The sequence below is a fragment of the Lissotriton vulgaris genome, chromosome 4_1 (assembly GCF_964263255.1).
Source record: "Lissotriton vulgaris chromosome 4_1, aLisVul1.2, whole genome shotgun sequence".
Classification (NCBI taxonomy): Eukaryota; Metazoa; Chordata; class Amphibia; order Caudata; family Salamandridae; genus Lissotriton; species Lissotriton vulgaris.
This window is the reverse complement of record NC_141691.1, coordinates 395,762,370-396,050,727: the sequence shown is the minus strand read 5'-3', so window position 1 is coordinate 396,050,727 and position 288,358 is coordinate 395,762,370. Positions and strand designations below refer to the sequence as shown.

Sequence of the window (288,358 nt, the reverse complement as noted above, 5' to 3'; positions counted from 1 at the left end):
AAGCCAGACAAAGGTGTGCCAGCATAATAGAACTCTTCATCGCACCAGTATCCAAAAGAAAAGGTTCTACCACACCTGATGTACTCACTTCAACATAAGGTCCACTCTGGTCTACTGGAACTGACACTACTCCCTCACTTTGTCCTTGGCTGTCCTAGTGATCATTATAACCAGAACTCTCACGTTCGACATAGTAATCCTCAACATAATACTGGACGGACTGACCACTCGGAACATTCTGTCTGTCAAAATAATTCGCAGAATTCTGTAGGGAAGAGGAACGTTCATTCTGGGGGATCACACCACTTCCGCCAACCCCTAGGTGTCTGCTGAAAACTACCACGACCTCTCTGACTAGGTACACCATTCGCACGCTGTAACAAAGCCGGGCAACTATTCTTGTAATGACCTTCCTCTCTGCAATAAGCACACTGATTAGGGCCAGGAAAGAATCGCGGAGCATAGGGCTCAGGCTTCTGTAACAATCTCTGAAATTGTGGAGGTTGCTGAAACTGAGGCTGATTCTGACGAGGCGGATAAGCTTGCTGCAAAAGAACTTTCGTCTTTAACTCTTTAGTTTTCTTCTCTACTTTATCCTTCTCATCCTTATCCCTATTCTCGTAATATTGTGCAGTAGCCAATATCTGGGCCGACGAAGAAACAGCCCATGAACTCTCAGAGTCCTTTAACTTATTAGAAAGTTCGGGAAGCAAATTAAAGACAAATTTATCCACAAACAACCTTTGGCCACCTTCCGTACTCATATCCTGACCACTATGATCAATAAACGTCTCTTCAAACCTAGTGAAGAAATCAGATACACTCTCGTCTTTCTTCTGCTTACATGCTGCTAACTTATCCCAATTCACTCGTAAAGCAGGCATCATCGTTTTCATCAAATTAATAATTCTACCTGGTAATTCTGAAACTAGAGGTTCAGGTTTAGCACCTCCCTCCTGTCTACCATCTGCAGCAACAATATTCGCCCAGGTATCACCTAATTCAGCAGCATGATTCTCATGATGAATCTTCGCCCACAAGGGTTGGGGGACTACATTACCCATCAACATATCGATGTCAGCTAAATTCATAATACACGCTTCAACTGTCTGGGACAACTCCTTGTAATAACCAGCAGGATTCTTACGAGGATCAGGTAATGTCTGCTTAAGAGCCAAGACCTCTGCTCTCTTCCAAGGGACATGTACCCATACTCGCTGAAAATGAGCCGGAGCGGCAGCAATACCCTGATTTACATTAGCCTGAACTGCGTCTTTCCATACAGGAGGAACTTCTCTCATAGGGTAGTTTCACTTTCCTCCTAACAGAGGAATCGGGTTCATATAATGTCTGAGGCGAAAGTCTGGATCTGAAAGCAAGTATCGTCTCTACGGCATCTGTAACATCAGATTCCACTATCATCCCTTTAGCAAACTCTAACTGAACATCGAGCACATCCTGCAGAATCGGACCCAAGTCATTATCTTCCCATTCCTGACGCAGAAAAGTACACATTACATCAAAAACATACCTTTGCTTAGGCGGTTCCCACTGAAAGAAAACATCCATAACCGCTGGCAAATCATACCTCGGAGCATTTAAAATCCACCTACGAGCCAACAAATCCAACACTGTCCGTTCATCAGAACTAGGAAGCTGACTACGACTCTGCTTGCGTTCAGAAACAGGGGTCATATTCAGTGACCCAAACAATGGTAACAACAGATTAACAACAGTCTCGGTCATTCGTTTTCGAGCAGAAGGAGAAGAAGTAGACATAAGAACAGGGGAATAAGTATTCTGAGGCAAAGAAGGTGTAGGGACAAGAACAGTAGAAGTTAAAGATGCAGAAGCAGAAGGCAAAGGAGTTTGAGGCAAAGCTGGTAGCAAAGCTGGCGACCCTAGAACGGGTTGCGCAGGAGGAGGCAAAACCATCTGTGGAGCACCGGTTGGCTGAACAACAGCAGGAGGTTGAACAACAAAGGGTGGAACAACCGGGGGTAATGGAGGTGCAGTAGCACCCTGCACATAGGGAGGTGGCAATCTCAGTAAATGAGACATCAAAGGATCTTTTTCAGGGTCTTCATTCACTTTTGGAAGGGAAGGCGGCAAGGCCGGATAACATTTATCGATAGCCATGCAACGCTGTCTATCTAAGACTTCACTCCCATGTTCTTCTCCATCTTCCTTAAACTGCCTAGCAGGTTGTAATACTGACATATTTTTTTATCTTTCCTATCTCTTTTTGCTTGTTTAATTTCTCTCTGTTTGGCTTCCTTTCGCCAAAGGCGGAAAGAGTCAAACATTGCCGGCCGGGCTTTCTTCTTGAACAGCACAACTTCTAGGTTATCTAAAATATTTGATTAGAAACTACCATGTTGGGGCCATCGTAAGACACCATCTTTCCTAGTATAGCGTATCCATATTTCATTATACGTAATGGGACCCACTCCGTGTTTTGAATAGAGCTCTTAAGTTGGAGTTCCAACCGGAGGTATCGGACACGAATCCTCCAATTGGGAATCCCTGTTGCAACCACAACCAAACCATTTCCCAAATTTGGTAAGACCAGGCATCTTATGGCTCACTAATCTAGCTTCAAACTTCAAGGGGTTATCAACTATTGATACACTCGTAAATATACGAGCCCCTCGGCTTCAGCTATTGCAATATCTGAATCAAAACCAAGGACCAAAACAAAGATCTTGGGAGCGACCCACTTCTACTTATCCAAAGTATCCGTCACGCCACCAGAAGACCGTCTATCGTCTCGCTCTACAAAGGATCAATCGAGGGTCCAAGACAGGGCGACAGTCAGGGCAGCAGTTCTTCGTAGCCGTCGGGAAAGCGGGAAGCCTCGCAGCAAAAACCTTCGGACCACGACGACATACAGGGGTCGATGAAGTGGTTGGCCTTCCTCCAGAATTTTCTCACGTGGCTCCTCGCGATCCTTGGGCTTGGACCGGTACCGCAGAAGTTGCCCCACCGCTGGGCGCCACCTGAAGAACCGGGTTTTTAGAACCCAGCGGTGCCAGGGACACGCCCAAAGTCTTCGGGTTCTCCTGTCTTGGCAAACAGAGACACGGAATACTTCTAGGTGGCGTCAGAGATCAAATTTATTAGCTGCAGCTAGTAACAGTAATCCCAGCAATACAACACGGTGTACAACTCAAGAAACAGTTCAAAGACTTCAGTATTTATACACAATATTCACATTACAAATGGACACCCACTGCAGCAGATTCTGACCAATAGAAACACATTTCTATACATTATCACGTTCCAAAAAGGCTCACTTTACATTGTACCAACCCCACAAGTTAATTATTAGGATGTTCCAAATTCAATCTCCACAAGCCGGACAAACCCATAATTGAAAGTACAATGCATATAACGAAGGAACATAAAAAGGAAACAATGATAGATAACGAACAAGATAAGGCATTTGTAGAAAACCTAAAAGTCAACGATGTCCTGAACTTTGACTCGCAATCTCAGACAAGGATCAACTAAGGAAATTGGCCTCACAAATGGTCAGTTTCAGATAAAGAGGTCAGTTCCTTACAATGCACCTTAGAGTCAAGAAAAGGCTTAGTTAATAAGTACATGAACAACGAAGCCCATGCAGCTGCGTTCGTCTAGTTACCTCCATGGGCCTACGTGATGGCAACACCAAAATGGAGGCACGAATAAAATGAAACCCATATTCGAGACATACAGCCTGATTCATGTAGGCAATAGCGCTCGCAAAAGGGCCAGATTCTGAGAATCTGGCCCTTTGCGAGTGCGATTTTTGCATTTGGTATTCACAATCCCAAATGCAAAAATCGCTATTTAAGAAATCGCATATTTGCGAGGAATGGCATTTAAGGAATCTCTAATAGAGATTCCTCAAATGCTATTCATGACACATCAAGAAATTGCGATTTTGCACTTTTGGAGCCGCTATTTACCGAGAGGTCAGACCGGTCTGTAAATAGCAAAAACTCAGAAAAATGCTTTTAAAAGCATTTTTCTAAGTTGCATGTTGCACACACACATGTCCTTTGGACATGTGTGTGCGCAACACCTGTTCAAATGTGCATTTTAGGGGTGCTACAGGGCGTCCTTTGGACACCCCTGGCACCCTTAAAATCGCTATCTTATTTGCGAGTAGCAAATTGCTACTCGCAAATAAGGGATACTCCCCATTCATTCCTATGGGCCTCTTGGCCCATAGGAATGAATGGGGAGTTTTTGCGAGTAGCAATTTGCTACTCGCAAATAAAGAACATGTAGGAATCGCTATTTTATTAGCAATTCCTACATGAATGCCGTTTTGCGTGTCCTCAATAGCGCGTCGCTATGATTCGCTATTGGGGCCACGCAAAACGGCCTGTACATGAATCAGGCTGATAGTTCCTAGCAAGGGAGGGTGATATACTAGGTGCTATAATACCAGTTTTCACCATCATTGTAATATGATTTCTCCTTTTGTGTTTTATGGATTGTAACAATGCTGATCATATTATTTCTAATCATATGTCTGCTTATGTTAGCAAAAATAGTGCATCTTAGAATATGTCGTTAAAATAAATATTTTAACCTTTCCCGTGTCTCTGTTTTACTCATGTTGTGGACTGATATGAAAGTATAACGAAAGAGTGTTCTTGCTTCCCACCATTCCTGAGTATAACCTAAGTTGCATGTTCTGGGTTGTCTAATCATTGGTTCCTTTGCTATAGGACGAAGAGCTAATGTGACACTGATGATAGCTGGTTAGGGTTCCTAGGTACTGAGGTGAGTTTTTTGGTCCAACACAATTCTCTGAGGTCCTGGTTCTCTGTGCACAGTTCTGTGTAGAGCAGAATCCCTGCAGTCTCAACTTGAATGCCTTCATTCAGGTCCACTGTCTGCAGAAGTCCCTTCAGATTCTGGCGAGCTATTGTTACATCTGCTGCACTGTCCAAAATTGTCTGAGCCCATTCTCCGTTCTTGAGCTGTGTTCTCAGAATCCCCGGCATGCTTGATTTTTAGACCTGCTACTTTCTTCTTGGAGAATTGAGGTTTTGTTTTGTTTTTCGGAACTTGTTGATAGTCTTTGGACTACACGCATTCTTCATTTTGATCTGACCGTCCTCTTCTTCCAGATGTCTGTGACGATATCTGAAAGGTACGAGAGGAACGAGTATCAGTATCTTGACACCTGTCAGGTTTTTTCAAATTATCCCTATTCCTGAATGTATACCTCTTTTCAGAGGGCCCCTTTTGAGGAGACCTACCTCGGTTTTGAGAATCTTTCTCTTTTGAATGTTGTTTATTATTTTCCCACTTCTTTTTAGAAGAGTTAGGATTGTTTTTTGTAAAGGCCTTTTCAGGACTTTCGGACAGCTAAGGTTTTACTGGTTTCCCACCCAAACTGTCTCTGCCTAATTCTTCATAGGATTTTTAAGTTTTCTGGCTAGCTCTTGTGGTTGTTCTGTTACATCAAATTCCCTTAATTTTTGGCGAATTGCCACTGATGCTGCTTCTCCTTTAATATTAGATAATATTATTGTTGAGACCTGGTCGAAATTTTTCTGTAACTTCATACCTAATCAGAGCAGGCTCTGCCCCGTATTAGTTTTGAATCTGTTTCAGGACGTCAGGTATTACCGCCATAGATGTAACACCATGTGTTTTAGTGTAGATATCAGCAAAGACTGTGCCCCAAGTGGTGTAGTCTTTCAGATGTGGTGTTATCCCCATTGGTAAACATATTGTTAGAATTCTATGTTTCTCATAAGGGCTAGTATTAGAAAATACTGCTTCAATTTGAATAATTTTTTTAGCTATCCAGAATGGAATTTGTTCACGTTTTGCGGGCAATTTACCCATGACTGCGTGTAAAGTCTGTGGTGTGATTTTTAGTGTATTGCCCTGGTGAGAGGTTTGTTGTGGAATAATTATTGTGGGGTGGACTGTGACAGTCCGCATTACATATTGAATCAGTTGTCTATATATTTTTATTAACTCTTTTAGTTGAGCAAGTAATTCTACGTCTAACATGTCTTCAATGTAAGGATGAGGTGTATAACCAGCTAAAACAGGCCATGTTGTTCCTGGTCTACATAGTGGACCGAGCCTGGTAATGTGATTGTAATGTTTTAGGGTGCCTTTAAACCAGAGATGATGCTCCTGGTATGTGAGTGGAATTTCAATATCCTCAAAAGGATATTCCTCAGGTAGTTCATCTTCTTTGTAGAAGTGAAACACGTGTGTTACTGGATTTGATTCTGGGAATACTATCCATGAGTAGAATACCTATGTCTGATGAGATTCATGTGCCTCTATCACAAAAACTGCTCTACCACCTCTTGGTGTTAGGCCACATTCGATAAGTTTTAGGGTGATGGCTCTCCTTATATTTGGAGGAATGATTATAGCATTCTCATCGGTTTCATTAAAGCCTGTTTTGTCAAAAACTGCTGCGACTTGGTCGAGTACGTTTTCGGTGTTAACAGCGTTGTTGGTCATTGTTTAATGGAAGTTGCAGAGCAAGTTTCAAGGGAACAAAGATAAAGTGCACAATATTTTGGAACCCTGTATCCTTCAACATTGAACAAACCAAAAATCAAATACATAGGATTTTCGTCCTATTCAGCTATGGCGGATATTATCCCTACCCACTCCAGATGTCTTATGGAGTATTATGACTAGAGGCTCTCTGAGAAAATCGTGACTTAGTTACTTCAGTATCTAGCGTTAAATGAGTGCCTTACCAAACCATTGGGCACCATGTAGTGTAGTTCCTATATCCCTGATAGGCTCTGCGCATTGGAATAATCTACACTATAGATTTGACATAGGACTGAGGTCAGTATGTCTCTATCGAGAACATTAAACTTAATTACTTGTGTGTGGCAGCTAACTCAGAGGTCACTAGAAACTTCTCAAATGAACAAGAAGGGATTAGTTTCTGACACCACCTAAACATGACAACATTGTTTCCCTTAGAGTTGGAACAATCTCAGAATCGTGGAAACAATAGATAACCGTTTCACTCAGTCAATCGTGCATGCTTCGTTTCTCCAGAGTTGCACAATAAAATAGGGTTTATTGAACTGCTACAATCGTAAGACAGAATGCGAAGTATAATACATACAGCGTTAGCAGTAAGATTAAATAATACTGCAATAGCACGGTCTGTAGCTATGACATATATTCATAAAAATACATACATAAATAACAGGCTAAAATACTCATCTGGTGCTTCTAAAATAATCCTACCCCAGTGTACCTAACCTAAGTGTAGTACGAGGGAAGAAGTAGGTGCTGTTTAGCTATACTCTTGTTTAGCTATAGTTGCCTAGAGTCCCTCTAGGTTCTAGTCTGCTCCATACCTTAGAATGAGAGAGGTTGGAACATCTTTCCCGGGTCTCGATCTCTAACACCCCACAAGGGGAGTCAGAAACACTGGAGCTGGATTCTCAGCAAGGAGGATGGCAGTGTCTGGCCAGTGTGTTAGTTGGGGTCTTGACTTCCTTCAGAACTTGCCGTGGCGAGCCGCGTCATGCAAGTAGACAGTCGAACCGTGGTTTGCCATGGCAAGTGAAGGTATATTTATGCCTTGACGGTGTTTAGGAATGCCAGTATTGACGTAAAAGTTGGGCATAAAAATGTCATGAATGAACCCCTAAGGAATAGATGTTCATGCATAATAAATGAGTTCTTGGAAAAATCAATATCCAAGCAAGGGTAAGTCCTAAAGGCTTAAGAGTCTGGTTCCCAAGAACTCGTAAGATGTAGATGTAGGTGGCCATGCCTGTATTTGGTTAGCATGGAGAATGCCTAAATAAGGGCAATGTGAATTGGGTAATGTATATATGGAGTCTAAATCGACACCCTTTGCCAACCAGAACTTGAGTCTTGTTTTGATTCAGGTGGTAGCCAGAAATCTTCCCAAGAGGGTCAGCTTCATTTTCAATCTCCCTTAGTGTATTCATGGGATTCGAGGTAATAAACATTGAAATACCGAAAAATAAATTGCCTCCCAATAGAGCTATACTTACAAATAGCCCTGATACCAATTACCAATAATCAGTCAGTTGGCAGTGAAGAAGTTCCAAACATTTATTCTAAATGGACTCTGCGCAGAGAAGCCTCCTCGTCCACACCCAGTCAGTGTGACAAGAAGACTGCCAGTTCATATTCAAACAGGTCATTATATACTTACTTTCAGTTTAACACACATTATCAATGTAAAAGGAAAAACGACGGCTTTGGTCCATTCACTCCAGGAAGGAACCATATATGGCAAACATGATTAGTTCAAAGCTTAGCTATTCATTACTGGGCAGGTAGGGAAGGATGACTCCCTTTTCGTTCTCAGGCAGGGAGTACAGGCACGGCGTCTGCAAGAATGTGTTCATCCCACACGAAAGGCAGCTGTTACCTTGAGTTTCCCAAGTTAGAATCAATGGTCCATTCATAGCCCAGGCCGACCTTTCAGAGTCTCTCTTTACAAAGTGGCAGGTCATGTGTTTTCCTAGCAAGAGGTACAGGGAAATGAAACCAACATGGGGTTTCTTCAGAAAAGGCCCGTTCTTAATATATACATAATTCGAGTTTATTCCCAATGGAGGGGTTAACCTAAAATAGTATGGTAATGTATGGGATACATTAGGCCAATATTATAGGATATCGATTTTACAGTCCTTCAACATGAGATTGCCGGCATATGCCAATATCTTAGTACTCCCCTCATTGCTATGCACTCCTGAAATCCGGTTATTATATTTTGATCCTTCTAACTAGCAGATCGATATATAGTGGATATAAACTATATCCACCTTTAAATATTGTATATCCTCGTTAATCCTGCATTTTTTTCAGGGGATAAGTCAGGCCACATATGTTAACTGAGGCAATCCTCAATCTATCCAGCACCATTTATAGTATAGAGACAACCCGATCTGTTCCTCCTCCCTACTGAAACTAGCTCATCGAATTTAGCTGGCCCTCCCTCAAACTACCCCCCTATCCTCTATCCCTAAGTAAAAAAGGTCCATGGACCCTTGTGATGCCTCCTCTGCATAAAGCTGCTCCCCACCACCACCCAAGAAAAACAGCCCAGAAAAAACCCCAAGTGATTAAACAAAATAGAGAAAAAATAGCCCCCTTCATCATCCAGATTCATCACAATTAAACTTCAATCACCCCCAGATTACTTCTCTGGTCCCTTCAGGTTCCTAGTCTCCGAAAATTCCCGTAAAAAGTCTTGAGCCTGTATCTCAGAAGAAACTACTCTAGTGGTTCCCTTGTATAGGATTTTAAGTCAAGCAGGGCTAAGCTAATAGGTCTCGCACCTTACTTTTGAGAAGGCGAAATTAGCTAGTGTAGCCTTCACCTTCTCTCCACCATAGTGTGGCAGAAATCTGGCCTGACAAATAAGGTGTGGCCCTCAGCCAAGCGTCGCAAACCTGGTTGGGTCTGGCCTGGTCAAACACTGCTTGTTGCAGGAGAAATTACCTCAAAAACATAGTATGGCTCTGGGCTTTTCATTCACATCATTCTGCCCCTGCTTTTTCCTAAGCATAAGTGGAAAGCGGTGTACGCGCTGTACCTCAGTATCCCAATCCCACTGTGCAAGTTCAGAGAAACCACCCTTCAGCAAGCGCAACACAAATCCTCTAATATGCCCTCCTTCTGCATTTTTAGGGATACCAAGCAATCTTAAATTGTTGCGCCGTTGGCGGTTTTCAAAGTCTTCTAGTTTCCACATAATGTCCATCATCCGCGATTAATTTGCCGTGCGGAGCTCTCCATTCCAGCCTTTAATGCTACCACCCGCTCTTCAAGAGCCAAAGGGCCGTATTATCAAGAAAGGGCACTACAGTATCGCCGCTTTTATCGGCAGGAAACTGCAGCTAAAGCGGCGATAATGGGCTTGATAATATGCCCTTGTGAATTCCCATAGAAGCACCAGGTTCTGGTGTTAACCTGGGCTTCTATGGGAATTCACAAGGACATATTATCAAGCCCATTATTGCCGCTTTAGCGACAGTTTCCTGCCGATAAAAGCTGCGATAATGTAGAGCCCTTTCTTGATAATATGGGCCATAGTTCTCTCCGCAATCTCAGTACATGATTTATTTACTTTGCGGATAGCGCCTTGAAGCTTCTTTGTTGCAAGATGGGCCTGTTTATGCTCCTGGCTAGCTTCCCCCTGCATCTGTTTGAGGGTTGAATATATCAAACACATAGAGGGGGTGGATTCTGCCTCAGTCTTGGGGTTATTAGGCGGGTTATTAGGCTGATTCTTTAGCCCTTCGGTGAGGTCCACACCTTCGTGCCCACCATCTTCAGTTAGAAACTGAGGGGCAGATTTATGAGGCCCTTGCGCCACGTTTACGCCGCTGTTGCATCACGCAAGGCGGCGTAAACGTGGCGCATCCCTACGAACGATTTACAACGTGACGCATCTAGGCAGAGGCGTCACGTTGTAAAGCCCTGCGCCGCTTGTGGGCGTTCCGGCGCAGGGTGGGCGTTCCGGGGCAGGTGCGCCTCGCAAAAGTGGCTGAGTGAAATCTATGAGATTTCACTCAGTCACTTTCAGGCCAATGCTGCGTCAAATCCCTGCGCCTGCTTGAAGCAGGCGTAGGTCTTGATGCAGCATTGTTAAAATGGGGCACCCCCGAGCCTTGCTGGAGCTGCGTCGCGCTTGCGACGCAACTCCAGCAATGTGCCACATTTCCGGCACAGATGCGTCACGCATATGTGCCGTTTTTGCACCATGATGCTCCGCATTATAAATGCGGCGCACCATGGCTGGCGGAGCTCTGGCGCACTGTGGCGCATGTTAACTGGCGCATCCCTGGGGATGCGCCAGTTGACATAAATCTGCCCCTCTGTAGTTGAGTAGTCCCGTTTTAGTTGGCTAGAGTGGCCATGATCTGTTCCTGATTGCCCAGCCTCTCACATTTTTCCGCCTTTAATTCTCTTTCTTCTTTTTTGTTAGGGAGGATAGACACTTTTGAGTACTCTGATTTGTAAGAGAGCTATCTGATTCCATACGGGAGACATCCAATACTGATATCTCCCCTTCACTGATGATGGATAGCTCAGCATATGATGTTCTAGTGGGCACCTTGCACCAGTCTATCGACCCTTATTGATGGTGGTTGTAAAAGTCAACCTTATAGAACGTGTTGTACCTTGGGTCATCTCCTTGTTAGCTGCTCAGCCAGTATGAATGTGATGTCTGAATGGAATGTTGAATGCTGGATGACAGAGTGAGTAGAATGTTAGTGTGCCTGGTGTGTGTGGGGAATGACAGTTGAAGAGAGTGGGTTGAGCAGTAACCATCCTGCTCCTGGTGGGGTTTTCTCCTGTATATCCTATTACCATCTTACTTGAATAAAGGAGCTTCAAGAAACTACATGACTACCCATCTTTTATTCACAACAGAAAGCTATCCTAGTGGTAGCATGAACCAGCAGTCTTCAGGCTAAGACTTCAGTAGGTGAGTTAAGCAAGTTGTTTTACCAATTATAATCCCTTGAGTACCAAATGAAAGGACACCACACAAGGTATATATCAAATATATATGTATTTAATCTAAACACAACCCCTCTGCACTCTTTATGAGGTTGGAGGTAAAAATACAATACAAGTCACACAATTAATATACGATAAGTTGCACAGTATACGTTATGCCCTAGGGGCCTCCCAAACCATATATTAAGAAAGTGGTATAAGAACCACAAGAGAATTAGAAAGCACGCCTGGGGCCTGTGGAATCGCTAGGGCTACTCTAATCGACCAAAGGTTAGGAAGTAGGAGGCCCACGGGAGACGCGTGCAGTGTCTAAACACAGGCGCGGGTTACCATTGACTTTCTATGGAGATCGTAAAAGTTACAAATATACAATTTAAGGATACTGCCGGATGGACTAGGATGGAACCCTTTTAAACTAGGACACTTCAAGAGTCAAGACCCACGGGAGCCGGGTGCATAGGTGTCTTTTTGTGTCGGGTTTCGTCGTCGTTTTCTATGGAGAACTGCAAAGAAGTGCTGCAGGCGACTAGAGGAAAAGTGTCCCGGTGGATTGAAGATCTGAAGAACCTGAAAGCAGAAGGGACACAGTCTGGGTCACTAGCCAGTGACCAGGAAGGAACCAGGCGATGTCGTGTGATTTCAGGTGAGGTAGTCAAACTTGTCTCTTCAGCCACGACGTCCAGGAGGCATCGACGGTGACCAGGTGCTGGATTCGAGCTGTCCCACAATGGATCTAGTTGACTGCAGTGTCGTTATCCCAATTGGACCGAACAAGCCTTGGCAACCGCAACCCATGCAGGAAGTTGAGATTGGCTCTGTTGCAGACCAGCAAGGTCTGTGGCGCTTCTCCATTTCAGGGAATCTGGAGCAAGCCTAGAGCAACCGTAAAAAGAAAGGTCTTCAGGGGGCTCACTAGCCAATGGACTAGGAACCGGGAAGACACGTCAAGCTCAAATGCAAAAGCAGAGCCCACGGAACACTCACGGAGTGTGGGGGCCTGGGCTTCGGTGCAAATGGTGCTCGAGGCTCAAGCACCTCTAAGCACAACTTCGCGATACCTCGTTGAAGGAGTGCAGCTTGCAGGATGTCCAGGAGTTCCGGTCCCAGGTCTCTCGTGTCCGTCACGGGTCTCAGCTTTGCTGTGGATGTGGGTCGGGTCATAGAAGTCTGGAAGTCCAGTTCCTGTGTCGCAGATACTTCGGGATCCAGCGGGAGCCTCGAAAATGCAGACCGGCAAAGTTGCTGTTGGTGCCTGTTTGAACAGGGCGGTCACTCCTTGACCACAAGGGAAATATTCTCCGTCTTCAAGTCAAAATGGAACGTTGAAAGTCCAGGCTATGTCTTTCAAAGATTCGTCCAGGGTAATCTAAAGTCCTATGGACACAGCTCCTATACTTATACTAAGGATGGGGGCTGGACTACCTGGCTAGGTCCCTCCTATGGGTGGACCTGAGAAAGGGGTGGTTACACCCCTTTCCCTTTGTCCAGTTTTGTGCCAGAGCTGGGGCTATGTGCCCCCAGCAACTGGTTTGAACCGGGCTATGCATGGAGCACCTTGTGTGCCTCAGGCAGTGTCTGTAAAGCATGCACTGAATGCAACCCTCCCTGCCCCAATACACAAAACCCTATCTGGGGAGGTGCCTATTGTCCAGGCCTCCCCTGCCGGAGTTTTGCCCAGCAGCAGGAGGTCAGACTCGTGTCTGTGGCAGCAGCATCCATTTTGTGATGCTGAAGCTCTGTTTAACTTTAACCCGGTAAAGCAGTAACTACATGTCTTCTCCCTCTAGAAGGGTGAATGCTACCCCCACGGCCAGGACTGACGGGGGGTGGGTGTAGTATTCCAAAGTGTTTGACACCTTACACAACATGTTTTTATAAAGCCAAACCAAAGTTAGCATTAACCGCGAGGATTATAATGCACTTAAGAATATATGGTATGGCTAGATCATAGAACAGCTATAAGGAGATGGTTCCGAAAGGTTCAGAGGTGCTCAGCTCATGCTAGGGCACCCTCTCACATAAAACCAAGCACTCTGCCTCCAGGATTGTCGAGGCCTACCATAGGAGTGACTTATAGGTGTATATGTGTCTATATGTAAAGGTAGATATAGGGATACTATATCTAAGTAAGGGGTGATTACACCACTTTACCCAGGCTGTGTGAACAGACCTGTGGTGTCAGTTTGGAAGGCAAAGCAGGGGTAGCACAATACATGCTGCAGCCCCTGGTAGGCCTAAGGTGCACCTATGCCCTGGGTACCTATGGTACACTATACAGGGGCTCACAACCAGTAACCAATCTGGTATGTACCTAAAGTACAATGTATACATTTAGAGAGAGAACAGCTGGGCTGTGGGTCTGATTAGCAGGCCCACAGCCACACTAAAGTCAAAAAACCAGAGAATCACAGCAAAAAGTGGGGGTAACCATAGGAAGAAGACCCTACTCTCCTACAGGGAAAATCATTTCCCCCCATATTCTGGGGTACCCCAACCTTGCCCAGAATACGGATGGACTTGGTATATTTTATTAAGCTGCCATCCACAGCCTTCTCCATGCTACAGTGTTTGTCTGTTATTATGGCTTCAGGTCCCTCTGCAACACCCAGTACAGGATCACAGACCCCATAGCAGCCAAACTAGCACTCAAATAGCCCACTGGAGGGTCGATGTTCTCCTGTGCCAGCACTGTCGAAATCCCCCCATCCGTGGTTGGAGTTTCCTCTTTCTCCACTTTCTCCCCTTTCTCCTCCAGCTTCCCTCGACTTGCAAACATCCCAAGAATCCCCCGCTGTTGTCTGGCAGGGCCCGCCTCTTTCCCGAGATGCTGCTCCTTGCTTTTGGTTTTCCCTCCTTACTTCCTGCTGTTGAAGTAGCATCTTCTGCTTTCCTCGCGATCGGGGTTTTCGGCGAACGCCGCGGGACCCTGAGACTCTCTGCAGTGCCTTCTCCTATCGCGCCCCTCTCCGCGAAGGCTTCAGCTGCTTTGGAGGCATGATGAGAAGAAAAGACCAAAAGCACAAGTTACTTACCTTTGGTAACAATATATATGTAAGAAACATTAATAGTGATAGATTCCTTACCTTAGAATTTCCCCCCAAACGTCAGACTGGATCCGGAACGTTTTTCGGCAGCAGTACCCCTGCGCGTCGGTAGGTGTCGTCATGCGGCTCTGCGAGCATCGTCGCCAAGATGACGTTGCTGGCGCTACTTAGACACGCCCACGCGTGCTGACATCAGTTCTGTACACGACTTTCCGCACCAGGAACTCAGAGCCATGCAAGATACTGACCACTGGTGCCTTGGAACTAGGGTCCTGAAAGGGATTACCTTAACCCTAGAAATCAGTTCGCAGAACGGGGAGGATGGGTAGGGCGGTAAGGAATCTATCACTACTAATGTTTCTTACAGATATATTGTTACCAAAGGTAAGTAACTTGTGCATCTGAAAGAAACACATGCTGATAGATTCCTTACCTTAGAATAGATACCCCAGCAATACCAAACCCGGTGGAGGGTCTGCGAACCAAGATCACACCAGAAAGTCCTGGGGAACAGAACGGACAAAGAAGCCGTCTCTCCGGACTTGGCTGTCTAGGCAGTAATGCTTGGGAAACATGTGCAGCGAGGCCAATTTAGCTGCCTGACAGATGTAATTCAAGGGAACTCCCCGTCCCAAAGGAGTAGTGGTTGCCATCGCCCTGGTAGAATTGGCGTGCAGCCCCATCGGAAGCTCTTTTTCAGCCAAAGAATAACAAGCCTTTATGCATAGAACAACCCACCAAGAGATAGTCCGCTTGTGCACGGCCCGACCTTTCTTGGCGCCCACGTAGCCAACAATGAGCTGGTCATCCACCCAGAACTGCTGTGTGCAGTTTATGTAATTTGTACTTGTAAAGCGCACTAATACCCCAACTGGGGTGTCCTGGCGCTGTAACGCATACCTCTGTGGAACCCTTCCTGGCTTTTCCCTGTGAAATGTCCACTCCTGGGCACCCCCAAGGTGAAACAAGGCATCTCAGCGCTGTTGGGGCCGTTGTGGAGATTAAGCAAGCTATTGCCCAGAGTTGCAGAGTGGGACCCATGATTAGAATAGGCACCGAGGCGAGAATTATCAGGTCCGAGTAAATTGAGCCCAAGACCCGCCGAGGGGGAATTGAACCCTGGTACCGGGCCAGACCTCTGCATCAGGGTCTGCCACTCTAACCCTTGAGCCACACTTCTGAGGTTGAGATAGAATGAGAGCGCACGTTTTGGGTCTAGACGTTGGAGCCTCTCTTCCTCTTTAGAGGGTTGCGGAGACGGAAAGAAGGTGGGCAAAGTGATGGTCTGCCCAATGTGAAAGGCAGTGACAACCTTTGGCAGAAAAGAAGGACGAGTCCTTAGAACAACTTTGTCTGGATGGATAGAGAGAAAAGGAGGTTTAGAAGAAAGGGCCTGGAGCTCACTCATCCTTCTGGCAGAGGTGATGGCCACCAGGAATGCAGTTTTCAAAGTAAGAAAACAAAGAGGACAGTTGTGAAGTGGCTCAAAGGGAGCACACATCAAATATGTTAGAACCATGTTCAAGTCACACTGAGGCATTATGAAGGGAACAGGAGGGAAAAGATGAGTAATGCCTTTTAAGAATTTATTTATAACGGGGGACTTGAAAAGGGAAGGCTGATCTGGAAGACGTAAAAAGGTTGAAACGGCAGAGAGATTGCCCTTGATAGTACCCAGAACAGAGCCCCGCTAGGCCAAAGAAAGCAGAAATAGAAGGACCTCTGAAAGAGGGGCAGAAAGGGGATCCACAGCCTTTGCTGGGCACCATGCCACAAATGTATTCCACCTGCAGGCGTATATCGTCTTAGTGGAGGGACACCTGGCTGCCAAGATTACATCACAAACTTCGGGAGGCAGGTCAACAGACGTCAACCGCCGCAGCTCAATTCCACTCAAGGAGGTGGAGGCTGGACAGGTTTGGGTGGAGGACCGTTCCCTGCTGCTGCGACAGATGATCCTCCCAAAAAGGCAGTTGTATCAGGGGATCGATGGCCATGCTGAGTAGCTCAGGATATCATACTCTTCGAGCCCAGTCCAGAGCCACAAGGATGACTTGGGCCAGGTAACGCTTGATCTTCAGCACTCTGGGCTGAAGTGGTATAGGTGGGAAGGCATAAAGAAGATCAGAACTCCACTTGCGGCCAAAAGCGTCGCAGAGCGAGTGCCACCTTGGAAATTCCAACGCGTAAAAGTGAAGACATTGCGTGTCCTTTTTGGTGGCGAATAGATCTAACCAAGTCTCTCTCCACTGCTGAAAGAGTCCTTGCTCCAAGTCGGAGCGCAGACACCATTCGTGATCCATCATGCACAAGTGTTTTAGTTTGTCCGCCCTGGCGTTCAGAGAACCTGCCAAGTGTTGAACCACCAGGAAAATGCCCTGATGTTCCAGCCATGTCCAGAGGCGCAGAGCCGCCTGACATAGGGTCCACGACCCCACCCGCCCTGTTTGTTGCAGTACCACATGGTGGTGGTGTTGTCCGTGAACACCTTGATATCATTTCACTCTATGTCCCTCCTAGGCGCCACACGGCAGCACTAGCAGACTTAGGCTCATGTATCGTTAAGCTGCCACAGGGGGAATTGATCAATGGAGGTCATTGCAATGGGGCAATAGTTGCTGAAAGTGATAGATGGCCTGCTAGGGGGAGTGATCCCTCGAGGAAACTGTTAGCAGACTTCGTAGCTGCGCTTCGCCTCATGGACGTTTGGCGCGCATACAACCCAAACACTAATCAATGTACTTTTCACTGTGGGGCACATGGTAGTCCATCGTGCGTAGACTACATACTTGGACTTGTGCAGTACTCTCACTTATTTAGTAGTGTGGGTTTCCTTCCCAGGGGCCTTTCTGATCATTCCCCCGTCTGGGCAGTCTATAGTCGAGGGCTGAGACCGACGATCCTCGTTTTCCCGCTCGATCCCTGGTTTCAGAGGTTACTGCACATTCAAACTGACTTCTGACTTACAAAAGACATCGGAAAAGTAATTCTGGGAGAATGAGGGCACTGTGGAATCGATCCAGATACTCGGAGAAGCCTTTAAAACTGTGCTGTGGGAAGAGAGCATTGCCTCAATCACGGCCCACAAGAAGATAAGAAGGCAGGACTGGAGGAACTTGAGAGGGAGCTCCATGGCCTTGAATCTGACCTGACAGCTACAGATCCGCAGACAGTTTATCATAAACTAAGTGTACAAAAGAAAGAAGATAAAGACACGCTTGAGGAGGCAGTGAAACCTTGATATAAAGCAACCCTACATTGCCTATATGAAGTGGGAAATAAAGCAGGAAAGCTGCTAGCCTGGTTAGATAAGTGGAAAGCAGCATCTAGGTGGATACTTGAAATTACCATAAAAGAGCTTCCACTCAGAACAGGTAGGAGATAGTGAACGCCTTTGCGGCATACTATGCGGCGTACTATGCAGAATTATACACCCCGTCGCCAAGTGCAACGCCAGACTCAGCCAGCGAGTTATGGTCCACCCTTAATATGCCAACTGTATCGTTAGAAAACAGGGCCCTACTTGCATCGGACCTTACTGCAGACGAGGTGAAGAAAGCCATCAGATCCTTGAACTTCAGTAAAGCAATGGGCCCTAATGGCCCATTGAGTTATACAAATTGATAGCATCTAGGATTGCCAGGCATATGGAAAAATGTTTAATGAAAGCCTAGAGGTGGGAATTTTACCAGAAGAACAAAGGCTAGCCAACATCGTTGTGATCCATAAGGCCAGGAAACCGCTGGACCGCTGCTCATCTTACAGACCAATCTCCCTGTTAAATGCCACAGTTAAGATCTTAGCTAAGTTGCTGGCAAATAGATTAACCCCGGTCTTGAGCTCTTTGATACATCCTGACCAGTCAGGTTTCATGCTAGGTAGAGACATTAAATCTGAGACGCCTTCATTGAGTACTGGCGAGGGCAGATACTATTCAGGAGAGTGTCCTAGTGGTTTCATTGGACGCTGAGATGGTGTTCGATATGCTGGAGTGGCCCTTCTTGTTTACGATCGTGGAAAGACAAGGTTTTGGCCCCAAATTCCAATCCTGGATTCGCCTCCTCTACATGGAGCCTATGGCACAGATATTGTTGAATGGAGGTAGGTCGGGAACATTCACCCTACGAAGAGGCACGAGACAAGGCTGTCCCATTTCCCCACTGATCTTTGCTTTGGCCCTCGAGTCCCTGGTGGTCTGGCTCAGAGGCGACCCTCTGATTAGAGGGCTTAAATGGTCAGACTCCTGGGAGGATCGCATCTCCCCATATGTAGACAACATCCTTTTATATATAGCCAACCCTTACGCCTCACTACATAGCGTCCTTCATATTTTGACCCAATACCAAAAATACTCGAGCTATACTATTAACTAGAACAAATCAGTAATATTCGTCCTAAATGGGGATACTCCACGGATTCCGGGATACTTTGTGGCAAAGGTGGTGACAGAGGATTTTGGTTACCTGGGCCTATACATCACTATAGAACTGGCAATCTTTTTTGACCGCAACCTAGAACCCTCCCTGCGACGACTTCGAGACGATGTACAACATTGGAGAACCTTACCCCTTACATTGCTCGGGAAAGCCGCTCTCTACAAATGATGGCGCTGCCCAGATTTTTTTTTCTTTTATTTAGAAAGAACAAGAAAGGCAGCAACAAATTACATGAAGTGCACAGACTGTGCAAAGGTGGTACATCATTAAATCATCAATGAATTTTGTGCCACTTCCGGGGACGACCCCGAGCCAGGTTTACAGTTTTTTCCCTAAACATGCACCGATCCAAGTTTTCCATCCACAACCTCGAGGGTAGGGGGCCTCTGGGATCCCCATAATTGTGCGATATTACGTTTGGCGATCATAGCCCCTAGGGTTACCCATTGAGTTTGAGCAACGTTATGGTCAGTGGGCTCCCAGACATTTGTGCAAGCAGTGCCTGGCTTCTGGCAAGAGAGCCACCCCCGTGACTTTCTGAATAACCTCGTGAACCCTCCTCCAATAAACAGCGATTTCCCTGCATTCCCAGATAATGTGGAGAAACGTACCCAGCTGCCCGCAACACCGTTGGCAAAGACCCTCTTCAGAAAAGCCCAAGCGAACCAGACGGGGACCTGTGACATATACTCTATGTAATATTTTGAGTTGAACTAATCTGAGCCGTGCCGGAATCGCAACCTACCTGGGGGAGGAGATTGCAGATTGCCAGTCCTCATCTTCAAGCTCAAGGCCATCACGGGTCCATTGATCTTGCAATTTCAACAGTAGGTCCGCCCTGTGATTGATCAATTTTTTATACACCAGGGAGATGGTACTATCCGGTAAATGACCATCCAACACCCGGTCCTCTAGTGGGGTAGATTCAGATATCTCCTCCCCAACCGGGAAGACCGAAGTTAATGCATGACGAACCTGAGCATAACGGAAATATTCAGACCCACCCAATTCAAACTCAACCTGCAGGGCCGCAAACGACTTTGTCGCGTTCTAATCTAGGACCCCGATCAATACTGTGACCATATGCCCCTATACGGCTATAATCCATTTATTCCCCTATAATGGCATAAACCATCAAGAACAATATTCAGAAACTCGTCTCTGGCCTCACACGTTCAGAGCCACATTTCAGAATCACTTCCTCTGCAGCTTCCTCTGCAGCTCATTAGAGCAAATGACACAGCAGAAGCTACTATCTAAGATTCCTAGATTACACTCCGAGTTCTTCAACAAGATAAAAACTCAGCAACCTGGGAAAGCCCCGCTTGCTATGTTTTGATTAGTAATAGAACTCTAATGAGCACTGAGAGACGATCACTTCCTAGTGACATCTTTATTGACGTCTTATGTCCACAAACGTACGTCAAACAAGGCACCTTTCAGGTATAAATATTACCAATGTTGCCTTAAGCAAAGGCTGCTGATGTTACTGATGCGATCGCTGCCTCAACAACATCGATGATAGCGATGGTGTGGTGCACATAGGAGCAGAACAGCTGTCCCCTGCAGAGCTCAGCAGATGCAAGCTGCCCAAGGACGCTGCCCCTCCTCCTCCTTGACACGCTGAGAGAGACGCTGTCTTTTCTCCTGCCGAGAAAATCCAGTTCCGGCGTTTCCAGCCTACTCTTGCGAGTAACTGGGATATCGAGTCATGGAAGGAGATACAAGACCTCCAACATTCTATTCCAGAGGTATGGTATTGAGAGAATTCTTGAAGCAAACCTTGGCAAAACCAACTTAACTAAAACTGCTACTTACTTACTCCCTCCCAAGTATTAGGCGTAGGTCAGGTACACTGGGGTAGGCGTAGTTAGAAGCACCAGTTGAGTACGTTAGCCTAATGTATATATGAATGTATATATGTTTTATTCATTTTAAACCATTGTATGGCTAAGAAACCATATCAATGCTTTTACAGTATTATTTCGAAATCCTCATTTTACTGTACGCACTTTTTATAATAACTAGTCTTGCGATTGTGGCAATTAATTTCTCTTGCACGAGAAGAAAGACTGTTCAATAAATAATACCTTTTTATTGAAAACGCCTGTCTCTCTATTCTCTGCACTTTGGTGAAAGTAATCTGCACAAAACTGACTGAGTTTGTCAGGGAGTGCCCTCGTGGCGAAGAAATGATTATGCCTGCCTTCTCGAATCACATTCCGATTCACAAAAAATATACATATGAGTAAAATAACTGTCTATTGTTTCACACGACTCTAGAGATTGACTCTTATTCTAAGGAGCAAAGTTGTCATGTTTATGCGGTTGTTGGAAAACTGAATCCCTTCTTGTCTGTACCAGGGAAGCTGATACCTTCCTATTCAGAGAAGAAAGTTTCCAGTGACCTCTGAGCTAGTTGGTAACAAACCCAATTAAGTTTAGCATAGTCAGTGGAGACCTGGAAGATCCGCACTTCTACGTCCATACTATTGTTTATGTTATTCCAATGCGCAGGGCCTATTGAGAAAATAGGAACTACACTACATGGTGCCCAACGTTTGGTAAGGCGATAAAACTAACGCAAGACGTTAGAGTAACTCAGTCGTGCATTTTTCACACAGACCCCTTTCTCCCGTAAATACTCCAATAGACGTCTGGAGTGGGTGAAAGGTTAAAATCCGCCCGACCTTAGTAGGAAGAGATTCCTATGTAAAGCTCTGGTTTATTCAACATTGAAGGATACAGTGTTCCAAAATATTGTGCACCCAATCTTTGTCTCCTTGGAGACCTACTCTGCAAACCTTGCATTTATACAATGCCAGGAGAAAACGGAACCGCTGCACACGCAGTAGATGCGACTCAGCAGGGTCCCGATGAAACTACTGAACCGGGTGTGATAATCATCCCGGCACATTTAAGAAAATCTATAACGTCAAAACGTATAGAAAATGGACTGACCACACAAGGTGGCACAGTCGTCTTCGTGATAGAGGCACACGAATATCGGCAGACAGAGGTATTCTATTCATGGATACAATTTCCAGCGGCAAACGCTGCAACACACGAGTTCCACTATTACAAAATAGGGGACCCACGGGAAGAGTACGCTCCTTTCGAGGAGACTGAAATCCCATTAAAATACCAAGAGCACCTGCTCTGGTTTAAAGGCGCCCTAAAACACAATGATCATATTACCAGGCTCGGTCCACTAGGTAGACCAGGAGCAACGTGGCCGGTTCTAGCCAGCTACACACCACATCCGGACATTGATAAAATGTCTAGAGAAGAACTTTTAGCACAGCTAAAAACATTAATTAAAATACATAGGCAATTAGTCCAATATGTAATGCGAACTGCTACAGTCCAAACAGCTGTTAATATACCACAGCTGACCCCTCATCAGGGAAACACAAATAAAATTACACCACAGAACATACAGTCATGTCTTGGTAAAACCCCCATAAAACGGGAACAAATTCCTTTCTGGTTAGCGCAGAAAATCACTCAAATAGAGGCAGTATTTCCGAATACTACCGCTATTGAGAAACATAGGATCCTGACCATCTGCCTTCCTATGGGGGTCGCACCACTCATGGAGGACTGTGATACTTGGGGTACAGTCTTTGCTTCCATTTACACAAAAACACATGGTGTTCCGTCTATGGCGGTGATACCAGAAGTGCAAAAACAGATTCAGAATGAATACGGTCCAGAACGCGCTTTAACTCTTGGTATGAAATTACTGAAAGACTTCAAGCAGGTCTCGGCTATATTACTAGCCAATATAAAAGGAGAAGCAGCATCTGTGGCGATCCGCCAGAAGTTGAAGGAAACAGATGTAACAGATCAACCAATTGAGCTTGCCAGAATTATAGAAAAATTTTATGAAGAACTAGGTAGAGACAGCTTGGGTGGAAACCAGTAAAGCCCCAACTGCTCGAAAATCCTGAAAAATTATTTATTAAAAATAATTCTAATACTCCTAAAAAGAGTTGGGATGGAAATAAACAGTCCACTCCCAAAGAAAAAGTTTTCCAGTCCAGAGGAAGGTCTCCTCGGCGGAGGGAGAGAACTTCGACTCGAGAACACCAGTCTCCCCAGAGGGAGCCCTTTGAGAAAAGATATAACCTTAGAAATAGGGATAATTTGAAGAAGCCTGATAGATATCAAAGTATTGATACACGTCCCTCTTGATCTTTTTCGCAGAAATCGGAAAGAGGACGGTCAGACCCAGGAGAGCATACCAAGTCCAAAGACAAGGAACCTGCTCAAAGTAAAAAATCTCAATTTCCAAAAAAGAAGGTAGCCAGTATTAGAGTAATCGACCATGCAGAGAATACTGAAGACACAGTTGAAAAACGGGGAGTGGGCACAGACAATGCTAGACAGTGCAGCAGAAATCACTATAGATTGCAAGATCCTGATGAGTCATCTGGAGACAGTGGACACGAATGAATACATTCAGGTTGAAACTGCCGACACCAGAGTTAGCGAGCCCCATAAGATATACGAAATAACACTGCGTATAGAGGGTGATAAGACTAGGAAAATAAAGGGTCTATTTTGGGATAAACTCTCAAAAGGCTATGATATTCTGTTAGCTGAAAAAGATTGGCCCCCAGAGTTTGTCAGGGAGTGCCCTCGTGGCGAAGAAATGATTATGCCTGCCTTCTCGAATCACATTCCGATTCACAAAAAATATACATATGCAAGGAAATGGGCAGTAGCCCAGGCACCAGCATAATATAAAAATCATGTAGGATGGGATGAGGACTCTCCTCCTCACAAAATCCAGTTAAAAAGTCAACCAACTGCCCAAAGGAAGTATCCCATTAAGCAAGAAGCTAAAAAACAAGTCAGGGAGATTTTAGATCAACTTGAATACCAGGGGGTGATTGAAACATGCACCTCTCAAATGAACAATCCTTTGTTTCCTGTCTCCAAGCCAGACAATTCATATCGTCTAGTTTTGGATTACAGACACCTTAATACATGTTGCAAAACATTTGCAGTACAAAATTTGCATAGTGCTGCACTAATGAATAACATAGTTAGGAAAAAATATAAAACGACATTAGACATATCTAATGGTTTCTTTTGTCAAAACATTGCACCAGAAACCAGATACTTAACCGCTTTCTCAGTAATGGGGTCTCAGAAAAATTTCTGTAGGCTCCCACAGGGATTCAAGAACAGCCCAGGACTATTCTCAGCCAGAGTAACAGAGTTACTACAAATATATGATGATGAGGCATTATCTTACGTAGATGATATCTATCTCACAGACGACGACTTGGAGACTCACTTGAAAAGAGTGAACACCATTATACTTGGGTTCGCAGCAGAGGGTTACAAATTCAACTTTAAAAAGTCTCGAATTGCCCATCTGACAGTATTATTTTTAGGATACGAATTATCAAGTGAAGGAAAAAGCCTAGCGGACAACTTCTTAGAGAAGTGCGCTGTACTCCAAGCACCAAAAATGCTGAAGAACTTACAATCGATTCTAGGTTTTCTGAATTTTGGAAGAACATACATTCTAAATTACGCGGAGAGAGTTAAACCTGTCTATGAACTAATTAAACCTGATTTTAAACCAATCACTTGGACTCAAAAACACACAGAAATTTTGAGATCACTGCAAACAGACATGTTACGAAAAACAAAATGAGATACACGTGACAACACACGCAATCTTGTAATCCGAGTCATCCCAGGAAGATGCAGATTCACGTACCTGACCTCTAATGAGGGAGAAAAGGTACCAATAGCTTACAAATCACACTTGTACACACAAGCAGAAAAAACATTCAGTCTCACAGAAAATACTGTGAAAGCAGTAATAACGGCACTAGCCAATCAAAGAGAACTAGCACATGGCAAAAGGATTAATGTCCTCACAGCGGAATCCGCCTTCGAGGCGCTATTCAGCCCAGTAAACCTGCCTACAGTGTCACTGGATCCGAAATGGATACAGTGTGTAAATTCTCTTGGAGCGGAAAATGTGAAATACTATTTCGCACCGCAATTCGAAAAACTGAATGATTTGACTTATGAAGAAAAATATCCTCTGCCAATCGAACTTCTGCCTCTCCCACAGTACGCCTGTATAATCTATACAGATAGATTTGTACAGCATTTCAACGTAGAGAACAAATCCTACGATGCAGCCTGCGCGATTGTTAAAGGTCGCTGGCTGTGCGGTAAATTCAGACCGAAAATAACAAAAACTGAATCAGTAAGAAAGTGTTCGGCTCAGAGAGCTGAAATCAGATGTTTAAAGATGGCGCTTGAAAATGCAGAACGTGAATTCCCGACACTAATAGTGTGCGATTCGCATTTTTGCGTCAACTCTTACAATAATAAGTTGCAGAGCTGGATTTAAATGATTACAAAGATGACACAGGTGCCACAATCAAGCATAAAATGTTTTGGAAACCGGTAGTTCTTTTACAGAAAGAACTACAAAAGACTCACGTGATACACACTCGGAGTCATCAACGTTATGGCGTTCACTTTGCAGGGAATTCATTGGCTAATACAGCCACAGCGGAAGCAACTAAACCGGCTTCCGTAGCCACAAAAAAGCGTTCAGAAAAATACATAGACGGGGAAACCATGCTGGCAGTAAAAAGACCGTAAAAGGCGACTGTGCAGCACTGCCTGTGAACTATCCACTCAATTATGCATACGTAATTGATGCAAACTCCGTTCCTTTTGCTCGAATCCCTGGAGTGGGGGATAGAGTAATTCCAAACATGAACAGGAGAAGATTCCCATTACAGGAAGCACATATGGGGTTGGGTCTGAGACACCAAACAGATCAGGGACTCTCTGAGAGAATTGCAATCAGAGTACTGGTGGCCGGAAATGAGTGAAGGAATTCATGATTTTGCAAAAAACTGTGAAGACTGCAACAGAGATCGCAGTGGAGAACCGGCCAGTGTAATGTCAGGAACCCTAATAGAAAGCATAAGGCGATCTATCCGCGCAATCAAACAAGAGACACGCGTCCCATTGTACATCATTAAGGCTAAACACACTTAAAAAAATGTGGCCCCAGCGCTCGGCTGACGCCAGAACGGTTATAAAAGATCTGCGAGTCTTTATCGGCACATACGCAATTTCCATGTTCCATTCTGACCAGGGTCCTGCTTTCAGCTCTCGAGCTTATAAGGAGGCCATGGCCAGCATGGGCGTTGGCTTGCGGTACTCTTGTCCGTCACACCCCGAAGGGAACAGTGTGTGGTAGAAAGAAAAAAACGGGACATAAAGCAATCAATAACAGCGAAGGTATTAGGTTCGGGTGCTGGGTGGGTCAAACATTTAATAAGTGTCCAGTTAAGCCTAAACAGCTTGCCAAGAAATTCTCTAAAAGGTTTCAGCCCATTCGAACTATTGTTCGGAACTAGAATGCGAATTCAGGACTTAGATAGTCAGGTATCAGTGGTAGAAGATAAGAAAACAGACTTTGACATCAAAGATCGTTTGGCTGTTTTACAGGACTTGAACGAAACAAGAAAATCCTTAAGCAACATAAAGTTAAAGCAACAGCCAGCTACCACTGACGAGGCACCACCAGCCCCAGCAATTCCTGTCTGGATTCCAAAGATTGGGGATCTAGTCAGAGAAAAAATAGCGGTGAAGAAGGAATTTGGGCCTTCTTACAGAAAAGCAGTACCTGTCTTAGCAATCAAAGGAACAAGATCAGTAGTACTACCGCCCCTTGCTGGGAAAAGGGAGAACAGAGTTGCATCAATCGACCTGGTAAAACCACAAGCATGTGGCCTATAATCAACAGTAGGCCCAGTGGACTCCCGAGAAACGACAGAATACCCAAACTTGCAACAATCCAAGAGGTTCAAACTGAAAGACTAATCACATTCGATAAGCCTGCAGTGCACAGAGAGGGACTATGCAATAATGCCATGGAACTCGTGCCACTTGGAACACAGATTGAAACAGTTCGTCAAGAAACACCAGTCTACAAGGATGTGGCATCAGAATGTGCTACCGAAAGACACATTGAAAGAACAATTCCAACAATTGACAGAACTGCCTCTGGCTACTTCATCAACTTCGATAACTTTTCTGAGGATCAAAGCAACCCCGAAGTGATGCCAGAAACAAAAAAGACTTTTAAAGAAAAAGCAACAGAACTCTTCCAACAAATCAAAGAAGTATATCTGGATGCACCATTGATTGAGCATTGGATTATTTCAGGGGTATTCATACTCCTACTATGCCTAAGTTTAGTTTTAATTTTAGGAAGGTTTATTACAATACAATGGACACAGCAAGTCAGAACATCAACTTAGTCCTCAAACCACACAGATCATCCCACGTGAAGAAAAGAGAACTGTCAACAGTAAATGTCACAGCCATTCCAATACCCTGCGGGGTAGTATGGGACAAAACTGACTATGAAATATATGGTCCGATCGAAATCCTGAAGTATCCTCATCAATTCAAGGTTTCATTAAGTGACTTTGTAAAACCTAGTACATTCTCTGATGATTGGGATTTTGAAAGTATTAATAATATGATGTCTGATTTAGTAATGTCAGCTAGATTCACAGATCATGATTATTTACAAGGTTCGTCTAGTTATGAACAGATGTTCTGCTACACACACTATGGTGATCATTACTTGCATAAATCTGCACAGCCTAGAAATGTTTTTAAGTATAACCAATGGGAACATTGTGCTACTCCACCTAAAAGCAGTTCTAAAACATTCTATGAGAAATTCAAGTACTTCTCAGGGTTTAACACCAGTGATGCAGAAACGTTTTATTATAAACTGTTCGATAAAACAGGATTGAAAACAATGCTGACAAATACTAAATTGATATATTCAGAAGCATTTTATGAAAAAATGATGACATTTGGTTTTGATTATTGGAGAAATAACATTGAAACAAAAACCATCAGGGGTACAAAAGAGTGGCAGGTACAAGGCCTAGAAGCACTATTTCGAGCCTGCATGATCCCAGAGCAAATATTGTTCTTAAATGACACAATTCAACAAACAACCTGTCTTGGCCTAGCTAAGATTAAAGATCTTAATAAACAGTCTATTCCGAAGCCAATACCTGATAATGCAACAACAGATATTGAGATAGACGTATCAAGAAATAAAAGCAACATCACCCAGGTACGACCTTCTGTGAGCATTGCTGATCCAGACTTTGATGATAGCAATCATTCTCACACCTGCCAAGTTACAGCACTATCGAACTTGGTCGAACTGTCACCTGATTTTGTAGACCAATTCTTTGAGAGCCTGTCTGATATGATGTTCTCCCCCGAACAGAAACAATAACTTTAGAAAAGCATTCCGACACACAGCGTTCCCATGAACACTGAATTCGGCCTTCAGTTTTGATCAACAAAAACTGCTGAAAAGCGTTGGAACTCTATTCCCCCGTTCAACAAGAATTTTTTTTTTAATTGAACACTTTTTGAAAATATTTACCTTTTTCTGGCACAAAAATTCTTTGCTTAAGGTAGACCTATTCATAAAGAACAGAAGCTTCTATTTTTAGGTAAATCTAGAGACATAATAACTTTACACCAGCCTCTAGCACATGTTACAGCAAATGCATTTATATGTGATGAAATTATCTCGCATTTCTTTTCTGTATTAAGAGATATTTCATGTGTAATTTTTTCGCAAAATCGTTCATTTATTACATATGCTATAATTTTGAATGATTTCTATGCTTAAAGACGTACAGTACATTCCATGTATTTCGAATACGCCATTTCAAATGCAAATATGTATTTTGGGGTGAGTAATGTTACACATGCATCTTTTGCTATAGTTTTAGTAATTTGATGGACATAAATTTGTGGAGTGTGTGTGCGTTCTAATCTAGGACCCCGATCATACTGTGACCTTATGCCCCTATACGGCTATAATCCACTTATTCCCCTATAATGACATAAACGATCAAGAACAATATTCAAAAACTCATCTCTGGCCTCACACGTTCAGAGCCACATTTCAGAATCACTTCCTCTGCAGCTTCCTCTGCAGCTCATTAGAGCAAATGACCCAGCAGAAGCTACTATCTAAGATTCCTAGATTACACTCCGACTTCTTCAACAAGATAAAAACTCAGCAACCTGGGAAAGCCCCGCTTGCTATGTTTTGATTAGTATTAGAACTCTAATGAGCACTGAGAGACTATCACTTCCTAGTGACATCTTTATTGACGTCTTATGTCCAAAAACTTACGTCAAACAAGGCACCTTTCAGGTATAAATATTACCAACGTTGCCTTAAGCAAAGGCTGCTGATGTTACTGATGCTATCGCTGCCTCAACGACATAGACATCGATGATAGCGATGGTGTGGTGCACATAGGAGCAGAACAGCTGTCCCCTGCAGAGCTCAGCAGATGCAAGCTGCCCACGGACGCTGCCCCTCCTCGACGTGCTGAGAGAGACGCTGTCTTTTCTCCTGCCGAGAAAATCCAGCTCCGGCATTTCCAGCCTACTCTTGCGAGTAACTGGGATATCGAGTCCTGGAAGGAGATACAAGACCTCCAACATTCTATTCCAGAGGTATGGTATTGACTAAACCCTTAGAGAGAATTCTTGAAGCAAACCTTGGCAAAACCAACTTAACTAAAACTGCTACTTACTTACTCCCTCCCAAGTATTAGGCTTAGGTCAGGTACACTGGAACCAACTTAACTAAAACTGCTACTTACTTACTCCCTCCCAAGTATTAGGCTTAGGTCAGGTACACTGGGGTAGGCGTAGTTAGAAGCACCAGTTGAGTACGTTAGCCTAATGTATATATGAATGTATATATGTTTTCATTCATTTTAAACCATTGTATGGCTAAGAAACCATATCAATGCTTTTACAGTATTATTTCACAATCCTCATTTTACTGTACGCACTTTTTATAATAACTAGTCTTGCAATTGTGGCAATTCATTTCTCTTGCACGAGAAGAAAGACTGTTCAATAAATAATACCTTTTTATTGAAAACGCCCGTCTCTCTATTCTCTGCACTTTGGTGAAAGTAATCTGCACAAAACTGACTGAGTAAAATAACTGTCTATTGTTTCACACGACTCTAGAGATTGACTCTTATTCTAAGGAGCAAAGTTGTCATGTTTATGCGGTTGTTGGAAAACTGAATCCCTTCTTGTCTGTACCAGGGAAGCTGATCACTTCCTATTCAGAGAAGAAAGTTTCCAGTGACCTCTGAGCTAGTTGGTAACAAACCCAATTAAGTTTAGCATAGTAAGTGGAGACCTGGAAGATCCGCACTTCTACGTCCATACTACTGTTTGTTATTCTAATGCGCAGGGCCTATTGGGAAAATAGGAACTACTCTACAACTTTACCTGTCCCTTGACCCAGAGGTCTCCCACCTTGTTAATGCCTATAAGATCCCAATTGTCGAACCCCTTGGTGTTCCACAATTTGCCGAACCTATCAGACCCAAAAAGCGGGGTAGCCAAGGTCAAGCGATCTTTCCAACCTAACGCACTAGTGGCATCCTGCCAGACCTGAAAGGCTGCCCTCATCGGACCCGACAAAGACCTTACCACCGACTTAGAATATAGCGCCCTGTAATAGTTGCCCCCGGGAAGTAACCACCGATCCATGGCGAAACCAGGGTTTAACTCGGGGCCATACATACCATGGTTGATGGCCCCTAACTGCGATGCCCAATAGTACCTTTTGATGTCTGGAAGAGCAATACCCCCGTCGTACCGCGAGAGTGTCAATTTGGCAATGGCGATACGGGGCCTGCCGTCCCACAGCAGTTCCCTCTGTAGACCCTCAACTATCCGAAAGTAACTAGCAGGAACTATGTCAAGTGTATTCTGAAGGGCATACAAAAAACGAGGAAGAGACATCGTCTTAAAAAGGGCTGCTCGCCCAAGCAGGGAAAGCGGAAGCTTCCGCCAGCTCGCAAGAACTCGCTTCAACCAATTCATGGGAGGGAGAAGGTTTTGCTCATATCGGACCCGAGGGTCCAACGAAACAAATACCTAGATATTTAAACCCCTCCTGCGCTATCTGAATGGGACAGTTACGCGGCAAAACTGGAGTATCACCACAGAGGACTTAAAGATAGGATTTAGCCCAGTTGATAATCAGGCCCGAGTTTTTACAGAAGGAAGTCAAAACGTCACACAAAACTATCAAAGATTTCCTAGGGGAAGTCAAGTAAAGCAAGATGTCATCTGCATATAGGGAGATGCGATCTTCGTTTTCCGAAGCCCAGTAAATACCCCTCATGGAGGGCTCCCAACGGATCCAGGCAGCGAGGGGCTCCAAGGCCAGAGCGAACAAAAGGGGGGAGAGTGGGCAACCCTGACTGGTACCCTGACCGAGACAAAACGGAGCCGAAACACGACCATTAACCACAATCTGTGCGAGTGGGTCCGCGTAAAGAAGCCGAACCCTACCAATCAAATCTGGTCCAAACCTGAATTTAGCCAGCACCGCCCACAAATACGGCCATTCCACAGTATCCAACGCCATAGTGGCGTCCAAAGATGCCAAAATGGCCGGCTCACGCAGCGTCGAGGCCCTCACTAGAACTCCGTGCAGACGCCGAAGGTTCAAAGCTGTGTTTCTATGTAGGATAAAACTAGACTAATCCGGATGGATTACAGCACTAATGGTTTTGATCAGTCTATTAGCCAGTAGCTTGGCAAGATTTTTATGCTCGGCATTTAACAGAGAGATCGGTCTGTATGAGGCACACCTATTCCTCGGTTTCCCTTCCTTGTGTATTACAACTATCGTCTCCAATCTTTGGTTGCGGGGAGAAAACCACGGTCCCGGGACTCTAGGAACATGTCCCTTAAATATGGAGCAATCTGGTCAGGCCTGAGCTTGTACAATTCTATCGGCAGACCATTGGGACCCATCGCTTTACCGGAACGTAGGGAACGCATAGCTAACGCCACCTCATCAGCAATAATTGTAACATCCATAAGTTCCCTGTCTTCCACAGAGAGACACAGCAGGGCAATATCTTGTAATAATAGGCACGAGTCCTCCTCCGGTCTATCAGACACGGAAGAGTACGGAGTACAAAAGTGATCCGCAAAACACACCACTATCTCTTGTGGGTCTGTCACAACAGCTCCAGCTCCACTTACTGTCACAATCTCCGGTACCACCCGACTCGCTCTATCCTTTCTATCTAACCATGCTATCAACTTGCCTGCCTTGTCTCCGTCATAAAGACGCCCCTGTTGTTCCCGACTAAGAGCCCTCGCAGCCTCCGTCACCAACATCTTATATTCCAGCTGTTTCAATTGCAGAACATGCAATCCAGAACGGGTCACCTCCCGCTCTAGCGCTAGTTCCAAGTCAGCGATCTCAGTCTCCATCTTTACCACTTCTTCCTCTTTCTGCTTCTTGACTCCAGCAATCAATGATCGAGCTTGACCCCTAATAACAGCCTTAAACGCCTCCCACAAGGAGAACGCGGAGGAAACCAAACTTTCAATCTCCTGAAAATAGTGATCCAAAGCCTTTACAAGTTCACTGCGGGTCTTGGGATTGCGAAGATACCAAGGGTTGATCAGGGCTACCCGTCCCTCGGCACCCGATGTTAATTCCAACCGAAGCCACAGCGGGGAGTACCCTGGGCCATATGCCTGATCTCTTTAACACAAAACGCCTGTGCTGCCGGCACCAACACATAATCAATCTTAGAGACGCTACCATGGGCGCACGAGTGAAACGTATACTGCCGCTGATCAGAGTGAAGCAATCTCCAACAGTCTACTAGGCCCAGAGTGTCCATGAAGTCAGGCAGCCATCAAAGCGCCCTCAGTAGATCCCTAGGGGGGTGTCTATCAAGCAAACCGGAAACCACAGCGTTGAAATCCCCACCAATTATCAGAGACCCCCCCGGGGAGATCTAGCAGAACACATCCCAAATCACCAAAGGTATTGGCTTGTAGGCCAGGAGGGACATACACAGAGACCAGGGAAAGCGTGCGGCCCTCCCACCGTCCCGAAATAGCAGCATAGCGTCCCCTATCATCAAGGACCATGGAGTCTATTTCAAGTGAGAAAGCGTTCTTAACAAGAATTCCAACACCCCTAGATCCAGAGGAGAACCCGGCATGGGCAACTAGATGATATCCCTTCCTGTTCATGGCATGACATGTGTTCCCTACCAAGTGGGTCTCCTGCAATAGAACAATATCAGGGGAGTGACGTTTCAGGAGCTGCAGTACCACCCCACGCTTAATCTTATCCCCCAGCCCGTTAACATGCCAACTCATCAACCTCCACCCCCTGCCCCCCATCATGAAAGAGGATCCAGCCCCAAGCAGAGTCCGGCACATTAATAAGAAAGTCCAGCAATAGAGCGCCTTGCAAAAACAGTAACCAGAAAAACAAACACCCCCCCACCCCCACTAAAACAACCCATTACAACACCCCCCACCCTTCACCCCTGCATACGACTAAAGAGCCACCCCAACTCGCAGTGTGCCTGTCGCCCCCACATCTAAACTAAACTACAAGAAGTAAAGCGGAGGAGGAGAAAGACCCACCGATATTCCCGCAACCCCCAGTTCAACCCACAATCAGATACATATCAGTAATTGGATCCATCACAGTAGCAATCCCACAAATGTCCCCGGAAACCTGACAAACGGCACTCATTCCTGCATCCCAAGTCCTCCCTCTGCTCCACCAGGCTGACTCTAGGATTCCTGTTGGGCTGGCAGAGTGTCCAACCAGTCGGCTACCACCTCGGGCTTATCAAAGAAGTGAACCTGTTCGTTGTATTCGATCTTTAGCTTGACAGAGAAAAGCATGGCGTATTTGAGTCCCATATCTAGTCTTCTTTTTACTCCCAGAAAACTGAGCCTCTGTTTCTCGACCGCCTGTGTGAAGTCCAGGTAGAAGCTGATAGAAGAGTTCTCAAACTTCAAGGGTCCACCCGCCATCAAGGCCTGTAGGATAGCATCTCTGTCCCGAAAATTGAAGATCCGTGCTATCATAGGCCCCAGCCTGGCTCCCACCTTCGGTCTGCCACCCGGGATCCTATGAGCTCGTTCCACAGCAAAAAACTTGCTCAGTCCCTTGGGGGCTAGATGTTTGATAATAAGGTCCTCAACAAAAAGGTCAGCCGTATGTTCCTCTGCCTGTTCCGGAACACCAATTATGCAGACGTTGTTCCGCCGAGCCCTCCCTTCAAAATCCTCTAGACGACGGATAGCAAAGTCATTGGAGGATTTCAGGTTACGGACTTCGGTCTGCAGGTCGACGACATCAGCGGTTACACTCAACGTTTTATGTCCAAAGATTTGACCTTTTCGTTGGTTTTTGTAAGGTCCGTACGGATCAAATTAACGTTGATCGCCACTGTATCCAGCTTATGAGCAAGGGTCTCCATTTGCTTTCCGAGGGAAGACTTGATGCCATCAATGGCAGCCATCACATCCTGCAAAGTCGGTTCCGTCGCCGGAGTTGATGAACCCCCCGCTTCCTCCAACGATCGGTTAGGTCCACCGGGTGACCCCTTAACGGAGCGTAGTGATCCATCATGTTGGTTTGGGTATAGCCACCCCGTCTGGTGATTTTCAACCTCTGTTTGTCCCCCTCCGATTTGTTTGCCATTTCGTGATAATACAGGTATTATCAAAATCAAGAGGGGGGGGGGGGGGGGGACACAAGCAGGCCAACCAAAAAACGGTAGACCGCACCCAGCTTTAGGGGAAGTCGACCAAGATGCTAGAGCAGCATAGAGCCGAGAAAGCGAGAGTCCAAAATGGCCCTCAGGCGAAGGAACAAAAATAGACAAAAAGACAGTTTATGGTGCAGTCCAAGTCCAAAACTCTGAATATTGTTCGACACGCCCAAGTACCGCTCAGGACACAAGCTTTCAAAGCGATTGAGGCGTCCTAAGGCCCAGGCTCCAACCCAGATGACAAAAACGAAAGTGAAAGTGGAACCAGACCGGCCGCCTCAGGCCGTAGTTGTTCAACTGCGCCCTGGGCACCGTGCCAACTCGGGCGCCGAGGATCCAAGAGGCGAAGGCCGCAAACTTTCCAGCACCACAACTCCGGTCTCCGTGGTCCGATCGGGAAATAAATTTCAGTGTTCGCTTCTCCTGTGGTTCATCCACACGAAGACGTCAACAGCGAACAGGATCAGTGACAGGATATATTCGGGAGGTTACATGGGTCTCGGGAGCCCTATGCTCATGCGACCATCTTGGTTGCGCACAAAGCTCCTCCCTCGCTGCCTCGATTCTTATACATACTGCAAAATACTTCGTACCCAGTCCCCACCGACGTATTTCACAACTATAGAAACAAATGTAAGAACACTGATATGGGATGGGAAAGCTCAGAGGATAGCTTTACACAAATTAACAAGGAGCTGGTCTGATGTCGGCATTGCCCTTCCAGCCTTACAAAATTACTACTGGGCCCCACAACTAGGGTAGTCAACCACTGGGTGCATCGGCCGCCAGAGGACCCAGCTTACCAAAAGACAAATATAATGTCAACGGGAGGATATCAAAGGGCAATATATGGGGGGAAGGAGCAGCATGCCTACCTGCGCCCCAAACTCAATGACAGTTAAAATATGGAACACGACCGACAACACTGGGATGGCGTAATAGAATAACATGAGCCACTTCCTTGTGGGACTCAATACATCTAGGCCAACTACCGAGGTTTTGATAAGTGAGACCTTATAGGTCTCTCACATGTGGGCGACCTATGGACTAGTGACTGGATAAAACCTTTTGCTGGACTACAGCAGGAGTACAAGTTAGCACCCACATAAATATTTTGCTACCATCAAATATGTCATGCACTGAAGCAAGCTATCCCACAAACCGGGGACTTGCCTGAATCATCCCCATTAGAGGATAGACTATTTGATGATTACATGCCCAAGAAAGTGATCTCCCTAATATATTTGAAAATATTGAATAACTCTCCCGAGAAGTTAACAAAACTTGGAGAGAAATGGGAGGAGGACCTCGAATACATAGATGACGAGGAATGATTAGAGGCAACTGCGTCCCCAAAGGAAATTGCTATGAGCTCCCATTTCCGATTGGTCCAACTGAAAATCCTACACAGAACCTACAATGCCTGCACCACTCTTGTAAATATGGTGAAAAGAACCTCTCCACACTGTATATGGGGCAGTGGGGGCAGGTGCACCTTCTTCCATATCTTGCAGACTGTCCTATAATTCAGAGTTATTGGAGAGAGGTGAAATCCGGAGTAGATTAGATTTTGACAGAAAATATTGACCTCACCCCCCAATTAGGTTTGTTGAATATATGGGGAACAACAGATCTTACGAGAGGGGAAAGGCTTTGAGCTACATTCGGCCTTATGGTTGTGAAACGCAGTATAGCAAGAAATTGGGGTTTAGATGTTAGACCAACCTTGAGAGATTGGGAAGAGGATATGGATTGGTGTATGCAAGCGGAATGCTTGGTCTATGAAAGTCGGGGTTGCCCCTATAAGTGGTCTAAAATCTGGGGATGTTGGAATACCGAAAGAGGGATGTTGTGTCCGCCCATCAGGGTAGCTGCCCAGCTTGAAGAGGAGTGACTCCACGTGGAGATGGTGAATTACTTTTCTGCATTTCTTGTTTGAGAATGTGTGTAATAACTGTCAATCATGTATGTATTGCCACATTGTTCCCCTGTAAGAATTAAACTGCTGTTGTTCTGCTTATAATAAAAAAAGAGAAAATAAAATTCATACACCAGAGAGGTTCGAGTTGCTGATCCTCGTTCACCTCGTTCTGTTCAGCAATCGTCGGATTAACAATTTGTCGGAGGAGGGTAACAGGATCGTAGACAAGGTGAGTCTATGCAGGCAAGACGTGACCCGCAGCACCAGTTTGATGTAAAAGTCAAGGAGGACGAACCACCTAAATATCGTGCCCCATTTCAGAAGAAATAAGTTGCTGCTTTGACTGCAAAGTATGTCTCAGACGGTGAGAACCCTCCTCCTCTTAAGGAGTTGGGCGGATACCCTCCGGGGGTTACCATAGTGCGGCAGATACTCCACCAGCGTCTGGAGTCAAAAGCAACTGACATTTTTATTACCATGGAAACAGCCAATACTCATGTTGCTCCTCCTGATATGCTTTATGAAGTGAGCCTCCAAACTGAAGGTGATATTAAACACCCAGTTAAAAGACTTTTGGAAAAATCTAACATCTTCTTATGGTATGTTATTGGCGGAGGTTGATTGGCCTCCCCCTTTTGTCCCTGCTTCCTCCAGAGGGGAGGATGTTATTCTACCCAGTTTTTTGCAATATGTACCTGATCAGGATAAAATTGCTTATGCTTCGAGTGGGCATTATCCCTGGCTCCGGCATTACATCACAATCAGGAGGGTTGGGACATGGATTCCCTAGTTCATATGATTTATTTGCATTCTACACCACAGCCCCAACCGCAGCATCCAAATAAATGTGACACTAAAGCATCCGTCAGTGACATCTTGACTCAATTGGAATATCAGGGTGTGTTTCGTCGATGAATAATCCTCTTTTCCCGATATTGAAAATGGATAGTTCATATCGTATAGTTTTAGACTACAGACATTTGAACAGTCGTGTACGTACCTTTGCGGTTCAGAACACACACAGCTCTGCATTAGTAAACAACATTGTTAGAAAAAAATATAAAACTACTTTGGATATATCCAACAGCTTTGTCAGCTATTCTTTGGCTCCCGAAAGCCGTGGTTTGACCGCATTCAGTGCTCCAGGCAATCAGAGACGTTATGCGAGATTGTAAATGGGATGTAAGAATAGCCCAGGCATGTTTGCGGTACACATTGTTTCAATTTTACATGAGATTGACCCGGATGCCTTTTTGTACGTTAATGACATTTATTTGACGGATGATAAAATGAATCTGCATCTTATGCACATGGACTACATTGTTAAACATTTTGTGAAGTTAGGCTGCAAATTTAGTTTTGCAAAATCACATATTGCCTTTCTGGCAGTGCTTTTCCTTGGTTATGAACTCAATAGCGGAGGTAGGGGGTTGGCCCCCCCACATTTTGGAGAAATTAGCTCAATTGCAACCTCCAACTACCTTAAATAAAATTGCAATCATTGCTAAGCTTCTTGAATTTTGGCAGAACTTACATTCCCAGCGTATCAAACCGCTTTATGCGTTGATACAACCCTCTTTTTTGTCTTCCAGCTGGCTTCCAAAAGATACCACAGTACTTAAGTCTTTGCAGTCTGATCTGCTTGCGACTCAATTCTTGTTAACAAGAGATAATACAACTAATTTGGTCGGATTGTGCGTTAGGATTCACTTAAGTGACTTTCAATGAAGGGGACACCGTCCCCATTGCTTATAAATTGCATTTGTATACTCCAGCTGAGATGCATTTTTCTTCTACAGAAAAGATTTTAAACAGCAGTTCAGATGGCTATTCTGAAAGAACACTCTCTAGCTCAGGGCAAACGTATTGCCATGGTTTTGCCAGTAAATGCTTTAGAAGCAGTCACGAAGGCTAGTGTACAGAACTCTAGAGCTTTGCATCCCAGTTGGATACAATGGGCTAGTTCTTTGACGTCGGCTAATGTCAACTTATCTTTGAACCTTCCTTGCAAAAACAGGAGTTTTTACAATAGCAACATGTTCAACCTCCTCCTTTATCATTACTTCCTCTTGATCAGTACAAATGCATTTTTTACACTGATGGGTCTGCTCAGCCAGCCTTTGCTTCAAAACATGCTTATTCAGCAGCCTGTGCATTTGTGGCAGGTGCGATTGTAGATGGTGATTTCAAATCCTCCTTGGTGAACACACAATCATTTGGGGATTGCACTGCACAAATGAGCGAGCAACGTGCTTTGGTTTTGGCTCTTGAGTTTGCTAATCCTGAAGTCCCTAGACTTGTAGTGTGAGACTCATTGTACTGCGTACAATTGTTCAATGACAACTTATTCTTCTGGACACAAAATGATTTTCCTGATTTTAAAGGTAGCGCAATAAAGCATAAAACGCTTTGGGTTTGAGTGGCCGCTCTTAAGGAACGTTTGCCACTCACAAGTTATCCATACATTGGGCCATCAACGCTAGGGTTTTAGGTACTGGCTGACTCATCTTTATGGAGTCCAACATGTACTTAATAATCTCCCTCAAAGATCTCTGGGTGGGCAGACCCCATACAAGTCGCTCTTTGGCATTAAAATGTTTGTGTCAGACCTTGATGGTCTAGACGTTGTGGCGGCTGCCGCAACATTTGACGTAGATTACCATTGTGCTATGTTACAGGATCTACAAAAGGCTTGCGACTTCACAGATGCAGTGGTGCTGATTCCGGTTTCTGGCTTGCTACCTAAAGTTTGGCGATCTGGTCCGAGAGAAGATGGAGAACAAAAAAGAATTTGGTCCATCATACCGTGCAGCAGTCAGAGTCCTTGGTTTAAAAGGTAAATGTACTGTGAACCTGCCTCCACTACCTGGTCTTAAGGAGGAGAATCGATACATTTCAATCGAGCATGTCAAGCTACACCATATGGCCTATACTGAATAGTCTGCCTACAAGCATTCTGCGCCGGGATGTTTCACTTAATGCCATGGTTTCTGTTTTCCCGCAAGTCCCCAACAAATGGAGGGGGAGATGGAATCTTCAATTGATTTGTTGCCATTACAGGTGAGCTCAAAGACCCAACGGAGTAATTTTATGTACTTTACTGGTTACAATCTCTCAGACCGAGTGTCCGATTTTTATAAATTGAATATGCCTACCCACACCAAATTTATGCTGACCCCATACCAAATTGGTATATTCCTCGTCATTCATAACTGATTTGTCCATGAAAGGTTATAATTACTGGAGGGACACAGTTGATTTAAACTATTTGGGGTACCAAAGAATGGCAAGTGCAGGGCCCAGAATGATTGCATCGTGCATGTTTAATGCAGTCTCAGCTCATATTTTTAAATCAAATGGTACAGCAAACTACTTGCTTTGCTTTAGCCACCGCTACAAATTTGAATACTCCCTCCATTCCGCTCTTGGGACCTATGATACATGGCATACACATACCAACTACACGATTGAGGATTTGACGGTCATGTTTCAGAACGCTACACTAAATTCTTCCAAAATTGACCCTTTGGGTTGGTTGTTGTGGCCAACAAGCTCCAATGCATGTCAATTATGCTTGTTGAATACCACGAAAGGGTTTACACAATGAAGACCAGATTCTCATTTCCCTCATTCACATACATCTACCACATATTCTGTAGGTAAATGTCAACAATGGTTGGAACCTTCCACACGTTCATCTGTAAAACAACATCTTTCCCTTCTGTCAGGTGACCTTGATCTTTCTGATTTTCTTTTGGGTCCACAGTCCCAGCACACTAAACAATTTGTTTATGCAGCATATAATGAATTTCGGAAGCTATGGCAGACGGAAGCTGCGGTGCGCTTACACCAAATTGACCAAGATAGTTCTTGCAGTAGTCAATCACAGCATTAATACACTGTATTCTGGTATATATATATATATGTTGGACCCGTCTGCTTCTGAGAGTCCCCTCACCACTACGATTTCTTTTGTTCCCCTGTACCTCCCAAAATTTGTCGCTTTTCTTTGTCTGCCAGGACTTTTTATGTGCTGTTTCATGGGGCTAGATGTTCCTTGACGCCCAGTTGCTCACAAGGTTTTTGGCACCTATTTACAAGGCGCCTGGCGAAACCTGTGGCATTATAGACTGGGATTGGCAACCTATATGAATGACCCTAAAATGGTGGTCATCCTTTTTCCTCATGGGAGTGACTCCCCTTGGAGCCTCCATGAACTTTGGCCTTTGGAGGTTTTGGCGCCCTTTTGTTTGGCGCGCATTCCTGACAGGAATTCCTTTATTTCCCTCAGGTACACAAAAATGGCTGCTCTAGAACCACAGTATGGTGGCTGCTAGGGTCCTAAATACACCTCAAAAGTGCCTTGTCATTGGCATAGCCAGAGAAGGTTCTAGAACCTTCTGGCTCGTGCCAGCGCCTCAGGGCACTGGCTATATAAGGTCCAGTCCCTGGCGGCCATTTTAGATGAAGAAAGAGATTGAACCAGAGTTGACCTTAAGAAGAAGGAGATTCCAGACTTGACACCAGATTGACACCTGCCCTGTTGACCCCTGAGGTGGCTGGAAGCCCAGGCAGTAGAGTAGCAAAGGTCATTGGCGTTGATTCTGACTGGCGTTCCAGTCAACTACGTGAGCGGTGACCTTGCGCCTACAGCGCCTGCCCAGCGAGTGCCTCATTACCTCCAAGAGACTGTGGCCAATTTTGTGTGCCTCCCCGCCCCCCAGTGGTGAATTGCGACAGACTCCGTGTGCCGCGAGGCGAGAGCAAGTTCGCTGCGACCGTCTCCTGTGCCGCCTTCGCGACAGGCGCCTCCAAGCGAGGAGCTCGGACGTCTCCGAGCCCCACCAGCGTAGAGTGCTTCCTGCGCGGACTGAAGGTGAGGAGGTGCGCCGGGGCGGGTAAAGGCCGGCCTTCGTTGGGCGGGACTAGTGTCTCTGCCCCTCCCCAGTGAATCGAGAGCTGTAGATGTGGGCGGGAACCACCCCCGTATGAGGAAGTCGGAGGGAGGTCCGTGGAGCCCCTGAGAACCCTGTCGCTGGCGTGAGAAGTGCTGTTCCCTGACTGAATCGCTTCTCGATTGCAGCCAATGTGAGGTGGGCCCGTTTATTCAGGTGGGGAGCTGCGTTGTGAAGGAACTGTGAACCGGCATTTATTTGACTGAGTGCGAAGATTGTGTGACCTCTCCGGCAGCCCGTTCGTCAGTCTAAAGACTTTGAACTGGTGCCGCCTGAGTGCTAGAGGTGACAAAGCCCGTAGGTGCGCTTAGACCCCACCGGCAAGCAGCGATCTCATCCCGGTGGCAGCCGAGTGTAAATGAAGTATTCAATGTGTTTCCTTGCCTTTTAGATACACGCGCATACTCCCCTAGTGATCCTTAAAGAGTCCCAAAACTCATTCTGTGCCCAGAAAAGCCAGTATGCATTAACATTGAAATCAACACAAACTGTAAGAGTTATCTTTCCAAACTGAAACGTATTGCAAGTGTAATAATTCAGAAGTATTTAATTGGTGGCAGCGATACCAGAATGAACCTGTATTTGTTTAGTTGAAGGAACCAGTATTTATTTTGCTATGCAAAAGTGACATTTATTCTATTCATTGGTGATATTTATTCCTGCTATTTATCCTATTTATTGGTGATGATTATTCTGATATTATTTATGATATTTATTTCAAAACTGAAACCCAGAAATTTGTGACTAAAAGAAATGTGTATGTGCTTTCCCAATTGAACCCTATTCACAACAGAGAATTTCTATATAAAGGAATTGTATTTTTCTACAGCAGTGGTGTGGTGTCCTTTTTGGTGACTGTACAGGGAGTTATTATTGGGTCAGAGCCGGCTTAGCACTAAAGCCTTCACTTGCCTTGTCACTTGAGCCAAGCTACCCCCTTTCTGCTGGGCTTGGCCATCGCAGGTCCAACAATATATATATACACTTTGGACAATATTGTATCATTATTCATTGACATTGTTCAAAACAAAGTGTTTGTTTTGTACCATGGTCAAAATCAGCTGCATTCTGCTATGCAATTTGGTTGGACCTTGCAAACACTCAAAAGTGGGAAAGTACCATTAGATTACCTGAATGCTACTGCACTTTTCTTACCATTTAATTTGACAGATAAACAGAAATTGATGTAAATGAAAGACGCAACATATACAATGTTAAATATTGAAAAACTAGACCTGTTCTCATTTTCTGTGGCAGAAACTGATTCAGCTGTATGGTTAATACATGAGGTTATTTATTTGCCTATCTCTCTGTTCGGTGTTTCATGCTGGCCGTAAACGCCAGCATGAAACACTATGATAGATAGTAGATATGAACCACTCGGGAGTAGTTATATTCATGAATTATGGTCCTAGCCTTTCACGTTTCGTTGTCAATGAGCAGATAAGAAGGTTTTCCTTACAGGGGAGTATTGGGATTATACAGTAGGACACTCCCTAGTCTGTAAACAAGTGAAGCTTCACGGTGCCTGCAATGTTTCGGCCTTTAATCAGGCTTGTTTTTTTTAAAAGGGAACCTGGTCCTAGCTAATATTCCCGCACTGACTTTGCTTTCCAACGGCAGTTATCTTATCGTAAATAACCACAACTGCTGTGGCTCACAGGCAGGCATCCTGTATATAGTAACGGTTTCCCAACGTGTTACATGTTGCAGCAATGTGCTTTTTCCACCCCTGCACCGGCTTGTAGATAGTTCGCTGTGGCCTTCCATTCCAACTTTGAAAACAGATTTCAATAAGCTAAGCAGACTCAAAGCACAATTGTTTCAACAAGAGGTAGGTCTCACATCAGCTCGTGAGACCTTCAAATTGCAGAAGGCAAGAACTGCGAGTGAGATTCAGTCACTGCTAAACACGAATTTCCCACTCCATTTTCAAGAATTAATTCACCAAATATTTAATGTGTCTGATTCAGAGAGCCAGGCTCACTTTTTAAACTTATGGGATCCGGACTTTTCTCTCCCTTTCCGACTATTTTTGGAGTAATCCCAGCTTTTATCCGTTCTATTTTTTCCAGCGCCTTCGGAGGGTGTCTCCTTTTGCTACTTTGGACTTGCGGCATACTTGTACTTCTACTGCCACTCTGCAATGGCTGCTCGACCTGTGGTGCTGCCAAGCCGGGTCCAGTTGCAGGTGTTCCGTGATCGGAAGCTTTTTGGTTTGATGCCATTAGAAGCTCTTAACATAGACTATTGGCTGACCTTCTATTAAGGACACTTGTACCTGTGTAACCAGGGTCAGGTATATTGGCTGTCTTAACCCTCAATCATGTATATAGGTGATTGGGCGGTATATCTTGATTGTCCGCCTAGTTCTTTAATGTGACAGCATCATCTTTGGGTTTGTGGTATGCTAACCTCCACCGGAGGCAGACCAACTGGTTATACAGTAGTGATCAGTGATAAAAATAGTGCTCAGTGAGGTGGGTTAAAATTGCCTATGTCTCTGAACTTAAAAAACTTTATTCAGTTGGAAACGCAGAAGGGTAAAAACAGAGTGGTGCGTGTGGAGATGAAGTTATTGATCAAACTCACTTATGTGTCCATGTGGAAGGTCGACATGTTTCAGCCCTAATGTGCCCGTTTGGGTCGGGGTCTTTCTTCAGGACCAGTGATAGTGCAAGGTTAAAAGATTTGCAGACTTTAGGAGGTACGTATTTGACTTACCCCTCTTCTATTGTTGTTATCCATCAATTAATACATACAACTGGGAATCCCTAGTGCGGGCTTCCTCGGGGGGCCGGCGGGCAAAAAAACCTGCTGGAAGTGCCAGTTTCAGCGACTGGTGCTCGCTCTGGAAACAGTCCAGAGGCATTACCAAAGGAAAGTAACTTGTTCATCTGATAGAGAGGTCTAGCCGCAGATTCCTTACCTTAGAATAGATACCCAAGCAATACTTGGGTATCTATTCTAAGGAGGGGCTATGAATTGGTTATACTAGAAAGTACTGGAGGACCGAACAGGCTAAGTGCCCATCACGTCAGACCGGACTGTTGAGACAGTACTGTTTGGCAAACGTGTGCAGCGATGCCCATGTGCTGCCTGACAGGCCTCCAGAATTGGGACTTGGCGAGCTGGCACAGTGGTCCCAGCTTTGGCTCTGGTGAAGTTCTAAAGCCCTCAGGGGGGTCGCATCTTGGCCAGTGCATAGCAGAGATTGATGCAGAGTACAATTGATCGAGAGATGGTTCTCTTTTGCACTGTTTTGCCTTGATTTGCTCCAGAAAACCCAACAAAAAGTTGATCATCCTTCCGGATGTTTTCATTGTGCTCGATCAAGAACGATAATGCTCTTTTTGGATCTAGGAGGTGGAGTCTCTGCGCTTCCTGGGGAACAACGTGAGAGAGGGCCATGACTTGTGACATCATTCCTGCACCTTATCCAGTGCCTGGACGGGTGCAGAGAAGTCATAGAACACTTCGTCTTCTTGGACTTCTTTTTATGGGACTCAACCAATGAAGTCTAAGAGCGCAGCTATTACCGGCATGAACAACTCCAGGAGCACTCCCGGGACCTCCTTAAGGACCTGGACCTGGAGCAGTGCAGATTCGATTGTTGAGCAGCCACAAGCTTTATAGCCCACTATTGGAGTGCCTTCGGGGTATGGTCTTGCACACTGTACAGGCCTTGCATTCGTGATCGAGCTACAGGCACCAAAGGCAAACCAAGTGGGGTCCGTCACAGAAATTTTTCTGTGACAGGCACCACAAGTCTTAAAAGTGACTAGTTTCTTTGGAGACTTATCCAAACAAGTGGGAGAAAAAAGCACACTGGTCGAAGTGTCAACAAAAGTGTGAAAAAAATCCAGTAAAAGAATTACTGAGGAAGTTTAATCCGGATCCTTGCTGATGGCACTCAAAAGAGGGAACTGAGGCCACTGTGCTGGGGTGGCACCTATATAGGCACAGTACATGCAATTTCCAGAGTAGACAATGGCTACAATGCCAACACGGAGCCGATTGAGGCCACCAACGAGCCTACAAGGGGACAGCGCAGAAAAAAAAAATGGATCCAGTCTGACTCCTTGGGAATATTCTAAGGTAAGGAATCTTCAGCTAGAAGTCTCTAATGGATATTTAAACAAAAAAAACCAAAATTTATATTAGCCATTAGTATAAAAAAAAAGGAACGTGGAGTTAAAATAAAAGGTTGTGGTTGCTAAAAAGGATTTAAATTAGTGGTGAAATTAGGGGATGGGTCATATTTAGAAAAAGATGTAAAGTAAAATGTCAGGTCAAGAATTAGCGTTTGGGTATGCAAGTATCAACTTGCTGTAGTGCTGCTCTCCCAACCATGGATATCTCTTCCATTCCCCCATTCTACATATATCATCCCAAATACCAAAAGTGCCCTGCTACACCTGGATCAATTATCTGTGGTTAAAATTAACAAATCCAACTTAACCTCTCTTTGGAATAACCCTTACCTGAGGATAGACGGAAAGATGTCTTTCCGGGAAAAATCACCGAAAAACGGCATTAACCTAGTCAAAGACCTTTTTACAGGGAAACTCCCTTCACCTTTCTCAGAGCTTCAAACAGGATTTGATTTAGATTCCCTAGACTTTTATAAGTTCCTAAAGCTAAAGTCACAGCTCACGCTACGTTCCATAAAACCTACTGACTCATCGATCCTCACAAGAATGCTACAGTTGGACACACTGTTTCTAAAATCTACAAATCTTTATCTCCTAAACCTCGTATATCACACTTAAAGAGTGAAATAAAATGGGAATCCGGAACTAACACCAGAGAAATCCACTTTGACTGGGACAAGATACATATAACTCCCTTCTCTAATAAAATGTTGCCAGTATTATCCCAAAGCTTATGCTAATAACAGGATATACTGGACCCCAAAAAGTATCTTTTAACTTAAACTCAGCCAGAGTCCTACATTCTGGAACTGTAATACACATGTTGGCGACCTTTCCCATATGCTGTTCCAATGCCTCAACTTACAAACCTATTGAGACAAAATATATGAGTGTATACACAAAACATTTAATATCAACCCCCCCCCCCACTCCAAGGGAGGTTTCCTATATAAGTTTCCTATATCTTCCTGGCCTTTCTGGACCCAATGCTTCCAGATGTGAATGCCCGCTATTTGCTAGACCTTATGCTTAGACTGGCCTGCAAAACAGTGCTCAGTAAGAGGAAGAACTCCAAAGATGTCTCCTTCAGAAAGTGGCAGGAATGGTTGTTCTTCCTCAGAGGAGGTGATAACATCTCTCTACATTCCTCGCCCTGGATCACTCCACATAGGAAACTATGGAGATCCCTTGATGCCTTTTCCTTTACATTTGACCCACCCTGAAACCCATCACACTGCTCTCCATTGCACAAACACAGTATCAAATGTCTTCATACTCTAAGAGGAGTCCTCCCACCTTTCCTCCCATTGCTAATGATCGGATCTTATAAGATTGTTCTTTGATTGTACTAAAACAAATTGTTGTGATTTTACTATGTCTCTATGGTGCGTCTATAATGTACTATGGATCGAATGTAGAATGCGATATTCATAGCACTATACTGTATGCCTGTTATGTATCATAGATCGTATGTAGAATGTGATATTCATTGTCCACCTGTTCCTATCCAACATAACTGCATTTCCCTACTACAACACACTTGTATAACTTGCTACCCTATTTTTTTTGTTGTAATTCTCCTTGGTTTCTCATATGTCAATATTTTTGTTACTTAGGTTACTTTACTGTGATTTCATTTTGTATCATTCTTTTTTTGAAAATCAATAAAAACTTGGGCGGTAATAGTTAAAAGGTGACTGAAAAGTGGTCTTCATAAAGGAATCTGTTAAAGCAGTTTCTTTTTTTATAAACCATCTCGTGTTAATTGGGTTTGCTAGGGTCTCATACAACAGTGCCTCTGTCTTAGCTGTAACAGCATGGTATTACCTTGTTGGATGAAGGCCTTATTGTGTTTGGTACAGATCCCTGGGTCCGTGTCCAATTCACCTATTGGACCCCTTGCAAACATCTGCGAGATGGGTCCGTTGGGGAAGTTGTCTATCCTAGAAGGTCCTGTTTGACCTGTTGGTACGGACATCTAGTCGGTTAAGATGAATCTAAACTGACAACCTTATCCTGCCCAAACCTTCAAGGATAGAACAGTCAATAGAGAGTCTAATAAGACTGAGACCCGAGGAGGCAGACTGTCATTAGTAAAAGGGACTATTGATAGTGAACAGCAGAAACCCATTCCACCTCTTTTTCCTTCAGAATTGTAACAACCAGAGAAGTTGGTGACATACTCCTTGGTGCAGTGCACCTCCAGTGTTGGAGCAACCTAATGAACTATGGTATTTAGGTCTACAGTGTCAGTAACATTTTTGAAAAAGATAGCTCTAGTTTTTTTTAAAGCATTCTTGCATTTTGAAACAAACATTGGAGATGGACCGATTATATGACTGAACACTGGGCAGGGATGTCTGGTCCAGTGGTTCAATGTATCAACTTCAGAAATCTGTGATTGACCACATGCCTAAAGGTTTGAATAAAGTTGGGTAACATAAAATCCCTGTTATTCAGTGCTAAGAAGGCCCAAGGGGGTGAAAATGTGCTTTTCAAGCACACGATGTTATGCCTTTTATGATGCTTCTTGCAGTAAGGCTCTCCCCTCTTGCTGGTAGCTAGATCCTTCTCACTTGCTATATGTAAAGTGCAAGAGCTGGAATCAAGAGAAGAGCCGGATGATCAGAATGGGTTTGTGACACATACTGTATTCAGGAGGAGGTTATTTGATTTAAGTCGCCAAACTGAATTGAGACTCGGTCTCATGACAGTGGCTGATCGACCTCTTGGTGCGTTGGCCTTCAGTACATTACCCAGAAGTAGAGGCAAGCCCACGCCTTGATAAGGTAGCAGCTTGATGTCTTTTTGCTTAGACAAGGAGTTAAGTTAGACCTAACTGTGTCTCGAGAGCAGGAGGTTAACAGCTTGCAAAGCACTAAGCCAATGGGTGCTTAAAGTCCTGGATTGAGTCCTCTGACTTTCCTGGAGCTTACCTGCACCATCTTAGTTGGTTCAGTGACAATGACCTCCACCTAGAAGCTATCTGGGTTGGTGATGTGCCTAGCTACCTTGCTTATGCAAAGTCTACACTTGCATCCTGTCTCTTACTTTCAGTTTAAGAAGTTTTTTATTTTGTTTAAATAAAGTTCAATACAAAGGTAATGCAATAGTACATTAGAACCAAGATACACATTTGAGGCAAAGAAAAAATTATGGAATAAACTTACTTTCAAGGATGACATTGAAGGCTTTCTGAGGGCACTCTTACTTGACAAGCCTCCGAGAGAAACCTTTACTAAAGGCAGCACACTCTGTGCTGACTGATCTTCTGTTTCCCGTAGACGAGATGCAGAGTTTATGTAGATTTGCAGGAAAGGGTTGATGGAAACATGAGAATGATTTAAAGCCAAAGTTGCATCATAAGCTCCCTAAATACAAAGCTGTAGACAAATTCGATCCAGGAGATCAATAAAGGTCTACAAGAAAAGCAGGTTCCAATCTACACTGTTAAAAAAAAGAAAAGAAAAGTGCTAATGGCAAGCACTAGGATTGTGGATTGTTGTGTGTGATCCAAGCATGCATGGTACAGGGAGGCATTGCTATGCTTTAACAGATATATCAGTTTAACGGACACTAGTTGGCAGCTTATTCGCAGACTCTTTTCATTTTTTTTTGTTCCTCCAGAAATATTATTTTTTGTAACATGCTCTTCAGAGAGCACAGTTTTAAGTGGTAATGTACTCTGTGCCTACCTCAAATAATGTCTACATTTGGCGAAGTGAGGCTGATATTGAGGGTAACATTAAGGCTCCCATGAAATGTATTTTTAAAAGTAGGACCATCATTAAAGCTTTTTACACTGAAACAGGCAAGATCCTGGTGTTACTGTAAGTTGTGGGGGGTTAGATGTCAAGTTTGGGAGTCTGCAGGATGTTGGAAAGGTGGCCTCAAAACACAGGGGAAAATGGAATGATTAGTCAAAAGCCGGGGCTTAATGTCGTCGGAGTGAGACCATGCTGAAGGTACTCACAGTTTGAAGGGGAAAGAGACAATGCAATGAGGATCAAGTTAAGGCACTTATTTTTAACAGATTTCTTTATTTTGAGGCCTAATGCTCAAATTCAACTAAACCACCTTTCAGCACACACTCTCAACTGGCATTGCAAATCTTAGGCACAATGTAGTCTGAATATACACTGAAGCTAAATCCTTTGACACATTACTGCCCCCACACAGGTCTCAGGATTTGAAGAGAGGCTTTCTTTTCCTTCTTCCATGTTTAAAAAAAACAAAACTATTAAAAGTACAAAGTTGGTTTCAGCATAAGGATATGATCAAAATCCTCCAGCAAGGACAGTGCAAAACAATATTTTTATACTTAAAATACTGAATAGGCCATGAGCTCTCTTGCGTGCTAATAGAATCTATCTGAACTGGTGAATACGCCTGCAGGATAAACGAGTGAATGTGCAAACAAACAATATTTAATTAAGAAAATGGAACTAATGTGGGGCTTAGAATTTAAGTATTTTTTAATTTTAATAAGAACTCACATTGGAACATAAGAGATCACTGAAACAACCCATGGGAATTTATAAACTTTCCAATACAAGAGAACTCTATTAGATAAAACAAAAAACGCAACTATAAAATAAAAAATACTAAGCAAATATGTAACTAATAAAATTGCACTTCAAAAGAAAAGAAAGGCATTATATAAGTATGAAGTGCAATAGATGCTTTTATTGTTTGTTCATTACAAACAGTAACACATTTAGAAATAAAAACTGCACAACAGTGACAATCTTATTTTACAGCCTGTACATCATATACAGCCACATAAAACACAATTATTTTTTCTCTGCTTTATTTTTTTTTTATAAAAGTTTGCAATATAAAAAAATCCAAAGAAAATTAATCTTACAATGTGCAAAAAAACAAAGGATAAACATGATCTCATACACAAAATTACAACGTGGCATAACATTACAATGTTTAATGTGAAAAGATTTGTGCAAACAGAAAGCAACTAAAAAAATTATACATTATATGCATAACATTTATGAACATGTTTTCTTTAAATGACCCTAGACCAGAGAGTAATATTTAAGCACAGTTTTGAATTTATCATGCTAACACAAGGTTGTGTTCAAAAGGAATGCATATTTCAAATGTATATACTGTAAGCTGATAATCCACTGTCCAAATGTAGTGGCAGCATTATGTTCTGGTTACGTACTGTATAAATACTCACCTGACATGTTTATGTGTGTTTGCAGTCTGGTATATTTTATAGAGATAAATGAAAAGTGCAATCACAGTTCGCAGAAAAATTCATGTCAACACGGAAAATATGTATACTCAGGCGATCAAGGTTCTAATGACACTCTATGAATGACTTGCTGTCATTTGTTAAAACCTAGAGGATTTGAACCACTTTGCTTCTCCATAAGATAGTTTAGTATATAAAGTGCTGTCTCTAACATTATCAGCTAGATTCAGAAAACTGAAATACCTCATGCCTTCCCATATGTGCCAACCTGTACAACGTTCATTTGTAGTATATTATAAAAAAAAGGGAAGTATATACAACTCTAGTATTAGCACCTTAACACCTTGCTCTAATCTTATGGCGTAATGCTGTGATGTAAGCATTATGTATGGTAATAAAATCCCTTAGCAGCTTTGAAACCTTTTAAAAAAATTGTTATTTAATCAAATATTATAAAAAGCAAAAAGGGCTTCTAATGAAGTGTTCAGCTAGGACCAACAGCCTAGCATTACACAATTTCAATAAAATTTCCCGGCAATGTAATGACCTATCCTTAAAATCATCAAACCATTTTAATTCAGAAATTAGCATGATGTCAAACCTGAATTTTTGTGGAAAAAAATATTTTTTTCAACTACCCCAAAAAAGTGGAGGAATGCTGGTAGCTATAAATGTAGAACATCTTTTACAGGCAGTTCAAGTGTTTATAATGCTTTAACACTCAAAGAAAGTGCTGCAGCAATGGTTCTGCAAACACTGTACAATACTCATTATGGTCTGAAAAGCAATACTTAGGGCTACACTATCAACCCTAACCCCTTTCACACTCAATATAAAATGTAAATGATGCAATATCAAGCTTTGAAATCCGAAAGGGAAGATCATGAGAGTTTTTCCCAATTGACTATGATCACAGTTTCAAAACCATCTCCTTTCTCATTACATCATGGTGTCTTTGTGGTGCCTCAATACATGCTGATTCTTTTCAGATGGTCTGCGGAATCCTTTCTTGCAGTAGTCACATCTGTGTGGATATTCTTTTGTATGAATTGAAATTACATGGCGTTTGAAGCCTGATGCGTCTGTAGTGGTGTATTCACAATACTGACACTGGTAGACCTTCCTTCCACTGTGGGTTTTCATGTGTTTCTTGAGTTCTATATGAAGCCTAAATCCTCTCTTGCACGTTTTGCATTTATATGGCAGGTCCTTAGTGTGAACAGAGAGTATATGGCCACTCAGTACAAAAGGATCAGATGTCACAAAGTCACAGTGTCTACACACATGTATCTTTTTACCTCTATGAGATTCACTATGCTTTTTAAGCTCCGAAGGCCGATGGAATCCCTTATCACAAACGTCACATTTGTGAGGAAAATCCTTTGTGTGAACTGAAATAATGTGTCTTTTAAGGTCACTGGAATTACTGCTTTTATGTTCACAATGGGGACAGGGGTGGGTTTTATGACCTTGAAATGCCTCCAAGTGTTCTTCGAGTTCTCTTTCATCCATGAATGCTTGGGAACAATGCTCACATTTATATGGTAAATCTGGGCCATGCTTCGTTTTTACGTGAGTTTTTAAATTGGATTGATCTGCACATCGGAAGTCACAGTACTGACAGGGATATGGCTTTTCCCCTGTATGGGTCCTCATATGCTTCTTGAGCTCCGATGGATGGCGGAAACCCTTGCCACATTCAACACAAACATGAGGAAAGTTTTTACTGTGAACTGCAAGCAGATGCCTATTTAGTAAGCCCTGCTCTGCAGTCTCATAATCACAGTATTTGCATTTGTATATTTTTGGTTCCTTGTCTCTTAGAATAAGTTTGTTAGAACTGAGTGGACTTGCTTCTCTGTAGCTTCGTGTATACTCTGTAAACTCGTGTGTTTTATCAACTTTATTTATAAGTTTGTGGCTTTCCAGGTGATTGTGGAAGCTTACTTTCTTGTTAGTTGTAAAGTCACAGTCTGTACATTGGTACTTCTTCTTGAGCAGATGATCGGGGTGATTTTTCATGTGTCTTTTCAAGAAACCCCTGGATCTAAATTTTTTTCCACATAAGTGACAAGGGTACACGGTTAAGGGCTGACCATCAGGACCAATTATGACAGCTGTTAAAAAACACAAACACATTTTAAGGACCACATCGGAACATATTTGACCAATTGTAGATGGTAACTAAAAAGTATCACATATGCCTGACAGCAGTCACATATCGAAGATTATACCACAAACATTAAGTAAAACATTGATCAAGGGAGAAGTTATAGTACGTCTGGAACAAAACCGTGAAGGTGACAACTTGATATCATAAATGTAAAACATTGTTCTGATGCTCCGTATAGACAAGTCATTTTTAATTGGTTAATAGGGATACCCATTCAATGGCAGAGATTACTGAAATAGGCATATACCTCTACAAAAAAAACAGGTACTAGCGAACTCCTTCACATAAAGTTAAAAATGTTGAACTGACGCATAATTAGACTGTAAAATATTCACAGAAAGCAAAAGTGTGACAAAAATCACAGAATGTTGCTCCAAAGAAATAAAATACTTCTGTGAATGTGTGGAGTGGAAGATATATATTTTTTCCATTCATTACAATGAGTAACACATCTTTAAGACGGTACCAAATATAAATCTTTATTTATATATATTTTTCAAAAGGGAATAATTTTATATTTGTAACTTTTTTTTGTTGCTTTTATTTTGAACAGAAATTTAAGAAATAACGACTTAAGTACGACACTGAATTTTCAGAATACTGCTTTTTTTAGCATGAAGCTATCGTATAAAGGCTTCTCTTTCATTAGTAATAATGCTGCAAGTGGTAAGAGAACACCCACTTTAGATTTATTTACAGAACTGCAACAACGGCCTAATGTAGTGAAAGTGATAACATTGTAATTGTGAGAAAATATTGTGCATTACGCGTTAATACTAAAATACCTACATAAAATGTAGACATGGCAACTTAAATTGCGCAAATGAATAATGTCATCATAATAGTGCATGAAATTATTTTGCTATACTTATGACAGTCGGTCAACAGAGTTACTGACTGAAATGACAAACATATCGATGAGGCTTAAGTGGCAACACCTATGATTATCTACACTTCTGATGTCACTTGCTCATAACTGCCACATATTCAATAATGCTACATACAGTAAGACAATTCCTATATAGAATGGCCAATGCTCTAAGATTTTACATCAGATATTCCACTCTGCCAACTGCATCTTCTCACACTTCCGGCGAATACAAAAGAACTAGATGTTTACTTTTAATTGTGCCCTTACACTGGATGCATTTTCAGATTTTAAGCAGCAGTCTTAGAACAATTTTTCATATTGTAATTTCGGCAGGTGTGCTTGTCACCTCTTGCACATGAAATTCTCTCAAAATATTCTCCTGCTTTGCGCCAGTTCTTCTGCTTATATATTTCCATTCCCGTAATTTTGTACGTGAGATATTTGCGCCAGTTCTTCTGCTTATATATTTTCATTCCACGTAATTTTGTACGTGAGATATTTGTTATTAGTGCCCACTGCTAGAAATCAGGTCTCTAGTTGGCAGAGGTATGTCAAAATAGGGACCACAACCCTAGTCAGGGTAAGTCAGATCACAATCCATAAGTAACCTGTGCTCACTCCCTGGTAGATTGGCACAGAGCAGTCAGGCTTAACTTGGAAGACAATGTGTAAAGTAGTTGTGCAGTAACTCATACAATAACACAGTAAATGTACTTCAAAAAGACACAACAGCTTAGAAAAATTGAGAATATTTACCTGAGTAAAGTCCAAATCGAACAAAATCAATCAAGTGGAAGTTGAGTTATTGAATGTTGATGGCCACCAGGCCTAGGACCAAAAACTAATGTAACCACCCCCCTCCTTCCCCCCGCCCCCTTGCAAAACCAGTTGAGTTATTGGTCCCAGGGTCGGCAGCCATCTAGGGAAACCTACCAAACCCACACATGTCTGAAAACTAGAGACCCAGGGCAGTTCAGGGAGGTATGGCTTGCTTGGATCCCCCAACTTTTCCCTACCCAGAATCCCCTGCCAACCGAGCTTCTCCATCCCTCCATACTTACACTGTGCTATAGTGTTGTTTAGCTTTGCAAGGCTGACTTGATATTGTCTTGTGATATTGATTGTGCCAATGTCCACAGAAGTCACTGTCCAGTTACATTACTGATTCCAGTACTGGAGTATACTTCACACCCAGGCTGAGGGAAGCACAAAAACATGGTTGCAGACAGTAAGCAAGATCTGGAATGTGTTTTCTATAAAGGAGTTTTTGTTAGTTGCAACCTAAATGTGTATTAATATCAGTCACTCTGCCCTTAATTCACACATGTATACTGACATGAAGCTATTACAATTGAAACTAAATCATTCCAATGTGTTCAAGTGTGTTTTACTGGCTTAGGGTAACTAGGCATCAGTTAAGCCTTGATGCCATCTTGTTCAAAATGGATGCCATGTCATGTTTATTCGATGTTTACATTTCTCGCCTGACACTATGTGTAACATGATTGTTTATTTCTGCATGACACTGTTTTTTAAGAGCCCGCTCGAGGAAACCTTTTTATTACAATTCCGTAGGACCTTCCTGCATGCACACTATATTGCAATAATTCGATTTGTTTTCCTTTTGTCTATGTAACTGGTTTGTTCTAACACCTCCAGACAACATTAGGTCAGAAGAGGAAAATCAATATTCATGTAGTTGGTAGTACCAAGGTGATAGGTTTTTGTGATGTTCTGAAATGTGAAAATGTGATTTGTTGGAGGAATGTTCATACCATGCTGACTTTGCAGTTCCTGTAATTTCAATTTATGAATACTAATCAACAAATTGGCATGACGAAAATATGGATCTCTAGATTGGGGCCATGGAGGATTGGTGAGGGAGGATTCTGCGGTTAGCTAGAGTATCCATCAGAAAGATCATTACCAAAGGGAAGTAACTTGTTCTTTTGATGAATACTTCTAACTGCAAATTCCTCACCCTGTGAATAGTTACCAAAATTATACCTCCTAAGGTGGTGGGTCTGTAAACTGTCTCAGACCAAAAAGCCCTGCAGAAGCGAGTGGACAAAACACCCCTCTCGATAGACCCGACTGTTGAGGAAGTAGTGCTTTTTGAAGGTGTGTACGGAATCCCATATGGCTGCCTAACAGATGTTAGCGACAGGCACTGTGTTCAAGCTCAGTGGTAGCAGCTCTAGCCCCGGTAGTTTGAGCCCTCTAGAGGCAGCTTATAAGCAAAGTAGGAAGTGTGTAGCAGATCTTTATGCACAGAACAATCAATCAGGCAATGATTTGTTTTTGCACCTCCTTACCCATCTTTGCTCCAGAAATGCTTACAAAGAGTTGATCATCTTGGTACGAACACTATGGAAGCTTAATGCTCTTTTAGGATCTAAGGGATGGGGTCTATATTCCACTTTCGAGGGATGAGGCAGAGAAAAAAAATCGAAAGAATGATAACCTGACCGACGTGATAAAGAAGTGCCCACTTTCAGTAGAAAAGGAAGCCTGGGTCCTCAAAACCAACTTATCAGGAAAGAAGGTGGTGTAAGGTGGATTTACAAAGAGAACTTCGCTCACATTCCTAGCCTATGTTATGGCGACGAGAAAGAATGTCTTTAAGGTCAGAAGCCTTAAGGGACAACTGTGCAGTGGCTCAACAGAGGTGCATATCAAAAACGTGCACACTAAGTTCAATTCCCACTGAAGCAGCAAGCACTTTGGTGGTAAGATGTGTTGTAAACCTTTCAATACCTCATCACATCAGGTGATTTAAATAACAACCGCAAGAAGGACAAGAGCCAATAAGTAGACTTTAACAGATCCCTAGGCAAGTCCATGCTGGGCAAGGGACAAACCAAACCGCAAAGCTGCGAACACCTTTGCCTGTAAAGTGTTGAGTGTCGCACCAATTTGTGCCATTGGGTTGTGTGTACATATTTAGTGGAGGGAATCCTTGCTGCCGGGATGAAATCAACAACCATGGTGCAGGGTGAAAGAGGTTAACTGCTGCTGCTCAATCGCCAAGCATGGAGATGTAAATCTTCAAGCATGGATATGCAAAGTCTGCATCCCCAGGTTTAGGACCCTGCCCTGCTTCTGTGACAAAAAGATCCTCCTGAAGCGGCAGCCTGATCAGAGGACAGGAGCTCATGCCCAGAATCATTCCAAGATTCATACTCTCCATAGAGCCACCAGGATGACTTGAGCCTGGATGTTCCTGATCTTCTTCCGAATTCAGGGCAGGAGAGGCAGCATCGCAAAGGCATACTGGAGTCTGTGCTCCAATCTAGGTGGAATGGGTCTCCGGGAGAGAGCCTTCTTGGGAACCCCAATTTGTAAAAGTGTTGAGACTGAATGTTCTATGCGGTGGCGAATAGATTGTGCCAGGGTTCTCCCCATTACTGTAAGACACCCTGCACCACCTCTGGTTGTAGTTGCCACTCGTGATAAGCTCAGCGTTGCCGGCTGAGTTTGTCCACCCTGGTTTTTAAAGATCCCGCCAGGAAGTGTACGGTGAGGGAGATGCCCTGCTGATCCAGCCAGTACCACAGTAACTGGGACTCCTGGAACAGAGCGCCATACCCCCTCAGACCAGCTTGTTGCAATACCAGATGGAGGTGGTGGTGTTGTTCTTGCGGACCTGGACCAGCCTCCCCTTTATTGACAGTAGGAAGATGACATGAAGGCTTTTAACACCAAGCATATGACTCGCAATTTCAGCAAGTCTAACGGAGACCAGAAATGTCTGACCTCCACCTCTCATACATGACCTCAATCCAGTAGTGATGCATTTGTAACCACCATCAGGTTTGGGTGGTCACGGTCATCCACTGGCAGTGGAGCAGCCACCACTACAGATCTTTTGTAGTCTCTTCTGAAACCTGGATGTAATCCGACAGGTCCCCCTGGTGCTGGGTCCACTGGAACTTTAGATCCCACCACAGAGCCCACATTTAGAATGGTTGACAAGCAGGGTTCAGGTGGACAATAAACCAAGACGAATCAGAGCAATCCTCACTGAGACCAGATCGGAGGTTGAAACATCAAGATCATAGCCCAAATTTCCTGGGATCATTGGTCCAGATGAAAGGCTTGAAAGCGCACTGTATCCAGGGTGGTTCAGATGTAAGGGAGCCCCCACCAAGAGGTCGTGTGTGACTTTGGCAGGTGGATTGTGAACCCTCGTAATGTAAGGAGGTTCACCATCATCTGGAGGTGTTCAAAGGCTTACTGTGGTGAGTTTGAATTCAACGTCAAGTTTTCGAAGGCAGGGGAAGATTGGTACCCTTGACCACAAAGGATGGGCAGCAACCACCGTCATCACCTTTGTGAACACCTGATGGCCACTGGTGAGGAAGAAAGGGAGTACGGCAAACTAAAAATGATTGTGGCCCACCTTGAATCGCAGGAAAAGCCTGTAGGATGAAAATAGGGGTCCTGAAGGTCCAACTCCACCATCCAGTCTTCTTTAGACAGGGCAGATAGAACCTGGGCCAGCGTGAGCATCTTGAAATTCTCCTTTTGCAAGAAGACTTTTAGGGGTCCATGGTCCAGAAAAGGACGCAGTCCTACGCACTTCTTCAGTACAAGGAAATATCGGGTGTAGCACCAAGTTCCGCACTCACAGGCTGGGACGCTTTTTAGGGCTTCTTTGTCCAAAAGAGCATGCACTTCTGCATCATAATGGGCAAATGGTCCTCCCTAAGCTATTTTGATGAGGGTGGAAACTGTGTCAGGACAGAGAGGAAATCCAGGGCATAGTCCCGTTGGAATAACTGCAGGACCCATCTCTCAGATGTCATTACCTGTCACCCATGAAAAAAATGAATGATCATACCTCCCCCACAGGGTTGTCGTCGCTAAAGACAAACTAAAACAGCTTGGAGACTGATGCTGGAGAGCGAGGGACTGGAAGGTCTATTGTCCCTGTTGTCCTGGACATTATCTTCTGGATCCCCAACCCCGAATATAAATAGGGTAGTTGCTGCTGAGGCAAGACCTAGATGGAATAGGCCAAGACCTCACTGAATGGCAGTGGTGGTTCCCAGGAGGATTGTCAGGGTTGTAGCACCTCTGAGAGTAGTCTTGTTTTTATAAAAGGAAACAGGTCTAAGACATCGGCTGCACGCCTAATTAACATGGCAAATGAGATAGACTCTTTCATGGCAAGACCAGGGGGAGAGACCAGCAACATGTTAGGGGACATGTCCAGTCCGCAGGCCTCTTGCAGGTCTTTATAACATTTTTCATCATCATCATATTGTGGGGCAAACTAGTCCCTTCCATCACCATCATCCTAGGTAACCTGGCTGGCTCTGGTCAGAGTCTGACTCGAATAAGTGTGTGGGCACTGAGGGGTGGGGGATGGCTCCTAGACAAGGGCATTTTTCCATCAGAGGCAAAGTATATGGAGGCTGGCCAAGAAGGTACTGAGCTCCAGCATGCTTCGCCAAGGTCAAGAAGTATTCAGCTCAGACAGTACTATTGGTTTGAAATCCAATGGTGCCAGGGCAGAATCTGAAGGATGTTTAGGAGGTACAGACAGCATAGAGGGTGGACCCACCGGCAGTAGTCTGGCTGGAGGCCTCCACGGAGCCACATGGTCCAAAGGCGCAGAAGAGGGAACCAATAAGGTTCTATAGATGGGTGCATGCCCTCCTTAAACCCTTCAAGCTGTTATGTCGTTCCCGACAGACCAAGAAATTCAGGGTGCACAGGCTCAGTTGCAGAATCAGTTCCTCAGTCAAGAACCAGGAAAAAGACAACCAGGCACCTTTATGTCCTCACAACTTCTCAGATAGAAAGTGAAGACTCTCGGATGAGGCCTGCTTGGACGTATTATGTTTTTACTTTGATTCAGACTTCTCGTTTCACTTGCCACTGGACCGGCCCCAAGACGAGAACCAGGTCCATGTCCTTGACTTCCATTGGAAGTGGCCTTTACACAACGTAAACAGTGTTCAGTAATGTAGAGTTTGGGGTCACATGCCCAAATAGCCTTAAGGCACAGTAAAGCACAATGCTCTCATGATCAGGAGTCGTTGCCCAGCCCCAAACACCAGAGATATACATTGGGAGGATCTGTCACAGATAATTTTTGCCATAGTCCCTACAATGTTTAAACCCTATAGATTTTTAGGGACATGTTCCCTTTAATGCTGGTAAGCAATTTAGAAAGAGTGTATCTGATATCCAGATTCATGCATGATGGCACTGAAAGCAAGGAATTGACGTCATTGCGCTGGGATGGTGCCTATTTGCCACTCCACTTGTCACTTACAGGGTCGAGCAGGTTTGACATGGAGCCACATGATGCTGCCTACTGGATCGCAGGGGCTATGTGGAAAAATCTTCCGGATCCAGTATGGCACTTGAGATATTTTTAAGGTGAAGAATCTGCGGTTAGAAGTATCCATAAAAATACAGCCTGTAACAGTTAACTCGGAACTTATTAATAACACTTCCATCAGGGAAGGAAAGAATGTAGTGAGGAACCTGAGGGAAGATCTTGTATCCATCAGAAATATTATTACTGAAGGTAAGTAACGTTTTCTTTTGATGGATACTTCTTTCAGCATATTCCTTCCAGAAGGAATGAGTTGCAAAGCAATATCTGCTGGGAGATTTAATTGAGAATGCCTATTAGCCAAGGAAATCATGCAACAGAGCCCTGTTAAGTACCTGTCATTGCATGTCTTGGGGTTGAAGCAATGGTGCTTAACTAATAAGTGCAGGTATGACCAAGTTGCCATCCTGGGCTAAGGTAATTGCCACTAAGAAGATGGTTTTTAATTTGTGAACTCAAAATGAACAACTGTGCATTGGCTCCAATGTGGCTGCCATAAATAATCGTAATACTGGTGTCAAACTTCGAAAGAATACAGAGGAGAACAATGAATGAACGAATGAAAGTAATTTGTAAAGTGCAAACAACTGGGGGGGCGCTAGCGAGTCTGAAGCAAGATGGCTGCACAGTAGTGCAGCTCTGCTGGTCGGGGCCTCTATCCGGACATAATCCTGTACTTCTCCCAGCCATCTTGTGACTTGCTACAGTGATTTTGGACCCCCAGACCGTACTGAACAAGTAGATGCAAGTGCGGCGAGTATCCTGAATGTTTTAAGCCACGAAAGGCGTTCTTCGATCACCGGCGGCAACATGGCTGCGCCAGCGTAATACTGACGGCCGTAAAACCTGGCGAAGGGCCTACCTAACAGAATGTCGACTGGACTGTTTGTCAGCATTGCGCAGGACTTGGATTGGCGCAGTGGCCACGGAAAAGCTAAAAGGTGCAGTGGGCTAGAAAACGGGGCACGGTAGCAACTCGAGCGCAATACAGAATCACGGCACGGACGAGTGAAGTGCGGAAGCAGGGGCCCAGCATGGACCAGCAAGCAAGACGTGGTGACAGAGTCTGGATGATCGCTTCCCACAACAAGACATTTGGGTCACGGTCGGTGCAACTTCAGTATCGGCTGACTGTGCGCTCCTACAGCCCGGGAGGTGGGGGCGGTAAGTCCCAATACTTGTGCTAAATATTTACTGAAAATGTTAGAGTTCGGGTGCTGCAGGACTGTTCATGCTACTGACGGTGCCTGCCAGTAGAGATGTGCTTGCACGCTGACCGGTTTCACTGAGGATTTGAAACTCTACATTTTGATCGCGCCCGCCATTTTGGGGATTTGCATCGACATGTGCGCTGGACGTTTGCCTAAACAGATATCACTGTGGAGAAGACTAGGTGAAGAGCGAGCAATCAGCTAAAGCGCGATGTCAGAGCCCTGGGACCAGATCGTACACTGCAATTTATAACTGAGCAGGTTAGTTCCTTGAGGAATCGTCCCTGTTGTAGTGGACAATACGTGGGGAGTGCGAATTGCATCAGTGGCCAGGAAACCCTTTTTGCCCGTACTTCGCCTTGGATTTGTGTCGCAAGCGCAACGAAGGCCGTGTGGAGTGAACAGCTGCCGGCACGTTAGAGACAGCTGGATTGAACAACGTATGGTCTCGGACCAACAGCACTGTGGGGATCTGGAAAAAAAAAAAAACATTGCATTCTGCTAGCTTAGCTGTGGGGTGGTGGTTTACGTATTTCTCAACACGTGAAGACAGTGCGGCGAGTTACTTGCTCAGCATCTGGCTACAGCGGAGACACTGAGATCATGTTGGGGGGTCCTAGTCCTGCAATCCAGTGGGTGTAACACGGCGCTCAGTGGCGAGTGGTGGAAGGGAAGATGGGCAAGCCTGATAAACAGCTGCAGTACAAAATTTCGTTTGACTCCAAGCGCCTTAAAAAAAAAAAAATCGCAAACCCAGGCTACCTTGGAACTGAGACGGATCTGGAGGCTGGCGGTAGCAATAAACAAACGCACGATGCTGGTCATGCAGCAAAGCCTACACACAATTGATAGCAAAACTTATAACCTCAATCTTCGCATGGATACTATGACGGCAAAACTGGACAAGCATGGAGTGCGCATAACGGAAGCGGAACAACGAATCTTCAATACAGAAGACAAGGTAGAGAACATCACAGAGTCCTGTACCCAGTTGGAGAAGCTGCTAGCGGTGATACAGGCCAACGAGGATCTGGAGGCCAGGTCCTGGAGCAATAACCTACGTATTACGGGGGTACCTGAGTCCACCAACACGGGTAAGATGGAACTCTACGTAGAGGACATACTCAAAAATATGCTGGGTGCTGAGGGCCTGGGTAGCAGCTAGACATGCTAGTGAGCTGTCTGGGGATCTTGGCATGGAGGCAGAGGAGCCTATTCCAAGGGTGCATGTGCTTTTGGGAGGGGGGCACCCTCTAAACAAGGCAGCAGTGGCTTGTCCCCAGAGGAGCTGGAGGACAGGCGGGGAGCAAGGAGAGTTGCTTTGGAACTGGAGAAACTCAAGTTAGCCATGGAGGAGAGAAGAATGATGCTACACCATGAGATTAGGATAAAGGAGCTGGATCAGAGAAGTAGAACCGGCTCAGATGGTGGCAGCAATTGGTCAGGGCAGGAAGACATAATTGTGCACACCCCCAAGAATGTAGGCAAGGAATTCAAGGCATACAAAGGTTGTTCCAGGGAAATGAGGCATCTATTCACATGAATGGGGTCCCTCAATGGAATTGGGGGGCAGTGTTGTGGCCTCTCTTTCCAGAAGAAGAAAGGGAAACTCTGATAGCTTTCGGTAAGGGGCAGAATCTCACCTTGCGGATATGAAGGATGCTCTCCTCACCAATGTATGGTCTCACTCCTGACAAGTACAGGGATCGGTTTAGGTCCAGTAAGAAGACTGATGACAACACTTGGTTGGAGTGTATGGACTCTTTCTGCAGGTCATTGGATGGCTGGGTGAAGGGCAGTAATGTAACAGATTTTCAGGAGCTCTACAATTCGATTGCATGGGAGCACTTATCGAGTCTATGTTTTGCAGAGCTGCGCCAGCACTTGGTTGATAGTAAGACTGACTCCAGGAAGCTTGCTATGGAGGCAGACAACTGGGTGAGTACCAGGGTCCACAAGAAAGCGTTTGGGGGAGACTCTACCTAAGGTGGGCAGGGTGCCCAGCAGAAAAGTGGGCGGGTGGGACAAGGGTGAAGCACAGGAGTTCTCTAAAGGGCACCAAACTAACACAGGGTAAATGTTCCCATCCCGCAGGTGATAAGAAAGCAATGGTCTCTTCATGAAAGCCTGCAGAGACCGGCCCATGCAAGTGCTTTGCATGTGACCAGGTGGGTCACTTTAAGAGGGACTCCAGGTGTCCCAAGAGGGCACAGCCACCCACCGGTGGGCACACCAAGGTATTAGCTAGCGTAGCACTTGGGGAGGAGTGGTGCTCACAGGAGGGTGGGGATCCCGCAGAGATGACCCTTGTCTCACTAGGGGACAGTGAGATGGTCCCAGAAGACCAGTTGCCCCTAACACAAAGAAATACAGCACTTGGGTGACCATCAATGGAAAAAGGGTAGAGGCTCTCAGAGATACGGGAGCCAGTGTGACCTCAGTCCGGTGTCACCTGGTCTCTGAGGAGCAGGTAGTCCCCGGGACATTCCACCAAGTAGTTGCTGTACAAAACTTGGAGCGCCAGTGTATGGTGGTGCATATTCCCTTTGAATGGGGGGTGGTTCTCTGATCCCTCTCGGTCAATGGCGGCCAGAAAGGGTGACCCCTGGATCACTGGAGCCTGAAACAGTGGCCTAGGTCCAAGCCAGGAGAAAGGGCAGGTGGCGCGGGAAACCGGCCCCTGAAGTTCCCACGGCCCGGGAGGAGGCTGACCTTGACGGGGATGCCCTGGTACCTACAGGGGAGCAGGTAGCTGAACTGAACTTTGGCAGCAAGAAGGTGGTTCCACCAGGGAAGAATTCTGCAGAAAGCCGAAAGAGTGCCCTTCTCTAGAGGGTCTGCGGCAGCAGGCTGCAGACCATGCTGCTGGTGTTCAGTTTGGCTCACATTGGATCTACTGGGAGAACGGTCTACTGTATAGTGAGCCTAAGGTTGCTGAGCCCGAGTCAGCCCGTGTGCTGGTGGTACCCCAGTTCTACAGGACCGTCCTACTGGGACTGGCTCACGACAAGCCATTAGCAGAACATTTGGGGCAGGATAAGACCTTTGCCAGGCTTGTCAACCACTTCTTCTGGCCCCAAATGCGAAGGCAGTCAGATGGACATTACAGGTCTTGCCAAACTTGCCAGGCAAGTGGTAAGAGTGGGGAAAAAGGTCAACGCTCCTCTCCAACCTTTTTCCAGTATTTGGAACCTCTTTTGAAAGGGTAGGGATGGATATTGTGGGGCCACTGGTACATCCTGGTCTTGGTGGACCATGCCATCTGGTACCTGGAGGCAATCCCTCTCAGAACATCGACAGCGTCAGTGGTGGGTCGGGCATTAATGAGGATATTTTCCAGCGTAGATTTACCCAGAGAGGTGGTTTCTGACCGTGGAACAAATTTCATATCGACATATGACATCCCCGTGGAAGGAGTGTGGTGTAACCTACAGGTTCACCACTCCTTACCACCCACATGGTAATAGTTTGGTGGAGAGATTCACCAAACCTTGAAGGGCATGATTAAGGGTCTAACAGAACCCATGAGCATAATTGGAAAGTCCTCTTGCCAAGCCTTCTCTTTGCAGGGAGGTGCCTCAGAAATCTCTTGGGTTCAGTCCCTTTGAGCTCCTGTATGGTCACCCTGTGAGAGGACCTCTGAGTTTGGTGAAGAAACCCTGGGAGGAAGCTCCCAGGAAAACTCCCCAGGATGTGTTTAGTTACATGCTGGACTTCAGAAACCAAATTGCCTGCTTCAGGCAACTTGCTCGGGAGAAACTGGAAGCAAGCCGTTAAGAAATTAAAAAGTGGTATGACCAAAATTCCACTCTGGTCGAATTTCATCCTGGGCAAAAAGTGTGGGTCATGGCCCCAGTGGAACCATGTGCCTTGCAGGACAAGTCGACTGGACCTTTTGAGGTGGTGGAGCGCAAAAGTGATGTCACCTACCTGGTGAATTTGCGGACTCCAGGAACCCTTTGAGTGTTCTCCATGTAAACCGCCTCAAGCCCCACTTCGAGAGGTCCAAACTGAGCATGCTCTTGGGGACAGATGATGGGGTCGAAGAGGAAAGTGAACCTCTCCCTGACCTCCTGTCCACCAAGGAGCACGATGGGTCAGTGTAAGGTGTGATCATCTCCCATAAACTGACCCCAGAGCAGCAGAGTGACTGTCACCAGTTGTTGGGACAGTTTGCCCCACTGTTCTCTCTGACCCCAGGTGTTACTCACTGGTATACCCAGAACGTGGACATTGGTGACAGCCCTCCTGTAAAACACAAGATTTAGAGGTTGACTGACCGGGTCAGGGACCACATCAAACAAGGAGGTCACTAAACTGCTGCAACCGGTGCCACTCCAGAACTGTGGTTTTGTGTGGACTACTGTGGGCTCCATGCTGTCACCAGGACTGACGCACACCCCATCCCCAGGGTTTTTGAGCTCATTGATCGGTTAGGAGCTGCCAGGTTCCTCAGCACGTTTGATTTGATGTCTCGGTACTGGTCAGCATTCTCAACCCCAGAAGGACAGTACCAGTTCCGAGTGATGCCCTTTGGGTTGAAGAATGTCCCTGCCATCTTTCAGGGTTTGATCAACCAGGTGTAGGCTGGACTGGACGAATTCAGTGCCTTTTACCTGGATGAAAGTGAAGTGTTCAGTTCCAGCTGGGAAGAATACTTACATTACCTCCGGGAAGTGTTGAGGGCTCTGCAGAGGGCAGGCCTCACGATCAAGGCCAGTAAGTGCCAGATCAGGCAGGGTTCTGTGGTGTACTTGGGACACCAGGTAGGAAGTGGCCAGGTGGTGCCCCTACAGCAAAGATTGACACCATTCTGGCTTGGGAATCCCCAAGACCCAGACAGAGGTGAGAGCCTTTTTAAGTCTCACTGGCTACTATAGGAGATTTGCTAAGGGCTATGGCACCATTTTTGCCCCCTCAACAGAGCTGACTTCCAGGAAGCAGCTCAAGAAGATTATCTGGACTTAGTCCTGCCAGAAAGCTCTTGATACCCTGAAAGCCGCCATGTGCATGGCACCCATGCTCAAGGCACCAGACTTCTCCTATAAATTAGTCATGCAGACAGACGCTTCAGAGCATGGTGTGGGAGCGGTGCTCTCAAAACTGAACAAAGAGGGCTGCCTGTAGTCTTCCTTAGCAGGAGACTACTCCACAGGGAACAGAGGTGGAGTGCCACAGAAAGGGAAGCTTTTGCTATGGGCTGGGCACTGACGAAGCTAAGACCCTACGTGTTTGGGACTCACTTCCGAGTTCAGACAGACCACAGGCCCCTCAGATGGTTGATGCAAATGCACGTGACAACCCTAAACAGTTGAGGTGGTCCATCTCCCTGCAGGGAATGGACTTTACGGTGGAACACAGCCCTGGCACAGAACACGCCAACGCCGATGATCTGTACAGGTTCTTCCGCCTTAGTGAAGAGAACTCCCAGGAGGTTGGGTAGTTCGCTCTACTTTTAGCTGGAGGGGACATGTGTTAGACTTGGCATCTTTTGGCATGCTTCCCCTGTCATATTTGCTTTCGGACCTCCCGGTTCGGCTCTGTTTTCGCTGGTTTAGTGTCTCTGCGCACTGTTCAGCGTTAGGGATTGGTGTTTCCATGATTGTCTGATTTGATTTTCTAGTCAGTCCCTAGTACAGTGCACTGTGTGTGCCCAGGGCCTGTAAATCATATGCTTCTAGTGGGCTTGCAGCACTGGTTGTGCCACCCACACAATCAGCCAGTAAATGTAACTCTGGCCTGCCAATGCAGAGCCTGTGTGCAGTCTGGTACTGCCATGTCGACTTGGCAAGTGTACCCACTAGCCAGGCCCTAACCTTCTCTTTTCTTACATATCAGTCATCCTTAAGGTAGGACACGGTACCCCTGTGGGCAGGGTGCAGTGTATGTGAAAGGTAGGACATGCCCTAGTGTGTGTTGCATGTCCTGATATTTAATCCTGCCAATTTTGTTTTCACTATTGCAAACAAAATAGCCTGTTCCCATAGGACAGAATGGGGAGTTTGCTTATAACATTTTATAAACTTAGCAACCCCTGGGAACAAGGTAGGAGAATAAAGTTTAGTATGCCTGAACTCAGAATTTAAAGATGCATCTTTTAGTGAAGGTGATTTTTACATTCTGTGTTTGAAAATACCACTTTTACAAAGTAGGAATTTTCTTGCTCAGCCATCCAGTGTGCCTCTTCTGGGTTTGTGGATTGACTGTCCGGCTTTGCGGTGACCGGGGCAGGGAGGAGCAGTGGCTCCAGAGAGTCTAGACAGGTCAGGGATGAGCTGAATAGACCTGGGCTGCATTTAGAGTAGGGGGAGGCGATTTGCTTTTACCTGAATGGGCCTGGTCTGCCTCTGACAATGTGGTCTCCACCTCCTGCCAGGAAGCTGCACCAGAGAGGACAGAACTGGTTCTGGCTGGGCACAGACACTCTCTGACCCCAGAGAACAAAGGATTATGGGCTATACAAAGTGAGCCGAAACCCCTAAACTTTAGAACTCTTTGCTGTGTTGTCCTGCAGTGGCTGCTTCGGTCTTCGGCAGTGAAAGTACTGGAGTGAACTTTCTACAACTTCTTTACTGAGTTTCTCCAAGGGCTTGAGGTAGAGCTTGCCCCCTATTTAAGACGTCTCAGGAACAGCAAAGACTTCAAGCTCTTCTGCCATCAGCACTGGGGACTGTGTGTTTTGTGCTGTAACCGAAGAAAAGCAACCAGTCATCGTCTACGATGCCGCTGCTGACTCCGTGTCCTGAAGGCACCCCAGAGGGCACTGCGGCAACGCAATCCTGGTCTCACCGACTATGCCACCTGACGCTGCCACCGAGCCGCTGCTTGCACCAAGACCTGTGGGCACCACACTGCCCCGCTTCACATCGTTGCCTTGGTATCACACACAATGCCGCTCCACGCTGACATCAACACCGCTGCTTGCGCATTTGGTTGATGGGCACTGCTCGCAAGTTACACGACGCACCGTCCTCCTCCTGCACCACAGCCTTGGCCTACCAACGCCGGCTCCATCGACTCCAGTTAGTCAGCCGTCGACAGAGCTTCAGCAACGACGATGGCGCTGCTTGCACCGTGACCTTCCAGCACTGCGACGAGCACCTCATCACTTTGCACCGGAGCCCTGGTCTCACCGATGCCGCTGGACGACTGTCACTGAGCAGCTGCCTGTCCACGACCTGAGGGCACCGCACGCCGCACCGCAGCACCTGATGCCTGCCGACTTCAACCATGAGGAGTTCGATCTGCAACACGTGTGACTTCAAGCGCCCGACTACTCCTGCACAGATGCCTGCGGACACCGTGCTTTCGTAGCTCAACAAGCGATCACCGATGCCCTGCATTTCTAAAGGTACTGTTTTGCGGGTCTTCCCGACACCGTAGCAGGCCCGAAATGCCGCTTACAGCCAGAACGGTTTGGATTTTTTGTTCACAATGGGTGATAGCCCAGACGGAGCTATCGACTTCTAGGGACTTTAATCCAAGTTTATATTAATGACTGATGATTTCAAAAGTACTCTATTGTGGATTTTTATTGTTTTTGGTCTTGTGTTAAGTATATACAAATATTGGATATTTTTCTAAACTGGTATGGTGTCCTTTTGTAGTGCTTTCACTGTGTTACTGTTGGTTATGTGCAAATGCTTTACACACTGCCTCTAAGATAAGCCTGACTGCTCGTGCCAAGCTACTAAGGGGGTGTGCATGGGTTATTTTAGGAGTGTAACTCCCTTATCCTGACTAGAAGGAAGGGTCCCTACTTGGACAAAGATGCAAACCCTTGCCAACTAGAGACCCCCATTTCTAACAAAGCTTTAGAAGAGTTTTCTGCTTCCGTAATTTGTTTTGTAAAGAAATCTGCCTTTGACGTCTTAATATGTTTCTGAACAGTTTTTGTGTTGTTTTATTGTTTAACTTATCTTCACATCTATACTCGCATCTCCAAACTTTCTACAATTGTTTCCATCTCCATTGTATGAGCTGCAGAGACTTTGCAAATCAAGCTACTGAAGGGGATTTCCTTTTTCGTACCTTTTTTCATTGGAGCTAACATATTAAGACCTTGAACCAGTCCCAAATTGAAAGAATCAACTGCTTCCTCAATTCCCTCAGATGGATAAATGCTAATGTATGAGCAGATTTGTTCTAAATGTACTTACGATATACAATGCCAGTGGTGAATAACAGCGTCTACTTCGGGCTGAATATCTGGTATTCTCCATTGGAATGGTACTAAAATGGTCAGTCCTAATTAGCGGATGAGGTTTTTCCGCAACTAATGAAGGGATGTTAGTAAATATAAGATCAAGTTTGTGGCCACCAGTTTTTGTAATTAGGGTCATCAATATGAAAACTGCAGTCCCCAAGCACCATTACATTTCCATACTGCATAAAATAAGAAGGAAAATCTTACTGTGAAAGCCTCTTTTTGTGGCACATAGTGCTGAAGATTCCCATGCTGTGCATACTCTTGCCATCTAGTGTTGGGCCAGAATGTGTGCAAGTTCATTTTCTTTAAAAAAGTCTTTGGACTCCCAGGGTACAGGGAATCCTCATGTTGCTGGTAACATGAATGGCCATCAACTTCATTCTTAGATTGTTATCCCAAACAACAGGTGAGAATGCAATGTGAAGTGAAGCAATGTACAGATAGACGTCCATGCGTAAGAGGAGAAAACTAATAAAGTTGGGTGCATGTGAATCGACAGCACTACATGCCACAAACGGATGCTTAAAGGGTAAGTAACATTTTTCCTAAGAGGCATGTGAGGCTGTACATACACATGCTGAGCATAAACTGTAAAGCACTCCTCTCCAAAAAGCAGTGGCTAGCCTGTGGGTGTTGCAGTAGATTGAAAGAGTGTACGGAGTACAGCCTGGCCAACATCAGCTTGTTGGATGGCTAGTACATCCACACAGTAATGTTTAGTAAACTTTTGAGGTGTAGACCAAGTAGCTGCTTTGCATATAACAGCTTTTGCAATGAGCCCTATAGAGCCCATTGAAGATCCTTTTTTCCGAGTGGAGTGGGCTGTAGGAGGAAATGGCAAAGTTATTTTAGCTTTAGTATAGCATGTCCGGATGCATCTCACTATCCATCTAGCAATGCCTGATTTGGACAGAGCTCTCCCTTTACGGGGTTTAGAGAAAGTAACAAAGAGCTGTTGTGTGTTCCTAAATTATTTAGCTCTATCAATGTAGTACATGAGGACTTGTTTCACATCCAATGTATGGAGAGCCCGTTCCACAACTGAGTCAAGTTGTGCAAAGACGAGAGGAGTTTAATAGATTGATTAAGACAGAGCTGAGAGGCCATCTTCTGGAACAATTTGGAGTTAGTGCGGAGGACAACATTATCCCTATGTACTTGGAAGAAAGGTTCTTCTATGGTTAGTGCCTGAAGCACAGTGACACACTTAAGTGAATTGATGGCAACTAACAAAGCCACCTCCCAGGAGGGGAACTGAAGGGGGGTGGGGGAAGAGAGCCTCAAACCGAGGAACCATGAGTCTAGTCAGTACAATGTTGAGGTTTCAAGCCAGGGCCAGTGGGACCCGAGGCGGAATGACTATTTAGACATTCCATGAAAGTCCTAATGGCTGGAATCTCGAAGAGAGAGACCTGTTGTTTGTTCTGAAGATAGGTAGCCACAGCGGCCATGTGTAGCAGAATAGAGTTGAATACCAGTCTGCAAATCTGCAATGGAAGCAGATAGAAGACAATGGCCTGCACTGTGGCCGTTAAAGTGTTGATCTGTTTGAATGATAGTAGAACTCAAACCTCTCCATTTGGCCACATAGCAGGCACAGGTAGTAGATCTGCGTGCTTCCTTGAGAAAGCTCATGCCTTTAGGAGGAAGATTCTGGTACCCAAACTTTAGGACGTCAGGAGCCAAATAGCAAAGTCTGGGTAACTGATTTCTCTGTGGTTCTGCGTGAGAAGGTCCGGCCTGTTAGTTAGCCTCTTGTGAGGAACCAGTGAGAGTTCCAGCAGAGTTGTGAACCAGAGTTGGCGTGCCCATGTGGGAGCCACCAGGATAAGGCTGAAAGACACCTGCTGAAACATCAGAACCACAAATGGAAGTAGTCAGAGAGGCGGAAAAGTACAGCAAAATATTCCTGACCAACTCATCCATAGTGCATTGCCACTGGATTTTGGGTGAAAAAAAACTGGAGGCAAAGTTTAGGCATTTGGTGTTTTCTGCTGTGATGAAGAAGTCTATTTCTGGGAAGGCCCATTACCAGAACTGAAGGTAGGCTTGTGGGTGGAGTTCCCACTGGTGGACTTGTTGCCACATCCGGCTGAGGAGGTCAGCAAACTCGTTATCCATTCTTGGAAAGTACTCTGCTAGCAGATGGATTTTGTGGCAAAGAGCCCAGCGCAAATACTCTGGGCAAGGTGCGAGAGCTGGAGGGACCGGATGCTACCATGTGTCTGAAGGTAATACGTGGCTGGGTTAAATCCATTGTTTTATTGTTCACCATTCCACCCCAGTTTGGGCCCAGCCATATGCAAATCACTCTTGACCCTGCTCCCCATGGGAACAGTCCAGCCCGAACAGCAAAGCCAGTTCCTCCTTGGACCGGAAACAAGCATCCTGAGACCGGTCGTTGGGTATTACCTCCCATCAGCCAGGCTAGCTTGAGTCCAGTGGCGCAGTGAGCACAGAACCCACGTCTTGGCATACCCTTCCCTCTTAGGGCAACTATAGCAACACAAAAAGATGATGGACAGAATGCTGAACATTGTCAAAAACTCAACCCCAGTATCAGATCTGGGTTAAATGGGGTCCATCCCAGTTTGGACCCAGTCATATGCAAATCAGTCTTGATCCTGCTCCTCATGGGAACAGTTCGGCCTGAACTGCCAAGCCAGGTCCTCCCTGGACCAGAAACAGGCATCATGGGACTGGTTTGGAGGTACCACCCCTCATTAGCCAGGCTAGCTTGAATCCAGTAGCACAGTAAACAGGGGTCCCACGTGTGGGCATACCACTCCCACTTATGGCAACTATAGCAAAACTAAAAGACCATGGACGGAATGCTGAACAATGGCAAGCACTCACTCCCAGTCACAGATCTCGGTTAAATCCATTGTATTTTTGCTCACCATGCCACCTCAGTTTGGATCCAGCCATACACATATGAGTCTGGGTGGCCACCCTTTTCCCTGCAGCATCTACAAGTTTGCTCTCCTTGTCTAGTGGTGTAGCATCACCAGTAGCTTGGGAGTTGGCCCTCTTATGGGCGGTAGTAACAACCAGTGAGTAAGGTGGGGGCTGTCAACCAATGTAAATGGAGTCAGCAGAGGAGGCCTTGCATTTTTCGGCCTGGGTGTAATGACCATAGCACGGATGGGATCTTAAAAATTGTCAGGGGTATTAACGGAGCATGGCCTTGAGCGTGGGGCACTATTAGGTGGATCGGTAGATGGAGGCGAGGTTCTCAAAAAGATAATCCCCTTCTAGTGATTCAGTGTGGAGATCTACCTTATGAAAGGCAGAGTAACAACCAATAGGTTAATGGTAGGATGTGGGGTCATCCAGAGAGGTGATGTGGGCAGAGTACAAGTCGGGATCTGTGTCTGCCAGCGGGTCTGCATCAATGGAGTACTAACGGTCACCCTGCAGAGGAGTATGAAAGGTTCTCCCCCTTTGTCCACTGTGTCAGAATGAGGTGAGCCATGGGGTGTAAAGGAAAGGTGTTCCCTGGAGAAGTAGGCAGAAACTGTGAGAGATGTGGAGCAGACTGAGTTGATGGGTGTGAGCAAGGCAAAGGGCTATTGGCCTTGTCTGCTCCCTTGAGCTGCTTGGATGGTGCTGGAATGGGCTTCCTTGAAGGACAGCTGGCGTTTGGATGGTTGAGCAGCAGACCCCAGAGGGAGGGCAATGATCTGGCTTGTGTGGGGTGAATAAACAAATTACCTCTTGGAGTTTATGAGGGATCGGTTCGATGTCGCGAGAGCCGAAGTCAGACTTTCTAGTCAACGCAGAGGGTCTCGACTCCAAGGCCAGCTTAGATTTTGATGCCCATGGTATAGATCCAGATAGGTGGGTCAGCATTGAGGAGGGAGCGGCTGGTGCCAAAGCATCCGGTTTTGATGGTTTCTTCGACACAGATCTTGAGCTGGCTGTTACGTCTGAAAATGGTGGTCAGTGCTGACCATGGTCCGAAGGCAGTGGTGGCCAGCGGCTGGTCTCTGGTGCTCCAGACTGGCCGGATGTCCCTTGGAGAGGGGCCGCTTGACTTGCGAATGGTGTTGAGGGGGATAGGGTACCGTACACATGGTTTGCTGAGCTGGTGCAAGATCCACAACTTCGAGATCGGTGCCAGAGCTCTCGTCGGGGGGGAGAAAAAGTACTTCTTCTGCAGCCAACAGCTGTGGATAGTGCTCCCCTTTGAAGTAATCAGTGCTAAATGGGTCTGGGGTGGTATCTACCACCCAGTAGATAAAGGCCAATGGCAGACCATTGTTAAGAGCAGTGGAAGCACCACTGCCTTTGTGGAGTGGGCATACATGCCAACTGGAGGTCTTTCTCTGCAAAGGCGTAGCAGATCTTTAAGCATAGCATAAACCAATGTAAAAAATGTGCATCTGGTTACAGTATTACCCTTCTTTCAGCCTGCAAACTGAAGAAAAAAGCTGACCGGCCACTCTATTGTGAAGTGTGGGGTTAATGTAATCAGAAACTGCAAGCTGAACATCAGATCTATGCAGCCTCCTCTCTTCCTTGCTGGAATGTGGAGGTTGGAAGAAGAATGGAATAGTAATGGACTGGCCCATGTGGAAGACAGACTCCACTTTTGGCATGATTAAAAAGCAGGTGCACCTTTCTCTGGGTACACTATTGTGAAAGTAGATGAGGTCCTGTAGCCGAGGGCCAAAGTTACAGCCACTAAAAACGGTTTTCAGAATAAGTTGAACTCGCACTGTGCATGGACTCGAATGAGGAAATCATAAGGCCTATTAACACAAGATTAACATTCCATTGTGGTAAATAACCAAAGTGGGAGAGAAGAAATTAAGCAAACCTTTCAGAAAACATTCCACTAGTGTTGACTTGAACAAGGAGGGCTGGTAAGGGACACACCTGATGGAGAGTGCGGCCTAATAACCATTTACAAATACACTCTCCCAGACACTCCCAGGCAAAGCATAGAGCATCAGAAAGGAGAAACTTAAAGGGGTCTAAGCCAAATGCCTCTGCCCATTTAAAGCTATTTCAGCAGCCCTCATAAATGTATTTTGTGTCAGGTATTCAGATGGGTATAATAACATCGGCAAGTTCAGATGGTGGCCAGGATGACTGTAGTTGGCACCACTCAGTCTACACAGCTGCAACCCCAAAATCCGAAGATTGGGGTGGAGGACCTGATTATCCTGCTGCAAAAGCAAGCGTGCCTGTGCGTAAGCAGAATAGGAGCCAGCTACAACTGATCAAATCCTCCTCTCAAAGTCTGGGCCAACGAGGATCAGCTGTGTTCAACACTCTTGCACCTGTAGCAAGACCTTTGACTAAAACTGGATTGAGTAAAATGAGTAAAGCAAACCCTGCAACAAATTAAACCTGTAGACATCCCTCAGAGTAACCATCTAGAGGGAAGTGTATGACACAAATGCAAGCACACTTCCTGTTCTGGGCAGTAGGGAAAATATCCACACTGGAAAATATCATTTGTGTCACTACAGGATGACGTTTCTACTCTTGGTCTTCTACGGAGAGATAGCTCACAGCATACAACCTACACTGAGGGCGCCTTCATGGTGGCTGCTACCTGGAAGATATCCATACAGATTGTACAGATTTTAGGAATGAAAAATTGTTGTGGGGGTGTTAACAGAACAAAAGAACACACTTTGACAGCAAACATGCGTTACTGGTATAATTATAATTTTGTGGAAAAAACTGCACAATCATTGGTCAAGGTGTCTGTTATAGTACAGTCAAAATATGGACATGTAAAGGTGTCGTGAAGGTATAATAAAAAAATGCTTAGCTCTACTTTAAGCTTTTGTTTGAAATCATCAAAGAGTGGGTGTTGCCTATGATGTGCAAATGGGCTCCTCTTGTCTCATTCTGGTTAGAAATCCACTAAATAGTATGGGGTAAATTTGGGTGATTATCAACGGTACAGGGGCTCTGCCAACAAATTACAGCAGATGTTCTTCCAATTTAGATGAAAAAGGGATCAACAGATGAGGCCCAACAACTGAATTAAAACAGCTGAAAGAAAATCAAGCATTTTACCAGTTTGCCATTGCCTCGTTTCACCTCTTCTCCTCTTCTTTGTCTTCTGTTTAAATGTTCTGTTTGTGGTAATGTCACATATTTGTAGATACTGTGCTGTTGTAACATTTTTGTTGTCAATCCTTGAATCTACGTTGTTGCCTAGAAACATACCAGTTGTTACCATACTGTATGAACCATACACTTTAGAAAAGAACAAATGGCATGTGAACATTCAACTATAGAAAAAGTGACTTACCTTTGGTAATGCTCTTTCCAGTAGAGACTCGATCTAGCCACAGATTACTCACCTTTTGACTATTCCCCAGGCATCAGACTGGATCGGGAAACTTTTCAGCAGTACCTCGGAGCCCCAGTACGTTGTAGCTATGCAGCACTGCAGTAACTTCGTTCTGCTCTGGAAAATGAAGTAGCCTATATAGGCACCACTCAAGTGCACTGATGTCAGGCTGTCCACGCCCCCACCACCCCCAGACACAAAGCCCCAAAAGCAAATTGGTGTGACTAGTGTGCAGAATCCTAGACTTTAGACTATCTCTTAATAAGATCCCATCACAAAACAGGGACGATTGGATGGTTGGTGAGGAATCTGTTTCTAGATAGAGTTTCTACCAGAAAGCGCATTACTGACAGTAAATAAGTTGTTCTTCTGATGGAGACGTTTGGCAATAGATTACTATGTTTTTGAATAGATAAGAAAGCAGTTCCTAATTGGAGGTGGGCTTTAAAAGGCCTCAAACCAGAAAGTGCTATAGAACTGAGGGGGCCAAATGCCCTTCTCAGCGGGCCTGACTTTCCAGACAATAGTGCTTTGTAAAAGTATGGAGGGATGCCCACGTAGCCGCCAGGCAAATGTCTAGGACAGGGACTCCGTGTGCTAATGCAATGGTAGCAGGTTTGGCTGTGGTAGAATGAGCACACAGTCCTTCCAGGTGTGCTTTTTAGCCAGTGCATTACACATCCTAATGCAGAGCACAGTTCTGTATGAAATGGATCTCTACTATACAGTCTTGACTTTTTTTCACTCCAGCGAATGTCACAAAGAGCTGATTGTCCACACGATTTATGAAGAAGCTCGGCACTCTCTTGGGGTCAAAGCGATGCAGTCTCACCTCCTCCTAGAAGCGTGAAGCAGAGTATAGAATGCCAGCAGAGTGATCGTTTGACCGATGTGCAATGTCGTCAACTTTTCACAGAAAGAATGTCTGATTCCCCAGAACCAGTTTGTCTGGGAAGAAGGTGGTGTACAGTGGGTAGCAGAGAGGGCTTGTAGCTCACTCACAAACCCTTGCGCTGTTATGGAGAAGAGGAACACTGTTTTTGAGAAGGGGAGCTGTGAAGCGGCTCAAATGGAGTGCACAATCGAAAGGTGAGGTCTCACTGTGACATGATGACGGGAGAAGCAGCAAATAAATGTTGTAACCCTCTCTAAACTCTCGTACCATTTGACTTTAACAAAAGTCAGATTCAGCTACCGTCAAGAAAGACAAGAGTTGAAAGCTACTCTATAAATGTGCTAATGGCAAGACCATGCTGGGCTACAGTCAAAACAAACAACAAAACATCGATAACTTGGCCTAAAGACCATTCTGCTGAGCACCACAGCAAGTCCCACATTTGTCCCAACAACAGGCGTATAATGTTTTGGTTGAGGGAAGCCTGTGTTATGTTGCTCTCATTTAGATTGTAAGTTTACTTTAAGGCTCGTGGGTGCTCGAGCCTAGAATAGTAGTGTGTAGTGTGTTCCAGGGAGACAGGCAGTTATTGACTGGCTGCAGACCCTTTCGGTTGAGTTCCTGGCACTACCTGTTCTTTTACTTATATGCTTAAATAAAGATACTTGAGCAATCCAGTGGTCTTACAGGGTTACTGTGCATAATAGTTCAGAGTTATCGCCTTTTGTGATTTTGAGAGGCAGGTCTCCAAGATGTAAGTTTAGCCCGGGATGGATGTTTGGTGGTAAACTGGAAAAGTGGTCAATTGATGAAGTGAGGAAGAATTTGGAAAATGTGCATTTAAAGAGCAAAGAATATTATGACAGACATCATGGTACTAAAGATACCCAGGTTAAAATTGGAGACTGGGTTCGCATTAAGAAGCCTTTTAAAGTTCAAAAAGGTGAGAATAAGTTTGATGTAGCAAAACGGGTGGTGGAAGTTTTTCGAAACTACGTTAGATTGGATGATGGGAAGGTGTGGAATCTCAAGGATGTTGCTTTTGATATCAGCTTGGATCATGATAGAGTGGAGTCTAGTAATGATGTAGCTAGGGATTTTGATTGGGTGGAAGATTATTTTGAAAATAGCGATTTGCAATCTCGTTTCGCCTTGGAGGAAAAGCATGGTATATAATCTCAAGGTGGTTCTTGTAATGTGGATGTCTCGGGTGTGCCTTCTCAATTAAGGGAAGGGGAAGGGTCGGTGGATGAGTCAGTGGTGGATGGTGGCGTGAGTAAAACTTTTGTGGACGGTGCTTGTGGCGCTGACGATAATATACAGTCAAGCCTTGAGGAGGATACTGTTTGCTCCAAGAGGAAAAAGATGTTACCGTTGTGGTTAAATGAGTATGTCATGTGAGTTTTTATAGGATGGATGTCCTATGTGTTATTTTGTTTTGTTTTATTACTCTATTGTTTTTTTTTCAATTTATTGGTATTTTGTAAGGGGGGGATGTGTTATGTTGCTCTCATTTAGATTGTAAGTTTACTTTAAGGCTCGTGGGTGCTCGAGCCTAGAATAGTAGTGTGTAGTGTGTTCCAGGGAGACGGGCAGTTATTGACTGGCTGCAGACCCTTTTGGTTGTGTTCCTGGCACTACCTGTTCTTTTACTTATATGCTTAAATAAAGATACTTAAGCAATCCAGCTGTTTGCTTACTTAACAGCCTGGCTGCCGATAAAACATCAACCACCTCCGGAGTGAGGTCAAAGGTGTTCATCTCTCGTCACTCTATCTCCATGCATAAAGATGGAAGTTGGGATGGCTCAGATGCTGAATCCTGCCCTGTTGCTGCAACAACAGGTCCTCCTAAAGCGGAGGACCGATACTAGGCCCCAGGAGTTCTGGATACCATGCTGTCCTTGCCCAATCCACGCTCACTAGAATGACATGGACCTGGTCAATCCTGATCTTCGTGAGAACTCAGGGAAGGAGTAGTATCAGCAGAAAGTCATAGAAGTGTCCCAAGTTCCACCTGTGGTGGAACGCATTTCTGAGCAAGAGACGTCTCGGAAACTCCAACGTGCAGAGTGCAGACATTGCACGTTCTCAGTAGTCAATACATCGAGCCAACATTCTATCCGTTCATGGAAGAGACCCCAACTAACATCCAGGTATAAAGGTCACTTGTATGCCGCTAGGTGCCGAAGGCTGAGCTTGTTTTCCCAAGCACTGAATAATCCTGCCAGGTGGTCCACCACAGGAAAATTCCTTTGTGTTCTATCCAATTACAGCGGTGCAAGGCCTCCTGTTACTGTGTCTGAACCACCACCCCACGCTTTGTTTGTTGGACTACCAGTCGGCAGTGGTGTTGTTTGTGAGCACCTTCACCAGCCTCCCTTGTTGGATTTGAAGGACATCTTTTAATGCCAGGCAGTTGGCTCTCAGCTCCAGAAGGTTGATATGGAGCTGGGACTCCGCAGGAGAACAGAAGCCTCTGATGTCCACCTCTTCCAGATGGTCACCCCAACCTAGAAGCGATGTATCGGTCAACACTATCAGCTCTGGGTGGGAAAGGGAGAGGGGTCTACAACAGACCCAATCGCTGTCCAGTAACCACCTCTGAAACTCTCTTGCAGTCTCCTTCAAAATCTGAGTGAGGTCAAGGAGGATCCCTTGATGTTGAGACGTCAGAACCTGCTGAACTGCCCACATATGCCACCAGGCATGGTTGAACAGCAGGACGTAGGACGCTATCAGTCTCAGCAGCCTCAGAGTCGACCTCTAAGAAAGATCGGGATCATAGCCTGAATGTTCAAGACTTTTGGACTCTCTTTCCCAGGGGAACGACTCAACATTGAATCGTGTCCAGAATGGCTTTGATGAAAGGAAGCATCAGGGAAGGATTCAGGTGCGACTACTTAGGCACATTGATAGTGAACCCTAAAAATGACAGGAGGTTTGCCGTAGCCTTGAAGGTGCTGACGACTGCCTGGGGCAGCCCACAATCAACAAACAGTCACCGAGTGAGGGGAAGACTAGCACCCTGGACCTTCAAAGATGTACTGCCACTTTCACCATCCCTTTTATAAATACCTGAGGGGCACTGGTGAGACCAAGAAGGAGCACAGAAAACTGAAAATGCTCCTGTCCCACCACATAGAGCAGGTAACATCGGTGGGTCGACAGGTCAGGTATATGAAAATGGGCACCATGCAGGACCAATGTCACCCTCCTGTCTCCAGGGCTTAAGGCATACTACACCTGAGCCAGTGTGATAATGTTTTATTTTTTCAGTCCGATGAAGCATTGAGAGGGTGCAAGTCTAAAATAGGCCTGAGGCATCTGTCCATTATGGGCACCAGGAAGTTGTGGGATTAACAACCACTTTTTACTTCTGACACAGGCACCCTCTAGATAGGCCCTCTGGCCATAAGGTCTTGCACTTTCTGCTGTAAAATGGAAAGATGGTCCTTTCTCAGTCAACCAATCTATCAAGATTCTCTTTATTCGGCTGCAAGAAGTGCAAAATTAGCGATAAAATACAAGTTATTAAAACATGCAAGTAAAATACGTAAAATCATCAGGTTTGGGATATTAATGACTAACAATCAGGGTAAAAACAGGCTGGGATGAGTCAAGTACTGATACATCGATGCTCTGAAATTAATCTAAAATCACTGACCTCCTGGAGCGGACTGCGGCTTTAAGAAACAGAATCACTTGACCACATGGTTCGTCATCTGGTAATGCCAATACAAAATAATATGCTTGCCTACAAAGCTATAGATTCTTAAACTTCAAAAATTATATGAGGAATATTTTGGTATACATTTTATAGCATTCACAGAAGAAAAGGAAATGTTCCATACTTTGTAAATGCAAATGAGTACATGGGCATTCTCTAGAGTCAAGCTCTAGTTAGTGTTCAGCTGGAAAACAAAGTAAATATTTCACAAAACCAGCCCGTAAGCTGTACAATACAATACATTTCCCACATCTTATTAGTGTTCTGCAGGTAGTTGGTAGAGATAACCCCGGGATTAAGATACAAATAATGATTAACACTTGAATTTTGTCTTCCAGCCATTATCCTTTCTTCTTGGGCTCGTTCTAGCAGCAAGACTTGCACTTGCTTTGAAACAGAAGCTGCCTGTGGCATTCTATCTAAAACCCTATCAGCCAATGGCTTCCAGAGATTTTTTGACATACGCTAACCAGGGGTTCAAAAGACCCTTATCGCAAGCTGAACTTTCTAGAACTATCTCTCTAGTTGATTTTGCTTTTTCTGAGCTAGAGATAGAAAGCCACAAGAGGATTGGCCGGCTACAGATATAGTCGATCAAAAAGACTAAGCCTAGTTCATTGCGTCAAATGAATCTGGAGGTTGACACGGAGGTTGCCAGTACTCTCCAACTAAATAGATTTTCTCCCTTTGGAGGGGAGCCGAGCCACCCAGGCCCCATATGCCTGCCCCATAAGTTGCTATAGGGAAGCATTGTGCCAAATATATTTGCAAGAGGGATGTGAGAACCCTCTGGCCCTTGGATGACGGGAGACTCAGCAGTGAGCCAACAGCCCTGGAAAACTTGGTCCTACTTTGTGTAATATGCGCAAAACATGTCTCAGATGTGCTGAAAGTAACCCCCAGGTAAAATAAGGAGCGGGTTGCTTAATAGCACTTCTTTACCCACCATAACAGTTAAGGGTCGCATGCGCTTTGGACCATGAGTCATTATAAAAGACTTCGTAAATTAGTTGATAAATCCAGATTGGGCATAAACTGGACAAAGGAGAGCATTAGATGATGCAAGGCTTTGTGGGTGCAAGCAATTAACACTGCGTTATCCGCAAACAGTAATGTTGGTAGGGGGACATAATTCACTATAGGCATATCTGGGGTACACTTACTAAGCTCCTTACTAAGATCATTTATGTACAAAATAAAAATAAGTGGGGCTAAAACGCACCCCTGGGGACCCCAACTGATGCTAAATTCATCAGTGACTGGAAGAGGTGTGGTGCAGCGGCCACGGTGCCTGACTCCAGACTACGGGGTTCACGGTTCAATCATCGGCACCATTGGCAGATAAGCCCAGCACCATGTGACTCTGGGCAATAGCTCGCTTAATCTTCCCGAGGACCCCCAGCGCCGGGACACCACTTCGGAGGTAGCTATGCGCTTTACAAATACTGGTATTTCATTTCATTTCATTTCTCCTTGGTTCCCAAACCTGATTTGGGCCTTAGTGTCAATATGCAAGGAGACCAACAAGTGGAATAGGGATTGATCCATTTGCAGATTATTGCGAGATTTCCAAATCATAGCCCACTTAACACAATAAAAGGCCATTGTCAGATCCATAAAGGCTAGATATAGTGCGGACTGCTTGCCTACTGTATATTTCCCAATGATCGGGTTTAAGTTGAGGCATTGATCGATTGTCCCTATTACACTTCGGAATCCACATTGACATTTATTTAACACGTTATTTTCAGTGACCAAATCTACTACCCTATTATACAGGACTCTGTCTAAGATTTTGGCTGGAAAATCTAACAAGGAATCCTCAGTCAGTTATTGGGGAGATGGTGGAAGGTGCGGATGCTTGCATAGGAATTGGACGGCATAGCCGTTTTGAACAATTTGCAACACCCCGCAAGAATGATCTAATTCTGCGTCCCACCGGGTGGCCATGCTTCACTAAGGGCACGCTAAAGGGGTTTCGCAGGTGGGGGTTGCAAGGACTGGGCGGCCCATTGACCTTGGTTGTGGGAGTGGTCGGCACGACATTTGCAACCACGAACCTGCTGGGGCCATGCCAGGGTTGGATTGGTGGGTGGTATGAGGAACTGCTGTAAAATCAGGAAAAGGAGCAGTAGGGATGATACGGCTAGTGAGGTGGGGCAGATAAGCTCATAAGAGCGCCATGGCCCTCCTCTCCTTGAACCAAGTGGAGGCTCCTATGTCTTCAAATCCACAAGCCCCATTTAACAGCATGCCCGTGAGAGAAGACTGGACATAGGCAGAAAAAACTGTGGACTGCAGGCAGGCGTGGCAGCGAATGGCAACACTGATGCCGATGACTCACTTGATGAAATCAGTGGTGTCCAAGCCACAATGCACTGTGAACATGGCAGCATCTCAGCTGTCCTGAGTGGCCTGAGTAAGGCCCGGTCAAAGATCCTCGCGGACACCTGGGAGGACTTGAGCCACTGAGTCCTGAAGGGCATAGGAGCAGTACCCAGCAGGCAGCTGGTATTCACTGGCCTGAGAGCTAAGCTGGTGGATGAAAATACTTGTTTGCCAAAGGTTTTCATTCTCTACTGGGGGGTTGGGTTAGTATTGCTTACGGATGCATGCACCACCACGCTTTCGGGGGAGGGTGCTAAGAGAAAAAATGTGGGATTGCCTAGGGTGCGGCGATGGTATTGCGCAGTTGACAGTTCACTATTGAGTAGAGTGAGGTTAGACCCATGCCTACAATAAGGTGTCGGTTAGGGTCTCATTAAATGGCAGAAGGTGCTATGAAGAGGTTTGCCATGGTTGGAGAACTTCTGTCAATATGTTAGTCTTTACCTCCAAGGCGGGGAGGTAAAGTGAAGGACTTCAGACTCCATAAGCAGGTGGCACTGGAAGCGGCTTCCTGTTTGCTTGGTCCAGGGGGTGAGAAAAATCCTTTTTCAAGGAAGGTATTGAGATTACTAGCCTCCTGCAAGTTATCATACCACTGGTTTTCGTAGTAGGGCTCTGCAACAGAGTAATAATTATTAATCAAATGAATATAGAGTATGATGCTTTCCCTGTGGAGGAAGTAGAGCAAGTGGTGCCTCAACTGTCATTGGGCATGGAGTCAAGTGAGGTCAGACCGGCTCGGAGTCGGACAGTACTGCGGGCACCTCGTTGTCCAGCATCGATGAATTCTGTACAGGTGTCCAAGTCAAAGGGATGGCGTGGACCTTGGTACCAGAGGCAGAGTTCAGACTCAAGCCAGAGGCCTTTTGACAGGCTCAGAGGGTCCAACTGGTGCCAAGAGTGAACTTGCCAGTGGTACTCAAGGTGGAGGACCCCTGAGCTCCACAGAGCATGGCAGCGTTTGATTTGTTGTGGAGTGGCAGACAGCCCGGAAACTCGGGTTGTACTGGAACCAGTTGCAGGATAAGCCCTGAGGTCTGCAGACTCCGGGAGCGAGATCCATGGTGCTGCTCCATTGCAAATGAAAGGGCACAAGCTGGCTTAGTATCGCTTTTATTTCTTACATTTAAAAAAACTATTTTTTAGACTCTCCGGATGAATTGGATCACACGAAGACCAGCCTTGCAGGCGGCTTCAGCAACCCCCAGAGCAGGAACAGGACCAAACCTTGGACTTTGCCTGTGACTTAGAATGGCCTAGGTGAGAAGTCTTATGCTCAGCGATGTAAACTTTTGTCTATTCGTCCCAGATGGACTTCAGGTTCATTGACGTGCAGTCACTGGAGGGCTTCAAGTTGGGACTCGACCTCAGGCACCACAGGTACACTTGATGGTGGCTGTCACAGACATCTGGTTGCAACAATCCTCACAGGGTTGTGGTAGGAAGTGACATCCCTTGTATGCTGTACAAAATTTGAAGCCTGTTGCGGGAAAGTGTCTCAGAGATGAGAGCGCTCCAAATCAGCATCCTGTATTGCAGGCAGAAAGGAACCAATGTCAGAGCAGGAGTGGGTCCTACATAGGCTCTGCAAGTCCTTTCCGGAGAAGAACAGCATTAGTGCAGAGTGCAGAGCCGCATTGTGCCACTTACTGGCATGAATTACTGCTGAAGGGGGCGTGGCTTTAACTCCGCCGAGCATGGTCGCCTGAGCCCCGAGCTCCGGGCTGATCTCGGTATTTATCCTGACCGAGAACCTCCCCGGCGGCACCACTGACCCGGCGTGGTTCCTGACCGACGTGGAGCACCTCGGCATCGGCCGAACAAGAGAGGGGTCCCACGGCTGTCTGCAGGCGGCCACTGAAACGGAGCCCGGACTGCGGCGGTTGGCCATTTTGCAGAGGGCCCGCTGCGGCCCACTGATCCCCGACCTCGATTGCTGAGGGGTCGACTGGGGACCCGGCCTATGTGGAGGGCCAGGGATCGGAGCAGACCGGGACACGGCCCATTGGCGGGGATAGACGCGGGCGCCCGGCGCTGGGGACCGCGTACTGGTGGTACCGTCTGACCAGCGGTAACGACCGGAGATCCCGAGGAGAGGGGGCTGTGGCGTCATCACCTCCGGGCGGCAGAGTGGAGTGGTCCCGGAAGGGGGCCCATCATACGGCGGACCCGGCGGGGCAGCTACCCGGGAGCGCCGGTCTGCCTTGTTTGGTGCACCGGAACCACGGACCCCGACTGGGGAGCAGAGACCCCTCGGAGCTGTGAGAGGGGAGTGGCGCCTGGCCTGCTGGGGCCTCAATAGCCATGCTGGAAGACTAGAGGCCATTGGATTTGCGGTTTGCCCAGGATCGGACGGAGAGGGGCCCTGCCCTTGGCCCAGTGCAGAGACGGTTGGTGACGTCTTGGTGTCTTCGCCACAGGTCCCTGGACTTGGGAGGACTTCTGGCCCCCCGGCGTGGCCCTCCTGTGCACGGGTGAGGACCTGAGGGCGCGTTGGCGCTCCCCCTAGATCTGCCATCTGGGTATCCTGGTTCTCACAGAGGGGCCGGGGTGGTCTAGCGTCACTGGTGGGCCTCATTGACGGACGTGGGGCCTAGCGAGTGGGAGCCCCCATTGGAGCACCGGGTACCTGAGGCCGGACGGCGCCACCCGGAGCGATCTTGTGGACGCAGTTCCGGCTCTTTGCTCAGACCGACTTGAGGGGCGGCGGCCCCCATTGCCAACCGGAGCACACCCCGTGACAGACTCTTGGCGATTGGCATAAGTGCGAGAACCGGTGGTGCGACATGGGAAAACCACGGAAGGGAGCGGGCACGGCACCACCGGACCAGTCTGAAGATTCTCTTGAGGCCCATGACCAGCGGCTGACGGATGGCCAGGCTACAGGGCTACAACAGCAACAGATGGACCAGATCCTCAAGGCCATAGGGGACACAAGAGAGGCGCTACGACAGGACATCGCTCAGGTCTCCACAGGCCTTGGCCTCCTGAAGGCGGACCACGACAAGCTCGCTGATCGAGTCAAGGCAGCGGAGCTGGTGCTAGAGACGCTGGAACCGGCCCAGAGAACATCGGACGCCGCATTGGAGGATCTAACGCGCAGGGTGCGGCAACTGGAGAAGAGAGCGGCTGACGCAGAAGGGCGCAACAGGCGCAATAACATTCGCGTGGTAGGTCTACCCGAAAATGTCGAAGGGGGCAACATGGTCTCATATCTGGAGAACTGGCTGCGAGATGTGGTGGTCCCCGAGGGCCTGACGCACTTCTATACACTGGAAAGAGCTCATAGGGTTCCGGCTCGACCTCCGGCCCCGGGCCGCCCCCCCCCCGACCAGTGATAGCCCGGCTGCTACATTTCAGGGACCGGGACATTATCCTGCGGCACGGCAGGTCGGATGGCCCGTACAAGGTGGACAACGCATCCGTGTCTCTATTTCCCGATTATTCCCAGGAGGTCCAACGCTGCCGCTTCTCCTTCGTCGCTGTTAAGAGGGCTCTCCGCGACGAGGGGGTGCAGTACTCTTTGCTGTTCCCTGCGCGCTTGAAGGTGCTGGTAGATGGAGTGGCGACGTTCTGCGACACACCAGACGACGCTTGGCAGTGGTTGGAACGGTACAGAGCGGGCAAGGATGGCACGGGTACCTGGGCGGAGGATGCGGAGGACCGACCGAAACCGCGTAGGAGCAAGCGCAACCGGAGGCGAGAGCAGAACAGGCGGTCCCCATCGGCATCGCAGACTGAACTGGAGAGGCAGGCCGCCCTTCAGGCGGTGTCGATCATCTCTGGAGTGGTGACGGAGGCCCCGGTGGCGGACTCGGGCTCCCGGTTGGGCTCTGATGAAGCGGAGCGTGGCGGTTCGGATGGGGGCTCGGAGAAGGACCCTGAGGAGTTGCCTCAGGTCACTCCGCAGACTGCCGATGGACTGATGGACGAATGATCTCCAGGAGGCTGAGTGAAGGACAGTAAGGAGGTGGGCTCAGCCTGTGGGGGGAGACATTACCGGGGTTGATGGGGTCTTGCTGCCTGGGGCGCTAGGAGGGCCGCTGTCACCTGTCCTACTGGGGTGTTGCTGGAGTGCGAGGAGACCCTGGTACAATCAATGGGTCGGTGGTGCTGCTGGGGGGGAGGGGGGAGGTCTATTCTTAGTCGGGATCGGCTTCTCACGGTGTGGTGGGTCTCTGGCTATCCGGCCGGCTGGTGTGGAGTCACCTCCTCGATCTCACATAACTTGTGAGTCTCTGGTAGTTACCAGAGTTTCCCTCGTTAGTGGGGGTAAGGTTTGGATGGGTAACAATTGTTTGGCGCCTGTTCTGGGGGTGGGTGGGTTGGGGGTTGGTTGGGGCTGTTGCAGGTTGCAGGGGATTGTCAGTGTGCCGACAGGGCTGTCAGGGACTGGACTTCGCTATAGACCTATTGATGGCGGCTAGATTGGAACTGAAATGTGTTACCTGGAATGTGCGGGGGCTCAACTCCATGAGGAAGAGATACAAGGTGCATGCATACCTGGTGCGCAGGGGGGTTCAGGTAGCTTTTCTGCAGGAAACGCACTTAACACTGGCAGAGGGGCAAGCGCTGCAGCGGCGATGGAGGGGGCAACTCTTCTATACTACCTATTCTGCTCATGCTAGGGGGGTGTTGATTTGGGTGCGAGCAGGTGTCCCCTTTCAGCCCATGACGACGAGGGTGGATTCGGATGGGAGGTTTGTGGCAGTACTAGGGCGACTGGATGGCCGGGATGTTACGCTCTGCAGTGTTTATGTTCCAAACTTTGACCAGGCCGCGTTCTTCTCTACGCTGTCGAGGAGGTTGGCGACTATGCTGGTGGGCACGGTGTACATGGGGGGGGACTTTAACTCAGTGGTGGATGTGGAGATAGATCGTTCCCACCCTCCGCTGGCTCAATCGGTGGTGCGCATGGTGGCCAAGGCTCGGAGGAACTGGCAAGAGCAGTGGGGGCTTTTAGACGCCTGGCGGACGCATCACCCCGTCGATAGGGATTATTCGTTCTACTCCACGCCACATGATCTACACGTGCGCCTTGACACTTTTCTTTGTACGGCTGGGGCCCAGGAACTCACACGCAGCAGTGAATACCTGGCGAGGACCATCTCGGACCACAACCCTTGCTTACTTACGGTCCTCTGGTCCAGACAGCGGCAACCGATCCCCACGTGGCGGCTGAACCCGCTGGCACTGGAAGACCCAATATTTCACGCAGAGGTGCAAGAGTGCATTGAGCGTTACTTTCAAGAGAACACGGGTACCGCGACCACTAGAGCGATCGAGTGGGACGCCTTTAAGGTGGTGGTGCGGGGCGCGTGCCTCTCGTCCTCGGCGGGGGTACGTAGGTCACTGTTGGCTGATGTAGCGCGGGAGGAGACCTCACTGCGGCAGGTGGAGAAGGATAGCCACGTGGAGGGGGGCAATAAGGAGGAAGTGTTGGCTGCTAGGGAGCGAGTTGCCGTCCAAGTGGAGAGGCTCCGCTGCCATGATTATCGGGAGTACATGGTCCGAGCACACGCAGAGAGGGACCGGGTCGGTTCGCTGTTGGCGTGGCTGGCCAACCCTCAATCTAGGGGTACGCCAATACTATCGCTGACCACACCGGCCGGGGACTTGGTTTATTCGCAACAGGAAATCAATGCCCAGTTCCTAGCTTATTACTCGGAACTCTATCGGAGCAGATTGTCGGCGTTACCGGCTGGATTGGATGCCTTCCTCGATGAAGCGCAGTTACCACGGCTAAACTCGGAGCAGGGAACCGCGCTGGGTGCAGCTATCACCCTGGAGGAGATCAGAACGGCGGTTAAGCACATGGCCAGAAAGAAAACGCCAGGGGGTGACGGACTCCCGGTGGAGTTTTACGCCGCATATATTGACCTCCTAGCGCCTCAACTACATCAGGTGTATGGGGAGGCGTGGGATCGGGGCAGGTTACCAGTGTCGACGAGGGAGGCGATTATAGTGCCGTTATTGAAGAAAGGCGGGCTTCCTACGGCTAGAACGGCATATCGCCCGCTCTCGATGCTCACCGTGGACTATAAGGTGTTGAGCAGGATCCTGGCCACACGATTATCTGTCCATATGTGCTCTCTGGTACACCCGGACCAGTCAGGCTTCATCCCCACGCGGAACACCTCGACGTGTATACGGCGCCTGATACGGGTCATGGAAGTTGAGGGGGAGGGCCCCCAGGACGCGGCCGTGCTCTCGGTAGACATCGAAAAGGCATTCGATAGTGTGGAGTGGCCATATCTGTTCTGCGTGCTTCTTCGGTTCGGGTTAGGGGACGGTTTCGTCCGCTGGACGCGGCTGCTGTATGAGTCTGCCACTGCTAGGGTCCGCACGGGCCGCTCAATATCTGCGGCATGCCCGGTGGAACGAGGCACCCGACAGGGTTGCTCTTTGTCCCCGCTCCTCTTCGCTTTGGCGATTGAACCTTTGGCAGCACAGGCTCGACAGGGACGGCATTATGAGGGGGTGTCCCTGCGCGGGGTGTCGCATTATATCTCCTTGTATGCCGACGATCTCCTGATGTACTTGGCTGATGTGGAGGCTTCGGTGCGGGGTGCGCGGGCCTTGCTCCGTGAGTTCGGCGAATTGTCGGGGCTGCAGGTTAACTGGCTTAAGACCTGTCTATTCCCCTTGACTCCCCGTTGCATCCAGCCTGCGGAGCTCGGGGGTTTGCGCTGGGAATCGGAGTGCCTGCCATACCTCGGAGTCTACATTTATCATACCCACTCGCACCTATATGAAGGGAATGAGGGCAGAGCCCTGAGGGGTATTAGAGGCAGCATGGGATTTTGGCGCACTCTCCCATTGTCTGTGGCCGGTCGGATAGCGCTGCTGAAGATGGTGGCCCTACCACGCCTGCTTTATTTTTTTCGCACGCTGCCGGTGTGGATCCCGCTCTCTTTTTTTCGGATGCTGCGGTCGATGGTGATAGGGTTTATCTGGGGCTCTGGCAGGAGACGTGTAGCTTTGAACACCTTGCTCAGGTCCCGGGAGGAGGGCGGCCTGGCGGTACCGGATTTTGAGTGGTATTACCTGGCGGCGCAGCTACAGTGGCTCACGATGGCTGTGGCGCGGGAGTTTAGAGGCCCGGACGGCCCGCAGGGTCGGATTATACAACAACACGTCCTGTCCTTCATCGTGCTCCAGCAGGGGCTTCGGTTGGATCAGCTGACATTGGAGGAGCGCACCCTTCGCCACTGCTGGCTTCGTAGCCAAAAACGGGCGGGATGTCACACTCCTTATGCGCCGGAGATCCCCCTGGGCATGTGTACTGCCCTCCTGCATGGTGGGGACTGGTCGGCGCTGGCCACCTGGGAGGATCTCGGGGTCCACATGATAGGGGACTTGTATGGGGACAGTGCCCTGCTGTCGTTCCGCGACCTACAGGAGGCCTTCGATCTGCCGAGGGGTGATTTTTTGCTCCATGCGGCTCTAGTGACTGGGATTCAGAAACGCTGGAGGATGGGGCTGGTAGAACCTCCCACGTCGTTGGGCTGCCAGTACGTTGTGATGGCAGATGGCGCTCATAAGGCTATCACCTGCCTATACCGGAGATTGGCGCTGGATGGGCCGCCCCCCCTGGATAGGTTGCGGGAGCGCTGGGAGGGTGACATCGGTCGGCCGATACCAGAGACGACCTGGCCCCAGCTTGTACGTAGGGCCTGGAAGGGCACGCGCAATGTTAGGTTCCAACTGGTCCAATACTTCACTCTACATAGGGCGTATTGGACGCCGGCCAAGATCCAACGGGTCTTTGGAGGCGCGCACTCGGTATGTCCTCGCTGCAATACGGAGGGTGCTGATTTTGGGCATATGTTCTGGGCATGCGCAGGGCTTGGCACATACTGGGCTGATGTTATGTTTTGCTTGAATGAGGTCACGGAGCGACAGATCGATACGGACATGGGGGCCTGCCTCTTACTCTGGTTTCCACATACTCCAGCCACGAAAATTACCAGTAAGTTCTTCGACCTGGGGTTAATCCTGGCCAAAAGGGAGCTCACACTGCACTGGAAATCTAGGGGGGGACCCAGCTTCCTGAGGTGGCGGGAGTATTTCCAGCAATGGGCGACTAGTGAAGGGACACTTAGATTACAATTAGCCAGACGCGCCGCTAATGATAAAGCGCTAGATGCGGCCAGGGCATGGAGCGCGCTAGTGGTGGACCTACAGGCACTGTCAGAAGCTGATGGGGATGATGAGGTTGACGTGCCGGCGAGCCAGGAGGGGGTGACAGAGGGGGAGAGAGCGGGGACATTGGTTGAGGATGTGGCATGCTAGACCGCGTAACCTGCAGCAGGCGAGATTGACGGCATGGGCCGAACGAGATGGAGGATGGAAGGGGTAACGTGCGCGGATTGGGGCAGCGCCTGGACTCCCGCTTGGCCGGGGGGCCGAACTTGGAGAAGCTCAGGAGGAGTCGCCCGCTTTCTTATGGAGGTCTATAGTATGTCACGAGAGAGACAGTAGAGGGCACACTGACAAGGGGGGGTGGGGGTAGTGGGGGTGGTGGGAGAGATGGATAGGGCTTTCTTAGTTGGGGATGTTGAGACGCTGCATTATTGAGCATCAGCGCGATGGAGGGACGTATGAAGCGTGACTGTGAGGTGCTACACAGACTCAATAATGATCTGTTTGGTTAAAAAGAAATTCATTTGGGCAGTAGGGCCAGTTCTTTGTTGGGGTCAGGGGTGGGGGAGAAACGGAAAAGCAGATACTAGATCGTTCTGTCGAGCAGATGTCATTGTTTCCTTGTACGATTTCCTGGTCCGGTGTTTACTAGCTATTGCCGCCCGACCTCCGGGATGCGGATTACACGGCTGTGTAAAACTTGTTTTACAACTGGTGTAGGTCATTGCTACTTGATGAGACACTCGAAATAACTGTCTGTATGTTTACTATATATCTGCAATAAAAATACAGTTTAAAAAAAAAAAAAAAATGAATTACTGCTGAAAATCCAGATCGATGCCTAGGAAATATTCAATAGGTGAGGAATATGTGGCTAGAAGTCTCGATCAGAACTTATATTTAACAAAGCACATAAATGCATACAGACTATGTAAATAAATAAAAATGTAAAAGTTAGTTTGTTCAAAATCGCAAATCTCCGAAAGTACTTGACTGATTGCTTTGAAATTTTGACACAACCTTGGATTCGAAATATGCGTGTGTTTTTATATACACAACATTGCATTCCAATACGTGCGTGTCGAATACGTGCATGTTTTTAATCGAAAGCTTGAACAGACACATAAAAACGTCAATGTTTGTTTGTTCAAAATCTTAAATCTCCGAAAGTTGTTCAGAGATTGCTTTGAAATTTTGACACAATGTTTGATTCGATTAAGCGCATGTTTATATATACACACAACGTTGGATTCGAATACGCGCATGTCCAATATTTCTTAAAGTTTTGCTCAGGCATATATAGAACTTAAGCACATTTCGATGTTCAGACCGCAGAGTATTGCTCCAGCTTACATCATTATAGTAATCATGAAGTAACAATATCACATAGAAATCAGATACATTGCTCCATTGTGTCCTGTACTTTTTGATAGAAAAGAAGAAACAGAATAAAATGAGGATTTAACAGTTATATCCTACATTATCCTGTTTCCCATACTTGTACAGACTGAGACCTAGAAGTGCCGGCTATAGGCCAATGAAACATATTAAATGGGAAATGGGAGGATATCTATGATGAACATTCTCTTGTGATTCAGATTAGGCGGACCCAGATATGTGAGGGACAGTCTTGCAAAGTGGCAAGTGTTAAGGCGAATATTGGGTCGATCTTGATGGGGAGACAACTTGTGCTGGGCTAGAACCATCAGGGAGGTCAACATCTTGGCCTCTGAGCCAGGTAATGAAAGCTCCCATATGTTCTTTGGGCGGGAAGATGTGGGCATAAGGTCCCAGAATGGCGCAAGCTGCTCCTGACAGTAAGCAATATCTTTCACCCAAGCAGCATCCGGGGATCTCTAGGGGCACCCCAGTGGATAGCCAGCCTACGCTGTGCAGGTAGTAGCATCATGGCCACCAAACACTGTTTCTCAGGCGGGAGTTATCCCACATAACCCAGCAGTGCCACCATGGGGGTACATTCCAGCAACACTCCAGTAATAGCTTGTATAGTTTTGTAGACCCCTTTCCAATAGTCAGCTATGAGTGGGCAACTCGATGCTACATGCAGAAAGGCAGCTGCTTCACGTTTACATTTCCAGCAGCGCAAATCCGGGCTCAGACCCAGTTTGTGTAGTTGCATGGGAGTAAGATACATCCTAATATGAATTTGAAGTGAATGTGTCTAAGTTTATAGTTCGGGGAGAAGTATCTCAGCTGTGAGGAGCAAAATAACCATTGCTCGTCCTTGGGTAAGTCTTCCAGGTCAGCACTCCATTGTTCGAGCGCCCTGAGGGGATCCCAGGGGGTGCTTGTGTGAGATTATATAATCTGGTGATCAATCTACGAGGTGACGGTGTAGCTAATAAGTGCTCTAGTGGCTTCACTGTATCGGGGGGGGGGGGTTGCTGCGAAAGTCGAGTGCATTTTCTTGCAAACGGCTTGGAGATGGAAATATAAAAATAAATTCAGGATTGGTATATGGGTGTCTTCCTGTTGTTGTGGCTGCTCTAAAAAGGTATCCTGCGGGTATAGGTCTCAAAATGTGGAAATGCCCATAGTGCATGCCGGTTCTATGGAACCTCTGTCATTAAGAAAGGGAAAACGTGTGTGATGCGCAATTGAGGTGGAGGGTGCATAAAGCAATGGAGTTCCGACACGCTTCCTTACACCTTCCCAAGCCCAACACAGAGCTTCAACAGTGTTTATTTCATCTACTGATCTGCGATATGGTTTATAGACAGCAGCGTATAGAGGAGCGGTATCGGCTATATCTGTTTTGATGGCCACGTGTGGCTGGAAAAGAATGGGATATATTCAGAAATGGAGGAATTTGTCCTGCGCACAAAGTGTGTAGTGTTCAAAGTAGGGCGCTCCCATTCCATCCAGGGACAGTGGGCACGTTAACTGTTCCCAGCTCACGCAGGGTTGTTTACCAGCCCCCACTAAGGCAATTACAATAGAATGCAGGGAATTAAAAAAAGCTTTGGTTAAAGGTATAGGAATATTTACAAAAAGGTATAAAAATTTTGTGAAGTACTATCATCTTAGTGATCGCTATTCTACCAGCCAGTGACAAAGGCAGAGCAGCCCATAGTTTGTTCCAGCCAATCTAGTAATTTGCCAAACTTCGTTTGCCATATTTCCTGCAGGTCTCTGCTCAGCCACACCCCAAGGTATTTAACAGTACCATCAGCCCATTTAAGCAGGAATTCCAAGTTGGTCTCCAAGGGAACACCAGTCAAGGGTGAAATAGAGGGAGGTTGACCAGTTACTGTATGCCAGACATCCCCCCCCGTCACGAAGAACTTCCCTCAGCACGGGGTGAAGGTTTTCATTGGGTTTGCGAATGTATAATGTTATATCGACTGCATACATTGATATTATAAGACTCCTGTCTGTGAATCCCAAGCCCAGTGTGGTGCTGACGAATTCTGGCCGGAAAGGACTGCCACTGCGAATAGCAGTGGCGAGAGCAGAAAGTCGACCACCCAGAGGGTGCAGCTGGTGCAAAACGCAGCAGTGAGACTGCTTTTTCGACTGCCTAGGTTTTCCTGTGTTTCAGGGTGTCTAAAAGATTTGCACAGGTTAACGGGGTCGAATCGGGTGCTTTGTTATATGATTAGAATTAAAACAGGTTCGGCAAAAAAAATATCTGCAGGATTCGATGCAGCGTTATATTCCGCCCGAATTAGAGTCTGGTCATTGGCATATCTGGCACTGGCCTTATGGAATTCCTTACTAGCTTCCTTGTGTGAGGAGACCTCTGCTCGCCTTTCGCAAGGGTCTGAAAACTTGGTTGTTCTTAAATTAGTTTTCTTCATAACCTCTTTTTTCTGGCCTACCCTGCCTGGTGCCGGGAAACCATTTGAGGTAGCTGCACGCCATACACATTTTAAATAATACTACTAATAATAATACTACAATGAAATGTGTGACAAATTTATATAAGGGGAGCCGGGCCCCCAAAGTGGGTGCTGAAGTAGGGTTCTTGTGGATGGTCAAAATTTCATTTTCATTGGCTTACCATGGCCCAAGATGGTCGTAGCGGGAGCATCCATTACAGAAAAAATCCTGCCCTTCTATTGCTTGATGCCAAAGGGCACCAAAGCAGTATAAGAGCAGCAATAGTGTTTTCCAGTTTCTACTGAAAACCAAATACTCCGTAGGTGGTGTTTTATCAGTAACAATCGGTTTTAACTGGAACTAGAAACACGACTCCATTTAAATTCCTGTATGTGTTACTTCTTCTCAAACTATCAGTTTATAATTCAGAGAAATTTACTGTAATGAATGCCACTTCATTGACTTCTGAAATGACTGCATTCCTTTTCAGCGAGGTCATGACATCCTACTGAGGTATATCAGTTTCAGATAATGTGAGAACTACTGCTAAATCATTGGTAGATGACGAGGAGAGGGATGGCCCAATTATGAACATTCATTTAATAGACTTCATTCCGGGATAGTAGTTTTGGATCACATTATAGAATATCATGGAGAAAATAAATGTACAGAAATAATAAACTAAAAAATTAAACTTATATTTTAATTTGCTCTTAAATGCATATTACTTACAAATGAAAAGTATACAATGAGAATAGATTAATTAAAATAGTTACCATGCGTACTTACTTTAAATATTAACTGCTGATAATCTGAGATTTACCTGCACCACGTTTTGCAAAAAGTAACTAAGAAAACAATATGAGGTATAATAAATACTTAGTCTGAGCAACATCAAGAGAGGTTTGTGATGCAATGCAGACAGTAGAGCATGCTGGGGGAAAGGCCAAGCAGCCTTGTTTCTGAAGTGACACCCTTGGCTCTTCCTAGCTTTCTAGCCAAGAACAGTTTGTGTCATGGGCTGTTTTAAGGCACTTTGTAGAAGAAAACATTGCACAATAGATGTAATTTTTGTACGATGGCCAGTTTGATGTAAGCACCTACTTTATTTTACTGAAAATTAAAGGTGTTGTGCAATAAAAAAAGAAAGAAAACTCTCCGCCATCAAAGACCAGTAACCCCACTCTTAGCAAAGGTGAGCAAATTTCCTCGACTCCACAAAACAAAGTTTTGGCTGCAGAGCCTTTGCAGACAGATATTCTGCTCAGGAAAGTAGGGACATCTGACAGTACAGATTGCCTAACAGAGGAAGTATTTTAATTGCAGATGTTTAACTATTCATAGCCCGGAGCATCAGTGGGTCCACGCAGAACTGCAGCCAAGTGTTCGGTATTCCTTGCTGCAGTACGTCCCGCTCCATATGATGATAGACAGCTGGTCTGAAGAAGAACTACAATGCCAATTTGGCATGTTATTACTTTCTTTTTTATTTAGTAATTCCACTTTAATACACCTGTGTATGTGTTTAGTATAGTTTGATTAATTCTTAAAACTGTTGCTGTACCTTACTTTTCTTCAAGCATGATTAACAATTTAGTCTATTCATTATACTGACTAGGTAAACACAGGATTTGTACACTGTTCAATGGGGTTCCATTGTGATATATAAACACTAATTCTCATTTCTGCATCGGTCCCAAACACATCCCTGAAACTGAGCAAACATCTTGTACTCCAGTGGGGTGCACGAGACAAAACATCAAATAATTACTTCCCTTGGGAAATGTATCTGCTACAGCTGTGTCAGAAACTCATGATGCATAACTCTTTTCAGGCGACAGAACTGTAGTAGCTAACAGACCGTAGCACATACTGTTACTACAGAAAGAGTCCATAATATGTAGGAAGTAGGGTTACAATACCAAAATGAGCATTTCCAGAAATAGGGAGATATTAAAACAGACCAAGTTGCAAAAAAAATAACACCCTTACCGGATTCTTGCCAATCACCATATTTTCTGTTCAGGACTCTTTCATCTCCTAAGAATTAAAAAGAATGAAGAAACTAAGGAAACATCAAGATAATATTTTATGAAAATGCTGCGAACCATGGTCATAAAGAACACTGGAACAAGGCCTGCTTGCCTTGTGCTGAGATTTCCAATTGAGTCCATTGGACATTTTTACATTTGCTATGATTGCTTCCACTCTCTCCCATATCCTCTACCTTCAGCCGAGATAGCTTATGCTGCAAAACACTGGCTTTTATCAATGTATTCAACTGTTTACCACAGCTGGTCCATGTAACCACTGTAATTCCAGTCCAAGTCTGTGCTTGATGTGCCACTACTTGTACAAAGGCTCTCCAGAACTATCTGGATTAAGAATAAGAATGTTAAACCCTGCTGCCACTGGATTTCTTTATCAAAAAAAGGAATCTCAAAGCAATGACAGAGCGATTCTAGGTACCCTTCTAACCAAAAACAAAGCAAGGGAATCTTCCCAGGAGCCCTACCCTGCTGGTGTACGAATGACTCTCACTAGTTCTACGCAAGTGATGCTAGTACCACAGAAACAAAACTTGTGAATAGGAGCCGGTTTGCTGGTTTAAATCGGCCAATATTTTTTCTTCAGGCCTAATCAGGCAAATCACATTGTTTAAAGATCTGAAAATGGTTCGGACTTACCAGTTTAAATGACAGTCATATACAAAAGTATTAACCCTTTAAATCCCACTCAGCACCTTTTTTTTTTTACAAGCAACTATCTCAAAAGCTACTAACAGATTTACATCAAACAAAAAAAAGACAAAAGCAAGCTTTCCAAGTTCTAAATTCAAACTTTAATATCAAGGGTTTGGTGTAAATCTGTTCAGCCAATTGGGCTGTAAATTAGTGCAGCATTTCCTATTGGAACCCCCCAAATGTCATTAGTTTTGTTTCACAGCCCATTCAGGGCTATATGAGGTACTGTGCATTTGTTAATGCATTCTCCACGAACTATAGGATTGGGTGCTTCCCATTCAGGGCTAGATTGAAATTGTCAATTTGATAAACACGCACATATACATTGATGGCGTTTTCACCATGTACATCAGGATATTTGGTATTTAATGTATAGGTACTGAATACGTATTCCGTTGTTGACATTCTAAGATAGCGGAATTTCTGCGCTTGTTTTACAGTGTTTTGCACAGTTGGTCCCTTTACTGTTTTGATGAAATGGTATTGTGTAATATTTGTATATAAAGAAAATGGGGACGCCGGCATTTCGTGCAAACATCGACAAAGGCGGTTGCTGAAATGTGTCTGTGCGTCCCGAGTTCCTGTAAATAAAATTTGAAACTCGCCCCATGACTGATATATCTATCTATCTATCTATCTATCTATCTATCTGATAGATAGATAGATAGATAGATAGATAGATAGATAGATAGATAGATAGATAGATAGATAGATAGATAGATAGATAGATAGATAGATAGATAGATAGATAGATAGATAGATAGATATATAAGGAGCAGAGAACTCTGAGTAGTTTTCAAGTTTAGGTGGAAAGCAGCTCCTGTATAGAGCACGCTCAACACCAGCGACACTCAAATGTCTGCTTTTCTATCAAAATCTTTAAGCACAGGATTAGCACAGTGCCATCCACACCTAGATAGAAAAGGATAAAGTATTTTGCCTTTTCTACAGCAAAGTCTTTAAGCATAGGACTAGCACCTCTCTGAAGAGCTCTATTTAGAGCGAAACACGGTGTCAGGGGTTGCTTTTACTCATTTCAGGTTGGCTTGGTTGGTAGTTTACCAATTTAAAGCTGTAATAATGTGCCTGGAGTGGTAAATGGCTTTTGTCATTTTACAGCTCGGCAAGGACAGCACTGTGCTAGTCCTATGCTATACAGACACACAAACAAACATCACATATGGAAAATGTTACTTACCTTGTGAGCATCTGTTCCTAGCGCGTAGTGCTGTAGATTCACATACTTTGCATTTACTTGCCACCTGCTGTTGGGCTCATATTTCAAGATATTTTTCTTCAAAGAAGCTTTGCTTGACAGGATGCTGTGTGAGTCCTCCCTTAGTTCACAATGTGCATTAGCACAAACTCCACCCTTAGCGAATATGCTACTTACCAGTATGCATCTGTTCTTGGCATGTAGGGCTGCTGACATTCATATCTGTGCATAGATCGCCGCCTAGTGTTGGGTCAGGATGATTGCACATTGTTGTCCTGGAAGAGTCTTCGAAGCATCACGAGATAGGTGGCTCCTCCCCTGGACTACAGTGCGCATGGGCATCCTCTCCATCCTCAGATTGTTTTTCGCCATTGTGGCAGAGATGGAGTGTAATACAGTGAGTGATGTCCATGCTACATAGTAATTCTGAATGCTACAGCTGCTACAGGGCCGGGGAGGAGGGTGGGCGATATGAATGTCAGCAGCCCTACATGCCAAGAACAGATGCATACTGGTAAGTAGCATATTAGGTTTGAGGCATGTGGGCTGCTGAATTCATATCTGTGCATAGATTATATAGCAGTCCCTCCTGTTAGCGGCGGCTGCCCGTGCCAGCTGCAGCAGTCTGAAAGAGAGTTTTGAGAACAGCCTGTCCTACAGCTGCCTGCTGTTTAGAATGCACATCTACGCAGTAGTGCTTCGTAAATGTATGTGTGGTGGACCATGTGGCTGCCTTACATATCTCTTCCTAAAGGAATATTCTCCAGGAAAGCCATGGACGCTCCTAATTTACGTGTGGAGTGTGCTCTTGGTGGAATGGTTAGTGTGCTTTAGCCTTAGTCTTAGCATAGCAAATTTGTATACACTTAACGATCCACCTGGCTATCCCTGCTTTGGAAATGGGGTTGCCTTTGTGTTGTGGTGAAAATGCAACCAAAAGCTGTTTTGCTTTTCTGAAGTCTTTTGTTCTGTCTATATAGTACATAAGAGCCCTTTTGACATCTAATGTGTGTAGGGATCTCTCTACGACATTTTCTGGATTAGGAAAGAAAACTGGCAGTTCTATGGTCTGGTTCATATGGAACTGCGAAATCACCTTAGGCATGAATGTAGGGTTGGTGCGTCATACAACTCTATTTGCGTGGACCTGTATGAACGGCTCTTGAATGGTTAGGGCCTGGAGTTCACTAACTCTTCGTAGTGAGGTAATGAGGAAAGCCACTTTCCAGGTTAGAAACTGAAGCTCACAAGAGTGGAGAGGTTCAAAAGGTGGTCCCATCAGTCTGGTGAGGACCACATTGAGGTTCCAGACTGGTGAAGGCGGGTGTCTGGGAGGGATCACTCTTGAGTCCTTCTAGAAAAGCCTTAATGGCAGGCACTCAAATAGTGAGAGGTGCTGCCTGTTTTGAAGATAAGCTGCTATTGCGGATAAATGTATACGAATGGAACTGTATGCCAGATTACACCTGTATAAGTGCAGCAAACAACAGATAATGTTTTGAATAGATGCATCCAGTGGGTTAATGTCATTGTTGTTACAATATATGACAAACCTTTTCCATTTAGCCGCATAGCATGCTCTGGTTGTGGGCCGTCTTGCCTCCTTGATGATATTCATACATTCTGGCGGCAAGTTGAGGTAGCCAAATTCTAAGACTTCAGGAGCCAGATCGCCAGGTTGAGCTGTTGCGGATCTGGATGCTGAATGGCGCCATGGCTCTGCGTCAAAAGCCTGGGTGTAAGGTGTAGCCTTTGTTGCGGTACCACGGATAGTTCTAGAAACGTGGTTTACCATGGTTGGCGTGCCCACATTGGAGCAACCAGGATGAGTGTTATCGAGTGTTGCCTCAGTTTGCGTGCCACCAGCGGTATTAAAGGTGCTGGGGGAAAAGCGTACGCAAATTTGCCTGACCAGTTCATCCATATCGCATTGCCCTGCGACTGTGGATGTGGGAACCTGCTGGCGAAGCTTTGGCATTTTGCGTTTTCCCTTGTGGCGAACAGGTCTATCTGTGGATGACCCACTGCTGGAAGTACGGTTGGAGTACCGATGGATGTATCTCCCACTCGTGCATCTGGTGGCTGTGTCTGCTGAGCAGATCCGCCATCTGGTTGTCCTTGCCCGGGAGGTGTTCCGCCATGAGGAAGATGTTCCTTTGAATGGCCCACTTCCACATGCTCTGAGCCAGATGAGACAACTGTGGAGAGTGTGTTCCTCCCTGCTTCTGTATATAGTACATGGCAGTCATGTTGTCCGTCCGGATCAACACGACCTTGTTGCACAAGTGTACTTTGAAAGCTTTCATCGCCATGAAGATTGCCATCAGTTCCAGAAGGTTGATGTGCATCTTTTGCTGTGCTGTCCATAGTCCCTGCACTGTATAATGGAGTACATGAGCTCCCCATCCCCTGGAGAGACGCGTACGTCGTCAGTATAATCTGTGGCACAGGCTCTTGGAATGGTCGGCCCATGCAAAGGTTTTGTGGGTTCCACCAATGCAGAGAGTTGAATGCCCGACCGCTCACCAACACTAGGTCTTTTAACTGTCCTTGAGCCGGATTCCACTGACGTGCTAAGCACTCCTGAAGCGGACGCATGTGTAGTCTCGCGTGCGGGACTATGAAGATGCAGGAGGCCATCATGCCTATCAACTGCATGAACACTTTTGCTGGAAGCGAGTGTTGAGGTCTGAATTTTTGTATCAGCAATTGCATGTTGTTTATTCTCGCTGAATTTGGCTGAGCTTTGGCTGCCAGAGTGTTTATTGTCGCGCCCAGGTACTGTCGCACGTGGGTGGGTTGAAGATGTGACTTCGGATAATTCAGCGAGAATCCCAGACTGTGAAGAAGATGAATGGTGTGGGACATGTGGCTGGCACACTGCTGGGCCGTCTTTGCTTGAATAAGCCAGTCGTCCAGATAAGGGTAGACATGTATGTGCTGTCTCCTAGGTGTGCTGCTACTGTCGCCAAGCACTTTGTGAACACCCTGGGTGCCGTCGTTACTCCGAAAGGGAGGACTTTGAACTGATAATGTTGATTTTGAATAGTGAACCTGAGATACTGTCTGTGTGATGGGTGTATGGGTATCTTTTAGATCCAGTGTTGCGAGAAAGTCTCCCTGACTGATTAACGGCAGAACCTGTTGTAAGGTGAGCATATGAAAATGCTCTGAGGTCCAGTATAGGTCTGAGAGACCCGTCCTTTTTGGGTATTAAAAAGTACAGAGAGTACACCCCTGAGCCTTGGTCTTCTACAGGCACAAGCTCTATGGCCCCTTTTTGCAGCATACTGACAACAAGTTAACGGCATTCTTTGTCCAGGTAACCTGAAAATCATACATAGAGGCGGAGAAGCCGGAGAATTTGCAGAAAGAGGAGTGTCATCCTGCTGCAATAAGTGTAAGTGCTCTGCGGACATAGGACGGTGTCTTGGTGGGATGTTGGGAGGAGTGGATGTTAATTCCAGACAATACCCGTACTGAACAATGTCTCTCACCCACCTGTCTGTGGTGATGGATTTCCAGACTGGCAGGAACTGTTGTAGTCTCCCCCCGACAGGTGTTATATGGTCGGGGGGCAGTGACAGGGCGTTACTGTTTGTTATTAGCAGAGGATCTGGAACTGTTGTTTCCTCTGCCTCTGCCCTTGATGTGGTTTCCACGATATCCACCGCAGTTGTTCTTATTGTAGGTGGATTGTGTACTTCCTTTATTGTACTATGTCTGTTGTGTGGACTGGCCTCTTAAGGGCCCCTAGTATTGGAGCGACGAAAGGAGCCACCCCGAAACTGCTGTGACTGCAGAGCCCCCATAGACTTTGCAGTCTCTGTGTCTTTTTTAATTTTTTCAAGGGTGTTGTCAACCTCAGGTCCAAATAAGAAGTCCGGGTTAACTGGCTGATTGAGGATAGAAGTTTGTATTTCTGGTTTGAATCCCGAGATTCTCAACCAGGCGTGTCTCCTTAACATAACGCTAGTGTTGATGGCCCTGGCTGCAGTGTCAGCTGCGTCTAGCGCGCACTTGATGGAAGCATTGGTTATAAGCTTCCCCTCTTGGATTAGTAGTTCTACACCCTCCTTGTACTGATCTGGTAGGTGTTGCAACAGTGTCTCAAGGGTATCATAATGGGACCTGTCATATCTGGCTAAGAGTGCCTGAGTTTGGCAATGCACCAGATGTTAGCCGCCTGCGCAGCCACCCTTTTTCCTGAAGTTTCCAGAACTTTTGACTCGGTCAGGAGGAGGAGCATCACCTGTAGTCTGGGGGTTTGCTCTCTTACGTGCATTAGAAATAACTAATGAGTCCAATGGCAACTGTCCCCTTATATAAGTAGGGTCTGCAGGTGCCGGTCTATATTTCTTTTCAATCCTTGGGTTTAACACCCTGGCGGTGTCCTTAAAAATGTCACCAGCATGCTTAAGGACCCCGTTTAGCATGGGCAGGGTTTTGACTGTTCTTTCAGCAGTGGAAAAGGTGTCGACCAGAAAGTCTTCTTCCACAGGGTCAGCATGTAGATTGACGCCATGATTACTGGCCGCCTTTTCAATAAGGGCGTTAAAGGCAGTTGTGTCCTCAGTAGGAGATGTTTTCACACTGTACACATGAGTGTCAGGGACAGTCTGCGGATCCCTTGGGTCAGCCGGGTCTGCCCATGGTTAGTTTTGATCATCGGGATCAGTGTCCACATGATAAGGGTCATCTTCATGTTCGTCATCCCCTGCATCCACATCGGAGTATGTTGGGGAAAAATTTTGAGGTTCTTGTCCATAGGAATGGAGGGGTTCCACAAGAGCTGGTGACGTTGTCGAAACCCTCTTCTTCTTCAAGGGAATCTTATATGACTCCATGGGTGTTTCTGGTATTATTTTCCTTTTATATATGGACAGTCTACCACTTTCCGAGTCGATGAATTGCCTCGACTCCTGTTCTTCAGGCTCCTCTGTAGCCTCCATTTCCGTCGACAATGGCGCCGATACCTTGTTTTGGCTCGAACATCTTCGGACGCACTGAGGGTGGCAACCCGAATTTGATTGGTGTCGACGCGGTCTGAACGTGTCCGACCAGCTTTGGTGTCAGGGCCTTCTTTGGCCCGACCGCTGTAGCCTTATCCTTGATGCATTGGAGTGACTCCGACACTTCCTTGGCTACGAATAGACTGGGCCGCGTCGACTCGACAGGGTCCTTGGAGCCAGACTTAGTCTTGTCCGCAGACCTCGACCGAGGATTGATCCCGTCTTTCGGTTCGCGTCTTTTGTGTGTGTCGACTCCCTTTGGCGTCGGCCTTGGTGGTTCGACAGCCTTGACCTTGGTCTTCGGTGCCCCAACCGTCAGTTCGATGACCTTCTTGAGCTTTTCGGCATCGACGGCCATTTTCTTTTTCTTCGGCTCCGAGGGGTTTGAGGCCTTGGAGCCGACCAGAGTTAGTTGCACTTTCGGTTTCGGTTTTGGCATTGATGCTTTCGGTTTCGATTTCTTTGGCTCGACCGATGGCGGTTTTGAAACCGATGGCTCTTTAGTAATGTTCGAAGCCGGGCCTTTATGCGGGGCTGTAGAACGAGACTGTAGATCTTGGGTAAGGCCTAGTGGCGATCCCTCGACCTGAGCCTTATTGAGTGCGTCATCGTCGGCACCCGTATAGCCAGTTGGGCCTAGCTCCACGCCTGAGCTATCTTCTACGGCCCCAAGGGCCTCTGCGTCGTCTCCTACCTCTTCGACGACGTTTTAGTCTTCTTCTTGCACCTCTTCGTCTTCATACTCTGAGTCATGGCCCGAAGCCGGATCGGAGCGGTATTCCTGATCCTCCAGATCAACGACCTCTTAGTCTTCCGTCCCGAAGATGTTTTCGGGAACAGGCGCTGACTTCTTCGACTCCAATCGAGCCGCGCGTCGAATCCGAAGAGTTTTCTTCGACCTGAACCGGGCACAGGCCATACAGTTGGCTTTGTTGTGATCCGGGGACAGGCACTTGTTGCACACCGGGTGGACATCGATGTGCGGGTATTTTGCACTGCAAAGTGGACACCTCTTGAATGGGCTTCTTTCCATTGTAGATCGAAGATCGGGTCGAGTGTGGTAAGAAAACAGTCTGATTCCTCGATGTCCTCTCAAAACAAAGTTACCGGTACCGAACGAAACTATACAGACGCTGTCAAAAGCCTTTTGGCTTTGTAGAAAGTTTTCTTAACTTGAGCTAAGATAGTAACATCAGAACCCAATGGCGGAAAAAAACAATCTGAGGATGGAGAGCATGCGCACTGTAGTCCAGGGGAGGAGCCACCTATCTTGTGATACTTCGAAGACTCTTCCAGGACAACAATGTGCAATCATCCGGACCCAACACTAGGCAGCGATCTATGCACAGATATGAATTCAGCAGCCCACATGCTCGAACATTATTTTTTGCTTAAAGGGTGAAAGATGAAAGTGTAGTCGATAATAGTAGGTATGTGCTCTACAGATTGTCAGTTGATAATATATGTGTATTTATTGGAAAAAGCTTGCGCTATCACTGTTCGGGGAAGAGGGTGGGTGCGTGTGAACCTCCACCACTACAATATGGAAAGATGCTAGCAGGTAAAGTACATTTTTCGATTTACAGCATCTCTGGCTGTAGTCATACATTCTTTGCATCAACTAAAGTAGTTTCATCCTCGCCATGGTGGCACCATTTTTATGTATAGTGAGCTGTAGGTGCCTGCTTTGTAAATAGACTGACCTTTAAAAGGTTTAGCAAATCCTACAAAAAGTGGATTAGTCTTCCAAAAAGGCTTGGTTGTATCAATGTAATACATGCGCACACACTTCACACCCAAGTTGTTAAACACTCCTTCTGCTACAGAATCAGGTTCTGAAAGGAATACTGCAGCTTAATTATCTGAAAAGGAGATAGTACCTTAGGTAAAAACGGTGGAGTTTGTCCTAAGGACCACTCTATCTTTGTGTACTTGTATGAATGGTGCCACCATAGTAGGAGATTGCAGCTCACGGATGAGCACGAGTGAACCTATTGTCACAAGAATAGCCACTTTCAAACAAAAAAAATTGCAAAGAGTATGAGTCGAGTAGTTCTAAAGGGAGCCCCATAAGCTTTGTGGAACCACTTTAAGGTTCCAAACAGGCACAGGTGGTGTTCTTGGGAATTGGAGGGGTATAGCCTTTTGAATCCCTCCGCTAGCACTTTCACCACAGGAATCCGCATAAGAGATGAGTGTTCCTGTGTCCCCTCTTTTGCATGTATTTGGCTGTAAGAGCCATACACTCATCCTGGAGGTGTACATATTCATATTCTAAGACCTCAGGTGCCAGATGGCATGGTTGAGCTGTCTGGGTGCCTGATTGGATGCTGTTGTGGAGTGAGAATATCTGTATGGGATTTGGGATGATGGACATCTCTAGCACTGAGCACCATGGTTATCTGACCCAAGTTAAAGTCACCAGAATGAGGGTTGTGGAAACCTGCCTTATTTTCCTAACCACATAGAGAATGAGTGGGAGAGTTGCAAAACATGAGCAAATACCCCAGGCCAGTTAATCCACAGAGGATTTCCTAAGGACTGTGGGTGTGGGTATCAAAAGGAGGAGCTTTGACATTTTTCTTTTGATGGAGTTTCGAATAGGTTGAGAAGTGAGGTTCCCCACTGGTAAAAGTACCTGCGGAGGACTTGAGGATGGAGTTCCTACTCGTGAACTTGTTTATATGTCTTGCTTAAGAAGTCTGCAAAATGGTTGTCCACCCCTAGGAGGTGTTCTTTCAGAAGATGTACATCATGGCAGATTGCCTAATGCCAAATCTGTAGACCCTATGCAAAAAGGAAAGGGCAATGTGTAACCCCCTGCTTTTTAATATGGTTTATCTCAGTCTTGTTGTCTGTAGTACAAGTACTAAGTTGTTTCAGACTATGGAGTAGAAAGCGGTGAGTGCCATAAAATTGGGTATGCGCTCCAGGTAACTGATGTGTTTCCCCTAGTGAAAGGGGTGCTTGCCTTTATCAACACTAGATCTTCCCACTGACCCTCTGCCTTGTGGCCACTGACTGGCAAGACACTAACTGCTAGAGTTGGCACATGTGCAGTCTGGCATAAAGAACAATCGTAATGCATGATGCATTCTTACCTAAGAGCTTCATTACTGTTCTTAGAAATTCTGCTTGAGTGATGTGAAAAAGACAGTAGCTGCTGAAATATCAATCACCCTCTGCTGATTGAGGTGTGCTTTCCCCAGAACAACAATCAGAATGCATCCTTGGAAAAGTTGAATATGTTGAGATTGAAGATAGGCCATTCTAGCACTTACTTTGTGTACTGTTTTATGTGGAGCAGCTTTAAAGGTATCCAAGTGTGTGCTAGACACTCCTGTCCGGTGCTTCTCTTATTCAACCATTCATTGAGATACAGTAACATGTAACTGTCCACTTTACGTAGATGAGCAGCCACCACTGCCAATTTGTGAAAAGCTTTGGAGCTGTGGGGACTCTAAAGGTAGTACTGTGAATTGGCAAATATGTCCACTTACAACAAAACTCAGGTAGTTGTGATGAGCAGAGTGGATAGGGATGCTGAAATATGTGTCTTTGGGATCTAACACAGTAAAGAAGTTCCCTTGATAAAGTAATGGGAGGACATCCTGCAGAGTAGGCATATGAAAGTTTCCAGCAGGATGTAGTGATTGAGTGGCCTCAGGTGTAGTACAAGGTGGAGTGAGCCGCATTTCTTTGGAATAAGGAAGTCTAGTGAGTAACCGCTCTCTTCTTGTTGCTGTAGGGGCACTGGCTGTGTGGTGCCTGTTTGGAGGAGCGATGTGACCTCATCTAATAAAAAAGCATGATGGTTTTGACTGAGGTTGTAACATCGTGGTGGTATGTTGATTGGGTGGTATGGAATTCCAGGCAGCAGGTGTGAGGGACAACTGTTAACACCTACTGATCGGAGGTGATATCAATCCAGTAACAGTGAAAATGTATTATCCCCCCTCCAGTTAGGTGTTGGATGATGGGGGGGGGTTGGGGGAGGTGAATGGAAAGTCATTGTTTGGGAGTGGGGCTTCTTTGCTAAAGCCACCAATTCCCATGCCCTTACCATAGCTCGCTCTATAGCCTCACCATAACCAACCCCTGCCTGGGTGTAACTCCTAAATGGCCTGTTGCTGGCGCTGACAAATTGTGCCTAAGCTGGTGGTCTTGCCTTACTGTCAGCTCTGATCTTGTTTCTACAAAAGGAGCCCCTTGTATTCGTGGATTGCAGTCCAGCCATGCACCAGGCAATCTCAGAATCTATCTGGATCTTTCCTAACGTTTCGTCCACTTGGGGTCCAAAGAGATGTTCTCGATCTAAGGGGATGTTAAGAACAAGATGTATCACCTCTAGTTTAAAACTGGAGATGCAAAGCCATACATGCTGCCAGAGAACACTGGTACTAAAACTGGGTAACGGCCAAATGATTGCATTGGAAATTATTTTCCCCTCCGTGGCTATTTTTTCCCTCTTCTTTCTATAGGCCTCAGGAAGGTGCTGTATGAGGTCTTCAATTTCCTCCCAATGATACCTTTCGTATCTTGAGAGCAAACCTACTGAGTTTGCGATTCACCACAGAGTAGTTGCCCCTATTGCAACCCTTTTCCCTCCCTAGAATGGCTACTGGTGTCAGAGAAAAGGTGGATTAATTCTTCTGAAGACTCTGGTGGAGGTGGTGGAGAATATGAGTGTGGAGGTGATTGTCTGGGTGAAGAATGCAATGGTGGTGGCCTTGTGGCTGTGTCTTTTTGCCTTTCTGGCACCAGCGCTGAGGTTTCTCGAATGGTAGTTCCTCTTCAAAAGTGGTTCATCGTTCTTGGGGTTTGGAGGCAAAGTACTGGAGATATTTCCCCCGAGACAGCTTCACGGAAATCTTTCCAATATTAGTGTGCATAAAAAGTGGTTTTGCCTTGCATTCAGTTCCTCTGTCAGTCTTTCAAGGATGGGTGCCTCGGATACCCTCTGATTTAGGCGGCAAGGGAACTGGTACTGGACTTGGGGTGCTATTTCGGCATAGACTAGGGCCTTGAAGGCAGAGAAACAATACTCCTTTCCTCCGGAGCCTGCTGGACTAAGAGGCCTTATCCCAGTGTTGACAGGAGCCCGAAGTTGGCAGTGCACCACCTCGAAAGCAGTGCTCTGACTAACCACCAGTGTTTTTACAAGGATTGGATTTGGAGCAGTGCTCGCTGCCATGGAGGTATAGTCCCCATTGGTGTTGACTTTGTTTTCAGACCCACATGTATAGATGACGTTGGTGTTCCCCTAATCCAGTCTCCCTCAGATGTGTTTGAAGATATGGGCTGAGCTTCAGCTGATCTGACTGTACTCTGGAAGGTCTTGCCTCCTCTGTCTCGAGCTTGAGGGGTTCTTGTTTGCCTCAAGAATCCCGCACTTCTACAGATGACTGATGATGCATTCTTAGATGTGTCCAACTACATTTCCTCCAGTACCTTTGCATCTTCTTGCATCTAAAGGATATATAGAACTCGTAGGAGGTCTAATCGAGCGTGGGGGGAGAGGTAAAGGTTGCAAATACCATGCTGATCAGTTGAGAGATACCTGGCATAGATGGGTGAGCAAAAACAGAAATGTAAATGTGTTGGCATTTATATAGCGCACTGCTACCCGTAGGCGTCCTGGCGCTTCGACCGCTGCGAAACCCTTCCTGGCTTCCCTGAGAGATGGTCCCTTAATGGGTATCTCCAGGGTGTGACCAGGCATCCCCGGCGGTCTGGGGGGCCGTTAGTGAAGATGAGGCAAGCTAATGCCCAGAGTTGCCGAGTGTGACCGCTGATCAGAGTGGGCACCGAGGCGAGAGAATTATCGAGTCCGCTGACCCTGGTCCAGAACCTGCCGCGCCGGGAATCGAACCCTGGTCCCGGGCCGTCCTCTGCTCTCGGGTCTGCCGCCTCTAACCAGTGAGCCACACTACTTCAAAGGTGTTTGATCCATCACTCTGTACCTGCCCATATTCTCCGAGTGGTTGTACTGGAGAGGAAGGAGAACACAAACGAGACAGTGGCCATTGCGCAATCGTATTCCATCTCAATCATTCTCAATGAATCCCGGGATTGCAAAGATTGTTCTCGGATCATTGATGCCAAAGTTACCTAACAGCTGGGCTCCAGAAAGGGAACAAGTCTATCTTGGAACACAGCCGAGCACGATGACAGAAAAAAATCTAAGGGAAGAGTCCCACACCAACTTGTGACGAAGTCTTTTTGAAGAAAAACAACTTGTAATTTCCTAACCCAACACTGGATGGCAGAGGTACGCAAGGCATGCGTATCTACAGCTACACATGCTATGAACACATACACATAAAACAAAACCAAGTGCCTCTCTGATCATTTACTTTGTTGTTCATTTGTAAGAGGGCATAAAGTTATATGTTCAAATGCAAAAAAAAAAACTAAAAAGAATATTCCCAGTCCCTCATCAAGGCTTCCTTCAATTCACTAAGGAGCTTTTATGAATCTTCAAGGAGGTGTGTCAGCCACTTTCTCGTAAATGCACTAACCCCAAAGCTGTGAAAACCTTCTGTTTTTCTTCACCAACAAAATAGACTCCTTTAGGACTGGAACCACTGATTCCATGAGATTCACATATTTGTGGCCTCAATTCTCTGTAGACTTATCCCCAGTTCCTGATACAACCCCAACCTTTCCACCCAGAGATTGTACCCTACTGGAGTTTGCACCTCCATCTCAAACTGAAGTAAAAGACGTATTAGTGATCATAACCAACGCCAAAGTTATCAATCCAGGCGTCCCTGCACTTGTCCTGGTAATAACTAACCATGTAAAGAGCTCCCTAAAAAGTGGAGAAATTCTCCAGGCTCTCAAACATGCAATCATTACACTCATACTAAAGAAACCAACGGCTGATCCCAGAATTATGGTGAATTATAGACAAATCTTTGGCTTACCCTGAGGTGCTAAAGTCATAAAAACAGTTGTCTCCCACAAACTCTCCAAACATCTGAAGACTAATGGCCTCCTCAGAGACTTCCAATCCGATTTAAGGTCAAGAAGAAACAGTGAAACAACTCTACTAAACAAAAGAAGAACACTTCAAGGCCGGTGAACACAGTCATAATAGCGCCTTAATACTAGATCTCTCCGTTTCATTCGATACCACAGGCTGCTCATTCACAGACAGTCCTCCACAGCGGTCATTAATGCTACTGCACTTGCATGGTTCACTTCATTCCTACACAACCAAAACCATCAAATCAAAATTTGTCCCCTTCCTCCCTAAAATAGCTAATAACTCTTGCAGTGTACCCAAACATCCGTCTTGTCTCCCATCCTGTTTAACGTTTACATGGCGCTCATGCTGGCTTTCTATACAATTGGCAGCAAAGACATGCAAATGATGTTCAGCTCCCCTAAAAAGTGTACGATTGTCCTAGCAATCTTTCCATGCCCTCTCACTGCATTTCACCAATCTTGCCGTTTAGTCCCTTACACCCAATCTCTATCTTGCTTTCATGGCCAATGGAACTGGGCCTATCCCATATCCAGTGAACTAAGCTTGAGTTATGGGAGTGGTCTTTATATTTGACTATCTTTCCATCTTTCATTTTCATGATAAACGCAGTTTGCAAATCCAGCTTTTTAAACCTGCTACAGCTAAAGAAATTCTGCAATTCCTACCAAATTTGCCCTGATCTTCACAGTTGTCTTGCAATGCAAGGATTACTGCAATGGCTCTAAACAGGCATCTCCGATACTTCGCTTGCCAACCTGCAACAAGTAAAAATCACGTTGCTCACATGGTGATCGGTCAGAAACAAGACCACCGTGCCCCTGCTCTCAGATCTCTGCACTGGCTTCCGATGAAATAACTTAAAAACTCTCTGCATTGTTCATAAGACACTACATGACTGAAATCTGGAATACATCACTGGGCTTTCAGCTGCGTACCTTTCAACTAGAAACTTCAGGTCAACTAACAGATCTGCTGTCTCCCTATCGATTCAGATATAAAGGATTTCGAGGTTGCTCTCTTCAACACCGACACTCCTCCCTTTGAAACTCTTGCCCATCCAACAGGGACTTCATAATGACTACATCAAATTCAGGAAATCCTTGAAAACACACCTGTTATCTATGGGGCTGGGTAGACTCGGATGTCCTAGGAGAAGCGTCAGAATGATTTTAAAAAGTCTCAATCAGACGCCAAGAGCTGGTTCCTCCTCTCGAGCAGGCTTCGGACTATCTCACATTCAGAGCTTTATCTTCTGTGTTAATCCTCTAGTGGGACATTTAGCATATGGTTGTACTTACTGCTATACTTTGTCTCTACGGGCCTCCCACTGGCCCCCACTTTAGCGCTTAGAGGTCACAAAATTGAGTGATTTGGAGCACTTAAGAAAAACCCTCAATGAAGAAAATAAGAATATGAGAAAGAACTTAAAAATGCATTTGCTAAGTAGGTTTTGAATATGTTCTTACCATAAGTAGCAGCCCAAGCCACAGGGACAAATGTTTTGTTTCCGTTAGAATCTTCCAGCTGTGCATCTGGAAGTGATGTTGCGTCCTCTTCACCTACTATAACTTCCATGTATACCTCGTCTGCTATTTCCGCACAACCTGCGTTAGGGAAGTAGACATGAATACATGTCAAAACAAGGCATTTGCTGTTACTCTGTAAGCGTATAAGCCTAAATACCAACAAACCAATAAAGATTTGAAGCTATCAAACGGCCATGCAAATGCATTTCTCACTTCATTTACTCCTTAACTCAAATTAGTAATGCAACAATTGCCATCTGCACAAGGTACGTAATTTGGTTGATTTAATAAAAACTGACATATATTCAAACCGTATGACTGCAAAAAGCACTGCTATGATGAACTGTTCACAGACATACAGATTAAGCGCCAGGAAACCCACGGTGTCAGTGCGCTTTACAAATTCCACTTAACATAACATAACATAACATAACATAACATAACATAACATAACATAACAGTGCTTTGCTTATCCCTCATATGCTCAGATCCACATTCTTTTAACAACATGTTTGGGTGATTCCATTGGAACTGAAGACTTTGTCCAATCAACCTCATTCACTGAACCACCAGCTGTCCAGAATGGGTGGTTGAAGATTCTTGGTCCAAACGCCAAGTTGTGAATCGACTTACATTTGACCCTCTCAGTTTATTTCATCATCTTGTTTTTCGTAAACATCTAACAACAAACCGAAGTTTTACTACACCAGTTAACATCATATTCAGGAAAGGGCCAAGACACCATTAAGGTATTTTGTGCAAGGTACACCTTTAACATAATGTAGATTCAGGGTTATGGGTGACAATAACAATATTGGAGTTCCCAGGTGAGGGACTGAGCTTAACTACTAAGAATGTATTGAAGATGGAGTAGTTTCTGTCATGTAACTCCAGTTCTGTAGTAGGGGTATCTCTGTTATAGTCATAATCTAGTGAATAGTCCCGCCCATGTGCGTGGACCCCGGAGCAATCAAAAATAATCTCTTAAATTGTCAAAAAATGCAGAACAGCAAAAACACTTGAGAGAATTTAAAGACCGATAATGCAGCTTATATCCACAGGCTACACTGTCCAGTACTTCAACTAGAAATTCCACCAAAAATCCACACAAACAGCACAGCCTGCCCAGTTTCCTCCATAGAGAAACTTGCCTCTACCAGCAAAGCCTCTGGAATGATAGAGAGGAAGGTATGGACAGACAAGCCCCATAGGCTGCCATTATGTGGCTTAAACAGGATACTGTGCCTTTAAGAGAACTTTCCAGAACTTCTCCCAGTATCCCAGAATGCACAGCAGGTCCCTCTTACTTTCAGTTCTTTTTGAAGGCGTAACACGCCAGACCTGTAGCATTCCTTACATGAAGATCTTTCTCCACCGGGGAGGAGGGCGGCGCTTATGACTATAACAGAGATACCCCTACTACAGAACTGGAGTTACAGGACAGAAACTACTCCTTCTGTCGTAGGGGATCTCTGTGTATATGAATGGCAAGCCCATCCCCACACCAATGCGGCGGTGGAGAACGAGAATTAACACCACTATTGTGCGAACAGATTTTGCAGCGAAGCCTGCCCAACCTGAGCGTCTGTCCTGGCATCAGTGTCCAGGCAGTAATGCTTAGCAAAGGTATAAACCGACTTCCAAGTGGCCGCCTTGCAGATTTCTGCAATTAGAACATTACGGAGCAAAGCAGTCGTGGCAGCTTTGCCCCTGGTGGAATGAGCCTTAGGTTTACCCACTAAGGTCTTATTAGCTTTTTGGTAACACAGCTGTATGCAGGACACAATCCACCTAGAGATGGACTGCTTAGAGGTAGCAAGACCTGTCCTGACCGATCGATAATTGATAAACAAGTGGTCTGACCTACGAATATCTTTGGTCTTATCCAGATAAAATTTCAACACCCTCCTAACATCCAGGGAATGTAAAGACCTTTCTGCTGAAGATGAAGGATTCTGAAAAAATGTAGGCAAAGTTATGGTCTGGTTGACATGAAAATCAGAAATAACCCTGGGAAGAAATTTAGGGTGAGTACGCATAACAACCTTAGCAGCATGAAATACAGTATAAGGTTCTTGGCAACACAACGCCTGAATTTTACTCACCCTGCGGGCCGATGTAATGGCCACGAGGAACGCCGCCTTCCAGGACAGGTGCTGCAATGAAGGCTTATAAATAGGTTCAAAAGGCTCCTTCATCAATCTGGACAGCACCGCATTCAATTCCCATGAAGGCGAAGGAAGCCGGACAGGAGGGAATACTTTCTTCAAGCCTACCAGAAAATCTTTGATCACATGGATCTGGAAGAAGGAAGTCTGTTAAGGGCATTTCCTGTAGGCAGTCAATGCAGCGAGATGAACCTTAATGGAATGAACATTAAGGCGAGACTGCGCCAAATGTAGAAGGTAAGGAAGGATGACATCTTCCTTGCACGTCGTCGGGTCATAGTTCTTGGACTTCCACCAGATACAGAACCTCTTCCACTTGTAAGCATAGGAAGTCCGAGTGGAAGGTTGCTTAGCCTCCTTCAGTATGTCCATGCAATCTTCGGGCAGATTCAAATGGCCATATTGTACTATCTCAGGAGCCATGCTGCCAAACTCAAAGATGAGAGGTTGGGGTGCAACATCTGCCCCCCGAACTTCCCGAGAAGGTCCGGCCTGCGCGGCAGCTGTATGAGAGGAAGGAGAGACCGGTGAAGCAGGTCTGTGAACCACCACTGCCTGGGCCATTCCGGGGCAATAAGGATCATCCGTGCCCTGGACCGGGCCAGCTTGATGAGCACCGCCAGAATCAGGGGAATGGGTGGAAAAGCGTACAGAAAGCTGTTCGACCAGTTGATCCATAGCGCATTCCCCAGCGTCCCCTGCTGGTAGTACCTGGAGGCGAAGTCTCAGCATTTGCTGTTTTCGGCGGTGGCAAACAGATCTACGTCTGGAGTCCCCCACCTTGCGAAGACTTCTCCTAGTACTTCGTCATTTATGACCCATTCGTCGTTTTCCTGAATCAGTTTGCTCAGTGTGTCCACCTGAACATTCTGCACACCTGGCAGATGTGTAGCCGTTATCGTCAGTCCTCTGGCCAGAAGCCAGTGCCAGATCGCCTGCGCCTCTTGCGACAGAGTACGTAATCTCGAGCCCCCCTGCTTGTTGAGATAATACATCGTGGTCGTATTGTCCGTCGTACAAGCAGAGAGTTGGTCTGAAAGGACAGATGAAAGGCCTTCAGTGCCAAGGGAACAGCTCTGAGTTCCAGGAAATTGATGTGATACGTGGCCTCCATCGGGCACCACGTTCCTTGAATCTGTAAGTCTCCGGAGTGCGCCCCCCAACCGTGGAGAGAAGCATCGGTCACGATAGTCTGAGTGGAAATGTCCTTGTGGAAGGGAACCCCTCTGAGGAGATTCTCCGCTGAACACCACCACTTCAGAGACTGAAGAGCATGCCGAGACAGTCGTATCTTCTCGTCCCAAGATCCTTTCCTCTGATCCCACTGATCCACCAAGCACTCTTGCAACGGTCTCATGTGCAGTCGTGCGTGTGGCGTTAGGAAGATACAAGAGGCCATCGATCCCAGTAGAGAAGACACCGTCCTCACTGTTGTAGATGGAGTGGTCATAAGAGCCTGATCCTTCCGAAGGAGTGATATTCGTTGCTCCTCCGAAGGAGACATGCTTGCTGACAGCGTATTGATGGAGGCTCCCAAGTACTGTATGCATTGTTCCGGAGTCGGGACAGACTTGGACATGTTGATGTGCAACCCAGCTTGTTCAAGAGAACGCACGTCCTCTGGAAGTGTGCTTGAGCTTCCGAGAAGGAGGAGGCCTTGATCAACCAATCATCCAGGTACGGGTAGACGAACACCTTGTTCTTCCTCAGGTGTGCTGCTACCACCGCCATACACTTCGAGAATGTTCTCGGCGCAGACTTCAGTCCGAATGGCAGTACTGTGTATTGATCATGATTGGCGCCGACTTGGAATCGCAGGAATTTCCTGTGTTTGTGTGCAATGGGCACATGGAAATACGCATCTTGTAGGTCTATAGCACATAGCCAGTCTCCCTGTTGCAACTAGGATAAATCTGATGCAACGACAGCATGCAAAACTTCTCTCTGCGAATCCACTTGTTTGCCTGTCGCAAGTCCAGAATGGGCCTGAACTCGTTCTTGTCCTTCTTGTGAACCAGGAAGAACCGGGAGTACAGACCTCTTCCTCATTGAGACAGAGGTACATCTTCTATTGCCCTTTTCCTTAACAGGAGATCGGTCTCCGCCTGGCGCTCGCGCAGCTGACACTGCGCCTGACCGGAGGAATTGATATAGGCGGGCGAACCGAAGACTGTATCCATTGCAAACAATATTCAGCACCCACTTGTCCGGAGTAATTTTTCTCCACTCTGCCAGAAAAAATTTAACGCTTCCCCCCATCGGAGTGGGTAACAGATGCAGGGGAAGTAAGCGCTCAGGCCCTAGACCCGGCCGGGTCTTTGGTCGCTGTTGCCGACTGTTGGCTGCCTCTGCCTTTCTGGCACCTCTGGAACGGTCTTCGGAACTGCTGCTGTTGTTGCTGCTGCTGTCCCGAAGCCTGGCCACGCCCTCTGCCCTGTCCCCCGAACCGTCTCTGGAACAGGCAGTACGATTTTTTTTTATCCTTGGGCTTTTCCAGACCCACAGCCGTGAGTGTTTCGGCCTCCGCCTTCATGCGGGCCACTTCGTCATCCGCATGTTTTCCAAACAGGGTTTCGCCAGAGAAGGGTAAATTGGCAACCCTTTGTTGTGCGTCAGGTTTCAGCGACGTGAGGCGGAGCCAGGCGTGTCTTCGCTGGTTAATCCCATGGCAGAAACCATGCGCCGCCAGGAGGGAAGAATCGGCTGCAGCACTGATGACCTGATTCGCCACCAACATCCCCTCATTCAACACCTCCTGGAAATCTTCTCTCTTGTCATGAGGCAGGTGTTCTACAAACTGCTGGAGGGATTCCCAGAGGGCTCGGTCATACCTCCCCAACAAGGCCGTGGCATTCGCAGCCTTCATGGAAGTCGCTGACGTCCCACAAACCTTCCTCCCCGCCGAATCCAGGCATCTAGATTCCTTATCTGGTGGGACTGTGGATGACGGAGTGGTGGCATGCTGTTTTCGAGCCGCTGTCAATATCACAGAGTCTGGAGGAGGTTCCACCCTTAGAAAAGCCGGATCTGAGTCGGGAGCCCGGTATTTTTTCTGTAGTCTCGAGGGGGCCGCCTTAGTCACCGCCGGGGTGAGAAAAAGGTCCATGGCCGGATCCTCCAGGCCCGGTACCAGTGGTTTTAATGGCCGAGACAGATATTTCTGGTGCAGCGTCTCGAAGATCACCGATGTCTTGGGCGTGGGCACCGTCAACGAGATGCCCAATTTTGCTGCACCTCTTAACAGGACATCATGAAAGGACACCAGATCGTCAACCGGTGACACCCTTGTCTCCGGTGAGCCCGACAAAGTCGGAGAATAGTCCCTGGTCTCTGAAGGCCCCGTATGGGAACGAGACCTGCGCCTCCTGTGGCGTCGTCTCGACCGCGTGAATGACCTGTTGTGACTCCGCGATCGCTCCCTCCTCCTGGAACGAGATCGTGATCTCCCAGTTCGTGGACGCTCCGCACGTCTCCGTGGAGGCGTCTTTGTGGCCTATCCTGGGGTTTTGGTTTAGGCGTCCCCTTAGGCGGTGTAGGGAGTTGAGGCAGCGACACCGACCTTGGCGGAGGAACAGGAGGTATCTCCGGTCGAGGGGCGGGCCCATGAGGCGGAGGTGGTGGTGGTGGTGGTCCTGAAGGCGAATGTGGTGGAATAGGAGGGTTGCTGGGAGGATCCTCCTTAGGTATGGGAGGTGGGGGCATCTTCGGCCGAGGTGGTGTATAAACCACCGAGTACACCGAGCCCGGTGACTTCTTCGGGGGAGGGGACTGTGATCCACACCTTCCAATCGGCGTACGGCGTTCTCCCCAGATCCAGCGTGACTTCATGCGCCAGAACTCCTTCTGCGCCGCTTAGGGGAGTTGGAAAGTCCCCGAGAAGCTGATCTCTTTCTTCTCGACGCCGAGCGTCGCTTCTTCGGCGTCCAATGCAGTCTCCGTGACTCCCGCGTCGACCACCGCCTCCGCGACGCTGAGAGCTTCTTCCTTGACGCCGAACGCCGCCTCTGCAACGTCGAACGTTCAGTCCTCGACGACGAGCGTCGACTCCTTCTCGACGCCGACCGCTTACTCGAGGTCCTCGACGTCGAGGATCCCCTCGACACCGACCGTCTTCTCGACGGCGACCGGCGGTGTCGCCTCGATGGCGAGCGCTGACGCCTGTCGCTCCTTCTTCGACGTCGATGGCTCGACGCTGACGTCGAAACAGTCGACGGTGATCTCGACGGCGGCCTACCCAGGCCCTTCGACGTCGATCCTTCACGCCGTCTCGACCCGGAGCCCCGGGGAGATGGGGAACACACCGTCGTCATCCCCCTCGACGTCGTCGTCGATGCAATCGACGGAGACCGGGACCTTTTGCTGGGCTTCCTGCCTCTGGGGAGCCCCCCAGAGGCCTCAGCAGAGGCAGAGGGAGCCTTCCCAGCCTGCCCAGACCCATAAGCAGCCTGCAGTCCTCTCTCCTCTAGGCCTTGAAGCCTAATCTTCAGCCTTTCCCTCAGGGTCCTTGCTGAAAAGTTCTGGCAGATGTCACATTCTTCAGGGACATGTGCAGCAGGGAGACAGAGTATGCAGACGTCGTGTGAATCAGACTTGGACTTCTTCCTTCCACATGCTGGGCACTTGTCGAAGAGAGCAGGCATTTTAGAGCCCTAAAAAGCCTGAACAAATACACAGGTGTGAAGGGAAACACCAAGTACACAAACTGAAAACACTTTTAAAACGAAAAGTGCACAAAATTCCAATAAACCCTTCAAAAAGGGAGAGCTCAATGCACCAGGGTTCTGATAGCAGGAGCCGGAAAAAAGAACTTAAAGTAAGAGGGACCTGCTGTGCATTCTGGGATACTGGGAGAGCTTCTGGAAAGTTCTCTTAAAGGCACAGTATCCTGTTTAAGCCACATAATGGCAGCCTATGGGGCTTGTCTGTCCATACCTTCCTCTCTATCATTCCAGAGGCTTTGCTGGTAGAGGCAAGTTTCTCTATTGAGGAAACTGGGCAGGCTGTGCTGTTTGTGTGGATTTTTGGTGGAATTTCTAGTTGAAGTACTGGACAGTGTAGCCTGTGGATATAGCCCGCATTATCTGTCTTTAAATTCTCTCTCAAGTGTCTTTGCAGTTCTGCATTTTCTGACAACTTAAGAGATTATTTTTGATTGCTCAGGGGTCCACGCACATGGGCGGGACTATTCACTAGATTATGACTATACACAGAGATCCCCTACTACAGAAGGAAAGATCAGGTACTTTGGTAGCATTCACAAACCTTTTCAAATGGGAGTTTTACCTTTTTTGTAGGCATAAATACATTCCTGGGGACAAGTGTCCTAATATGGTGTAAAAGAGACCCTAACATCCCCGTATATTCTACACATATAACAGAAAGGATTTTCTCTTGTGCAAGCAATGCTATCTTTCATGTCTAGAAACACTCAGAAAAAATAATGTGTACCAAGCAAAAAGATATGCAAATTAAACACTTCATAGGAAAGCATGTCAAATCAAATAAATTACTACTCTGTGGCTTAAAGGAATATTCTAGGAAGAATCTCTTTGGTACCAGATGATGTAGAGTGGAGAAAAGAGAGAGATGTATAGATGCTGGCACCCTCTAAACATGTACACCTGTACATCTCACCAGTGTGGCCTCCTTAGTCCTAGGACCTATTCTTAGACCTAGCAGACAAGTTCTGGAGAAGAATTTCTAATATTAGATCCAGCATAGCACTGAGCCACGACATCTCAATGTATTAGACAAGACTCATGAGACAGGTAAGGAGCCCTTGCCTTTGCAACTCTGTAAATCAATCTCATGTCTCAACCTGCCCTCAAGGTCTTGTGGCACGCACATCTCAGGCACAGAAAATGTCAAATAAATCAAATCATTCCATAAAGAAAAATAAAAAGTGTTCTACCTTCTTTGAAGAGAGGGAAACTATATTAAGCTGCTATCCTTAATGGTGGAGTGGTGTGGCTCACTGGTTAGAGGCGGCAGACCCGGAAGCAGAGGACGGCCCGGGACCAGGGTTCAATCCCCGACCCGGCAGGGTCGTGAACCAGGGTCAGCGGACTCGATAATTCTCGCCTCGGTGCCTACTCTAACCAGGGATCACACTCAGCAACTCTGGGCATTTGCTTGCCTCATCTTCACAACGTCCCCCCACAAACGCCGGGGGTGCCTGGTTTCACCTTGGAGTTCCCCAGCGGTCTATAGCGCCAGGACGCCTCCGGGTAGCAGTGCGCTTTACAAGACACACACATTTACATTTAATGCGCCTGCAGACGAGACAGGGAAGAGGAGACTTAACTAAGAACTCTAAGGTCACTAGGTCATCATTCGATGTAGTGTCTCAATCAGAAGTACTCAGTGCCATTTTATTTACTTGAACCCTTACCCTCTGCACTTCTCAAGAAAATAGCTTGGAGGTCTTTTCAGATTTGGCAAATATAATCATATATAAAACTGGGGGGAAAAAAGAAAGGCTTCATTTTCAAAAGGGGCTCTGTTGCCTACATATTGGCTGTATACTACCCCAATTGAAAAAACCCAGTCATGAACAGACCCCGAGAATCAAAAAAAATTCTGACCAGTGTCCAACCTACCCCTCCTGACAAGGTACTGGAGATCTATGCAATACTCATTTCATAGCGGATAATAACTTGTTCAGCGAACTTTAACCTGGCTTCAGAGTTCAGACCAGTACACAGAAAAAAGGATCTATTCTAAAAGCACAAATGTTCTGTGCATTTGGGAAATGGGGACTCATGCTTACTCGTATTGATTGATCTGTTTACAGCTTCGGACAATATTGATCGCTCAAACCTTCTTCAAACCTTTAGTGGAAGAATGGTGTTTAGGGGATTGGTCCTCAACATACCTTAACTGGGACCAACACATTAAGTTGGTAAACTCCCCTTCCATCACATAAGAAGCCCCAGAACGAGGTCTAGCAACGGACCACCCACTCTTTTCAATGTATATATGTAACCACTTGTTTCATCCTTAAATCACTCACAGATTACATATCACTTCTAAAAGAGAAGACAATCCGTACTACTGAAAAATCGATTCTACGAATATCTAAAATGCAAGAAATAATCCCAACTACCATGCAAAAATGGATGACCATCCAGCAACTGAAATGCAATGGACTTAAAACAGAGTTCCTTCTGATATCTCCAATCCCACCAAACAGAAAAGTCATGACCCAATTGTGGCTAAATCCATGCTGAAGCTGAATTGCCAATCCTTCACTGTGGAATACACGAAAACTTCTGGCTTTTTCCTGGACAAGAATTTGAACCTGCACACTTCACAACAACTCCCGGGCAAGAGGGGCACAACATCAATTGAAACTCAAGAAATATTAAGCCCTTTATTCCGGAAAAAGACTTTAAGGAAGTGATCCAAGCCCTAGTGTAGTTGAGACGGAATTATGGAATCTTGCTGATCAATCAAATCCCTTTAATATATCTAGCCCCAATCAATGAAGCTCTCCACACAGATGTTAGGCTAGCCACTTGCTCACCACATTTGGATCATCTCTCTCTAATACTAATAACACTAAGCTGGTTTCTCTATGAGGCTAGAAGTATGTACAAACTGGCACGTATCACATACACAGTTCTTTACCTTGGCTCCCGGATGTGCCTAGCCAAGAAATTGAACATCTCGGATAGTCAGAGAAAACTTCAGAATTCAAATTCGAAATTGCTTGAAATTCCATTACTCATAAAGGCAAAAACACTAGGGCAATCACTTCCAGAAGTGGTCCACAGGGCTGGAATCCATTTTTCAGAACTTCACGAAACAATGAAAATAGAACTAAAATGCCAGTTATTGTCACACTTCATCACACCTAATCGCATGTATAAATGGCAAAGCCTTCATAAATGGCAGTCTTCAAAGCTGAAAAGTTGGCAACATGTAAATATTTCTTATTATTCCCCAGTACTATACAATATTCTGGATATTACCAATTATACAATTTGTATTATCTTTATGCAAAATTCAGAAAGTCCTCTTACATATTGTTAGAACCGGGGTCTCTAGTTGGCAGGGGTATGCACCCCAGTCCAAGTAGGGATCACCGCTTCCGACCTGGTAGCTTGGCGCAGAGCAGCAAAGGCGTAACTCCAGAGGCAATGTGTAAAGTATTTGTGCAACACACAACGACGATAACACAGTAAAAACACTCACAAAAGGAACACCACACCAGTTTTGTATAAGAATAAGAATTTCTTTATCTAAAAGATATGCGAGCGAGAACCAAAAGCAGGTAAATCCAGCCCCAGGCAAGATCAATAATAAAAAGGATTCCAGTTTCCAAGCAAGATCAATAATCAATAAGAATGAATCCAGTTCCCAGGCCTGATCAAATCACCAAAAGCTCAGGTGTGCCAAGGGCTCTTGCTGGTAATGTCTTTCTCACAGTGTCCTTGGATGGCAAAAGTTCATTGAGGTAGGTTCTTATGGTCAAAGTTCACTGGGGGAAGGTTCTTAGGCCAAAGTTCCTTTGTAGCGTAATAAGTGTGCCTCTCATAGAAATGATGCTCCCAGCGTAGGAAGTGCGGCTGCTGATAATGCTAAAAAAATGCCCCAGTGTCAATTACCAAGTAATTATGCCCCCGTAGGTCGGTCAGTGAAGGACGGTTCCCAGCCAAGCACAAAGCTCACACTCCAGGTACCCGGCCAATCGGCACCCTGCCCCCTCGCAGCAGCCTGGTTGCACTGAGGCGTTACCTGGGGTGGTGGTTGCGGGCGCGGGCGCGGGTGCGAGGCTCCTCTCCCCCTGGGGCCTCAGGCTCAGTAGGCGCTGCGTGGATAGGGGTCACGGCCACACAGCGCTCCTTTAGCACATCGCTTAACAGTGCCTCCAAGTCCGGGGCAACGACGGAGCATCCTGCCACGCAGCGCTTCGCTTCTCAGCGCTACACAGCTCGCTCCTGTCCCAGTGGCGGTGACCTCAGGGCCAGTTTCAGTTGGCTTGCGCCAGAAGCAGAGGCAATCACAGAGCCCTCTGGAGGATCACGGGGCAAGCAGTGCTGAGGGCAGGCACAGCGTTCCAGGGCAAATCTTGAGAGTGTTGTTGCTGTTCCAAGGGGCAGTCTTTAAAACGCTGTGGTCCAAGGACAGGTAGTTTCCTTTAGCTTAAAAAGGGTGCAGGCCCAAAAAGGCAATCTTTAAAAGGTTGAAGACTCTTTAAAATGTGGTTCAAAGAAAAGTAGTTCATTTGGGATGTTGTGGAAACACTCTGGTGGTGATGTTGCAGTCTCCCATGCAGGGCAGGATCAGCAGACAGTAGGGCAGCTCAGCAGGTTGTGGGGCAGCAGTTCCTTGGAGGAGTCAGCCTCCTTCCCAGTGGCAATCCTCTTGCGCAGCAGTCCTCACTCCAGCAGGGATTCTTCCAGGTCCAGTAGTGTAACAAGAATGTGAGGCCAGGACCCTCTCTTATATATTCTACAGTCCAGGGGCCAGAAAGTGGTGGAAGTCTCTGGAAGGGTCTGGGGGCAGGGGCTTCTGGAAGAGCCCAGAGAGTGCTGGTATGTTCCTGCCTTCCCTGACCTAGCTGTCACATTGACGAAAGACAGGCCGTTAAGGCTACAGTGGGCAGCCCATCACAGCTCATCCCAGGGAAGGAGGTGTGAATCACCACTCCCACCTCCCAACCCAGGCAGGCTATCAGTATGCAGAGGGGAGGGGGGAGTCTGCAGAGCCTAATCTAAGTGTAGGCAGGAAAAGGTCCACTTTATAAAAGTGGGATCCCTAGCGTAGTAATGCCCAAACCCTATATATCATTGGAAAGGGTTCCCCGCCCCGAGTCCAACAAGACCAAACATGACAGACTTATTAAGTCCCTGTCAGAAGTTATCCCATAAGGGGAGGTTCCCAATATTAGCCTATGGAGGATTAGCCTTACTGCGGTAGCAGTGGATTGTGGCAGATATGCCAGCCTCACAATGTTTTAGGGGAGAGCACCCGCACCTCAGCACTGTTTAGCAGTGGTGAGGCGCCCAGAGTCCTAAGTCCAACAAAATGTAAGGTAAAAATGGGAGGCAAAAGGGGCAAAAATGTAGGGGAGACCACCCTAAGGCTGACTGGTCTAACACGTGTCCCCCCAGCTGAAAGTGGGGAGAACTACCCAACCTCCAGGGAGTTCTAATCACTAAGGCGGAAAAACCGAGAGAGACCGTCAGCATTGGCGTGGTCTACTCCAGGTCTGTGTTCCACCCTGAAGTCCATCACCTGTAGGGAAATGGACCACCTCTACAATATGGGATTCTCGCCCCTCATTTGCATGAGCCATCTGAGTCTGGATCAGGAAGTGGGAGCCAAACAAATATGGCCTCAGCTTCTTTACAGCCCAGACCACCGCAAAGGCTTCCCTCTCTATTGCGCTCCACCACTGTTCTCGGGTGAGCAGCCGCCTGGAGATGAAGGCTACTGGTGGGTCCCATCCCTCTTCATTGAGTTGCGAAAGTACTGCCCCTATGCCATGCTCCGAGGCGTCCGTTTGGACAATGAACTCTTTGGAGAAGTCAGGGGCCCTGAGCACAGGAGCGGTGCACATGGCCTGCTTAAGAGAGTAAAAAGGCTTTTTAGCAAGCCTCTGTCCAGATCACTTTTCTAGGTTGTTTCTTAGAGGTTAGCTCAGTCAAGGGGGCCACAATAGTGCCATAACCCTTGACAAATCTGCGGTAGTATCCTGTGAGGCCCAGGAATGCCCTGACCTCAGTCTGTTTTGGAAGGCTCCCAGGCCAGGATGGTTTCTATCTTGGCCTGTAGGGGCCGCACCTTGCCCCCGCCCACCAAGTGTGCTAGGTAGACTACAGACCCCAGCCCTATCTGGCATTTGCTAGCTTTGATAGTCAGGCCTGCCTGCTGCAGAGCCTGAAGCACTTCCTGGAGGTGACCCAGATGGTCCTCCCAGCGGCTACTGAAGACAGCTATGTCGTCCAGGTAGGCAGCAGAGAAGGCCTCTAAACCGAGAGGACCCGGTTCACCAGCCACTGGAAGGTGGCAGGAGCGTTTTTCAGTCCAAAGGGCATCACTCTAAACTGGTAGTGACCCTCTGGGGTGGAAAGGCGGACCTCTCTTTAGCTCCATCTGTTAGGGCGATCTGCCAGTACCCTGACGGAAGGTCAAAGGTACTCAGGTATCGGGCAGCCCCCAGTCGGTCAATGAGCTCATCCACCCTAGGGATGGGATGAGCATCAGTCTTGGTAACAGAGTTCAGTCCTCTGTAATCCACACAGAACCTAAGTTCTGGTGTGGTGCCCGGTGGGGCAGCTTTTGGTACCAGAACCACCGGACTGGACCAAGGGCTGTTGGAGGGCTCTATCACCCCCAACTCACTCTGGATGCTGGCCATCACCTTATCTGACAACCTGTAAGACTTGGACTTGACAGGGAGGCTGTCTCCTGTGTCTACATCACGGGTACACAGGTGGGTGATCCCAGGGATAAGGGAAAACAGAGGCGAACTGCCCCAGGACCTGGTGACAGTCCCTCGGTTGCTCAGGAGTCAAGGATGGGGAGAGAACCACTCCCTCCTTCTCTTTAGCAGCAAAGAGATCTGGGAGACGTGCACTTCCCTCTTCCTCAGCCCCATCAGTTACCATCAGTAAGGTGAGCTCAGACCTCTCATGGTGGGGCTTGAGGCGGTTGGCGTGGAGCACCCTGTGCGGCTGCCTGGGGGTCTTAAGGTCCACTAGGTAAGTGGCCTTGCCCTTCTTCTCCAATATCTCATAAGGGCCTGTCCAGCGATCCTGGAGGGCACTAAGCTCTCCAGGCTCTATGACCCACACCGTCTGTCCAGGTTCTAGCTCCACAGGGTGAGAATTCTGGTCGTACCATTCCTTCATCACCGCTTGGCTGGCCTCTAAGTTGTCAGAAGCTTGCTTCCACAACTTAGCCATTTGGCTGCGGAAGGCCAGCATGTAGCCTCCTTGGAGTCTCCTCCCACCCATCCTTCACTAAACTGAGAGGTCCCCTAACAGGGTGACCGTACAAAAGCTCAAAGGGGCTGAAGCCCACTCCCTTCTGTGGTACCTCCCTGTAGGAAAACAACAAACCTGGCAAGAGAATGCCCCACTTTTTCCTCAGGCAGACTCCTGATCATGCCCTTTAGGGTCTTGTTAAATCTCTCCACAAGACCATTGGTCAGTGGGTGGTAAGGGGTGGAGAACTTATAAGTAACCCCACACTCCTTCCCCATGGCTTGCATGTAGGCAGACGTAAAATCGGTACCCCTGTCAGACACCACCTCTTTGGGGAAACCCACTCTGGTAAAAATCCCCATCAGGGCCCAGGCCACTGCAGGTGCAGTGATGGTTCTCAGAGGAATAGCTCAGGGTACCGGGTGGTGTGGTCCACCAGAACCAGGAAAAACCTGTGGCCAGAAGAAGTCGGTGGATCCATAGGCCCAACAATGTCGATGCCCACCCTCTCAAAGGGGGTGCTAACGAAAGGTAGTGGTTCCAGGGGAGCCTTCAGCTTAGCCCCGGTTTTCCCACTGGCTTGGCAGGTCAGACAGGTCCTGCAGAATGTATCTGAGGAGATCCTCATCTGCGGCCAATAAAATTATGGGACAAGCCTAGCAAAGGTCTTGTCTTGGCCCAAGTGTCCTGCCAACGGGATCTCATGAGCCAATTCCAAAAGAAAGGCCCTGTAGCACTGGTGGACCACGAAGGCCCTTGATGACCCATGCACAGGAGCCTTGGGCTCACTGTAAAGGAGCCCATCCTCCCAATAAATATGATACTTCGCGGAGGCATTGCCTGCTGCTTGGGCTTCGGGCTGACGCCTCATGCCCTCAAGGGTAGGACACTCCTTCTGTGCCAGGCAAAACTCCTCCCTGGTGGGCACTCCTTCCACCTGCCACTCTGCAGGGGTAGGTAGGACCCCCAAGGGAGCAACGTCCCCCTCCGTGGACGCCGGTGCAACCTCCTCAGGTGCCCCATCCATCTCATGGGGTGACTGCCCTGGGGCGGGCTTCCCACGCCCTCGGGCTCCTCCCTTCTTAGCAGCTGGCTGGGTCATTTTTCCAGGCTCCAGCCCTGGGTGACTCCCTTTCCGGGCAGCCATAGACCATGTGGTAGCACAAATCCACTCCGGTAACCCCAGCATCTCCACATGCGCTATGAGCTCTACCTCCTTCCAGGCAGTATGCTCTAGGTCATTCCCTAACAGACAGTCCACTGGCATGGCAGGGCTCACAGCAACTCTTAAAAGGCCTGAAACCCCTCCCCACTCAAATGGAACCTGTGCTATGGGATAGTGACCCCCCCTGTTGTCAGCCATCACAACTGGGTGGAAAGCATCAGGAATTATTTGCTCGTGGACACCAGCTGGCTCCTTACCATAGTCATGCTGGCACCTGTGTCCCTCAAGCCCTCCACCCCCGATCATTGAGGGTGACTCACTGCCTATACTTGGTAGTATTTGAGGGCACATGGATCTTAGGAGCCATCTCATTGTCTCCCAGAGACACTAGGACAAGCCCTGCCCCCTCACTCCCATCATCTAAGGACAGCTCCTCCCCAAGCGCTACACTAGCCACCCCGGGGTTTTTTCCTCCAGTGGCCTGTGGTGCTCTCTTGCGACACTTGGGATCCCCCTTGTAGTGTCCAAGTTCACCACACTCATAGCACCGGACAATTCTGGGCTGCTGACCTATGTCAGGATAAGTGGGTTTCTGGTGGCCAGATTGGGGCTGGGACCCAGACCCTTTCCCTTGTGAATTATTTTGGGGGCCTTTGGAGAAATCTTTTTTATCTCCCCCCTCTTTCTTCTGGTGAGCCCCCTGACCACCCCTTTGGGAGTCCCCCCAGAACCCTCGTTGGACATCCTGGTACTGACCCAGGTGTCCTCCGCAAGCTTCCTAGGATTGGTCAACTTGCGGTCAACCAGCTCTGGAAAACATTTCTCTAGAAGGTGCTCTCTTAAAAACAAGTTATATAATCCTTCATAGTCATGCACATTACTGCCCCGCATCCAGCCCTCTAAAGCTTTACTAGCGTAGTCCAGGAAATCTACCCAGTTCTGTGTGGGAAGTTTGTGGCTATTCCTAAACCTCTGCCTATACCTCTCAGGGGTAAGACCGAACCTCTTCAGCAATGCTTCTTTCATAACAGAATAGTTGGTCTGGTCTTCCTTTTCTAGGCTAAGGAGTTTGTCTCTAACTTCCGGAGATATGTACTTGTACAGACCACCCCCCAGTGACTCTTTGGGACCCCATGGGCTCTTAGTGACACCTCATAGGCAGCTAACCACTTATCAATATTATCCCCCACCTTAAAATTGGCCATCACATCTTTAAGCATAAAGACCCTGGACTCACGTGAAGCTTCCGTAGGTATGCTGCCACCACTCTTGATGCTGTTCGTCCCTGCTTGTAGGGCTCGAATTTCCAGTTCCTTCAGGTTGAGCTCATGGGTAAGTTTCTTCTCCTCCATGGCCCACCTTTCTTTCTCACGCTCCCTTTCCAATTAGGCGAGTTCCAATTTAAACTGTCTCTCCTCTCTCCTGTCCTCCAATTCCTCTGAGGACAGGGTCCTTACTGACACACTACTGCCTGCCCTGGAAGGTACCCTTGTACCTGGTAACAAGTTGCTATTTTCCACCAAGGGCAGTAGGTCAAGTTCTCCTGTGGCGCTGTGCTCCGCTCCCTGCCCGTACCCTTCTCCTTCTGGGTGGGCCTTTACCCATGCCCTCAAAGCTTTCTGAAGCTCTGTCTTCTTAGCGCCTCGCTTGAAGGGCACCCTTTTCTCCTTACAGAATTCCTTGAGCTGCGCCGCCGTGTAAGTTTCCAGGTTGGCCAGCTCAAATTCCATCTTGCCAGGTAGGACCTCAGACGTTCGTAGAGAAAATCAAATGGGACTTAGGCAAAAGGAAAAAAGACAGCCAGTCAGGGAGAATTGAAAAAAAATTCAAAATGCCTATTGGAGAGGGTAGACAAAAATTCAGTGGAGTCAGGTATAGGGTTGTGGTGTACACTGAGTCTCTTCATGGTGTTACACAAGCACAAGCCCTATCCCACCACTCGATCACCAATGTTAGAACCAGGGTCTCTACACCAGTTTTGTATAAGAATAAGAATTTCTTTATCTAAAAGATATGCTAGAACCAAAAGCAGGTAAATCCAGCCTCAGGCAAGATCAAGAATAAAAAGGATTCCAGTTTCCAAGCAAGATCAATAATCAATAAAATGAATCCAGTTCCCAGGCTTGATCAAATCACCAAAAGCTCAGGTGTGCCAAGGGCCCCTGCTGGTAATGTCTTTCTCACAGTGTCCTTGGATGGCAAAAGTTCACTTGAGGTAGGTTCTTATGGTCAAAATTCACTGGGGGAAGGTTCTTAGGCCAAAGTTCCCTTGAAGCGTAATAAGTGTGCCTCTCATAGAAATGATGCTCCCAGAGTAGGCAGTGCGGCTGCCCAGGCGCTGCTGGTAATGCTAAAAAAAATACCAAGTAATTATGCCCCCGTAGGCCAGTCAGTGAAGGACGGTTCCCAGCCAAGCACAAAGCTCACACTCCAGGTACCAGGCCAACCCGCACCCCGCCCCCTCGAAGCAGCCTGGTTGCACTGAGGCATTACCTGGGGTGGTGGAAGTCTCTGGAAGGGTCTGGGGGCAGGGGCTTCTGGAAGAGTCCAGGAGTGCTGGTATGTTCCCTGCCTTCCCTGACCTAGCTGTCACATTGACCAGAGACAGGCTGTTAAGGCTACAGTGGGCAGCCCATCACAGCTCATCCCAGGGAAGAAGGTGTGAATCACCATTCCCACCTCCCAAACCAGGCAGGCTATCAGTATGCAGAGGGGAGGGGGGAGTGTGCAGAGCCTAATCTAAGTGCAGGCAGGAAAAGGTCCACTTTATAAAAGTGGGATCCCTAGCGTAGTAATGCCCAAACCCTATATATCATTAGGAAGGGTTCCCCGCCCCGAGTCCAACAAGACCAAACATGACAGACTTATTAAGTCCCTGTCAGAAGTTATCCCATAAGGGGAGGTTCCCAATATTAGCCTATGGAGGATTAGCCTTACTGCGGTAGCAGTGGATTGTGGCAGATATGCCAGCCTCACAATGTTTTAGGGGAGAGCACCCGCACCTCACCACTGTTTAGCAGTGGTGAGGCGCCCAGAGTCCTAAATCCAACAAAATGTAAGGTAAAAATGGGAGGCAAAAAGGGCAAAAATGTAGGGGAGACCACCCTAAGGCTGACAGGTCTAACACATATCATACTAGATGTGTTCAAGCAGGAGTATATGCTAGCCAAATTCTGGATTGATTAAATTATGCTAATCTAAAGAACTCTTCCATCGGCTGGGTCTAGGCTGCGCTATATAAAACTGCAAATAAGGTAACAAAATTTGCTACAACAAAACAAGGGTCTTTAGTCTTCATGTCCTGCTTTCTCCCTCCAATTAAGAAACACATTTTCACTTTCTGGAGAGGAAGGGAATCTGGCCTTCAGGAATCATTACTCATGGTGATGACTTGAGCCCCCGTAGCAAATAGTCTGCACTGAGAATTTATAGTAACACTCGTGATGTTCACAAAGGGTGTTCAGTGTAAAAAAGTCAGGAACGGTTGTACCTCTCGTTATTTTAAAGTCAGAAAACTAGAGGAACATAAAAAGGTCTAAACACTGTAAAGGCAGACATCTTCAGATTCTTTTAGGCAATTTCTATTAGGTATTGATTCCTGGTCCAGAATGCTCGAATACCTACTACATATAAAAACGCATACATTAAGAGTGAAACCATAACAAAGATCACAACATTTGAGAAAGAAAATCATATTTCTACCAGGTACAATTGAGTGCTTTCATGTGAATTTACTTGGCTGCATCTTCAGCCTAATCAAGCTCAAACTTCCACAGAAGATACAACCTATATAACAAAGCATGTGCACAACATATATAGGAAAACCAGAGTTCCTTAAGATTGCTTTTAGCTGTTTCAGTCGCACCCTTACAATCACATGCACTAGTCGTTAATCATTGTCAAACTGGTATAGTAGCATAGGTTCAGCTTTGGACCGCACAGTTAGTTAGAAAAATGTGTTATATCGCATTTGTTTTTTTCAACTACATTTCAATATTTGTTTATTTTAACCGTTAGTTACTATAGGAAAACCTTGAAGGATCTACACAAATAATTGCTTGCTGAATTCAGACTTAACTAAGTTTCGGAAATTAATAGCTTTCCGGGATCCGTTATTGCTTTCACACCTATTTCTACCAACGACTGGAAGGAGGTTGAAAGAAACAAAAATGGGAAAAATAGGCTATGTCTCAGTAAAATGCCAAAACTGTGTAGAAAATTTGTTTTTTTACAAATGTCTACCTGTGCCTGAAAGCTAGATAGATGGCGATTTTAGCACCATCAACCATTTGTTGATACTATTTGCAGGGAAAAAAACACATTCTTTCTTCTGCAGTACTTTTTTATCATTTTTCCCCAAAAACCCAAAATGTAGCTGTATTGAAATGAAATGAAAAAGCTTTTATTGTTCAATTATTTAAAATCATTACAATATACTAACTGTATAAAAATAGTTATCTAAAAAAGAAACGTGAGTTGTATTCCCTAGACTTTTTCCTCCAATCAGTTAAACGCAAGACCTTCATAAAATGTCATGTTCTGACTATGCAGTTTAAAAACAAAGTGCATTAATGTTTTTAAATTGGAGGTGTGTCCGCCTCTCTCCTCCATCCAGACTTACAGTTTCCTATTTGCAGCTCAGCGTTTGCGGACAGTCCCGCACAAATTAGGTTTGTAAATTTCCCCAGCCGTGCTACTGTTTGACTTGCTGTAGATGAAAAACACAAGTCCGAAATTTCGCAGCATTGGTTGAGGCCCTGAGCTCGGCAAATTGGGATGACCAAACGTTGTCTCTCTCTGGCTAACTTTGAGCAGCAACACAACAAGTGATACCAGGATTCCTGGTGGTAGTCACCGAGTCTGCATGCTACTGATTTGTCCGGGCGGGCCCAGCTTGGGTTGCACTCCACTATAGGTAGTGCCAGGAGCCTCATGTGAGTAATCTTTTTTCGGGTTTGAACGGAAAGTGCTTGTTCAAAATAGGGATGTGCTTTACCCACTTTATAAGAGGCATCCAGTGAGGAGAGATTTGGGTGATGATGCAGACTAGCGGCATCTCTTGGAAATGATATTTGCTTTACCTGTCGGTTCACTGCTCTTTTCCATGCTGCAGTTGAAATGTTCGTGTTAGCCAGGTTTTGCACCTCTATTTCCAGCAATTGATAGGCTACTGCCAGTTGTGCTTGCCATGGAGATCGGCTTTCTTCGAAGATTGTTTTAATTTGCGCTTTCAAAGCCGTTTCTGGTGCACGCAGGGTGCTAATGTAATATTTTATTGCGTCTCCCAGGCAAGAGATGTCGGGTCGAGAAAGACCCAGCTCCAGCCTTACTCTAGCTCTTCTGGCCTGTCGTGGGATGCCCAGCACTTTTTTGTTTGCAGCAATTTGAAAACTCATATAGAAGTTGGTAAGGGCTCCGGGAAAAATTAAATGGCCATAGTTGACTGAGGGCAATATTTTTGCTTTTAAGACTTTCAAGATGGGGTCCGTGGATGGACAATGTGATTTTTGATTGAGGTTTCCCAGACTGCAGATGATTCCTGCCCCATTGCTTCTTAAATGCTTCAGATGAGCTGTTGTCTTAGCTCCCTCCGTTAGCCTGAGGCCCAGGTAGTTATAATTTTTGCAAGATCTAATTTGCTGGTCACCCAGGCGCCATAGGGCTATATGCTTTCGATGATACTTCCCAATGATGAGAATCGTAGTCTTCTCCTGGTTTACCAGTAAGTTGTTCTTTTGATTAAACCTGTTTAGCGCATCTAGGGCTTTCTGTAAACCTATCCTGGTGTGGTCCAAAATTACAAGGTCGTCTGCATATTGAAGTATTTGGAGCCACTTGTTCCCCAGGTTTGGGATGACTAAGTTTGCCCCCTCCAATGCTTGGCCCAGGTCAGATGTGTAGATGTTGAACAAAAGTGGTGCAAGAACACACCCCTGTTTGAGGCAGTTATTTGTTGGGACCTTATAGGTCATCGATGATTGGCTGGTCTTAATCCTTACCCAGGTCCCTTCATGTAGAGACCTTATTGCCTTAAGCAACTTTTCGGGGATGCCCCAGTTGGTGAGTTTACTCCATAGTATGCCACGGTCTACGCGGTCGAATGCTGCGCTATAGTCCACAAAGCAGCAAAACAAGGGTGCTATCATGTTGTCTACTGTGGAGTATTGTGGTCTGAATCCAGTTTGAAAAAAAAGACAGGATATTGTGCTCCTCTGCCCAGCTTTCTGATTCCTTCAGCAGCACTCTAGCGAATGCCTTTGCTTCGATATCAAGCAAGGCCACGAGCCGGTAGTTTTCGGGTTTTGTGCGATCTCCCTTTTTGTATATGGGGCAGATTACTGAGCCTTTCCACGATGATGGAATGGAGGCCGCTTCAAAAGCGTGATTGAAGAGTGGGGTTAGCGGTTCTGCCCAGAATCCGTGTGCCTCTTTGAACACCACCGCTGGGATACCGTTGGGGCCCGGCGCGCTGTCTGTCCTCATTTTCTTGATCAAATTAATTATCTCTTGTGTTTATGAACAAGCTCTCAACCTCATCTTCGTTGTCTAATGGATTTAGTTGTTCTTGCGTGACCCTTGTTGCCTGCTCTGTTGTGTACAGTTGTTTTGCGTACTTGACCCATTCCGTGGCTGTCACGCCATTTACTTTACTTTGATCAGTATGGCTTAATTGTCTTATGTGTCTCCAGAAGCGGACGTGTCCGTTTTCTTTAAGCATATGAAATATTTTCAACCACTCCACCTCAATTTTTTTTGTTTGGATTTCCCATATTTTGTTCCTGTGTTCTCGTCGAAGGGCTTTTATTTCCGCGCTGAGATGAGATGTTACTCCTTTTCTTCAGGGATTTAAAAAGGCTCCGTTTCATTTGCTATAAGTCCTTGGGGTTTGGCTGTAATAGGTGGGTTTGCGGTTGAAGGCGTTTGGTTTTCCGGTCCCACTAACCTGTCCTAGGACCGATTTTAATTCCAGAAGAAGTTCCTTCCAGTGCTCCGTGGAAGAAGCCATTATTTGACACTGCTCTTTACGGGCGACCCACTCCATGAGCGCTGGGCTTGATTTTATGGACCACTTTATTCTGTTCAGTGCTGTGTGGTGCTCTTCTTCGGTAGAGAAACCCACTGTTTTGGGGTGTTTTGCGTTTTTCCCATTTATATCTAATATGACCCTCAGGGGATTGTGGTCACTTTACTCCCTGTCTCCCACCTCGAAGTCCTTAAAAAGTGTTGCAAGTTTTTTTGCAATGAAGATGTAGTCAATTGTTGACTTATTATTGAAGGTGGGCAAGGGGCGCCATTGTGGGTCCACTGCTTTCATGGTGACGTGGGTAGAAACCATGTTATGCGCAGTCAACAGCTGAACTAAGGGAGCCAATTCTGTTATGCTTGAAGTGTCCCTCGTGTCGTCGTCTAGCCCCCTGATGGTCAAATCCCCTGCGATGATTGGGAAGTGAGATGCGTATTTGTTTTTCAAGGGATCCATTTTTTGGGATATTAATTTTATTGCTTGCTTTTTTTGCCTTGTGGCAGGGTTTATGTAGCAGTTGAATATCAACAAACTGATTACGTTATTATTACTTTTGAGGCCAGAGATCAGGACTTCTTGGAGATTCACTGAGTTGGTTTCTATTGAGTTTACCTCTATTTTACGGTTGTGGTTGTTGTAAATTGAAAGCCCACCCGATGCTCTCCCGAAAATATTACTTTTTACTGCTGCAGTGTGAATCTCATAAAACCCTGAGAGAATTAAGGGTTCTGTAGCCCATGTCTCTTGTAGACAGAGTATGTCATTTTCTTCAAGATAAAAGCTTGCTGCTGTACAGTTGAGCATTCTTTTAAACCCTGCGACATTCCATGATAATATGGACAGTAGAGTGTTGTTCCCCCTTTTCTGAGACCTATTCCCGTAGCTTGCTCCCTTGTCTTTGTTGGATGTGCCGTCGAGGGCTCGTGTCCCCCGGGCCCATCGACATGCTTTGCCTTTCGCTGTGATTTAGGTCCGTGTGGAGCACTACCCTTTGCTCTGCAGAGCTTATTATCTTGTAGGCCTTATAGAGACTCGGGACCATGGGCGCACTTGACCCTGTTTGATTAACTGTCGTCCCTTTTAACACCGAGTAGACCTCCTTTGTAGGGGAGTTTAGTGCTAAAACATGTGGATATTTCTCCAGTATGGGAAATGCTATGTCTATTCCCCAGGCGGCCATCATTGCTGTTTCATCAGTTGTAAGCCCCGCTTGGGCGTGTCTGCTCAGTCCAACTGAAGTTGATTCACCGTGGGTGTCGCTTGTTAGACTTAAGAATTTAACCCAGACTAAATAGACTGATTGAGTTTCCGTGAGAGTTGGTAAATGCTTGAATAGCCTGAGTAAGTTGCTCCTGTTTAGAATATCATGGTTACCTTTGATGTGGTATCTGGGGGTTAGAATCACCTCGTATGTTCTTTTACTAATTTGATTTGCTTTGCCCTGCTCCTTTAGTTCTCCTTCGCTGCTGGGTGCATTACTTCTAATGCCTTGGGTCCGTTTGCCTAAGGTCGGCTGCTGGGCTGAACATTGAAGTGGCAGATCTACTTGGTCGCTCATTTTCGGCCCCCGAGGGGCGAGGTGACCCATAGTTGTGCTAGCCCCAGACTCAGGTGCTTGATCCTTGCATGCTCCCTCTGGTTTTCTGTAATCCCTCAATTTGTTGTTTAACTCCGGGGGAGGATGGGCTCCGCCAGCCGTACCGTGTGGGCTTTGAGCGCCCTCTGTATGAGGGATTGGCTGTTTGTAACTACCCCTCAGTTCCGTCTTCCCCGGGAAGGGTGAAGAGGCTGACTTTTTGTAAAGATTGGAAAGAGGCGTATTACTTTGTGATTTTTGGAAATGAGGTGGTAAAAGGAGGGCACTTTTTTTGCTGTCTTAGCTTTTTTTCCCTGTTTCTTAAGCTTTTTCTTGGCCCTCCTTGACAGAGGAATCTCCTTACTTGTCTGGTTGAGGTTAATGCCTTCTGGTTGGTTTTCCAATGAGGAGTGGCTGCTGTTGGATTTGCGTCTAACCGGACTACTTGAGACTTTGTTCGATGTTGAGGAGTCGTGTGCTTCTAAGATTATTATTGAATCACCCAATTTACCACCGCCCTCTGTACCGGACTGGTTTTCAAGTTTTAAGTCAGGACTCCAACTATCCTTGTCGCTTGGAATTCCAGTTTGAGTTTTTAGAGCTTCCACCATCCCTTTAAGAATTTCTGGCAGTGTTGCCCATGTATCCATGAGTGCAGCACACGAGCAGGTGCCTAGGCTGTTGATCTGGGTGTCACCCAGCTTTTTCTCCAGGAAATCAACCTTATTATTCAGGTCCGCTAAACGTAGCGCGATAGTTGCTAACAGATCGATTTGTAACTCCATCTTCTTTGATTGCCAGAGCAAGAACCTGGCCATGTTTTGTACTGTTTCTCCGGGAGAGGATGATCCTAGATCTAAAATGGCACTGCTCTCCTGATGTTTTTGGCTTTGTGGACTAGGTGTAAAGGAGGGTGTGTGTCGGTCCTCGTTAGAACTTCTATAAAAAGTTGGAGTCAGCTCCAATGTACTTTGTATCTTGGATTCAAGATTTGAGAGGAATATTGGGGATAAACAACCCAGATTTTGCCGCCTCTCTGACGCGCCAGAGCCTGGATTTAGTGACGATGGCCTCAACGCCGGGGAGAGAAGAATCGATTGATTCTGACAGTGTATTCGGGCAGTTGTAACTTGCTCTGTCTTCCGACAGCTTGGTACTGGGATGTCTCTTGCTGAATCAGAAGTCTGACCCCTGAGCAGGAGCGAGAGCGTTGTCTTTCTAAACTTGTGGTTCCAGGGCTTTCGCATTGTGTTTGTGTGTTTGGCAGCTTATGATAGAGCTGATTCCCTGAGCTGTTGTCCGTCCCGTGACTGCTTATGCCTCCTTGTTGCACAGGCATATCTGAAGTACTCTCTGGGTTGGGTGTAAGTTTAACCAGAAATTGTGGGATAAGTCCCCCTGATGGCGATTTCAAGCAGGGCTTTTTTTCTTGGTCTGCAAGCTTTGAGCTCCGTAAAATTCTGAGTGGAGCTTTGGGCTGATCTGGTAAGTTTGCATGGCCATTTTCTAATTGCTGGCTGCTTTTTGAGTCACTTCTTTTTGTTATTCCTCTGTCTGGGTAGTCAATCTGCTACAGTGAAGGCTGGGTGCTCCTTATAGCTTCCACTCCGTGCGGTCTTTTGTAAGGCGGCTGGGTTCAGCAGTGGGTCAGGCAGCGCTTGCATTCAGCCGGTCTGCGCACTCTCGTCTCCCGCTTATCGCGTCTCCTTGGGGCACGTGGCAACCCCCCTGGCCGTATCCCCAGCCCACTGATCTTACAGTGACGCGAGCCGCGAGAGAGCGCGCCCTGCGGCACCTGCTGCAAGAGAAGGCCCCCAGCGGCTCCTGCCGCGAAAGAAGAGCGCCTGGCAGCACCTGCCGTGAAGGAAAGTACTCAGCGTCTCCTTCCCCTGCTGGCCCGACTAGCCTTAACCTGCACAAGAAATACATTTCTGAGCACAAAAGGCGGACCGGGCTCCCTCAGTAGTATAAAGCAGTATGGTATAGAGCAGCTATTTTGAGCTCCCAGGGCTGATCGAGGGTGATAATTCCAACGTGTCTGTGAGGTGCTTTGCAACTCACTGCACAGCACTGCACTTCTTTCTGCCCAGCTGCTGTAGCAAAAGTCTTTCCTCTTTGCCCTTGTCTTGGAGGCGTGCAGAAGCAGTGCCCCCCCTTCTCCTCACCTCTGCCACCTCTGGCTCCTCAGCGCCGCTGCCCCTCGCTGCCCTGCCTCCAAGCCTGTCTGCTCATCTCCCCATGGGCGTGGAGAGCTGTATTTTGGCTAATTTATGGGTCCTCTTCAGGGGAATCCACCAACCCTGGATACCGTTAGAATCCTTAGGATGTTGGAAGAAAAGGATGAACATTTGGCATGAATACCTCAGGTGTACAAAAAGTTATGGGAGCCTAAGCGAAAACTATTACCAATAGCCAAAAAAGGCTCAGCACTGAGGGGTGGAGACATAATAGAGAAGGGAAGATATATTAAATAGAATAGATTTTACAACCAGAACGCAAGCGCTGTACAGGCATACAGAAAAGGAATTAAACAATTGGAAACATAAAAAATACTTGGTCTGTAGGAAGAAAGTGAAAAAGAGTCCGTTAATTTGTTTAAGTCTGGATGCCAAACATGGAGAATACAGATTTCCTGAGACTTTGAAATTGAGAGAGACCCACCATGTCCACCTATAAAGCAAAGAGCAAACATTTGCAAAATATATTGTTCTGCCACCTTTAATTTTTTTTATAGGAACATGATGATACAATAGCAAATGAAGATCCAGCAAGTTTCTTAGAAAAGGAAGCAAATAAACTTAGCTAAGTTTAAACACGGAACCTCCTTGAAAGATGATTATTATTAATGGAGCTGTACTCCTCTCATTAGAGACATCGGAATTGGTTCCGTAGGTCTCGTTCATTGATAAAAAATGCAGAATATAATCGAAATCTATTAATGCCCTGTCATACTAAAGGATGTCCTGCCAACCTAAAGAAAGACAACATGTTAAATGAATAACCCAAGGTCATCAATATTGTAATCGATTTTTTAAGTAAAATGCAAAATCTTTCTCCTGATATAGAACTTGTGACTAAAAGTGTCCCCGTTAATAAGGCGTCAGCACCCTGCACTTTTCATTTGCATCTGCAAATATTAATTTAATTGCTGGTGTCTTCGTATATTTGTTATCCCCTTCTCCAAAGGTCTGTGGAACGAACTTGGTGCTGGTTGGCTAGAAGGTTACAAAGGTTGTATGACCCTCCTGATTAACTTTGGAACAGCTGCAGGCTCGAATTCACTCTATTGGAGTTTTCAAAGAATGAAGACATATCGAACAGAATGTGCATGCTATACACAATGCAGCTGCGTACAAAGTAAAATGACGAGTTGCAAACAATTAAATTAATACTACTTCAGAATTATAGTACCCTATCAGAGGGTGAATGTAGTACAGGGGAAAGACATAGAAACATTTGAATAACAACCCCAAATACAATGTTACCCGTGTCAAAGTTGATGCTGGTCTTCAACGTCTAGCATCAAACATTTGAGCGAGCAATGGGTGATTAATCTGAGGCCACAGTGCCTTTGGAAGTGAAAGAAAGAATGAGCGAGAAATGGAGAGGAAGGACAGAAAGAGAGAAGAGGTCAGAGAAATGGGACAGTCACAGTGGTAGTGAAAAAGAAACGTTTTTGGTGACATAGTCTGATTAGTGTGGGGGGGTTTATATACACCATGTGTACTCGCAAACATTTTCCCAGGGGCCAAAAGGTTTGGTCTGTGATGTGACAGAGAGTTGCACAGATGCAACAGGTTGGCAGTGGGAAGCTGAAGTATGGGGAGATGGCGATAAGGCGGGTGTATGGAAGTGAAGCATATACATCTAGTGGCTGAAATGCACAATGTGAAGCCACAACACCTGGGGTTAATCCTGGTTACCCCACTTAACCAAACTGTGTGCTCCCAGGCAATTTTTCTAAGTTACTTTCCCTCATTTTTCTTCATAAATCACATATAAGAGGACCTCGAAATACATGAACTCAGGATGTGCACTGTACAAAACCTTCTCCTATGTTTGATTTAATGAACTATAATGCTGTTCATGTACAATAGGAACCCAGGCCACCCAAAGAGTGCAAATAACAACTGACATGAAGTTACTTTCCCTCATTTATCTTCATAAATCACATATAAGAGGACCTCGAAATACATGAACTCAGGATGTGCACTGTACAAAACCTTCTCCTGTGTTTGATTTAATGAACTATAATGCTGTTCATGTACAATAGGAACCCAGGCCACCCAAAGAGTGCAAATAACAACTGACATGTCTTAGTTCAGTATTGGCATTGTTGTCAGGATGAGGGTAACATGAATGTTTATAAATTCAGGTTTAAAAACTATACCTTTAAAAAAAATTCTTCTCAATGCACTGATAATCGGTTGCATTAAGGTGAAATAGTTCTGCATGTTAATGATATATACTTTTTGAATCCTGAAGAGATTTTATGCTATGTAATGCGGTATTTATAAAGCGCTAACTGTCGCTCCGAAAGGAGCCTCTTGGCGCTGATGTGCAACGAGAAACTAAGCTATGAATCGTTAGATTGCAGCCCAGAACACTGAGCTGTTGCTTTAAAAATCCATGTTTTCAGATATAAAGCTTAGGATTGTTGGTAAACAGCTCAGAAAACTGATAAAATGTGGGAGGCTTCTTCAGTATTGCTTCCTAAAGCTACTAGATTACCCTGCATTTGAGAAAATCATGCAATACCATCTTGAGATTGATTTTCCTATTTGTTTTTTATTTGAGCTGCATTTTAATTAATATTTTGGTGATCATTGATAATTGAAGGTTCTTTAAGCACGGTGACAACAAATCTGCTGAAAATCATAATTGTTTCTAGCTAGGGAATTCTAAGTACTTGGATCAAACATAGTAACTGGCTCCATGAAAATTAGGCTTAAAGTCAACAAAGCTGGGCGAGCAATTTGGGAAAAATGCACAAGTTGCTTGGCCTTTAGTAGCTCAAGATGATTGTCATTGATCAGAAGTAGCTCTCACTGCAAAACAGGTTGGAGACACCTGCTTTACAGGAACCACCAAGGAATGTCAAAAGTGCATCCCACATTGTGCACTGGTTAAAGGCAGCTATGGGAAATACTTTATCAAGTCTCCCCAGGAGCAACAGACACAAGTAATAGTTTTAGCAGCAAGATCATGCTGAAAAAGGAATAAAATGAGCAGGGTGGATCATTTGTAGAAGGTAATGATTTAGGGGCCCTAACTGGGAAGATGTTCTTGAGCTCTCACTTGCCAGGCCCTTTATTCTCATTAAATTCTGTAATGTGTCAATTCAGATATAAAGCTTAGGATTGTTGGTAAACAGCTCATTAAACTGATAAAATGTGGGCGGCTTCTTCAGTATTGCTTCCTAAAGCTACTAGATTACACTGCATTTGAGAAAATCATGCAATACCCCGTTGAGATTGATTTTCCTATTGTTATTTTTATTTGAGCTGCATTTGAATTTATATTTGGGTGATCATTGATAATTGTAAGTTCTTGAAGCATGGTGACAACAGATCTGGTGAAAATCATAATTGTTTCTAGCTAGGGAACTCTAAGTATTTGGATCAAACATAGTAACTGGCTCCATGAAAATTAGGCTTCAAGTCAACGAAGCTGGGCGGGGCAATTTGGGAAAAATGCACAAGTTGCGTGGCCTTTAGTAGCTCAAGATGATTTTCAGTGATCAGAAGTAGCTCTCACTGCAAAAAAGGTTGGAGACACCTGCTCTAGATTAATGGCTGCTGCTAAAATTGATTCATTTATTCGAAAGTGGCCAGAATTAACCAGGAATGTGCATGGGTATTTTACGCTTGCTTGTTTATGAAATGGGACCCGATGGGCCCTCATGATCCAATGGCAGACTTCGCTAAGTGCGTCACCCGGAAGGACACGATTCTGGACTAGGTCTGATATGAATTTAATGGGATCTTGCCCCATCTCCTGTCCTTCTGGAATGCCCACAAAACTTAGATTTTACCACCATCAAGCTTTATCTGAGTATCAGACATTCTCCTGGCATTGCTGTACTTGAAATAATTACAAGTTTTTCAGGGCATCTTCGAGATCAGATATGCACTGTTTTACATCTGGTTTAGTTGAAGGATATTGTTGTTAATAGTCTCAAGCTGACTCTTAACTTCAATATAGGCCTTGTCTTGTGCATTTTTTAACTCTCTTTTCTCCTCTAAGATCGCATGAAGAATATCTCCCAACTGGAATTCATTCGCTGCTACTTCTCTCGTGCCTTCCCTAGACTTGTTCTGAATAGTTTCTAGCAAAAGAGGATTCACAGCCCTGCGGGCAATTTGAGATACTAACATATCTCTCAGTAAGTTCATCACTATTGCTAACAAAGGTGGTTGAATACTCCCTGGGGACGCAGGAATAACGGATGTCTCTGACACCGCTAGCAACCTGGGTCCTGGGTCAAATCTCCTCGAGACGGATGGATTTCCAGCCATCTTCCTCGTTTTAACCCAAACAGTGGGTACATGGGTTTTTCTACAGGATGCTTGCTTCTTGCACTTCTGGTGTAGCTTCTTGCAGCTTTTCTAATACGCTATCCTGTGGCAGCTCTGGATCTTTAGAGGGGGATTCGACCTGCTCCAAGAAGGTTTTATGGGAATGCATCAGTTTGTTCATTCCTGGTGTGACATTTGCCACCCCTGAATAAAAGCTTCTCTAAGACTCTGGTGAACCCTCTTGGGTCTCACTCAATTTAATGCTTGAACTACATCCCCCATTTTCTTCTTCCTGTGTTGCATTACCACTGTGTCAAACCTGCTTTTCCAGGCTCCTGGCGCTTTAGCAGTTCTAGAGACATTATTCGGAGTATGGGATTTCACCACTGCATCTTGCACCTTATGGCTCTTCATCAGGTCAAGGTTTGTGATCCCTCTTTTGACTTTTGAGAAAAGAGCGCACTCACCTTAAGGATTACTTGCCCACCCTGGTACAGGTTGCACAGTTTACACTTTGATTTCGGGGAGGGGGCTGAACGGCAGCAAGCCGCACCCGACGGAAAAGTTGACAACTATTTTTACTTTTCTAGTGTTTACTGGCACCACTTGCATAGAAATAGTGAAAACAACCTCCATGTAGGAAGGATGTTTGTGGGAAACCTTGCATCAACAGTACCAAGGGTGCTCAGGGTGGCACCAGATAGCTTAACATCCTACTCCCTTTAGGAACAGGTGCAACCTTACTCAGCAAGTATGCTTTTGGTGAGATCTAGGATCAACGACAGAACACACATTGCAATTGGCCACTGGATGACTGCTGCCCATACATGAGATTTGAGATTATGCAGGTCATCTACTGCAATCAGCCAAAGGAAAGATTTGCATTCCAGAGTCTCGCACCACTGGATAGGTGCAAATGAGATACCCTTCATTCTCCATTGAGTGATCCGTCAGTGAAAATCCATGGTGTACAATACAACAGACTTAAATCTAACAGTAAACAGGAAACCTTTCAACTTACCGATTTCTTCATCTTCATCTTCCTGACAGGAATCCTTAACAGTCATATAAACCATCTTTTCTCTCTGGATTCTTCCAAGAGCCCCCTGCTCAATTAGTCCCACAGAATGTCCATTGTGAAAGTCACTCTCAGTAACAATTTCTGTGCCTCCTAAACATAATAAAAAGGGAATAATCATGTTTCTGAAAAAATCCAATTTGCAATGTCGTGTTGTAATTACCACATCCACTAAAGTTCGGTGAAACCACATTTTCTACAGTCAAGGGCTCACTCCTCACTTTTTAACAAAACCATCATGTTTAAATAAAAAACACAGTACAAACTAAAGGCTATATTTCCTTAATGTCATTTGTAGTTCATTTTAAAAATAGCAAAGTCAGATTCATAATTTCTCTGTTGAACAATTAGCTATAGAGTTTAACTTACCAGAGTGTTTTTAAAAAGTATACAATAAAAGGAAAATGATGGAAGCCTGATAGGCAGCAGCTCCGAAGAACCGAAATCTGACACTGCTCAAAACCCCATTAGGTCTTGTAGTGGCGATTGCTTCAGTTAATTTTGAGGGCAGATAACATCTACCTTCTTGAAACTGTTTCTGAGATGAGTTTCGTTTTTCTATATGCATTGTATGATCTTCATTGCTCATCATAAACGTATGACTACATTATGCACTAATTACAGGCACCTGGGGTAAATGCTTCATAATGACTACCTAGAAGTGTCAGAAGAGCAGCAGACATCATGCACGGTTTATAGGCAACTAGGTTAAAAGCTTTACAGCAGTTGTCTCCAACCAGTTGATCGCAAGCTACTGGTAGCTCGTCGGCCCCCTTTGAGTAGCTCGCAGCATTATATTGAGAAAAAACGTAGTTCGATGTTTATATTCTCCATTGTGGAGAACATTTAGTTTTGTTGCCAGGCCTCTTCGTTATTTATTTTAGCCCAGCAGCGCCATCTGTCCTACGCTGCACGGATGCGTGCTCGGAGATACCATTGTTCCGTGTAGGAACAAACTTGCTTCGGCTTGCAGTTTTACTCGGGCCTCTGCGATTCAAGAAGAAGCCTTCTCTCGCAGTAGCCGAGCACCGGAGTCTTGGCCTGAGGCAGTGGGACTTGGGCTATGTCTGATAGCATCGCCCAGGACACAGCCTGACTCCTGTCAAAGTCCTGCCCTCGAACTCCAGAGAGGAGGATGGACCTTCCCTCGAGCCATTCCAAGTTACATTATTGCGACTGCTGTCGCTTTTTCAGCAAATGTCGTTTAAAAAGCTGGATTTCCCTTGAGCTTTATTTATGAGTGGAGCAAGCAGGGCGAGGCATGCTGATTTTCTTATCTGTCTCTGTAATAGTCATGCCTTAATTAGTCTTGAAAAATACAAAAGTGTAATGTTGTTCAGTTTTATTAGTTAGTGAATTTTTTTAAGTAAAGATAATAAGAATTATTTATTTTGTTGTGTTTCATAGAATATTAGCTGAAAGCCTAAAATAGAAAAGTGTAATGTCATTTTGTGTTATTCTAATAAGTTAGTGCACTTGCTATGCAAAGATAATAAGCATTATTTTTTTCCTATGAATCACGGCAAAAAATGCTCATTATCTTTTCATAGCAAGGGCACTAACTGTTATTAGAACACCGAACAGCATTACACTTTTCTATTTGAGGCTTTCAGCTACGATCCTATGAATCATATAAAAATAAAGAATGCTAATTATTTTTCCCTAACTAGTGCACTAAGTGTAATAACACATAGCATTCCATTTCTCTATTGTAATGCTTTCAGAGCAAATGAAAGTCACAACATCGTTTAACTGTTGTGTTGATGAACAGTCCCATATTGTTTGAGTGATAAGCATTTGCAATGTGAATGGCAGGGCCGGACTGGGAACCAAAACCGGCCCTGGCAAAGTGCTCGGCGGGCCCCCTCCCCCCCTCCCGAGGGGGAGGGGGAGGGGGGCACGACCGCGCTCTGTGTCAGGGCCGGTTTACAGCCGTTTTTGTTACGGGGCCGTTTTTGCAGCATAACGGCCCTGTAACAAAAACGGCCCCGAGGGGCCCAAAACCAGCCCCCAACCATGCGGCCCACCGGGGGATTGCCCGGTGCCCGCAACGGCCAGTCCAGGCCTGGTGAATGGGCATTAATGTCAGACCTGGAAGGCCTTTTGTTTTGTTACCCATATGAAAAACAATTTAGAGAAGGCTAAATCAGGACAGGGAGTCACAATTATTATGCTCAAGGTACTTAAAATACTTACAACAAATTAAAACATTTTCGTGATTTAAGACAATTTTAGAACTGCTTTAAATCGGGAAAGACAATCATTGACTGTCTATTCCAGAATTCTGTAATGTCACTTCAGATATAAAGCTTAGGATTGTTGGTAAACAGCTCAGAAAACTGATCAACTGTGGGAGGCTTCTTCAGAATTGCTTCCTAAAGCTACTAGATTACCCTGCATTTGAGAAAATCATGCAATACCATCTTGAGATTGATTTTCCTATTTGTTTTTTATTTGAGCTGCATTTTAATTAATATTTTGGTGATCATTGATAATTGAAAGTTCTTTAAGCACGGTGACAACAAATCTGCTGAAAATCATAATTGTTTCTAGCTAGGGAATTCTAAGTACTTGGATCAAACATAGTAACTGGCTCCATGAAAATTAGGCTTCAAGTCAACAAAGCTGGGGGGGGGCAATTTGGGAAAAATGCACAAGTTGCTTGGCCTTTAGTAGCTCAAGATGATTGTCATTGATCAGAAGTAGCTCTCACTGCAAAAAAGGTTGGAGACACCTGCTTTACAGGAACCACCAAGGAATGTCAAAGGTGCATCCCACATTGTGCACTGGTTAAAGGCAGCTATGGGAAATACTTTATCAAGTTTCCCCAGGAGCAACAGACACAAGTAATAGTTTTAGCAGCAAGATCATGCTGAAAAAGGAATAAAATGAGCAGGGTGGATCATTTGTAGAAGGAAATGATTTAGGGGCCCTAACTGGGAAGATGTTCTTGAGCTCTCACTTGGACTCCTTTGGAGCAGAGGGTAAGAAGGCTAGGAAATAAGGAGAGAGTAGTGCGCATGCTGAACACTTTTTTGACAATAAAAACAATTCACAGAAAGGTGCCTGGTTATCTATGTCTTGAGGGAAGGAGAGTGAAAGGCGGAGACAGGGGTTTCCGAAAATGTCTTTTCCCTTGTAGAATTGAACAAATTATTAAAACCTAATACTACAAAGAGGGTAAATATGTAACCTTGGAGGGAGGAATAACCATCCAAGTGAAAACATTAGGCCTGAAAGGGGATTCATGACACCTAGAAGTACTGGATGGTCGTCTGCATCACCTTCCAGTGAAAGCACAGAATTGTTTGCTGTACACTGGAGACAAAAGTACTCAGGTCGTAGCAGAGAGAAATAAATAAGTGGCACTCCAAAACAAACAAAAACACAACTGAAATGAAAAGTAACTCTCAACTTATCCACATGCCGACTGGGTTGATTCCGTTGATGTAGTCTGCCAGAACAGAGGGAAAAACAGAAGATCTATTAAGGCTACCAAAATACTACAACTCAGCTAGTCAAAGGCAGGTATGGGTACAAACCTAATGCACCCTCAACTTTGGTAGATGTGCTGAACTCAGGCTGTAAGAGAGTGCAAGGTGACAGGACTACTTGTGCAGGCTTATTCGGGAAAAATGCAAAAAGTGAAGAGATTAAGAATGTACAATGCATTCAAGTGAGGCCATGAAAATTGTAATAATTTATTAGGGCATTTTTCACTACAATTAAATTTCAGAGATTAAAATAGGGGCAATCAGAATGGAAATTATATTAACCAGCTAATAGTATTAAGGTAACGGTTATATTACAAGAAAATAAATGTTCTTAAAGGTCTTCTTTTTATAGCAGGGTTAGGATCAAGGCAACAAGAGGCATGAATAGATCAAATCAGTCTGTGTCCAAATTCTGACTCACTGAAGAAAATTTACTTTGCACATATGTATTCTGGGATATTGCAGAGTTATACTGGTAGCCCAACTACAGACATGCGTGCTACGCTTGGGTTCAGGGTGTGACTGTATGGACTGTGTTGAACAACGTATCTAGGTTTTCTCATTCTAGGTTCCTCTGAAGATGGTTTAGGCAGGAATGTAGATGCTTGTAGGTCACAAATATAAGGAAAAGGATAGTTGGAATGGGAGTTTTCAGGTTAGGTTTTATTTGGTTTTGCTTGTACGGATATATCTATCAACACCACATTGTGGTGACAACAATTGTGATTGGCAGGTTCGGATAAGACTTGAATCAGCCTAATGCAGAGGCATTAAGCAGGACATCAACAGTTTCAATGGAAATATAAAAAATGGTTGGTGCCTCAATCTGTCAGTGAGCCACATACTGAGCACTAGCTGCACATTACTAGGGGACTATAGCTCTCGAGAGTGCTCCAGGTGAGAGTCACAAAAGGTATTGAGCATGGGTCTACAATCTTATTTAATAAAGGCTTCCCATAACAATAAGTTGTCAAAAACAACAGGTCCATTACATGTGCTGAAGGTCTTTGGGTGTCATACATGGAAGCTCCCTAACCCCCATGTCCTCCTCCACTAACATGCAGCTTTCTTGACATTATGCGTTCATTGCATAAGCAAGTCCTTATGGCCTCAAATATAGTGGGAACTTTAAAAGGACAATGAGCAGTGACATCACCTTATATGGTGCAACACACAACAGCCGGACTCTGTTAGCTGAAGCTGCAAAAAATTGGGACTTGTGTGATATCTGGCAAGTTTGTATCAACGGGTATGTACATTTTATTTAGCTGGGCCAAGAGACTTCTTCAGTCAATCTAAGAGGTGCAAAAATACAGGAGCTGGTTCTATCAGACCACTCCCCAGTGGAAATCTGAGACGGCCAAACTCATACGATGGTTTTAAAGACATAGCGTTTAAATGCTTGGTAGCTAACAAATTAACGCTTTATTGAATTTCTCCAAGACAAAGCTGACTGATATATTCGCATGAATGTGTGGGTTAGTCATCTCATGTCAACCTCTGAAAAGTGTTTTAGACATTCTTCCGGTGGAAGGCTATGGCACACCTTGTAAACAAAAAGAAAGAGAATGTGGGAGACCACCAATCTAGAGATACTAGATCTCAAACGCAAGAACCAACTTATGATCTCAAGAGAAGAAGATGCTATCCAATAATTTAAGTTAATCTAGGTATCAATAAATTACGTTGTGGTTAATGCAGCCAGACACTCCTTTATGTACTAAAGATGCATTTATGAACAAGAAGATAAGACAGAAAAGCTGCTGCATGAGATGAATCGATGAGAAACATTGCAGTGGTCCAAAACTCAGAGAAAGAATGGTGACACAGGCGCTTACAATTAAATAATTATTAACAGTGTACACACAAAAGCAAGCATGTCAGCCTTACAGATTCTATAATTGATCTCCTCACGAGGATGTTCATTTGTGCACGGAGAGACTTACGGGAGATGGAGCTCTCAGCTGAGAAGTTTGTAAATCAACTGTGAACATCTCAGTCTGAAGACTGTGCGCCCTAATGGTTATGCATTAGCACATTCAAAATACTCTCTAGTGAGGCTGACTTACACTTTAAATAGGGATAAACTCTGCTTAGATGGGAATAAGGTTCACAGGCTTGTGAGAAGGATTCATCACAATGATTCCAAAAGCTGGCAAGACTCCCATTCCTACATCTCACTGATGAAAGAGGAGTCCATTGTGCTTGCAAAGGCACTGGAAAACAGACTGCTTGAGGCAATTAACTCTTATGCAGTTCGCAGAAAATGTGATTATATACCGGTTAGTCCACGAGGCGTAATATATGCCATGTAATCACTGCTTTTGCCTTGGCTACCTTTGAGTCCATTTGATGGCGTCCTTACTATGGCAATCCAAGCTAACGTTGGAAAGTTCTGCTTGGCAGTAGTCTTGGCGTCAATGCGATTTGCAAAAGTTGTGTGCTAGGTGTTCTATATCTCGTGCACTAATGTCTTAAGCCTGATTTGAAGAGGTCTTTATCTGTAGTGTCTTGGATTTTTATCTATTTGCGCTCCAGTTGCTTGCAGCGGCGTTTCGTCAGCCTTAGTTCTGCTGTATACAAGCTGGCCTATGGTTCAGCTCTTCCTGTTGGGTTGCGCTTGAGGAAGCCTGAGTGACAGCGCATGTGGTGATCCAACTGTTGATGTTCTTGATGGCTTTTGGTAGGTTGCTGGTGTGCTCAGGCCAGTATGTGGAGAGGGTGGAAGCCCACTAATTTTCTGTAATGTTTTTCCAGCTGCTGGGAGTAGTTTGTGTTAGTAGGTCTGTAGTCGTGCAGTAAAGGTACACTGAAACTGATAAGGGCATGGTCTGTCCTGGTCATAGTTGACAGCTTATCGACTGTGATGTTCCTGACTGATCAGAAAATCATGTCCAATAGGTGGGTGGCGGTGTGGGTGGGTCCGATAATGTGTTGGGTGAGGTCAAGGTTTGCAAGGTTTTCTAGAAGAGCTGTAGAGTTTGGGTTGGTGTGTTTTTTTAGGTGAAAGCTAAGGTCTCAGAGGAGGATGAAGGTGCCGGAACCCATGATGATGCGTGTGACGAAGTATGTGAGAAAGCTGACGCAATTGGTGTTGGGTCCTGGTGGTCTGTATACAAGGGTTCCACCCAAACAGAAGTAGGCGGTAAAGCATATCCTGAATGTGAGATGTTCCATGTAAATGGTGGGGTTGTCCGTGTAAGTGGTAAGGCTGATGGTATCTTGGATTATGGTGGTGGCTCCACCACTGGGTTTGTCCTGAGGGTCTTGCTTGGCGATCCTTAGCGGTGGGGTTGGCTGATGCAATGTCCAGTGCAGAGGCTGGGTTTAGCCATGTTTCCATGAGGAAGAGCAGGACTGGATTGTGGTCATGCAGTAGGTCCCATATCTCATGGGCATGTCTGGAAACTTATATCGAAAGAATGGCAGCTTCACATTAGTGAAATTATGGAACTCCATCCTGCTGGAACTAATGAAGAAGTTTGATGGTATGCCTCCTTGGAGTGACCTTCCATTTTAGAGCGTCTGAGTTTCATTCTAGTTAAACAGAGTGACATAGATTATGGTACCACGTAGATGCCCACTGATGTGTACATACTTCTGTTAACAGATAAACTGTACAAATATTTCACTATACAATTTATATGATGTTTCAGTTGCTATCAAATCCACATCCACAGTTTAAAAGTCAGTATAGACAACGAAGAAAAGTACAATGTCAGCACAGGTAATTAAAAAGCATGCAATAAAGAAACATAGATTGCTGAAATGTTCCTTTGCCCACATTTGCTCAAGTCTTGAAGTGAGCCTTTTCTCTTTCTCGTGTAAAATACACAGCCTGTTACCTTAGCACTAAAAATCCTGAAGTGAGGAAAGAAAAATAGAGAGGGCAGTTTGTAAGATTAAAGTGAGCTCTACATGAAGTTGTATGGAAACATGCGCTGAATTGGCTTTACAAAAAGAGTCCTATTACAAGTTCTTGTATTAAGACAACACGTTGCACGCAGTGTTTAGTTTGCAAAAAAAAAAAAGTGCCAGGGCCTTTGTCAGGAGGCCACTGCAGCTCTCACCACCTATTGCTCCCACTAGCGCTGCCAATGAAAGTTCTATCACTACTAGCCATCACATTCATACAAGTGTGACAATTCAGACTTTACATTTACATTAAAATGACTAATACAGGCCGCCCAAGCTAAACTTATAGCTTTGGGTGGCAGGTATTTGTGATTTTGATGTATATTCAATTATTAAACAACAGTTATGCTCCTAAACAAATAAGACAAACAGCACCACTATGTGGCAGGCTGTCATGAGAGCAAAGTGTTGACAATTAAGTGCGAGTGCCCTGGAAACCGCTGACCCAAAATAAGTACTTGCTACATAGTTGTTTTCACAGGAGGATTCTCTGTTTGATGTGCAAGAGTATTTAAAGAACATCTGAATCAATAAATGATCTATTGCACATTTAAGACCCACAGGAGTGCACAAATGGCCGTATGTGGATGTTACGCTTTTTATAGAAATTGTGAATGTTAAAAAAATTTATTTACACAAATTGCAGACCTAAATTAATGATGCATATATTTCCCACTTTTTCATATGTAATCTATCAATCGGATCTGTTTAAAAACAGCTGAATGCCATAGTTTACTAACTTGGAGCCTTATGTAGAGTTTAGCTGACGGCATACTAGGAAACAAATGTTGCAGCTATCCTGTTCACTGTATTAGAAATTCATTATAGCCTATGATACTTGTAACACGACAGATGAGATATTCGTAATGTTTTAATCTCAAAATAACACCCTAAGAAAGGTCTCAAAGATACTTAGGAAAATAACTTACCTATTTCCACATCATCATCAGCTTCAGCTTTAAATATATAAACTTTTATAACCTCGGAACCATAACCATTTTCTTTGACAGTCCCATCATGTGAAACTTCAGTGCTAATTTTCAAAGGTGTACTTCCAATTTGCTCCAACTTTTCACCAACGTCATCCACTGTAAGATGAAACCAAAAACAGGATTGGAAAATGAATACAAAATATATTAAATGTGTATACTCTGAAAAGGGCGATACTTGTCAAAAATCGAGGAAAAGCTTTAAGATAAACACTCTGGACACATATTTCAAATTATGGTACACCATCAGTCAATATTGCATTCTTGACATTTAATAAATTAACATATATAACCTTTGGAGTAATGAAAACTCACCTTTCTGTAACATTAGTTTTATGCATGGGTATATAAATTAAAGTTAAATATGTGCAAGGCAAAAAATTGATGAAATGGATGATACAACTGTACAGAATAGGAGATAAAATCAAGATATGTCTTCGACGACACGCCAGCATTATACTCTGCTACCACTTTTCAAAATGTTCTCTGCTGTATTTTCTGTACTTTATTGGAACTTGTGGGACACTCATTCTTAGGCATTTTTGAATTCTAAAGAATCAATTTGTGCATAGCTTGAATATATCTATGCATATTATGGCCATAAGAAATATATAGTGTGGCCAATGGTCACTCTAAGTCTCTGTTGTGGTTTAGTTTTCCTTACCAGTGAGGCGCAAGGACATCCATGACGCAGTCTACCACCTAATGAACAACATGTGGTGGCACCAGAAACTGTGGTGTACTGAATAATGCCCGAGGTCCATGGCCATATGGCAGAGATGAATAGACTGAGTTCCTACGTGCATGGTAAGATACATGTCTGTGTGCGTTTGAGTGGTGGGAGAAACTATTCACTGTGTGTACTGCTGCTTAGTCACAGAGTGTAATAACTCATTTCTCTTTCTTATGTAATTTTTCAATTTAGACCACAAAATGGTTGTCAATACGATGCAAATCTAGCATTTAGTACTTAATAAAACTGGTTGTGTAAGCACTAACTGAGAAGACACGGGAATGACAGTCCCCCTTGTCAACATCAATCTAGAGGGGCAATCATCCAGAGAAATAAACTGAACAGAGTTGTAAAAACACTTCCAGATGGGGCAGCACTTGTCTATCCATTAATAACAGCCTAGTGTGAAGGAGGTCTAACAGATTAACAAGGTTTTAATGTCCGCTTTAAACTTGCTGGTGGACAACTCAAGCTGTAGGTTCCTTTACAGGGCATTCCATACATTATCCAAAAAGGTATCTACATCCAAGGTCATGGTACACTGCAAGAAACAGGCACTAGAGTTTCATCTCTGAGGTAGTCACTAGGTGCATCTATGTAACAGCCTTAGCCTTTGCAGTAGTATGTGCCCACTTTTCATCAGAGATGCTGTACAGCATGATTAAAACCACAGGCAAAGCCATTAGGTCTGACGGGAGAGAACTGTTGGCTTTGAGAATGCTTGTTGACAGCTACATGCACCCTTTGGCTCACCGGGAACAAAATGAATCCTGTATGCTGATGATACCCAGTGGGCTTTGGTCTGTCACCCAACCACTGTCCAATAAAATAATAGAAACCTCCTATCAGGAGATGGAAGTTAAAAACTTAAAACAAAATCTATAGCATAGAAGATTAATTATCTATTTAAGAGTAGAAGATGGATACATACAATTATACACTATGCACGCTTTAGGACTGCTTTGAGTAGAGGAGGACATTGATGAGAACTCAGTTGAGGCAACTTGGACTTGCTAGTTAAACAAGAGGTGGTTTAAATATTTTTTGTAAAATATAGTAGGACGGATTGGTTCGGATGGAAGGGAAGATTGAATAACAGATTTGGCAGCACAGCTACAGGCTCTATCACTTTCTTGCATCATGCTGACAACATGGTCTCGTAGATTTACTCGGGAAGAGACCAAAATGTTGACACCCTAACCCATTTTCCTTGAAGTTTCTGGTAAGTCTGAACCTTTGAAACGTTGTTCCTCTGTCTAGGATAGTCTCTACACTGCATACTTTTGGCTTAGACTTTGTATGAGATTTGCGCTCCCCTGTGTAGCATTCTAGCATACGGGCACACACAGACAAGTCACTGAATCGTCCAGACTCTGCTTTGCTCTAGTAGTCCTAACGAACAAGTTACTTACCTTCGGTAACAATATATCTGTAAGAAACAGTAGTTAGTATTAGATTCCTTACCTTAGAATATCCCCAGGCGTCAGACTGGATCCGGAAATTTTTTGCGTAGCAGTACCCTTGCGCGTCGGTAGGCGTCGTCTGCGGCTCCGCGTCAGTCGACGGCGTCATGGGCGCCGTGATGACGTCGTCGGAGTACTTAGAGGCCGCCTCAACGTGCTGACATCAGTTCTTAGACACAGCTTTTCCGCGCCAGAAACGCAGAGACACGTTAAAAATCAACACTGGTGCCATTGAAACTAGGGCCCTGAAAGGGGATGACCGTAACCCTAGATATCGGTTGGCAGAACGGGGAGGATGGTTGGGGCGGTAAGGAATCTAATACTAACTACTGTTTCTTACAGATATATCGTTACCGAAGGTAAGTAACTTGTTCATCTGAAAGAAACCGGTTAGTATTAGATTCCTTACATTAGAATAGATACCCCAGCAATATCAACCCCAGTGGTGGGTTTGCAAACCAATAATCACACCAGAAAGTCCTTGAGGACGGAACGGCCAAAGAAGCCATCCCTCTGGACTTGACCCTCCAGGCAGTAGTGTCTTGCGAACGTGTGCAGCGAGGCCCATGTAGCTGCCGGACTAATGTCCTGCAAGGGGACTCCCCGACCCAGGGCAGTAGTAGCCACCGTGGCCCGAGTGGAATGGGCCCTCAGCCCAACAGGAGGCTCCTTCTTAGCCAAGGAGTAGCAAGCCTTGATACACAACACGACCCACCGAGAGATGGTCCGCTTGTGTACCGCCCGTTCCTTCTTAGCGCCCACGTAACCAACAAAGAGTTGGTCATCCACCCGGAACTGGCGAGTGCGATCAAGATAGAGCGCACGTTTTGGTTCCAGACGGTGGAGCCGCTCTTCCTCTTTTGAGGGATGCGGTGGCGGAAAGAAGGTGGGCAAGGTGATAGACTGCCCGATGTGGAAGGCCGTGACGACCTTGGGCAGGAAAGAGGGTCTAGTCCGCAACACAACCTTGTCCGGATGGACAGAAAGGAAAGGAGGTTTAGAGGAAAGAGCCTGGAGCTCACTCACTCTCCTCGCAAATGTGATGGCAACCAGGAAACAGTCTTCAGAGTAAGAAGGCGGAGAGGACAGTTGTGAAGTGTCTCAAAGGGAGCGCACATCAGATACGCAAGAACCAGGTTCAAGTCCCACTGAGGCATCGCAAACGGAACAGGAGGAACCGTGTTTGCGATGCCTTTCAGGAAACTAGTTACAATAGGGGACTTGAACTAAGAAGGCTGATCAGGCAGCCTTTGAAAGGCTGAAAGGCAGAAAGGTAGAGCTTGATAGTGCCCTGAGTAGAGCCCTGCTGGGCAAGAGAAAGAAGGAAGAGAAGAACCTCAGAAAGAGGGGCAGAGAGAGGATCCACAGCCTTTGCTGTGCACCATGCCACAAATCTGTTCCACCTGCAGGCGTATACCGACTTCGTAGAGGGACGCCTGGCTGCCAGAATGATGTTACAGACTTCAGGAGGCAAGTCAAATGGCCTCAACTGTCGCCGCTCAATCTCCAAGCATGGAGGTGGAGACTGGACAGGTTCGGGTGGAGGACCGTCCCCTGCTGCTGCGACAGAAGGTCCTCCTGAAGAGGCAGATGAACCAGGGGATCGACTGACATACTGAGTAGCTCGGGATACCAGTACCTTCGTGCCCAGTCAGGAGCCACAAGGATGACTTGGGCCCGGTAGCGTTTGATCTTCTTCAGCACTCTGGGCAGAAGTGGTATAGGCGGAAAGGTGTACAACAGACTGCAACTCCGCTCGCGACGAAAAGCGTCTCCGAGTGCCGCCTTGGAAATTCCAATGCGCAGAACTGATGACATTGCGCGTTCTCTTCGGTGGCGAATAGATCTAACCAAAGCTCTCCCCACAGCAGAAACAGACCTTGAGCCACGTCTGAGTTCAGACGCCATTTGTGATCCACCATGCATCGGCGGCTGAGTTCGTCCGCCCTGGCGTTCAGAGAACCTGCCAGGTGTTGAACCACCAGGGTCACGCCCTGATGTTCCAGCCACTGTCAGAGGCGCAGAGCCTCCTGGCAGAGGGTCCACGACCCCACCCCGCCCTGTTTGTTGCAGTACCACATGGCGGTGGTGTTGTCCGTGAACACTTGCACTACACTCCCCCAGACAGAGGGGATGAATGCCTTCAGTGCTAGACGAATCGCCCGCAGCTCCAAAAGGTTGATATGGAGCCGGGACTCCGCTGGAGACCAGAGGCCTCTGATCTCCGCCTCTCCCCTGTGGCCTCCCCAGCCCTGGAGGGACGCGTCCGTCACAACTATGTGCTCGGTTGGGGAAGTGATAGGGATCTGCCGCTGACCCAATCGCGGACCGTGAGCCACCACTGCAGCTCTCTCGCAGTGCCCTTTGAGATCAGGACATGGTTGGACAGGTTGCCCTGATGCTGGGCCCACTGAAACTTCAGGTCCCACTGCAGAGCCCGCATCCAACGGGCATGATGCACCAGAAGGATACAGGAGGCCATCGGCCTCAGAAGCCGCAGCGTCAACCTGACCGAGACTCTGGATAACGGCTGAAAGATCGGAATCAGAGCCTGAATATCCCGAACCCGCTGTTCGGGGGGGTACACCCAAAACTGCGACGAGTCGAGAACCGCTCCGATGAAGAGGAGCTTCTGGGAGGGGTACAGATGTGACTTTGGCACATTGATGGAGAACCCCAGCTGGTGCAGGAGATCTGCCGTAGTCTGGAGGTGGCTGACGACTGTCTGGGGCGAGCCCGCCTTCAACAACCAGTCGTCGAGGTAGGGGAAGACTGAAACCCCTAACCTGCGCAGATGAGCTGCGACCACCGCCATCACTTTTGTGAACACCCGTGGGGCGCTGGTAAGGCCGAAGAGGAGCACGGTAAACTGAAAGTGCTTGTGGCCTACCGTGAACCGCAGGTAGCGCCGGTGGGCCGGCAGGGCGGGGATGTGGAAATAGCCGTCCTGCAAGTCCAACGCTACCATCCAGTCTCCTGGGTCCAGGGCAGCTAAGACCTGAGCCAGAGTCAGCATTTTGAACTTCTTCTTCCGGTGGAAGCCGTTGACGTTCCGTAGGTCCAAGATAGGGCGTAGGCCCCCTTTGCCCTTCTTGGGTACCAGAAAGTAGTGGGAGTAGCAACCACACCCTACTTCTGGCCCAGGAACGCGCTCGATGGCCCCCTTGGCCAAGAGGGCCGTAACTCTTGCAGAAGCCGCATATGATCCCCCGATACGCGGTGGTATTGCGGTGGCATGGCTTGAGGGGTCGTCTCGAAGGGGAGGGAGTAGCCCCTTCGGACGATTTGCAGCACCCACCTGTCCGATGTGACAGTGCGCCAGTGGGACTGGTAATGGCGATCCCTGCCCCCCACTGGCGTCACATGGGCCTGAAAGCACGGACTAGGAGGGTTTGAGGCAGATGCTGCGGGGGAAGGTGTGGACTGGCCTCGCCGTTGTCCCCGACCGCCTCCACGGCGATTTCCACGGCCGCCACCGCGTTGGATGTTAGTCTGCGGTGCGTGGCTGACAGCAAGTGTGGGGGTGCCCCTTCCTTGGCCACGAAAGGAGCGAAAGGCACCGGTTTGCTGGCGCGGGGCCGAGAGGCCCAAGGACTTGGCCGTAGCCCTGGAGTCCTTAAAGCGGTCAAGCGCATGGTCTGCCTTGTCGCCAAAGAGGAGACGGCCATTAAACGGCATGTCCATGAGGGTATTCTGGGCATCCGCTGAAAAGTTGGCGAACCTCAACCAGGCGTGGCGACGAATCGCCACCGTCGTTGCCATCGCTCTGCCCAGTGAGTCGGTGGTATCCAGCCCACACCGGATGGAGAAACGTGCCGCATCTCGACCCTCCGCAAGGGCTTGGGCGAGTTTAGCCTTGACCTCCGCTGGGCTTTGTGGCAGCACGTCCGCGACCGTGTCCCACAGGGAGTGGGTGTAACGGCCCAAGAGGCATGCAGTGTTGGAAGCCCGCAGTCCCAAACTAAGGGAGGAGAATATTTTCTTTCCATAATTCTCATACCTCTTGAATTCCCGATCAGGCGGAGCCGACAGGAATGCGGTCTGGGAATTAGAGGCCTGGATGATCAGGCTCTCGGGGATGGGGTGGGTGGACAGGAAACAAGGGTCGCCCGGGGCCGGGCGGTGGCGCCTGGCCACGTTCCTATCTACAGGCTGGCCTGTAGCGGGCCTGGACCAAGTGCCCAATAGAACGTCAGTCAATGCCTCATTAAACGGCAGCCGAGGCTCACTTGAGCTTGACTGCGGTTTAAGGACCTCAGTGAGGAGGTTAGTCCTCACGGCCGCGACAGGGAGCTCAAGGCCCAAGGCCTTGGCCGCCCGCGTAAACACCACACTGAAGGTTGCCCCCCCTCCTCCGAAGCCACGGTAGGAGGTGAGACAAAACCAGTGTCTGGTGAAGTGTCCAGACCACTGGAATCCCCAAGTCCACCTGTCCAGTCCTCCTGGGACTGACACTCACGTTTCAGAGGGTCCTCAGACCCCTTCCAATACTCCTTATCACCCATCTCCTGATAATCAGGGTTGTCAAAGGAAGGGGCCGGTTCATTGAAGTAGAACTCCCCAAGCGGCGTCGAGAGCGGCGCCCAGCGGCGCCGCTCTGACGCCGGAACCGGGTCGAGGGAGGTATTGGGGATGGCGCCGCCAAAGGACGGAGGTGACACCTGTGGAACTGGCGCCGGTGAGGTCGTCAAGTTGACCGGCGACGATCCGGATCCAGAAGCAGATCCAGTGGCCGAAGCACCGACCTGCTAGGGCCCCCAGACGGGTCCGCCGGGCCATGAAGAAGCGCTCAATCTCCTCCGGCGTCGCTTGCTGCCCAGGGACCGGATGGTATGGGGTAGGTCGCGACGCCCGCGACTCCGACGGAGCCGCGTGGGCAGTGTCACCCGAACCCCCGGCCGCATTGCGCGAGCGTCGGGGGCAATCGGAAGAGCGATGACGTCTCTTCGACTTCTTGTGCTTACCGGACGACGACTTCGAACCTGAGGAGTGATGTCGACTCCCGGAGCTGTGATGGCTCCACCCCTCGCGACTGGTCCCTCGACCTCCGTCCGGACCGGGACCTCTCACGGCGCGGGCCGACTGCCTGAGCTCGAGCTGCTTGTGGGACCGCTCCCGCCTAGCCTTCGAGGTTAAGGCCCGACAGTCGGAGCAGGTCTTGTCGTCATGATCGACGCCGAGACAGTGGAGGCACCGACGGTGAGGGTCGGTGACCGACATCAGTCGGTCGCAGTCCCCACAAGGCTTAAAACTTGGCATCCCTATAGGCACCGATCGGAGTCGAAGACTCGAAGAATGATCAAAAAGATCTCAAAAAAGTTTAGTCAAAAAGTGACTAAGGTACCACTGTTTCCGGATCTGCGCTGCTGGCGCGGAAAAAATAAAAACTGACTTCAGCACGCGGAGGCAGCGTCTAAGTACTCCAACGACGTCATCACGGCGCCGACGACGCACGCGAAGCCACAGATGACGCCTACGGACGCGCAAGGGTCCTGCTACGCAAAAAAATTCCGGATCCAGTCTGACGCCTGGGGATATTCCAAGTTAAGGAATCTAATACTAACCTGTTTCTTTCAGATTGAACCGATGTTTTGTACATCAGAGTGCTTCTATTAAGAACACTAGTGTGCAGAGAGTTGAGATAGTTATCAATGGTATGTCTCATGTGTACCAGGCACTGAAGGCTCAGTCTGCACTCAGCACTGCACAGCACTCTAAGTAACCATAGCACATCGTGCAGCACGGGGTGCAGTATAGTTACAAAGTGGATATCACCATGGAATGCACACTACCAGCATTTTATACAAACACGAAATGGGGTTTTGAAGCCCAGAGGATTCATCTAGTGTTTTGCGTTAGGTGGTATTGTGCTGTTCACAGTACAGTCTGTTTCAAGGACACAGAGTGCGTAACACAGACTGCTGAGAGTTTTGTGAACAAATACGATGTGTTGTACATCTTAAAGTTGTGAGGCATAAGCTGCGCTGAATTGATCATACATAAAAATTATAGTGTTCCTATGAATGCCCAAAAGCCACTTCCTGCAAATATACGACGTGTTTGTACACACGAGGGCCCCACACAGTACTCCATGCCGCATGTGATGGTGCACTGTAGAACACCAAGAACATAGGTGGGTTTCAATAGACCAGTTCACACGTATGTTCACATGCGCAGTGCATTAGAGCACGGACAAAGCACTTGTAAAACACTGTAACAATAGCAATTATAACACTTGCTAAAGCAGGGGCTTTTAAGGGCCAAATGTACAAAAGAGGCATACATATTTTTAGATGTGCTGTTTTTAGGTTTTAATCTTATGTTTTGCTATTTTAAATGTAGCTACAAAACATGTATGCAAATATTTTTCTTTGCCAAATACGCATTTCATTAAACAGGTTTGCAAGTCAGACTGCTAAGAGGAAGCAGCAGGATGTTAATGGAGGAGCATTTTGCAGAGAAACATTGAGAGGTCAGGAGTAAAAAACCATAGATGTGAGAATTCAGCCAGCAAAATATTAAAATCTATTAAAATCACTGACATCAATGATTTTAATACTTACACAGGGTGCGGATTACCTAGAGGCTTTGTGGTTCGAAGTAAAAAAAAAAACAGCATTGGCAAAGCCAATAGGTCTCACCTATGTCAGATCTATTGGCTTTGTCAATGTTTCTTTAGCCATAATATACAGCAGCACTGGCTTCAGTGCAGTATGACTAAAAGAAAGAAAAAAAAGCGAAATGACGCGGTCAACACTGGCTACATCAGGCAGCTTTTTGTCTTTACTTTCAGCCATGTTGCAATATGGCTAAGATACATTGCCCAAGCCAACAGATCTCACACAGGTGAGACCTATTGGCTTTGGCAATGCTTGTTTTATGTAGTTTTGTTGCCTACACATGGTGCTGACCCTAGCACCTTGTGACAAACCAGGGCTCCTGATAAGCACTGTGGTATAAGATGGGCACATGGGTGCAGGCTTTTAAAGAAATTGAGTTATTTTAGTAAAACATATGAGACTGGTAGTACAGTACATGTAATTGAGTGCCAATTTATGTGGATGGTGAGACAGCTATTGTTAATATTTTCCTGAAATCAAATGGCACATGCTGCCTAAGGATGTTATTTCAAATTAAAATCAAAAGAGTTCTCTATTGGACCTTATGTGGCCATAGAAGAAAAAACAAAGCATGATGATTACAAGAAATTTTTGCAAGTATATAGTAAAAATTGGACAGAAATCTTAAAGTGCAATTTGCAATGAAAACAGCATTTTCTTGGGCCTTACAACAAGAATAGGCTTCAGTCGTAAAATCACAATCTTAAAATACGCACAATGAGAATAAGAAAAATACAAAGTTCATAAAATACAAAACGGGCCGCAAACAAGAGCTGCTATCAGTAATGAGTAAACAATGTTAAGCCATAGGCAGTGGTAAACCACACCAGTAGGCTACCCGTCCACTGATTTTCTGGATCTTTGTGGATCTTACTGCGTTTTTAAGAAAGGAGCTGACCCACATATATCGGGAGTGTTCAATAATTGAACAAATGAAACTAAACTTCTCTACATCTGCAGTGCCCCATATTATTTAATGGTGGCTTAAGGAAAGGTCTGCCCAGAAGATTAAAGAAATTACAAAAAAGGAAAATGCAGCAACGATTGCTCTGCTGAGCCGTCGTAGGGCCTTTCAACCGTTGATATTATTTCATTAGTGAAGAACTTGCTATAAAAGTCACAGCTTCTTAGTCAATATATTGGAGAAAAGTACAGTGTAAAATGCACTGTGTGACTTTTACTGAAAAGTGTTAGGATAGACCCTGCCAAATTAAAACACCCGTTGGAGAGGGTGTGCTTTTGGATTGGAAATGTTTATAGGCGAATCAGAGGCCCAGGGGAGCCACTTCATGGCTGCCTTGTCATCCCCACAGATGAACCTTTCAGGGAAGGCTTTATCCACTCTCCTGCCAAGACCATGAGCTAAGAGTAAGTTAGACAGCAGTTTTTTGTCATGCCGCAAGGAATGTCTCTTTCTGATATCAACCCATTATCTGCATTTCCCTTACACTGGTGGAGCAGATCAAGTGTACTCGCCCACTAACGACCTACCTCTATTTACCTAAAATGCCTCCTAGACATCAGGAATAATGGGAATAACGATAAAATGGCGAGTGGCCAGGTATCCTGGAACAGTGCATGTTCTTCTGGGGCTTATACCTATCCATCTGTATTTCAATTAGGGTAATCATGCAGTGGGACCAGTAGGGCAGATCAGTGGTTATATCCTCAGTAATGCCCTCCACACTTTCCTCCTGGTCTCCACAAAAAATAAATCTGACTGTAAATAGACAATTCAACCATTAAGATCAGCCAATAAACATGCTATCCTCTGGACCTTTCACACTGCCAGGCACGTAGGACTATTCGACATTACACCCAAAGTACAACTGAACCTTGTACAACACGCAAACTTCAGGGAAAGAAGACTCTTCGTCTTAGCTAGAAGGGTAATTCTCCTGAAATCAAATCTGAAAATGTTTCATCAATCAACAACACCAAACTGTGTCTGGGGAGAACATGAGAACCTTACTCACTTCCTTTCAAATACCAACTATATAACAAGGTCAGAGGCTTCAAAATGTTTGAACAGAAATACCTAGAAAATGATGATAAGCGTATCTTTTTCCTTCTAGACTTCATTCGAGAAATCCCTAGACAGATGGGAAAATACATGGTCAAAAGCTGGAACTATTAGGGAAAAAAAACTCAAATTCGAGGTGGATATACATTTCCTTGTGGCACTTCATGAAGACTAATGAGGACCATTTTGGAATGTTATTTCACACAATCAAGTAACTTTTATCCCTGCAGATCGACTTGCTGTTTAATCATACAGACACTATTAATGGTTCTCATTCTACACAAATATTATATTTTGTTTTAAATCTCTTTTGTAAAGCAGTTATTGCTGGTGCAAAAGGCAATCGGTATATGTAAAAACCATCTATAAATAAACCCAAACTGCAGTCTTTTAATCTTCTCTGAGGTACATATATCCTGGCATAAGACATGCTTTCCTGTGGCATCTACCCAATCAATCAATAAATCAAAGGCGTGTAAAGTGCAGCTATTCACCCGTGAGGGTCTCAAGGCACTGTGGGGGTGTCTGCTGGTCAGACTGGATAGAGGCTCATTCGAAGACCCAGGTCTTGAGGTTCTTACTGAATTGGGTCAGTGATGCAGATTGCCTAAGGTGCAGGGGCAGGGTGTTCTAGGTCTTGGCGGTGAGGTAGGAGGACGACCTTCCTCCGGTTCTTGTCTTGTAGATCTTGGGGATGGAGGCGAGTGCGAGTTGGGAAGATCAGAGTTGTCTGGCGGGTATGTGGAATGTGAGGCGGTGATTTAGGTACGCTGGTCCTTCGCCATGTAGGGCTTTGTAGGCGTGAGTGAGGAGCTTAAAGTGGCTCTCTTGTTGACTGAGAGTCAGTAGAGTTGTTGAGGTGCTGCGTGATGTGGCTGCGGCGGGGCAGGTCTAGGACCAGTCTGGCTGCAGCATTTTTAACGTTCTGTAGTTTCTAGAGCTGTTTCTGGGTGATGCCGGCGTAGAGTGTATTGCTGTAGTTGAGTCTGCTGGTGACAAGTGCATGGGTGACCATCCTTCTAGATTATGTTAGCATCCACCTGAAAGTCTTTTGGAGCAGGCGGAGCGTGTGGAAGCAGGATGAGGACACTGCGTTGATTTGGCAGTTCATTGTGAGCAAGGAATCTAGTATGATGCCAAGGTTGCATGCATGGTCCTTCGGGGTGGGGGGAGATCCCAGAGAGGCTGGCCACCAGGAGTCTTCCCAGGCGGAAGGAGTGGGCCCCAGGATGAGTACTTTGGTCTTTTCCGAGTTGAGCTTGTAGCAGTTGTCTTTCATCCATGTAGCGACGGCCTCCATTCCACATTGGAAGTTGTTCTGGCGGTTGTGGGTTCATTGGTGAGCTAGAGGATCAGCTGGGTAATTTCAACATAGGAGACCATGTTGAGTCCGTGGCTTCTGACGATGGCTGCGAAGGGGGTCATGTAGATGTCCCCACCAACAGCACTTCAGGTATGTTGACGGAGCAGACTGGTAATGTTACGCCATTATCTATCCTCTCTTGCTGGGGCTCGATATGCCACTTAGACATCTGGGATCATTTTTAGTCCAATGAAAAAGTAGAAAGAGTGGGAAGCTCAGCATCCTAACACAGGGCATGCCCCTCTCTTGCCTCTTTTCTTCATATGCTTTTCAGCTGCGGCAGCAGATTGACAGTGCTAGCCCTCTTCGGGGGATCCAAAATGCACCGCCAACAGTAGGGGTAATTTTTTTGTGAATTAAAAAAACAAACTCTTTGGGGATTTGAGAATCATGGCACAAGTAGAGTAGACTTCCTAGCCTCTACTTTCACCTGGAATCCAGCTACTGTGAGGAAGCAAATCAGTGGAGTTACCCCTCAAATTGCCCATATAGGAGAACATGATAGGCCTACATAATACCAAGGATCATTTGTTTTGTCAAGGGAAACTCTGTTCAACCGATAGGGGGGAAAGTGTTTTTAAAGTGTATGTCTTAAATACCCCTAGTCCCCTCGGCTTGGCGGCTGACAATGATTCAAAGTTATGAATTTGGAGAAAATTAATATTGCTACAAGGCTCAGTAGTTTTAATTTTATTCGGATATAAAGATCAAGGGCACTTTCTACACCAGGTCAAGAGAATGGAAAACACTAATTTTGAAGCCTGAGCCAATATATTATCATACATCCTCAAACAATTTAAACAAACAGTTGCTGGTAATATGTTAGCATGTTTGTATTATGTAAATATCCATGTCACACATCCATTTTTTGTACTTACAAGATATCATCAAATAATCTTCTGAGGTGCTCTTGCCATCATCTTCAGTTTGGATGGTAACTGTTGACCCAGGAACACTCCTAGCAGATTGAATTACAGTTTCTGTATCACAGGTTGCTTCAAGTACTTCCTCTGAAATTACAGCGGGAGAGTCGGGTCCTACAATGGAATCCTGAATCACATGCTCCAAATGTACATCAGGACTTGTAACAAGGTCAGCCACAAACACCTGATCACGCATACTAACAGTTCCTGTTATCAATTCAGAAGTCAAAACATGTTCACAACTATCTAAGGCTTCCTCAATGGCTTCGTCAGCTACTAGCTCCGATTCGGTTATAACATCTGTCTCTGTGATAATATCAGGTCCTTGGACGACCTCAGAGGAAAGATCATGTTCAAGGGTTATATCATCATCCGTGATAAGGTCAGAAACTAACACAGCTTCAGGAACAGAGACAACTATATGGTCTCCATCGATGTGAGCAGTACCAGTCATTCCAGCCACTGGAAGAAAATGTAAAAACAAAGTTAGTAATTAACATATTCTGTCCTATGCTCTATATCTGAAAACAGTAGTATTTAATATATACAATAATTTATTTTACAATAATTGGATTATTGATCAGTTAGGACTGATACTAAAAAAGGATGTCAAAGCATGAACATGTAAAGCCAAATAGGCATTAGCCACCTACATTTCTTTTATGGCAGTAATCTAAGAGCACGTTTAAAGCCCTTTTGATGTAGTTATTCAGGCATTAAGTGAGCTGTTCTATTTGATAATTTAGTTTCCACAAACACCAGCATATTAAGAGCCATCTTAGTTTAAGACAAAAACTTTATGGCATGACACAGGCATTCAGCCAACATTGTTTATTAATCTTGTTATTTCTATACTATTGACTTGGTCACATGGTCAAAAGAACTCTGTTAACACAACCAAAATAACAATGACTTTAAAGAATACAAAAGGCATGTATTGAGGTGAAGTAGGCCGTATGAAGAGGAGAAGGAAGAATACGCTAGATGAATCTTCTATATTGTCTTACTGAAAGACAGCAGAGGAGTGATTGGTGTATGTCACTCAAAAGACCATTCAGAATTCTCTGAACACCATAGAAAACCTTTTTGTGAATTTGGGTTTTCATTTAGGAGAATTTCCAAAACAAGAAAACATTTACTCTTAAATGTAAACAATCTAGAGATAAAGATTTTGGCATGGGTATGAAATATGTTTGTGCGTTATCTGTAGGCTGGATTGGGCAAATTGTGTTTTGTTGTAGATATATGCTAATTCTACTTTAACATGTAGTGTAGTTCCTATTTTCCCTATAGGCCCTGCGCATTGGAATAACATAAACAGCAGTATAGACGTACGAGTGCGGTCTTCTAGGTCTCTACTAACTATGTTAGACTTAATTGGTTTTGTACCAGCTAGCTCAGAGGTCACTGGAAACTTTCTTGACTGAAGAGGAAGTGATCAGCTTCCCTGGCTCAGACAAGAAGGGATTCAGTTTTCCAACAACCGCATTAACATGACAACTTTGCTCCTCAGAATAAGAGTCAATCTCTAGAGTCGTGTGAAACAATAGACAGCTATTTCACTCAGTCAGTTGTGCAGAATTACTTTCACCAGTATGCACAGAATAGAGAGACGGGCGTTTTCAATAAAAGATATTATTTATTGAGCAGTCTTCCTTCTCAAGCAAGAGAAATGAATTGCCACAATTGCAAGACTTGTTGTTATAAAAAGTGCGTACAGTAAAAGGAGTATTACGAAATAATACTGTAAAAGCATTGATATGGTTTCTTAGCCATAAGATGGTTAAAATGAATAAAATATATACATTCATATATACATTTGTCTAACGTACTCAACTGGTGCTTCTAACTACGCCTACCCCAATGTACCTGACCTAAGCCTAATACGTGGGAGGGAGTAAGTAAGTAGCAGTTTAAGTTAAGTTGGTTTTGCCAAGGGTTTGCTTCAAGAATTCTCTCTAAGGGTTTAGTCAGCACCGTACCTCTGGAATAGAATGTTGGAGGTCTGGTATCTCCTCTCAGGACTCGATATTCTAGTTACCCGCAAGGGTAGGCTGGAAACGCCGGAGCTGGATTTTCTCGGCAGGAGAAAAGACAGCGTCTTTCTCAGCGCGTCAAGGAGGAGGGGCAGCTTCCTTAGGCTACTCGCATCTGCTGGGCTCTCTGCAAGGGACAGCTGTTCTGCTCCAGTATTCATCACCACCGTGTTTGCTTAAGGCAACGTTGGTATTATTTATACCTGAAAGGTGCCGAGTTTGACGTAAGTTTTTGGTCATAAGACGTCAATAAAGAGGTCACTAAGAACTGGTCGTTCTTACAGTGCTTGCAAGAGTTCTATTACTAATCAAAAAAAAGCAAGCGGGGCTTTCCCAGGTTGCTGGGGGGTTTGAGCTGTCGAAAGAACTTGGTGTGTTATCTAGGAATCTAAGGCAGTGGCTTCTGCTGTGTCATGTACTGTAATGAGCTGCAGAGACGAGTTACTGAAATATGGCTCTGATCGTTTATGCCATTATGGGAATATCTATTGATTATAGCCATATAGGGGCATAAGGTCACAATATTGATCGGGGTCCTAGATAGAACACAACAAACAACGTCACTAGTTCATGAAAAGTGACAATAAAACTCTTTAACAAATCTTCTTTAAAAAGAAAAGTATAGGAAAACGGGACAATGTAGCTTAATAGTTTACATTCTACATAGGCTTCATAGAGTCTTAACAATGGACATTGTTTTTTAAACAACATGCACTTCACCAGCACTGCGAGAGTAGGTTGTTTTAGGAACACTAAGAGTCATGATTAGATAGAAATAATGTTCTCTTTCTTTCCATTAAGGTGAAGCTTCAGAAGGTTGCTTATATTTTCACTTTGGACTACTCCGCAGAAGAACCAGGAATATAGGTAAAAAACATTTCAGTCTGTCTGGAGTCTGGGGGATACTGATAACCATAATCCCTGAATAGAGCAACAGGCCATGCACAGGAACATTGGGGAATAAAATATAAAATTTCATTCTCTACACTAAGAGGTTCATCAAAGAGTCCTGAACTGCATGTCAGCCTTGGCATCTGAGTCATGGCAATAAAGCTTGATGTATAATGAAAGTGTAAAATGAGTGCCACGAAGCTGCCTTGAAGGTGTGGGCTTTGAGGATAATCCTTATAAAAAGCTGAAATAGCAGATCTACATCTAGTACAGAAATCTTTTAGCCAATCTAATAATAATGTATTTGTTTCCATATAACATAGCAGGATGAAAAAGACTGTTTATCGAGAAATAGATTGCTATGAAATGGATAAACCTGCATGAAAAGCCTCAAATTTCACAAACAACTTCTTAGTCTCTTTTCGTTTGTCTGGGTATGATTTTAGCATACTCTTAGGGCCTTTCTGAGGGAGAGGAAGGGTTCTAAAACAAATTTGCTACAAAAACTGGGGGTGTGGCCAACTGTCGAGGAAGATGGCCACTCACTCAAGCGGCTCCTGCTACCTAAATCCCATTCAGTCGCATGAAAATCTGATATCAACAGCGGAACACACTAGCTGCCCGCTCTCCCTAACCACCGAGACAAGTTCCATATGACTGCGGCACACCTGGCATGGCCGCTGACGGAAAACGAAGGTGCGGCCTGGGTGGCAAGGTTGGCCGTGCCTTGAGTGGGCCAGCGACCCCTGTAAATGAGGAGCAGATGAAGACGGACGGTGAATGGGCCTGTTTGGAATACTGGCGGAGAACATCGGGTGGCCCCACGAGGTTTGAGACTGTGTTATCAGCCAATTATCGCTCACCCTCATCGCATTCAGCGACCTCTGACCGAAAACGAGACAGTGGGCCCATAAAGTGAGAACTGCCACAGCCTCTGGGGTACCTGCTACAGACCTTGATGAGAGCGGGACTGCTCCCAGCAACGGACGAACACTGGGTCCACCCCCGGGAGCGCCTGCATCTAGTGACTACACTACTGCCATCGGGAGCAGCAGAAGTGAACTGGTGGTGCCAGGGGCATGAGAGATCAGATGGCTGAGCTTCCGGCTAAGGATCCCAGCTCAGTGAAGGATGTATGTAACACAGGCGGTTAGTGCGTCTAAGCCCCCTTGCATCTGGGTAAAATATGCAACTTACTGGCCCCCTGAACTCACAGCTGCAGAAAAGCATGTCCTGCCTCGTAGTTGGAAAGTCGGTGCCCGGCTGGGGCAGCCTGAACTGACGGTGACTGTTTCTGGCTGCGCTGCATGGCCTGCTGTCACCCACTGAATGTTGCGGTTTGGGGCCTGCTGTTGAGGCACCATGTACCTTTGCTACCATCACCAGAGGGTTTCAAGCAGTGAGCACGCCTCGGTGCCCTGAGTACCAATTATAATCCCGCCATGACATCTCTCTCCCCCATCGACACAAACACTGTGCAGACTGTGTCACCACCCTTGGAGGCCACACGGACCGTGTAGACCTGAAACACTCCTTGGCTGGAGGGCCCAGGTTGATTTGAACCCAGAAAAGTGTGTTGAGTCATCAGAATTGTGTGGAAGTGAGCCCTACCGCCTCGTGGGCACCCAGTGACCAAGCCACCATATAAAGAGTTCAGCCCTGGTTTTAGCTACCATAACAGGGTGTGGCTTCCACCCCCTCCCCACTCCCTCACCCCTGCCCTCGCACTCAAAAACTTGTCTGCCACACATCCAAAGATAGGAGGAATTGGGCCCAGGTTATTCTGGATACCACGGGGACAATAATGCAAATGATACAAGTAAATAATGGATTAAGACAGGGCTGTGTATTAGCCCCTCTACTTTTCTCATTGTTGCCGACCTGCCCGTGACGCTATCTCCCGTAAAAGGATTTAGCCCCAAAATCAGTAGTAAACACGTGGCATGCCTCCTGTATGCAGATGATCTTTTGATCCTAGACCAGACTGAAATAGGCCTGCAAACGAAATATGAGAAATGTTAGAGATATTGTAGATGGTAAAAATTAGTAGTAAACATGGATAAGACACAAATGTTTTGCTTTGGGAAAACTAAAAGCAAATTTAAGTGGCACCTAGGCTCGGAGAGACTTGAAGTCGTAAATTAATATAAGTACCTTGGAGTCTGGTTTGAGCGGTCTCTGAAATGGAAATTTCACCTAGAGGCTTTAAAGGCACGGGTTATTGCCTCGGTAAGTGGGCTGAACAAACTTAATAAGGCCTTTGGAGAAATGCCATGTAGACCAATGCTAAAAACCTACAAAGCGATGATTCCCCCGCAACTCCAATATGGAGCTGAATTGCTATATAGTAGTTGTAAAAACAGGTGGGATGCAGAGGAGGCTAAATGCCTGAAGTATTTACCGTCACTTCCCAGTTCAGCCAGGATTTCATGGAATATGCTGGCCGCAAAAGCCCTAATAAGATTCTGTGGGAAACTGAGTGGGAAGGATGGACAGAAAATTTATCAGTGATGCAAGAATGAAATTGTGTAAAGAGAACTAAAATGCGCAAAAAAAGGTTAGGTCTAACCTGGCTGCCGTTTGCACAGCTATGAAGCTGCTTCAACAGACATTACAAATAGAAATCTCCAAGAGTGAGCTAAAAGTGATAGGCACAAAATCTTCTGACAAAAATAACTATCAATACTGAAGAGAGAACAAATCTGTACATTTTATGTTAAATGCATGGCGGAATAAAGTGAGTTATCCATATGTGGATACACTTCCAAACCAGATGTTAAGAAGCAAAGTACTGAAAGTAAGAATTGGACTCAACCCCTGTAAGATAAGTGAGACTGCAAAAGCAAAAAATGATTGGTACAGGAGAGAACTGTTTGTGGGTTGAACCCCAAATGTGACATGCTGCATATTTTGTTGGATTGCTCAAAACTCAAACAACAGCGGATACAATGGTTACGCCCAATATTCTTGAAATATGAAATTAGGACTCGAGAACATGCCATAGAAATTTTAGCTGAGATGCGTTTTTTAGACATAGCAGGTGCTACGGAAGATTTATGAAGGTAGTTAGTGCGATGTTCATGGAGAGCATTGGGAGCAAGACAACTGACTTAGTGTCACTGAAATTGCTCTGCCACTCTTGCAGCTCCACCGTCAAGTGAGGCCCTCCTGAGCCCCTGCATTTTCGAGTATTGCTGTTCGAGGCCCTCCTCCACCGCGCCTCATCCCTGGTGGTCCCAGTGGACCTCTCACTCCTACTCTTGCTCAGTTTATTCTGCTTGCTTTATCCTCTCCTTTCATCTCAGTTTTTCTTTATTCACCCTTTATTTTCTCACCCTTTCACTCTCTATCACTTTTCATCACTATCACTTTTCTATAATTTTCCATTTCCTACTTTTATGCTGTTTTCGCTCCTTTTTTGTGCACCTCCGCCCGTTGTTTCCCGCTGCCACAGCCTCCCCCCCAAGCGAGACCAGCCCAAGCCAGTTTCCCCTCCCCGCTCCCACCTCCCATCTGCCCAGCACTCCCCGACCCCTACTTAATGGCGGGCGCTGCGCGGGCGCGCTGCTTGCGTGCCAGCGGCAAACCAGTCTGCGTCCGTCCGCTCCCCGAATGCGGCCAGCGCCAGAAACCCTGGACCTGCGAACCACCAACGCTACAACCCAGTGGCACTCTTACGCACTCAAACCAGGTCGCCACAACAACTGCAAGCTAGCATCACCTGCCGACCCCACGGACCCTTCAGCTGTCACCGCTGCCGCCACTCCTGCAGCACTGCCAAGACCATGGATCCAGCACAACCCACCTGCAAGAAAGCAACCACACCAAAGACCCTGCAATGCATCCTCCTCAACGTTCGATCCCTCCACAAACACGGCACCGAAATCTGGGACCTCCTCAACAGCACCTACCCAGACGTCGCATTCTTCACTGAAACCTGGACCAACACCACCTCTGGACCTGACATCGCCATAGCCATACTACAAGGATACAAAATCTCCCAGAAGGACCCCCCCCACCCTGGGGGGCGATCACCAACGTCCACAAACCAACCCCCCGGCTAAGCACACTTCCAGAGGAGCCCACAGACCTAATGGAACACCTACACTTCAAGATACAGGCCAGCACTACCAGCACCCGCCAGGGAACCCTCATCTACCAACCCCCCAGACTCTGCAGACCATTCACCACCTCCATAACGGACAGCATCACACCGCAGGTCATCGCGTCCACCAACTACATCTTGCTGGGAGACCTCAACTTTCACCTCGACAACCAACAAGACCCCAACACTACATCCCTCCTGGACAACCTCCAAAACGTAACTGAACCCACGAACTAATCAGGACAAACACTCGACCCCACCTTCACAACAGGATCCTCCATCACCTTCCGCCACACCACCGCATTCCCATGGACAGACCATTGCTGCATCCACTTCACCTTCAGAACACCTACCATCCACAGAACCCACAAAAACATTGGACCAAAATCACCAACGACAGCTCACTTCCTTACTCGGCAACTCCACCCCAACTATTGCGGACAACAACGACCCCAACACTGCAGCCCAAACACTGCACACCACCGCATTCCTGTGGACAGACCATTGCTGCATCCACTTCACCTTCAGAACACCTACCATCCACAGAACCCAGCACCTGCTTCCACGAAAACATTGGACCAAAATCACCGACAGCTCACTTCCTTACTCGGCAACTCCACCCCAACTATCACGGACAACAACGACCCCATCACTGCAGCCCAAACTCTGCACAGATGGATCTCCGACTGCGCCAACAACATATCCCCCCTGAAGAAGAACAACAACACACACGCCAGGAAAGCCAGCTGGTTTACCACCGAACTCAGAGAGTCCAGACGCACATGCTGCCACCTCGGAAAGGCCTGGAGGAACTCCAACTCTACAAAAGCCCACAACAACTTCAGAGCCGCCACCAACGCCCACCACCAACTCATCAGAAACACAAGAAAGAAAGCGATCAAAGACAGAATCTCCACCACAACAGCAGAGAACTCTTCAGCATCATCAAGGAGTTCGCACAACCCATCAGCAGGTCTAAAGACATTCCATCCCTCACAAGACCTCTGCGACAAACTCAGCACCTTCTTCCACGACAAAATCAAGAACACTTACGACAATTTCGACAAACAGAGCCAACTCACAGAACCCTCACCAACCACCCAGACACCTTGAAGCCAACGACAGACAACTGGACAGCCCTCACCACCAAAGACACACGGAAGACGATGAAGTCAATCCACTCCGGGGACCCCACGGATCTCGGCCACCACCACATCTTCAACAGCTCCACAGACAAAATCGCTCCCATGCTTTGCCACACCATCAACCACTACCTCGTGAACGCCTACTTCCCCAATGACTGGAAGCAGGCCAAGATCAACCCCCTCCTGAAGAAACCCTCGGCGGACCATACCGACCTCCTGAACTACTGACCCATCTCCCTACTCCCGTTCCCAGCGAAAGTAACGGAGAAAGCCATCAACAGCCAACTCACCACCTTCATCCAAGAGCACAACATCCTCGACTCCTCCCAATCCGGCTTCAGAAAGAACCACAGCACAGAAACCTCCCACCTCGCCAGCACAGATATCCGCTCCTTCCTGAACAGAAGAAACAGAAGAGAGACCGTGGCCCTCATCCTCCTTGACCTCTAAGTGGCCTTCAACACAGTCCCTTACAGCACCCTAACACGCAGGACCCTACGCCGACCACCTGCGGAGTCCCCCAGGGATCTTCCCTCAGCCCCAAGCTGTTCAACTTCTACATGGCACTGCTCGCCCCCATCGTCAGAAGCCACAGACTACACATGGTTTAATACGCAGACGACACCCAACTCCTCCTCTCCCTATCCAACGAACCCAACGTAGTCAAACAGAACTTTCAAGAAGGCATGGAAGCAGTCGCCAAATGGATTAAGAGCAGCTGTCTACAACTCAACACAGACAAAACAGAAGTTCTCATCATGGGCCCACACCCAAACGCCTGGAACAACACCTGGTGGCCCCCGCCTTCGGAAGCACGCCCACCCCCACAGACCCGGCACGCAACCTCAGAATCAATCTGAATTCCGAACATAGAATGGACCGCCAGATCAACTCCATCGCATCCGCCTGCTTCCACACCCTCTGCCTCCGACGCAAGACCTTCAAATGAATCCCCCTTAAAGACAGAACGACTGTCACTCGCGCCCTCATCGCCAGCAGACTAGACTACGGCAACACACACTATGCTGGAATCAACAAAAACCTCACCGAAACCTACAAAACATCCAGAATGTCGCCGCCAGACTAATCCTCAACCTGCCAGGACACTGCCACATCTTCCAGCACCTGCGCACACTCCACTGGCTCCCCATCAAGGGAAGAATCCCCTTCAAGATTATCACCTATGCACACAAAGCCCTCCACAACACCAGACCAGCATACCTGAACAGCCGACTCAAATTCCACACAGCCCAAAGGACCCTACAATCATCCCAGCTCTCCCACGCTGTGGTCCCCCGCACCAGGAAGTCCAGATCGGGAGGCCGCTCTTTCTCCTTCCTCGCGGCCAGAGCCTGGAACGCCTCCCGCTCCACCTCAGACAGATGACATCCCTCCTAATCTTCACGAGGGACCTCAAGACATGGCTCTTCGATAGGCCTCCTCCTTGATGGACAGGATCCTGCTCCTCCCCTACACCCCAGCGCCTTGAGACCCTTACGGGTGAGTAGTCGCACTTAACAAACCCATGATTGATTGATTGATTGAGAACCAGTAGGAGTGTGGGGGCGTTTTATAAAATTACTGGGAGATATTATTGGAAGATATATTTTATCTGAATAATTGATATATGGTTTTATTGTTATAAATGTATTTAACCATTTTTTTTCTTGATGTATTGTTTGAAGGCCATTGGTCTAAAGAAACATATCCTTGGTTGAGTGACACTCAACAACACATGTTTTGAAGTGGAGGACACGGCTGGTAGATTACTGGCTTGGCTAGACAGAAGAAACGTGTACGGGCCGTGGAAGTGATCGAAGTAGGTTATCCGGCGGGGAGTCGCTAGGACGAAATACATTCTGGCGTGAAGGTTTTTCCCTGCCATTGGCCCAATGGGTACTTTACCCTAATCTGATAAATTCAACAAACCCCTACCTGTTGGAGGGGCAGCACGAGGAAGTCCCTGTGCTTTGTTTGATAATCAAGTTTGTAACACTTTCTCTTTTTTTCCTTGCCTCCTATGGGCGAAGGTATGTATGGTCCTGATGAATGCTAAGCCAACTATTGGCCTGTGTAAGCAGAAACATGTCGACCCTAGATTAAGACGCATGGTTCAAATTAACTCAACCATCTATATGTCTTTCTCATGCACAATTGTTTTTAACAGAGTTAGAACTACCCCCACATTAAATTTCTGTTTGGGAATTAGTCAATACTCTTTTTAATATGCACTTTCAACTTGCTACGTAGTTATGTCAAGTATTTCTTATAAAGGACCCAATGAAGACAACTGGCAACCGACTTCAGCTGGTGCCTGAGGGTTCTTTTTTCCTGTTCACTGAATGGGTTTAACTCACTTCGTTTTCCTACTTTCTTGCTTATTATTATGCTTGTGGTGGTGGCCATTGTGAGTTCACCTTCCCTTTCTATTGATCTCTTTTTGTATTGATCATTGTATTATAACAGGTACTCTTTTGTTGTTTCTGATATATTAGTAATAAGGGGTAGAAGAACTGCCTACTAACCCTTTCTCTCCTGTTGTTTATATTAGACAGAAGAAACTGCATAACAGTGGATACTGGATATCCGGAATGACAAAGACAAAAGGATTAGGGATAGACAGGGCAGCCGCTGGTGCAGATATAATAACAACCTGCAACCCACATCTACTGGCAGAAAAGGGGAATAGAAAGAGAAAGAGAGACCGCCTCCAGATCCAGGAGTCTGCCTGGGTCTACGTTTTCTGGCTATTGGATATCTTCAGATTAATAACTATAAAAGAAGAGTTCTTGATAGTTCCTACATAAAAGATAAGAGCCAAACAATTAACACAACCCTACATTTTACTCGACAATTCAGTCATACACCTTCTCTCTGCTCAATCATTTCTCTAACCTGTATAACTCTACAGGCAAGCTTCTCTATCTAGGAATATGGTGGAAGAAAGGAAGTACTCATGAACGAGGTAGGATTTAGTATTGTTTATTGGTCATCCACTCTCCACAAGACGCAGAGCTCTGCTAACATTCTACTGTAAACTCTAACAGGAGAGCCCAAGGAGAAAGGAGGATGGGGGGGGGGGGGGGTAGGAAAGAAGGAAGATTACAACAGAATGTTATTGTAAAAACCTATCTTTCTAAGAATAATCTTTTTTGTTGTTATTTCTTTTCACTTTGGTTAAAACTAAAACGATTCTTTTCCTGAAGGGAATGAACTAGTCACTGTAAACGCCAACACATTCTGCAGAGAGATGAACACTAGTCTCTGAAATCTTATTTTCTGACACAAAACAACTAAACAGTCCATGGAGTCCTAATTGTTATTGTCCTTTTCAATGACGCCATTAAGTAGATACTGGAACTCCTCTTTGAAAAGGCTACTTGTGAAGAATTTCTTCAGAGCGCTAAACTTGAGACATGTTACTCCTTGAAATGGGAAATACCCTTGGTGTGCACACCGCTACGAAATAGGCAGATCTAAGAAAAAGCCAAAAGTTCATTAAAATAGTCTCTGGGCAAGAGGGCTGATGGGACACTGTTCTCTCATCAAGATGACAGTCGAAGTGCACGACGGCAAAAGAGGTGCGTATGCTGGAAGAGAACAACAGTGCGAGGCTAACAAACAATTACAGAATAAAACTTGTGCCGCACTGGCGACCACCATCTTGAGGAGTCAGGAAATTGCGAGTAGCCAGTTCCAGGAATATCCTCCCTCAAAGAAACTTCCAAGAAGGGCGATGTAATATCCAATGGGGATATAAAGCAAAATCTAGTCTTTCGTTTTGTTGAGTGTCTGCAAAGACTGGATATTGTTTTCCTGACAAAACCTGACGGATTGGGAGGATACGGAGGCTATCCTCAAATTGGTGTCTTGAAAGGCGATGGGCCCCAGTGGCATCCCTATAGAACTCTACAAACAGATAGCTTCAAGCACTGGCCGCCACTCATGCAAATGTTTCTGAAGATATGCAATGCTGGACAGCTTCCCATAGATCAAAGGTTAGCAAGCACAGTGGTTATCCTCCTACAGGGCCATATCACTATTAAACACAGAGGTGAAGATCCTGGCAAAGCTTTAGGCCACGCAGTTGGTTAGGGTGATTCGGTCACTAATTCACCCGGATCAGCGCTTCAACCTGCGAAGGCAGCATGGGGTACTTGGGAGTGCGTCAGAAATCTGCGAGGATGCACTTGTGCTTTCGCTTGATGCATGGCTGGCTTTTGACGTGGTGGAATGGCCCTTTATGCAAGCAGTTTTAGAAAAGCTGTGAATGTAGAAGTGGTGTGGATAGAACCAAGTTCCGTTTCCATGGCCTTGATGTTTAGCAAGGAAACATGCGAGGAGGTGACAGGGAACTTACACTTAGACAACTGGAAGCGAAATGGATATGCAATCTGCGCACCACCACTTTGGGTCTTAATACTGACAATGAAATGCACTATTTATTTTTTGGGACATCCCCTGCATTGTCTCAACGCACCACTTGACATCAAATCCCCTTTCAAGTCTAGAACTCGCTAGGAACATCAGATTTGTGTGTTATGGATGCTAAAAGGCAACTACGAACTATGCCACACACTTGGGGCACTGTAACTGTATTGCCCTGAACGTAACCAACATAAATTCATTCATGTATGGTAGCTATCCTTGGCATCAAACTCTATAAACGTCTAATAGTCTCATACTCAAAGGCTACTGTGACTGTATTGCCCTAGACGTAAACAACGGATGTGGAGTAGGCTACTACTAATTATGGCACACACCTGGGGCACTGTAACCTTTTTGCCCTGGATGTAACCTACATGAACACATTTGTGTATCGTAGTTATCCTGGGCATCACCTTCAACAACGCTTAATGATGCCACATACCAAGGGCACTGTAACTTTATTGCCCTAGAAGCAAATAAGGTAGGACAAATGTGCATGAGAGCTGTCCCTGGTCTTAATGTGCTTTTTTTGTATGTTAAATTTAGTGTTGATGCATTTACAGGTCCATAAATGTAATGTCATTCTTCCCCTCTTCTTACTCATTTGTGAAGGTTGTGAGACTTGTGAAGGTTGTGAGACTCTTGTTAGGAAAACATTTGATAACTGAAATTTACAGTGGAATTGTTTTTGAGCTTATGCTTTTCCTTTGACAAACTTGATGTATACATTTTCTGTCCTCCATATATCTATGTGTTTACATTTCTTGAGCTAACACTATGGCACCTGTTTCTGTGGCAACCAATATTACCCCACTCATCAGATCCTTCAACTTTTTAACTATCAGCATTTGGGCTGACTAGTTTTAGTTTTCGGATACAACTTACTACCATTTTCAGAGTTGCACACTTTCTTTCTTTACCTATTAATTGTCATTTACGTTACTTAAATTCTCTTAACTCGTTCGTTATTTTTTTTTATACATTTCTCTTTTTAAAGAAAAATCTAAATATATTTTTTCACAAAACATTAATGAGTTTTTTCCTTTTTCTCACTACACGCTTTTGAGTATTTTCTTAGGCATACACCCCTTTTTTTCAATCACAGCTTATTTTTTAAACACAAACAGATTAAGCTCTTTAGAGTGAGCACTTTGACCTTTCGTGCCAACGTGATATCAGAACGCGCTACTGCTAGAAAGCTTCCTCCGGGCATAACGGTTAGTGCTCCAACCTCCGTTTGCTACCCAATGTGCATGCGCTGTGCACGTCTGTTACATGGGTAACAGCCAGGCTTATAGACAAAAGTACAGCTCAGTCTTTGAGTACTGCTGCTGCTGCCGAACACGAGCTGGTCCGTCTATACATACAGACAAATACAGGTCTGATTTGGCACGTCGGGGTTGTTTTATTTCTTTGCTATGTCCGACCTCAACATGGAAGCTAAGTAGAGGGTGACGTGGTAAAAGCAAGCTCCCCTACTTGGCGGATAGAGCTGATGTAGCATTGGGAATGGTACCTGGTACTTACTTGTTACGCATAGTCTTCTGCGAGTTTTACTTTATGTCTTTTACTAATTGAGCTATGATCTTTGTACACGTTATTTGGCACTTTTCCTTTACGTATCATCTTTAGCGATCTTAACTTCACATTACTGGCTCCTTTTTATTACTGATCAAAGTGGGTCTATAATTAGCATCTCACTGTCCTACTAGGATTAAGTAGTTTATATTTCATGGACACTATTACTTCAAGTTTCTTTTCACTCCACCTGGTAGGTACCATTCCTGGCCACACTGGAGGCTGAATATTGCCAGAAGACTCAACTCTTCACTATTGGAGATTACCTACGATCAAACTGGACCTTGGAAATAAGGGTACCCATTACTGGCTTTAGGTGTGCTCCATGTTAGTCTTCATCCACTTCATGGGTGATCTTGGTTAAGGTGGTGCACCACTTTCAACCTTTATCCCCTCTAAACAATACTTTTGAGAGTTTGCTCCTATTTTTTACTTACTATATGAAATTTGGGAACCACCTTCTCTTTGACTGACCATAGATTGTGTGGCAACTATTTTTTCATAGCCCAAAAATTATTTTTGTTTACATCTAGGTCTCACGCGGGAAGACCACGTCCATTAACGAGGACGTGTTGTAATCAAATTAATTGATGCATTCTACAAACTGATGCATGTTTCTGGTCATCTTACCTTTGATAAGAAGCAGTTTTTGAATTTTGCAACTTTGATATTCTTTATTGCACGTAGTGTGTTTTCTTAATTTGTGTATTGATTTGTCGGTATTCTCCAAGCTTTGTCTCTTTTCCTTCTGTTTGACACGAAGGACAAGTTTTATTCTAGCAGCTCTTCTTTCATTGCATTACACTTTGATCTTTTTGAATCACATTCAGCATGGCTATTTCCTCTTCTATTGTGACTTTTTTGCTCGGTGCTTCTCTGTTGGACTTCATACTGTCCAAACTCACATTTTCTTTCCTTTCTCTAATGCACTTGTATTTTATGCAATAATTTAAAAAGAATTCCAAATATTGGTTTCTAAACATTCTCTATATTATATGAAATTCACAGCCCAATAAGCCCTTGTGAAGGGTGAAATGCCCTGGCTGTTTTCTGCATATGTACAAAGGACTTTTGGAGAAAAGATTTTCAACAAAACTCACGTCGACGGAATGTAGTTTATTTTTTGTGCACTGTTATTTTGTTGATCATATGCATTGCCTCTAATCAGCCTTAACCTCGTCTATCTTTCTCAACGATGCGAACAGCAGTGACAGCACTGATTGTGTTGTGACTGGATAATGGCAAAGCATTATACATTGGTCTCCCACACAAGCTGCAGGGTAAGCTCCAACTAGTTATGAACAACACTGCAAGATTAATATACAATCTACCAAGACTGACGCATGCCTCACCGTTATTGACAGAATTGCACTGGCTTCAGTAACGCAGAGGGCCAGGTTCAAGGGCTTATGCATTGCACATAAGACCTTGTATGGGACAGTACAAGTCTATATTAAGACAGTCTAAGGCGATATGTACCGGGATGCTGTCTTTGCTACTCAGAGGTAACTTTGCTGACCTGCCCACGTTTTAACAAATCGACCATGGGCGGTCGTGCTTTCTCAGTCCCGATACCTCAGCTGTGGAACCAGAAAGTCTGCAGAGAGAAAACGCTCTGCTTTTTATAGAATCTGATTGAATGTCTCAGTGAAGTATTAGCTGGTGCTAGGTGGCTAACCCTTAGAGAAGTGCTAAGAGACCAATGGTAGTTAGACACTATAGAAGGGTTACTAACATAACATAATATGGCATAACATAAAATAACTGGCTCCAGAGGCTTCTGAACACACCTGAACTAGATTATGCACTATGCCACTGAATTTCATGTGACTTTGTGGGTCGGTAACATCTAGTGTCCTAACCAGAATTGGGTGTACTGGTAGGCTCAGTGAACACATTAGAAGATTAGAAAGAGATAACAGCTTGTGATATGCTGCAGGCCTTGGGGGTACCTAGGGCCATCGCTCATGTCAGACTGGGAAGGTATCCCACACAAAGCTTTACCTAGACTCTACCTCTGTGCCTCCAGAGAGTAGAAGTGAAATAGAACACCTTTCAGTGCAGTGTATTTTAGTGGGTCGGCAGTGAAAGAAAACTACAAAGAGAGCGATCATGACCATGAGGTGATGAGTCCTACACTCCAGGCATATTCAGTGCAGAACAAACAAATAACCATAGCAGTTGCATGCCCTGTGTAGTAGCATATTGAAGTAAAGATGACTAAAGGAAGGAAAACCCTTGGAAAAAGTGAGATTGATATCCACGGTAAAAGGCTGCCAATGAATATGAACATCATAACTTGATTTATTTATTTATTTAGAAAGTTTTATATAGCGCGAACAGGATCTTTGCAGATATCAGAGCGCTTTACACGGCTGGGAATGCCAGCAAGAGAGAGGGGTTACACATAAGTAGTACAGCAAATCAATAGTACAAGTATAACAGTTAAATGTGTGCATAGATAGTCAGTGGCATCAATCATACAGGTAAGATACATGTTCATAGAGTTCGGACAGCGAATTAAATGTGTGCGTAGATAGTTAGTAGCGACAATAATTCAGGTGAAATACATAATCGCGGAGTTACTCCAACACAAAATGGCTCAAGGTGAAATACATAGTCATAGAGATCGAACAAAGTAATACAGGTCAGAGTAGGGTCTTTTCAAATCCAAGCTAATAGGTCAAGTGTATTTGGCCATAAAAATAGCTTTTACTTCTTTCTTAAAGAGTGTGAAGGAGGAGATGAGCCTGGTTTCAGGAGGGAGTGAGTTCCAGATCCTGGGTGCCATTCCTGAGAAAGAGCGTTTATAGGTTTTTACCTTCCGGAATCTTCGAGGTTTTAGCAGAAGATTGTCTGTGCCTCTAGTGTTTCTAGAGCCGCCAGAGATTGACAGCTTCTGAGTGAGGTATCCGGGAGAGCTCAGATGTAGAGCCTTGTGTGTCATGCAGGCGATTTTCAAATGTATTCTGGCTTCAAAAGGCAGCCAGTCCAGCATTTTCAGATCAGGTGTGATGTGCGAGTGTTTTTTTGATCCAGTGATGAGTCTGGCTGCAGCGTTTAGAGAGGCTCTTAGGGGTGCAGTGCTGGTTAACGGGAGACCGCAGAGGGCAGTGCTGCCGTATTCAATTCGTGGGATTACTAAAGCTTGTACTGCAGTTTGGAAGTCTTTGGCTGGTAGGAAGGGTTTAAGTTTCCTCAGTGTATTGATTTGGAAGTTCGCTCCCTTAGTGGCTTTGCTGATATGCTGCTGCATGCTAAGGTTGGAGTCGAGGGTTATGCCTAAAGATTTCGCTGAGTCCACTATGATGGGTTGGACATTGAGTGCCGTTAACTGTTTAAGCCAGGTTTGCGTGATGGGGATCTTCGTGGGAGGTGCGATCAGCAGGAATTCTGTTTTCAGAGCATTGAGTTTGAGATGATTATCAGCAAGCCAGGCTTGGGTGCTTCTAATCGTAGCGTTCAGTAGTAAAATGTCGTTGGGGGATTGTAATTTGAGATATAGTTGGGTGTCATCTGCGTACATGTGAAAAAGTACATTGGATGCTTGAAGCAAGGTGGTGAGAGGTTCCATAACTAGGTTGAACAGGGTTGGTGATAGGGAAGATCCTTGGGGAACGCCTAACGACACAGGTATTGGAGAGGACATCAGGTTGTTACTCTTGAATTTCTGCGATCTGTTGTGTAAAAAGGAGGTGAACCACTTGAGAACAGTCCCAGAAAGACCCATTCTTGTGCTCAGAAGATCGAGTAATTTCTCGTGTTTGACAGTGTCGAATGCCGAGGAGAGATCAAGCAGGATGAGGAGGCAGGTATCACCTTGATCTAGGATTTGAAGGGCGTCGTCAATTATGTGAGTCATAGCAGTTTCAGTGCTGTGTCCTGCCCGGAAGCCTGATTGATGCGGGTTGAGGAGATCAAACAGGTCGATGTGTTTAGTCAGTTGTAGTTGAACGCATTTTTCCAATAATTTGGCGAGAGTGGGAATATTGGTAATGGGACGGTAGTTGTTTAGGTCAGACGGGTCGGCAGTAGGTTTCTTTAGCAAAGGTGTGACTTGACCAACTTTGAGGGAGTCAGGGATGGTTCCTTCTTGGAGCGAGCTGTTGATGATTTTAGTCCAGAGAGGAAGGAGCAGTGGGATGTAATCTTTGACAGCGCTAGCAGGGAGGGGATCCGTGAGGTGATTGGAAGGTTTCAGGGTGTTGAGCAATTTGCCTATTTCTTCTTCGGAGTAGGTTTCAAAAGTTGACCATGTTGCATTGTTTTTAGGTTCGGTGGGTGTTATGCAGTTGAGTGTGTTGTGGAGTCTTGCGTCATCGCGGAGATCATTCTTTATGTTGTCAGTTTTTTGGGTAAAGAAAGTGGCGAAGTCTTCACAGGAGGGTGCTTCGTGCAAGGTCCTGAGAGGTTGGGGTTGTTCCTTGGCTTGTGTTCTGATTAACTCAAAGAGTTTTCTAGGGCGATTTTTTGCTTGGTCGAGCTGGAGGCTGAAGAAGTTTGCTTTTGATCGCTTTATTTTCCTGAAGTAGGCGTTTCTCTTTTTCTTCAGGGTTTTCAGGTGTAGTGCAGAGGGAGCTGTCCTCCAGGTGCGCTCTGCCAATCTCATGGCTCGTCTATCTTCATTGAGACTCCCGTCGTACCATGGGTTGGAGATTTTAGAGGAGACTCTTTTTAGCTGCATGGGAGCAGCCTCATTAATTATTGAGGTCACAGCGCTAAGATAGTGGTCAGTCAGGGATTGGACATCTGTAACGCCAGTAGGGGGGAGTAGGAGGTCGCAACTGTTCGGGGGTAAGGATGATGGGTTGAGTTTTTTCAGGTCTCTTTTCCAGACTTTAGTTCTGGTGGGTTGAACCGAGTTGAGTTTGACTTTTTCATTGATGTGAAATGTAACAATATGATGGTCTGACCAGTCACAGGGTTGAATAGTCTCAAGTTGAGTAGTGCCCTCTTTGGCGATGATAAGGTCGAGGGTAGAGCCTTTCTTGTGGGTCGGGCTGTTACACAATTGTGTGAGGTCCAGTGCGCTGAGGAAGCTTTTAAGACTATTTACCACCGCATCGTTAAGATCGTTCCAGTGGAGGTTGAAGTCACCCAGGTATATTTGGGTGAGCTGTCTTCCTGCGTTGGTTGAAATTAGGTCCATCAATTGTTGGGCGAAGATGAGGTGGTCTCTGGGAGGGTGGTAAATGCCATGGAGAGAGCATATTGGTTTTCCATCACTGATGATATCGAGGCAGATGTATTCGTAGGAAGTTGGGGAGGTTAGGGGCGGCACGGAAACTGTCAGAACAGAAAGGCTGTTCCTGTATATGCATGCGATTCCGCCACCTATCTTGCCAGACCTGTCAAGCCTAATGATGTGGTAGTTAGGGGGAACCAGAATGTCCATTATAGGTGTAGAGGATTCGGTTAACCATGTTTCAGTCAGGATGATAAGGTCAAGGTCCAGTCTTAGGATGAGATCAGCGATGTCGGAGGAGTGTTTAGAAGCCGATCTGCAGTTTAGGAGAGTGCCTTTGAGACGGGGTGTGTCTGGAGAGGATGAGGGTACTAGAGAGAGGGGGACTTTTCTAAGGTTATTTGGGACGGATATTCTGTTGTTGAGAGTGGGGGATCTACTGGGATTTGAGTGTATTGTGGGGATGGGGAAGTGCGAGGCAGTTGTGAGGTTTAGGGGAGCCTGGTCGTAGGAGCGGAGGAGGGAGAGGGTGTCGAGGTCCGAGAGAGGGTTGCATGTACGACGGGGGCGGTTGTTGCGATTGTTGGCGGGGATCGCGGTCCAGTGAGTGCAGCGGTTATGCTTGTTGCGATTGTGGGCATGGATCGCGGTCCGATGTGAGGGACGTGGCTTAGGAGCGTCGTCGGGACGGGAGGGTAGCAAGTCGAGAGGGGGGGTGGTGGTGCGTGAGGCGAATCTAGGGGGTGAGGTGAGCAACTCTTTGATGGTGTGCATGTCTTCCTTGATGGTGTGAATTTCTTCTTTGAGTTGTAGGAGGAAGGACATAATATTGTCTAGCGTGGGATGAGTGTTAGTGCTGAGGGTGGAAGTCATGGTTGGGTGGATGACCAGGGACTTAGCGTGCGGGTGAGGGGGAGGGTTAGTGTTCATGCAGGGCTCCGTGTTGTCGTCGTGCGGGTTGGTGTTAGGGAGAGAGGGTACGGGGGCGATGGGAGTGGATGGAGGTTGGAGGCGTGGAGGCGGGGGTTCATGGCAGGCGGAGAGAGCGGGGTGGAAGTGGAGTGTATGATGGTGGTGAAAGGGGAGCCTGAAGGGAAGTGCGGCCTGAGAGTGGGGGGGGGGGAGTTGAGGTTGGAGATGGTCCTGTCGTGGGGCGGGGGAGTTAAGATGGTAGATGTGGTGTGCTCTGCATGATTAGTTAGCGTGTGGAAGTGGGGGCTGAGAGAGGGGGGGGGACAGGGTGTGGGATTTGTCGCTATGTGTGTCGATCAGGTGCTGAACTAGGTTAGAGGGGTTGTGGGCGGGGTCTATGGTGTCAGAGGGGAGAGGGTGGGTGGGAGTATTATGAGAGGGGGTCACCGGGGTGGGAGCTAAGTAACAAGAGTTGTCGGTGGGGGCTGTGAGGTCTGGGGTGATAATATTGGCGGGGATGTGAGTGGAAGCCGATTTAGTCTTGCCCATTAGAGGGTGTGAATTGGAGAATCAAAGCTGGCATATGTTTGTGTAGAGTTTGAACACTTAACTATTTTAGGCAAGCTCCAGTTTTTGAAACTGTGTGTAAAGGGGCATCATACAACTATGGAGGGAAGTCTGAGAAAGCACAGAAAGATTGGCCAAGGACGCAGATTCATCAAAATGCCAGGGGTAGGGGAGGTGGAATCACGCACCCTTTTACCTATATGACATCAAATGACCTAAGTGATATCATGTGGCCAATTACCACCCCCGACTTTTCACAGAATATGATGTCACATGACCTTAACCCGGATGACACCACAATAACTGACATTGTTGAGGTTCTATAATAACTGAATGGTTAATATAATATAATTAATATAACAACACAATACAAATAAATGTCTCTTTTAGATATCTATATTAAGATACTGACATGATCTTTGAAAGCAATGGAGAGTAATACTCACCATGATTTGTAGCCTCCCATAAACCACAGTGGTCCTCTCTCAGGACACCAATTACCTCCTAAGAGCCAGTACCACCATTTCGTTTTTTACCATGGGTGCCCATTATGCCAACAATTACCTCCAGTATGCCAGTCCAGGTATTTTTTGACAGGTGCCTGTCATGCTAAGAATTGCCTGCAGCATTCCCACGCCAGTATTTTGCAATGAGTGTCTCTATAAGCCAGGAATGACCTTTAGCACTCTGCTGTCAGAGGCAGATTCAAACATTTAACACTTTATTCTTACTAATGCTCAATTACATTCACTCACTGAAACTCGTTCTCACTCTCGTATTCATTTTCACGGTCTCTTTCACGCACACTTATTCTCGCTCATTCACACTCATTGTTACTCTGACCCATTCACACTTACACTCACTCATACTCTTAATTTCTTCATTCCCACTCGCTCTCATTCTCCCTCATTTAAAGTCGCCCAGATTCACTCTTAGTTTTGCGAACTCATACTTTGACACTTATTCACAACCACTTGAACTTACTGTTATTTTTGCTCATTCTTATTTACACGCACACTCACTTGTTGCTTACTCGCTCTCTGAACCTCCCTCAGACTGATTCTTACTCATTCATCAACTCACTTGCAGTCACTCTTACTCTGACTCACTCATTCTCATTCCCTCCGACTCACTCATACTAACTTACAGAGACTCAATATCAATCGTTCTTTCTCCCCACCTGTCAACGACTCTCACCCAATAACTTTCACTCACACACATGCTCACTTGACCAAACATGCTCAAATATACACACTCGGTCTCTCTCACACAAACTGTTTCCCGCAAACACACACATACCATTTACCTTGGTTACCAGCAAAAGCCTCATTCCAGTTCCTGGAGCGACATTTTGTATTACAATAATAGGGAATAATAGACAAGGAGAGAGGAACGCCAACTAAAACAGTGTACTGCTCCTGAGACCAAGAGTCTCAAAAGTAGTGCAAGGGATAGAAGGGGATATCCAGGGGCCACAGCTGCTACCCTGGCAACCATAAATTAAGTCTATAAGTTTGTCAGGTACCTTTTACTTTGAGGTCATCATCTGGCTGGTGGATATTGTCAAGTGGTGAGACTGTGACTGAAAGTGAGCTGAAAACTACATACTGTTTTGAATCCCCACTTTTTGTGACATAAAAAGCTTTACATTACATTATAAAATCCTTTTTAAGAAAACAAACAATTAAATACGTTACCAAAATCTTGCATAATCATTGCATGTGGCATTTTGCACTCTGGAATCTGTAAGCCAAGACCACCGCCACCACAAGAATCCATACTCCACACAATACATTCACAAAGATGTTTGCTGGAAAAAAAAAAATCACTACATCAGAAAAGAGGAACCATTTACATATAAACTACCACAAAATAACAAGCATTGGAAATGCAATAGGTCTCGCATTAGGAAAGTTTGAGCTATTGTTATTGTAAATGACACTTTTTTAATGTATGTGTTCGTTTTGAAAGTAGCAAAATTAATAGCTTTGTCAGTTACAATGTCAATAGTTTTAACTTTTGCAAATGTGACACTTATAGCATTTGTAATGCAATGTGTGTTGTATTTACGTGACTTAGATGTATTGATATTACAAATAACAATGGATTTTAATTTTGTAAATAATTAATACTTAAATAAAAGTTATTGTAATTTATAATGGCAATAGCTTAAACGTTTATAAATAACTTTTGTGAAGATTATGTTCAGTGTATGTTATTGTGACGAAAATCCAAGAACATTGCATTTGCACCTACAAACACACAGAGCCACACACATATAGATGTGGTGGTGGTGGATCTGGGGGATATGGTGGTGGTGGAGATGGTGGATGTGGTGGTGATGGTGGTGGATGTGGGGGTGGATGTGGTGGTGGATGTGGTGGATGTGGTGGTGATGTGGTGGTGATGTGGTGGATGTGGTGGTGGTGGATGTGGTGGTGATGTGGTGGATGTGGTGGATGTGGTGGTGGTGGTGGATGTGGTGGTGGTGGTGGATGTGGTGGTGGTGGTGGATGTGGTGGTGGTGGTGGATGTGGTGGTGGTGGTGGATGTGGTGGTGGTGGTGGATGTGGTGGTGGTGGTGGTGGATGCGGTGGTGGATGCGGTGGTGGTGGTGGAAATGGTGTTGGATGTGTTGGATGTGGTGGTGGATGTGGTGGTGGATGTGGTGGTGGGTGTGGATGTGGTGGTGGATGTGGTGGATGCGGTGATGGATGCGGTGGTGGTGGATGCGGTGGTGGTGGAAGTGTTGGATGTGGTGGTGGTGGTGGATGCGGTGGATGTGGTGGTGGTGGATGCGGTGTATGTGGATGTGGAGGTGGATGTCATGGTGGATGTGGAGGTGGTGGTGATGGTGGATGTGGTGGTGGATGCGGTGGATGTGGTGGTGGAGGATGTGGTGGTGGTGGATGCGATGGTGGTGGATGCGGTGGATGTGGTGGTGGATGTGGCGGTGGATGTCATGGTGGATGTGCAGGTGATGGTGGATGTGGTGGTGGATGTGGTGGATGTGGTGGTGAATGTGGTGGATGTGGTGGTGGTGGATGCGGTAGTGATGGTGGATGCAGTGGTGGTGGATGGGGTGGTGGTGGATGGGGTGGTGGATGTAGTGGTGGTGGATGTGGTGGTGGTGGGTGTGGTGGTGGTGGGTGTGGTTAAAGTGTTGGTGGATGTGGTGGTGGATGTGGTGGTGGATGTGGTGGTGGATGTGGTGGTGGTGGATGCGGTGGTGGTGGATGCGGTGGTGGTGGATGCGGTGGATGTGGTGGATGCGGTGGTGGATGTGGCGGTGGATGTCATGGTGGATGTGCAGGTGATGGTGGATGTGCAGGTGATGGTGGATGTGGTGGTGGATGTGGTGGATGTGGTGGTGGTGGATGCGGTGGTGATGGTGGATGCAGTGGTGGTGGATGGGGTGGTGGTGGATGGGGTGGTGGTGGATGTAGTGGTGGTGGATGTGGTGGTGGTGGATGTGGTGGTGGTGGGTGTGGTTAAAGTGTTGGTGGATGTGGTGGTGGATGTGGTGGTGGATGTGGTGGTGGTGGATGCGGTGGTGGATGTGGTGGTGGTGGATGCGGTGGTGGTGGTGGATGTGGTGGTGGTGGAGCTAGAGGGAGTAAGATAGAGAGAGAGGGAGCTAGAGGGAGCAAGGGAGAGAGACTATTGGCATTGCAAATGTAGACCTCTAACCACTTATCAATAATGTAGGACAGTGGAAATACACACTTAAAGCCCACTAAGATCAGAAACCGCTAGGAAATATGCTAAAATTAACAGAGCGTTTTGAAATAATAGGAACATTGAAATATTTATCTTCACGAGTATCACTACAACTGATGGTATTCACGTTACTAACACGTCATGGCCAGTATCAGAAGAACACTGATTAATAAATGAATCCTTATGCTGCAATAGATCAATAGGTTGTTTGCATACTGGAGTTATGTTGTCAGTCGAGTTATTAAGAAAGGTGAAGCTAGACACATTTGCACTTTTTTTTTAAATTAAGTGCTTTTAGGAGGAATAAGACGAGTGGGATGGAGGTGTAAAGGCGCAACATTTATTTTGAACATTCTACACAGAAGTCATCAAAGTCGGTTTGTGAAGGGAACGTTTGCCAGCAGCGTGGTTTCTTTGCACTGACAAACTCATTTTAAACCGGCCTCAAGAGATCTTGTTTACAGTGACAAAATCCCGAGTGTTGGGAATAATGCTATGAGTATAGGACAATCATTTAACAAGTCAGACATAATGAGAAAGGGGCAAGGAGAGGAAAAGGATATACACGGCTGCAGCCTTCCTACCACAAGCTTCTCCCAGCGTGCGCTCTGTAGCAGGCCATGCAGTGAATAATTAGGGGAGGAGATGTGCCGGCCTGAGTCAGAGCGCACGCTGAGAAGCGTGTAGAAACGGTTTGGTGAAAACAAGAGAAATCTGTGGGCAAGAAACTTGTGTGTGCCTATTTGTACGTTTAAATTTCAAGTCACTTCTGTGGTATTTTTAACTACATCGCTGCTGCAGCAATTCCCCTCCTGTGCTGCAGATCCTTTATTCCCATCATTTCATGACGAGCTCAGCTCGTCATCAGCACAGCTCAACCGTGCCTCATGACGAGCTGAGCTCGTCATGAGCATCGAAGGGGTTAATAGATCTTGCCGTGTGTATTTGATAAACAACAGAGGACAGACGTACATAAAAAACCTTAGATGTTCTCTAGAAGTCTGACAAGTTGCTGATTTTGTGTTAATTGAACTTAGTTGATCGACTTGGCCCACTGTTATTCATGATTGTTTCTCCCTTTGCTTAAAAACAGATCACAAGTCAGTAATGTACTTTTCAATTATTTCATCGGAAAATGTAAGTCCGCATGAATGTAGTATTAGCACGTTTAATGGTCTGTGTGCCAAAGGATTAACCAAAAAATTGTTAACGGAAAGAAGCCTGTTTTCAAAGTGCCAACTTTTTTCGTACTGAGTTATTTCAGATTTTTCCATTTAGAAGCACTAACATATTGTGGAACTGCTACACAATTGAATTGTTTCTCCATAGCTCAGAAGGTCGAAAGCTGAGTTGGCCTTTCCAGGTTTTGAATATGTGGTCCGCAGCATGCACACACGTCAGCAGTGAGCATGTTACTAAGCTAATTTCCCTGCATAAATCATCCATATGCATTTCTTAAGCAGATGTTACCCTGCAGCTTTATTCCTCATGTTAGGACCCTGTTTTTAAAAAGGTGAAGCAACAATTGCCTACAGTGACAAAATCCCGAGTGTTGGGAATAATGCTATGAATGTGTGAGAGGTGTGGGAGGGAAGGCAGAGAAGGGGAGGGGGGAGGAGAAATGCGACACGGCGGGCAGGGGAGGGGGCGGAGCGGGGAGAGGGTGTGAAAGCAGCAGGGGCCTGGAGTGCGGCTGAGGGAACAGACGGCGATTTGGTGATGTGCACGCGCATTTTAGGTCAATGCGCTTGCGCATTGACCTAAAAGCCACGGGCACAGCACCAAATCGCCCAGTTAGTTAAAGTTTGTTTAAAGCCCTATATCCTCGCAAGCTCGATGCGTGCGCATCGTATAGCGAGACCTAAAAACTGAGCAACTCATATTAATGACAAGTACAGAATAAGTATCTGCAATTATACTGTACAATCTGCATCCGCTTATCTAAGAGTGCACCAGCATGCGTCGCATTTAAGCTGTTCTTTTTTAACTACTGATCAATAAAGCTTCACTGCAAAGGTAGGATTCATTTCAATGGAAATCTACTCATGTAAGCTTATGGCCCACATGCATCAAGCGTTTTTGCATTCGCAAACGGGGCGAATCGCAAAAATCGGCCATTTGCGAATGCAAAAACCTTTTTTGGGATGCATCATTTTATATACTTTCATTTTTCGCAATTTAAGAAAACGCAATTTGTTGCGATTTCTCAAATTGCGATAGCATTTAAGAAATCGCAAATTTTGCGATTTCTTAAATGCTATGCATGATTTATTTTGATTTGCGAATTCACAATTTGGAAGGGGAAAATTACCATGATGTAAACCTTCATGGTAATTTGCGAAAAGTTTCAAAAATGCAAAAAAATGCATTTTTGAAACTTATATTTTACACACACACATGCCCTTGGGACATGTGTGTGAATAAAATGTACTTATGTGACATTTCAGGGGTGCAGGGGCGGGGGTCCTTTGGAACCCCCCCTGCACCCTTGAAATTGCATTCTCATTTTGCGATTCCTTAATTGCGAATTCGCAAAATGAGAATGCCTTCCCATTGATTCCTATGGGCCTCTAGGCCCATAGGAATCAATGTAAAGCGATTCCTTATTTGCGATTTGCAATTAAGGAATCGCAAATAAGGAAAATTAAGAAATCTCAAAAACTTTTGCGATTTTTTGATGCATAGGAATTTGAGATTCCTAAATTGCGATTCCTTAATTTTCGCAATTTAGGAATCACAAATTCCTACAATGATGCATGTGGCTGGAAGTTTCACAATTTACTACAAGTTTTTCACAAATCCAATAAAAATACAATGTTAAACTCTGTATCAAGAATTGCAAGTGGGGGAATATTGGACAGAAGCAGTTGAGGAGAGGGAAGGATATAAGATTGCCCCATTTCTACCTACCATCCTCCCACAAAAGCAAATACTGCATCAGAGAAGTTATAACTCCAAATTCACCATAAGCACACTTCTTAGGTTATAAGAATTAAATTGGGAAAATACTATTCAGAATTGTGAGTTTCTTTATCTTTATAGATGCAGCCCTAAAAGGCGCTTTTGCATGCTTTATTTTAATAGTTAATTTTTCCTTTACAGGACAAATAGGTTCTTTGTGCAAGGTGATGGATCATTATAGCAAGACGTAACACTGTTGGCTCCAAGCAGGAGTACCTACAACATGAGCACAAGTGTGGAGATTCTGCATCTGGTTCTCATTAGCCTTAAAGGACAATAAAGAACTCCGGGTCTCCCCATAAAATTCTCTTTCACTAGCAACTGTCTCTGTTGACTCCCCTCCATTCCCACATGTTAAGCAAATGGCAGTGCTCAGGAAGGCGGTCCGTTCACCATATCTTCATATTTCTGTGTCTATAGTTACACTGTCCTCCTCATGAATGTAGACAATACACTGAGTGGGTGGTTCCCAACCTCCATCTTGTGCTATGTCATACAAAGGATAACCCAAACCGGGTCTCACTGGTAACAGCAAATAGACACACTTGTAAGTATTATAGAGTCCCGCTACCATACATCATGCATTCACACACTTTGCATTCACATACGGATGTCAGCACAGGGTCTGGTTGTGACCCGAGTGGAACTTTACTCATAAGCATTGTGCCCATATACCCGAACAATTAAGAAGTGCTGTTAACTACTGATCACTAAAAGCGCAGTATACTGCTACTGTCACACACTGTACATGGCCAGGCACAAAGACAATAGTCTTTGTGGATATGCTTTTGGCAACCCTCAATGACCTTAGTGGCAGGCTCTGGTTCTTAATGTCAATTTCAGACCTAGGCCACCAGAGTACATGCAGAATTTCTCAAAAGCCACGTTCTGCCTGTTATCGGGTGCATCAAGATTTGGTAGCAAATCGCCTGTGCGGGGGTGCCTTGACCGGCTTCCGATTCACACTTGTTTCTTTCAAAGACCTGACTTTTATTTATAAGACTATATATCAAAGCACCACAAAGTCTATAGTACCAAAGTCTGTTGATAACCACCATAGCAGTAGCACAACTCTGCAATCTGAGATTTCTGAATCAAGTCCACCTTCGTGTTCCCCAAACCAGGATGATAAGCTTTAGAGATCAAGCATTCTTCATTGCAGCCATCAAACACCCAAGAACAACCTTTCTGCTGTCATGAGTGAGAAAACTAATTTAATTACTTTCACGAAATCCCGTAAACCTGGCTCTTTTAATGAGTAGATTTCTCCACTTTTCTATATTTTCTATCTATGAATGTATTGTTTTTTAGTAGTTTCGTTCTCGCCAAGAAGCTCTGCTAATATGGCTGAGATACCCGCCACCCCCTCTCAACACGATCCCAAAAGGAGGGAAACCGGAAACAGTTCTTAAAGTTTTTGGATGTGGGAGGGAGTGACCCTCCCGCGGCCGTATTTATTAAAACAAAAAATTAAACATTAAACGTTTCATGTTATGTACAATTTCATTATCACATTGCGATGTTTGGCTAATCTTAACATATTCTCTAATACAGAGGTTCTCCTAGCCGAACTAGCATCCTACAAAAAACATTCTCTATAAACATTGAAATTGTACATCCTAACGTTTAAGGGCCAACGGCAAGGTCATAACCGGTGTCAAGATCCCTAACCAGACTTACCCCTCCCATTTGGGAAGGGCGACAGCACAGAGGCTTACCTCAAGTGCAACTACTAACAATTTCCCTTGACTTGTCGGGGGCACTTAAGACTCGACGCCATTTAAAGGTCGTTCGAATACTTGTGTGTGGTATCTAGAAGGTATCGTGGACCTCCCCCCACCCCACACAACTTACCGCATCTGCCGTCGCAGATGACACTGGCCCCGGGAAATTCCTCAGGAGGGGGCTGTAACCCCTCCTACACAGGAAGGGGCCTTGACCGCCTTTCCTTAACTTCCGGCGACCCGCCCTTAGACGGGACCGCCTCCCCATTGAGGGGCCAATGGCCACCTCCCCCGAGCGCTCCCATCCGTGTTGGGTGACGCCCACTCATAGGGATCTACCAATTAGTGCTCACCGATCATGACCTTACCGCCTACCAAAAAATAAATACGACAATTCTTACTCGAACCTATGAAAACATTGGTCGCTACGACCGAAAGCATGCTTAAAAATACAACACTACATCACGTCATTTTAATCGTAACAACCTAAACGATATTCACCATACTTTATTATGATAAACAACAAAACTGAAACTTTCACAACCTGTAAACGAAAACAGCAAAACATACTTAGAAAATTCACTTTATTGCACAACAACTTGCTGTCCTCAGGGGCTGGTGGGTGGGTCAAAATTGGCTCTTCGTTCTGTCCCGAGCTCACGTGTAGCGAGGAGGTGCAGCTTCGGAGCACAAGAACAAGAGGACGTCTTCTGGTCTTGCGTCTCTTTTTATCCGTCTTCAGGGCGGGCGTAAACCCGCCCCTGCCCGTCCCGGGGGCGGGGCTGGTTACGTCGGTGTCTAGGCCAGCCCACTCTAGGGCGGGAAAAAAGCGCGCCCCGGCTACGCCGCTTCGGGCATACCAGCCGAGACGCGCCTCCCGCCAAAAAATGGCTTCCCGGGGGGATCGAGGCACTCCGCCATACGTTCGGGGGGACCGAGTGGTCGCCCCTTTCCATATGGCTGAGATACCCGCCACCCCCTCTCAACACGATCCCAAAAGGAGGGAAACCGGAAACAGTTCTTAAAGTTTTTGGATGTGGGAGGGAGTGACCCTCCCGCGGCCGTATTTATTAAAACAAAAAATTAAACATTAAACGTTTCATGTTATGTACAATTTCATTATCACATTGCGATGTTTGGCTAATCTTAACATATTCTCTAATACAGAGGTTCTCCTAGCCGAACTAGCATCCTACAAAAAACATTCTCTATAAACATTGAAATTGTACATCCTAACGTTTAAGGGCCAACGGCAAGGTCATAACCGGTGTCAAGATCCCTAACCAGACTTACCCCTCCCATTTGGGAAGGGCGACAGCACAGAGGCTTACCTCAAGTGCAACTACTAACAATTTCCCTTGACTTGTCGGGGGCACTTAAGACTCGACGCCATTTAAAGGTCGTTCGAATACTTGTGTGTGGTATCTAGAAGGTATCGTGGACCTCCCCCCACCCCACACAACTTACCGCATCTGCCGTCGCAGATGACACTGGCCCCGGGAAATTCCTCAGGAGGGGGCTGTAACCCCTCCTACACAGGAAGGGGCCTTGACCGCCTTTCCTTAACTTCCGGCGACCCGCCCTTAGACGGGACCGCCTCCCCATTGAGGGGCCAATGGCCACCTCCCCCGAGCGCTCCCATCCGTGTTGGGTGACGCCCACTCATAGGGATCTACCAATTAGTGCTCACCGATCATGACCTTACCGCCACAGGTCCGGATAGTTGACCGGCTATCCGGACCCCCCACAAAACTCCTACCTAAAGGTCATGTTTTAACGATTTTAACCAAGCTAGGAAGTCTCCTATGAGTAACTCATTGCCCACCCTCGACAAATGCACACCATCCCCCAAATACATACTGTCATCACTAATACAACTATGTGAGATCGAATGCAATGTCTCGGAACGGAACAACCTACTCACTTTGTTATTCAATTTTTTAACGGAATGATTCAAAGCAGGGATCGAGATAGCCCCCCGCCACACTTTTCGTGGGATCATATGAGACCACGCAATTACACACCCCGGAACTCTCCTTGCTAACCAACTTACCGTGGAAAGCATAGCTTCCAGGAGAAGTCGTCTACCGGTGGTGACTAAATCATTGCCCCCCAAATGTACTATGACTATGGACGGCGGTGACCTCATCCGCTCTAACAAACCCTCAAAGAATGCTTGAAACTGGTCAATACAGAGACCGCCCCTTCCGTGGAAGGACACTCTGTACCCGTATTCCCCAGGTACGTGAATCATATCACCTGCTTTGAATACGTCTGCGGCCCGTCTCACGTATGAGTGGCCTACGACCCACACCTCCTTTCTCTCAGCCGGTGATGTGTGACCGCTGGCCTGGTGTTGGGTCAACTGCACAGTCCGCCCTGCCGCGTAGGCTTGCGCAACTGAAAACAAACAAAAGACAAGAAGCGTGATTACATGATTACAGCTTCACAACATGTGCAATCGCACGTACCTCTTATAACAATTGGAGGACCAACGCCCCACACGTTTCACTTGTTCTACATTAAGACCCCTGGCTGTAGCTTCAGTAGCAGCCCCTATACGAAAGGAATGGGTCCCAAATTCACCCGGGTCCAAGCCCGCTGCGGCAATGGCCATTGCAAGCACCCGCTGAAACTGAAACCTCGTCAGCGGGGTGGCGTCTATATGCCTCAACAACGTCCCCCCCCATGATGCCACCCTTCGTGCTAGGTAATCTTCTAAGCACTGTACCGGACACATGGATGACTCGGGAATCCTGCGAATGATCGTGCAGTCCCCCCTCCCATCTTGGTCAGTCTTGGACCTGAGAAAGGAGACAACCATCGCATCACCCCTGATCTGAACATGTTCCCTGCACAAGCCCCCCGACACATCCTGTTTGTTCCTTGCAACTAGCTCACTAACTCTCATAGCCCCGTGAAATGCCAGCGTAAATGCAGTCCGGAACAAACAGGCCTCGAAAGGGGACGAGCATGTGCTAGGGAGTGTGGCCAGTAACTGGGACAATCTATCAAAACCTATCGGTCGTCTTATGTCCACTTTGCGACCCTCAAGACGTTGCCACCCACGCAGCGCTTTCTGTACTGTAAAAGACGCCGTTGGGTCCAGGATGCCATGGGCCCTGGCAACAAAGGAAATGGCAGCACGATGCCTTTGGGCCGTAGCCACCGATTTCCCAGCCCTACGTAAGGACATCAGAAAAAGTACTACCCACTCTTCCTGACCCCACAATCCCCCTCTCTCTGCCCCTAAAAAGGCTAAATAGGCCTGAAACGCCCCTTCATATGCCTTCCTTGTCCTGGGTGCTAGACTCTCTCCCACGAGGTGACGAAGTTCGGGGCACCGAGAGACCAGAGAGCTTCGGGGAAGGGTGCCGGCTCTGGGTCCGCTGAAGGAAGGAAACCCGAGAAAGCCTGCATGTGAAAACGAGACAGTGCATCAGCGGCCTGATTCAACACCCCTGGGACATGTTTAGCTCTGAATATCACGTTCAGTTGCATACAGAGTAGGACAATTTCTTTAAGCAGCCTCAAAATCAATTTACAACGGGCTGCCTGACTATTGATGCATTCTACCACGGTCATATTGTCGGACCAGAACACAACAGAATGATCTCTGAACCCTTCTGGCCAGGTTCTCAGGGCCACCAGAATGGGAAAAAGTTCCAGGAAGGCAATATTACTCGTCAGCCCTTTTTCGTGCCACCATAGGGGCCACCTTTGTGCCGACCATTTTGTGCCAAAGATGGCGCCAAAGCCTATGCTTCCTGCTGAATCTGTCCATAGCCCAAGCTCTTCGGAGGACACGGCTGGCTTGTTCCAGACGACTCGGCCATTGAAGTCCGCCAGAAATGTTAACCAAATCCGCATGTCCTGGCGGACCTCGGCCGATAACCTCGTGCGATGATGACCCTCTTTTAGGCCAACCATCGCTTGAGCAATTGAACGGGAAAAGGGGCGAGCCATTGGGATCACCCTCAAGGCAAAGTTCAACTTTCCCACTAATTGTTGCAACTGATGTAGCGTAACCTTGGATACATGTAAACATACTTGGAGGGCTGCCCTGAATTTCAAGATTTTGCTAACTGGTAAACGGAAACACCCCTCCCATGAGTCCAACTCGATCCCCAAAAACTCGAGGCAAGTCGTGGGACCCGTGGTTTTACCCGGTGCCAATGGTACGCCAAAATGACCCATCAACACACAGAATTCAGCTAAGGCCTGGGCACATGCGGGATTTCCGGCGGGGCCAAGGAACAAAAAGTCGTCAAGGTAATGCATCACATTTCGAAAACCCGTTTTCTTAGTGAACACCCATTGCAGGAAAGTACTGAATTGCTCAAAGTAAGCACATGATATAGAGCATCCCATTGGCATACACCTATCCATGTAGAATGACCCCTGGAACCCGAATCCTAGCAGACGCTGATCGTCTGGGTGTACCGGGAGCAACCGGAACGCTGACTCGATGTCTGATTTCGCCATCAGCGTCCCGGGCCCCAGGCGATTCAAGATGGCTACTGCCTCATCAAACGATGCGTATCGCACCGAACAAAGTTCTGGATCAATTGCGTCGTTCACCGAAAGACCATGGGGAGCAGACAGATTATGGATCAAACGGAACTCACCTGGGTCCTTCTTGGGGACCACCCCTAACGGAGAACAAACGAAATCTGGTACCGGGGGTACACTAAACGGGCCGGCGACCCGACCCCGGCTAACCTCTTTCTGGATTTTTTCTTGCACTACAGATGTATGTTGTAAAACGGAAAGTTGGTTTTTGCACATCCCTACACCCTGAAAGTCCCCTACCGGGATGCGGAAACCATGTGTAAAACCGTTCCGCAGCACCCCGGCAGAAGTCCGATCCGGGTAGTTGCTGAGCCAGGGAATCATTGCCAGAGTATCAATCGGGGTTGGTAAAGGCGCCCCTCGGCCTAGCTTAGACCTGTTTGGCGCCTCCCTTACCCCCATTCTCACTCGTTCTGGCTCTGCACGATGACTCAGGATGGGATGATCCACACGTACTACATTCGTGTTTGAATTTACATGACCCCGGGGGCCTGGTACACTTCCCCTTGTTGAAATTAAAACAGAAACCCTTTCTCCCTGTATTGCCCGCGGGCCTCGACTGGTCGTCGGTGCTCGTACTTGGTCGAAAGGGCGTCCCCACATTTTGGCGGGAGTAGTCAACAACATTGCTCCCGACCAATGGCATTCTTAACATTCCCGATTCCTTCATCTTATCCCATGTTAGAGAATCGTAACAATCCCAGGTCAAACTCTTGTTATGTTCCTTTTCTTTCCTGAACAGATTGTCGTAACAAAACCAATGGTTACCCTGATATGTTGTCGAGTAACCCATAATCCGTGATTGATAAACGGGAAACTCAGGGAGCAACTCGGGCTTACGTTCCCCCAAAATCGATGTGAAAATACCCCATGCATTGCCCCAATTGCCAATGTTCTCGTTTACCTTAAAGGCGGCCATCTTTGCGCGCCAAACACTCGGATGCATTAAGTCCTTCTGACTTTTCACATGCTCCACATCATAATGATCAACAAGCAAGGAAAAAATATTCACGTATTCCCCTGCCCAGATCTTTTCCTTTATGGCTAAAGGCACATGTTGTCCCAATCTCTCTCTACGAGAGGGTGCTGACTCGTCCCTTGCGATCGGCAATGGCCGCTTACCTGAACTGGACGCAGCTTCTGCCGCTTGCGGCTTGTCTATCCCCGCCAATGGCGCAGCCACTCTAGCTGCCTCTCTCTTCTCACGAAGCCCTTTTATCAGCGCCTGTGCCTCGGCGCCATCACTACTATCCCCCAACCAAGCTGCTAGCTGTGCCGCCAGCTCGGGGGGCATGTCATCCTTGGGTGACGGGGTGACGACAACGGGGATTGGATTTCCCTCCATTGGAACTGGGGTCGGCGCCTCGAGCGGTGCGGAGGGAACCGGGACGTCTCCACCGGCTGGAACCCTTCTCGGTCTCTTAGGTCTACCCCCAGCCGGCACCGGGCCCGAACCCTCCTCCCCGTCTCGCTCCGCCAACCGTCTCTTTATCTCGGACACTTCCTTGCAAAGGTTCCGCACCATCTGGTCGGTCGACATTTTCTTCAGGACTTTCTTTGGCATCTCTCCGAGGAAGTATCTGGAAGACAAAGAAAAAGATCAAAACGCTCAAAATTGGCTCTTCGTTCTGTCCCGAGCTCACGTGTAGCGAGGAGGTGCAGCTTCGGAGCACAAGAACAAGAGGACGTCTTCTGGTCTTGCGTCTCTTTTTATCCGTCTTCAGGGCGGGCGTAAACCCGCCCCTGCCCGTCCCGGGGGCGGGGCTGGTTACGTCGGTGTCTAGGCCAGCCCACTCTAGGGCGGGAAAAAAGCGCGCCCCGGCTACGCCGCTTCGGGCATACCAGCCGAGACGCGCCTCCCGCCAAAAAATGGCTTCCCGGGGGGATCGAGGCACTCCGCCATACGTTCGGGGGGACCGAGTGGTCGCCCCTTTCCAATAAACTTGCCAATTTGGGGGTTCCACACACACGCACCACTTTCTATAAATGGAGTCAATGTAATTATTTTAATATATATTTGTTGTACTTTACTGGGTTGAGAGTATAAAACCCAGAAAAAGAACATCAACCCTGTTTTTACTTCAGGTTGCATTTACTGTGCAACAACAAAAATCAGTAGTCTAAAGAATTAATTAGCACAGAATTGTGTAACAGAAGTCACCCAGTTAATTAAGAGCCAAAGAACATCAGATGTCCAGCACTAAATAAGTACTGCCACGAAAAGCTGACGGTCCTAAAAGGAAACAATAAAAACAAGCAAAGGCAAAGCCAATAGGTGTCGCCTTTGGGATCTTATAAGTATTTAGTTATGCAGCACAATATCCTTGGTGCAACAACAAACGGTTTGCTGGCTAAACACTTAAGGTCCCAAAGGCGAGACCCATTGGCTATGCCAATGCTTGTTTATTTTTGGGAGGGCCAGGCAGATGCATTTTGCAGTCAGGCCACTCATTTCTAAAGAAAACTATGCACTTGAGTGCGCTTTTCATATCTTTTATTTATTGCTCCAATATGGTGTTCTGCCATCTAGCAACCATAAATTAAAACAAAATGGCCACCACACTAATGATGCGTCCATTCTCATTAATGATGATGCATGCTTACATATGCATCACTGTGCTTATGTTTGCCGTTGCTGTTCAGTATATACAATAACCTTTTTTTTTTTTTTTACTTTTGCTGATACTGAGCCACATAGACACAGGCAAATCTAATGGGCCTGCTTTTGCAAAGCTAAAACGTGAGGTCTATTGTCCTTAACAATGTTTCTTTGCATTTAATCAATATTCAATGGATAAACACCTAAAATTGTGTAATTTGAATAACTTAGTATTAGGTAGAAGTTCAGCAAAACACTTCAAATATTCTGCACACAAATGATAAGATTCTCAATACATAATATGGTTCTTAATCGAATGTGAAAAAAGATAAAAGAGTAATGGATTATAAATTGAACATGTCTAAGGATTATTTTGTATTGAGAAACCTGTAATTTGTGTGCAGATTATTTCAAGTGTTTTGCTGAACTCCTACCTAATACTAAGTTATTTGATCTACACAATTTTAGGTGCTGAACCATTGAATATTGATTGAGAAGTCAGGAAATGTTTCCCCCTTGGAAGTTTAGGGGAGTTGAACTTCCGGTTCTGTACACTAAAACAAGTATTTATCTGTCCCTACAGTGGGGTAAGTGCGGTCATTATTGCCTCTGTTCCCTTGTAGTTAAACAGTTGTGCTTCTTTACATTTACCTCACGGCCATCATTACTGCTTTTCAAATCGGTATATCTCGATGAGTAGAAGATCAACCCAGCCCATAGCACTTTTTGGAATTCTGCACAAGAGTCACACATTAATGCGAGACAATGCAGTCTACTATTTGTGAATTTATCACACAGTAGCTGGTGAGGAGTCCTGTAAAAGCCTAGAGACTTCCAAGTGCCCAGCAACTTGGTACTCTCTGTTGGCAAGCAAGTCTTGAAAAATACAGACAAGGACGAACGGTATAAACAAATGGAGGAGTAATACATTTCTCGTTCCGGACAATTTATTATGCGTGCTTTGCAAACTCGTATTTTATTCCCAACAATCATGTTTTACTGATGTCTGGCGTGGTTTTGTGTGATAGGGAGGAACGGCAGGAAATCGATTTCTTCACGAAGAACAGTGTGCAAATGGCACTAAACATTATAGGAGCATTGTAATTGGCTGGAAACGTTTTTTTTGTAATTACTTCAAACATTTTGTATACCATAATCAGAACGTTGTTTTTGCGAAATTGACAGTTTGTCACTGAAGACGTTTAGGGGTGAACGACATTTCTTCTCTTGGTTCTTAAATTTCAATCCATGCGGGCAAATTACTTGGGTCTAAAGTATCTTCACATTTAAGCCATGCGGAGGACGCTTAGGTTAAAGCCAGAACGAGTTTAAGTGAGGAACATAAACTCTTATTTGAAAAAATGTGCTCCTCGTCAGTGAGCTCGGGCTGACGTTCTAACCTAACCACACACCAGGTTGTTATTTTTTCGTGCTCGAGGTATTGCATTCGGCGCTGGTGAAATGGTGAGTCAATTTTATGATACATGAGCAGAAGAAAAAAGATGATGTCACCCTACCACGAAGAAGGTCAGGATCCCGGGAGACATATTACCCTGAATATCAGCGAATACATTTATCTAGTCCGATGTGAACGAAAAAGCACTCTGCCACTGCTGCGCGGTGCCCACGTGCAGCCGCCTCGCTCTGACACGAACACGTAAAAATGCTGCCTTGTTATAGAAAAGTAAAACACGTAAAAATGCGCGGGCTGTAAGGGTACATGCAAACGATGTGCTTAGTGAGCCATGACGACAGAGGAAAGCCAGATGGCGCCTGTGCGCGTAACCGCGCGCTCTAGGCCACACAAAAAGCGTGTGGTCAGCTTTTTGAAGCCTCCTTACTGAAAGTCTCGCCAGAGCATCGCATGCGCTGGCTCAGGAGAGACCTAAAAATGACTCATCTGCTGGAAGAAGACTGCAAGCATGTCAGGGACATTTGGGGTTGCATTTCAGAAACAACCTATGCTTCAGAGGTCTTAAAAAGAAAAGAGGGGTTTGTTTATGTAAAGCAAAAAGTTTTTACAAGCTGGGTCAACATTACAAGGTGCCCGCTCAGAACTTCTCTACCTTCTGTAAAACAGATGGAATGGTGGCTGCACGGAAGACAAATAAATGCCCGCAAGGAAGCCAGAATTTGCAAAATATGAACAGCAGTCCTCCACCAGGCAAGAGGAGGCCATGTCATTCGCTGATCTGTAGGGCCACCTCAAGGGTCAAAATGACCTTTTAAGCCACTATTTTACAGGTTACATATGTTGCTAGTGACACATTGTGCTCATGAATTTTAAGTCACTGCCAGAAATTTTAGGAATAGGAAATGTTAAACAAGGTCTGATGTCATATTTCAAAGCACAATGCACCGGATTTCAGCAAGATGATTGTTGCCATTCTTTTGATTTTCCCCTACAGCCAGAATGTCCAGATACTGGCAATTAGAAGAAAGTTGAAGCAGCATATCTTAGGTCTAATTTCCACCATCTGGCCATATAACTACATGGACTAAAAGTGTCTTAATTGGCTTGGAAGATTTATGGTGCTGGATTACAGGCTATACTCCTCAGCTTCTACAGTTTACCTCTGTTTGTGCCTCAGAGGCAGCAAATAAACATCTTGTTCGAGCAATGTCTTCAACAGGATTAAGGTAGATAAGCAGCAAGTGGTTCAGCAGTATTGATTGCATGGCCAAAGACTCAAAGCAATAAATAGTAGTCTCCTTCATATGTTTTCCTAAATGTAGCATATTTGACACTGGCTGGTAAGCATGTGTAAATCTGAACAGTGGTCGTTGCCCAAAATCTGCTAAATAGTCATGGGAAAATTCCAGAGTGCTTCTTGAACTTCTCCAAGACTCAGCCACACGGCTGGGTTCAGTGCTTCTGATTTTCAGTGTGTGATATAACTGAAGGTGTTCCAAAGATTCACTTGAAACAGACTATTAAACAGAATACTAACTAGAACATTAACAGTCTTCATTCACATCCAGATCGCACTGCTAGACTAATCATCCTATGAAGCACCTACACGAAAACATGTAAATTGGTCTGGCATTCACCCATGCGAGGGTCTTGCATACTAGAATTCCTTCTACTTAACCTTTCTGACTCCAGATCCGGGTGATCAGACAGCAAGCATCTACTAAGAAAATAGTGACATCAGAGGGATCACGTTACAAAGGATTAGTTTCATTTACCTTAGCAGTGCTGTCTCACACAGCTCAAAGTTTAGTAGGTAAACTAAGTTATGGATGAACTCAGACCTTCTGATTTAGAACTAAGAGACTAGCTGGCTTAACTAGCACTTTAGGTGCTACCATATAGATTTTCATTAGCAAAACGGGCATCCTAATTGTAATAATGGAAGTCCTACCTTGGAACGAAGGACTTTCTGACATGGAAAGCATTACCGTAGGCAGGAATATGTGGAGAAAGTATGTATTCTGCCTAGATCGCAAATCTGCATCTTACAAATTATAGTCAGCAAAATAAAGCTAAGCCATTATCATTCAGAGTTTATGAAGGCAAATATTCCAGTAATGATGGGTTCAATACTACATAAATCCTTCACAACCTAATTACATTTTTTGACTCATTTTCATGGTGGACTAAGGCAACTTGAACACCTATAATGTTTCAGTCTCCAGGTATTATCTGCCGTTTATCACAGAAATTTGGCTAAGCGATAATGTGGCAACATACCTTAAATGAAGCCATACACCACATGATAAAAAAGTGATCGGAGTTCATCCTAGTAAAATTCGAACAGGACTGGCCATTGTTCATAAAAACTCTCTAAATAACAAATACAAGATTTCCTTTCCTCAGAATGCAAATCTATGCTGACCCTATGGTCTTTAACTCCCAACACATCAATCCTAATGATTTACAAACCTCTCACATGCAACCCGTCAATTGATGATGCCTCACTTGACTACATCACTTTAAGAATCCTACTTCCACATACTGAGACATGAATACCAGGTTTGCCAAATATAAACTGCACCAAACTAAATCCCTCCTCTGTAACCACAAATTTTAACCTACACCAATTGACCACAGGTTGTTTTCACACGGAAAACGGCCTTTACTACACAGTTTTTAAGCACACGTTCCGTTTCACTGCAAGCTAAACAACGCTTGCCTTAACCTTGCATATGCCTGAACCACGCATATCAGTGGTCAAGGCAGTTGGCGTTCTAGCTTACCAAGCGGGAAGTGGAGAGGAACCAGAAGGGAAGACCTGCATGAAAGATAGGGACGTGGCGTGGCAAGTTGGGCTGAGGTTGGAGAGGTAGGTTTAAAGGAAGGGGGCCGGTTTTAAGGCTCGGGATAGAGAGTTGGATTTTAAGGGAGGGGGGCTGGTTTTTGGCTCGGGGGGGTTGGTTGGTTTTAAAGTAGGGGTAAAGTTTTAGGGCTCAGGGGGGAAGGGGCTGTTTTCAGGGCAGACGCAGAGTTTTTAGGGCTCAGGACAGAGGGAGTTGGTATAGTTTAAGGTTTTAGGGGTGAGGTAATTTTTAGGTATCGGGCGGTCAGGGTATAGGACAGAGGTCAGGATTTAAGGGCGGAGGTGCTGGGCTGTGAACTTTACCACACATCCCTATACCAAGCAGGCTATTACCACAAAATTGTGTGATAAAGGCATGCGTGGTAAAGAAATGAGTTGCTTAGACACATTCATTGTTGGTGCTGCATGACAGAGCTACGCTCGCTTCAGCCATGCGTGCCTCTGTCTTACAACTGTAATCACACAGGTAGCCATACACTGGACACAATCTTTACTCTTTACACTCTCATCGCTGAGACGAATATTTATTCCATCATATGGACTGACTATCCACACCCTTCAATCTTACTCCACTGTCATCACAGCTAACTATAATCTGCAAAAACTCCAAAATAAGCTTCGATCGTGGAATAGCAACTTTACCTAGGCAATTTTTAATCTCAATTTAACACTTTGTTATCTAAAAACCCGACAATAACAATTCAGGAATTCCACCTCTGGTTGATATTGTAGCGTTCTAATCTAGGACCCTGATCGATACTGTGACCTTATGCCCCTATTCGGCTATAAATCCATTTATTCCCTATATTGGCATAACCGTTCGAGTGCAATATTCAGAAACTCGTCTCTGGCCTCACACGAATAGAGCCACATTTCAGAATCGCTTTCTCTGCCACTTCCTTTGCAACCAATTAGTGCAATGACATAGCAGAAGTTACTATCTAAGATTCCTAGATTAACACTCAGAGTTCTTCAACAAGATAAAAACTCAGCGACCTGGAAATCCCTGCTTGCTATGTTTTGATAAGTAATAGAACTCTAATGAGCCCTGATAGACGATCACTTCCTAGTGACATCTTTATTGACGTTTTATGTCCAAAAACTTACGCCAAACAAGGCACCTTTCAGATATAAATATTACCAACGTTGCCTTAAGCAAACGCTGATATTGCTGCTGCTGTTTACGCTAATGCCATCGCTGCTGAAGAAGCTGCTGTTATGCTGATGATACCATAACTTCTATCGCTACTGCTATCGCTGCTAACTAGCGAACGATGGTGTGGTGAACTTAGGAGCTGAACAGCCGTCCCCCTGCAAGAGCCCAGCAGATGCAAGCTGCCCGCGGACGCTGCCCCTCCTCCTCCTCGACACGCTGAGAGAGACGCTGTCTTTTCTCCTGCAGAGAAATCCAGCTCCGGCGTTTCTAGTCTACCCTTGCGGGTGACTGGGATATCGACCCCCTGAAGGAGATACCAGACCTCCATCATTCTATTCCAGAGGTATGGTGTCGACTAAACCCTTAGAGAGAATTCTTGAAGCAAACCTTGGCAAAACCAACTTAACTTAAAGCTACTTACTTACTCCCCTCCCAAGTATTAGGCTTAGGTCAGGTACACTGGGGTAGGCGTAGTTAGAAGCACCAGTTGAGTATTTTAGCCTAATGTATATATGAATGTATATATGTTTTATTCATTTTAAACCATTGTATGGCTAAGAAACCATATCAATGCTTTTACAGTATTATTTCGCAATACTCATCTTACTGTACGTACTTTTTATAGTAACAAGTCTTGCAATTGTGGCGATTCATTTCTCTTGTATGAGAAGAAAGACTGTTCAATAAATGTTACTCTTTATTGAAAACGCCCGTCTCTCTATTCTCTACATATTGTGAAAGTAAACTGCATAACCACTGACTGAATAAAATAACTGTCTATTGTTTCACATGACCCTAGAGATTGACTCTTGATCTGAGGAGCAAAGTTGTCATGTTGCACGGTTGTTGGAAAACTGAATCTCTTCTTGGCTGTGCCAGGCAAGCTGATCACTTCCTATTCAGTCAAGAAAGTTTCCAGTGACCTCTGAGCTAGTTGGTAACAAACCCAATTAAGTTTAGCATAGTCAGTGGAGGCCTGGAAGATCCGCACTTCTACGTTGATACTACTGTTTATGTTATTCCAATGCGCAGGGCCTATTGGGAAAATAGGAACTACACTACAATATCCAGTTTTGACAACTTGATCACAATTAAGAACTCCACCACTCAACAGCATTGAAAACCTGGTTGGTGGACACCTCGCTTGAAATCACTAAAAATAAAATAATAAAATATTTTCAAGGCTCTGGGAGAAAACATACAACTATCATAATAAGCTTGGATGCCAATGTCTCTTTAAAGTTTTAAAGCTGTAAAAAAAATAAAAAGACTTCATTAATCCCTCTGCATTTCAAAACCCATGTCTATTAAAGCATATTTACCCAATTGTTGCCAAATTGCAGAACTCTAAATGCATTGCATCTAGAATCACTCTCGCTGCCAAGATCAATGTGACTCCAACCTAATCTAAAAAGTTGGTGGTTTCCCCCGCGTTTTGCATGGTGCTAAGCTGTTTTTGACTAGTTTGACTGGGATCCTGCTAATCAGGACCCCAGCCTATCTGCTTTGTCCTTAAATTGGTATGTTCAGTACTTGGGTACATACCAGATTGGATACGGGGGTACCCTTAACAGTCCCTAGTATATGGTACTAAGGTACCCAGGGGCATAGGTACCCCAGAGGTCCCTCATGGGATGAAGCATGCATTATGCCACCCATGGGAGGGATGTATGACGGTACCACGTGTACTTTTACAACGTGTACCGTTACAACGCTACTTTTACCACGCAAGTCGTTACAACGACTTGCGTGGAGGGGCGATGGGTAGTAAATTTTTTAATTTACTATTCCAACTCCAGTCCGCGTGGACTCTAGGGAAGGAGTTGGATAGTAAATTAAACTATTTACTATCCTGGAGCGCCCTCCAGCGCAAGTCGTTGTAACGACTTGCGTGGTAAAAGTAGCGTGGTAACAGCACCGCGTTGTAAAAAATGCGTGCTAACCGTTGTATACCCCATGGGAGACCATTCAAAATGAAACTACGGGCCTGCCATTGCAGCCTGTTTAAGTTGCTGCTAGCCCCACTTACTAAAGATATAGGTTTCCTGTATATATGGTCACTGCACTTAAAACATCTAAGTCACCCCTAGAGCAGGTCTTTTTAATCCTGAAGGCAGGATGCCAGTCGTGGCTCGCATGACTCAACTTACCTTACCGGGTCCCACGCCGGCTCTGCTCCTGGCCGGGTCCCGAGCCCTCGTTTTCCTGCTGCTTTCCTGCTCGCCTTTCTCCGGCAGGAACAATGGCAGCAGGCATCCTCCCATCCCTAAGCCAATCACAATGCTGCAATGGCAGCGTTGTGATTGGTGCGAATGGCGCCCAGCCAGGTGCCTGTAGGGATGTAGGGAGGGCATTTTCTGTATGTAGGCCGCATGCAGCCTACAAAGAGAAAATGCAGAGCACGCATGACTGGTTTGGTGGACCCCAGCGGGCTGACCAAACAGTCAGGGTCTACAGCATTGGGCAAGCCACTCCTCCCCAACCCGCCCGCCCGCCCCCAACCAGGCATACCATTCTGCTTTCTCACAGCCATTTTTATGTTTCTGCTTCTCGCACTGGGAGAAAGCAGTGGGGCGACACTAATGGAGGAGCCGCCCCTGCAGGGTGCTTGGTTTTAAGTGTGAGGGTGCCCCTGCATGAGCAGGGCACCCCTGCAGCCCACTGAGTCTATTCTCACAGATTGTAAATGAAGCAGCCATGTACTATAGAGAGGGGCACCACGTAATTACGCAATGAACATCTCGAAATTTGATGCAACGAATCCTATCATGTTTGGTATCAAGCATGTTGGAATCATACCCCCACACCGGATTCCAGGGCACTGGAAGAGCCCTCTGTTACGCTCTCAGTGTTCCCGGTGCCAACCTTTTAGACCCGGACAGCACAAAATGGTTGCTGCTGACCAGAGACACGATTCTGCCTTCCTGCTGCTGAGCCAAGCTCCAGCAGAGGAACGCAGACCAATAGGCATCCTGTCACAGGGAGGTGTGACCTCCTCCTAGACAGGGTTTAGTGTATTGGGACCGGGTAGGTGCGCTTGCCAGCACCATTAAGTCAGCATGAGGGGCACATGTGGTGCCCCCGGGCACAGTCCAGTCCAAACCAGTCCTGGGAGCCTTTGGCTCCCACTCTGGCGCTAAACTGGACAAATTACAGGGGAGTAACCTCCCCCCTATCCAGACCCACCCCTAAGAGCGTCCCGGAATCGTCCCAACCCTTTCCTTAGGGAACTTAAGGGCTTACCTGGGTGTAGGCCCCTAGATTCGTCTTGGGACAAGATTCAGATCAGACACCACTTCTTCTTCTACTGTCCGGGCACTCAGGACTTCGCTGAACTTCATTTGGGCTCAACTAGGTTTCCCTTCCAAGCTGCTGCAACATCAGTGCCTGTGCACCATACAGAAACCTTCCAAAGGCCTGTGGGCATCAAAGACGCCTGAAGGAATCTCTCTTCGAGTGAAGGAGGCACTCCCCTGCATTCGCAGGCACCACAACTAAGTCGACCAGTCTGCTGATCCTGAGCTTCTCCAGACTCTGTAAGGTTCTGTAACACAGGTTGGTGGTTTTCCACAGCTCGCGAGGCCTGCCCTGCCCACTCACCAAGTTTGGGGCCAGTATCCCTCGTGGTGGTTGCAATAACCGAACCTCTGTGCACCGCATCAACTTGCAGTTGCACAGGCTTGTTGGCTCCTTCCAAGAAGATCTTCGGGCTCCAAGTAGCCCCTACCTCGAGCACCTCCAGTGACCAGAATCTTAAGCCACACCAGATCATGTGCAACATGGCCTGCATCTTTTGGTGAGCTGCTAGAGGCCCTCTTGTGACTCCAGTGCCTCTGGCCTGTGGGTTCAATTGAGGGTCACCTTTGTTTCCTTTGGGCTCCCCCGATTGCTTGTGGTGAGTCCCCTGGACCTTGCTGGTCCCGACATTGCACCTTCATCGACTTCTGCGTGAGTTGCATTTGCCAAGGCATGTTGGTGCTCCCGCCGGACACCTGCTCCTCATCACTTGACATCCAACTTGGGACAGCTTGTGCACTGCTCCTGGTCTTCATCAGCATCACCTGGTCCTCACACTGCAGAGTCAAGGTCACGTTATCCATCCTGCAACACCCAACATCAGAGGGCATTCTTCGTTGAAGTCAACTGGTCACCCCTGAGTGATACAGACTCTGTCCCCTTTGCTTGCAGTACCTCGCAGCTTGAATCCACCTTCGAATTCCACCGGCCATCTCTCCTTCATCAGCAGTTGCACTTTCTTGAAATCTTCCATTGGGTTCTACAGAGGTTTCCGACACCACTTCACACCTATGCACCCAGCTTCCCTGGTGTAGGCAACATGGGTACTAGGGTATCCATGGGTGGGGTGGCTCTCCAACCTTCTGTTTTTCATGGGGTTTTTACAGGTTCCACTGGGAAGGGTCCTTAATCTTTAAAGATCAAACCGCGACTTACACATAGTTATACGGAGCACGCTGTCGTGTTCCCACACTGCACACGCTCACCTTGGCAGGTTCCTTGAGTCCCCAGTGCTTCTACGTCCTCTCGACGCGGTCTTGACCCAAGTTGTGGTTCTTATACTACTTTCTTGGTGTATGGTTTGGTCCCCCCCTCTTCCACCCTCTCCGGGCCCACTGTGCATTCTGTGAAATGTACTATATTTCTTTGAAAAGTATTGTGTAAATTGTGATTATCTCCGAGTAGGAGATATCCAAATGAGTTAGAGAGTATTATATAACAAATACATATTAGCAGGCCAGCTACTATAATTCAAGTGTTGTCCTATCTTGAAAATTTACCAAAGACTATGCAACGGAACTATTGCACGCCACAGATTATCAAAAACGCATTATCCAGAAAACTGTTTGCTCTACATATCTGGAATCATGTATTACCAGCCCTCCAATCTTTATAGCGGCTGCCAGTTGATAAATATATTACCTTAAAGCAAACTCCCGCACACATTTGAGCTATCCACGATACTAGGTCACACCTCCTTTAAAATAAATTATGCAACTATTCCCAAACTTGATGACAACATTCTATAATGGCCCTACACCCATTCTATCCTTCAGAAAGTCTCTCAGTGGTGGAAACTCTTCTTCAGTCCAGATAGCCAACTCCTGCAACCCAATTCTTCCAAAAATAATAATAATTAACGACCACTTAAAAACTGTAGATTATCATCTACATGCTTATAGGGTATAAAATATAAACATTGCTAATGAAGACCGCAGGAACCCACATCTTTACTCACACTTTTCTGAAACGCTTCATGCTTTAGCACTGCTAGATGTTCGCTGGAGTATGACTGGGGTATGTCTCGGATCCTCAGGCACCACACACACAACATGTCCCATGAAAGCCTAACTACAATCCAATACCCACTGAACTATGAATTCCAAAAGAGCCTCAAAAGAACCAGATTTCAATCATAGCACCACTTGAGCAACATCAAGTGCTATATAGGTTCTCCAGTACAGCTCTAATTTAATTTCTGAGTAGACTAGGGCAGATACAACCTGGAGTAGGATTGTGTATATAAAAATATGCTGAAAACAAATACTGAATTTTCATCCACTCTAATGAAAACAACTTTTGAACCAGGCTTATGACCTAAGATTGAGACTGAGACAAAGCAGATGAGAAATGCCAGATGGTGAATGCCAACTGGTTCCACACTACAACATACTTCATATAGTGTACTGTACCGGAAACCCTTACCACTAATAACTACTAGAGTCAAAGAAAAGACCTAATAATAGAGGCAAAAATGATCAGACTTAAGTTTCAAGTTACCTACACCCACCTATTTCTGTATATTGGCCAATGGTGTCAACACTGCTTACATAAACCTTTCTGCATAAAAATGTGCCCTTTATTGCCAACAAATGTGGCAGAAAAGAAAAACACGTCAATCAGGCAAACGTGTTTTTTATTTAAATATTTATGCTCGAGGATAACCTTTAGGAAGCAGGGAGCGGATGTGTTTAGTGCAGTGGGAATCCATCTGGAGCTTTCTGCAGTTCAGATCTTCATACATCTCGAATGCAGTGAGCGAACCAGTACAGGGACCCTTCAAAACTAGAGAGCATATGGATATCAGTTGTTTTAACCAGAGGTTTGTTGGTGGAGTGCCAGTGAATGAATGAATGAATGAATGAATGCATTTATATATAGCACACAGCTACTCAACGAGAGCGTGCCATCGATTCAAAAGGCCTTGCCTGCAAACTCGCACACAATCCCCAAATACAAAAGGAAGAAATGAATGTAAAGGATACTGCTAAAAAGTAATCATTCATTGAATAAAAAGCCAAATTTTAAGGAGCGTCCTAAAAGTATCTAAATCCGTCACCGATCTCAATGACACAGGGAGTGCGTTCCAGGCCTGAGCACCGAAAAACCTAAAGGAGATGCCGCCCGAGCGGGCATGCACTATTCTAGGAACCACCACCAGGTTCATGGAAGAAGATCTCAAAGTTCTGGATGGAACATAATGGGTAACCCTCCTGCAGAGGTACCTTGCGCCACTACCGTGGAAGGCCTTAAAGAATAACACCAGGGCCTTGAATCTGATCCTTTTTACAGGGCCACCAGTAGGCGCTTCAGTCAGTACTCCGGGAGGCCGAGGTAAATAACATTCACATAGTCCAATATGGAGGTAATTAATACCTGGACCACGGTTTTCCTGCAGTCCAAAGGCAAGAGTGGAAGGATCTTCCTCAGCATCCTACGGAGGCCAAAGCAAGTTCCCACCACTGATTGGACTTGGGCTTTCATAGACAGAAAATTGTCTATCATAACACCCAAGTTCTTTACCATAAGTTTTACGGCGAGAGGAGGTGACATATATTCCGGCCACCAAAGTCTCCATTTGTCCGACGGAGGGAAGCCAAAAAAAATAATTTCAGATTTTTCTGGGTTACATTTGAGATGCTATGCTATGCTATGGGCACTTATAATGCCCACAGATGCTCCAGCAAAGGAGCGTCCCGGCGCACGACAAGGTAGAACACAGCACCGCTAAAAGCAGAGAATTGAAATGGGGCACCGCTACAAGACAATAATTAAAATAAGAGAGTTTTGATGGCCTTACGGAACAGCAACAGATCCTCCAACAGACGGATGGTCATAACACTTAAAAAAATACTTCAACAATCATGCAAGGTGAATGTCCAACATTTCAAAGATGCCACGTTTTGCACCACTCTCACCCCTACATATCTACTGTGCACCACAAATATTGAGGAGTGACCCCTTGAGTGATCTGTCTCCAGATTGCCTAATGGTAAATCCTTCCTTCAGCTGGCTATCTGACAGCATCTTCCTCTAATGTTTTGTGAGATGTGTTGTTACACTCATCAGCAATAACATGAATGGGGGAGGGGGTGGGCACTTTGAACTGCCAGTAGCTCTACAAATGGATCCTCGTGAAACAGAAGTGTGGAGGCATTTCCTGGATTTTCGGTTTGCATCACAGATTTGGTGGGTTACTGGAATGGAAGACTGAATTTTTGTGTGAATCTTTATTTCTTAAGTAGGGCATTTAATTTATGTCTGTACAAAGATCTGGTCGAAAGCGAAAACAAGTTAAACGTGCGTTGAAACACCAACCCATTTTCAGTGGTGAGGTAATAGCGGATACAATTTTGAAACACATTAAACTTGTATACATTTCCTTTGTTGTTGCGAGTAATGGAAAACAAATAGACATTTGAGGCGGGTCATAAACAGAATTCAATAGCCCATTCATAAAAAAGGAACTGCAATGCTTAAAGGATGAAATGTTCTACGTTTATCATAGGAAATATACACTCTGAATCTATGTAATGAGGTATATTGAAAATGGAGAGGCTCCGGCATATAAAAAAAAGGGAAGGGCACTAAACGATAGAGGGAGTGCTTTATCACGATTAAGAGTGACCAACTAGCGCGTGGATGGGATCTGTTTTTTTTCCTGATTCCTTCATTTATGTGTATAACCCTGTCCTGAAGAGGCCAAAGAATATAAGGCTGAAAAGTGGTCGCGTTGACATTCAGTTGGAGAGATCTGCATAAATTATAAATACAATTGTTGTGTGCCACATTATAGTTAGATCTACTTAGTGAATAGCCATATTAAGACACACTGGTCAGATTTCCTCCCAGTGGTTCTCCTGGATTTTATAAGGGGACACTCGCATGTGTTGTTTTTTTTATTTGTGGGTTATGTGTTGGATTTTGTATTGGTCTTATGTATGTGTAAATAATTGTATTGTGTGGTCCTTTTACACTGCTGATGGGCACTAGTGCCTTTGTATATGTATAAGTTATATTCATGATGAACAATAGTCATCTTTGAGAGAGTAATTAAATGTACTCGACTCATTTATAATTTGTTGCGTTAATTTCATTGAACCATTTTGTGCTTGTATAACATGTACCGAGATAGAGGCTGTAGAAAGAGTAAGGTTCTGATAGAGATTTCCATGTGTTTAAAGATATTATCTGTTCAATGCATAGTAGCTCAGTTAATGAAATAATGCTGTTTATTCTGCATCTTTTTTTTTTATCCTCATCTCACCAATAAGCATTTGCAATTCTCAAAGAGAAGCCATTGTTCGAATCTATGCACCCTACGACTACTGCATTCACTGAGGCCAAACCGGGCCCACCCCCTTTGTTGGGAGCTTGGTGTAATCATAGGACCAGTTTGTACCAAAGGGGAACTATGCCAGACTCGGCTCCCTACCCCAAAAATAGTAGGGCCTGCCAGATGTTCACACTACTCTCAGTCTCTCCCACCTGGTCCCGACGTGCCATGGCAAATGCTGCTTTTAACCAGTCCTCACACGTAGGGGGCCGCGGATCTTTCCACTTCATACATATTTCTCTTCGGGCAATTAATACCAGACATAACAACAAGCCTCTATGAGCCTCCTGAAGATTCTCCCCAAGCATTCCATCATCTCCGAATATTACCAAAGAGACATTAACCTTTATTTTGAATTTGAAAATACCACTTGAAATATCCCCAACCCACTGGGGGCGTGACTTGGCAAGCCAACGTGGCGGACATGGGCTGACAGTGCTCCATCCAGCCCAACTAAAAATCGTGCATTATCCTACCTCTCCAATGCCATCCTGCAACTCCAATATACCTCATTGCTGAGCTGTCACAACGGCCCTGCGTGGGCAAAAGCTGGTTCCGTGGGTGCCGCTAGGGACGACGATCTGTCAGTAGAGGCTCGGCGGGGCCTGGGGCGAGGCCGGGGTCGTCGCCTAGATCCCAGGCCACCTGGAGGAGGTACGGCCCTGGCGGTGTTATCCGGGTGCTGCGGTACCGGGCGGACGTTGGCACCGGCGAGCGCTCCTGAGCAGATGTCTTCCCCCGGGGCTGGTGGATCCCACCAGTGGCGGATCCTGCAGGCGAAACGCCACAGCTCGGCAGCAGTGTCAGGCCACGGTGGAGAAAATCGGACCACCGCCATCAATATGCTGGCGGCTGCTATCCGGTATAGGCAGTACATCCATTCATTTCCCCCCCTTTTTGTGCACCCCATGGGTCCGTTTGCGGACTGAGGCGCCCCCACACACTAGCGTCCTTTGAGAGCGGGAGACAGCTGGCAGCTCCCGGGGGCGCTGGCAGTCATATCGGACTGTGAGGGGGTAGGTGGTGGCACTGAGGGAGGTACATTGCATCGGAGGCCTTACGGGATCAGAAGGGACCGTGGGGTCATGGTTCCCCCCCCTTTTCTTCCATTGATAATGGAGGGGAGTGTGGGGGATCCCTGTGGGGGCCATGGTGCTTCGTCCGCCCCACTCCTGGTGTTCAGCTGCTCCTGGTGGCACTCCCACATTGGAGGTGTGACCGGTCCCCGCAGGTGACGTAGTTGGGGGCCAGCGCTGGTCATTAGTGCACGACATACCGGCCGGGATCGACGCTGTGGCTGCTCTGGCATTCCCCCCTCAGTATCATCCCCCCCTTTACCCTCTGGTGAGGGGTTCGGCGGTCGGGTCAGACTGCGGGGGGGCCCATCAGCGATGCTGGGGGGTGTAAACTGCTCCAGAGGACGTTGAGGAGGAGCCCCGTTGCACTCTGCTGTCTCGTGTAGTGGACAGGATCCCCCGTCGCAGAGGTCGGTATTTGAGTGGCCTATTGGTTTGGGTGGATCTCCCTTGGACCCCTGTCGGTGGCCCTGGACAGTGGTTCTCCTTCCTGATTTCTAGTCACTTGTGGCGCTCTATTGCTCACTTGACGACTGCCCCGACGGGGCTAAGAACTATTCAGTGCCAGCCATGACACGAGATAAGGGGCCCTATTGACAAGTTTACTTGCGCGGGTGCCACTGGTGGGGTCGCAAGGAAGTGTGTCAGACAATGCAGGGCTCCTGGCAGCCATTACACCGTCCAGATAGGGACTGCGGGGTCGGACGTTATGCTATTGCGGCAGGATCTGCGGAACGCTATGTCCCGTATCACTGAGGCCGAGACTCGGATCTCAGGAGTGGAGGATGATGTTACCATGCTGAAGAAGCGGGTGGCAGGGTTGGCGACCAACCAATGGGGCTGTGCACTGCGAGTGGAAGATGCAGAAGAAAGGGCAAGACGCAATAACCTCAGATTTGTTGGGTTTCCGGAGGGCTGTGAGGGGGCAACCTGGAGCAGTTCCTCATGCAGTTGCTGGAAAGTTGGCTTCCACCGGATTCGATGTCCCGCTGCTTTGTGATTGAGCATGCTCATCGTGCGCTTATTCAGAAACCTCTACCTGGGGCTTGCCCAAGACCAGTCATGGCAAAGCTTCTGAACTATCATGACAGGGATGTTATTCTGAAGCAGGCACGTATCAAAGAACCCCTTCAGTATGATATAGCTTGCATCCTAATTTTCCCAGATTACACAAGGCTGGTTCAGCAACAGAGGCAATCGTTCCTGGCGGCCAAGGCCCGCTTGAGGGACCTCAAGCTCCCATATGACCTACTGTACCCTGCTCGTCTATCGCTCCTGTACCCATTTCTTTGACTCACCAGAGGAGGTGTTTAAATGGACTGATGAAACGGCGCGGGTGCAGGCCCATACGCCGCCGGGACTAAAGTCCGATTCCTCCTCGTCGGAGGTTGCGCGGGGAGGCCCTCAGTGAAGTCGAGGGGAGCCAGAAGATCATGCTCCAAGCGCCGCTCTCTGTCCTGCGGTGCGGAATTCTGGACTGGCTTGGTTTCAGGCCGATAGACAGTGAAACACTGAAGGACACACAAGTGAGGAGCAGAGGCGGTACTGCCTATACTTGCTGGATCGGAGAGGCTCAACTATGGGCTGGGTCCGTTAGTGGGCCTGTGCTAATAGAGGGAGTGTTAGCATTGGGGATCCATTGGTCGGGGCGGGCCATTCCCATCGCAGCAAATGCTTCATCGTTTTTGAGGTGGGGGGTGGGGGTTTGTTGGGAGGGGGCTTGTTAAGATCGTTGATCTGACTTCACCACACAGGCAGCTGGCTGTCTGAGAGAGTCAAAAGCAAAATGAGAGTTTGCTTCTGGCATGATCCTGTTTGAATGAGTGACGACATGTTGAAAATAATGTAGGAGTAGCGAATAACACAGGACATCACAGATCTATCAATAGTAATATCAATAGGGTCCTCAGCTTGACTCCATCGCGGCCCCGTAACTTTTTTAGTGCCTGCGTATTACCGGAAGTGTATTTATACACTTCCTGTAATCTACTTGGTAACTCAAGAATTAAAAACTTTGGACAAACACTCTACCGAGGAGTTAAGCATGTGAGAATACGGTGTTTTGAGACAAATGGAGAATAGCATTTGAAAATGATGCATCTTCATATAGTTTCATGCTTCAAATAAAATGTAGAACCATCACATGGGGGTAATAGGTAGTGGTTAGACTATGGTGCCAGATTGTGGGATTGATATAAAGAGGGATGATACTGGACAATGTGTCTTCCTGATTATTTCAAATAGAAACAGAGTTAACGTGACCCACACTTGAACTGAGGGTTACCTGGAGCATACAGCCGGGAAGTAACCCCGAGTGACTAGATTAACAACACTGTATATATAACAACTGTTAAACTGCATGTGAATAGTTCTATACTATCATGGGACAATCTAGATTTCAGATGTATCATACAATTAGCAATCTGAATTTAGTGCATAAAGCGATAGCCAATAAACAATGTGTTAAACAATCCCTTTAGGTAATCCTGGATCATAGAAGACCATGGGTCATTTATTTATTGGATGGCGAAAGAGTGTTCTAAAGTACATAATAGGAAGACTCAACACCTAAAAACGATTATAGCTAGAGCTCCCGGTTTTGTGGTATTTATTTTAAACATTTCCGTCTGTATTTATCCATATTTATTTTGTTGCCATTTTATCTGTATATATCAGCATTTGTTTTTCCTGCAAGCAAGATCAGACTCTGGAGCTAGTATTTTTCCATGTTTATTTAAATAGACAGTGCACAGGGTTGTTATTGGTTTAGCTATATTTATATATACACCAAATTAAGTGAATACAATACTTTTGTGAGCTGCTGCTGTTACAATATTGTAAATACTATGTCACTAGCCATGATTATTAGATGTAAACACATTTAGAAGAGTGCTCCAGTGTACTATCAGTGACCTGGTCAAGAGTGCATGAAAGAGCTGACAGCTTTCATGATAATTTAGATATATTGGGTGCCTTGTTGCTCTTATTGCTAGTTCCATGCTTCTCTCTGCAGCATGCTCTGTGGTGCAATTTGCTGTCCACAGCAGAGCGAGCAAACAACCTCCTTTGAGGCAGTGGGCTCTTATTTCTGAACACCAAGGATCTTTAAAGTGTCATGCCACCACCTTTGTCCCATCTCTGCCTTTCGCAATGGTCTCCCATGTGGCTAGGGCAGTCTTGACAGAATAAATCATCCGCCTGGTGTGGGAATAAAGTTGCACTCCTCAGAAATTAAGGCCCTGCATTAGTCCTGACGGACTCTATTTCCCTCACACTTTTGAAGCCTGAAATAATGAACAACACCCACATGAGCTGGCATCTTTTGAATCACTTTTTTTCAACGTATTCCTTCGCTAATGCAAAATACATTTTCCAAAAGGGAGAGACAGTCTCTGAATTGAAGAGTCTGGGCCTTAGACGTGTATCATTTGCCTTATTTTACTTTTTACTGCCTAGTAGCATTGAACCTTTTACTGAATTTAGAAGACAAAGTTTTGTTTGTTGAAGACGTTTTTGGTGCATTGGTGCGCAATATCACGCAGTGTAACTGCGGCCACGGTGGAAAAACCACGATTTAACTTTGAAAAGAGTTTACAGATATGCCCTGGCTGTCTCTGGCAAGATGCACCTCTCAGGAATGTTTACATTCTGCTACTGTTTTCTTGCTGTGTTTTCTTCATGCCAAACAAAGTCAGGGTGCAAAGTTTAGTTGTATGGCCTGCAAGAATCCAAATGTTAATCCGACCGAATTTCCCCAACAATGTTTATGCTGCCGGGCTTTTAGCCCTTTTCGGGTCACATTCAAAAGATTTCTTTTTCATTCTCAAAGTGACTCAGTGACCATTTTTAATTACTTACTATTGCCACACGCTTCCAATAAGAAGTTTAAAAAAAAGAAAATAAAAGAAGCCACAGGTGAGAGAAAGGATTGAAAGAGTTTTTGAGTGCTTTGTCACCCTGCCGACCCTCACAATCTATCCTGCAATCAACTCATTTCTACTGGTCTTACATTAGCCACTTAGAGCATCCCCAGCCTCCATAAAGAGCAAACAGTGAAACAAAAGGGCTATGGAGGGCAGGCCAGAGCTCAATACAAGACCCTCATAGGAAGGAATTTCCCGTGCATATCCAAAGATTAATGGCCCAGCAGGTATTAATGTGGGCAGGCATACACTGAAATCAGGAAGAGCGGTGTGGCAAGGCAACCACTTGCCTGGAGCACCGGTTTGGTCGTATTTTTCCATTTCTATTAATAAATACAGACGGAAAAAAAAATTTCGGTCTGTATTTATGTGTAAAAATCTGTTTAAACGGAAAACCGGGAGCCCTAATAATAACTTACTAAAGACGTGAAGGGTAAGTGAAAAGTATGCACTGCTGTGTATTTTATTAGGGATTCAAATTACTTGCGTATAGGTACAGTGTTCACATTGTATGTGGTTTTCTAACAGGTGACAAAAATAGGAACCACAGATGGAAGCACAATTGATCTTTGAACCTGTAGCGCCTTTCATAAAGTAAGTGTCTCATATGGCCAAAAAGGACCTTTAGAATAAATGGGCAACCTATATAAAACAAGCATTGGAAATGCAATAGGTCTCGCATTAGGAAAGTTTGAGCTTTTCGTCTTACAAATTACTTTTTTTTATTTGTGTTGTTTTTTGAAATAGCTCAAATAGCTTTGTCATTTACAATGCCAATAGTTATAACTTTCGCAAATGTGACACCTATAGCATTTGTAATGCAACATGTTTTGTATTTACGTGACTTAGATATATTGATATTAGAAATAACAATGGCTTTTAATTTTTTAAAATAATTAATACTTAAATAATTTATTTAATTTGTAATGTCAATAGGTCTTGCATTAGGAAAGTTTGAGCAATTAGTATTGTAAATGACATTTTTTTTTAATTTATGTGTTGGTTTTGAGAATAGCGAAATGAATAGCTTTGTTATTTATAATGCCAATAGTTTTAACTTTCGCAAATGTGACATCTTTAGCATTTGTTTTGCAATATGTGTTGTATTTACATGACTTAGATGTATTGATATTACAAAGAACAATGGCTTTTATTTTTAAAAATAATGAATACTTAAATAAAAGTTATTGTCATTTATAATGGCACTAGCTTACATTTTTGTTAATAACTTTTGGGAAGATTATGTTCATTGTATTTTATTGTGACGAACATCCAAGAACAGAAGTGAAATATTAAAAAAATGTTGGTGACATTTGTAATGATCTGCTATAGACATGAGAATTCAAGACTGGAATAAAAGAAAAAATAAACTTACAATTCTGAAAAAAAAATTACGTAGTTGTAGCCAATGAAAGCCCGATCCGATGGTGGGTATTGATGCATTGTGATTACAGGGTGCTGTGCATACTTTGAAAAAGCCGCTGCAGTGGACCCTGGGGCGGAATGAAAAGGTTTATAGCTTAAATACTTTCCCCCTTTCACCGCCGCCGCCCTCTCTCGTGAGGGCATCAAAGAGAGAAGCGGAATGCATTTAAAAACTCAAAAAAGTCGCACCAGCTCAAACGCTCACTAGGACAGCAGAGTGTATTAAATTCGGTTCACACTGATGTGATTCGCGAGTTGCATTTTCCTAGGTGTGGCCTGGGCAAAACCCTCTGCAAAACATTGGAGCGAGCTCTCGGGAGAGACGGAAGAGAGTGCGAGAGAGAGGAGAGAAACAGAGAGTTATAGCGAGAGACGGGAGAGAGTGCATGAAAGAGAGGGAGAGAGTGCGAGAGAAAGAGAGAGAGAGCTCTAGGGAGAGACGGAAGAGAGTGTGAGAGAGAGGGAGCTCTACAGAGACGGGGGAGAAAGAGAGTTCTAGCGAGAGACGGGAGAGAATGCGAGATAGAGAGGGAGAGAAAGAGAGAGAGGGAGAGACGGGAGAGAGTGCGAGAGAGAGGGAGAGGAAGAGAGAGCTTTAGGGAGAGAGTGGGGGAGAAAGAGAGAGTTCTAGCAAGAGCGCGAGAGAGACAGCGGGGGTGCCACAGAGTAATCAGACGGTTGCCGAGGCGCGGGCGGCGATGCGCGGACGGTGGTGGCTGGTAGTGATATGAGTGAGATGTCATTCCCTGATCGGCTCTGGCTGAGCCGGTGTCTGCACATTTGTTTCCCTGCTACTATTTTCAAGGTCAGACAAGTTCCTAATAATGTAATGTGTGGATGTTTTTATTAGTAGCAGTCATAGTATTTTTAGAGTTTGAAGGGTTGACGTGCTCTGTTTTTTTCCTGTCAGTTAGTCAGAGCGCTGTAAACACTGTGGGAATAGCTGGGGCTACAACAGGCAAGGGCTGGGGTAAGGACGCAGGGGAGAGGGGGTATTGGGTGGGCGCTGGGGAAAGCTGGGGAGCTGGGGACTGGACGAGGCCGTGGGCTAAGAGGGTATAGAATACAAGGGTCTGTGAAACTATAAAACAAGTTAAATAAGGAGACAGGCCGTGAAACTGAAAGCACGGCCAGCCGGCTGTGAAAGCCTTTGATCCGGCAGGCGGCAATGAGGGTGTGAAGCAGCAGGGGCTGCGGGAGGGAGGCTGGGCTGCCTTTGATGTGTAATGCAAGGCAGGCGGCTAGTGGCATGTGCACGCGCTTTTAATGTCAATGCGCTTGCGCATTGAGCTTGAATTTCACGGGCTCTGCAAGGAATCGCAAGTTGGTTAAAGTCTGTTTAAGCCCCCATAGTCTCGCAAGCTCAATGCGCATGCGCATTGACAGGCGAGACCTAAAAAGTTTAAGAGAATGATGCATAATTTACAGGTCGAGACTTCTCAAACAGGCTCCATCTAAATAAATCCACGAGTACAGGAGAAGCAGAATACTAACAACTTTAAGAGGTAACTGGTGGGTGGAAGTGAATATGACCCAGGCCTAGATGGTGAGCCATATGAAGTTAACCCCTTAAGTGCTGCGCACGTTCACTGGCCGATGGCACCACTACCTCCGTAGTGCTGCCGTCGGCCGTTGAACGTTCGAACTGCACCTGCGCAATGTAACGTCCAGCACTGAAGCTGGACGTTCCATAGCAGCTATGAGGTTAAACTTTGTGTATGCCGCTCTTCCCTAGAGGATTCTCTATTCTGGGAACCTCTGTTTTAAATGTATATAACATCGAAGAAAGATAGTGTGGAGAACTTATATGTTGGGTATCAACCCACTATGTCAATAGTGTGCACTGAACAGAGTAGTATATGAAGTCATGACATGCATCTAATAAGGTGTTGATCTGTGTCTGTTTCCAGATTAACAACTGCTTTTAAACGTGTTTTAAGAAAAACTTTTTTTTTATTTGTCCTGAAGAAGGCAGAGACTGATTTGACAATCCGCCGAAACGCCGCATCAACACTAGTTCAATTATAATAAGTGCATGAAGAGTTTGAATAAAAGTTTTAGATTTTTTATGTGGTAGAGATCTATATGCAAAGCAAAAATCTCTCTAATACTTATGTGAATTGATATTATGATTGTTTTTGTGTATATTTTATCGATGTTATTGTACACATTTTAGAACTAATGTACATTTTTCTTATTATGGATTAATATGAAATATGCATTTTATGAATGTAGTGAAACAATTTTATAATAAATTATTTTTAATATACATAGAGGAAACAGAACTTTGCATTTTTTTTTAGGTTTTTATACAGCCTGGTATATTTTCGGTTCAGTGCACTGTTTGATCATAGGTTGACCAAGTAATATATAGCACAAAAGGGATCCCTCTGTTTTTTAGTTGGACTATTTTTTTAACCTATCTTTAACACTATACCAATTTAGAGTAGAGTGCTAAGGGCAACCGCCCCGGTTTTGGCCCACAGATGCCATTTGTTAGATGGTGGTAATAATGTAACAAGCATTGGCAAAGTCAATAGGTCGTGCCTTAGAGAGCTAATGGCCTTGTCAGTATTTTTTATCCATGTTGTACAGCAAGACCAGCACTGGCTGCATCATAGTACTTTTTGGGGCATTATTCCAGGGGAAAACATATGCGGGGGCAACATCCTCAACAGCAACTGCTGGCCTGTGAATAAAAAGTGGTTGACGAGGCTTTCAACCCATCATAGGACTTTTGTTGTGTACTGCGGGTGGTAAATAACATGGACACATTTGGAAGGGGAGAGGCAATACGGAGGGAGGGAGGAGAAGCAAGAACGTGGACAGTGGGAGGAGACAAAAAAAACACGGGGACAGCGGGTGGAGGCAAGCAACAAAATGGACAGCAGGTGGGGCAGGCAACAACACAGACAGTTGGAGGAGGGGACTGGCAACTAAGTGACAGCGGGTGGGGGTAGGCAGGCAACAACACAGACAGCGGGTGGGGGTAGGCAGGCAACAACACAGACAGAGGATGTGGGTAGGCAGGCAACAACACAGACAGCGGGTGGGGGTAGGCAGGCAACAACACAGACAGCGGGTGGGGGTAGGCAGGCAACAACACAGACAGCGGGTGGGGGTAGGCAGGCAAAAACACAGACAGCGGGTGGGGGTAGGCAGCGGGTGGGGGTAGGCAGGCAACAACACAGACAGCGGGTGGGGGTAGGCAGGCAACAATACAGACAGCGGGTGGGGGTAGGCAGGCAACAACACAGACAGCGGGTGGGGGTAGGCAGGCAACAACACAGACAGCGGGTGGGGGTAGGCAGGCAACAACACAGACAGCGGGTGGGGGTAGGCAGGCAACAACACAGACAGCGGGTTGGGGTAGGCAGGCACAACACAGACAGCGGGTGGGCGTAGGCAGGCAGGAACACAGACAGCGGGTTGGGGTAGGCAGAAAACACGGATGAAGTTTAAAAGCATAATTTCATTTTTTTTTTTTTGCAGTAATGTGAATGCAAGCATTGAGAAAACAACTGGTGCTAAGGCCATGTTGACAGAGGAGTTTTTACACTGTGCTCTACATGAATATATTTGCATTTTGCACCACTAAAAGTTAATGAGGTATAATTGATTTTGTGCATTTCATTGCGTCCGTTGTGCACTATGTTTTATCACCATCATGTAGTAAGCTGGTTGCAAACTAAGGGCAAAAAAATGAGCATACAAAACAGCTTCCTCTCAACAAGCATTAGATGGAAGATGGAAAACATGCACCAAAATAGTTTGCATTTTTAATCCATTTCATTCTGACCTCTAAATTAGGCCCCCTGCCTGAAAACAAACTGCAACAGGAACCTGTGCTTGAAAGCGCACAAAAATAAACGTAAATCACCCAAGGCAAACATGTTTCAGTCTATCACCAATGAAACCTCACTGAGACTGCTTTTCAACAAGCTTTTTGCCAAAACGAATAGTATATTTTCATTGAAAATGCCTGAAAAAACATTAACTTTATTCAGTAGCTTTCACCTTTACGTTTCAAAACTGGACAAACTGTTTTTCACGTTGCACAACTAAGGTAGCTTGAAACCCTATTTTAAAAAGGAGCAATTAACTCGGATACGTGTATTTAAACCAATGTATATTTTTCATTCTATTGGCGCACAGTTACTTGTTTTATTTTCCTTTCGGTGATTTTTATCATTTTTCATCGAACCCATAAAGAATGTAAAGAGAATAAAAGAGATCGTCCCAAACACACAAAAATACAACATATAACATATGCATTCGTTGTGGCAAAATCAGATATGCACTGAAAAAAAATCTATCATGTGATGGAGAGATAAACCACAAAACAAATAATTCTACATATACAAAAAGCGAGTGGCAGTCCACTGCAGAAAGCAATGGCGAGCAATTACTTGCTGAAAATTCCTGCCCTGCTCCCTATTCAGGGACCAGCAGGAAACACTAAGTAGAATTCAGAGCAAATACATGATATACATAAAAGTATACAAACTGATACATTCAACAATTAAACGCCCCGCTGTTACAGTGTATAGCTATTCAAATTGTTAGGGAAAATAAAGCCCTCCCCTTTGCCAGTGACAGGTGGAGTAACAACACTGTGGTGTTTAATAAACAGAATAGGGACCACTGAAGGGGCGGGGGTGGGTTTGTCTACGAATCAACCATCGCCCTACAACGCGGTTAAAGTACCAAGCTCTGGTGAACAAGAAAATGCAAGGAACTTGCTTATACAGGTGAAATTGGAATATGTTACAGATCAACTCTTCAGACCCAAACCTGCGTACCTGTCTGTTCCCGACAGTGGGGGAGCAGCAGTGGGTGTCTGTGATTGTATTCTACAATAATACCCTGACGATGTCTTGTTTGATCGTGTCCAGCCAGGGAAGGATGCAACGATAGCCAGCGACGTGGTATCTGGCACTCGCTTGTCAGATCGAAAACAGGTTTGTTACATTTCACTGTTGTTACTGCAAATTGCAGTGTGAAATAGACCGATGTTTAAAACAAATTCTGGGATCTTTAAGGGATTTTTCGCGTTTGCACTGAACGTAGTTCGATGCGCAGCTGTTCTGCAGGCGACGTTGTTTTCCCCTTACTGAGGAGAAAAAAACTCAGGGTAGCAGACAGATGCAAGGATGCGAAGCACACTGCAGCACTCAGTGAGAGTGCACGACTGGGTCTGGCGTGCAGCTTGCATAAACCTCTCCTGTGCAGAGAGCGGGCAGCTTTCCCCATAACCTTTGATTAGACAAGTAATGCGATGGGGATCACAGAGGCTGGTCTGGACCTGTACGGAGAATGGTGGCTGCACAGGAAGTGGCTCCGGCTGTCTGAAGCGAGCCCGCAGTGTCAGGCGTAGGACTGTTACATACCCACCCGCGCCCGGAGCGGAAGTGATAGCATTGTGGCTGGGCCCAGTTTAGGCCAGGCCTGACGGTGTCAGCACACCCCGTAGTTTCAGAGGACATTTTGTTTTTGTCCTTTTTTTTCTCGCTGAGGTTCTTTGTCGCAGCTGCGCCTGCAACCCCTCCCGTTCTCTGCCGGAGGCCGCGGGCAGGGCCTAGCGAGGCCTATGGAGGCCCGTCCTAAGGCCTCGCGCAGCGCCCGATCAAGTTTCGCCTCTAATTTCGGGGTCCCCTGCCCTCCCCCTGCAGCCAGTCTTCCCGCCGTTACCTGGCGCCCGCTGGGCCGGGCTGCGGCGGCTGCCGTGGTTGCTCCGGAGGTGGCTGGGCTGCTCGGGATTGAGCTAGGGCCTTGTTCGGCAGGCCTGGGCCAATCAGGGCCGCTGGCTCGCAGTACGCGCGGCCTCCTCCTCTTCGGAGCCCGGCTTCGTTACGTCACTGCACTCAGCAGCAACAGCAGAGCGGCGGCCGCTGCACGGAAGAGGGAAGGCCGGGTACTGCTGCGGCCCGGGGGACGAAGGATCGGTAAAATGCAAACCGCCGAGCTTGACACGTCCCATACCCGGTCATTCGTATTCTCTTTATAAAAGATATACAGGTCTGCTTCTAAAAATGTAGTTTACGTGAGTCCATGAAAATATCGTTTTGTTTACTCGCACCCTCCGTACACCTGATTTACCCGTGCCGGCGCCCCTTCCCAGTGCTTTAAATAGTAATACAGACGTGATTGTGCTCACAATTCAGAATACTTTTATTATGCTCCTAAAAAGGTTAGGGATTCTCACGTTAAATGCGTTGCATTAGAAAGTGAAGGTACTGTGCCTTTCAAATTATACCAGTCAAGTTAAAGCATTGTCAAAATCCAATTCAGTTTAGGCTCTTTTCCGTAATAAGAACTACTATTGTAAACTAAAAATCATGCCAAGTTGCCAATATTATTAGTCTTGTAATAGTGAGCACATCCGACACGATTACACGAGTGGCCATCCAGTGCACGTTTACTAGCAGTAAAGATGTTAAAGTATCAAGCAGGATTGCCTACAGTATTGTACATAATGCGTTGTCAGTTTGAAATGCCTTTACAAGGGTAATATTCTCATTGCTGCAGTACCCCTTGCACAATGATAATAAGTCTCCGAGTGTAGAAGACAAGTTGTCTTATTAAATCCAGGACAAAGGTTAACTTGATAGGAAGCTTTATTCCAAAGGTTTCCAAATCACATGAGGAGCGCCTCTTCAGTCAGGAGTCCGAGTAGCAACTGAAAGTATCTAACGAACACCTGACATCGGAAGGCTCCGTACATACAAATGAATACAAGTATACATTCTCAGCATGCGCCCACGCATGCCATACAAAGAATACAAAGGGCACGAGATAATAGCACCAGCAACTATTACGTTACACTACATCACCTTCCCCCTTATATAAAAATACAACCAAAAGAAATAAATAAATTAAAAAGAAATAGATTCATTATATCTTGCGGGAGGTTTCCTTATACGACCACTGCGACTACAAGAAGGAACCGCAGGATCAATAACCACACAAGGAAGGGGCGAGAAGCCCTTCGAGGAAGGAAGGTGAGGAGGGAGGGAAATCAAATTGGGTTGTAACCAATGCATCCAATCACACCCCTCCTGTGTTGACAAATTTTTCCTCTTAGCAATAAGAGTAGCTTGTTCTTCAGTTAATTTTGCCAATTGCCTCCCATTCCACCAGCCTTTGTCCCCCAAGAAAACAGCATTCTTGCTGACTTTAACAACTTGAACAGGGCTAGAAAATACAGACATACCTTTAGCAACTTTATAAGGTTTTTTAATCATTACCCAATCTCCCACAAGCATTTGTACATCCTTCACACACTTAACTCTGTCAAAATTCTCTTTAATCACTGCCTGTTTCTGTTTAACCGTAACGTTAATGTCATTCCGAGTCAAAGAACAATGATTGTCCTCCACCTTACCTAACCACGCAGGAAATAAAGGAGAGTGTAACTTTCTACCCCGCAATAATTGAAAGGGAGACATTTGAGTCGTGCAATGAGGAGAAACATTATAATTCCAAAGTTTCTTTTCCAAAAACTTAAAAACATCCACACCAGAGGCTAGAGCTGTTTGAATTCCTTCTTTCAAAATCTTATTGCCTCGTTCCACTAGACCATTGGAAGAAGGGGAATAAAGAGCCACTTTCAGTTGCTTCACATCATGAGCTTTCAGAAATCTGCACATTTTTTTCCGAGACAAAATGAGTCCCATTATCAGTTACTAATACTTGGGGTGCCCCCTCCAATAAAAACACTCTTTCTAAAAAAGAAATGGTATTATCTGAATCCGGGGCCTCTACAAACCTATAATACATCCACTTCCAGAAGTAATCGATAGCTAAAATAAGGTATCTTTTCCCCTTGGGAAGCACCTTATACGGGCCAGAAAAATCCAAAGCGACCTTCTCCCAAGCAACCCCAGGAAATTGAGAAGGTTGTAATGGAGTCTCATGAGTCTTCCAATGTTTATCGGATAACAAACATTCCTCACAATTGTCCACAGCTGCCCTTACCTGAGAATCGATGCCCGGCCACCAATAATGAGATTTGATTCTCATACAAGTTTTGGTCACCCCCAAATGACTACTGTGAGCCAGCCTGACAATAATGTTTCTCAAACCACTGGGAGGAACAAATTTGTCGCCCCTCAACAAAACACCATCTTTCACTGAAAGTTCTTCAGCCACTTGAGCAAAATTCCTTAAATCCCCGGACAAATTTCTGACCTCCGGCCAAACGTTAGAAGAGAACTCCATCGCTTGAGACAAAATGCCATCCTTCGCACTGGCCTCCTTCCAGTCTTTTTCAGAAATGACGGAATTCCACTCTTCTACAGCATCCACCACAGACACACATTCTACGTCTTCCTCCACCATATCATCATCATCATCTCTATCCATTAACATCCTGGACAAACAATCCACTCTGAAATTCTTACCACCTGCAATATGCCTCAATTCAAAGTTAAATTCCTGGAGTTTAGAGACCAGCTTAGTCAACCTAGGAGAAAGACTGTTCGAACCCGAAACTTTGCTAAAGATAAACGAAAGGGGTTTATGATCTGATAAAATCACAAACTTACGGCCCCAGATATACATTTTAAACTTCTGAGCCGCCCACACACAGGCCAACGCCTCTCTCTCAATCGTACTATAGTGTTTTTCAAAATCTTTCAAAGACCTTGAAGCAAAAGCAACGGTGTGCTCCTTACCCTCCACCTGTTGACATAACACAGCTCCTAAGCCTTTCATACTAGCATCCACAGCAATGATACAAGGGGAATCATCCCTGAATGCCTGAAGAGAGCGTGCTGAAACAATCAATTCCTTGACTTTAGCAAAAGTCACATCTAGATCTTTAGTCCAAATGAACCTCTGACCTTTTTTAAGGAGTAAACGCAGAGGCTCCACCACCTGTGCATAATTTTCTACAAACCTGGCATAATACTCTGCCAGCCCTAAGAATGAACGGACAGCATCTTTATCACCCGGAGGCTTAGCTTCCATCAGAGCCCTGACTACAGAAAACTTTGGTTTAATGCCAGATTCAGAAATTGAATGTCCCAAGTACTCCAATTCAGACACTCCAAACTTGCATTTGTCCTCTCTGACAGTCATTCCTTTACTCCCCAAAATGGACAACACTTTTCTCAACAAAATATTATGCTCATCCATCGTCTTTGCAAAAATCAAAATGTCATCCAAATATGCTTGTACCCCCAACAGATCCCCAAACAAAGAGTCCATCAACCTTTGAAAAACACTGGCTGCTGAAGCCAATCCAAATGGTAGCCTCAAAAATGTAAAAGCCCCAAATGGTGTAACAAAGGTGGTTAGCTCTTGTGAATCCTTCGACAAAGGGATCTGATGGTAAGCAGACTTTAAGTCCAACAGTGAAAACCATTTGGACCCACCTAGATTTGCTAACAGCTCTTGAATTTTTGGAAGGGGATGACAGTCAACCTTAATATTTTTATTGAGAGCCCTGAGGTCCGCACACAGTCTGATTTCATTATTTTTCTTACGTGCTACGACGATGGGGGCGACCCATTGAGAGGATTCTGATGGTTCTATAATTTTGTCTCTACATAAATCCTCCAGCATCTTCTTAAGTTCAGTCCTGACACTCAGAGTAACTGGATGTACCTTATGAAATACGGGAGAAGCCCCAGGAACCAATCTGATCTTGTGTTCAGCCCCTTTCACCAGACCAATTTTATTGCAAAACACATTCTTAAACTCATTCAGAAGGTCAGTTCTATCAATTTTTGCATCTTCTACAAAACAGATAGGGAACTCCCGCACCTTAATGGGATTTTCATCCCCCGGGACAAGATATAACCCCATTTTAGCAAGGTCCTTCCAACCCACGATATCTTTCCCTTTTATTGCCACATACATTTTTGTAACGATAGATCTACCAAGAACTTGTAGATTTCCTAAGAAGAAGCCTAACATATCTATATCTTTCTCTCCGAAAGCCTTCGGATTGATATCAGATTGGCTTAATTTCATATCGCCACCCCATTTGTCAAAAAATGTAGAATCCCTGAGAATAGTAATGGGAGCACCAGAATCTGCCATTACTTGTAGCTTAATGTTATCAATTAAAGCTTCACATAAAGGTCCTTTAATAGGTTCCGAATCTCCACCATCCACCATTAACATAAGATTGTCAAAGTTCTCACAACATTCGTCCATGTCCACATAGTTGACCTTAACAGGTTTCTTTTGGAACCTGCAAACTTTTTGAAAATGTCCTACTTTCTTGCACAAAACACAGCGCTTATTAACAACAGGACACCCCTTGAAATTCCCAATATGAAATTTAGACCCACATCTAAAACAAACCAAAAATTTTGTTTGTTCTGGTTGACATTTGGTTTACTCTGCCATTTATCCTTATTTTCTTTGTTAGAAACAGCATATAGACCTTCTTCCGACATTTCTTCAGAAATAAAATTTACTTTAGAGGAAGCATCTACTGACATAGCTTTCGTGGAAATTATTGATCTCTCAATACTAAGACTAAGATCAATAACTTCAGATAATGATGGATCCTTACAACTGGGAATCCTTTCCTTAACCTTAGATGAAGCACAATTGAACAGGAATTGATCACGAATATAGTTATCAAGTAACGGCCCAAAATCACAAGTAATTGTTAATACCCTTAAAGCAGAAATATATTAATCAATTTTTTCATCCTCCTTTTGTTTCCTTTTATAGGATTTGTGTCTCTCTAACATAATATTAGGAGATTCCTCAAACTGCTTTTTTAACCTTGCAATAGCCTCCACATAAACATTGCACTCACTATCCCCAGAATGAGCAGCAGGAGGTGGAATAGGAACCAGACTCTTAAAAATGCGTTGTGCGGCTAGACCCAAACTACCAAACAGAAGAGCAAACTTTCTAGGTGGAGAATAGTCAGCCGCATCAATCGCCATAATGTGGTTCTCAAATAAGCCAAACCACTCTGACCATAATAAGGTAGGTTTTCCAGGCTTTTCGAGAAAAGGAGGAGGTTGAGTGACTTCTCTGACAGAAGACATGTTAAAAATGAAAAACAGTAATTAGCAACTAAGTAAAAGAAAATAAACAATAGTCAAAATATAATACTTCTAAAACCGTTAAATACAGTACCAAATCGCCAGGAAATGTCTCTCTGAAAAATAATTTTTCTGTTAAAAGGAATAGAAATAAGTTGTAGTTAAGGCGTGCGAATCGCCGAAAACGGGTCACACGCAGCTTGAGTAAAGTATTGAAGTCATGAAACTTCACCAAAATGGCCGCCGTACGTAACGTCTAACGTGTAACGTCACACGTACTCCCAGAATGCCAAGCGGAGCCAGAACACACAAGAATTCCAAGTTCCAGCGCTGTCCTGAGGAGGTTCCAGAAGATCCGACGTGAACGCTCCCAATTCCAGCAGATCGGTAAGCGCGGTGAACACTCGAAATTCCAGCAGTTTAGTAAGCGCGTAATTCGAATGATGAAACGATCGCCAGTAAAAAAAAAAAATAGCGATAAATCCAATTATCAGAGTGAATTCGGGAGTTGTCGGAAGATCAAACCAATAGAAAAAGTGGCCAATCCAACCAATGAGGTGAATGAAAAACCAAAAAAAATTTGAACGAAGTTCCGCTCCTCCAGACGAGAATCCTGAGACAACACAGTCCTTTGTTTTTGTTTTCAAATCAATCTACAGTCTTTTGCCATTGAATAAAATCCATAACCAGATAGTGAAGGTTTTCAAAGACTGCAATAATGAAATCCCAGAAAACGCAAATAATAGAAAATTTCCTTTGCGTGGGTCGGTGATTGGAAACAAAATCCCGATCGTCGCCAATATGTAGAAGAAAAGTTGTCTTATTAAATCCAGGACAAAGGTTAACTTGATAGGAAGCTTTATTCCAAAGGTTTCCAAATCACATGAGGAGCGCCTCTTCAGTCAGGAGTCCGAGTAGCAACTGAAAGTATCTAACGAACACCTGACATCGGAAGGCTCCGTACATACAAATGAATACAAGTATACATTCTCAGCATGCGCCCACGCATGCCATACAAAGAATACAAAGGGCACGAGATAATAGCACGAGCAACTATTACATTACACTACACCGAGCCCGCTTGATGTATTACTCAATAACCGATTTAAGTATATTTTTGAAATTCAACTATTTTTCTCCAAACATCAACTAGTTAGTTCTGAAAATACACACATTTTAATCTTGGAACTCCCCAATCCCTGCTCACCTCCTTTTTAGCTCGGCACGAGCAGAAAGGCTTATCCAAAAGGCAACGTGTAAAGTATTTGTACCAATACTCGCAGTAACAGAGAAAACACCACAAAAGGACACCAAACCTGTTTAGAAAAATAAAGTATCTTTATCTAAACAAGACCAAAACGACAAAAATCCAACATACAAGTATTAAGAAAAATGACTTTCAAATATTTTAGCAACTGAGTCGATAGAAAACTATGGATGCATGATTTCTTGTAAAGTACCTGTTGTTGCTACAAAGTTCACCAAGCCAAACAGCCGCAACAATGAGAAGCTTCGAAAAACAAAGAGATGTGTTGTTCCTGAGATCTTCGTGGATGCAATGCAACAGTTCAGCTGTACACAGGGGAGCGATGAGTTGGGTCCTGTCTTTAGGGGGAAGTGATGCCTCGATTCTGAGTCGACTCTGATCTGAGGGTGATGCGTGGGGGGAAAACTTGCTGCACAGGGATGATGCATGTAAATCTAGGATGCATCGGCAGCGAGGGGTGCTACGTCCACCTTTTCAGCTGCGATCCCTCTATGCGTCAATTCCTGCAGCGGCGATAGGCGCTGCGCTGGTTTCCGTGGCGGCGCGGCAGTGCTGGGAGATTCTCACACGGCAGTGTTGCATCAGAAACACTGTCACCAGAAGAACGATGCGTCGATTTCCTTGTTGTTGAGAAGTTTTCCAGCTCCCAGCAGCAGAAACAACCTCCAGAGGCCCCACACAGTCACAGGTACTTCTGACAGGTCAGAACTCCCAGAAAGGAAGTTCAGGGGAGCTGGGGGTGAAGTCTTTGTGTTCCAGAGACTTCAAAACAGAAGGAAAGCTCTACTCAAGCCCTTGGAGACTCTCCTCAAGCAGGGGGCAGAGCACACAGCAAAGGCCTCCTTTCGTTGGCAGAAACAGCAACCGCCGGCCAACCGCAGACACTCAGTGAGGGCAGTACTTCTCAGTTTATCCAGCTCTTCTCCTCAGCAAAGGTTCCTCTTGATTCCAGAAGTAGTCTAAACTTCAGGGGTCTTAAATCTAATACTTATACCTCAAAATGTTTTTGTTCTCTTTGTGCAAGGGTCTCTGAGCCCAGTCCAAACCCCTTCTGTGTTCTCTTGTGCAGCTGCCCGGCAGGCGGTGGAAACAGCATTGTGTAAGGCAGAGAGCCCCTATTCAGGTGCAAGGAAAATCTCCTCCCACCACTCTACATGCAGACCGGGCCTATTCATGTGCTAGCGAGAACTCCTACCACTACTCTGAATTACTTATACCTCAAAATGTTTTTGTTCTCTTTGTGCAAGGTCTCTGAGCCCAGTCCAAACCAGTTCTGTGTTCTCTTGTGCAGCTGCCCGGCAGGCGGTGGAAACAGCGTTGTGTAAGGCAGCCAGCCCCTATTCAGGTGCAAGGAAAATCTCCTCCCACCACTCTACATGCAGACCAGGCCTATTCATGTGCTAGCGAGAACTCCTACCACTACGCTGAATGCAGCCCAGGTCTATTCAGCCCAGCCCTGACTCATTCTGGAAAGGCAGGACACAGCCTGGCTGTCTGAGAGAATGCACCTCCCCAGCCCCTGTCACTTCAAAACCAGACAGTCAATACACAAACAGGCAGAAGCACACAGAATGGTTAAACAAGAAAATGCCTACTTTCTAAAAGTGTCATTTTCAAACCCACAAATTAAAAACCAACTTTAGTAAAATATTTGTTATTAAATTCTGAGTTTAGAGAGCCTAAACATTATTTTTCCATCTTATCCCTATGTGAAGATATGCTTGTAAAATGTTCCAAATCATTCCACATTCTTTCCTATGGGGAAAGATAGCTTTTCAATATTGAAAAACGAAATTGGCAGTATTTCACCATCAGGACATGTTATACATATCAGTACATGTCATACCTTTCACATACACTGCACCCTGCCCAGGGGGGTACCGTGGGCCTACCACAGGGGTGTCCTATATCTAAGTAAAGGGAAGGTTAGGTCCTGGCAAGTGGGTGCACTTGCCAAGTCGACATGGCAGTCAGCAAACGGCGCACAGGCACTGCAGTGGAAGGCCTGAGACATATTTTCAGGGTACTCAGCACAATCAATCCTGCAGGCCCATTAATAGTATTTGATTTACCAGCCCCGGCACATGCAGTGCACTTTACTAGGGACTGACCAGTAAGTCAAATATGCCAATCATGTTCACAATTTACACAGAGAGCATATGAATGTTAGCACTGATTAGCAGTGGTAAAGTGCCCAGAATCCTAAAACCAACAACAACAGGTCAGGTAAAAATAGGAGGAAGAAGCAAAATGTTTGTGGATAACCCTGCAGAAAGGGCCAAGTCCAACAACATGCTTTTGCCGTAAGAATTATGTGAGCAAGTTACAAAAGTCATAAAGAGAAAGAGACCCTAGGCTTAGTTCCTAGTTGAAGGTTTGAATTTTCTTCTTTCAGGATTTCCATCAAAACTGATAAGGCTTGTCCGAGGCCGGAATGACTGCAGGGATGTTGCTGTCATTGGGGTTACTAAGGAGGAGGTTTTCCTTTGTTTTGGGTTCCGGTGACCGGTTGGCTCTAACTTCAGACTGGGAAGTAGTTAGAGTGATTTCCTTTCTTCAGCCCAGGTTCTTTTCTTGTCCTGCTCATCCTTGATATCCAGTGCACCCTCATCCTAGGTAGGGTCGAATTAATTCTTTATAAAGTACAAAAAAAAATGCTTCTGGTGACAGGAGTTTCTTGGGTTGGAGTTCTTGTTCCCTACACTGCCATCACCTTTGATGGCTGGGTTTCAAAAGCATTTGCAACTTCCTTCCAGGAAGGTTTAACTTAAACAGCCATTTTTTGGTGGTCACTGCTGGAATCTTAACTTTCGTATTATGTTGTCTTTGGACTGCCTTTGAGCAGATTTGACCCTTTCTACATGAAGGTGTTTTCTATCCGGATGGGTCCTATGGTTTGAATACGGGTATGGTGCATAAAAGCAGTTTAGTATTATTCTGTGGCACTGAGTAAGTGTTGACTGACTCAAACAACATGGGAAATAGAGGTCTGCTTGCCATACGCCCTCCACACTAAAACACAACTCTTAGTAGGTACGTCAAGGTCTGTACTCCTACACTAATTTCTGGAGTAACAAAGTTATTCTTTTTAAAGACTGCAATCAAAAAAGAAAAATGATTTGGAAGGAAAGGTCTCACCTACTCTTTTGTGACCTGCTTCCTTATGGTCAGTCCGACTCACCATGTTAAGGTGATGATAGTAGCATGGTGGTCTTAACCTCATTGAAAAGGGAGGTTAGAAGAATTGTTGTCTGGTCCTAAGCTAAGGTACACTGGGCTGGATTAAAAAAACTATATACATGAGGATGCTACCATCAGTCTATGTCTTGAGCATCATCTCAACATGTTTTGGCATCCTTGTGAGATTGTCTAAGGCCTTCGTCAGGGCAGTCAAACATACCCTAGTATCTGTAGTTTTGCACCAGTCATGTTCATGCAGGTAAGAATAAGTCTTACCTGCCCATCCAACATCTTTACTTGCTTATAAAACATTATGGATATCACCATGGTCTGTTATACATTCTTTTAAGTTTCCTTTTTTGTATTGCTTGAGACAATCATCTTTCATATATTAATGCACCCATTGTGGTACACATGAAATGAAATGAAATTTGATTTATAAAGCGCATGGCTGCCCGAGAGCGTCCCAGCGCTAACAAAATAGAACAGAGAACGACTGAAGAGGGAACCGAAAATTAGGTGTCCTTGGGGAAAAGAAATGTTTTTAGGGCCTTTCGAAACTTAAAATAGCAGGGTTCAGTACGAATCCGACTGGGGAGGGAGTTCCAGTTTTTTGTTAGGTTACATCACACTCAGCACACATGGAAAACACTGGTGAACATGCACAACTAGTACATTTACTTACTGTAAAACTGTCAGGTTTATACCATGCAGTCACACTGGGAAGGAGCTTGCATTTGACAAGAGGTACAGATCAAAAATTGTCAAGGCAGAACATCTTATCTGTCTCACTGTTATAGTATCATATCCAAGCCCAAGTACTCCAATGGATGTGGAATACGTGAGTCCTAGTTTTATAAACCTATCTTATATATTATGGTCTCAAATCCTAAAGGGCATCCCTAGTTTCCATTTTTGAAAAGTGACACTCACAGTAGGTATTCTAATTATATATGTTCAGTGGTAGAAACCCAAACTAGGTACAGTTCCCTTTGCTCACTGGCCCCAAGCAGGTTGATATTGTTTGCGTTTATGAGGCCGCATTATCATGTCACTCATTTCTTCATGTTTGTGTCACTCATAGTTCTATTTGCCATAATGAACTTTGTACTGTATAGTTTCATCCAGAGCATATTACAACCATGGATAATAACCAGACATTTCAATATTGCCCCTCCTGTACGAGACACAAACCATGGACTGAGATACACTATATGACATTAGTCCATGTGATAAATGAGAATGATAGCTTGCATACCTTCTTCTACTTGTGACTGTTCTGGCTGTCTGTAGCAATATTGCGGCTTGCTGACTGTTTACGTGCATTAAAAAAAGTACTGTTCAATAAATCATTGTGTTTCAACCAAGCTAATTCTGACATAAATTAATTCTCATATTCTCCCACCCATTTACATAAACTATCATACACAAATAAGATTAATTAAAATCAATGTATGTTTACTTGACACTAACCCTGTAACCAACAACATAAATACTATAAAGCTGTACCTTTCATGCCGTGACCGGCAACATAATCGCCTCCTCCACGCTCCCTGTAACAACCAACTTGCTCCTTCACCTTGATTTTGCCATCAAACACGTTACACATGAAACCTCTCTATTTCTAACTACCGTGGAGGTGTGGCTCACCCACGTAACTCAACATTGGAGCCTTAAAGAAATGTGTGCCTCACCCTTCTGCTAAACAATCCACCCCAGTAACATTGTATACACAATATCAATCTGTGCAAAAATATAAAGACCCTCTTCTTTCAATTCTCAAACCCTCCTAAGATTGGAGTGAAAACAAAATTAAATAAACATTTTTAACCTGAACATATAAATCATTGCATTTGGGAGTCCAGAGATAGTATAAACCAATTTAAATGTTCTTTGTTGCATATTTCTACACCTCCTTTCACTATAGTGACCCCCTGACGAAGGGCTGTAAGATCCCTAAATGCATTGGGTGATAATATATAAGGCAAACCTCGATGAAATGTTAATCCCTACGTTGTACTGATAAGGCCTGGATGGGCATGCCAGTGGGATTTGAAAAAATTTGGAATAACGCTGCCTTTTAAGTGATTGGATAAAATATGGATGAAGCTGAAAATAAAGATATGGATTCAATTCCGATTACTGGATGAACATTGGTTTATTGTTAAAACAAATACTTTGCTACAAGTCTGTGCGTCTGATTGGCGCGAGGACGTGCCATATATACAGTGAACTAATCCATGTGATGCCATTACCGTACATCAGGCCTTGGGCGCATTAAGTAAACCCATGCTGCTTACTCCTGGGTATGTGCTTAATTACATATTGAAATCACACACTCGCATATTAAGTTATAAGGGGTTAGGTAGATTGACACAAAAATAAAAGGCCCCTATTTCTTTAATCCAGCACTATACCATTGCCCCCAATACCCGTCTTACTTTGTCATAGTACAGCTTCCTTGCAGATGCACCTCAGATTCTGATCTGTACCCGGCGGCTGCTGGTATTTTTTTCAGAGGGAACAAAATGGCATGATGTGTTTCATTCCTACCCCCTCCCCTCAGCGTCCGGATGCTAGGGGAACATGGGAAATGCAGTTCTTGTTAATGGCTGTAGCGCCTATGATTAGTATTGGTGCAAACTCGACCCCTATGTCGCAATTACCTACTTACTTAATGGTTTTTTGAATAATTTTTATTGTTTTGTTAAGGCAATTGTCCCTTCTGGCAAGTAGCTGCTAGCGAAATCATGATCAGGGCTCTGGGTTACCTAATAGTAGGGGAACTTGGGATAAGTATTCCCCTTCCATGATCGTCTTAATTCTCATATACACAACTGCCAGTTAGCACCTTAAACTCCTGATGAAGTTAAGTCTCTATTGGTTCATCATAATATCTGAATCTATTCCGATACTTATGTCTGTGTCCCCCTGTTGGTCTTTTTTTGACCAAAAAATGAAATTTTTGTAGACATGTGGTTGGGTTAAGCTCACATATACTGCATCTAGCACTCTTAATTGCCTGTGTGGTCACAACGTAATGGTATCTTGTAAGTAATCTTTCCACCATGCAGTGTTAAAAATCGTCCAGAGGACTCGCATAAAAAATCATCACAGAGAGGGTGATTCTAGTGAACATATCCATCTTATCTCAAATCTTAAAAACAAGTTCATCCCTTTCATCTAACCAACCTTTGACCAGGATATTTAATCATGTAGACCATATGAGCCGGTGTGGAGCCTGTAGACCCACCTCTATTTAAATTTTAGAAGAGTCTTAGTCATGTCATTTTTCTTAGGTTTTAATTTTTCTAATGCAGACCATTGGAAGTCGTTTTCATGGTGGCCTTTTTCCAAAAAAATAACACAACATTTTAGTAGCTGTTTTTTTTGCATCTAAACGTGCTCCAGTGTTCAATAATGCGTAGTCTCACTCTCCTTGTGTCATCCCTATGTATTTCAAACCACACTTACAGATTATAATAAGGACCACATTGTGAGTGTTGCAATTAGAATGGTGCTTAATAATCTATGGTGTTGAGAGACCTAACTCGATTCTCTGTACTTTTTCATTCAATTGGCATACATTGCAATGCCCACATAGATGGTGCCCCATAATTGCTGGATTGTCCCATAAGGTCCTTTGTCTTGATTGCACATCCTGATCCCTGTGTGTATCTAATTCTTTTATGCTTCCTGCCCTCCTGAAGGAGAACCGTGGTTGCACTTTGGCACTAATCTCAATGAAGCGCAGTTCGGATACACTAACCAGTTTCTTCCTGGTCAAAGATTTTTTCTTCTGATTTTAGTCAGTTTACATCCCATTCGAACACAGGTGTACACTTCTAAAGAGAGACCCACAGGGTGCCAGGCAGAGGTCAGACATCAGGGTCCCGGTCCATTTGGCACTGGTCAGATGCAGGAAAAGGCCTCTGAAGCTTGTGAGAAGGAAAGTTCCCTTTTTAGGTCTTGCTGCATAGGAAAAAGTCCTTTAGCCATCGCTTCACTTTTGCAGGCAAAAACGTGCAAGCGTTGCATTGCTTTGAATGGCAACGCATGCACGTTTGGCGATTCCCTTGCGGGAGCGAGCTCTCAAAACCACCTGTTAGTAATTAAATGATGGTTCCTGCTTGCTCCCGCAAGGGAAACATGCGCTGCCCCTTCCGCTCTCCTCTACCCCTGCTGCCTCCTTTCAGCGCGAGACGCGCGCTTGTTGTAACTTGCGATAGAGTTTATTGCTATGTGTTTTACCCACGTTTTCCTCTTTTTTTGTTACTGTTGCCCGATAGCTTTAGAGCTAGGCACATGGCGGCCGTTTCCTAACAGAATTTGTATTCTGCTTTTTGTTTTTTAATTTTAAACTTTTTAAGGAGCACAGCGCCCACTAAAGGGACACCGCGCTCAGTTCATTATTATTTTTTTCTCCCACAGCTCGCAGTTCATGCATTTTCGGACCTCCCTTTCCCCACCGGCACTCAGTTCCCCCCATAGTCCTCGTTAGCTAAATGATGAAAAGAAGGGCTAGCTCCACAAAGCGACTGATTCTAGGGTTTAAGGATAATCATTATCACGCTGCAGGTTTAGATACAAAACCCCTTAGTATTATTTCACAATTCATGGGAGATTGAACCACCCCCTGCGCCTCCATAGCTCTCACTGCCGCCTCCCCTCCGCGGTGCCCTGATTTCTCTCTCAGCAGGCGCACGTTCCACTCCCCCTGAGTAGCAAGGAATGTGCTCCCCATTCTCTTGTGGAGAAGCAACTGACTTGGCGCCAACCCTCCAGGCCTGTCTGCTGTTCCTGCCAGATTGCGCCAAACCCATCTCATCCTTCATCTGCTGTACCTCCAAAAAGCCAGGGAGGACTGCCTGCCTTCAACAATTACCCAAGAACTCCAGTTGAGCAGCGGTGCTGCTTCTCCGTATGCTGCAGGCACTCCAAATGAACTGTGAGAACTCCAGACCGCCACAAACCTGACACTTGAAAGCACCACTGTGCCCGCGCCCCCTAACCCGAGGTGAAGTGGTCTAACGGTGCCAGCATGGTCCGGACCCTCTGTCTTCATCCTGTCTCTATCGCCCCAACCCCCTTACACTGAGCTACACACACAGGCCATGAGGCCCACTTTCACAGTATTTGGTACATGTAAAATACACGTGCAATCATTACTCACCCAGTATTTACCTACATATGTACCATCTAAAAATGCCCATACTGCTTTGTTTTTTATGTGCTTCACTGTTTCCTTTTACCAAAGGTGGCCATGTTTCAAGAACTGAGCACTCTGACTTACATGCATGCTGACTCAGATGATAGTGAGTGTCTTGTGCAAAAAACACTTAGAACTTTCCTGGTGTGAGCCGCATGAGTCATCACTCAAGCAAAGCACAAAGGGCCATATTTATCATGCATTTTACAGTTTTCAACATGTAAAATGCATTTTGGTATTATGTATTCTAATTTGCGATTCGTAACATGTAACCGAATCGCAATTGTGAACACATACCAATTCGGTATTAGGAAGGTGTGTGTTTAGGGTGCGTCCCTTCCTAATACTGAATCGCAGTGGTATGAAAGAATGTTTTGCTACCGAATTGTGGTCGCAAAACATTCAAATTCAACCTCCTACTTCAAGTCGGTGGTAACCCATTCTCAAATGGGAAAGGTAGCAAAAACGTTTTTTCAGAGCAGGCAGTGGTCCCACAGGCCACGGTCTGCTCTTAAACAAGCATTTGCAATGCAATAGGTCTCATATTACTGATAGTTTGAGGTATTGGCATTGCAAATAATAATGCAAAGCCAACAGCTATTACTTTCAGTAATGCGAGACCGAGTGCATTGCAAATGCTTGTGTAGTGAGCCAGGAACCAGCATTGTATGTCTCAGTGCAGTACAGTAAGCTGCTCCTAGAAGTCCCTTGTGAGCATGGCACTAGCACTGCATGTCTAGGTGCAGTACCGCAAATTGCTCCTAGAGGTCCCTAGTGAGCAAGGCACCGGCACTGAATGTCTAGGTGCAGTACCACAAGCTACCCCTAGAGGTCCCTAGTGAGCATCATAAACTACTTAACCGGTTCCATGCTCATGACGGAGCCGCTCCGTCATGAGCCGTGGTTGCGCTGTGCTCGTGACGGAGCGGTTCCGTCATGGCCCTGCCGCCGCGCCTGCGCGGCGCGCTCTATTGAGCGGGCGGGGCCATGACGGAACCGCTCCGTCCTGAGCACAGCGCAACCGCGGCTCGTGACAGAGCGGCTCCGTCACGAGCATGCGAGCGCCGCTCGCCCCACCCCCCCTAGCGCTGCGGCGGAATTGCCGCCGCAGCGAAGGGGTTAAGGGAAAAATACACAACTGCTTTAAATATGAGAAATTATATGTTTAACCCGTTTGCCGCTGCAAACATTCCGCCGTGGTGCGGGCATTCTAAAGGGTGCCGACATGAGCTCGGAACGGGTTAAAGTTGTACAGCCGTGGTGACAATCAATGGACAGGTTGTGGAATAAAAAGCCTTTTTAGGTGCTTACTGATGCACCTGACCAACAAAGAAGAGATTGGCACGGAAGCTGGAATATAAAACCAGGTTATTTAATATTCACTCATGTATGGGACTGCAACAATACATCACCCTCGGGCACTGTATGAGGCTGTACAAGGAGTACAGAAACCAAGGGCCTTTAATATAAACTTTTTTTGCTGTGTCAGCATGAGACCAAGTGGAGGTACTAGCACATACAAGAATAGGTTTTGACTAACCTGGGCATACAAATATGTCTTAGTCGGCAAAGTGGGAGGGGAGTCATTTCTCCTTGCATCAGCAAAAACAGCCTGACAGTCACAGACTAAGACAGAAGCATTCTGGCAGCTACAGATCTTTCTGAGCATGCACAAGGCTCTGGCTCTGCACTGAAGAGGTTAATTATGGTTCATGACTCAAGCGAAATACAAGAGCAGGCAACAGTGAGGACGGGAGAAGCACTTGGCGAGCACATGGCTGACTAGAATGGATGCCACAAAGAAAATGCCTTCAGCTTATGCTAACGATAATTTCTGCAATTTCCACGGACGGGCATTTTAGCATTAGCTGAAGACATCACTATAAAGTAGAGGACACATGAAAATTATCTTCCATGTTAATAACATCAACTGGCTAATTTCTTGATCAGTTACTGATTGGACATTTACTTTTGGCAGATTACGTTTAACTGGTATGCAGGAAGTGCAGGTGTAAATACATAGGGAACAGAGCATTGGACCACATTGAATACACAGGCAGCAGGAACAAAAAATTGCAATAAGTATGCATAAGGCGGATAATATTTTCTAGCCCCAAGCGAAGAAGAGAGTCCATAACCAGCCAGTCCAAGTCCATGTCCCTGAATCAGGGTGGATTTTAGTGGCTATTTTGTGTAGTTTAGAATTGCTTCAAAAACAGAAGGGGCGTGGTCTGGAATGTACACACAGCAGCTGTTCCCAATGATGCGGCATGCTCCTCACATTGAGGGCCATCCAATTTTGAAGCGCCACAATTCTCCCAATTTGTAGTTCTTCGGTGATATTTCCAAGCGGCATAGCTGTCTGGTTAGTTACAACCTCCACATCATGTGTCAAGCACCTGATTTTTCTGCTGTTCAAGGCGGCGCCAACAAAGAAGAATAGCCCCAAATTGAAGTCAACAAGTGCTGTAGTGCAGTATCAGTTTGATCCACCTCATCATGATCTATTGTCCTCCTATATCTGTTCTTAGAAATGTCATTATACAGTTTATAGTCTTTATGGTAGGATGCAGGAGCCAAAAACACAGGTGGTAAAAAAAAGAAAACATAGCAGCTACCTGACCACCCAATAGGTAGGTGGTAATACCCTTTAATTCCACAGATGAAATAGGTATTGTGAGATGACAGTAAGCTACTATTATTTAGTCCAGTAATGTTTAGTGGTAACACTTTTCCCCACAGGAATTCTACCAATACTGCTCACACATAAATCTGCTTGAGCTCTAGTAACAGCTATAACAGGAGGTCAATTTCCTTTAATTGTTCGAGTGTTTGAGAAAACATAACTTGCGGTGGAGTTTCCTCGGCAATCCATTTCCCATACAGCTCCTTTAGCCTGTGGATCTCTTTCCTCATCAGGAAAACCCACCTTGTTGAGCTGAAGATTTAGTCTTCCTTCATCAGCACCAGTAATGTTAGCAAATTCAGAAGCCCATAACAAGGCACACCAAGCTTTTACAAGACCCATTGTGTGTAAATGGCAGAGGAATGAAAGGTGTTCCTCCCTTTTTCTGATGATCTGGCATCATTCCACACACCCAACAGTTGGTGACATTCGTAGCATTATGGTAGTAGTGCAACATTTGCATAAACGTGTTATTATGATAGGATTGTCTGTGCTTCTGCTCATAAGGAAGAGTATAATAATGGTGCTCAATGGGGACAGGAGTAGTGACAGTCAACACATTTTGAGCAGGAGTTACTCTATTACCCATGTTATCGTAGCTAATGATAACAATAGAAGTAAGCACGACAATAAACATGGCCTTTCTGTCACAAACTTTCACAGCAGTCAATGTATTCTCCATAGGAATGTTTATCTTGACCCTGAACAACAATGCAGATGGAGCTCTAAAGCCTGGGCATCCATTGGTTTCTACACTGAGAGTTAAGACGGGTGTCACTAAGAAAAAGATCCCTCCCTCTTCTGCTCAGCCTTTCACTAACCCAGGACGGTTGCTCAACCAGTCTTTTTCAGCAATGCGGTTTCTCTCCGGGATCGCAGCTGAATCGTGTGGTCCGGGTAGACTCCCTCAGGTTTTGTAGGTGACGCAGCTTGGCCTCTCTCTGTGTCCAGAATGTCGCGATGATCCTCCAGTGTAGCAGGTTCCACCAAGGCGGACGGCACCTTCTTGCAGTGGGTGGAGTGGCTCCAATTCTTCCGATTAGTCACTCGGACTGCAGTTCTGGTTGCCAAGAGCACCTGCTCAGTTCCGCGCCATCTGGGTTCCAGGCTACTCGACCGCTGGAACACTTTGATCATCACCTGATCGCCGGGCCGTAGATCATGACCATCACCTTGCGACCTGTCAGGAAGTGCTTCTCGAACTTGTTGATGAATAGAAAGGAAGCTGTCAGTCAACTGAGTCAAGTAGTCACTCATTAGCACATGAGGTACATCATGTATAGGGCGTGGCTTAGGATTTCCCCAAATATTCATTGGCCTCCTAAATACCACCTCATACGGTGTGCGGCCAGATCGTGTATGTGGCACAGATCTAATAGATAGCAATGTCAAAGGCAGTGCATCAGGCCATTTCAGAGATGTGGAAGCCTGTATTTTAGCTAACTTAAGGTTAAGAGTAGAATTGCTTCGTTCCACTATCCCTGCTGATTGTGGGTGAAAAGCAGCATGGAACTTCTGCTTAATTCCGAATCCTTTCAAGACATACTCAAACACTTGCCCAATGAAATGAGGTCCGTTGTCACTCCACAGGACTCGACAAACGCCAGATCTGGGGAAGAACTCATTTAGGAGCACCGTTACTGTAGTACAAGCTGCATTATCTTTCGTAGCGTATGCCTCCATCCATTTACTAAAAGCACAGACAACCACTAAGACATACTTCAGATTATTAAAGTGTTCTAGCTGGATGTAATCCATTTGCAGAACCTCAAAAGGTGCAGTTGGTGTGGCAAACCCTCCTGTTGGAATTTGTGTTCCCTTTTCAGGATTATACTGGAGACAAATCAGACAAGACTGGACTAACTTTTTAGCTGTGCTGGCAATATCTGGATGATCCCAAACCTGCATAAGTAGCTTTGCTATTGAGGATGCTCTAACATGTGCCGACCCATGTGCCATGTGAACCATAGGATGTAAACTTAGTCATGTCTTTATTCCTCCAACAGCCCTCATCATCCAATGTTCCCTCCTTAGACCATTTTTCTAATTCTTCAGCAGAGGCAGATCGCTGCGTGTCCAACACCTCTTGCCTGGCATCATGCCAACGTTCAGCCTGTGACTTAACCACATGCATAGATGTAGTGCTTCGCTGCATTGCAGTCTCACAGGCTGTGTGATCTGCAAAGGCATTGCCCTGTCCTATTTTATCAGTCACTTTCTTTTGTGTGCTACACTTAACAATCGCTATTTTCCTACGATATGGCAAAGCAGTCAAGAGATTATGCCCTAGTTCTCCATGCACTATTTGTGTCCCGTGTGATGTAAGGAAACCTCTTTCCTTCCACAGTAGCCCATAATCGTGAACTACCTCAAAGGCATATCCACTGTCAGTATAGATATTAACAGACAAATCAGTGCTAAGCTCACTTGCTCTTGTAAGTGCTATCAGCTCAGCTGCCTGAGCTGACTTCTATGGAATGCGAGCTGTCTCAACTACAGTTTGAAGTGTTGTAATTGCATAAGCAGCAGATGCCTGAAAACCCTTCACTGGCTACCAATAAAGGAAAGGATCTCCTTTAAAGCATTATGCACTGCTCATAACACTCTTAGGGGCACAGGCCCCTGCATCATTCAGTCTCTGATCACTGCTATCTACCTAAGAAATTTCTACGCTCTGAGAATTTAAATATAGCCTGCATTCCTAAAATAAATAGGCAGCGGAACAGAGGCCGCTAGACTATGGAACTCCTTCCCTCCCAACCTCCGCTTGAAACTTCCCACCTCTCTTTCTGGAAGGGTCTTAAAACATGGCTATTCCAGAATAGTAATTGCTAGCTTGCTCTTTTCAGCCTGAACTGCCTCTAGCGCTGGGATGCCTCAGGGTAGCCATGCGCTTTATAAATGCTATTTAATAATAATAATAATGTTGTGCCATCAGGCAATTTCAAGCAAGACCCGTCAACCCACAATTCCCCATCAACACTAGAAAGGGGCGTATCTTGTAGGTCAACACGACCCTTTGCTGGCTCTTCAGTAAGAAATATACAATTATGTGATTCTTGTGGCTGAGGCTGAGTAGCTGGAAATGGCAATAATGTAGCAGGGTTTAGAGTCGAACATCTTTTCAATGTGATATGAGGGGCCAGAAGTGTCAATTCATAACCTGTCAAGCGAGCACTAGTTAAGTGTTGTGTTTTCGTTTGGTTCAAAAGGGCGTCAACTGCATGGGGCACTAACAAAAGCAATCTGTGAGACAACACTGTTCCTTCACTCTGATGTATGGACACAGCTGTCGCCTCTACCGAGCATCCAGACAACGCATGAGCAACTGGATCAAGGACAGCTGAAAAATAGGCACAAGGACGCTGCTTATCACTGTGTGTCTGGGTTAGAACCGAGAGAGCGCAACCGTCCCACTCGTGTACATAGAGTGTGAAGGCCTTAGTGTAGTCTGGAGTTCCTAATACTGGTGCAGAGCAAAGAGCTTGATGTAACTGGTGAAAAGCATTCTGACATTCAGTAGTCCATGGGAGGGGCATCGGGGTGTCTTTAGTCAAAAGGTCCAACAAGGGTTTAACGATGTAAGAAAAGCTAGGGATCCACGGCCTACAGAAAGAAGCAAGGCCAATCAGTGCACGAACATTTTTCTAAGTACAGGGCACAGGCATACCTAAAATAGCTTGGATGCGATCTGGTGTGAGTGCAAATTCCTCCTTAGACAGGATGTGACCTAAGTAGGTAACCTGCTGTCTACAATACTGCAATTTCTTTTGAGAAACCTTGTGATGATAGGAAGCAAGAAATTAAAGCAATAACAGTGTTCATTCTTCACACTGTTCAGGGGTACCAGCTGCGAACACAGTCTGGACCAAATATGGTCTCATAACCTTTCACTCTCACCTCCCTCCATTACGCCCTGCATTCGGTCCGACCATTTTCTAATACAGTTCACAATCACTATCAGTGGGCACACCAAACCACCACCCCAGGCGGGTGGAGAAACTAGAAAATGGAAAGCCATTAACACAACAGCCTTCCTAGACACATTGGCATCTACGCTGCCTACAATCTAAGGGTGTAGATTTTATGGAGGAGAGGATCTCACAAGGGCTCTCAAAGGCCACTGACACCCACGTGCCCCTAGTGAAATTCTCTCACACACGGAGCATGGACGCCCATAAGTGGTTCACGTCAGACCTAAAGAACCTAAAACTCGAGGTGCGCCAGAAAGAAAGAAAGTGGAGAGCAAAATATCAGCCACAAGACAAGGAAGAATTTATATCTGCTTGCAGAAATTATCAAAAGATTATTTTAAAAAGCAAAACAGATTACTTCTCAGCAAAAATCCTAAATTCCTAGAACAAATTTTATAGACAAGATTGTTACTATAAAAAAGAGTATCCAAAACCCGCTTTGTCAGGATCCTGTAGACGATATCTATCATAACCCTTTCACACTGGATGCCCTTCCCCTTATGCCCCAAATAGAGAAATTCAGAGGAAGTCCAACTCCCTAACAGCTGCATTTAGAATCTAGCAGAAATCGCTGAGCAACCTCACATATGGGCCGTTTTTAAAGATTATAGGGGCAAGATTACTACCAACAATCACATACGGCAGTGAGTCAGTAATGGGAAGGGATACGGAAACAATAAATAATGCTGTATCTAAAACATATAAATTACTATTTCATCTCCCAATAAATGCCTCGCCAGCCCAAATTAGACTTGAGTTTGGCCTAACTAACCAATATTATACTAACCAATATTATGCGAGGAAGGGACATTTTATCAAAACCTGGAACCGGATTAAAAACAATCAAGATAACCAAATTTCCCAGCTATTATGGAAGGAGATAAGTATAAATACAAAGGCAGCAGCATGGAACTTTCTTAAAGAAGCTATAGAAGAGTTTGCAGTAACCTCAATTTGGAATAATACCATAACTAATGCTTCCTTCAAGAAAATAATTAATAGAACGACTAACCAACTATCAATTGTAAATGATAAAGATAGTCTGACAAAAAGAAAACATGCCTGGACAATAATAAATGGATATAAAACAAAGAAGGTTCAAGACTATTTGGAAACACCGTGGTCAGGAAACAACAAACAAATCCTTCTCAAAGCAAGATTTGAAATCCTTCCAGGAACTTGTCACCTCCCGCCTTGGAAAATCTCTGAAAGGAGTTCATTATGTAGACTATGTAACAGTGGAGAGGAGAATATTTTCCACTTGCTCTGTATTTGTCCGGGACTCCAAAGTGAAAGGATAAAACTACTTAAAGTCCCTTTTAATGTACGTGGAATACGGACATGTAGGCAAGCCCTGAAATGCTGTCTTCAATCAAATGATATAGGCATAAATGCTACCTTTGTAAAGTTTTTATTAATGGCAAAAACAAAAGTAGCAGACTAAGTCTTAAATGAAATATACTAAGGATCTTTAATGAATTTCATGATGAAAGTTCTTTTATTGGTTTTTTATACTAAAAATATTTTTTGTAATTGTATATTGTAAGATTTTAAATAATCAAACAATAAAGTACAGTACACAGTACCCTTCCCCTTATTGATGCCAAAACATTCTCAGAACTTCTTTCCCGGGTCAAAACTGGTTCACCCAATGATACATGCCCACCTCACTTCTTTAAGGAGGTTTGCTCAGCCATCCCACTAGGCATCCTCCCATTTTTAAATGAATCACTCTCACAAGGTAAGGTTCCCGGCAACTTTAAGAACGCCACGGTGATCCCACAAGTGAAAAAACCTGGAGCAGACCCCGTGGACCCGGCCAATTATAGGCCCATCTCCCTTCTTCCCTTCCTGTCCAAACTCCTTGAGGCTCACGTATCTAGATGTCTGTCCAACTTCATTGAAAATTCTGAATACTTGGAGCCAAATCAGGCAGAATTTCGGCCATCTCACTCCCCAGAAACGGTGATTCTGGCAGTTCAGGACACCTTAAGATCTAATGCGTACAAGGGCATCCACCAGGCCCTTGTACTTCTCGATTTGTCGGCCGCGTTCGACACGGTTGATTATAACATACTGATGAACCGTGTCGAGCAGGCCGGCCTCAGGGGTCCCGTCCTGAACTGGATAGCCTTCTTTATCACGAATCGCACACAATCCGTGAGATTGGGTACATTTACAGCACCCAGGACTCCATCTACCTGCGGGGTGCCTCAAGGTTCATCTCTATCACCTTTATTATTTAACCTATACCTTTGTCCGCTGTTACATTCCTTACTAAACTACAAAATTACTATTTTTAACTACGCTGATGACCTCCAGCTAATTATTCCTCTAAACACGACGGACTCGGTCGCCGAATTTCAGGCAACCATGTTGCATATACAGAGATGGATGAACCTCAACCATCTTAAACTCAACCCGGGCAAGACAGAATTGGTCTTACCCGGGAAAAGTGAATTGAGTTGGGGTCGACATTTCTGGCCACCTGACATAGGATCTCCTCCTACTAAGACCCATTCGGTTAAAAGCTTAGGGATCACGCTTAGCGCAGATTTTTCACTAAAAGGACAGGTAGGAGCTGTTGTATCTTCCAGCTTCTTCCAACTTAGAAAAATCAGAAAAATTGCTCACCTTTTAACACACTCAGCACTTATCCAAGTAGTTATAGCCCTTGTACTCTCCCGTCTGGACTTTTTGAATGGCCTCTACCTTGGCCTTCCAGTAGGTTTGCTAAAACGCCTCCAGATTGTCCAGAACCAGGCGGCCAGACTTATCTGGAAACAACCCAAGTGGCAATCAATCAGAGCGGGGTTGGAAAAACTCCACTGATTGCCTGTGGCTCAAAGGATCGCCTTTAAAGTGGGCTATATTACTTACAAGTAATAACAACTCTCCCAGTCAGTTACTTCGACTGCCTCCAACTTTAGATCTTGTATGGAGGCAGTCGGTCAATGGATGATCTACAATTCGTTGAAACTAAATGGGGAGAAGACTGAGGTGATGGTGTTTGGAGGAAAGGAGGAGGTTTGGTCAGCCGGTTGGTGGCCAGACTCATTGGGAGCTTGTCTTGTTCCTGCTTCTTCTGCCAAAAACCTTGGGGTCGTGATCGATCCCACCCTCAGTATGTGTCAACAGGTTAATAGAACTGTATCTACCTGTTGGGGTATTATTTGCATACTGAGGAAGATTAGGCACTATCTTTCACAGCAGGCAAGGAAACAACTTGCTGTTGCCCTTGTTGGTTCTCGGCTGGACTACTGCAAGCGCTGTATGCGGGACTGAATAAAAGTCTGCTGCAGCGCTTGCAGGTGGTCCAGAATGCAGCGGCTAGGTTTGTTCTGGATTTACCCGGCGCACTTCGGCTACCTCAGCCAGAAAATTGCTTCACTGGCTTCCTATAGAGGATCGTATTCTTTTTAAGACCATGTGCATGATCTACAGGGCCTTAGCAAAAAGTAGCCCTACTGGAATTGGATCCATTCTGTCTCGTTACAGCCCTGGTAGGAACCTACGTTCCTCTAACAGACTCCTTCTTTCAGTCCCTCGTATTCGGAGAACCAGATGGGGTGGTAAAGCTTTTTCCAATCTGGCACCTAAGTGGTGGAACGCCCTTCCATTGGAACTTAGGTCCCTTCCCACCCTTCAGTTATTTAGAAATGCTCTGAAAACCCGTCTCTTTGTGCGGACATACCTGTAGTTGTGCTTTGCCTTTTTGATCTGTTTTGGTAGGCGCCTTGATACCTTCGGGTTTTAGTCGCGCAATACAAATTGCTTTCAATTCAATTCAATTCAAGGCATTGCATGACAACGGCCTCAAATTCATCAGAAATCTGGTCACCAACTATAAACCTCCGCGCAACCTACGATCTACTCACCTTGGCCTAGCAACCATTCCTCTATTTAGGAAGAAACCTCAAGGAGGTAGCTGCTTTTACTATCTGGCGGCCACATTCTGGAACTCCTTTCCGCCATCCATTAGACACTGTCATGATCTTCTGACATTTAGGAGGTCCCTGAAAACGTGGCTATTCAAGCAGGCCTACGCTTAGAGTTCAGTGCTCTGTGTCCCTTACAAATAGCGCCATGAAACCTACGGGTGTACGCGCGCTCTAGAAATAGATATTAACATAACATAACATAACAAGATGTCATAGACATTAAATACGAGCCACTCCTTTCGGTACAGGGAAGGAATCAAGCTGTCTTTTTAATGCCTGGCTATAAATGCTAGGACTCTCTGTGTACCCTTGTGGAGCTGCACAAAATCTGAAAGATCGATTATTCAAAGTGAAGCCTAACAAGTAATGGCTGTCAGGATGAATAGGTATCGAGAAGAAAGCATTCTTCAAATCGATGACACTGAATGCAGTTGTAGTAGGAGGAACCATAGTAAGAAGTGTCGAAATGTCAGAGACAACCGGCGATTGGGGTACTACGATCTTATTAACTTCGCGCAGGTCAATGATGAATCTATATTATAGGGGACTTCTTCCAAAACCCCACTCCAATCAATTTCTGCACAATGTCTACCAATGCTTCTTCACCTTCTCAAGAGATTTTATTTTGGGGTAATCAAGGCAATGAAGCACCTTCTTTTACTTGAATGTGCACTGGAGGGATAACCATTTGTCCCACATCGGTATCGGATGCAGCCCACAAAGTGCTAGGTAACGATGCCAGAGCAACATCCTCTTTAAGGAGACAAGACCTCTCAACCATGGGATAGTTGTCATTTAAAATAACTCGCACACCTTCTGGGAAACAGCGTATTGTAGCATGAAAATGTTTAAGCATATCGATACCCACTATGTTATCCGGTGTGCTAGGGGAAAGCAGAAATGGACATGTTGCGGTGAATTTATCAAGACTGAATGCAAGTGGCTGTGACAGTCGGCTAAGGGAAGGTGTCCCATTGAATCCTATCAATGTTATCATTGCGCCAGACAGGGGAGCCCTAGGAACCAATTCTTCAGACCGAGCCCTACGAGTAGCTCCTGTATCGACCAGAAAGTGATCAGGAGAACCCAAGACGTTTGCATCGACATAGGGACCCCTCTGATCTACTGGGACTTCAACCGGTTCCTTACCCCATCTTAGGCATTCCTATGCATAATCTGAATCCTTAGGGCCATCAGCCAAATAATAAGACATTTGGTATTGGTTTTGTCTGTCAAAAGTATTAAAAGAAGTAGGATTAGCTCCAGCTGGCTCATTTCTGATAGGATGCCTCCCCTATTTCCTATATTCCCTGGGCAGCTTCTCATACTCCCTCTACCTCACTGATACTGATGGGCTTGCAAAAGGGGTACCCTGAACGCCAATGTCCAAACTCCTTACAATACGCACATTGATCAGAGGACAAAGTTGTTTGAGAGAAAGGGGTTACACCAGGACACTACATCGCACGTCTAACTCTCGCGTTACCTCTAAATTGTGGACCATAGACTTGAGCCAACATAACTTTTGTTTTCAAATCCTTAACCTTTTTATCCTCCTTGCCTTTTGCTTCCAATTCTTGACGCTCATAAGCCTGGGCCGTAGTCAAAAGGGAGACTGAGGAAGACGTAGTCCATGAACTCTCACTGGACTTTAGGCGACTAGCTATTTCTGGCAACATGTTTGCGACAAATTTGTCGACGAACAGATCCTCACCCGTGTCATCTGTCAATGACTGCCCACTAAAGTCATGGAATGTCTCTTAAATTGTGTAAAGAAATCAGAAACTAACTCATCCGCTTTCTGCTTACAAGACGCTAACGTAGTCCAATCTATTTTCTTAGAGGTATAAGAGTTTTCAACTTAGTTACAATAGCTATGGTAAGATCTAATATCACCTGTTGTGGTTTCTGCGCAGTCTGCCTAGCAGCATCTATTCCCTGTAAATTCACCCAAGTATCACCATAAGCTACATTATCATCTATTTTTCGAAATGATCTCCACATATCGGGGGGTAAAATAAGTCCAAAGAACATATTAATATCAGTCAATGTCATAGTACAAGAACTAATAGCTCCTTCTACCTCTTCATAAAAAGTAGCTGGATTATTACACGGATCAGGCAAAGCAGCTTTAAGAGCCATAACATCTGCTCTACTCTAAGGGGTATAGACCCAATTATAAATAAAATATCTTTTTGCATTATCTAAAGTTTTATAGTCACCTGTTCTTGCACACTTTAGAGGAACATAAAAAGGCACAGCTACACACATCTGTTGTATAGTGACTACAGGATTCTTAGTTTCTGTTTCTGTCCCTACAACTCCTTCTTGGTATACTAGGATCTGAACCGTTTGCTCGGCTACATTTCGCAGCTGCCTTTTTCTCCTCTCGTAATCGAAATACCTCAGCGCGCAACTTAACAACTTGCCTAATTAGATCAGACACTTGTGAAGGAAGAAAGGTGCAATCATATAACTTTTATAATCAGCATTTATATCAGCAGGATCTAGAGTATCAGAATATTTTCTATATCTAGCTACTTTCTCACAAGTAAATGTTTCTGAAAAATATACCTGCTCTAGATCTGACCATTGTTGAATCGTTGCAAGAATCTCTACAACGGAGTCATAGCCATAAGCTGCCTTACGGGCAGCAGATCTAAGAGTGGCCTTTCGGTCAGTGGTCAAAGTAGAGCGAGTTGCCCTCCCGTCTAATTTATCCTTATCTTTCTTGTCTGCAGACAATTGCTCCTCATCGGAAAGTTCAGTCACAGGAGCACTAGGGAATTTATGCGGGGGTCTATCTAACAAAATAGAATTATCTTGTGGTTTATTAAGCAGGGGATAAAGGGGGCGCCGAAAAGGGTACTGGCCAGTTACCTCTAAATGACGCCCCATTTCTTCTTTCTCTTTAATCTCCCTCATCTCTTTATTTTTCAATTCCAAGGCCTTCTGAAAAATTGTCTTGCGCTGTTCTTTTTCTGCTATAGCTTCTTCTCTATTCACTCTCTCATTCACCTTTTTCACCCACATTTGTACACATACATAGTCTGGCAGCTTTTCTTCTTTACCAAACGCTGCTCGACATACTGAATCTTTTAAAGGTCAAACGTCCCATTTACTGGGCATCGTAGTTCAGGTTCCCTTTTAGTGTATTTGTTCCACAATGTACTATACATTATGGAAGAAATACCGTATTTAATGTACATGAATCTATTAGGCGTTCCCTCTAGGGGAGCTGGCTGCGTACTTTCTAAATCCATACTTATAAATGCTATTTAATAATAATAATAATAATATTGGTACCTCCAAGACAGCAACACATTCTATGAAGTGCGCTAAGAGCAGGCATGCCAAAAATATTACAATGCGATATAATATTATATTCAAAACTTATTTATCCTAAGAATTATCCAAAAGTAAAGAAAAATCTCCTCATTACCTGCCTTTATTTGCTGCAGCAAACAAACAAACAAACCAAATCTTGTCCAAGTTATTTCAAAACAAAAGTCGCTACAATGACCTTACCAAACAAAAGTCTCCCACCTCCACCTGCCAAGCTCTGTGTAACTTAACAGTAGTTTTTGAAATACTCACGCCGAAGATCTTAGTCTGGACCGGAAATCACCTAGAGGGTCAGATCGGGAAAACCTGAGAAACACGTCGGTCTGCAAAGACAAAGGGTCTCCTCATGCAGGGTACCTCCTCAGTGGATTCCTGCCTTCCGTCACGATCGCACTCTCGGATGGTCGCGTCTCCGATGAGTCCCTATTTGGGCGCCAATTTGTGGAATAAATAGCCTTTTTAGGGGCTCACTGATGCACCAGTCCTTAAAATAACAAAGAAGAAATTGGCACGGAAGCTGGAATATAAAAACAGGGTATTTAATTTTCACTCATGAGTGGGACTGCATCCATACATCACCCTCGGGCACTGTATGAGGCAGTACAAGGATTACAGAAACCAGGGGCCTTTTTATATACATTTGTTGCTGTTGTATATAGCATTTTAGGACCCTAGTGTAATTTTCCCTATTCATGCACTTATATAGGTATAAATCACCATGTCCTTTTATAGGCATAGGAATCATAACCATATGTAGACATAGCTCATGCAGTCCAAATACGGCATGGCTACCTACTTCCACTAGTTTCGAAAATCTACATCGGTTTCTTTGAAAACTCAGCAACAGCAGTTTGGGACTTCCCCTTGCTTGTATATTGATTTGTCCAAGAACTGAAACTATTTGATTACGTTATTATGTCCAACTTTACGTCAAACTAAGCACCTTCAAGGTATAAATATGCCCACACTTGCCCAAGCAAACCTACGGTGGTTTGGAGCAGTTCGACTATCTACTTGCCCGATGCGCCCTGCTACTGCAAGTGCCGAAGGAAGCTGACCCTCCAGCAGACGCACTGAGAGAGACGCTGTCTTTTCTCCTGCTGAGAAATCCAGCTCAAGTGTTTCCAAGCTACCCTTGCGGGTTGTTGGGAAATCGAGTCCTGAGCCTGACCTTCTTCATTCCAAATCAAGGTACGGAGCTGATTAGTCCCTAAGAGAAATCTTGGACAGATTCTTGGCAAAATAATACTACATTTATGCTACACCTCAATTACTTCTTCCTTCGTACTAAGCTTAGGTTAGGTTCATCGAGATAGGCGTACTTTAGAAGCACCTGTTGAGTACTTTTAGCCTCTGTTATTTATGTCTGTATTTATCTATGGTTTAGGAACCATACAATGCTCTTACAGTATTATGTTATTCTACTCTTTTTACTGTATGCATTATATTTTGCAACCAGTCTTACGATTGTAGTAGTTCATTTCTTAAGCTTGAGAAAGAAGACTGTTGAATAAATCCTTTTATTGAAAACGCCCGTCTATCTATTTCTCTGCACCTCTGGTGAAACGAAGCATGCATGATTGACTGAGTGAAATATCTATCTATTGGTTCCACGACTCTGAAGATCAGTTTTATCTTGGGGAAACAAAGTTGTCATGTTTATGCGGTTCATAATCAACTGGTAGGGAGGAGGAATAAGAGTCCATTCTATTCCCCAAGTCAATATATCAAGCAATCAAATATAAGAATGGACACTTGTAACTACGTAGGTCGGATTGAATCACCCTCATAAACGCTATGTTTTTTGTGCGGTGTATATCGGTTCTCCGTCCCACATAGACGTTATGGCATAGTCATTGGGTGTCCAAAAAAGCTACTCATAAGCAACGTCATGACGTTGCTTATGATTTAGTACAACAAGATCAAGTAACACGATCCTTGGTTATACCCACCATTTTTAATAACAAAATCTCACCTTTTTATATTAAAGCTTCTTTTTGGTGGTTGTTTGTCTTTTAATAATCACCTTCACTCACTCCAATTCCTGGGGGTCCTCTATTTCTCTGGACACTACTACCCGAACCAGAGGTTGCCTCAGGATGAGGCAGGCATACAGCACTTTTGGACACCCAATGACTATGCCATAACGCGTATGTGGGGCGGAGAACCGATATACAACGCACGTAAAACATAGCGTTTATGAGGGTGATTCAATCCAACCTACGGTCACTTAGTTACAAGTGTCCATTCTCCTATTTGATTGCTTGATGTTTATGCGGTTGTCAGAAACAAATCCCTTCTTGTTCATTCAAGAAAGTTTCTAGTGACCTCTGAGCTAGCTGGCACTCACAATTAAGTTTCGATAGAGACCTAGTCGGCATAAGTCCTACGTCACATCTATAGGATATAATATTCCAATGCGCAGAGCCTATTGGAAATATAGGAACTATACACTACATGGCGCCCAACGTTTTGTAAGGCACTAATTTAACGCTAGATACTAGAGTAACTCAGTCGTGCTTTTCACCGAGACCCCTTTTTTCCAGTAAAATACTCCAATAAGCGTCTGGAGTGGGTTAAAGTATAAAATATCCGCCATAAATAAGTAGGACAAAAAATCATATGTATTAGTTTTTGGGTTTGTTCAACGTTTAAGGATACAGTGTTCCAAAATATTGTGCACCTTATCTTTGTTTCCTTGAAACTTGCTCTGCAAGACTTTTCAACAAAATGTCGGACACCGACGAAGAGAACGGTAGATCCGCAGGCAATAATGCCTGACCAGGTTTAGACTTTACAGGTCTCCCAACAGAATGATCCGGATGCTATAATATTTCCGGAAAACGTAATGAAAATTATAGCTATAAAGCTTTTAGAAAATGGCCTATTACCAAGAGGTGGTAGAGATATTTGTCATAGAGGCACAAGAATATCGGCAGACAGAAGTATTCTATTCATGGATTATCTTCCCAGAAGCAAATCTAACAACACATGTGTTCCACTTTTACAAGATAGAGGAACCTCCAGCGGAATACGTATCTTTCGAGGACGTTGAAATTCCATTAACATACCAAGAGCATCAGCACAGGTTTAAAGGCGCACTACAACATCAAAATTACATTACCAGGCTCGGTCCACTAGGTAGACCAGGAGCAACATGTCTGGTACTAGCTAGCTATACACCACATCCTGCCATAGAACAAATGACAGGTCCAGAACTGTTAGCTCAGCTAAAACAATTAATTAAAATACATAGACAATTGGTACAATATGTCATGAGGATTCTAACAGTCCAACCTGCTATAAGGATTCCACACCACACCCCTCATCAGGGGAACTCAAACAAAATTACACCATAGACTATACAATCAGTCATTGGTAAATTACCCGCAAAAAAGGAACAAAATCCATTCTAGATAGGTAAAAAAATTACTCAAATAGAGCCAGTATTTCCCGATAGTACACCTCATAAGAAACAAAGGATTTTAACAATCTGTTTACCAATGGGGATCGCACCACACGTTGAGGACTGTGACACTTTGGGTACAGTCTTTGCTTCAATCTACACAAAAACACATGGTGTTCCGTCTATGGCGGTAATACCTGACGTCCTGAAACAGATTCAAAATGAATACGGACCAGAACCTGCCTTGAATCTTGGTATGAAATTACTAAAAGATTACAAACAGGTCTCAGCTATCTTATTAGCTAACATCAAAGGTGAAGCAGCACCCGTGGTAATCCGAGAAAGAAATTAAAAGAACTTGATATTACTGAGCAATCGTATGAACTAGCTAGAATAATTGAAAATACTATGAAGAACTAGGAAGAGATAGTTTGGGTGGGAAACCAGTAAAACCTGAACTGACAGAAAATCCTGAAATTGTTTTATCAAAAACAATCTCACTACACCTAAAAAGAAGTGGGAAAATAGTAGACAGTCACTTCCTAAAGAGAAGCGTTCCGAGGTAGATCTCCTCGAAAGAAGCACCTTGAAAAGAGGTATAACCTACGAAATAGAGATAATTTAAGAAAACCTGATAGATATCAAGATACTGATACACGCTCCTCTCATACCTTTCAGACTTTCTCGCAGAAATCCGAAAGAAGAGGACGATCATAACACAAAGAAGAACGCGTGAAGTCCAAAGGCGATCAGAACGTTCCAAAAAATAAAAAAAACTAAATTCACCAAAAAGAAGGTAGCAAGTATTAAAATCAGACATGCTGAGGATCTTGAGGACACAACTCAAGAACGGGGAGTGGGCCCAGACAATGCTGGACAGTGCAGCAGAGGTCACCGTAGATCGCAGGATCCTGAAGGATCATCTGGAGACAGTGGATCTGAATGAATGCATTTAAGTTGAAACAGCAGATACCAGGGTTAGTGTACCACACAAGTTATATGAAGTCACAATCCGAATAGAGTCGGACATAACTAGGAAAATAAAAGCACTCTTTTGGGAAAAACTATCTGGCCACCTGAATTTGTCAGGGAGCGCCCACATGGCGAAGAGATAATTATGCCAGCCTTCTCCAACCATACAAAATAAACCTATGCCAGAAAATGGTCTGTAGCCCAGGCTCCAGCATTATATAAAAATAATATGGGATGGGATGAGGACTCTCCTCACCATAAGATCCAGTTAAAAAATCAACCTACTGCTCAGAGGCAGTATCCAGTTAAGCAAGAAGCTAAAAAACAGGTCCGGGAGATCCTAGATCAACTTGAATATCAAGGGGTGATTGAAACATGAACCTCGTCAATGAACAATCCTTTGTTTCCTGTCTCCCAACCAGACAATACATGTCGTCTAGTTTTGGACTACAGACATTTAAACTGTTGTTGCCAAACTTTTGCAGTACAAAATGCACACAGTGCAGCACTAATGAATAACATCGTGCGCAAAAAATATAAAACCACATTAGATATTTCTAACGGTTTCTCTTGTCAAAACATTGCACCAGAAAGCAGGTATTTGACCGCTTTCTCAATTATGGGGACACAGCGTCACTTCTGTCGTCTCCCCCAGGGATTCAAGAATAGTCCAGGGTTATTTTCAGCCAGAGCAACAGAATTACTACAAATGTATGATGAGGAATTATCTTATGTCGATGACATCTATTTTACAGCTGATGATTCGGACAGGCACTTGAACATGGTGAACACCATAATAATTGGATTTGCCTCTGAAGGGTACAAATTCAGTTTTCAGAAATTACGAATTGCCCTCCTCAACGTCCTATTCTTAGGATACCAACTTTCAAGTGAAAGCAAGAGCTTGGCAGCAAACTTTTTAGAAAAATGTGCGCTGCTCCAACCTCCAAAAACGCTGAAAAACTTAGTCAGTTCTAGGATTCCTGAATTTCGGAAGAACTTACATTCTAAACTACGCAGAGAAGGTTAAACCTCTTTATTAATTAATCAAACCTGATTTCAAACAAACTAATTGGACACAAAAACACACAGAAATTTTGCGTTCAATGCAAATAGACATGTTAGCAACAAAACATTTACAAACATGCAACAACGTACGCAACCTTGTAATCCGAATCATCCCAGGAAGATGCGGATTCACATACCTAACCTTTGATGAAGGTGAAAAGGTACCAATAGCTTACAAATCACACTTGTACACACAAGCTGAAATGAAATTCACTTCAACAGAAAAAATTCTGACAGAGGTTCAGACTGCAGTGGCAAGAGAAAGAGCACTCGTGCAGGGAAAACGCATAAAACTCGTTATTACTGTACCTGCCTTAGAGGCAGTGACAAAGGCAAGTTATTCCGAATGCAAAAGCTATAAATCCAAGATGGATACAATGGGTTAATTCTCTTGCTGCGACAGACGTTGAATATGTTTTTGATCCTTAATTGAAGACACAAGAATTTCTCCAATACGAACAAGAATGTCCTCTGCCCACTGAAATTCAGCCTCTAGAACATTACGGCTGTATAATATATACAGACTAATCAGCACAGCCCGCAAATGGGGGGAAACAAGCTTATAGTGCAGTGTGCGCGATTGTTAAAGGCCGCTGGTGCGATGGTAAATTCAGACCTATGTCACAAAAACTCAATCACTAGGAGACTGTACAGCTCAGCGAGCTGAACTCCAAGCTTTCAAGATGGCGCTGGAAAATACCGATCGCTAATTCCCCACACTCATAGTATGCGAGTCGTATTGCTGCGTCCAGTATTACAATGAATATCTGTAGAACTGGGTTCAAAATGGTTTTAAAAACGCAAAAGGTGACACAATCTAGCATAAAATGCTTTGGGAACAAGTAGTTCTTTTGCAGAAATAACTACAAAAGACTTACGTGATCCATACACTAAGTCATCAGCATGATGGCATTCACGTTGAAGGGAATTAATTGGCTGATGAAGCCGCAATGGCAGCTTTGCAAACGGCTTCCATAGCTGCAGTCACTTGTTCAAAAATAGAAATAGACAGTGAAACAATACTACGTGTCAATGCCACAAGCAAAGGTTGCGGAGCTGCGTTACCTCTAAACTATCCACTTGAATATTCATACATAAGTGATGCAAACTGCGTTCCTTTTGCTCGAATCCCTAGAGTGGGGGATAGGGTAATTCCAAACAGGAATCGGAGAGGTGCTTTGATTCAAGAAGCACATATGGGAGAGGGTCTGATACATCAAGGGATCTCAAAATCTCTACTATAATTAAAAGAGACGTTCTGGTGGCCAGGGATGAGCGCCCACATTTACGAATTTGGAATTAAGTGCTATGTCTGCTGCAGAAATCACAGCTTAGAATGCAACCAGATTCCTGACTACAGTGTAGCCAGCCCAGTACAGACACCACTGTTAGATAGCATTAGACTATCCACACTCAGACGTCCCTATGGAACAAAGCGGTCCCACAACTATTAGGACAAGATTCATTTGGATGTGGCCTCAGCACTCGGCTGACGCCCGAACTGTTATAAAAGATTTGCGAGTCTTTATCGGCACATTCGCAATTGGCACGCTACATTCAGGCCAGGGTCCTGCGTTTAGCTCTCGAGCTTACAAGGAGGCCATGGCCAGCTTGGGCGTTGCATTGCGGTTTTCAAGTCTATTCCATCTTGAGGGAAATTCTGTAGTGGAAAGAAAAAACCGTGACATAAAGCAATCTATAACAGCTAGGGTATTAGGCTCGGGTGACGGGTGGGTCAAACATCTAATAAGTGTCCAACGTAGTTTAAATAATCTGCCAAGAAATTCTCTGGGTGGAATCACTCCATATGAAATCCTTTTTGGTACTAATGATTGTCGAAGACCTCGATCGTCATACTTCAGTGGTAGAACAACAACCCTTTGATATCAAAGACCGTTTGGCTGTATTACAGGACTTAAATGAAACACAAAGAAGTCTAAATAACACATTACAGAAGACAACGACCACTGAAGAAAAATCACCTGTCCCAGCAAGACCTGTCTGGATTCCAAAAATTGGGGATCTGGTCGGAGAGAAAATAGCGGATAAGAAGGAATTTGGGCCTTCTTACAGAAAACCAGTACCTGTACTAGCAGTCCACGGATCAAGAACAGTGGTACTGCCGCCCCTTGCTGGAAGAAAGGAGAACCGATCTAGATCAACTGACCTGGTCAAACCAGACCATATGGCCGATAATAAGTAGTTGGCCCCGGGGACTCTAAAGATGTAGTTGACAACCAAATCTTGCTACTATCCAAGAGGTTCAATTTGAGAGACTCATCACCTTTGAAGAATCTGCAGTAAGAAAAGAAGGACTATGCAACGAAGCCATGGAACTTGTGCCTCTTGAAACCCAAATAACAGTTTGTCAAGACACTCCTGTCTACAATGTTGTAGCCTCTGACTATACTAATATGACAAGGGATCAAGCAGCTCCAGCGATTTCAAGTAATCCGGATGCGATACCAACAATTCACAGAACTGCCTCTGGCTATTTCATCAACTTTGATAAATTTTCTGAGGATCCCAGTGAATCAGAAACAATGCCAGCTAATAAAACTTTCAAGGAAAAAGTAACGTAACCTTTTTATCCAGTCTGCAGATACATATCTGGTTTCACCATGGGTTGAATTTTGGTTTGTGTTAGGTGTACTTTTTCTCCAATTAGTAAAATGGACACAGCAAGTAAGAACATCAACTTGCTCATGAAGCCACTCAAGTCATCTCATCGTGAACAAAGAGACCTGTCATAAGTAAACATCACAGCCGTTCCTCTACCAGGTGGCATAGCATGGGACAGAACTGACTATGACATGTATGGTCCTGTAGAGCTGTTGAAGATTCCACGCCAATTTAAGGTTTCCTTGAGTGATTTTGTTTCACCCAGAACATTTTCTGATGATTGGGACTTTGAGACTGTTAATAACATGATGGCAGACTTAGAAATGTCAGCACAATTTGCAAAACATGAATACTTAGAAGGTTCATCAAATTATGAAGAAATGTATTGTTTTAATCCTTTTGGTCATCATTATTTGCACAAATCTGCAAACCCTAGAAATGTTTTAACTTATAATCAATGGGAACATTGTCCAACGCCACCAAAGGGTAGCTCTAAAACATTTAATGAAAAATGTCCATACTTCTCAGGCTTCAATGTCACAAATTCAGAAATGTTTTACTTTAAAAAAGTTAATAAGACAGGCATGAATAATATGTTGACTAATACTAAGCAAATTTATTCTGCGGCCTTTTATGTTCGATTTATCCACATTAGGTTTTGACTTTAGGAAAGACAACATTGAGACAAAAACTGTCTGGGGCACAAAAGACTGGCAGGTGCAAGGTTTAGAAGCCTTATTTAGAGCCTGCATCATCCCAGAACAAATAATGTTTTAAATGAAACTGTTAAACAGACATTTTGTCTTGGCCTGGCTAAGGTAAAAGATTTAAACAAACCGTCCATACCTAAACCCACACCTGATAGTAATGGAACTACAGCTGAGGAGGTAGACGTAAACTACATTTTACAACACAACAGAACTAATCCTGATTGGAAAAAATGGTTAATCTGGCCCACAGACACAAATAACTGTCAAGATAAATTCCTGAACAAGACACAAGGGTTTACACAAACTAGGCCAGATCCAAGATATGTCCAGAGACAACATCCAGAGATAATAACAACTTACAGTGTAGGAAAACTGTGCCTTGAGTGGCTACAAAAATCAGCACTCCCAGGTATAAAACAACACTTAACTGTACTTAAAGATGGCGTCGATTTAATAGGCTTCTTACAAGGACCTCGTAAACTACGTCATAAACATTTCATATATGCCGGTATTTACGCTGCTTATAATGAAGCATGGAGAGTCACGCAAATGGAAACTGCAAAACGAATACGAGAAATTGATTGTATTAATTTAGAGAAGACTCTCGCTGTAGTTGACAATGGGTTACCAACTCTGTCATGAAGAATTTATTCTTTGGACAGCATTGTATCCTCTGCCATAGACACAATGGAAAAGGACTTGCTCATGTTACAACATGGCCAGTCTATAATGCTGCTCGGCTGGACGTTATAAAACCTTCGTTCAGGCTATGTGCCTTGGCGTCTAATAAAAACCAACGTCATTGTTTACTGGATTTAACTGTACAGATAAACAAATCTCTTTGGCACAGAGGGGAGCAGACTATACGGTGCTGAGCATAGAAAAACTGGAAAGATTACCATTAGCCATTTCTGAGAAACCAGCAGTTGAATGGATAATACATGGCGCCATCACAATACCAGTGACGATTTTCCAGTTTCAGTACTGCTTAAAACACATACCAGCAGGCCAGTACGAAAGGTTGGGTAAAGAGTACATAAAGTCGACCTGGGATTTACCATACACACGCAAATGTTGGAGAGGGGAAAAGGAAGTATTTCTTAGTGGTAAAAATTGCAAAAACACTTTTATGTCAAGGCATTAATTTGCATGGAGCCTGCGATGGTTCTTCAAACAACTTATTATGCCACCTGCAGGGTTCCCCGGCAGCAGTGATAGATCCAATTTTTGGGCAGCTTTCCAATGGGAGCTACATAATGTTGAATAATCACAGCTGTTGTGGAATGATGCCAGGAATAGCCTATCTCGTTAGTGTGTCAGCCAGGGTCACTTATTGTAAGCAAGTATTGTTTCCTGAAACTAAGACAGGCGGGGAGTCCCCGTTATGGCCTTCACTGAACATCTCTTCTAAACAAATTGATACTTTAAGCAGAATGAAAGCCATTCTTTTACAAAAAACTGTGCCACTGACCTTGTCCAGAGAGACGTATGATCTGCAAGTTGCAAGGTCCTCTGCAGAGATACATGCCCTATTATCAACAAACTGCCCAATACATTTCGCAGAAATGTTAGGTCGTATCTTAAACATGTCTGATACCAGTGGTATTGTACATGTATTTAAGACGATTTTGTCTGGACTGTAAGCACCCTTTGAAGCAGTCCTCGGCATTTATCCAAACTTCATGCACTCTGTGTTCGGCGGCCTGCCTCTCATCTTGGGAATCGTAGCAGGGATACTATTTTTGTTCCTTCTGCTCCGTTATGGCAAGTCCAGTCACCAGCGATACCCAGATTACCATGGAGAACACTCTGGCAATGCAGTATTGTGAACCCATAACACAGATTCTTGGCTTGGCTCGTTTGAGAGATCTGCATACCACGTGGTTCCTATCGTTCAGACCAATCTGGCAAGATTGCATCTCACCTGTTCTACGATGCCTGCTTTGTGGAGAGGAGGACTGCGTGTTGGATATCTGTCTGGCACTTCCATCAGCACTGCCAATGATTGTTGACGCTTTGCTTGATTCGGAAACGGCTCATATATTGTGTTGTCCCCAGCAGCTACCAAACATTGAGGTCTCACCGGCAATTCCAGCTGAGGGTGAGATACGTGGACCAACAGGCACACAGGTACCATCTACTGCGAACATTGCTAATGCGACTGATGCTAACAGCGATGCTTCTCATCTGTGTACGATTGATCTACTTAATAAAGTTGTTCAACTTTCACCTACTGTGGTAGACGATTTCTTTGCCAATCTAGAAGATGTATTGTTTTCTCCTAACACAGAGAATAACTTTTGAAATTAGCACACAGCTTTCTCTGAACTCTGAATTCGACCTTCACTTTTCAAAACAAACACTTCTAGCTTTGGAACTCTATTTTTCGACGATTTGATTTGACTTTTTTCCAAAACTGAACTTTGGCACAAAGTAATCTGCTTAAAGTAGAACTATTCTTAGAGAACACAAATTCTTTGAATACTTCCTAGAAACAATATTGACCTTATACAGAAATCAAAAACAGTTTATATATTCTGCTATAGGATGGTCTTGACTTTTCTTCTGTAACTAAGAGCCATTTCATAAATGTAATTTCGTGATTCATTCGCTTACAATGAAATCATTGGTTTTAAATGCAAACTGTACAAATGCTCATTTTATGTGTACAACCATTTTCAAATGCATTTTATGTATTTTTGGGTGGGATTGTAAACACATGCTCTAGATATGTCTTAGTGCTTAAATTTAGTAATGTCGAACATAATAAAGTGCAGTGGGTGTTGTATATAGCATTTTAGGACCCTAGTGTTATTTTCCTGATTCATGCCCTTCTATAGGTATAAATCACCATGTCCTTTTATAGGCATAGGAATCATAACCATATTTAGACATAGCTCATGCAGTCCAAATACGGCATGGCTACTTCCACTAGTTCCGAAAATCCACCACGATTTCTTGGAAAACTCGGCTTCAGCAGTTAGGGACTTCCCCTTGCTTGAATATTAATTTGTCCAAGAACTCATGGAGATTTCAAAGAACTGAGACTCTTTGATGACGTTATTATGTCCAACGTTACGTCAAACTCAGCACCTTCAAGGTATAAATATGCCCACACTTGCCAAAGCAAACACACAGTGGTTTGGAGCAGTTTGACTACCTACTTGCCCGACGCGCCCTGCTTCTGCAAGTGCCGAAGGAAGCCGACCCTCCAGCAGACGCACTGAGAGAGACACTGTCTTTTCTCCTGCCGAGAAATCAAGCTCCAGTGTTTCCAAACTACCCTTGCGGGTTGTTGGGAAATCGAGTCCTGAGCCTGACCTTCTTCATTCCAAATCAAGGTACAGAGCTGATTAGACCCTAAGAGAAACCTTGGACAGATTCTTGGCAAAAGAATATTACATTTATGCTACACCTCACGTACTTCTTCCCTCATACTAAACTTAGGTTAGGTACATCAGGGTAGGGGTATTTGAGACGCAGCAGTTGAGTACTTTTAGCCTCTGTTATTTATATATGTATTGATCTATGGTTTAGGAACCATACAATGCTCTTACAGTATTATTTTATTCTACTCTTTTTACTGTATGCATTATATTTTGCAACCAGTCTTACGATTGTAGCAGTTCATTTCTTATGCTTGAGAAAGAAGACTGTTGAATAAATCCTTTTATTGAAAACGCCCGTCTATCTATTTCTTTGCACCTCTGGTGAAACGAAGCATGCACGATTGACAGAGTGAAAAATCTATATATTGTTTCCACGACTCTGAAGATCAGTTTTATCTTGGGGAAACAAAGTTGTCCTGTTTATGCGGTTGTCAGAAACTAATCCCTTCTTGTTCATTCGAGAAAGTTTCTAGTGACCTCTGAGCTAGCTGGCACTCACAATTAAGTTTAATATATTCGATAGAGACCTAGTCGACATAGGTCCTACGTCACATCTATAGGATATATTATTCCAATGCGCAGAGCCTATTGGCAATATAGGAACTACACTACATTGCTGTGTCAGCATGAGACCAATGGGAGGTACTAGAACATATAAGAATAGGTTTTGACTACCATGGGCATACAAATATGTCTTAGTCGGCAAAGTGGGAAAGGAATCATTTCTCCTGACATCAGCAAAAACAGCCTGACAGTTACAGACTTAGGCAGGTGCATTCTGGCAGCTACAGGTCTTTCTGAGCATGCGCAGTGCTCTGGCTCAGCACTGAAGAAGTTAATTATAGTTCATGACTAAAGCGAAATATAAGAGCAGGCAACAGTGAGGACGGGAGAAGCACATGGCGAGCATATGGCTGACTAGAATTGATAACGACTATGTAAAGTGAGGCGTCATATGCCCCAACCAAACGCACTGCGAAATATGCCGCATTGGCAACATTAGTTCCTCATAAATCCCTCTTTCTTTGTTCCAATCATACTTTTGCTCCTCTCCTTTGTTTTTCTTTACTAAACTTTAAGTCCCCACACGAAGCCAGACGCCATTTTCCATATTTCTTAATATCTTGTAAGAACATGACCAAAGCGTAGTTCATCAAAAGGCAGTGTTTATTTGAATAAAATCCAATGCATTTCGGGCATACAAAGTGCCCTGCGCCAGGGGTCACTGTAAATCACAATAAACAGTCACTAATTAGTATTAACAATGCTTTCAACTCTTTAGTATTAATCATACTTTCACATCATTTGCAATTATTATTTTTCACAATAAATGCTCAAATTACCAAAGTAAATTTTTCATTTCAGAAGAAACACAATTAAGAAATTAGGGCTCCCGGGCTCTAAATATAGTATACGTGTTACAATCAAAGTAAAAAGGCCAGTCCTCATGGGAGGTTACAAATGAAGACAAGGCTGTACTAAGGAGGGACTAACAAGCCTATTAACCAATCAGAGGCCAGCATTTACGAAGGACAATGACACAAGCCAATTACAAATATGGGCGGAGAGTGGGCAGGGCTACAAGTACATACTACAGTACAGCATGCCTCGCAGGGCAGGGCATGCACGCTGACTCTAGGCTCGACCTAAAAATGAGAAGAAAACTTTTTATTTTTATTTTTTAAATGCAACCCGTTTTCCTTTAAGGAAAATGGGCTGCATTTAAAACAATATTGCTTTATTTAAAAGCAGTCACAGACATGGTCGTCTGCTGACCCCAGCAGGCAACCATCCCTGTGTTTTTAGTGATTCCTAATGGGTTGCAAATTGTGACCTACCTCATTAATAATTGTTATGTTATGTTATGTTATGTTATGTTACACTGCGTTTCTAAAGTGCACAGCTACTCAGAGTATCCCGGCGCTGCTACCCTGAGCCCCCACCACTAGCTGAACAGGAAGAGCCTCTAAAAGAATGGACTCAGAACAGAAGTGTTTTTAGATTCTTTTTAAAGATAACCGGATCCGAAATCCTCCTGAGGGCGAGAGGAAGCTCATTCCAGGCTATGCCAGCCTTACGGGTGAAAGAGCAGCCACCTAACCTATGGCGTGAAAAGCGCGGGTTCTGAATAAGGAGTTGGTCCGAGGACCGCAAAGTCCTGGTAGGGATATAGAAAGAAAAGCGCTTCTGCAGATAGAGTGGGCCCAAACCATACAAGGCCCGATGGACGTTGGCCAGCATTTTGAATTTCAAGCGAACCTCAACTGGGAGCCAGTGAAGGTGGCGGAGATGGACCTGCACGCTCTGCCTGGAAGAAAGACCCAGAAGGAGACGAGCAGCCGCATTTTGGACTACCTGTAATTTTTTTATCAGATAGACTGGGCATCCCACTAAGAGTGCGTTAGAATAATCCAGCCGAGAAAGAATCAATGCCCGAACTACTGTTTCTTTAGCCTCCGCAGGCAGAAGGGGGAGGAATTTACGCAGGGTTTTAAGTATGCCAAAACAGGTCCCTGTAAGTTTTTTGACATGTGTCGCAAAATTCAAATTTTCCTCAAACTAGATTTCATGAGGTAGGTCGATTTGTGACCAACTAGGAATCACCAGTGGAACTCATGGAGTTGCATACATTAGGCATATAGATTACCTAATTGCAATTATCAGAGAATCGCAATTAGGTAATCGCTTTTCCTAATAATGAGAACTATTGCCCATAGAACTCTCCTGCTGTGAGCCGGGTGAGTCATCACTCAAGCCTGTGCAAAGTGCAAACAGAGGTGGGAACAGCTTGTCTATTTAAAAGAACCGAAGGCAAAACAACTAGCCTTGTCTAAAGATTTGTCAGCCTGCCGGTTTCCTGCCTATCATGAAAGAAGTCAGACCGATGCTCCCCAGCTGTTAATTACAGCCTTCACAAGAACAACTCTTCTTTCAAAACCTCCTCACACACAAGGCTCATACAACCCTTCAAGAGCAGGCTCTACATCAAGAAGCAGACACTTACCTGAAGCCATCATCTGCTTTGCTGATCTTCGTCTCGCCCAGCACATGTACCTGTAGAAGAAAAGTAACCTTTAAGACAAACATAAACCGTGCATAGTTCTTGCACATTTTTTGCTGATTTGATAATTAGACATTGGCACTGCAAGAGAAAACACCTTTTTGATATTTTGCACTCTTTTAAGAAATCAAAGAGTATAAAAGACCATGTAGTGTGCTCCTTTCTGGATGCCCCGGAACCACCAACCATTCAAACTATGTGGAATCTGCCCGTGACCATTGGACATTTTAGGTGTGGCAACTGTAAGGCTTGCCCCATGTGTGTACAAACCAAACAATTCAGTTACAAACACCACACCATTGATTTAAAAACATTTTCCAATTGCAACACCAATTGTGTAATCTACTGTATCACGTGCCCGGTTTGGCCTACATAGGGCAAACACAACAGAAGGTGAAAGCACGTATTCTGCAGCACCACAGCAGAATTAGATGTGATGTTTCAGGTGCACCTTTAGTTGAACATTACAAGAGCACTGGGCATGCAGTAGATGAGATGCAATGGGTTGTCCTAGAAAAAGTATCCCTGGGACCAAGGGGTGGCAATATAGGCTCTCTGCTTAATGTTAGAAAAAGTAAATGGATGACCCGTTTGGATACTATCCTGAATGGTTTAAATGAATAGGATGTCCGTTATGCACAACGAGCGTGTCTTCGTTAAAAGGCCAATGAGTGTTTATGAAATTTGTATCTACATCGTTTGTTCTCTCCTTTTTGTGCCTCTACAGGTCAATCACAGATGAACAAACATTAAGGAACTGTATTGAAATGTATATGTAGTATCTCCACCTACTATTGTATATGTTAATTATCTTTGACACGGCCATCTTGATTTCCTTGGATGCCTCGATGGCCTTCGACGCGGTGGAGTGGCCGTATTTGTGGGCGGCCCTTGCAAAATTTGGTTTTGGCCCCAATTTCATCGGGTGGGTTAGACTCCTGTATGAGCAACCGCTTGCCCAAGTGGTAGTCAATGGTAGGGCCTCGGAACCTTTTGTTCTCGGAAGAGGCACGCGGCAGGGCTGCCCTCTGTCACCATTGCTCTTCGCGCTCGCCCTTGAGCCCCTTGCCGCGTGGCTTCAGTGAGAACCATCGCTCAAGGGCATTAGGTGGTCCCCTGACTTTGAGGATCGTATATCGTTGTATGCGGACGATATTTTGCTGTACCTAACTTCCCCTCGTAAATCGTTAGGAGTATTGTTCGACGTTTTGAGTTCCTTCTGGAAGAATTCTGGCTTGGTTATTAATTGGGCCAAGTCCTGTATTTATTCGCTTACTGGAGAATTGCCTCTCTTGCCCCGCGTCTGTCCGATACCGATTTCGCACAACGGTTTTAAGTATCTGGGGATTTATATATCGCTGGACTCCGCAGCACGATATGAGAAGAATTTGCTTCCTCCGCTTCTCCGGCTTAGATTGGACGTTACGGCGTGGTGTGGCTTACCGCTGTCCCCGATGGGGAGAGCGGCCCTCTTTAAGATGATGTCTCTTCCCCGATTCCTGTACGCTATCCAAAACTCGCTTTATTTGGTACCTGCCAGTTATTTCCGCGAGATCGAGGGCCTCCAGAGGAAGCTTGTGTGGGGCGGGCGACCTCGTATTGCATTGGCGAAATTGACTTTGCCCTGGTACGAGGGAGGCATAGCGTTGCCCGATATCAAACGATACTATTGGGCATCCCAATTGAGTGCAGTCAACCACGCAATGTACGGTTTCGTTATTGCCAGAGGCCAGACGGTGTTTGTTGAACGTCTGGGAGCCGAATGACTGCAGCGTTGCTTAGACTCAATGGGCCACCCTCGGCAACATGATAGCGAAAAGGGACATAGCCCAACTGTGGGGGTCTCAGAGGGCACCTTTAGTCTCAAGATGGAAAGAAAACATGGACCGGTGCATGTTCAGAGAAAAAATTGTGTATCTTGCCCGTGGCAGGCCCAAGAAGTGGGGGAGGATATGGAGCCAATTGAACTCGTATCGTGGAGAGATTTGCACCCCCCCTTTTGTAGAAGTCCCCGACGTTCCTCTGTCCCCATGACCGTGCATTCCATGGCACTTACATCCTATTGTTTATGACTTGCTTGCCTGCCCTCGGCCCCCCTCCCTCCCTGAGATCTTCCATCCTTTATCAATTAAGTTCATTCAGCTGGGTTCGCTCCCCCCCACCCCCCCACCTGCCTGGGACAGCCACTTACTGTATAGTTTATTGTCTCGGAATTTTTGTTTGTGTGTTTGTTTTATAAAATGTAAAATGTGAAACCTTTCATTCATCCTCCTATCACCACAGGATCTCTACATTGTTATGCGACATCGCTGCCGGGCCCACGGGTTGTAGGTCTGTAACTGTACTACTTTTCTTGTAATAAAGGTTTTACAAAAAAAAAAAATATCTTTGACAGCCTGCGCATTTCCCATAATAATACGTGTGTCATATGCATTAAACATATTTTGCAGACCTTGCATACTCGATCTCCCACCCTTTGATTTTTCCAGTAGTAGATAGCATTGCATCACCTGTGCGGCCAATGCACAAATCCAAGCTATCATTATTTCTGGATTAACGATCTCCTATCTATCAAACTTGCCATAATATACTGCAGTGCATCACTTGCTCGGACAATGACCAAATACTGACTTTCTCATGACTAGGCGAGCCAGTCTTTCTTCTATGGCTCTAAGAATAACGGGATGACACCGGCAACGTAACCTGCCGATATCTAGCTGCTGCAGGCACACGCGCGTATTACACACGGAGCCTCCACTTCAAATGTGCTTGATTGACCCGCCCGTAGTCTCCCTGACTAACGCGTGCGAGCAGGTCTCCGGCCCGTCCTCCGTGGTGAGTAATATAGTTGAGGCCATAACAATAGGCATTTATTGTAGGATATGATTGAATCTATGCCTTACTGAGCCACTTTTCATTTAATTTAATCTAGATTGATGCTCGGAACCGGCCGAGATTGTCTGCCGCTACACCCGCGAATCACACGGTAAACGGCATTTCCTTTAATTGGTAACGATATCATCGCACAGCGAGGTTTTGAATACCCTGAATCCTCGGGTAAATATATTAGGCTAAGAATTCTTTGTAGCCATCACCCAGTGCAGTGTGCGGGGACCGTCATTACCTGATAATTGATAACTAACTAGGAATAATCGCTTCGTTTTGGTAATGTTCACAAATGAGGGAGTGATGATTCTATCGATGCTGTCTTGACTGTAAAACTTTTCCCAATAATGACTTCTAGTAGACCCTGTGACCACGGATGTTGTCAGGGGATACGATTGTTTGGTTTTAAGCGAGCTGGTTGTGATGTCTTCTAATGTGGTAGTCACTTTGTTTTTTAACCCGGCTGGGTATTAAGGATGCTGCCTTGAGTAAGCATGTTTTGTAACATTAATGCAATGTCATATGTGGGACGTTTCAGATGCGAGTCCTCTTTTCTGACAGTACCCTAATTCTTTTTAAGATATAGCTCTCGTATTTTCCGGAGCCCCAGGGCCCACCTTGTTTTCCTTTCTATCCAGTGCCACAACGATCATTAGTGTCTCCTTGGTAACTATGTGTATTTATTTTGCTCACCCATTACTATCAGCCAAAGGCTCTTGCCCCCGGCTCACGTTGATGTTTTTACTTATAGGTGCCCTCCCTCACTCCCCGGATCCCCTCTTCACCTGTCCTGATGAAGACCCCGCTGTAAGGTGTAAAGAATCCTACACCCACTGGGGTCGAAATGTCGACATACTGTTTTATTTGCCCCATCCTAATGCAACAGATCATTTTTGACTGTGGTTTTAAACAATTGGGATAGGAGATTACACTTACGTTTAGAAGTAATTGATGGTGATATCATTTTGCCCATGTGATGTCAATTTACAAATGTACTTATGTGACCACATGTGTTTTCCTTGAACCTTCTCTTTATCAGCACAACCCTCACCAATACCTCCCCCTTTTCCCTCTCATCCTTGCCTTCCTGTTGGGCAGTCATGTGTTTTGTAGATTATAAAATGTATACGTAATTGGTTTACTACTGAGGATGTGCATAAAAACATCACTCAAGGAATAGAGTGTGATTAGCTTGATTTGGATAATTTGTTGACTGTCTGTCTCTGTGTTAAGGAGATTTTGGCACTCGGACCCCTTTATATGGAACACTGAATTACCCAGGTCCCAGTGCCTTTGGGTCAACCCTTATTCTGTAACGTTATGACCCTTAGTGTCCACTTCTTCGTCCTGGATACAAGAGGGAGAGCAGGTCCAGTCTTCAGTGCTCTCCTCCGGTCGCAAACAACAGGTCCAATCCTTTTATGTTCTTCCTCAGGTCCAGAAAGTATTCTGACGTGGGTACCTGGAAATGCTACATTTATACCTGGCATGTGCTGGTGGTTGTGAATTACCCCAATGGGGTAAAGATTCTCAGGTATAACCCTACCCATTTCGGCATTTTCAAGATGGCCAAGGTCTTCAGTCACACAAAACGTGGCTTTGAGGGCTGGGAGTGTGTGTGCGCGGGGAGTGTACTAGAGTAATCCTTCTGTTCTCCTATATCTAACACTAAAATCCAGTGAAAGCCTGCATGGGGGAGCAAAAGAAGGGCCTTGTCCACGTTTCAACTAACATTTGCCTATGATGTGGGGAGCCTTATTGACGAGTGCCCCAAGTGTCATGAAAACCCTCAGCAGACCTGTTAAACAGGATGTGACATTGAAACAGGATTTGACACTTTAATGTCAAAGTGTGTTCTCACACCCTCGCCCTGCATATTCAGTCAGATTCAGATAGGTCTTCTCTGATTCAGATCACCCTGTTGTTTGCTTATGGGAGCCATTTCACACCTATTCGAATGCTATTTACTGGTAGGCAGAGGTGAAAGAACAAATGCTAAAATACTGCACAAAGGATTTTGGCAAGGAAAGGAAATCTAACAGTGCTTTTTCTTTAATAGGTATCTTACCATTCAATTGAGTTTAGAATAATTATCACAAAGAGTTCCTGAATTATATTTCTAGTTGCTTCCAAACTGAAATTAGCATTATTAAACTTAGACTTTTACGTCTTTTACACTATAAGGACATGTCACATTAAACTTTGACAGATCATAATTTTAAATACCAATCAATCTGCCTTATGCTCAGTAAAGACTACTTAGGGGTGACATATAAATATTTAAAGTGAATGCATGTCACAAAGGGCTATTTTGACAGGTCTAAGTTGTAGTTTAAATCTTCACAGCCAGGCTATAGGTGGCATACCTGCAGTCATGTTTACACTGTCACTGTAGTGGATGGCACAATGGGTACCACAGTCCAATACTGACAATTTACAGGCCCTGGGTACATCTTTACCATATACTAGGGACTTATATGTAAGTTAAGTTTGCCAATTGGGGAGGAGGGTGAGGGGGCAGGAGCGCAATAGATTAGGACACTCAAGAAAACAGTGCTGGCCTGTGCCTTTGGTTCACTGCTCCGGCATTGCAGCCCACCGCCAATGCAACAAGTGGGCCAAGAGGACTCACAGGGCTGGCACTGTGTCTCTCTGTGTTGTTTAGCAAGAATTCTCTGTGCCCGTGGTCAATTCGGATAATTGTGGTGGCATTCTAGCAACAAATCGGCAGCTCCACACTCTGCCGGCACCTCTCTTCTGCCTTGTGGAGTTTAGCCTGAGCATGTTGAATGAGTGGACCTCCTCTGGACACAGCACCTGGACTGCCTGTGAGGACTGGGGTGCATCTGCAATTCAGAGATGGCTGGTGTTGCAATGCTTACTGGCAGGGGCTACCCGCCACTAGCTGCTCTGTAGACTTTGGAACCGGAGATCTCGCCTGGTTGTTACTCTTCTTCAGCTCGTGGGGGTGTGCTGGCTCCCTTTGACATTACTGCCTGCCATGTCGAATTGGGCAGTCTGGCTGTGGTGTGCCTGCAGCTGGGTGTCCAGACGCCTATGGCTTGTTTCTGATAGAGGTGGCCAGCTCCCAGTAGTTGAATGTGTGTTTTGGACATGGGCCCTCCATTGTGAGCATGTGGCCGCAAGGCCCTCCCTGGGAGAGTGGAGGCGCTCAGGACTGTTTGTGTATGTTGATACCTGGCAGGGGTCATAAGAGGAGCGGGTATCTTCCCAGCGGTCGGCTACTACTCTACATCTAGGGTCTTGCCCCACCTGTTATGTACTGCCACCTGTGATGGGGATACATCTGCCTTCCCCATTGGAGTGTGGATAACAACATGCTGTTTGTGTGTTTCTCAGTGATGTCTGGGGTACCGGAGGAGCTCCCCTTGAAGTGCATATACTGTTGGGGGCACTAGTGCTGGCTTCCCAGTTACACCCAACTTGCATTTCTGCATCTCTTGTTGACCTGGTCCCCCGGTGGCTGTACCTCTTGCTGACCCTTGTTCCTTGTGCTTGCTCTCCTGCCCCCTCGTTGCTTGTTGTGCCTCTGTGCCCTGCTTGTGATCCGGTTTTTGTGCCTCTGTGCCCCCCCTGCCCCCTCGTTGCTTGTGCTTGCTGCCCCCTCGTTGCTTGTGCTTGCTCTCCTGCCCCTGCCCCCTCGTTGCTTGTTGTGCCTCTGTGCTCTGCTTGTGATCCGGTTTTTGTGCCTCTGTGCCCTGCTTGTGATCTGGTTTTTGTGCCTCTGTGCCCTGCTTGTGATCCGGTTTTTGTGCCTCTGTGCCCCCCTGCCTCGTCGTTGCTTGTGCTTGCTCTCCTGCCCCTGCCCCCTCGTTGCTTGTTGTGCCTCTGTGCCCTGCTTGTGATCTGGTTTTTGTGCCTCTGCGCCCTGCTTATGATCCGGTTTTTGTGCCTCTGTGCCCTGCTTGTGATCCGGTTTTTGTGCCTCTGTGCCCCCTGCCCCCTCGTTGCTTGTGCTTGCTCTCTTGCCCCTGCCCCCTCGTTGCGCCTCTGTGCCCTACTTGTGATCCGGGTTTTGTGCCTCTGTGCCCCTCTGCCCCCTCGTTGCTTGTGCTTGCTGCCCCCTCGTTGCTTGTGCTTGCTCTCCTGCACCTGCCCCCTCGTTGCTTGTTGTGCCTCTGTGCCCTGCTTGTGATCCGGTTTTTGTGCCTCTGTACCCTGCTTGTGATCTGGTTTTTGTGCCTCTGTGCCCCACTGCCCCCTCGTCGCTTGTGCTTGGTGCCCCCTCGTTGCTTGTGCTTGCTCTCCTGCCCCTGCCCCCTCGTTGCTTGTTGTGCTTCTGTGCCCTGCTTGTGATCCAGTTTTTGTGCCTCTGTGTCCTGCTTGTGATCCAGTTTTTGTGCCTCTGTGCCCATCTTGTGCCTCTGTGCCCTGCCCTGCTTGTGATCCGGTTTTTGTGCCTCTGTGTCCTGCTTGTGCCTCTGTTCCCTGCTTGTGATGCCGTTTTTCATGCCTCTGTTCCCTGGGGCGTTACTGGGTAGAGAGCTGTGTGTGTGGCTCTGTCTGTGTGTGTGTGGCTCTGTCCTTGTGTGTGTGGCTCTGTGTGTGTGTGGCTCTGTGTGTGTGTGTGGCTCTGTGTGTGTGTGGCTCTGTGTGTGTGTGTGGCTCTGTGTGTGTGTGTGTGTGGCTCTGTGTGTGTGTGTGTGTGTGAGTGTGTGTGTGTGTGGCTCTGTCTGGGTGTGTGTGGCACTGTCTGTGTGTGTGTGTGGCACTGTCTGTGTGTGTGTGGCGCTGTGTGTGTGTGGCTCTGTGTGTGTGGATCTGTGTGTGTGGGTGCGTGTGGTTCTGTGTGTGTGTGTGTGTGGGGCTCTGTGTGTGTGTGTGTGTGGGTGCGTTTGGCTCTCTGTGTGAGGGTGCAAATGCAATAGGTCTCGCATTTGCGAGAGATTACGCTATTGGCATTGTAAATAACAATGCCATTTATTTATATGTTTTAAAAACAAAAATAATGTCATGAGCAATGCCAATAGCTCCAACGTTAACGAGGACGAGACCATTGCATTGTAAATGATTGTTATTTATTGACTCTGCACACACCCTCACTGGCGTGAAGTCTGGGAAATGTACCTTCCTTTGACATTGTCCATGTGCTGTTTTGCCACAGGCTATGCCTTTTGCGGCCAGCAATGTTTTGTGCTGCTTACTCTGTGCGATGGGAGTACGGCTGAAATCTGTGACCTGGAATGTTTGTGGACTAGTTACGCCTGTCAATATAGGATTTTGGCTTTCTTAAAGTAGTAGAAAGTGCAGGTAGCATGTCTGCAAATAACGCATATGACGACAGCTGTATGGAGGGGACATATTTACTTCACTATGTTAAACGTAATTTTAAGCAAAGGTGCACCACAGCAAGGACATGTGTAAACTAAGGTCTTCTAGTTTACACACAAAATATATTCAAAAAAAAACTTTTCATATGAAACCGGACAATTTTTTTCTCAAACAAGATTTTTCTTTATTCATTCCAAATGTTAAAGGACACAGCCGACGCGTTTCGTCCCTACGGGGACTTCTTCAGGGCTGTATTACAACAAGACAAAAAACATATAAATACATTATTAAAAATGTAAAGTATCAGCCGAGCTACAAATTATTACATACTTAAAAACAAATGCATGTCAGTGTCAACATGTCATGGGCATGTTTTCTACAAGGATCTATAGTATATTTAGAACATCAGGTTGAAGTTAGTATTGGCAATCAAACAGAAAAAGGAAGAGAAACCCCTAGCGTGATTGTGTACAATTTACATGTCCTATCATACAATTCATCTCATGGACACTATAATATTCTTGACAAAAATAGCCAAATCGACCTTAAGCATACTGAATTGGAGAGGTAATGTTACAATCAGGTCATAACTTCTAAGTAGTTGTTTAACAGTTCAGTGTTGTTAACGGTTGGACAACAGGAAACATATCTACTGGAATTACAAAGCATATATTTCTAAGGGAAGCAAGAATCCTAAGAGATTTAAGAGGAGGAGAATGTAACAAAGATGGTAGTGAAAGAGAAATAGTTGTTGAAAGAACCAAACACATGTGAGTCAGAAATAGTTCATGGATAACCCACACCTGGAAGTCCGCATTTCCAGAACAATTAGTGCGCCGAACGGAGACCTACCAAGATAAGTAGTGGAAGCTCCTTAAGCGCGACGATGTTGTGTTGGAGAAGTCCAGCTACGACTTCTATGGCCAAATCGTGTGTGGTCACAGGATCACTGGTTCAAAACCATCAAGTGTTTCGTATGAATCAATAAATCTGACGGAAGCGAAAATAAAAATAAAAAATAATGAGGAGTACTGGACCAACTATACCTTAGAAGATGTGCATGAAGTAATGCCAAGTGCTAAGTATACTTACAGCAAAAAGTTCTGTTACAATTCGATAGGGGACCTACGGTTCCTGGAACTAGCATTCATATGTAGTTTGAAAGCTATTAAAACAAGTTATATGCGAAAGTATTATACAAACAGCAATTATTCAAGATATTGTCCATAGAATCTATGCCAACGTAGAAAGAGAATGATTATAATTTGACCACAACACCGTCAAGCAACCATTCTGTTAGCAGAAGAATTCTACAAATACAATCCCTATTATTAAAAAAACGTATGTCGCAACGTTGGAAGAAAGCCCAATGTCATCCGTAGGCTTTAGATTTAGCGTAAATGTCACACTTATAAGTCTTGCAAGTCTATTCTTTTGACCGACAATAATTTATCCTCTACGCCTATTATTGGAGTTGGCCGTATAGAATTGATACAGGGGAGGATAATTTTATGAAACACATGTTCCCGCTAGATGGGTACCCAATGTCATTCGTAGGCCATTAATATTATGATATAAAAAAGTTTAAAAAGACCATTGCACTTACAAAACGGATGTGTGTTAAATGATGAGACATCCCATGGGAGCAGTGCTTTCCAGGATTAAAGCGAGTCAGGGGATATGCTGAAAAAGAAATAATGAGAAAAGAGAAGAGTCCAATTACCTCTATGTGAATTGTCGACCGTGGCCATGTCAAACTGATAACAGGCGGAGAAAAAAGATGTTTTAACGTGCGTATTACCTTAGCCATATATTAAGTGGCTTCGTGCAAAATGTCCCCTTTCTTGTTTTCTCTTGATTAATGGTGTAATGTGCAGTGGTCCGTGTTTATTCGAATCCAGCTGCAGGTTCTGGATGAAAAAGGTGAGTCGTATTGGGAACATGCAAAATTGTGGCACCAATAAACAAAAAATATCAAGCCATTAGATGTCTATTCCTAGGGTTTAAATGTCTACCTCCCGCATTCCAGGTATCAGCCAATTGAACGGCACGAATGCTAATATGGGCTTACTACGATGCTCGCCCCCTCCCCTGTTCCCAGTGTGTAACTATGCTGGGGATTTATACATGTATTGGCTCATCTCACCCCTGTTTGCTGAAAAGGGGTTATAGTTACTTATGGGCATCCCTCGTTTACTATTGACATGGTGAGAACAACGTAACCAATTATACTTGGACGAGATAGAGCTGGAGATAGAGCTGGAGAACGTACCAACAGATCCACAGGTGTACGACCCGAGTGAATCATACCCCCAAGCGCTAAACCTTGGTAAAGAGAATAATAAGTGAAGCAGTTGCCCAAACTTAATTAGGGTTGGAAAATCAGGATTGCATTTATTATTTCCTGCTCCCTGTCACCAATACGTACAAAAACCTAGACCCTAGAAAAGCGAAAGTTTTACACATGTCCTTGTTGTGGTGCACCTTTGCTTAAAATTACGTTTTGCATCTCAAAGTTCAATAGAGAACTGCCATTGTGATGGTGGGTGGTTGTCAGTGTGCACACTACTCCCTCGGTGATATTTAGAGGGGAAATATTAATTGGGCTATTGTGGTCAGGTGCATCTCAAAGAAAGGTTCCACCATCCAACTTGTTTCTTACTTCACTATGTTCTTGGCTTATTGGAAGGGGTTCCTGATTTGGCTGGCCCTGGAGGTTTCCTGTCCATTTACAAGCTCTAATGTGGATCCAGAGGGCTGATTTGTTTTATTAGATGGGGACATGTAGGGCACGCGGTTGGTGCTGGTGTGCGTACATGTACCTAATGTGAATCAGGTGCACTCCCTGCATGGCTTAGATGGACATTTGCGTGCTACCCTAAGAGTTGGTGTGTGTGCTTGTGGGGTACCTTAACATGATGTGTGATGTGGCTAAAGATAAATTTGACCTCCCCCTTTAGTGCCTTAGTGAATGGAGGTGATAGTGGGGTGTGTTTGAGGCCTAGACGGAGCAATTCCCAGAGGCTTTGAGTTTTTCTTTCTTCACAAGTACATGATATATACGCATGCCTAGACATGAAGATTGTGAATGCTCAATACCTTATCTGATTGTAGATCCCTGGAAATGGATTTGAATATTGTTGGACTTTGACCTCTCTACAATGTTACCCCCTAAACTTTTTGCCTTCACCACCCCTGTTTTCTGAATTTGTTTTTGTTGGTCTTAGGACTGTTTCGTGGGTCACATGACGAGGTGTAGTTGGCCTTTGTGTATTCCTCCCAGACAGTATCACAAAGGGGGACAAGTGTTGGCAGTGTGGGCCATCCTGACCTGATGGGAGGGAGAGAGCTGTCACCTAGCACACTTGCACTTCAATCGACCTGCATCAGCACACACAGAAAGAACTAGCCTTTTGTGACTCCAGAAATCTTGGGAGCAGGGAAGGGAGAAATGAAATTCCGGAGCCAGATGTGAGGGGAAGTCTATGGGTTTCTCACACTTTAATACCGGCAGCAGGTTTAAATATTGGTCCCTCAGACCAACTCTTTCCTACACTCCCGGACCTGTTGATAGTACAGAAGGATTGCCGAACTGCCCAGAGGACTGCTCTGCTGCCTGAGGCTAGCCCTGCTGTGTGAGAAGGAAGACTGGACCTGCTCCCTTCATCTAAGGCAGAGTGACTCCAATGGTCAGCTGATTGGCCTCTGGTTCAGAGCTACAAGGATATAAGCTCCAGAGGCCTCCCTGCAACTCCCCAGCTGAGATGCTGCACTGGACCTACCAGAGCCATGCTTACTTCTTCAGCAGTGAGTTCCGGATCCCCAAAAGGTGACACTTGTTTGGGATCAGTTGAACTATTCCTGTGAAGTAAAGGAGGAATCCTTTAGTTTTTGGGCTGTTCGCGACTGAACTGGCCACCAAGATTTTACCATCTGATACAACTGCCAATGCCAGCTTCAGGGTAGCCAGCTCTTTGCGTTAAGCAACCCACCCACAACAACTGGCAACGAAAGATGTGCACTTCGTCTTAAAGCGGCAACTAGTCCGCCATGCTCTTCCTACTTCTCACAGCATCCACCATTGATTTATATTACTATTTAAGTGCTGCATAGATACTTTGCAGATTGCCTCTAAGTTAAGACTGCTTTTGTGCCAGGCTACCACAGGGTTAGCACTGTTTAATTTAGTGACTTTTTGTGATTCATTCTGACAAGGATTGTGGTGGTTGCTTAAGAAGAACTCGCACCCCAGTTTCTCACAAGCATTGAGCAGTATAGGGCCCAAATACCTACGTGGTGACTTTAGTCTTAGGTACTACCAAATACCTTCTATATAGCGATAAGCTAGGAAATAGATAATTACTTCAGTGAGAATATTGGTATAGCTGCAATCCTGGCCATTAACACAGTTATTAGGAGGCTATGCGTCAAAATACACTGTGGGGTCAACAACTTGTTGATGTGTCAACTCCGGGAGAAGAAGGCGCAGATGAAAGGTTGGAGGGGCTAAGTCTTGGAGTTCGTGAACCACGCACTTGGCTCAAAGGGTCGAGAGGGTCCTGATGATTCTTGAGCAGTGTCCGGCCAGACTATGTTACAGGGAATATGTAGCAAGGCGATATTTTCAGGGTGATTGATCAGCGAGAATGCTTGCATGACTGGTGTGAACCGAAAGGGATAGGTGATTTATTTCAGTGATATGCACTACCTGAAGTGATATTGTGAGAACCAAGCAGGTAATATTACTGTATTTGCTCATTATTATAAAACTCAATACTATCACTGATTACCCTGGGGTTCCGGCTTAGGTGCAATATCTGGCTAAAATCTCCATGCTCAGTGTGAGTGTCTTGCAAAAGGCATTTCTGGGTGAACTTTTCATGGCTGGGAAGATTGGGGTGGGTATCGCCCAATTGGATAATGGGAAGGCCCCTTGTATGGAGGGTCTACCCATGGACTTCTATTCATTGTACAAGTCCAAGTTACTTGCTATGTATTTGAAGGCTAGCAAGCATGGGATATTGCCAGAAATCAAATAGTATTGCCATGGTGCTGGTGCTAATGATGGCAGGTAGGGACACATTGCATTTAACACCTTATTGTCCCTAGGCTTTACTGTCTGAACTAGAAGATGTTGGGCAAGGTGTAGGCAGATAGGTTGGCCCCCTTGGTCTCGTTCCTGGACCATGACGATCAGAGGGGTTTTATTTCTGTAGGCCTCGAGAAATCTATTTGCCCACACACTATGGAAAGTTAGATTTTATCACTGCTAGATATTGTGTGGGCCTACTGGCCCGTTGCGATAACAGAGAAGAGGTATTTTGTTCACTCATGAATGAAGATGGCTTTAAATATGTTCTCACATTTGGTTCAGAAACAAACTTCAAATGTCAGCACACATGTTCTAACAACTATCTGCTTATTTTATGCTGGAGTTTGGTGTTTACCTTTCTTTCTCTGACTGCAAATGTAGAGAATTTTGTAAGTTGAACCGTCTGGCAATTGTGATGTATGGAGAGTGTGAAGCGAAAGGCTGTAGGATGTCAGTTTTTTTCCTCACACAGAACATTTAAATACCTCACAAATGAACTGGAAATATTTTGAAATATATTTTAGTAGTTATGAAAGCACATTTTGTGTGATGATAAATATTTTAATAAGATGAAAACAAATCAGAACACGTTACTTGGTGATATATAAATGATAACTATTTTATGCTGAAACCCAATTTCCTCGGGTTATTGTTTATATGCTATATATTTTTTGTCTATTAAATGAAAAAAATAGTTTACTGTACAGCAGGAATGCTGAACTTTTATATTTGAGGTTGCTGTCATGTGATAATGAAGAAAAAGGCGTCTCTGTACAATAAAATATTTGCCTAGGATCAAACAATTTGAGACCAGTTTACGGGTCAACTACATTACAGTTAGTTCGAGTAGATTATTCAAGTTATTAAATCTGCAGGTCTTGGTAACATTTTTATGATTTTTTTAGGCCTGACCCAGGAGGAATACTCGTGAATATATGCCAACTTCTCCATGTACTACACAGAGATCTTACACCTGCTGCAGGGCACAATGGTGGCCTCTCTGGACATTGTGAAGGCATTTGATACATTCCTCTGTCCTTACCTTTTTGAGGTTCTTTGCAGGTTGGGGATTAGGGACGTTTCCTGCTGTGGGTACACCTGCTTCATTCCGTGCCACAGGACTGGATCCAGACAGGAACTGTAGTGTCAGGACAATGGAACATAAGCATGGGTATGCACCGGGGTGCCATGTCTTGCCCCTGACACAAGCCTTGGTGATTGAACCTTTGACCTGTCTCCTGTGTTGTAAGGCACGAGAATGTGATGTCCACCTGGTGCAGGATTCTGAGATTGTCTTGCTATATGCTGACGATGTACTCCTGTACCTACGTGACCAGAGGAATAGTCCCACTGGCTTCTTGAGCTTGTTTGAGGATTTTAGAGAGAATTCTGGTCTTATTGTAAACTGGGAAAAGTCACTACTATACTCCGTACTTCCATAGTTCCGGATTGCTATCCATCGATTTTCGGTTTGTGTGTAGGTAGCTTCTGAGCAGTATACAGCTGTGAGGAACATACAAAATGCGCTGCTTTGAAGATAAGCAGAACATATGGTTCAGTGTTTTACAATCCCACTGTACAATTTCCAAATATTTTCCATACAAGTTTGGGGTAATGTACCAACACTATCGTGGAAAAAAAGAGGTCTGGCTTTCTCAGATGAGATGGCGCTACCTCAGGGCTGGGAAACCTTGATCAAACTAAAATGGAATCTGGTCAAAACTATTGTACATGGAGCAATAATTACTGAGTACTTCAGAGCAAATGCAGCACTAACCGAGCTCATTGTCCCCAATGAGCCCTGCATTTTCCTAGAAGATAAAAAATTCAGAAAAGACTGGTCACTGATCGCGTGGTGTTACACGTGCGATTGGTTAATATTAATCATTCATGCTGCAAAACAAATGTCTGATGAACTTCTAATCCAGATTGAAATGTGTGAGAAAAAATTAAACGCACAAATCAAGATTGATGTATTCAAAAAGATCCTAGCCAAAGCCAATAAGGAGATTAATGACTCCAAGGAATTTCTCACCCAAAGTAAAATCTCCAAATTACAGAAAGATGTTAAAAAATTCTCCCACGAGAAAGTCTACCTGTATAGTAAGGATGACTATGTTGGTAAACAACAATTATCTTCCATACAAAATGTGTACAAAAAGATGAGACTTGGCAATCTAATTCAGACTCTAAGGGTTGTTTCAGCGACGGATCTAGCATCAGCTGAAAAAATAGATCACAAAACCATAGAGGTAGAAACACAACAATCAGCATTTTTATTTCATCGAGATACGGCAAATGATTTCTGGTCTTGGACCCATGGCCATTATATGGGGAGGTGAATTCAACATTACATTAGATGACCAACTCAACAGGTTCGGGACATCCAGACATCCACACCCCCACGCTGCACTGACACTTTATACCATTATACATGATTACTACTTTCAGGACATCTGGTGGGACATGCATGCTATATAAACATACGGCACTTGTATTGCGATTCACCATAATGCATGGTCCAGGATTGACTAATGGTTAGCCTTGCGGGATGCTCAGACTTGGGTCACGCAAGTGACACACCTCCCTTGCTCCAGTCGTATTGGAGCTTCTGATCCATCGACCCCCTGTGCTTTTGATTGGCACCTGCCCTTCAGGGAGCTACGCGACGTTGCATTCCATGAAGAGATCCGTACTGAAATAACAGAGTTTTTCAAACACAGTGAGGACTCCGTCGATTCTCTATCCACACTCTAGAAGGCCTTCA

General features: G+C 45.3%; 1 protein-coding gene across 1 annotated transcript; it reads right to left on the bottom strand.

The window, feature by feature from the left end:
- Positions 1 to 50,391: 50,391 nt before the first annotated feature.
- Positions 50,392 to 228,330, bottom strand: ZNF711 (ZFX family zinc finger ZNF711). The gene is made up of 9 exons (XM_086918776.1): positions 228,168 to 228,330; positions 188,106 to 188,218; positions 165,517 to 166,023; positions 152,377 to 152,535; positions 143,982 to 144,131; positions 112,514 to 112,651; positions 97,074 to 97,121; positions 75,802 to 75,942; positions 50,392 to 53,063 (listed from the first exon to the last, which is right to left on the bottom strand). The coding sequence occupies exons 2-9, from the start codon at positions 188,185 to 188,187 to the stop codon at positions 51,886 to 51,888; spliced, it is 2,403 nt and encodes an 800-aa protein (XP_086774902.1). The 5' UTR covers positions 188,188 to 188,218; positions 228,168 to 228,330; the 3' UTR covers positions 50,392 to 51,885.
- Positions 228,331 to 288,358: the final 60,028 nt, after the last annotated feature.

Excerpts from the sequence above, each read along its gene's own strand:
- ZNF711 (XM_086918776.1), bottom strand. The coding sequence starts at position 188,187 with ATGGATTCTTGTGGTGGCGGTGGTCTTGGCTTACAGATTCCAGAGTGC. Across the intron at positions 112,652-143,981 it reads AGATGAAGATGAAGAAATCG|GTTGTGCGGAAATAGCAGAC; the intron begins GTAAGTTGAAAG and ends TCCCTAACGCAG. Across the intron at positions 97,122-112,513 it reads GGCTTGGGCTGCTACTTATG|GAGATGAAAGAGTCCTGAAC; the intron begins GTAAGAACATAT and ends TTTAATTCTTAG.